The 216,790-nt window shown below is 40.3% G+C and overlaps 2 protein-coding genes across 5 annotated transcripts; one reads left to right on the forward strand and one right to left on the reverse strand.

Annotated features, from left to right (window-relative positions):
- Positions 1-8,986: 8,986 nt before the first annotated feature.
- On the reverse strand, positions 8,987-107,383 carry MRPS27 (mitochondrial ribosomal protein S27). Of its 2 annotated transcripts, none has more exons than XM_033179832.1 (11): positions 107,237-107,383; positions 101,203-101,280; positions 85,537-85,607; positions 83,099-83,157; positions 28,155-28,269; positions 24,227-24,305; positions 22,541-22,656; positions 18,003-18,105; positions 15,485-15,627; positions 13,093-13,260; positions 8,987-10,609 (listed from the first exon to the last, which is right to left on the reverse strand). In XM_033179832.1, the coding sequence occupies exons 3-11, from the start codon at positions 85,588-85,590 to the stop codon at positions 10,370-10,372; spliced, it is 1,077 nt and encodes a 358-aa protein (XP_033035723.1). In that variant the 5' UTR covers positions 85,591-85,607; positions 101,203-101,280; positions 107,237-107,383; the 3' UTR covers positions 8,987-10,369. The 2 variants fall into 2 exon arrangements, with proteins under 2 accessions (XP_033035723.1, XP_033035722.1); XM_033179831.1 differs by having other exon boundaries at positions 107,205-107,353.
- Positions 107,356-145,333, forward strand: PTCD2 (pentatricopeptide repeat domain 2). Of its 3 annotated transcripts, XM_033179834.1 has the most exons (11): positions 107,419-107,574; positions 109,220-109,312; positions 113,927-114,056; positions 118,599-118,716; positions 122,285-122,363; positions 122,769-122,860; positions 125,569-125,682; positions 129,492-129,566; positions 138,077-138,190; positions 144,244-144,511; positions 144,597-145,333. In XM_033179834.1, the coding sequence occupies exons 1-10, from the start codon at positions 107,463-107,465 to the stop codon at positions 144,466-144,468; spliced, it is 1,152 nt and encodes a 383-aa protein (XP_033035725.1). In that variant the 5' UTR covers positions 107,419-107,462; the 3' UTR covers positions 144,469-144,511; positions 144,597-145,333. The 3 variants fall into 3 exon arrangements, with proteins under 3 accessions (XP_033035726.1, XP_033035725.1, XP_033035727.1); XM_033179835.1 differs by having other exon boundaries at positions 107,356-107,460; positions 144,244-145,333; XM_033179836.1 differs by lacking the exon at positions 118,599-118,716 and having other exon boundaries at positions 107,453-107,574; positions 144,244-145,333.
- Positions 145,334-216,790: the final 71,457 nt, after the last annotated feature.

The following is a 216,790-nucleotide window of genomic DNA, read 5'->3' on the forward strand; positions in this document are numbered from 1 at the left end:
CAGGACCAGGCCCTGCCTGTCTGCAGAGAGGTCCTTTAGCCTCAAAAGACCCCTGCAGCCTGTCCCGGGTCATTATGATATTCCTTTGTGTGTCATATCCACTCCTTCTGATCTTAATTTCCCCCCTCCAAACCATGGGGCTACAATGAATGGTCCCATTAGAAATCACCGCTTGCTAAGAGGGATTCTGAAATCCCTCCAGAAATTAAAGGGTTAAGCATGTGAGCACTCAGGGTGGGAAATCATCACTTACAGATTTTAATTTCATCTATCAGACTCAAATTAAATAGTAAATAAGTTGTTTTCTATTCCACTGCCAAACTGTTCAGTTCCAGGAAGCCTTACTTCTGGCCTGAAGCCAGGGTGGCAAACTATCTTGGTTTGCTCAGGATTGCCCTGATTTCAGCACTGAAAGTCCTGTGTCCCAGAAAACCCCTTAATCCCTGGGAACCACTGAGGGCTAGTCACCCTACCTGAACCCTGCCCTGCTGTTTACATCCCCTTCTCCCTCCATCCAGGCACAGTGGAGGGGGAAAAGTTGGCATCAGTGTTCCTTCAGTTTCTTTTTTCCTATCTTCTGAGAAAATCAACAAAGGTCTGTTGAGGTCCTGTGATCATATTTTCTCTTCTTAATTGTACCGCTCATTCGGGATGATTTTCTATATCCCTACAATGCTTTTCTTAAAACACTCCTGACTCATGAATTCTTGGTCCCTTGCATAATTCCAGAACTATTTCCTCTTTGATCTTGTATTGTATGTCTTGGAAATTCACTGGAGCCATATATGCAGTTTTGGTCACAGCCAGTTCGTTTAATATGAGCAGTTCTTCTGGATACTTCTCTAGAGGTTATTGGCAATGTTTTCACAGATGGTGGAGCAGGGCTTCTGAGGTCTGCTTGACTCACAGGGAGATCTCTCTATATACCAACAGACGCGGCTTTATTTCATGGCTCAAATTGTCCCCACTAAAACCAGAAATGCATGCTGCTTTAATGCAGTCTCAGGAATTTAAATGCCATGTGTAGACTGATGATTTTTTTTTTTTTTTTTTTTTTGAGGCGGAGTCTCGCTCTGTCTCCCGGACTGGAGTGCAGTGGCCGGATCTCAGCTCACTGCAAGCTCCGCCTCCCGGGTTTACGCCATTCTCCTGCCTCAGCCTCCCGAGTAGCTGGGACTACAGGCGCCCGCCACCTCGCCCAGCTAGTTTTTGTATTTTTAGTAGAGACGGGGTTTCACTGTGTTAGCCAGGATGGTCTCGATCTCCTGACCTCGTGATCCACCCGTCTCGGCCTCCCAAAGTGCTGGGATTACAGGCTTGAGCCACCGCGCCCGGCCGACTGATGATTTTTATAGTCATATCTGCAGCCTGTACATCATCTCTTACCTCCAAATTCATATATCCAGTGCCCATTAAAATCTCCACGTGGATATCCAATAGTAGTCTTTAAAATACCCTAAACCAAATGTAACATGTCCCCAAACAAACCCCTGATCTCCCTTTGCAAACTGCCTCTCTCCTAGGCTTTTCTACCTCAGTAAATGACAAATGCATATTCTTGTTGTTCAGATCAAAAATTTTGGCCTATCAGCAAATTGACTGGCTAGCAAGTACTGCTGGCTTGACCTTCAAAATACATCAGTCGGATACCTTCTCCTCCTATTCACGGTTACTACCCTTGTCCAAGTCAAGTCATTTCTCTCCTGGTTTATTGCAGGAGCATCCTAATTGACCTTCCTGTTTCCTATCTTTGCCCTCCTAGCTTATTCTCCGTGTTGCAGCTACAGTAGAGTAATCCTCTAAAAATATTAAGTCAAATCATGCCACCCATGCTGAAAGCTCTTGAGTAAGTTCTCATCTTAGAGTAAAAGCCAGTGTCAGGCTTACACAATCCATCCCTCCTCTACCCCTTCTCTCTGACTTCATTTCCCACTTCTCTCTACCTTACACATTCTGCTCCAGCCGTACTGGCCTCCTTGCTATTCCTCAGGCATTCAGCCTTTCATCTCGGGGCCTTTGTGCTATTTCCTTTGCTGGACATGCTTTTTCTCCAGGTGATTCCACGGTTTTCAATCTCACTCATGTGGGTTTTTGTTCAAATGTCATTTTCTCAGGAAGGCTTTCCCTAACCACCCTATTTTAAGTTGCAATCTCCACCATTTACCTAGCACTCTCTTTTTCTCTACCTTCCTGGTCTCCATATGACATATTATTTTTATGATCAAGGTTGGGGCAAAGCCCGGTGCAGTGGCTTCACACCTGTAATCCCAGCACTTTGGGAGGCCAAGGTGGATGGATTACTTGAGGTCAGGAGTTTGAGACCTGCCTCGCCAACATGGTGAAACCCCATCTCTAGTGAAAATACAAAAATTAGCCAGGCATGGTGGTGCACACCTGTAATCCCAGCCACTCAGAAGGCTGAGGCAGGAGAATCCAGCCTGGGTAACAATGTGAGACTCTGTTTCCAAAAAAAAAAAAAAAAAAAAAAAAGGTTGGAGTTAATGAGCCAGAGCCTGGAAACACTCATACCCAGCAGTGGCCAGCATGCTGTTAATGGAGAACATTTGTAATGGGCATTAATGGTCTATTCTACCTACTATCATAGTCATATTCACTTTGGAGGGTGTTTTAAGGATTAGAAGTTTGAACTCTGCAGAGATGAAGCATCATGGGAAACAAAAGCCAAAAAAACAATTCTACCACTGAGGGCATCAGAGGATATAATACCCCTTTTATAAATCTTCCTCATAGTCCTTGATCCAGCATTTAAATTTCATGATGAAATTTATTTTCAGGTGCTTTTTACAAGAATAAACTCCTTGTTTTCTGAATATGTCTAGCTCAGATCTGGAATCTCTTTCATACATAATAATCACAGCTCAAGCAAGGATTTTGTTTTAAACAAAGATCCCAGTGGTTACTGCCACAACCTCAGCAGCGTTGCCACCATCGTTTGTTTGGATTCCCCTATTACCACACAGGTAATAACATCCTCAAAGCAGTACACAGTATCAGCAAAAAGGCTAAATCCATGGGGAATAAGAGGTTATTTTCAAGCTAAGACACTGTTATTTAGAACAAAAGGCAATTTTCCTTTGTTGAAAAGCATTACTTTCCAACCATTTCCTAAAGCAACATTCTTAAAATTGATCATTTTCAGAATTTGAAAAGCTCATGAAAATACAACCACACCACATTTTCTGCTTTGATGACTCACTAAAGTCAAAGCTCTCTGAGACCTTTTTCTACTTCATCTCTTTCTCACCTATGCCCAGGGTACCAGCGGAATCACCTTCCACTGACTCACGCAAGGTCACTTCACAGCATCTGCATTTTGGAACTCAAAACTCCTGATCCAGTTACAACCAGACAGCAAAACCATATAAATCACCATTTACTCTTTTCCCTAATGGATCTTACTCAGGAAGAATAATGGCCTACTCTGCATCACCGCATATTTTATATTTATATTCAGAGTTAGACAAGAAATAGCTGCTAAATTAATGATTCTTCTAGACTGAAATATCATTTGTAAATGAGCTATTTGCTACAAATATCATTGTTGGGTCTCATCTACATTCCCTGAAAAAGTCCTGTGAATGCCCCACCCGTAAATCCTAGGCCAGGGTTTCTAATGTCGACACTGCTAACATCTTAGACCAGATAGCTCCTTGTTGTGAGGGACTATCCTGTGCACTGTAAGATGTTTAGCAGCATCCCTGACCTCTACGAATGAGATGCTAATAGCAGCCCTTCAAAATACCTTGACATTATCAAATGTCAGATGCTAATAGCAGCTCAATCAAAAATACCTTGGCATTACCAAACGTCCTCTGGAAACAAATCACTCTTGGTTGAGAACCACTGCCCTGGGCTTACTCCTGGTCATCGGCAGACAGTTCTCCACCAGTGGATGGTGTTGCTCTAACAACACCTTTCAACTGTGTGTTGACAGGTGCGAATGTGCCAACCTCACTAGAGTCTAAGTTCTTCCTGGTCTCTGCCCAAGGGTGTTTCCTGGTCATGGGAGTGTGATGGTGCTGCACTAGGAGTAGGCTGTAGTGTTCCCAACCCATAAGGGAATGGACTGAATGGGCAAATACGTAGCTAGCTTCCTTGCCTCTCAGAGGAAACTGCTGAGGTGTGCTCTTCATGGTCTCTCAGAGGGTCCACAGCAAGAAGGAGCCGGTTTCCACAGTCCACTCAATCATGCACCCTTTGTTGGCTCTCCTTTCTACCCTGTCTCAATTTTTCCTTTCCTCACCTGCTTTCGTAAGATCACCTCCAACGAATGCACCTGCACTCAAATTTCTGTCTCCTGTCTTGCTTTAGGGGGAACCTAAACTGAGACTGTGATCTTCCAAGTTTGGGAGTGTACTTTAGGAGTCAGATATGGGTTTGACCCTGGCTCTCCAATTCACAGAGGGAAACCCTGGCATTTAATCACTTCTCTAAGTTTTTGTTATCTTATATATAAAAAGAGCTGTAATAATGCTCATATTCTTGCGGGTTAAATAGGATCATGCATACAAAAATTTAATATGGCACTTGGCTATAAATGGTCAATAAACATTGGCTTTTATTATTGGTCTAGAAATGATAAGATTTGTGTTATAGCTTCATCACTTCCTAACTCCTTGCTTTGAGGCAGGTAAGTGGGATACACATATGTAGAGAGAATTCTGATGTGATGCATCATGCTCACCCCCTATTTTCCCCCCACAAATCTTCCTCCTGGTGTCAATTTTGGCTTACACTACACTTTGTAGAAATCCAAAGAGGCTTTCTTTGGCATTAAACCTTCAGCTTAGGACATATGGCTTCTAGCATCTCAGTATTTCTCCTGGGAATTATACCTCAGTTGGAAGACTTTTCTTTCAACCTAATAAAAAATATTTCACTCAATAAATGTTTATAAGCCCCTTCCTCATGGTAATGCCTCTTCTCTGTGTTGGGCCACAATCGTGAACAAGATACACAGAGTGCCTGTCTTCATGGAGTTTAAAGTCTGGGGCCAGTCTCATCAATTAGTTCTAAATAATTAATTCAGAATCCATAAAATGCTTAAGGCGTTTAACACTCCAGGGGGTGTTGCAGACTTGCTGCGATGATGGCTCATAATAAAAAGCCTGGAGAAAGGGATAGCCTGAACTGAGAACCACTGAAATACCCGAATTGACCTGGCAGACCCAGGAGAAATGGATTAAAAGTCTCAGGGCGGCCTCCTGGAGTGGATACATATATCACAGGAAGCTGGAAGACCCAGCAGAGGACTATGTTCCCTCGAGGGCCAGGTGGCATGCTGCTCATCAAGGTCACTGGGAACGCACTGGGAGAGGGCAATGGTGAGCAGGCACCTGTGTCACCGGGTTTGGTAGTAGACTAGGACTCACAGTAGGAAAGGAGGTTATGCTCGGTGTTGTTGGCAATAGGGATGATGGGTGTTGAAAGTCTCCCCCATCTCAAGCAACAGAGGCTAGGCAGTGGTGCTTCCTCCCTCCTTTGCTTTGCCAGATGTGGGACCTCCACCTGAAGGCTTTCCTCACCCAATCCCAATTCCACCTCCTTTCATTTTTCACAGGCTTTATCCCCCCAAAACTGCTTTCACTGCCACCTCTGACTCACGCTGACCTGCTTCCTGGGGGGCCTAAGTGACACAACAAGCTTCTAGAAATGTTTTTCATACCTAATTCTAAGTTCTTTGTTCCACCACAGCAGCTATTTTTCCTTTCCTGGGTGGTTAAAACAAGAGGGTTTCCCAAAGTCCATCAGTTACCTGCAGCCAACAACAACAACAACAAACAACAACAAAAAAAACTAATTGTTTTCAGTGTGAAAAAAAGGTTTTAATCAACTTTTTTGGTCTTGCTCTGTTGCCCAGGCTGGAGTGCTGAGGCTCAATCTCGGCTCCCTGCAACCTCTGCTTCCTGGGTTCAATCGATTCTCTTGCCTCAGGCTCCTGAGTAGCTGGGATTACAGGTGCCAACCACCATGCCCAGTTAATTTTTGTATTTTTAGTAGAGATGGGGTTTTGCCATGTTAGCCAGGCTGGCCTTGAACTCCTGACCTCAAGTGATCCTTCGGCCCAGCCTCCTAAAGTACTGGGATTACAGGTGTGAGCCACTGTGTCTGGTATAATCAACTTATTTTCAAGGCCTCTGACTACTTCTTGTAGAATCTAAACCAATCTTCTCACACACCTGATTCCACAGCCAACAAGACGGTTGGATGCAAGGCTGGGTGCCAAGGCAACACAGCACCAAGGGGAGGATAGTACATCATTTTTCTTTCTTCTCTTCTTTCCACCGCCTTGCTTTTTCTTCCTTTTTATGGCCAAGGTAAGTATGGGATGTGGGTCAAAACAAGTTTAATCTGAATTGTTCATTTTAGCTTAATTTAAAATATTTTCTCATGAACACACCACACAAGCCTCTGTGGAAAGAGGACCCCAGGGCAGCTTGAGGCACTCGTATGTGACTAATTAATGCACAAAGCAGGCAATTAATTCCCTTCATTAGAACTCTTCCCATCACCTTTCAGCTGTGTTGACGGGTGTGGATGTGCCAGCCTCACTAGAATCTAAGTTATTTGAGGGTAAAATCTATAGTTTATTCATCCTTGCAAACTCCATAGCACTTGTATAGTGCCTTGCACACAGTATATGCCGAACACTTGAGAGCTTCTGAAAGCAGTGCTGGAACAGACAGTACATCTGCTGCAGACAGCAAGCTTATAAGGGGTGGTCAGTGGTACCCAATGGAGCGGAGCGTTTAAAAGAAAAAAAAAATCACTGTAGTTGATGACCATGCTGTGCAGCAGAGTGGTAAAGCCGTAAGCCAAATTCTCAGCATCTAATGAATGAGCAATGAGCCAGTAAGTGTAGATACCCTTTCAAGAAGTTTGGAGACATAAGGAGACATAGCATAACAGCTTGACTGATGGCAGGGTAAAGGCTTTTTTGCTGTTAAAAAGCATTGAATAAGGTCTTGAATAAGACTGTAGACTTAGAAGAAATCAACAGAGATGCTATAAGATGGAAAGGAAATGCTTGAATGTGTAGAACAGGTGGGCAAGTACGGGTCAAGGTCACAAATGAAGAGTCTAACCTTGGAAAGGAGGGAGGGGATACCTGTATTTGAAAGTAGGAAGGGTGATGGAGAGAACATCTGCTTGTAGTTCTGAGGGCAGAGCTTCGAGCTAACACAGAATAGAAAAGCTATGGAAGCAAATATGAGAGTCAATTAAAGGAAGGACTATTGAGTTGAAGAGAACAGCCATAATTTTGTAGAAGAATCTAATCAGCCTAATACTATGACTTTATATATCTACACTTAGTAAGTCAGAATCAAAAAGAAAATTAATGGTGGTGTTATCAGTTTCCTAGGGCTGCAGTAACAAAGTACCAAAAATGGTGTGGCTTAAAATAACAGTTCTGAAGGCTAGAACTCAGAAATCAAGGTGTTGTCTGCAGGGCCAGACTTTCTCTGACAGCTCTAGGGGAGAACTGTCCTTACCCCTTCTAACTTCTGGTGTTTGCTGGCAAGTCTTGGTGTTCCTGGGCCTGTACAGTCACATGCTCATCTTCCCTCTGTGAGTCTGTGTGTGCAAATTTCCCCTTTTAAAAAAACACCAAATTGGATCAGGCTGACCCTGATGATCTCATTCTAAATTTGATTACCTCAATAAAAGAACTTATTTCCAACTAAGGTCAGATTCTAAGGGACTGGGGATTAGGGACACAATTTACCTTTCTTAGGGAACACAATTCTACCCATAACAGATGGGTGCAAGGATGTAGGTTGAAGGCTGGTAAGTGAGCCTGGATAAAGGGAGTGAGAGAAAACCAAGATGCTAATGAGAACATCAGGGGGATGGGTGACCATGGGGCCCACACTGGAAGAGAAGCAGATTCTGGAGGCCAAGAGTTGGGGTGATGGGGTAAAGGCTAAGGGTTAGCAGGCGGGAAATTACAGGGCAAGCTGGTTCAGCAGCAGTCATGGTACGAGATAAGCCTGGGAGACTGGGGACTTCAGGATCAAAGATCTTGGATTCGTGATATGAGGCTGGAGGTTTGGCTGTCACTATGGCAGGTCAGCTGCAGAAGGTAGTTTGTTACTGGGAGATGACCCAGTTGAGGTCATCTCCAGAGACCAGGGCACCAAGAGCAGTTTCTCCATCCACATGGAAGAAATATAGAAGATGACATCAGGGAAAGGGACTAAGGACAACTGTATTGGGAAGAGCCCATTGTGAAGGAAGGCAGGAGAGTATCCTGTAGCTCAGGAGATAAGGACATGGGGAAAGGGCAGAATACTTGGAGGGGAAAGACTCCAAGAGTCCTGAGAAATGGGGCACAAGTGTGGTAGGAATCCTGAGGAGCAGGGAACATGGAAATCCCTGTGGGACCACAGTACAGTAGCAGAAGTGGTCTCTTTTGGTGAAGACTGGAAGTAAAGTACATTGGGGCTGGAGGGGGAAGAAAAATGAAGGCAAAACATTGAGCCAAAGCCTTAACTAGATACTTCATGTTATGACAGTCATTAATTTACTGGGCAAAAGTTGCCCTTCGGTTTGTCTTGAATGTTCCTCTTAATGTAATAAGAGAGTGGCTGAAAAGCTATCGTTGGTAAACCAAAATGTTGGAACTGACTTTTGGTCACGGCCCGCTGCCTAAGTAAGATTCAGCAGCTTTGCTAGTCTAAAGGGCCCTGTGATGGATGCTGACTGCAGTTCCACATGGAGGCCACAGGCAGGGAGAGGAGCAGCAGGGGAGCTGCTTAGTTTCATAAAACGGGGACACTGGTACCTCCCTCATAGGGCTGCTTGGGTTTTCAGCCTACAGTTAAGTCCTTACGAAATATTAGTGGTGGTAGTTATCATTATAAATCCCATAGTCTGAGGGAGGGTTGAAAGTACGCTCCTCAAAATCATAGTAACAATGAGTCCCTCTCTCCCTTCTCCCTTTCCCCAAAGATAAAGAATACACTAACGTGATCCCAAAACATTTATTTCCAGAGGTTTTTGACAGAAGAGTACAATCTTGAATAAAATTACACCACTGTACTTAAGGGCAACACTACACAGTAAGCAAAATCTGCCCTGACCACTTTCACAGAAGAGAAACTTCAGAAAGGAATTTTCCATCTCCTGACAGTTTTACAACATTCGTATCTCTGACGTACTTCAAGCCTCAACCCATCTCTCATTTCCTAACTTCAACAGAAATGTGTGCTCACAAGTTGTGTGTGCGCACATGTGCCTGTGTGTACACAAAAGGCTCATTTCACCTACTTGATAAACGAGCTCAGATGATGTTTTAGAAAAAAAAAAATTGGAAAAAAAAAAGTTACCCCAACACGATGGAGAAGCCAAGCCAAAAAGGCTTCATGCTAGAGATAGCTTTCTTCTCAAAAACTCTTACATCCTAGAAACGTCCCAGTGGGTGCCTAAAAACTGAAATCCAGCAAGTTCATGGCCTTGAGTTCACTCCTGTCCTGAATTTCTCCCAGTGCAGGTCCAGAAGGGCAAGATGTGCCAGAAAGGAGAACGTGGGAATGTGTCAGTATCCCACAGCCAGCCCACAGTGCAGCTTGCACTCAGAGAGGAGACTCAGGGACACAAGGTCTCAGGATGCACGGCTCACCTTGGCCTCATGTGCCTGGGCTGGGGAGAGGGAGACCATTCAAAAGCCTGTGCTTGGCTGGGCGCGGTGGCTCACGCCTATCATCCCAGCACTTTGGGAGGCCGGGGCGGGCAGATCACTTGAGGTCAGTAGGTTAAGGACAGCCTGACCAACATGGTGAAACCCCATCTCTACTAAAAATACAAAAATTAGCCAGGGGTGGTGGTGCACACCTGTAATCCCACCTACTCAGGAGGCTGAGGCAGGAGAATTGCTTGAACCCGGGAGTCGGAGGTTGCAGTGAGCCAAGATCGCACCACGGCACTCCAGCCTGGGTGACAGAGTGAGACTCTGTCTCAAAAAAGCAAAAACAACAAAAAAGAAAAGCCTGTGCTTCAGACTTGACTCTTCAGCCTTGGTTTCTCCCAGTACCGTCACTGGGTCTTAGGAACTTTAATGCTCATAACTAATCCCTGTGACCCAGGAACTCCATCATGAGCCTCAAGAGCCCTCCTTAAGGTATTCAGCCGGTGACTTCAGGCTGACCACTAGCCACCTGCATAATTCCACAGCCCTTCTTGGCATCTCGATGGGCAGTCATGGTGCCTTGCCATGTAGGGCACATAGCCTGCTTTAAGAAAAGAAGATGGGTAGAGAAAGCTGAGGCTGCTGTCCAGGCCACTGTTGAGTCCTGGCACGGGGTTGAGTGAAGTTCTTGTGACAGGGTTGGGGTCCTGGGGGACCCTATTAGGCAGATGCCTTCGCTACTTTCTGAGCCTGGTACTCCTGCTTCGCTTTCTCCCTCTGTTCCTGTTCTCTCTGGATCAACTGTACACGATCTAGATGCCACTGCTGCAGATTCTGCTCATAGGTGACGATGTCCTCTGCTTCACAGGTGGAGAGTGTTTCCTTGACAAGCTGGGTGGTCAGACTTAAAAGACTTTCTGACTCAATTTTGCCCAGAGCCTGAAGCTTAGAATGTAAAGCCTGTTGGAAACAAAGGGGACAAATGAGGAGAAAGGTAGAGAAGTGAGAGAAGGATACAAAGAGGAAAAACTAGCCCTGAGTGACTGACTTTAGATTTGAACAAAAGTTTGCTGACTCGTAGTTTAGTCCTCATTCTAGTGCCCCAGAATGAAGTCACCTGGCTGGTAGAAAAAAACCATTTTGTTGGGAAATTGTCATGCTACCTTTCATTCAGGTGCTGTTAGCTTTTGTTATTTTCTTCAGCTCGGCAATTTTGCTGAGATGCACCGCATGTGATTTCTCTCCTTTCACTCACAAACAGTAAATGGAATTCCATATGCTGTGTCTCCCTGTGTAATTTCTTGTTTTAAACCACAAAGATGGCCAGCCTCTAACAAATCTATGTTTCCACCCTGACCTAAACCGAAGCAAGCAGCAAACTCCAAGAACAAGAATTCTAATATGCAAACAAAATGGCAGAGACATCTGATAACTGGAGCAAGCCCAACCATACTTGTGCTTTCAGAATAACTGAAACAAGTATTTGCTTTCCTGGAGTTCCTCTCAACAGACGGAAATCAGTTCAAGGAATAGCTCCCCTGAGTGCCTGCACTGTTAGAAGCATCCACCTGCTGTGCTCCACTGCAGGTCAGCCTTTACGTACTGCCTGCTTACAGCTCCAGCTGAAATGGCAGCTTGGTTTGGTTGGTGGTGTGTTCCTGGAGAAGTATTAAAAACATTAATCTATTTAAGTACTTCGAGATGTACTCTCTCATTAGAGAGAGAGAGGGCCACTTATGGGGCCAGCTGTAGCTTATACCACACATCCCCATGTTCCACAAACGCCACTCATTGGCACAGGAAAGGAGGCTTGCTCCAGTAACAGGGTTGGAGGTGGGCAGGGTGCCTAGGCTCCAGGAGGGCCCAGAGGCCTAGTGTGAGAGTCAATCATATAAAAATGGCTCCCAAACAAATAACCTCAGACTAACAAAAATCAGGCAACAGGAAGAAAAGGAAATGTAAAACGAAAACAATTTCTCTGATAACGCTCTTCATGTGGGGTTTGAGGCCAACAAGACAGTTTGGGACACCAGAAAGAGGACTCAACTATGAGTCGGCAAACTTTTGTTCAAATCTAAAGTCAGTCACTCTGGGCTACTCTTTCTCAGTTTTGCTGTCATCTAACACGAGAAAGGTAGTCTCTAGCATCCAGAGATCTTGCAAGCAGAAATGCACTGGTGCCCAACACGCAGTTAGTAGTCAATAAATACTTGTCTTTTTAAAATGTTCATAAAAATACATTCGTAGAGGAATGAGGGCTGACAACGTAATGCAGGCACAGCTTTCTATTCTCTGAGGCAAAGTATATAAGAAACAAGAGAAGGAAGTTTTAATTTTTAAAAATAGTGTGGCAACCTTGGTCAATGTGAATGCAATGAATCATAATATATGGGGCTAAGGAGATTTTTTTCTTTTGCCTTTCTAAATATACAAGGTTAAGCAAAGAGCCTGAAGGGGCAGACATGCAAATTCTCAGCCCAGCTATACTGCCAATTCTCTGGGTACCTTGGGAACATCGATTAATCTTTCTTTCTCAGTTTCAAATTTTAAGAGGGAAGTTGAGCAATTACTTTATAGAAGTACTGGGCGAAATTGCTGCTAAAAATACAACAGGCTTCCCCTTATAACACTGGGAATTAGGTTCTGTCCAATTACGGAAAAGATTTAAACATAATAATCTAGCAGAGTTTACATCTTATCAATACCAAAATGACACAAGTCACACACAATAAATGGGAAAGTTTTTTGCTGTACAAAGAATTCCCATTCTGGTAGCATTTTTTCCCCCTTTGCACTAGACAAGAATCAAAGCAGCTAAGAAGCCAAGAGTTCAAACACTGAACATGGTTCTTTCCTGACACTGATCACAGAGCATTTTGGGATGTACAGAGTTAGAAGCTACCAAAGGTAGCTTGAGTTCTCAGGGCTGTTCTGGAAAGAAATAGTGCAAACCGTTTACAACTTCCATGCAGCACAAGAGAACAACACAGCTGCCAAAGATGAGCAAAGAGAGATGTCCGCGTGTTATCTCTACATACGCAAACGTGGCATTATAGTGTCTAACTGGGTTTTTAGGTTATCAAGCACATTTATTGCAAGATGGAGAAATGGCCAGATACTTTTCACCTGGGGTGGGAGTCAGGTTATTGCTGAGGAGGCAAGCAACTATCTAGCCAATAGGCGCATATCAGGAATGAGTGGGTAATGACATGCTACCTTAGTGAACAAAACTATGACCGATTAGCTCAAGTACAAAAGGAGCATAAAAATTCCATTGGTTTAAGACCACTTCCTGAGCAAAGCAATACAAATGTAATGTTTGACGTCAGTTTTTAATGCCTCTTTGTGTGTGACATTGATGCAGAAAGAATGCTTGTCTATCACCACAGGACAGAAGTGTGTTTTATACACTGCTAAGAGAGACACATTCTGCTATGATTCACCTGAAATCGTTCCAGGTATTGAGGAAGCTTCGACTGTTCTGTTTCCTCGATGTCTAACTGCTCCACCAGTTTTTCCCACCCTTGGTTGTCTTCATCTTTTTGGGACTGCTCCTCTGAAACCCCATCAGCTGAAGTCAGAGCCTTCAGCACTGCATCCAGCACATGGAGCTGTGGAGCAGAAAGAGGGTCAGCAACTACATGTTTTATGGCCCAAAAGCACATGGTGAAGAGAGGCTGGAAAAGGCAAAAGAAAGCAAGAATGAGCTCTAAAAGACTGTGAAAAGATTTCTCTTATAAAATTGTAGAAAATATAAATGGTTATATTTTTTCACATTATAAACACCCTATCAGATGGCATAGAAAACAGTACAAAACAAATAGTAGAAATAAGCAAGCTAGGCTGGGGTATGGTGGCTCATGCCTGTAATCTCAGCACTTTGGGAGGATGATGTGGAAGGATTGCTTGAGCCCAGGAGTTTGAGACCAGCCTGGACAACACAGGGAGACCCCATCAATTAAAAAAAAAAAAAAGCCAAGCATGGTGGTGCACCCCTGTGGTAGGTCTCAGCTGCTCAGGAGGCTGAGGCAGGAAGACTGCCTGAGCCTGGGAAGCGGAGGCTATAGTGAGCCATGATCACACCACTGCACTCCAGTCTGAGTCACATAGTGAGACCCTGTCTCAAAGACAAAACAACAACAAAATACCAAATAAGCGAGCTAAGAATTATTTGTATAAGTGAATCAGCACAATGGCGGCTAAGTTCGCTTTTAGTTAGCCAGATAGGAATCCAGGAATAATGCTTGATGGACACTAAAGTACTTCCTATTTCCATGTCTTTCTTCCTCAGTCAATTTGGATTCGGGACAAAGGGATAGACAACTACAGAACACAACCAACCAAAGGCCATTTTAAGTGTATGTTAAAGCCTCTGGATATAGGCACAGGTCTCCCTCAGAGAAAGATTTTAGCGCACATGGTATCTGTAAATTAAGGATTGGTATAATTCACATAAGCTGCTGGCAAAGACCAGAGATGCATACATGAAATTCATTTGAATGAGGTGATTTCTGTGACTTAGGAAGTAAATTTAAAAACAGAAGGTTTTTGTTTTGACCCCTCTCCCCTCTACTTTCACTTTGAGGTACATCTCCCTTGACCCACGGAGGGCCTAATGATCCAGAAATGGGACATTAACAACAGTAAGGCCAGCAGAAACACCTGCCTGGAAACCAATTAATCCTGTCCATGTCACATCAGAACACAAATCCTAAAAATATGCCAAAGCCTTTTAATACCACTAATACATCACACCCAAACTGGACACATAGCACATTTTTGCTGACATGTGAACACATTTTCTACTGTTAGAATGCAAAGATTGCAAATCTGGCTGAGATTGGAAGGAATATTTCCCTAGCAAAGTATCTATGTATAATTTTGTGTTTTCAATCACCAGTACTGACTACAGCAGGGTTAAAACAAGTATAGTGACAAATGTATATCCTTTGTTATAAATGTCTGGCAAACAGCATAATGATTCACTAGACATAAGCGTAAGGTGACAGGACAGACACCAGACCTGACCACCTCAGGACTGAAATGAAAGCCAAGGGATGAGGCCTAGCAACCAGAGTCAAGAAAAAACAAATACGTGGCTCTATGGTAACCTTTACACCATGGTAACAAGACAACCAATTGTCCTTCTCAGGCCTCAATTGGTTGTAAAAGCTGTTTAGACAGGAGCAGACACTAAGGCTGCCTGTGGGGTGTAAGGCGCATCATGTCTCCTGGAGTTAGAGCAACCCCACACTGTAAAGGGTCCTAGGTGACCAAGAGGCACGTGCTTTGGGACTGGTGGGAGGGTAGTGTTCTTGTTCTGGTAAAGTGAACACCTTAGAACTTTGAAAGAAACATCTGGGTCAGATCTCATCAGCATCACACATTCACACAGAATGGTTTAAGAAGGTTCCATGTCTGGTCCCCAGATTCATTTCTTGAGGACTTTTATGGGGAAAAATGCTATGTAGCCTACATGCTATGTAGACTACATGGGGTTACAGAAATGCCAAACATATTTAAAATGAAATTTTACCCTCTCTTGAGTTCCCAACGAGCTTTTTATTTTTTGGTAAGGAGGTGACGGACGAGGCAGTGGAATAGTTTTTTTTTCTTACACAATGAACTATAAATCAATGTTAATCAAATTTTCTAGTACCTTTGGTCAGAAGCATTGAAAATGTTTGTCGTTTTGCATTTTTTCAACTGGATAAGTACCTATTCTATAGAAATACAGAAAGTAGGGGTAGGGGAAAGACCATGAAAACAAATTTCAAGCTCAGGTTATGGGACCCAGATGGCTAAATCTTACTGCCTTAGAGCTGAGGAACATACCGCTTCTCTACACAGCTTTATGTCTTCTGGGGAGGCAGCCACTTTCTCCATCACTTGCAGGGCTCTGTCAAGGTAGCCTGGTTTCCATATTAGAGGCATGTTGTGATACACAGCCCGTAGCCCTTGCTGCAACTCCACCTTCCCTGTGGCCAAAAAGAACAATAAAGAATGCTCAGCTATGTCTTCCCACCATTTCTAAGACTGAGGACCTGAAGGCCCAAGTGAATGTTCACCTGGCAGCTCTAGAAACAGAAAGATCATTTCAAATCTGTACCAAGAGACTCATCTCATCCAGTGACACTTCAGATGGATAATGAAGAATGTGGTAAAATTCACTGTATCCATTTTGTAATGCAAAATTACATGAACTTGTTTTTCTTCTTTCTCATTTGGGCTGGTGGAGATTTTCATGAGGATGTATACATAAACCACTGGGCTGAGGGCAACTGAGAAGCTGACACACATGGCTTTAGGTAAGGATACCCTTAAAAAACAAGTCAGCCGAGATACAATTTTTGTTTCAAGAACAAAATCTTCCCCAGAAAAAGAAATCTCACAATTTTCCTACTGTGAAAATTTCGTCAACATCCGACCACCTTCCCTGCTAGGCAATGTTTGCCATTTTTTGGAATCCTTCAACACATCCAATCCTTACGAAAAAAACCCTCATCTTTCCCTTCTTTCCTTTGAGTTTCGTGGTTTTAAAATCACAGAGTTCATGCTCATCATCTTTTTGGATCTCTGGACGTGAATGTTTCTCTGGGTACCTCAAGCCATCACACCTGGAGTTCAAGATGTGGACACTAGACAGCAGGATCTTCTGGTAGGGAGATGGCTGTCTGTATTCCTGTGGCGCAGAACCTCTCTGCACTAATGACCAAAGTCACCTTGAGCTGTCCAGTCTTAAATCTACCTTCTTTTATCTTTCCTGGGAAGGAGGATTTGGGAAAGCCAGAGGAGGACACAAACAGACAAAGCTTATCAGGAGACAGCTAATTTTAGACCTTTAAGGTGCTTGGGGCTGGGCTGCAGTTACATTCTGGGCAGCTGCTTCCATCAGGGTTGAGTGAGGCTGCATGGCAAATGACACAATGAGAGCAAAGAACTTCTGATCTGATGGCTGCCATCACAAAGAACCAGGGCCTCTGCTCACAAACCACAACAAAGTACATTTTCTTTGCCCTGTCACTTCTGACCACTTCAGGCTGTGTGACAGTCCTGAATGCTAATCCGAAAGCAAAGGAAAATACATGTAAATCAACATCAAAAGCAGGTGGCAAATAAGGAAAAAATGATTTTTTTTTTTTTTTTTGAGGCAGAGTCTCGCTCTGTCGCCCGGACTAGAGTGCAGTGGCCAGATCTCAGCTCACTGCAAGCTCCGCCACCCGGGTTTACGCCATTCTCCTGCCTCAGCCTCCCGAGTAGCTGGGACTACAGGCGCCTGCCACCTCGCCCGGCTAGTTTTTGTATTTTTAGTAGAGACGGGGTTTCACCGTGTTAGCCAGGATGGTCTCGATCTCCTGACCTTGTGATCCGCCCGTCTCGGCCTCCCAAAGTGCTGGGATTACAGGCTTGAGCCACCGCGCCCGGCCGTGAAAAAATGATTTTTAAAAAGAGTGGTCAACTCCTTTGTGAGTCTGATAGACAGTCAATAAACTCTGAAGTTCCTCTGCATTATTATATCAGAATCAGCATCAAGAATAACACTACATTCTGTTGGCAAAGATCAACTTCAAAAGCAGTCAAACTGCTATAACTTTGTGATTTTCAAAAACAAAGGTAAGCAGAAGCAATGTATAATTGAGAGATGCCTAACTACTTCAGAGATAATGGGAGAATAATGAAATAACATGCATTTAATAAAACTCTGTAAATCAGGACAACATTTTATGCACATTTAGGTTGAACCTTATTTGCCCAGATTCCACACAACCCAGGTTCTGAGGCCATTCTTCAGAAGGCGTTGTCCTCTTAACCTGTCTGATTTGCAATGCAATCAGGGCACAAGAGGAAAGCCACCATCGTACCTCCTGGTGCAATCACATGGTACCCATGAACCCACTTTTCCTGAAGTGCTACTACTTGTGCTCTTCCCTTACCTGAAAACAATGCCAAAGATACAAGTTCAACTCTAACTCTTAATTTCTTACCTTCTGGACTTTAGATCTAAAGAGACAGAAAGATCTTTAATACTGGAAAAGATTCTACTAGCTAGTCTCCCTAAACAGGGCCAGAACATCCCTTTCTTTCTTTTTGATCCCTTCCTCAGATTGATGACCACTGAATATTATTACCTATGTCCACCAGAACTAGTTCTTGCTTTGCCAGTGATGGCAGGTTTTAAGAACCCTCTTTACTCTCTTATGTAAGGCCATCAAGGTCTATTTTTTTGTCTGAAAATGAAGGCTAATTGGATTTCACTGGTAAATTTAAATCAAATTATAATTTTATCATGAACTGGAAGAATGCAACAATTCTGACCATGAAGAATGATGTTTGTAAGGATCATTTAGCTTACCAAGAAGTGCACAGCCATACAACTGGGAACTGAAACCCACTGAGTTCTTTTGTTTTAGGCCTGGAAGCAATAGGGATGCACCAAAGTTCCTCTCCTCTTCCCACTGCAACAGAATATACTGGATCATGATCCATCTAAGCAATGAGTACTTTATACAAAAATGTGACTTTTAATGACACGAGGAAAAGAACATGTTATAGCATTAAGTAAACAAAGAAGAAGAACAAAGCTATATATACATTATAATCCTAATTTTGTGAATAAAAGGTACTTATGTCAAAGAAAAATATAGGAAAGAAATACCCTATATGTTAATAAATTTTGGGGCAGTGAAATTATGAGCAATTTTGGTTTTATTCTCTGTATTTCTTATTATTTTCCAAAAATTTGGCAACGAATAAGTGTTTCTTTTACAATCAGAAAAGGAAAACAAAACAAAAATAAAGAGTACACTTTACACCAACACTCACTTGAGACAATCAATAAAGATTCAACGCATTATCAGCCCCACAATCACTCACATTACTGTGGCCTGATGGAGCAAGCTTTTGAATTTTAAACAATCTAGCAAAGATAAGACTTCTTCAGAGTGTTAGGATAAATACCACTATTAAATTGCTTTTAGATAGATTTGTGCCTCTCAAAAACAAATGAGGCAATCAGAAACAGTGATCATTTCTTTCAACCCAGGGTGCAAAATTACGCTTCAATAAAAGTGAAGCCTTTAGAGACACCGGGGAAACAAAGAGCAAAAACACAAGCATTGCTAAACCTGCTGCAGACTAGCAGGAATGATGACTGGAGTACTTGCTGGTAATGTGGTCAGGGGAGAGCCCTGGCAACTCCCCAGTGGGATTTGTGATCTTCTTGGTGCCACATGAGTACACACTGGACAGAGCTAGAGCCCTAACTGTGGCTTCAAAACATAGAACACTAAGCTCAGGTTGCCCTGCACTGGTCTCTGCACCCAGAGATTAGGGAGGAAGCAGAGAATGAATAATGTCTGCAGGCTGCAGTTACAGCCACGTGCAAGTGAGGCACCCTAGATGTTCACAGGCACCCAAACCTCTTTACTGTGAGTAGCCTTTGTGCAATACAAGTGTCATTTCTTGAGGCTGCTCCCCTATCTTTGAGAAAAGCAAAGACCGCAGGAGAAAAACAACCCCCCCAAGCACTTCGGCAGCACAGGTAAACAAAAGAGTTGGTAATTAAAAACCAGGTCATTTTACTTTCAAAAGGAAACCACTCTAAGAAGTTTGATTTTCCCCACTTAAAACTGCATGAAAAGTGGGGCCGGCGAATAATAAATAAGGAATCTTAAAAACATCTTTTCCCCCCTGTAGGGAAAAACATGAGCTATAGTATCAGGCTGTAGCAGGGTTTATTAAAGCCAAACGAACACTAAAATATCTAAGCACTAGATATCTTTTATGTGCTAGGAGTCAAGAAAGGGTGGTGACAGTGACTGGGATGGTGATACTCCTAAAGGACTTCAAAAAAGATGAATGAAAACAAATGACTGTCTTAGAAATTCTCTGATCATTGTCTGGGACTCCTGCAACTACTGCTGCTTACATGAAGCTATTAATGTGTCAACATAAAATAATAGATCTCTTCCAAGCCTTTAGTTTCTTTTCTTTTTTTCTCTTTGGAGACAGGGTCTTGCCCTATCGCCCAGGCTGGAATAAGGTGGTGTGATCACAGCTCACTATAACCTCAAACTCTGGGGATCAAGGGATCCTCCCAACTCAGCCTCCTGAGTAGCTAGGACTATAAGCATGTGCCACTATGTCTGGTTAGTATTTTTTTTATTTTCAACTTTTGTAGAGATGAGGTCTTGCTATGTTTCCTAGCCTGGTCTCAAACTCCTGTCTTAAGCAATCCTCTTGCCTTGGCCTCTCAAAGTACTGAGATTACAGGCATGAGCCACTGCTCCCAGCCCAAGCCTTTAATTTCTATTGTAGATACTATAATGGATTAATTCAGGTGTTGTTTCATCAACGCCCTCAAAGTTTTTCCATTTTATGCTTTCCCTCTTCCATTAATACAAAGCAAATCCTCATTCTCCCAACTTCCCCGCTCTACTTCCATTTCATAGCTAGGCATCTTAAAAGAGTTGTCTATACTTCTAATCATTCTACAATCCATTCCAATGTGATATCCTGCTCTATTACTCATATGGAAACAAAGGTTACAATTTAGTGCCTCCCATGCCACTAATGCAGTTAGTGAACTTTTTTTTTATTCCTCATCTTATCCTACCCCTTTGGAAGCATTCTACATGGTAGACCATCTCTTCCTGTGGATTCTGTGGTCCAACACATTCCTGATTTCCCTTCTTTTTACTTTCTGGCTCACATTGGAAACATTTACACAGGGATGTATAAGTCACTTTTTGCAACCATTTACACATGGATGTATAAGTCTCCAAAATTGTATCTCCAGTCCAGATCTTTCCATTAAGCCTCCAGTTCCTTGGTGAAATCTCGTGACTGTCTCAAATGAATTTCAAAATGCAACACGTTCAGAGCCACATTAACGACTTTTCTCATAATATCCAGTCTTTTCCCAAAGTTCCCTCTTGCAAACAACACATGGAACCCCTTCCATCCAGACGTATGAGTCAGAAATTGAGGAGAGAATATGTGACCCCTCCTTCCCTGCCTCATCATGTTATCTACCTCTCAAATATGCCCACTCTCTAACTGCATCATATCCTGGTCTCTATGCTACCATTATCCCTTGCTCAGATTCAAGGCAGTTTCTCAAATCGTCTGACCACAGCCATCCTTGCCCTGCTCTGATAGCTTATTCACAGTACAGCCAGAAGGACCTTATCAAAACACAGATTTGATTATTATATGCCCTCTGCTTCTAACTTTTCAAGGGCTTCTCACTATTTTTAGAATGAACACAGAATGGCTTATTATGGCCTACATTTTCCAACCCTATCTCACTCCACGTCCTCCCTACCATTTTCTGTCGTAACTACATTGACTATCTTCTTCCAGCCCATTTCTTTTCACTAAGTTTTCCGCCACAGGGCATTTGCACATGTTATTTCCTCTTTTTAGACTGTTCTTCCCCTCCTTAGCCAGTTAATTACCATTCATCCTTCAATAGTAACCTAATAAATATTTCCTTAAGGAAGCCCTACCTAACCAATTTAAGTTTAAAATACAGAGAAAACTCCCTATAATATATTCTTTTCATAGATTTCTCCTTTGTAGTGTTCATGACAGTCATAGTTTTATACCTGTGTGATTGTTTTGTTTAAATGTCTGTGTTCTTCCTAGATTGTAAGCAGGAAATATTTGCTCACCATTAAATAACTAGTACTTGCCAATGTATGGAATTTGTATGTGTTCAATACAGTATATTTAATGAATTAATAATGAATGTGGGGTATATCATAATATTATGACACTCAGAAAGGCATAACATGCCATCTACTTTTTAGAATGTGGGCTGGACTAAATGACCTCTTCAGTTCCTACCCAAACTGGGATTTTTTGATGTTTACAATTGAGGTTAAGGGCAGATGGCAGAGGCAGACTGACTGGCTTTACCAGGTGGCTTTGTTACCTACTAGCTGGGGGGTTACTCTGTAACATCTCTGGGCCCCAGTCTCCTTATCTGCCTAGGGTTGTTTTGAGAATTAAAAGCATTAATACATTTAAAACAAGAACATAGCCTGGTGTAAAGTAAGTGCTACTTAAAATATCGGTTATTGCTATTGTTATTCTTAGGACAACAATAAGCAATGATTAAATATGCGAACCTAAGACCTGAAACCAAAACTTGATATTGTAGACTTTCCAAAACGGAATTGCCCTAGAGAAACCTTAGGAAAATACTGATACAAATGAAATAATCGGTATTTAATGTCCCAGGTAATGGTCAACGTTAGCTGCCTCACTGCCTCTTTGACATGCCATGTCCAGCTCTCAATGATTTCCAACGACCCATTTCTGAATGTCTGAGGTGCACTCAGCCTAGTTCAGGTTCCAAAATACGCAATCACTTTTGACTCAAGTGGAACAACCTCCAATTCCATTCGTTAGAAACCAGTAACCACAATGTACAGAATAAACACACATTCCTGGTTGTGCCTGGCCACAGAGCAGTAGACACCTTTTTCTAGCTTTTGAGAGCAAGCCCCTGCTTGCCTTTTCTTTTCTTTCTTTCTTTTTTTTTTTTCTGAGACGGAGTCTCGCTCTGTCGCCCAGGCTGGAGTGCAGTGGCCGGATCTCGGCTCACTGCAAGCTCCGCCTCCCGGGGTTTACGCCATTCTCCTGCCTCAGCCTCCCGAGTAGCTGGGACTACAGGCGCCCGCCACCTCGCCCGGCTAGTTTTTTTGTATTTTTTAGTACAGACGGGGTTTCACTGTGGAAGCCAGGATGGTCTCGATCTCCTGACCTCGTGATCCGCCCATCTCGGCCTCCCAAAGTGCTGGGATTATAGGCTTGAGCCACCGCGCCCGGCCCCTGCTTGCCTTTTCTAAAGTTCTTAATACTGCTTTAGGGAAGATCACTTACACTGAAGTCTGTCTTCTCTGCCAGGCAATGAAATAAAACATAGAGGGAGAGAAGTTGGGTGGAAGGTACTTCAAAGGCTTCTTGCATCATGACCTCAAAAACCACAGATAAAGCATCTAGCAAGAAGATGAAAGTAAAAATCAGAGGAAATTAGTTGTAGGTAATATTACCAAATCTCTTTTAACTATAAACACTCTTAAAAAGTGGGGCATGGTAAACAACAACAACAACAACACAGAATTAAGAAGTAAAATATGCGGGCTCTGGCCCTAGTTCTTCCACAAACTAGGCTTTTCCTAAGCCTTTAGCTTCTATTTTACATACCAGAATGAACTAAATCAGGAGCTACTGCACCAGTGTCCTGAAGGACATTAAATAAACCACTAATTTCTCTTGGCTCCCAGTATCATCTTCATAATAATAAATTACTATTTGCTTCATCTACTTCAAAAGAATTTTGGACAGTTCAACAAGATAATACATATGAAAATGGCTCAAACTGTGATGCAAGTTTAAGGCATCATGTCTATCAGCTAGAAGAGCTAAGGCATAAAGGAGACACATGTATTCTCAAGGTCACCCTGAGAAGCAGACAGGCTGGTCTGACTGCCCTATTCTCTGCTCTGGTACTTTCTCACTGTTAAGGTAGAAGAGGACAAAATGCTAAAGGAAACCCTAAATCTCAGGTATTATTTCAAAGAAAGCAAAATAATGTCTATAAAAAGGACAATAAGGCTCAGTTTAAAATACTTGTTGGAAGGGAATGGGAAATGCTCATTCATAAATTATAAGCCTCTGAGTATAACATATAACATAAGATATTTGTTTGCCCATTAATGCTGGTCATTAAAGCCTGGGGAGTGGTCTTTAAGCAATTTTTATTTTCCCTCGATATTCTACAATATAGATGGAGGCCAAGAAAATCAAGTTAAACAATTTCTTTCTGTAGTTATTTGGTGGTAAAATAGAGAATATTAACAATGGCTTAACATATAATGCCTGTTCATATCACAAGCACAACAAATGTTTTTCACTTACTGAGATTTTTTTTTAACCAATTTTTACATATATTCATAACTATAAAATAGCACTGATTTGCAGTTGTTCCTAGCAAGCTGGTTGCACATGTTGCCATGGTTCTGAATGAGGCCATAGGCATGAATGTCTGTTCTTTTTGCAAATGGGGAAACTGAGATAGACAGGTAGACCAGGTAGTCATCTAATAAGTCAGTAGAAAAATAAGAACCTGGAAGGAATTTTCTTTTACATAAACAAGCCAGTAATATTTTAAAAGAGCATAGGCTAAAAATTCAGTTGAAAAAAAAAATCTCATTTCTGCCAACTGTTCATTACTGAATCCAAAATTATACTTGAAAAATAAATTTACTTTATCCTTTATTTATATTCTGCATTTCAGTCAGTTTGGGAAGTGAAATTAGATTGGACAATATAATTAACTTACTTTTCCTCTATAATCATTTATGTACTTTGATTTTTTTATCCTAACAAAAATAAAAATAATATTTTTAAAAATTTTGCATAAATGATAATCATCTAAACTTTTCTGACTAAAAGAGTGATGAAGAGATGTTATTAAGAAATAAAAAAGGGGAAGTTCCTACATTTGTACACCTCCTTTTGGGAGCTGGAAGCCCTAAAACACTGAATCTGGGTTTAGTTTCTTACCTTTGTAATTTTCTTTCTTTATAAAAGAATCCATCAGTAAATTGAATGTAAAGTTATCTGGAAAAATTCCATATTGAACCTATAATGAAATGAACATAACAGGAAAAAAAGAGAAAATTATCTAATTTAGTCTGTAACATACGCCTATGTATGTATTATTCAGAATAAAACTTGCCACTATTAGCTTTAAAATATTTGACTATCATTTTACAGCATCTGTGACAGTGAAACAGAAGCCATGACTCATGAGGTCTGGTAACTGGAACTGTTGGTCAGTGTGAGAAAGTTGTGAGTGGGTGTCTGATATAAGACAACTGATATGTAAAAACTAAGGCTTCAATTCTAACACCTCATCATAGCTTAAAAAAAAAAAAACAGAAACCCACACAACCCCCCTAACTGGTTCAGTGACTCTTTTTATAAAGTATGAATAACAATGCAAAAACTCTCACGAGAAAGCAGACATTACACAGCATCTTCTGGTTCTTAGCCAGGCTTTTCAGGTCCCAAGAAATATGCCAACAAATATTTGCTACTAAATTTCTAGAATGTTGTGTCATACAACTGAATACTTGAGAATTCAGATTTCTTAAAATGTGGACCCTTTAGCACCTGCAGGATGTCGACTTTCTCGGAGTGTTTTTAACAATACAGATTCCTACATCTCAGACCTACAGAACCAGAATCTCTGGGAACTGAGCATAAAAACCTGAATTTTTAGTGAGCTTCTTGTGATTTTCATGCATACTCATTTTACTACCAGTGATCCAGATTGTGGCGGCATTTTTATCTGTTTCAAATTCTTCGTAATGTTAACCACCATTCCCCACAGGGCTCCACTCTTCCTTCTTGCAACCAACAGAAACACCTGAGGAATTTTCCAAACTATATCCTTATCCCCTTGAGAGATTTTGATACAGTCCTAACCCCCAACTGTGAATCACCACTGAGCTGACTCATTGTTTCCAGGAGTTATATATAGGAGCCGCAGGTGTGCTGAAATGGAAACATGTCTAAAAGATCATTCTTTTAAAGGTTGTAGCTCATGGCCAGTGTCTATATTTCTCAAAGCAGTCATCCAAATCAGTATTAATCCCTAGGGCAGGATAAAAACCAAAATATTTTAGGATGACAAATCATTAAAGCTGAAAGGGATTTTAGAAATCAACTGGTCAATGATTCTCAACCCAGGCTGTAAATGAGAATCAACTGAGAGCTTTAAAAAACAAATAAACAAACAAACACAAATAAACAAACCCAATGAGGGATGAATGGTCAGGGATAAGGGATGATACTACAATGGTGGATACATGTCATTATACATTTGTCCAAACCCATAGGATGTACAACATTAAGAGTGAACCCTAATGTAAACTAGGGCTTTTGGGTCACAAGAGTTTGTCAATATAAGTTCATCAATTGTAATAAATGTACCACACTGGGGCAGGATGTTGATTATGAGGAAGGCTATTCATGTGTTGGGGCAGGGAGTACATAGAACATCTATGCACTTTTCACTCAGTTTTGCTGTTGAAGGAAACAAAAATATTTCTCCCCAAAATCATTGAGGATGTTAAGTGAAAGACACTGAAAACGCAGGGGAACACTCTACCACAGCCTCCAATTGCCTGATGGCAGCACACAAATCCTTCCTTCCTAGAAAAGCACTTGCTTCTAAGCCCAGAGAAGGCACCAGCAGGCACCAGAGGAATCTGAGAACAGATTTTACTATCTTCCCACATTTTCCCACCTTTTGAAGACGGTAACTTTTCCTTCCTTTGTATTGTCACTGTATGGGATTTATGGCCCTTGGTTGAAATACTATTTCAGCAAAGCCCTAAGCCACTGCCTTGAGACAGAAACACTTTTGAACTGAGGCCTTTCCTGTGTGATGAGTACAGCATGTGTTAATAAACTTCTGCTTGTTTTTCTTTTGTTAATCTGACTTTTGTTTTCAGCACAGTATCTCAACCTAGAACCTAAAAGCAAAAGAAAATAAATTATGTTTTCTCTCCTACACTGTGAACCCAAAACTGACAGAAACATTTAAACTTAAAAAAAAAAAATTAAATTCCAATGCCTGGGCCCCAGACAGATCAATTAAACTAGAATTTCAGGAGTAGAGGCAAACATCTACAATTTTTACAAAGCTTCTTGGGTGACCCTAATGGGCAGCCAGAGTTGGAAATCACTGATTTACTACAACCACTTGACTTAGAGTTGAAAAAACTAAGAGCGAGAAGAATACAGTTATTTGCCTAAAGTTACCAGCAACCAGTGGAGCCTGTGGGGCTACAGACTGGACCTTCCGATTTCTAGTTTGATGTCCTTTCCACTAAAAGACTCGAGAAGCAGCAAAAATTCTAGACTCTCCTAGTTTTGTTATCACAGGAATCTTTGTAATGTGTGGCATTATACTCTGAACTGAAGAAAACAAGATTTAATCCATTCCTTCCTCTGGGTCTTCCATTTCCTCTTCTTGAGATTCAAGGCTATCATCTTGATTGGACTTACCTAGGGACCTAGCTCAATCTCTTACTCCCTTCCTTACCTGGTTCCTCCCTTAACTTAAATACCTTATACCCCAGGAAAAAGGCAATGTATTACTGTTCAGACTGAATCTTTGTTTTCACCCAGATAGACCTCTGGTAATATTGTTTCTGCCAGCCCATCTCCATGTGCAAGCATATGTCTTTTGGTGACCATCTTAAATGGCACCTCAAGTCTCTTTTAATTATGTCCTTCCAATCGGATTCCCTCATCTTAATTCTCCAAGTTGTTTTTACTGTTTTTCTTTTCCTTTCTTTTTTTTTTTTTTTTTGAGACAAGGTCTCATTCTGTTGCCCAGACTGTAGTGCAGTGGCGTCATCACAGCTCAATGCAGTCTCCATCTCCTAGGCTCAAGTGATCCCCCTACTTGAGCCTCTAGGGTAGCTGGGACTATAGGTCTCGAACTCCTGGGCTCATGTGATTCTCCTGTCTTGGTGTCCCAAAGTGCTGGGATGACAGGCATGAGCCACAGTGCCTGGCCTTTACAAATATTCTTGTGTGTCACTTACATTTGCCTAATATTAGACTTATAAGTAACTCAGCTTATCTGCCTTATTAAATTATAAGCTTCCTGAGGGCAAGAACAGAATATTGCTCATTTTTGTATCCACTATCAATAACCAATCCAATGTCTCACAAATAAACTGTATATAACATATATTAAGTTGAATTGGGCCCAAGTCATGGAAATAAAACATTTTGCACAGAAGGGGACTCAAAATCAGTATTCCTTTTTGGTGCTAACTTTCAGGGTCCAGTGACATTACAGACATAATACCTTTTCATTAAAAGACTGTTAAAATATCTTTATGGTTCAAACTAGTGTTTAGCTTCAGACTCACAATAATAACATTCTAAACCTCTGTTTATTTTGTATTTACTGCATACTGTGGAAGGTAAGTAAGACTCAACTCTTGGGTGGTGTAACAGTCAGAAAGTTCCTAATCCTAGAGGGTCTCAGGCTTGATGGGAGGAGTCAGGGAACTCAAAAGACACAGGAGCAAACATGGTCATGTTTTTTCCCTACACTTCACCAGAGGGAAACAGGCAAGAAATCTAAGGCTTAGCAATCAAGAATGAAATGACCACCACTGCAGAGTTCTTCTGATTAGACTACCTTTTGCTTATACCTGTCCTTTTCTGAGTCACTTTGTTTGGAAAAGCAGCAGCTCAGGACTTTTTTTTAAAATTTATTAACTTATACCCAGCTTCATTATTAACTTATACCCAGCTTCATTCTGTTAATAAGAAGAATATTTGAGGTCAAATAATTTTTAGAAGTTATTTCTGGTGTTATTCTTTGCTGTACTACAGTGGGTACAAACATCATATCATCTAAACTCAGAAAAACAGGTTGCAGATCCACGGAACCACTCACCTTATTTACAAGGGTATATAAGGCTTTGTCTTGTGCATCATATTTTAGACACTGCCTAATCCAGCTGTGGATAGTCCAGTTTCTCAGGTACCAGCAGTTGGGGCTGTGTCGAAATCTAAATAAGCAGAAGAGGAGAGAAAACTGGTGTTAACTCTTGCATGTTAAAACACATCTTCCATCGATAGGTCCTTCTCTTAGATATGTAGAGTGCAATGTGACAGAAATTCATAAAAGTCAACAGTTGATAAAAACTTGAGAATGAAACTCATTAACCACAAAGTCTGAAATAGTAAAGAGAAGGCAAGCTAATAAATAACAAAAAAAGATTTACAAAAATTGTATTCCTTATACCCCTTACTTCAAAATCTTATTTTAAGAGATTTATGAAAAATGATTTGGAGAAAATACTAATCATGGCATTACATAAACAGATATTTCATTAGAAGACGTGTGAAGCTTAAGCTGAAACGCTGCAAGTTTAAAACAAACGAAGAAAATAAAAAATAGGATAGCACAGCAACTCTGTAGAGGAGAATCAGCTTTTAGTAACAGTGATATTTCCTGTGGCTCTTAGGAGAGACTAGGACATTCTTCACTGAGTCAAAGGAAAACAGAGGAAAAGAAATAAAAGTTGAGTAAAATTTAACCTTCATGTCCTCCAAGATCCACAATCCCACACTGCCTTCTTCACAGTTCCATTGTAGCTCGTCAGTTTATCCCTTACTTTCTATAGCTCCCCACAGGGTCTTAAAAGTCTGAAGCAGCCCAGTATGAGTTATATACAGTAATAGTATACCTACAAAGGAATGGTGCTTGGAAAGGAATTCCAAATGCTGCTTTTGCCTTTGTCCATGCACATTGCTAACACCTGGGATGGAAGCTGCTACTCCTAGTTCCTGGAGTTCATGACAAAAGACTGAGTGGAGATTGCGCTGTAAGATGGGGGTGGAAAGGGCTCTGTAGTCCCTCTTTTTATTTATCTACTTTGATTAGGATGGACCTTCATATACTATACTATATCATGTTACCTGAAATCCCCATGTTTTCCTTAATCATTCAGGAAGCAGGCCAATCACTGGGCCCCATGAAAATCAAACTCTTTTCTTAAAAAGCAAGAGGAGAGACAAAAACCTAGTGCTAAAGGATTCCATGCCATAATTGAGAGTCAACGGTACAGATGAATACTAGTGTCTTTGAGAGGCTGATTATTCAGTCTGCCTCCTGCTATTTCCTGCCATCTGCTATTGGGATAGTTTCCTCTGAACAGGTTCTCTGCCAAAGTAATAGCTAAGAAAAGGAGAGGAAGTGAGAAATAGTATTTAATTTAGGATATCTATTAGTGCTCTGGTGAGAGATTTGGCAAAAATAAGATCCAAAGATGTTTTATGGATTTAGGGTCTTCTAGGCCGCCTGATTCTCTTCAATATTTTAGGTTTTGCTAGAAAATGTCTCTCTCACTCTATTTTTCTCTACAAATTAGCCCCTTTAAAATCACAAATAGAGAAATATGTCAAATTAGGTTTAGAATAAGAGTGAAATGGCCAGAGAAAGGCACTGTATAGGGGACCTAGATACTTGATTTTATAAGATCCTCTGCACAGAAATGAAACAAAATATACCTTTTAGTATTTCATTTTTTCCCTCATTTTTTATTTTTATTTTTATTTTTTGAGACAGGGTCTCACTGTTGCCCAGGATGGAGTGCAGTGGTGCAATCCTAGCTCACTATAACCTCAAACTAACTCCTAGGCTCAAGCAATCCTTCCTGCTAAGCCTCCCAAGTAGCTGGGAGTATAGGTGCATGCCACTATGCTCAGCTTATTTTTTTGTACAAACAGAGTCTCGCTATGTTGCCCAGGCAACATTTTCAAATCAATAATTTAGCTACTTTATTCTTGTTTCTCTGAACAATCTGAGATTTAACATGAAATGACCAATCAAAAATGAGTTTCATTTTTTAAAGAAAAAAGTCAAGTGAAATATCAGGTGTACTGCTTCAATGATGGTGACGCTTCCTCATCAGCCTGTAAGTTCCTGGGTTAGCAGAGACAGAGACTGACTTGCTCAATACTGATTCCTGTACTGACACAATTCTTGGCCCATAGGTTTTTCAGCCAATAAAAAAAAAAAAAAGAGCTTTAATCAACACTGGTATTAAATGCTGTTATGTCCCAATCATTTTGTTAATGTCTATGGCATACATGAAGATATGTAAATTTCCTTTTTGGGGCATTTAGAGTCTCATTACAAAAAAGATGTACACAAAATTTAATAGTAATACAAGGTGGAGCATGATAAGTGCTAAAGACAAAAGGGATTGCTAGAGGCTAAAGGGTTTTTGGTAGTAGCAGTTGTTGGGTTTAGTCAATTTTTCCTTTAAAAAGAAACAAAACAAAATATAATTCTTTTTGGTAATGACTTTGGGAAAAAAATATATCAAATGCCAATTACTACCCTCACTCAAGATTATTTTAAACCTAATCCTCATTTTAAATCTAAGGTTCTGGCCCAGGATGTTTCCAATGACTACTAAAGTTGTAACTTTTTTTTGATGATGAACTTTACAATAAGAACACCATGACCATATCCAACCCAACACCTTTCTCTTATTCATGATCAACAGGCCACTTTTAGGCTTTGAAAAATAACAAAGACTGATAATGAGAGCCTAGTTTTAGACCTTCAAAGCTCAAATTAAAACATATTTAAAGCCATCTGCTAAGCTTCTAAGGCTAACTTCAACACATGGAAGAGCAAGAAAGTCTCTTCTTCTTAAAAGCCCTTCCTTCACAGACTCACTCTCTCAGAAGCCTAAAGGGAAAGTTACTCAAGACTTCACACATCGAATATAATCATCTCTGCACAGCAGCCCTTTGAGATATTTGTTAAGACAGTGAGAAGTCTTTAATAAGTCTACTCCCTGTCCTACCCTGGGACAAGGCTACTTGGTATGAGCTTTGCTCTCTAAGCCCTAACAATCCTAGACCCAATTATGTCTAGGGCATTTTCTTTCTTTTTTATTGGATATACATTTTGAGAGATCAAGTCTCACTCTGTCACCCAGGCTGGAGTGCAACTGCAAGATCACAGCTCACTGCAGCCTTGAACTCTTGGATTCAAGCGATCCGAACCTTTGCCTCCTTCTTTATTTCTGTAGAGACAGGGTCTTGCTATGTTGTTCAGGCTGGTCTAAAACTCCTGGCCTCAAGTGATCCTCCCACCTCAGCTTCCTAAAGAGCTGGGATTATAGGCATGAACCACTGTGCCGAGTCTAGGACATTTTCAGTGAACTCTCACAAAAAATAAACTGAGGAATAGCAGTGAAATACTTACAAACTTACTATAAAATATGATGCCCAAAGTGCAATTCCTGAATTTCCCAGCCAGGCAGCAAATGAACTCCCTTCTAGGCCCCCATCAGCATTAAAAAGAGAAGCTTATGTGAGTGGCTATCTGGAATATAAACAAGTCAAAACACTGGGCCAGCAGGGTTCAATTTTGGATGGCAAAATTTGAGAAGAATTCGTATTGGTGACTTTTGAAGCAGTTCAGACAAATAAACGTGGGGACTTTTCAACTTCCAGTAGTAATATGTCAGGTGAGTGAGTCCCTGGAATGGCACTTCCCTGGAATGATTCTGTGGACTGTTATATGAGCATTCTCTCTTTCTGCCAGAAGAAAGGCAAAGAGAAATGAATACAGCTAACACATTGATTTTCCAATTTGCCTGCAAACAGACTGGCTTTTGTTCTCGCCTGATCTGACCACCAGCCTGGCAGATTACAGACAGCCACTGTAGGAGTCCCCTCTGTGCGCCTATGCCATCAGCTGTTTGCTCACCTCGACAGAAGCTTTATTATTGCCTAGGCCAGCAGGCTGTCAAGATAGGCAAACATGTGAGTGTAGAAAAGAGAAACAAATACAACGCAAATAACCCCAACAAGGTTGTGCTCATGAAGGCTAAAGGTACTCTGAACTTTCAGCTTATAAAATGTGATTATACTTACAACAATTCTAAGAAATTGTGTATTTCTTGGAGGAGCACAAGAGTGACGAAGTGTACTCTCAAGTTCTAGCTCTAGTTCTAAAAGTTGGTTTCCCATGGCTAAAGAGATCTCTGTCCCCAGTGTTGAGTAGGATTTTCAGGTGAAGACAGAGCTTGCCTAGGAAGCCAAACCATGGCCAATCAAATAGCAGGAACTGAGAAGCTTCCTCTTCTCAAAACTCAGGCCATACTCAGAACTCTTAAGGGCATCTTCCTGCATTGCTGCTCATTTAAGACTGATGTTACCAGGAAAGAAGGGGAGCAGAATCACAGGCTGCCAAACCGACATGGGAGTGAAAGTCTTAGATATCACAGAGATTTCTTAGAAGGGAAGAGAGGTTATATAAAAGAGATCAAGAGTGAAAAGAAAAACACCAGAGACTGACTGTGATTATATAGGAGATACTTTATTGTGTGTAAAAGTCACATGGGATTTCCTGTTTGACCAACTTCGTCATTTAATGTAAAACAAAAAAAAAAGGGGGGGGAGGCCTAGGCACAGTAGCTCATGCCTGTAATCCCAGCACTTTTGGTGGGTAAAGTAGGAGGATGTCTTGAGGTCAGGAGTTTGAGACCAGTCTAGGTAACACAGCGAGACCCCGTCTACACACACACACACACATACCAAAAAAAGGAAAGAAAAAAAAAAAGTGAAATATATCCTTTCTTCCATGGGGTTGAAATAAAGGTTTTGTTATTGTTGAATGGCTAAAGTGGCAATGCTCATCAGCTCTTTTGGTCTCACAAATAAAAATGCTTCAGGCTGGGCAGGCCCAACGCACAGATGCCAGAGCCTGGAGCCCAGCAGCTCACAGCTCCACCATTTAGCTGCAACACTGGCTCTTCCACATGAATGAGCAAGTTTTCCACAATGTTTATCTGATTCTGAGAGCCACCAGCCCTAAACACACACATGCAGCTTTTCCTCCGCTCCAGTGAATTCTGTATCCTGTGGCAACAGGCTTTACAGATGGGAACCTCAGCCACAGAGCTGGGTAGACATAGAGATGGGAGAGGGGGTCAGGGTAAAGGGAGGAAAGAAAGAATGCCAAGAAGAAAATACGGCTGGCTTCAAAGCCTGCAGTGTAGACTGAGGATCTTATCAATGAAGGAAAGTTAGCAATTATCAAAAAGGAATGAGCGCTTCCTTGAACTAAAATCAAAGGGCAAGAGTGTCACGTGACTATTTAAATCAGAATCTGATTCAATCACTGCTACTCACTTTCTCATTATTTTCTTTTTCATCCTGCTAGAAACTCTGCTTTCAGAATTGTTAATTTCAAAACTAACAATTATTAGTTGCCCCCAGCTACCACAAATAAAATCAAATTTTGATGAGATAATTTTCTAATGACTATTATATTTTTGTCAAGTACTAAAAAAAAGAGGGCAGGGTTTAATACATAAATCGATAATAAAATCATCAGTATTATAAGTTGCAATTTCCTGCTTGGGATCTCAGATTTTTACTCAAAGAATTTAAGGCAATTTTAACTTTCCACATACATATACTTAGCCTGCACAAAATGAAAGCATCAAGTGCAAGAATCCCCTCCAAAACACCTCTCCCACCCTGCCACCAAAAGGCAACCAGTTTGGGCTTGAATATTTCCAACAAATTCACTATCTACCTTCACAATGCAGATAAAAATGTCTTTCTTTAAAAGTTCTAATTTTTAAAAAATTAAAGTCAAGTTTACAGAGACACAATGTACAAACAAAAAAATTCACACTTTCAGTTTATAGTTCTATCAATTTTGACAAATGTATCCAGTTGCATAATCATGACCACAGCCATCCCACTACTGAGTATATACCCAAAGGATTATAAATCATGCTGCTATAAAGACACATGCACACGTATGTTTATTGCGGCACTATTCACAATAGCAAAGACTTGGAATCAATCCAAATGTCCATCTGTGACAGACTGGATTACGAAAATGTGGCACATATACACCATGGAATACTATGCAGCCATAAAAAAGGATGAGTTTGCGTCCTTTGTAGGGACATGGATGCAGCTGGAAACCATCATTCTTAGCAAACTATCACAAGAACAGAAAACCAAACACCGCATTTTCTCACTCATAGGTGGGAACTGAACAATGAGATCAATTGGACTCGGGAAGGGGAACATCACACACCGGGGCCTATCATGGGGAGCGGGGAGGCGGGAGGGATTGCATTGGGAGTTATACCTGATATAAATGACGAACTGATGGGTGCTGACGAGTTGATGGGTGCAGCACACCAACATGGCACAAGTATACATATGTAACAAACCTGCACGTTATGCACATGTACCCTAGAACTTAAAGCATAATAATAAAGAAAAAATTAAAAAAAAAAAAAGATAAGCCCCCTTTGTAGTCAATCTCCCCAGGGTTTGCTGGTCAAGTTAAGCAAATTTTATATAGGTAACCTCCTTGGGTCCCTTTCTAGATCTAGAGCTATTAATTTTATAAGAGGAAAAGCAAATAAGGTAATAAAACCACCACAATATCTATTGGTTGGTTTATAATTTCTATTCTGTCAAGTTCCCAGTAGCATTTGAAAAAATTAAAACTTAGCTTGTGAGTAGTTTCTTTTTTTGAGCCCTACATATAGTCATTAGACTTTCTGGAATCCCTGCCTGCTAGTCTAAAAATGGTGATGAGTAAGTAGATTTTTGGTAGAGAATAACAGGGGCATAGAATTTCGCAAATGTAGAGTGCTAAATAAATGCAGCATAACAACACATTTTTTGAAATGTAGACAGATAACAGAGGGACTTGTTAGATTGATATCAAAGTCTGAATTTGTCAGACCAAGGGCTTAAAAAACGAGGCCATTGGCATTTCACCTGGAAACACACTGGTATAAATATGATATACTAGAAACTATTCCAGGAGTTATTCTTGTTATCCACATCCTCTCATGAAACAGAAAGCAATCAAAAGTAGGACACATGTCACCAAATTATTCTCTCTCTCCCTGCTCTCTGACCTGCCTGTGGTTTTACCAGATCTAACTCTCAGTCTAGAAGACATATTTCTGCTTCATTTAAGTATTTAATGAGTAGCTAGCTACCTTTTGCTTAGGCACGGTGACCTATATTCTTTACCCACTGATCTACTAATTTCCTTTAATTCTTTTTTTTTTTTTTTTTTTAAGTAGAGATGGAAGTGTTGCTATGTTGACCAGGCTGATCTCAAACTCCCGGCCTCAAGTGATCTTCCTGCCTCAGCCTCGCATCATGCCTAGCCCTAACTCCTATCTTAAAGATGACATCTCTCCCTTTCTGATACAGAAAAAAACACCTATAGACAGACTCTACGCTCTGTTGCTCTCTCTCTCTCTTACCTTCATGGTATATAAGGGAGGCAGTCAGAATGAAGCCAATTGTGTTCTTTGTCTAAAGCCTGGAACACTATTTTATCAGCCTCCAAAGAGCAATATGTGTAGATAACCAGGGAGGATTACTTGTGGGGAGAATGGGAGAAGAAACAAGTATTTACAGTGATCACTGAGGTGCCCTTCTGGAGATGGTCCTAAAAGCAGAAAATGGCTTTGTGGCCACCACCTGACCTATCAGTGAAACTGCACCCAGAAGCGGCTGGTAAGACTTCTCTAGCCTCTCTAAAGCTGTACGCACAGTGGCTCACAGGTCAGCTTCATGACTGAGAGGCAGCTGCTGAAGGCCAAGTAGGTTACAGAGGGTCTTTACCTACGAACAGTAGGAAGTCGAGAAAAACTGGATCCCAAACCAGTCCTGTTTATAAAAGCATATAAAGTTGTGGAAACTGGCTTGGTTTGGATAGAGATAAGATAAACGTTTCGGTTTTCAGTAGGAAATTTATGAGCAATAAATGAGCCAGTTTTAAATACATGCAAACATTTCCTTATGTCTCCTAAAGCTTTGGCTAGGAACTGCAGAAAAAATTTCTGCAAAATCATAAATAATACAATGACTAAGATAGGAAAATCACATATATTAATTAAACACTGGTTTTGAATAATTCTGGGAAAATGAAAGGTGAGAAAGAAAAAAAAAAAGGAGGAAAACAAAGGAATAGAATAGAAATAAAAACTAGAAATTCTGGAGTATGCTAGCTTAGTGAAGTTGTCAGGATTAAGTCTGCCACAAAAGAAATGAGCAGGCAAAGGGCCTGGTCCACGAGATGAAGCACACCAGGGTAAAATCAGAAAAGAATTAAGCTGGTGTTGAGCAGATTTATATGTGTGTGTGTGTGAGATTATGGATTTCTTTATGGGTATTTCTGAGGGAAGAGAAGCTCAGTACTAATCAGGATTTCTTAAGAATCAGATTTTTTTTTAAGAAGAAAAGCATCTCAGTATTTTAAACATTCTGATTCTCTAACACATGAAAAAGTTAAATCCCTAGGCATTCTTTGTTTGTAGCAAAAGTAAGGTTGGACATACTTCCAGTGATACAATCCAATTCATAGCTAGTTTCTATTTCTGTAACTCTACTGACTCCTCTATTAAGCTTTTAAGCTCTTAAAAGGCTGGAGACAAGTTATCTATCATTTTGCATCCTACAAACAAGTAAATAAGGACTCAAGTAGGTGCCTGATGATTTGGTAACAGTGACTAGGCCTGCTAAGACTGTGTAAATACCAATAATGCATGCTGAAATTCATGAGGATTATTTATATTTGAAACAGTAATTCACTTCCGCTTGTGAAGTATCATCCTGGCTAAAATAAACTTGAAGTCAAGAAGAAATGCTGCCGTTTTTGTACAAGGCAGGAGGAGATGAAAGATGGCAGAGGAAGTGGAGTAGTATGTGGTCACTGTGGAAAGCCACCTAGTCCTCACTTATTCCCCCTACTGTTCCTTCCCACAATACATAAAAGGATGATAGATGGATTCTTTAGTGCAAGTTGAGGGAACAGACAAGCTGCTAGGAGAGTGAAGCCAATAAGTTGAGGACAGAAGCCAGAGTACATGGGTTCATAGCATTTCCCTAACAGGAACTCAATAAAAAAAGACTCCTTTCAACCCCAGAAGAGGCTTTGAAAGCAACCTAGGCCAAGTAAACTGGGGATAGTGGAGAGAAAAAAAAGTCAATATTGAGTTAGAGAATCTTTAATTTAGTGCTGGTAGAGATCTTCAATATCTATTGTATACTGGACTATTTATTGAGAATTTACTAGCCCTGTTCTAGGTGATGTAAAATTATTTAGTCTAATTCCTTTACTTTATAGATGAGGAATCTTGACATATATAGTGAGATAAAATGATTTACCCAGGATAAGCACAGTTAGCGATAGGACCTAAATTAGACCCCTCACTCTCATTATTCCACCACTGCCTCTCAACTTCTTTTATTTGTAGGACATCTTTAAAAACCATTTTTGTGGTTTCACAAAAGTCTCCAACAGTGAAAAATAAACATCTCTTCTAAATTTAGGAGCAGAATCTACAGAAAAATAAACTTAGTGTAAAACAGTTGTGGAACTGCTTTGAACTAGCTGTTTAACTTTGGAAAGTCACTCGATCCTTCAGGGTTTCAGTTCTTGCAACTGTAAAACGAACAGGTAGGGTTATCTGGATCACAAATTCAAATGTCTACAGGGGCCAGTCAGTTAATATAAATGCATGAATCATGTAAGACAATAGGTAGAAAGCTGCTTGTATTACGATCAAGCAAAGTGATTTCATTATACTGTTTATAAAAACAAGTTTATGGGCCAAACAAAATACACTTGAACTCTGGACTAGACCAGACCCCTGGAACTCCTTCCAGCACTTAAGTTTAATGACTCTAAAAGACAATAAAACTGTATCTACTCATAAAAACATCATTTACAAGTTTCTATTAAACCAGAAAAATGGCAGTGATACAAACAAGTGAATAAAGACTCAAAGATAAACAAGCAACCATTCAGTCCACAGCTGATTTTACTTTATTCCACTAGCCTCCATTCCCCTACCATATGGTACCCACTTTGGGCAGCCAACAGAGATTATTATTATGGGAATGGTGGGCCCTGCAAGTCGGCATCTAAAATTTCAAGGTAAAATGATAAAATCAACTAAAGTTAAATTTAAGGTCCCTGAAGTACATTATAACTGAAGATCAAGTTGTATAGAAGATAAAATTTTCAGCAACTGATCACTCCATTAGTAAAGCATTTTATTTTCTACTCAAATACTTCAGTGCGATCCAACTTATATCTAAGAGAGTCATCCAATTAATTTTTCTACGTAATGTAAATTATTGTTTTATATATTGTTACTTTATCAAACCTGTTATCTGGCAATTCCTACAGCAGAAATGGTTGAACTCTAAAAAAAGGGGAGTAGGAGGGGGTGGACATAGAGATATTAAGAAATTACTTGACAGTTTTTGGAACATAATGACTATTTGCAGTTTAAAAAGGAAAGATATTTAAAAATTGAGATTTATATTTGTCAGTCCAATTGGTTTTTAGAAAGGTTTACTTTACCACTCACCAAACAAACAAAAACTCTTAGTTGTTTATATGTAAAGACAGAAAAATTAAGGTGATCTTTCTTTCTTTCTTCTGTTGCCAAACAGTAAAAATCAGCATGACTATAATACATTTAATAGGCAGCTCCTCTATTTAGCTCAAGCTAGTCTCTCATACCAAAAACCAAACTTTTTTAAACTGAATATCTGAAATTGTACAAACATAATACGCTAAGAAAATTCTTAACAATGACTAAATGCAAACTTCATGTCATAGGAAGGTTAAGTACCAGAGCTAATTCCTTTTAATAGGATGACAATCATAAGAAAGAATAGTTACAATTTTGAATATGAAAGAGCTGTTTCTTTAGTAATAAACCAAATACAAAGTTCCAGGTTCATCTGTTCTGGCTGGCAAATCTTGCATAAAAAAGCCATACTTCAGCTAAACAAAAGCTCTTAGGCTGGCCTAGAAAGAGGGAATGAACAATTTGAAAAACATCTTTTATTGCCCGAGAAAATTTTAAAAGTGTCTGAGAGTGCCAGGAGACCTGCCTCAATGTGACTCAAGCAGCTATCCAAAGTCCCTCAGCTTTCCTAAAGTATGAGTCATAGGGTAAGGAGACAGAGCTCCTTGGCAAAGATACAGGTTTTCCTCTTTGGTTCCACCCCACCATTTTCATTAAAAAAAAAAAAAGCTTTGATGTATAATAGTTAAATAGATTCCAGACAGGCTTAACTGAAGAAGTTTGAACACCAGGGAGGCAAAATATCATTGCAGAAGTCGGTATTGTTTGCCACTGTGATCCACAGACACAGGGAGCATCTTCTGCATCCTAAAAAGGCTCAGCCCATTGATCATGTGTCAGATCATGGCTGCACTTTGTGGGAGAGGAGAGGATAACAAGCTATGAAAATACCTCAGTCTCCCTAGTTTCTTAAACACTGCAAGCTCATATACTGAACACTGAGTTCGAAGGGGTGGGAACTTGTCCTTTATGAGTGCACATTAAGCGGAATTTCAAGTGTGGTAGCATGTAGGCTGTCCACGTATATATGGCTGCTACAATGAATACAGCCTTTAGTGAACAGATACATTTTTTCTTTCAATAATCTTAGGTAAAAAAGTAAGAAAGCTGAGATTTTTTAAGCATGAATAAGGCAAAACCGAATGTTAAACTGCAGAGGGAATATTTCTACTTCTATACCTATATGAAATTACTTATTACAACAGAATGGAGCATTTGATGAGGGCAAAGCTCCTCTCTCCTGTATTTGATCATTCATCAGCCTACTATGAATTAGGATATTCTGTTGGGCACTAAGAGGCAAAGATGAATAAATATCTACTTGCCTTCAATGAGGTCAGATTGGAATGATCAAAAACCAGTATTTTCAGCTCCGTGTGGTGGCTCACGCCTGTAATCCCAGCACTTGGGGAAGCCGAGGCGGGCAGGTCACTTGAGGTCAGGAGTTCGAGACCAACCTGGCCAACATGGTGCAACCCCGTCTCTACTAACAAACACAAAAATTAGCCTAGTGCGGCAGCACATGCCTGTAATCCCAGCTACTCGGGAGGCTGAGGCAGGAGAATCACTTGAACCCGGGAGGTGGAGGTTGAAGTGAGCCGAGATGGTGCCACTGCACTCCAGCCTGGGCAACAGAGCAAGACTTTGTCTCAAAAACACAAAAACAGGCCAGGCGCGGTGGCTCATGCCTGTAATCCCAGCATTTTGGGAGGCTGAGGCAGGTGGATCACGAGGTCAGGAGATGGAGACCATCCTGGCTAACATGGTGAAACTCTGTCTCTACTAAAACAATACAAAGAAATTAGCTGGGTGTGGTGGCGGACGCCTGCAGGACCAGCTACTCGGGAGGCTGAGGCAGGAGAATGGCATGAACCCGGGAGGCAGAGCTTGTAATGAGCTGAGATCGTGCCACTGCACTCCAGCCTGGGTGACAAGAGCGAGACTCTGTCTCAAAAACAAAAAACAAAAATAACAAAAAAAAATCCAAGTTTTTTTTTTAGCATTGATAACAAGTTTAGAAGGTTAATTTATAAGCATCAGAGATAATTCCCCATGTATATAACACTGATTATTTCATAACACCCTGGTAATAAATTTTGAAAAACTGGCTCTCAATAGGAAAATAAACCCAACTTTTCTCTCTTCTTCCCAATAGTCTGTCTGTTTTGTTTCCTCAGGTATATTTAAGAAATAAAAATGTTATAGATAGAGATAATGCTGTACCCTACTTCTCTCACTTTCTAGAACAAGAAAGTTGGTGTCCATCATTCTCATGTTATACCTTTACTACTTAGGGATGTGTTCTGTGTTGAGTGTTTCAAGGTGAATGGCCTTTTGACTCTGCATTCAAGGGCCTGTCTGATAGAGAACTGAATCAAACCACAGTAATGCTGTTTCTCCAGGGGCAGAAGAGTAGGGACAGAAGCGACAAAATTACTGTTATCACAGACATGAGAGAGGACTCGATGCCACTTTCACTGGGAAAACTAATTGCACTGCCACTGGGGAAATATCTGACAAAGTGCTGCTCTGGGTTTGATTACAACCCAGCCCTGACTCACTAACCTGAGAATCAGTTTTGTCATTTTAAAAATACAGATAACACCTTAATCACTGGGTTATTATGAAAATCACATAGGAGTTATTTAGGTATTTTGCCAGCTTATAATTCTTTTTGGAACCAAACAGTAAAAATATGCACACATATAAGCAATATTAAAATATATATTTTTAAAGACAAGGTCTCACTCTGTCACCCAGGCTGGAGTGCAGTGGTGAGATAACAGCTCACTGCAGCCTTGACCTCCTGGGCTCAAGGGATACTCCCACCTCAGCCTCCCGAGTAGCTGGGACCACAGGTGTGCCACCACTCCTGGCTATTTTTTTTTTATTTTTTGTAGAGAGGAGGTCTCATTATGTTGCCCAGGCTGGTCTCAAACTCTCGGGCTCAAGCAATCCTCCCACCTTGGCCTCCCAAAGTGCTGGGATTATAGGCATGAGGCACCGCATCCAGCCTATTATTGTTATTATAATCTACTTGATTTAGCATTTGATGACATTCTGCCTGGTACTGCTTATGTGCATCCTTTCTAAGGCTAAGGCTTGTGGCATAACTGTCTTTGGTAGTAGAGAAGTAGTTAAGATATCAGCATCAGACAGAACTTCTCCTATGTTAGAACCTCAGGAAACTGATTCTGAAATGGATTCAGGATTCTAACCAGTAAAAGTTGTATCCAGTTTATCTGGTACAACTCTGGATTGATATGAAGATTAAAGAGATAAAACATGTAAAATTAAAATGCCTGGCACATGGTGCTTTCAGACAACTTGGACAGAGCAGTCAACAGCAGCCTCATTCTGAGGGTCACTGAGTTAAGTGTGAACTCTTATGACTATTTCTATCCACACGGCAGGTGACTTGCAGAGTGCTGGGTACCTGTGTGCAGCAAAGACCTGACTGCCATTAGCCAGAGGGGATGGAATACAGTAGGAAGAACAGGGTCAGTAAGAGGGTGAAGAGTCCTTTGCCCTCTCATTTCTCTCAAGACAGTCTCAAACGAGGAGCTGGAAGGTGAAGGAAAGGGGACAACAGAGAGGCTTTTTACAATCACAGAGGCCCAAAGCCAACCAGCAAAGGTTTGCCATCAGGCTGATGACTGATGGCAGGGTTTCTGATCTTATTTATGACAGAAAAAGGTCTAGGAAGAAGCAAGGGGATGACCTAAGGAGGAGTCAATTTACCTATCACGTTTTGCTCTTGGACTGCTTTCCATATGCTTGGCAAGGCACTGTTATAATACAACGGGGATTACACTGGTTTCCACAAGCTTGGCAAAGCACCATTATGATACAATGGGGTCTATACCTTGAGCTTTGTGTCAGCTCAGTGCTCACCGGCCTCTGGTTGAGGTAGACAGTTACGGAGTGTGGATGCCTATGGAGGATAAACCGAACTACTCAAAAGAGAAGCTGCTATGTGCTGCTCATGGCTTGGATCTGTGGTTGGGGAAAGAGCTCAGAAGAAGAAAGTAGTTATTTGTGTAGAACATGCCACCTATCCAAGGCTGGGAAATAAAGGAACACAGCAACTAAAGCAAAGCATTTGCTGCTGAGCAAGTCACTGCCCCAGCTTTGCTTCTAAGAACCCCCTTTTCCATCATGTACCCACCACTGGCAACCTGAAAAGAGTTTAAGGCTGAAAGCACCTGTTCCTGCTCTCTACCTAAATGGAATCATCAGCTCTTTCAGACAACTTGGAAAGAGCAGCTGACAGCAGTCACATGAAAGCAAAGGCCACTAAGCTAATAGACTATCTATGAAAAACAAATATACAATAGTTTTCTCATGCTGAAGAAAAATTATGGGTACAAATAACCACTAATAACTCTGTTTTAGGATTCTGATTTAAGACAGGCTCAAAAAAGGAAAGACAAGGGTGAGCTGTTGCTATAGTGACCACAGCATGTGATTATCTCAAGGGCTTTTCACATTCCCATGCAACCATAGGAAAGACTAATTTATCAGCACTACTTGTACCATATTTCTGTAAATGAATGCTTATAAAAAATGCAGCATACTAAAGAACTTGCTTTTTTTCTGAGCATTTAGAACTTTTAAAGAAAAATCATACCGAAGGAAGGCTTCTTTTGCCCTGATCAGTTTGTGAAAAACCTTTAACTGTGACTGCAAGTAAGATGATGATAAATATTATTAACTAAAATGTGCTGAGCACTTACCATGTGCCAAGCCTTATCCTAAGTACTTTATATACATTTTCCCCTTTTTACAAAGTAGAAAAGTGAAATTGAAGGGGGATCAAAAACCTAGCCTAAAAGCCCACAGTGAACCTAACACAGGTGGTTTTCCCTATAGCATTTGAAACACACGGTTGTTGTTGAGCACCAGAAGTAGGTGGCTTGCACTTAGATGGCCTGCTTTATAGAAAATGTGTCACTCTGAATACTGGAATTGCATTTGGCATAGCAGGAAATTCATATTAGGAGAGGAGTGTAGAAATGAAAACAACATGTTCTCATCTTTAACTTCCTGTCTTTGCCAGGGTACCCTGGTGGTGCTATTTTGTTGGGGGAACACCAAAATCCCCATAGGTCTTTTCTCTTTGGACAGTCAGAGTACCTAGAGAGTACTCCTCCAATTTCCTCACTGAGAGGTAAAATGAGCCTTGTATACCCAAGTCCAGAGTCCTTCTGGCTCACTCTCTCCAGGAAGAAATTGACCACTCTTCTGCTAGAGTTGGGTATTTCACTAACTCGTATGAAGACTTGCTGTCAATTCTCCTGTCCCAGCTCCACTCACATTTCTACTTTGGGAATCATGCTGCTTCTCATTTATGAGGCTTTCTGGGGTCCTGTGGTTCCACTGCCACTTCTGGACTTCCTCTCCTGCCAGCTTAGGTTGTGGTTTTCTTTTTCTGCTAACTCCATTACTTTTGTTTTGCTGTTGTCTCCTCTCCTACTCTCTCATTTTGTCAGTTTTTGCCTCTTCTACCCTTTACTGTCATATCTGTGGAGGTTTCTGTAGGAAATAGAGATAAGCACATATGATCAATCTATCATGTTTAATCACAAGACTTCCACAGGTAGTTTGATCTATAAACTAGTCAATGGATTACATAATCATCTAAAAGTAATGATAAAAAAAAAACCATTCAGATATATCTCAGCAGTAATAGCCCTCTGCTTAAAAAGGAAAAATAAAATTTCTTGAGTAAGACACTCAACTCATCTGGATTTCAAACTAAAGAAATTATAAAACAAAAGGGGAGAAGAGATCTTTAACAACCCTTTCACCTCTAACATCCTTCCACCACAAAGGTCAAAAATAAATCACTGCACTATATTTTGAATTCTCTGTTCAATCTAAAAATTTGACTGAAAATATTTGTATAGGGACAGAAATTAAATAAAGGATAAGCCAAAATTATTTTAAACCACCAAATGCATATATTAGGGTCCCTGTATATGGATGTTATGCTCAGTGTTAAAAAGAAATATTGTTAAGATATAGTCTTTAAACTGTAATACATCTTTTTTTTCCTGGAAAAGTCACTACTTAGGATTACACTGAATAGTGAAAGATACTTAAATCAAGCTTGGGAATTTCTCTTTTAAGAAGATAGAAAATTATGTAATGTTGCAGTAATGTCCTTCTTCCCTCTCTCCCTCTTTTATTTTAGAGGTTGAGTCTCACTATGCTATCTAGGCTGGTCTCGAACTCCTGGGCTCAAGCAGTTCTCCTGCCTCAGCCTCCCAAGTAGCGAGGACTACAGACAGGTGACACTGCATCTGGCTTAATTTTTCCTGAGAGTGAAACTCCAATAATATTCATAGAATCTTCTTTGCTCTGATGATTTTTCAAAAAGCGAAGTTTTATCTATATTTGAAGGGCCAAGAAGCTAAAGGAATGGCTCCCACAAGATTATAAAACCAGCACAAAGGAATACCTAACCTAAGTTGAGGAGAGAAGCAAGGCACCTATGAGGCAACTTCTCATAGCCAGTTTTCACAAAACCTAGGAAACTAGGGAGCATACATCATGCCACAGCCTAGCTTCCTGGTGTGTGGGGGTGCACACACACACATATATATTAATATGTATAGAAGGGATGGAAGGAAAAAGAGATCAAGGGAGAAAAAAGATGGGAAAGGAAAATACAATAGCTACTCCCTTATTATCCTTGGGATTCACGCTAAACTAAATACTATCTCCCCCTCCTGGAATTATATATGTGGAGCCCTTTGCTTTACATGGAGGGGAAAGTCATAGTCTAGAAAGAGAAAAATGGTAGAATTTAGTGAATTCAGTACCACATTACAACAGGAGCAAGGATCTCTTCTTTATTCCCATGGCAATATAGCACATAATAGCACCTACTTCCTCTAGCAAATATGAGTGAACTTTTCCTTCCTTGCAAATGCCATATGGGATGTAACATTACACACAAGCCATGTCATTAGGTACATTTTATGTACCAATTCAAAGGATTAAAAAAAACTAAAAAGTTGAGTTAAAAATTCAATTTGAGAGAATTCAGGTCATTGAAGAATCAGTTCTGTTGTTTGAAATGTTTAATGGTCTTTTGCTTTCTGGTTACCACTGTTCTTTTCTTCAGAGAAGTGTCTGCTGCCAAGAAATGTGAATGTCATATTTAAGTAAAGTGCAGAATTTAGTAGCTTTATATAGCAGAGTTTTACCTACCACATCTAAAATGTAACACATTTCTTTCTTTTCTTTTCCTTTTTTTTTAGACAGAGTCTTACTGTGTTGCTTAGGCTGGAGTGCAGTGGCATGATCTCAGCTCACTGCAACCTCCAGCTCCCAGGTAGAGGTGGAGAATCAAGAGATTCTCCTGCCTCAGTCTCCTGAGTAACTTGGATTACAGGCGTGTGCCACCATGTCCTGCTAATTTTTATATTTTTAGTAGAGACAGGGTTTCTCCATGATGGCCAGGTTGCTCTCGAACTCCTGACTTCAAGTGATCCACCATCTTTGGCCTCCCAAAGTGCTAGGATTACAGGTGTGAGCCACTGCGCCCGGCCTGTAACACATTTCTTGATATACATTCAATGGAAACAAATACATATGAGATAAGAATAGCACAAGTGGATATAGGGCTAAGAGCCGATTAAGTCAGTACCAATCTTTTCCTGAGTAAACACTCATCAGGAAATACTACTTTACCATTGCTCAATGCCCAAGCCTCACACAATTCTTTCCTCTTTAGTCACTCAAGCTGACAACATATAGATGATATTTCAATAATAAAATAAGTGCTTCATCATTTTTTGAACTCTTACATTATTTTAGTAACTAAGCGATTTGCTTTTTAAAGATTATTTCATTTACTTATCAAAACAACCCTATATAAGGTAAGTATATTATCCCCACTTTACAGATGAGGAACCTGAACATCAAAAGGTTAAGTAACTTTCTCAAGGTCCCACAGTTAATATTGAACAAGGCCAAAATTCAAACCCAGACAGTCTGACTCCAGAGCTCTTGACTACTAAGCTGTCCTGTCTGACACTAAAATAGGTGATTTAGGGAGCAAAGTCTCTATCAACTTTGAACCAACAACTGGGGCTTCTTCACCACCCAAGCAAGGAATCGATAAACCAGGGGCTGCTATCTCAATTAAGATTACCCTCTGGAAGAAGGGGTGTTTGTCTAGAAAACTTTGTCATTTCAAATGCTCAAGATAAAATCATTTGGTTTCAATCATACTGAATGAAAGCCATTGTCTTATTTCTCTCTTGATCTTGGAATGAAATTTTATAAGTAGATTTGGCAATCCACCTAAGCCCTAGAATTTCCACTACTATTTTGATAATCAAATGTCACCATTTTCTATTATATCCCTTCAATGACTGTTATATTTAAGGTTACCACAAATGTGTATATCCGATACATTCCGCGTATTATGAAGTTCTATGTTTTGTTCACCTACAGGCTTATACAGAAACTGCTATCAAATGCAATTAGCATGCACTTTACATTTAAGAAGCACAACTAAGACATTTCAAAATTTTAAATACTTACAGATATTAAAAAAAGAATGAGTAGAATAAAATTTAAGGCATGGAGTAGGTGGGAGAAAAACCTTTGCTGACTCAGTGGCAAGACATCCTATGATACAGAGCTGAAAAGGCACTCTCTTCAAATTGTCCATTCAACCCTTTCAGTTTCATTTATAAACAAGTTTTCTTGGGCCAAGAACACTTTGACAATTTCATTATGTAAATTATATTAACTGAGCCTTAATGTATTGCCGTTTCAAAGTCACTTTAAAATTGCCGAGGGTGGAACTGCAGAAATAGACGGCTGAGGCAGACAGGAAGCAGTTTAGAAAGAAGACTCACTGAGGTCAGGGGATTATTCTATGTGATCTGATTTTAGATATTTGCTTAAGTGATCTTCAAAACAAAACAATAGGTCTGTTATTTTCACATTTTCTCAGAGCCTCTATGCTGATTCATGTTATGCTATCAGATCTCCAGAGTGAGAGGAAAACATTAGGAGACTCTTTATAGCCTTATATATTTATCCACTGATCATCAGAAGATATCACTATTCTTATAAGATGCCGTGCTACGATCCTGTACAGAACTACACATGCCATTCTTAGTAAGCACAGGATTTGAGGCAGTCCCTAAGATGATTTCCTGAAAAAATGTAAATGGGAGAATAAGTATAGGAGATGTACAATCACGTCGCATATATACCACTGACAGGAAGGAGACTCAAACCTAAGGTATCCCAGGTACCTGAACACTCAGCTTTGATTCTCTACCCTCCACCCAAAGTTATTTATAATTGTAATGATTTTTAGTAGAATTTTCATATAACTATACACATGCCAGCCCTATTACACATGCCAGCTATGTGTCTTTGGGAAAGTCTTATGTTCCTTCTCTGTTATCATTTCCAGTTCTGTAAAATGAGGGGGTTAAATGAGAAGATCTTCAACAGCTTGAACAGACTAAAAATCAATAATATAATCCTGCCTTTGGAGGGACCACAAGTGCTCAGATTATTTTTTCGTCTCTATACTAAAATTATTACAGATTCCTTCCTCCCTAGCTGGTAAATTTTCTGTTTCTTCTCTCCCAGAGGGCTGCCAGTGAAAAATTGACCACTATGGCTGCTACGTTCACCCATAATCCTCCATCAGTTGAATCTGATGGCTCCATTGCTCCCATGAAGATTCATGTGCAAGGTGTTATGAAAATTGTTTCAGAAGACCAAAATTTCATATTCTTGGCCATGGTAGGAAGAAAGAATAAGAATAGGATTTTTATGACACTCCAAATGTACTAGTATTTTACTGTTGTTATTATTTATTTAGGGTGGATTGAGAGGTGGTGGTAAAAAGAGCAGGGATTTTAAAAATGGCTGTCTCAGTTGAGACGGGATTATGTGAGCAGGGTAGCAGGATGTACTGTTTATCTACCCAAAGACTTGATCCACAAGATTAAAGAATTGGAGGCTGGGTGCGATGGCTCACGCCTGTAATCCCAGCACTTTGGGAGGCCGAGGTGGGCAGATCATGAGGTCAGGAGTTCCAGACCAGCCTGGCCAACACAGTGAAACACTGTCTTTACTAAAATTACAAAAAATTAGCCGGGTGTGGTGGCAGGTGCCTGTAATCCCAGCTACTCAGGAGGCTGAGCCAGAAGAACTGCTTGAACCTGGGAGGCGGAGGTTGCAATAAGCCAAGACAGCACCACTACACTCCAGCCTGGACAACACAGTGAGACTCTGTTTCAAAAAAAAAAAAATTGGAGAATGACTGGGAAGCTTAAAAAGTCCCAGGCACCAGAGCATCTTTAAAGATTAAGAAGTTCAAAACAAAGAGAGATAATATTAAAACAAACAAACACTCTGCCCAGGAAAGCTGCTGGGAAAACCCACACATACAAGAGAAGGGCCTACTGTTCCAATATGCACTAACATCTAACGTGTGATATAAAGAAGTCTACTTTGTTCTCTGATTTTTGTTTCCAGAGGCTTAACAAGCAAAGAGAAACAACAAATTTTGGGTTTTCCATGATCTGGGCTGAATACGAATCACCTTGTTTTCATGACTTCAGTGACCAAAGACCTTGGAAGAAATATAGGCACTATGGTTTGAATGTTTTTGTTCTCTCCAAAACTCAAGTTGAAACTTAACCCCCACTACGACACTGCTGGGAGGTAGGGTCTAATGGGAGGTATTCAGGTCATGAGGGTTGAGTTCTCATGAATAGACTAATGCCACTAGAAAAAGGGCTTGTGGAAGTGGGTTTGCTTTCTCTTCCACTCTCTTCTGCCATGTGAAGAACAGTGCTCCTCCCCTCAATAGAACATGGCAATCAAGGTGCCATCCTGGAAGCAGAGAATCATCCTCACCAGATAGCAAACCTGTGTATATGTCCCGATTTTGGACTTCCCAGACTACAAAACTGTGAGAAATAAATTTCTGTTATTGATAAATTACAGAGTCTCAGGCATTCTGTTATAGCAGCACAAAATAGACATGACAGTAAATAATAAAATAGCTTAGCTATAGTTGACTACTAAATCTCGGTCTCCAGCCTAAACATCTCTCCCAGCTGCAAATCCATATGTACTATGGCCTCCTGGACATCTCCATTTGGACCTCACACAGGCTCTTTGAATACATCATACCAGAACTGAGCATATTATATGTACTTTCTCTCTCTCCCTTCCCCAACCATGGTTCTTTGTTCCGTGTATTTGATCTCCATTTGTTCAAGATCACTTAAGATCATCCTCCATCCAGATAACTAAATATCTGTTAGCCTATGTTCCACTCGGTTTAAAAATCCAAGTCCCAGCCGGGCATGGTGGTTCAGCCTGTAATCTCAGCACTTTGGGAGGCCGAGGCGGGTGGATCATCTGAGGTCGGGAGGTTGAGACCAGCCTGACCAACATGGTGAAACCCCATCTCTACTAAAAATACGAAATTAGCCAAGCACGGTGGTGCATGCTTGTAATACCAGCTACTTGGGAGGCTGAGGCAGGAGAATTGCTTGAACCTGGGAGGCAGAGGTTGCAGTGAGCCGAGATCATGCCACTGCACTCCAGCCTGGGCAACAAAAACGAAACGTCTCAAAAAAAAAAAAAAAAAATCCAATTCCCTTATCCCTTAGTGGCTTCTTCACAAGCTTCCATTTGAAAATCTTTTTTAAATGGCAAGAAACTATATTTTCTGATATAAATATGGTAATTTTCATATACATTTAATCATTATAGAAAAGTAAAGAGAAATAAAAATCACTTGGATTCTCACCATCCAGAGCTGGTATTCTGGTGTTTATCTGACTAATTCCCTAATGATAAACATTTATTCAATAAGATGCTTCTATTTGTTTTCACTATTATAAACAAAGAGCTAATTTTCTTGACTTATATATTAAGTTTCTCCTTAGAATAAATCCCTTCAAAAATGTGCCAATTTAAGTTACTACCACTGTTTTTTGAGAATGTGTTTCCATGAAGATAGGCATTGTTTAATTTAAAATTTTTACCAACATGACAGGTAAAAAGTATTTCATTATGTTATTTATTTGCATAATTTACTTAGTGGTTAAGGGTGGATGGACATCGTTCACAGTGCTTATTGGCTATTTGCCTTTCTTCTTACTAGAACTGCCTTTCCTGTTTTTTCTATTGCAATGTTTATATTTCTATTATTGATGACTCAAAAATCACTGTTTAATCAGTTTAATAAACAACCAATGCTATAATTAATATTTCTCATTTTTCATATCATTTTTCTTAGATTAAGGCATTTTACTACATTTGTCATTTTAAATTTTCATATGGATAAATATGCTTTATTAAAATGCTTTTTGACATTTATGCCATGCTTAACAAGGCCTCTATGCTTCAAGATTACACAAATATTTCCTTACTGAATTTTCACATAGATGGTTACATTTTTTAAATTTAAATCTTTTGTCCACGTGGAATTTATTTTGATGAAAGGACGTAACACTGCCCTAAAAGTCCCTTTGCATTATGTATTTCCTAGGTTATAGTTTCTGTCTTCCAGGCGTTGATCTTTGTTTTTCCTACTGTTTTATTTAACCTTTCAACCTACAGACTCCTAATTTCAAGAAAAACACATTTACTTTTCAGATGCTATGGTCTAAGTCAAACAAGCTACACTTACAACATATATCAGGAAAAGTTTACTACAATATGATCGCAAAAGTAAGAGGGTATCACTTGTTCCTTATTTTTCCAAATTTTTCATCTGTTTTTCTTTTTGTGCTAAAAACAGTAGAGTGACAAGTGGCTACTGATTGACACAGAAGGTAAAATTATAACATAATAAAATATGTATCAGGTACAAAAAAAATCTAGCCTAATAAGGAAACGATTGAACAGTCAAAATGTCACAAGTAATTAGGTGGTTCAAAATATACATGGAATGCAGAGTTGTGTTTCTGGGGAACAAAATGCCAAGTTTCATATTACTTTCTGCAGTAATTAACTAAATCATTTACATTAACTTATTGTTTCTGAGACAGAGTCTTACTCTTTAGCCCAGGCTGGAGTGTAGTGGCGTGATCTTAGCTGCAACCTCCGCTTCCCGGGTTCAAGCGAGTCTCATGCCTCAGTCTCCCGAGTAGCTGGGATTACAGGCATGTGTCACCATGCCAGACTAATTTTTGTATTTTTAGTAGAGACAGGGTTTCACCATGTTGCCCAGGATGGTCTTGAACTCCTGGTCTCAAGTGATCCATCCGCCTTGGCCTGCAAAGTGCTGGGATTACAGGTGTGAGCCACTGCACCTGGCCAATCACTTACATTTAAATGGAACCTTTTACATACTCCTGAAAGTTGCTACGTTGGTGTTTGCAGCAGCACTATATACAATAGCCCAAAGCTAGAAACAACCCAAGCATTCATTAACAGATGAGTGAATAAATAAAATGTAGTATATACATACAATGGAGTATTATTCCACCATAAAACGAAATAAAGTACTGATACATGTTAAAATGTGAATGAACCTTGAAAACACACTAAGTGAAAGAAGCCAGACACGAGGGTCTGCACTGTATGATTCCATTTACATAAAATATCCAGAATAGGGAAATTCATAGGAACAAAAAGTACACTAGGTTGCCAGCAGCCAGAGAAGCGGGTAATGAAGAATAACTGCTTAATGAATACGAGCTTTCCTTTTGGGGTAATAAAAATATTTTGGAAACAGAGATAGTGATTGCATAACATTGTGAATATACTTAATGACAGTGAATTGTTCATTTTAAAGTGGTTAATTTTACATTATCTGAATTTCATTAAAAAAAAAAAGAGAGACTTACAAATTGAATTGCATCTCCCAAAAATATAGGTTGAAGTTCTGAGCTCCAGAACCTGTGAATGTGATCTGATTTGGAAATAGGGTCTTTTGCAGATGTAATCAAGTTAAGATGAGGCCCTTTGGAGGGGGTGTAGGGGGCTTAATCCAATACAACTGACATCCTTAGAGGAAGAGAAGAGGCACACATGCATGCACATAGAGGGAGAGTGCCATGTGATGGCAAAGGCAGAGACTGGAGTGGGTGCATCTATAAGCCAAGAAATGCCAAGGATTGCTAGCAACACCAGAAACTAAGAGGAAGACATGGAACAGACTTTTCCGTACAGCCTTCAGGGAAAGGATGGCTCTACTGACATCTCTCATTCCAGACTTCTAGCCAGAACTATGAAAGAACAAATTCTGCTGTTTTAAGCCACCCAGTTTACGGTTCTTTGTTACAGCAGCCCTAGGAAACTAAAAAATACTGGAAAAAACAAGGGAGGAAGTAGGCTTAGAGAAGGAAGTTAAGTATGAGAGGTATATGGAGCAACCGCACTGTGAGGGGAGCTCAGACATGAACTTCAGAGTACTTCTATGGGAAGAACTTGAGAAAATTATTCTAACCTTGCAGCTTAAGGCAGCAACAAGATTTCAAGAAAGAAGAGTTGTAGCTATTTATTTGTGTAATAGGCAATTAGTGAACATTTATTGTCTTTTTAAGAACTTGGCTAATTATGAGTTTTTAATTAGACAAGGTTTCCTTAAAATGCTGATAAGCTCGCAATTTGATAATGTCACAAATCTAGGCCACACATGACCAATGTAACCTGAGGACTACAAACTAAGTGCTACCAGCGTGCAATGTAACCTGAGTGATACAAACTAAGGCTGTTTGCTGGCTGACGTGATCTGAAATGGCATCACAGAGTCTGGGCATTTAAGATTTGGCAGACTTTTAGAAGTAAGGGAATGATTCCTCACATCAAGAGCAGTGCCCAGTTTACAAAGGAAATACAATTAATATTTGTTGAGCAACACTGAATGATCCAGAAAAGATAATTCCATGAATGTAGGATTTACATTAGAGATTAGTGGTATCTGGCTGGAAAAGTAGGCTGGAATCAAATTATATAAACAGTCTGGGCTATTCTCAAAAGATGTGACATCAAGAATAGGACTGAGCCTTGGGGTGATGGGGAGGGTTCTTTACTAACTTCTAAGCCAGTAAATGAGTGGATTTTTCTTTATCACCTCAATAAAGAAAGTTTGGACAGATGTCTCACAGAGCTATAAACTAAGTGGATGATGATGTTCACATCTCTGTTTTACAATTGGGAATTGCAAATCCAAGAAGCCATTAATATAACTTGTAAAACACAAGGAATCTTGAGTGTCTTAACTGAAAAAGGAGCCTGGCTCTGTTATGAAAACAAGGAAAATGACTTCAGGTAGACCTATGACATTCATGAATTTAAGGCAGAACACCTTATTTTAAACGAATGATTAGTTCACTAAAATGAAAGCAAGATTTTGATTTGAAATTTGTTAATGATTTTTTCCTCCTATGAAGGTGGTGTACTCGAATTTGAATACAGATGCTAGAAAACAAAGCTTCACCTAGGATAGTATCTCATAGGACAGAGGAGGGGAAGATACAAGAAAGTGGAAGGAGAAACAATAGGTCTTGGTGGAATAGATAAGAAAATGAACCAAGCATGATGGGATATTAGAAGTTAAGCATGAAGAATAATAGTGAGGCATGATAATTTGAAAGAGCACACATATGCAGCAGTCCCTTTATTTTCACAGAATTGAAAAGACATTCTCAAAGGCCTCCTCTGACTTATAAGACCCACACTTTCCTTAGCTGACCCATCTGTAACATGCTTAAGTGGGTATCTATCTCCACTTCCCCCAAGGATAGATAGATGTAGTAAAGACATGACTGCCCCAAATCCTAGCCCGAGTAAAGGAGTTAAACAGCAATCTTTCTAGGACAGGAATCTAAGTGAAGGCAGCCACAGTGACACCGTGTGCTTTTTCATGCTCGACGTATCTACTGGCCACTGGCCCAGTTCCTAGCTACAGGTAGAGAAATAACAAGGAAAATTTTATTGAACCACAGGAGAAGCAGCAAAAAAGATGAAGCCCGAAATGCGGTTACCACCAGGTTCATGAATCTTTTCTCACAGTAGAAAATATGCTGAATATTATGGCTGCAGGGTCTCTAAATCTTCCCAAAGTGAGGCTCAGGGCTTCAGAGACGGCTATCTACAGAGCAGTGTCCCTTTGTATCTAAAGTGCTTCGACTTTTCCAGAGTACTTCCACATGTATGAGATAAGTGATTCCTACACAACTTTATATGTTTATTTTAAACATAAGGAAACTGAGGTCAGCAATGCTAAGGAATCTGACAAGAATCAGACTATATTCATTTTGGCATAACTACATGGAGTCTTCCAATTCCAATCTAGCGCTTTCTGCTAACCACACGACTTCTCTGGACTAATAAGTTCAATTATGTAATTAATTTGAAACCACCTAAAAATTTATCCTTATTTGCTCATTAAATAAGTTCAAACAACGTATGAACAGAGAAAGACAATGTATACACAGACAGGATTTTAAGTGGCATCAATTTGCATATACACTTCATTCCATCATTCATTCAACAAATATTTATTGAGGCTCAGCTATGTTCCAGGCACAGCTAAGTGCTGGGAATATAAAATCAAATAAGATATAACCATTACCCTCAAAAAGTACACCTTAGTTGGTGGTTCTCCAGAAATACATTTTGTCCAAAGTAAAAAACGCCTGCAGTCAAAACCAAATTTATGACTGCCAAAGATTCAGGTATCAAAACAAATTAAAAAGAATCTGTGCTGCCTTGCAGTAATAAGATATTGAGATCATTAAGAAAAAAAAAAAGTATGCTCTCAGATGCTGCCTTCCAAATAAACGTTCAGGGAACTTACGTGAATCACTGCAGAATACTTGGCCAAAGATCTGCAAGTAGAGCCCAAATGATTACTATTTGCAAAGAAAGGTATACTTACAAATAAAAATACAGAGAGAAGAATGATTTTTAGAGGCATTAAAAACTTCTCTCACAGTGACTCCCAAACCCAACAAACATGTGCACCAAGATCAGCCTCAACAATTTCCCTCCTTGGTGTCAAACCTAAATTCTGTCCAGAGTTGAAAGCTAACTTGTTTCTTAGGTGGGGAAAGAGCACCCTAAAAAAAAAAATTACAAGTAAAATCCTTAAAACATAAGAATTATAAATACAACAAACTTAATTTATCATCGCACTGTATCAGAATACAATCATACCCTCAAAATCATTATCTTTCTTACAATCTTCTAAAAGTCCAGAGACTTTATAGACTTCTACAAACAAGCAAAACCAAATACTTGGCAACGTTTGCATTTGTCCTTATTTTTCTCTTTGCTCCACAAATGTTTCTGAATAGGAAGTAAAGTGTTTTGGCACCACTGGGAAAGGCGATATGAACATGCCAGAAATATCAGAGTGTACTTTCAGGAGGATGAAACACAGCAGCATAATTCTGTGATAATTTAAATTTAACTTGCATGGAGGTCTGTGGAGCTGACAAACAATGTTTTTATGAAACTCAGTGATAATGGGAAATAAGTGTTCCTTCAGGCTTAGAGAAGAACCCCAAACTTCAAAAAATTATGGCCTTCTGTCATTCATTAACTGTTTGATTTTGGAATTGTTTCCTCTTTGATTTACTTTCTTCTACAAAAGAGGAGCAAAAATATCTGCCCTTGGAATCTTGCTGGTCTTATATGAGGATGATAAAAATGAGATGACAATGTACTCTTATAGATACAAGTAATTATTATTTGACCTTTATCTTGATATGATCCACAATGTCACTCTAATTGATAGGGGGTCAACTGAACTTTAGAGAAGTTTATTCATTCTCACTTCAATCTGACTAAGCATCTCTGAAGGCATGGGGTTAGTATAAACAGCCACTTGTACATCCACTTAAGGAAGCCCATTACTGAACCATGCATACTAGTCAGTTCAGGGGCTAGCAGATCAGATGGGGAGGAGGAGGGAAGGGAGGGAATATGCATCTGGTTTTCCTGTATGCTTGCTCTGATTACATTATTTGCAGGGTGCAGTATAATTCAGGATTGTTGCATACGAGTTTTCCTTGTAAAGTGGTTTATTTTGAACACTGCCAAAAGGTGTGAACAGGAACTAAAATTGGCTGTAGCCACTGTGTACTAAGGTACAAGTCTGCATCTTTCTGAAAAAGGTACTTTTCCCTGATTATCTGTCTAGAAAAGGCAGTCTTTTTCTTGCTTGCACAAAAATGCCCTAAAGGCGGCCGGGCGCGGTGGCTCAAGCCTGTAATCCCAGCACTTTGGGAGGCCGAGACGGGTGGATCACGAGGTCAGGAGATCGAGACCATCCTGGTCTACACGGTGAAACCCCGTCTCTACTAAAAAATACAAAAAACTAGCCGGGCGAGATGGCGGGCGCCTGTAGTCCCAGCTACTCGGGAGGCTGAGGCAGGAGAATGGCGGGAACCTGGGAGGCGGAGCTTGCAGTGAGCCAAGATCGCGCCACTGCACTCCAGCCCGGGCTACAGAGCGAGACTCCGTCTCAAAAAAAAAAAAAAAAAAAAAAATGCCCTAAAGGCTATTTGAGGTCCTGGTCACATATCTGAGACTTTCAGCCACCATCTAGCCCCTGCTGGAGAAAGGGAGGAGGAAATGTATATTCAAACAGGTATCTGACTAATATTTCTAACAATTAAGGAGGCTGTTAAACATAGTTTGAGAAAAGGAGGATAATGGAGGCTGAGCAAAGAGGTAATCAGAATTGTAAACTTTTTCCTAAATATTAAAATATACTAGCAAGCTATAATAATTAAAACATGTATGATGTTACTGAATGAAAGGCAGATTAGTGGAAGAGCAGAGAAAATTCAGAGACAGACCCAAATGCAAATAAGAAATTAGTATAATAAAGATACCATATAATATCATCAGGCAAAGGAAGGATTATTCAATAAATGGCATTAGGATATCTGGGTAGCCATTTGTTTTATACACGTGTGGGGTTATGTGTATGCGTGGATTTGTACCTCACGCAAATCAAATCAAACTCCAGATGAATATTTACATGTTAAAAACAAAAGCATACATTTACTGGAGGAAAACAGAAAAATTTCTTGGGATGGATAATGTCTTTCTTAGTCTAATATAAAATCCATAGAAAGAAGATTGATAAATTCAATTACATAAAAAATAAAAACATGGCTGGGTGTGGTGGCTCACGCCTGTAATCCCAACACTTTGGGAGGCTGAGGTGGGCAGATCACCTAAGGTCTGGAGTTTGAGACCAGCCTGGCCAACATGGTGAAACTCTGTCTCTACTAATAATACAAAAATTAGCCAGGCATGGTGGCGCACACCTGTAATGCCAGCTACTCAGGAGGCTGAGACAGGAGAATTGCTTGAACCCAGAAGGCGGAGGTTGCAGTGAGCCGAGATTGCACCATTACACTCCAGCCTGGGTGATGAGTAAAACTCCGTCTCAATAATAATAATAAAATTAAAATGCCTACATAGCAAAAACTACCATAAAGCAGAGTAATAAAAAAGAAAAAATATTCATTAATTAAAGGCTATTCTTTAAAGCAGTAAGAAAAGACCAATAACCTAGCAGAAAGACAGGATAAGGCAAAAGAAAGTCCATGGAGATATAAATGACTCTCAAGCACATAAGAATATGCTTGTGAATTTATGAATTAGTTGAGTTAAAAAAAGAACATGCCAATCTCACTAATAACAATACAAAATTAAACTACATTGAGAAGTCATATCTATTTTATTTTATTTTATTTTTTTGGAGACGGAGTCTTGCTCTGTCACCCAGGCTGGAGTACAGTGGCCGGATCTCAGCTCACTGCAAGCTCCGCCTCCCGGGTTTACACCATTCTCCTGCCTCAGCCTCCGGAGTAGCTGGGACTACAGGCGCCCGCCACCTCGCCCGGCTAGTTTTTTTTTGTATTTTTTAGTAGAGACAGGGTTTCACCATGTTAGCCAGGATGGTCTCGATCTCCTGACCTCGTGATCCGCCCATCTCGGCCTCCCAAAGTGCTGGGATTACAGGCTTGAGCCACCGCGCCCGGCTGTCATATCTATTTCAAAATGTTAATTATAATTTAACATCTTCTTAAGGAAACTCCAGGCCCCGGTAATATCTTTGGTGAAAACTATCAAGCACTGAAGAAACTCTTAAACAAACTTTCAGAAAATAAAGCAGGGAACACTTCCCAATACATTTTGTGACATTATACAATCCTGATGCCAAAACTACACAAGGCATCATAAGCAAAGAAATTTGGAGTCCAGTCTTACTGACAACATAGTGTTACTGACAACTTAAAAAATTTAACAAATTAAATTTAAAACAAATTTAACAAATTAATACTACATCAGGACAACACACCTTGGGAATTCATCCCAAGAATGCAAGTCTGGATTAACATTTGAAAACTGATCAAAGTAATACACTGTATTAAGAAAATGAAAAAGAAAACTCATATAATTGTCTATATTTGTAGAAAAAGCATTTAACAAAATTCAATGCCTGTGTTTGATTGAAAACTCTTAGCAAACTAGGAATGAAAGGGAACTTCCTCAACCCAATAAAGGGCCTCTATAAAAAACCTACAGCTAACATCATTCTTAATGGTGAAATATTAAATACTTTCCCTCTAAGATTGGGAACAAAGCAAACACATGTCTGCTCCCACTACTTCTATTCAACACTGTATTGGAAGTCCTAGCCAGTGAAATAAGGCAAGAAAAATGAAAGAGCCTGAGATTTGGAAAGGAAGAGTAAATGCATTTCTAGTCACAGATATTATGATTGGATATGTAGGAAACACTAAGGAATCTACAAACAATTACTAGCATGAATAAGTGAGTTAATCAAGCTCTTAGAATCAGGGTCAAGATACAAAAATCAACTCTATTTCTAGCAGCAAGCAATTGGAAAGTGGAATTTAGGAAAATAAGTTCACATATAATAACATCAATAGGCCAGGCGTGGTGGCTCAAGTCTGTAATCCCAGCACTTTGGGAGGCCGAGATGGGCGGATCATAAGGTCAGGAGATCGAGATCATCCTGGCTAACAAGGTGAAACCCCGTCTCTACTAAAAAATACAAAAAAAAAACTAGCCGGGTGAGGTGGTGGGCGTCTGTAGTCGCAGTTACTCGGGAGGCTGAGGCAGGAGAATGGCGTAAACCCGGGAGGTGGAACTTGCAGTGAGCCGAGATCCGGCCACTGCACTCCAGCCTGGGCGACAGAGCGAGACTCCGTCTCAAAAAAAAAAAAAAAAATCAATATAACATAAAATACTTTAAAACAAATTTAACAAGACTTGCAAAATGTCTACACTGAAATTCATAAAATATTGCTGAGAAAAAAAAAAGGCAATCTTAAAAAAAAGAAACAAACGAGTTAAACCCCATTCATGTCAAGAAATACTCACAAACGGCCCAGAAACTGCTCTAGATTAAAAGAGACTAATGAGATATGACAGGTAAATATAATGCGTGATCCTGGTTTGGATCTTAGACAAAGAAAAAAACCATGTCCATAAAGAGGATTAATGAGACAACTGACAAAATTTGAATATGGACTGTATTACAGTATTGTGATTCTGTTAAGTGTTCTGATTTTAATCATTATATAGTAGTTTACATGGGCAAAATCCCTAAAGTTCAAATAATCAGTATTAATAAATAACACCCATGCAAGTTAGCTGTGTATTAGTTAACAAGGTCATCTTGCTGCTTCTGAAACTGTAAAAAAGGAGCATGTGCCAGCCATCTGCTGATATCCAGCATCTGTTGCAGGGCTCATAAAAATTATATATAGGCTCACACTGGGACACAAAATAGTCATCCAATGAATTATTTCTCCTCAAGCTCTAAAGTGCAAAATCAAATAGCTCAGGAGTTATTTTAAGCTCTAGTTTTCACTTTTTTCCCCTCTAAACAAACAAACAAAGTAAGGATGGTTATAATGAAACACTGGGATTCCCCCCATCTCCTGCCACATTTTAAAGATCAAGAAATGAGGGTATAGATCAAGGGTTGGCGAACTAAGGCCTATGGGATACATTAGGTCTGTGGTCTGTTTCTACAGCCTGTGAGCCAAGAATCGCTTTTACATTTTTAAACGGGAAGAGCCATATCAGGTCTGATACTGTTATCCTTAGAAAAGGCTACTTGCAAAGTTGGCCCTTCACTGGTGTCTGGAAATTTGGATTTTGAGGACATTCCCACCACTCCTTTAAACTACTAAGAGGAGCTCATTGTGCATAAACTATATGAATAATGTGGTTTATGCTGAACACTTCTTTCCTTCTGGTAGTATGGAATTTTGTTATGTGCTAGGCAGAGGATGTCTACATAACACCAGTTCTTAATAAAAACCTTGGACACTGAGTCTCTAATGAGCTTCCCAGGTAGATACATTTCATGTGTGTTGTCACAATTCGACGCTGGAGGATTAAGGACATCCTGTGTGACTTCACTGGCAGAGGAATTCCGCAAGTTTTTGCTTGGTTTCCTCCAGACTGCCCCTAACCTTTCCCCTTTGCTGATTTTGCTTGGCTGTGAGTATGGCTTAGCTGCAAGTACGAGTACAGGTTGTGTCCTGTGAGTCTGCCATGGAACCTGAAGATGGTACTGGAGACTCCTGACAAAGATTAGGGGAAGAAAAAAGATAGCAATGGCTACAACAGAAACTGTGTGGCCTGCAAAGTCCACATTATTTACTATTTGGCCCTTTACAGAAAGTTTGTCAACCCTGATATAAACGAAACAAAGATGGGCCAGGGGTTGAAGGTAGGTGTTGAGGCTGGGTAATGAATACATAAGTATATATACTATTTTGTCTAGTTTTATATATGTTTAAAATTTTCTGTAATAAAAATAAGCCAAACTCATTCTAAAGCTGTGTATCTTGTGATATTAATAAATTTATTATTTACATATTAGATTTCTAGTCAACCAGGATAAGATTATTCAATATCTTACTCCCTTTTCTCCTGAGAAATTCAAGTCTTATCTCATCCCTGGAAGCTACCCTGTTCTTACATGATCACACCTCTCAGTGGATTGATCTGAAGGTAGTTACCTGGCCCAAGCAAATATATAAGCCTATCCTTCTTGCCAAAGTGGACCATCACTCAAGCTGGGCCGTTGGTCCCAGATTTTTCGAGAAAGTGAGAAAAAATTAGCTTCAAATATGTTCAAGTAATTTTGTTTTTTAACAAATGTGAAAACTTTTTTTCTCTGTGTGGTAAGAAAAGATAATAAAACCCTATAAAGTACAGTCATCCATTGCTTAACAAGAGGGATTCATCCTCACTTTCTGAGAAATGTGTTGTTAGGTGATTTTGTTGTTGTGTGAACATCATGGAGTTTACTTACACAAACCTAAATGTTGTAGCCTACTATACACCTAGGCTATATGCTATAGCCTATTGCTCCTAGGCTACAAACCTGTACTGCACGTAGGGCACTTACCATGAATAGAGCTTGTAGCACTACAAGTTGCTCTGGGTGAGTCAGTAAGCGAGCAGTGAGTAAACATGAAGATCTAGGACATTACGCTACTGTAGACTTTATAAACACAACACTTATGCCACATTAAATTTATGGAAAAAAATTTCTCTGCTAATAAATTAATCTTAGCTTCCTGTAACTGTTTTACTTTAAAAACTTAATTTTTAAGAAACATTTGACTTTTCTGTAGTAACACTTAGGTTAAAACACAAACATACTGTACAGTTGTACAAAAATTCCTTATGATCTTATTCTATAAGTGTTTTCCTATTTTTAATTTTTTTAACTTTTTAAAATTCTTAGTTAAAATTTAGTTAAAAAGTAAGATACAGGCTGGGCACAGAGGCTCACACCTATAATCCCAGCACTTTGGGAGGCCGAGACAGGCAGATCACTGGAGGTCAGGAGTTCGAGACCAGTATGGTCAATATGGTGAAATCCTGTCTCTACTAAAAACACAAATATTAGCTGGGCATGGTGGCTCACACCTATAATCCCAGCTATTCAGGAGGCTGAGGCAGGAGAATCGCTTGAACCAGGGAGGCAGATGTTGCAGTGAGCAGAGATCGCTCCACTGCACTCCAGCCTGGACAACAGAGTGAGGCTCTGTCTCAAAAAACAAAAACAATAACTAAAAACTTAATACACAAACACAGACCTTAGCCTAGGCCTACACAAGGTCAGGATGACTGTCTTCCACCTCCACATCTTGTGTCACTGAAAGTTTATCAGGGCAATAACAGACATGGGGCTGGCATTTCCTATGGTAACAATGCCTTCTTCTGGATACCTCTTGAAGGACCTGCCTGAGGTTGTTGAAAGTTAACTTTCTTTTTCATAAGTAGGAGTACACTCTGAAATAATGATAAAAGGTATAATAAATACAGAAACCAGTAGTATAGTTTATTAACGATTTTTATTAAGTATTATGTACTGTACATAATTGTTTGTGCTATGCTTTTACATGAGTGGCAGCACAGTAGGACTGTTTACACCAGCATCACCACAAACACATGTGTAATGCAGTATGCCACAATGTTATGAAGGCATTATGATGTCTACAATGTCACTAAGGAATAGGCATTTTTCAGCTTCATTATAGTCTCATGGGACCTGTTGTGTATGCAGTGGGTGACTAACTGAAACATCATTATGCAGCACAAGACTATTACAAACATCCAGAAAGTAAGCAGAACATGGAAGCATCCTCCTTGAAAACCAGCAAAAGACAAGGATGCCCTCTCTCACCACTCCTATTCAACATAGTATTGGAAGTTCTGCCCAGGGCAATCAGGCAAGAGAAAGAGATAAAGGGTATTCAAATAGGAAGAGAGGAAATCAAATTGTCTTTGTTTGCAGATGACACAATCCTATATTTAGAAAAGCCCACTGTCTCAGCTCAAAAGCTTCTTAAGCTGATAAGCAACTTCATCAAAGTCTCACAATACAAAATCAATGTGCAAAAATCACAAGCATTGCTATGTACCAACAACACACAAGCAGAGAGCCAAATCATGAGTGAACTCCCATTCACAATTGCTACAAAGAGAATAAAATGCCTAGGAATACACTAACAAGGAAAGTGAAGGACCTCTTCAAGAAGAACTACAAATCACTGCTCCAGGAAATAAGAGAGGATACAAACAAATGAAAAAACATTCCATGCTCATGGATAGGAAGAATGAATATCGTGAACACGGCCATACTGCCCAAAGTAATTTATAGATTCAATGCTTTGCCCATTAAACTACCATTGACATTCTTCACAGAATTAGAAAAAAACTATTTTAAAATTCATATGGAACCCAAAAAGAGCCCATATAGACAAGACAATCCTAACTGTTAGGAATAATGCTCAAAATCCTAAGGAAATTGAACACTCAAACAAAGGATTCTTAGCAAAGCAATTTTACTTCTGCGCAGAGGGGTGCCTCCTTGGCCAGTTGCCGTGAGAGCACACCTGAACAAAGGGGCATGAAAGCCTTTATTCCTAACACAAGTCTTGCCCTTGTACCCTTTCCCCATTGGCCGGGCTTGGGTCGTACCATCTAAACTAATCCCGGTTGGCTAAACATTTTATTTTTTTTAGATAGGGTGGGCACGTAAAAGAAAGTGGAAGGAAAGGGTAAGGGGTGTCTGTAATGAGCCAGAAAATTAGTCCTCTTTCCAAATAAGGAAAGGAATGTGAGCTGGTACTGGTAATGCTTGGCACTGTGGCATGCCTGGGCATTTAACAAAGGCAAGAAGGAAAAAAGGAGAAAAAAGGAGAAAAATGGGGATGGGAAGTACTATGAATTAAAGAATAAAAGATTGATCAGATTATTTGAGGAGAAACCTCATCATATCCCACATTAAGTAAAAACAAAACAAAACAAAACACTGGAGGCATCATACTACCCAACTTCAAACTATACTATAAGGTTACCATAACCAAAACAGCATAGTACTGGTACAAAAACAGACACACAGACCAATGGAATAGACTAGAGAACTCGGAAATAAGACCACACATCTACAACCATCTGATCTTTGACAAACCTAACAAAAACAATTCATGGGGAAAAGATTCCCTATTTAATAAGTGATGCTGGGAGAACTGGCTGACCACATGCAGAAAACTGAAACTGGACTCCTTCCTTACCTCTTATACAAAAATTAACTCAAAATGGATTAAAGATTCAAATGTAAAATCCAAAACTATAAAAACCCTAGAAGAAAATCTAGGCAATATCATTCAGGACACAGGCACAGGCAAAGATCTCATGACGAAAATGTCAAAAGCAATTGCAACATAAACAGAAAATGACAAATGGGATGTAATTAAACTAAAGAGCTTCTGCACAGCCAAAGAAAATATCATCAGACTGAACAGACAAGCTATAGAATGGGGGGAAATTTGTGCAACCTGTCCATCTGACAAAGGTCTAATATCCAGAGTCTACAAGGAACTTAAATTTACCAGAAAAAAAAATGCCACTAAAAAGTGAGCAAAGCACCAGGCGTGGTGGCTCATACCTGTAATCCCAGCACTCTGGGAGGCTGAGGCGGGTGGGTCACGAGGTCAGGAGATTGAGATCATCCTGGCTAACACAGTGAAACCCCATCTCTACTAAAAATACAAAAAATTAGCCAGGTTTGATGATGGGCACCTGTAGTCCCAGCAACTTGGGAGGCTGAGGCAGGAGAATCGCTCGAACCCAGGAGGCAGAGGTTGCAATGAGCCGAGATCACGCCACTGCACTCCAGCCTGGCCACAGAGTGAGACTCCGTCTCAAACAAAAAGAAGAAAAAAAAAGATACATGCACATGTATGTTCACTGCAGCACTATTCACAATAGCAAAGACATGGAATCAACCAAACGCCCATCAATGATAAATTGGATAAAGAAAATGTGGTACAATACACCACAGAATACTGTGCAGCCATAAAAAAGGAACAAGATCATGTCCTTTGCAGGGACAGGGATGGAGCTGGAAGCCATTATCCTTAGCAAACTAACCCAGGAACAGAAAATCAAACACTGCATGCTTTCACTCGTAAGTGGGAGCTGAACAATGAGAACACTTGGACACAGGGAGGGGAACAACACACACTGGGGCCTGTGAAATGAGGGGGTGGGGGAGGGAGAGCATAAAAAAATAGCTAATGCATGCTGGGCTTAATACTTAGGTGACAGGTTGATAGGTACAGCAAACCATCATGGCACATGTTTACCTATATAACAAATCTGCACATCCTGCATATACATCCTGAAACTTAAGTTAAAAAAAAAAAAAAAGGAAGTAGAACATAACACCCACATACACAACCTTCATCAAACTTTAAAATCTGTCACACTTGTTTGAGATTTTCTTTTTAAACCAATAAATCATAATAGATACTGCTGATGCTCCCTCATATATACCTCCGGATCCTACTCCAACCCCATCCTCCTTCTTCACAGGTAGATAATACTCTGAATTTGTTGTTTAACATTTTTGGGCATGATTTTTATACCCTTCGCTTTATACATATATCCATATAAGTGATGATATTGCTTTACTTATTTTCAAACTACACAAATGGTATCATATTATATGTATGATACCTCACCATTTTTTAACTCATTATGTTTTAAGATAATCACCCTGATATATATGCGTATGTGTGTATAGATATGTACCTATAGATAACTTTGGCTCATTCTTTCTCACTATTGTATGGTATTCCATTGTAAAAAAAGTCTATCACATTTTTCTTTTTTTTCTATTGAAGGATATTTAGGTTGCCTCCAGTTTTTCATATTATGAACAATGTTAAAATGAATAGTCTAATAACTTAATCCTTATACATGCCAGAGTTCCTTTAAGGTATATACCCCAGAGCAGAAGGCTGAGTAGAAGATGACCATGCCCATCCTCTTTTACTTCATATTGCCAAGCTTCTCTTCAAGGTGACTATATAATTTTAAACTCCCACTAATAGTGAATCAGACTTCCTGCTACTCCTCTTTGCCACAATTATTATAGAAGTCTTTTATTTTTGCATCTAATAAATGTGAAATTGTATCATTTTAATCTGTAATTTATCTGATTATTGAGAGTGAGCATCTATTCATATGCTAACTGCCATTCTGGTTTTTTATTCTGTGAACTGCTGGTTCATATTTTCTATCCATTTTTCTAAAATTCTTACCTTATTGGCCTCAGATGTAATCTAGATACTAATCTTTGTTAGCTACATGCATTGCAAATCTTCCCTTGTCTTTTAATTTTGTTACTGGTGGTAACAAAATTTTTGTAGACTAGAACTTTAAACTTTTAATGCATTAAAATTTATCAGAGCAGGTGCAGTGCTCACGCCTACAATCCTAGCCATTTACGAGGTGAAGACGGGAGGAATGCTTGAGGACAGGAGTTTGAGACCAGCCTAAGCAAGACAGCGAGACCCTGTCTCTGAAACCCGCAACAACCATTAAACAACAACAACAACAAAAAACCTTTCTGAATCATGGAAGAAAACAAAATTAAAAACAAAAAAACAAAAAAACAAAAAATTATCATTTAGTAATAAAACAAAACAAAAAAAAATCAATCTTTTATCTGTTTTTTGTGTCTTGTTCAAAAAAAAAAAATCCTTCAGTGTCCCCAGTGTTATGCTATCATTAATATTCTTCTATATTTCCTTTTAAAAGTTTTGCTTTTTCCACTTCAGTTTTTAATCTACCTAAAAAAAATATGTGTGGGTATGTGCAAATATTTTCAAGTAAGAATGAAGAATTTTCCCATATAATTGTTAGATTATCAACTGTCTAAGTAGCATTTATTAACTAATCCATTCTTTGCCCTTTGATGTAAAAAATATCTCAGGTTTCCAGATATGTACATATCCATTTCTGGGTTCTCTCTATTCTGCTCCACTAGTCTATTTGTCTACATCTAAGTCAACATCTTCATTTGTATTTTTCACAGTTTTCTAATAAGTCTTGTTGTCTATCTACCTTGTGGACCAATCATTTTATGTTAGTCTTCTTAAACTGTCTTATTCTTGGTTTTATTCTTTCACTTGAATTTCAGGGTCATCTTCTCAGGTTCCCCAAAAATTTCTGCTGAGATTTTGGTTGGAACTGCACTGAATTTATAGACGAAATGTGAGAGTTACTGTTTAATAGTTTAAAACAAAAAATGGAAAGATATACTTAAAAGACTGACAAGAAACATACTAAAAACAAGTGATTTTTCCTTTATAAGTTTTTTTAAAAAGAATATGTAATTATTTTTTCCATAAACAAGAAATGATTGTAAAAATATGAAAAAAATTATATATTCCATTCTAACCTGTAAGGCCACAGCAGCCCAGTTTTCTATATAAGAATCAGCTATACAAATAGAAACTCTTGCACATCTTCTACAAAAACCAATAAACTAAAAGTGGGGAAGGCTGACAACATTAAAAAACTTTAGCCATTCTGAGCTGCTTTTGTGCACTCCAGATATCAAAACTAAAATCTCTGGCAGCAGTTCCTCAATTTCTATTTCAACTGCTTACATGCTCCCAGCCCACAGAACAGACCTCTCTTTTTGTGTCTAATCTGTATCTTGATTATTGATTCAATAACATGTTATCAGAGATCAGTTATGGTGCAGTTTTTTCCTAACTGGGAATCACTTTCTTGAGGCTTCTCCCTTCTTCACAGATAGTAAGCAGATGACTTTCTGCTGCCCCCTTCTGGTTTGTGGCGGTAAGCTTAGCAACATGGGTACATATATGACAGCCTTGATTAGTTGTCTTTTAGGGTCAGAAAGCTTCCCCCAAAATGTGATATGCTTTCTAAATGTATGTTGAACTACTAGTGTTCCTAAGCATCTACTTCTCCACATTCCTGAGTCTTGATTGCCCTTACACTTTGATGCTCTTGGGGTGGGGGTGGTGTGGATGGTTAGGGAATAAGGTCTTAGAAACCTAAACTGGAAATCAAATACATTTTCCCTTAAGAGAGAAATACAGGAAATAAATACTCCTTGCTTCTCACGATATACAATCTAGTATAGTCAACATTAAAGCTAAATTTTATTGAGCACTGACCTTCTTAGTCCCACGACTGTTCTAAGGGCATTATAATGTATCAATTTCTTGGAGTCTCATAAATACCCTAAAGCACAGGCACTATTTTAACACTCATTTTATGAGGGAGGAAATGGATGGCACATTCGACCTTCAAATTCAGGCACTTTGGCTCAAGTACATACTCTTATCTACTATACTACACTGTATCTCAAGTAAAGAGAAAGAAATACGTATTTTTGATTAGACAAAAGACAAAACAAAATCAGTAAGCACCCCTGAGTAAGAAAAACACAATTTTATAGATGGGTCAGAGAGATCACATTCAACCATGAAAATCAGGGTAAGTTTATGAGTGTGACAGAATTTGGGACAGGCCTTAAAACACAGGTTGTATTCTGTTAGAAAGAGGTAGTGGGGAGGGAAGAGCACAGGCAAGATATGAAAGTAGAAGGCACATTCAGAGAATAGTAGCCCATTCCGGCTGGAGTCTGAAAGCACTGTGTAAGTATCTAAGTCTGTTATTACCTGCTATTATTCAGCAAACGGAGGACTATACTAATCTATATGTATGAGATGCACAAAGTTCTCACTTGAACAAATAATTTCAGTGTTTGACTTATCAAAACTCTGCCAAGATTTTTACTAGTGAAGACTAATGATTGAGTTTCACCTCTTGGTAGTGTCCACCACTGACCTATGTAACAGTCAGTGCATAATGAATACACTGTTCATGTGCTGTTATGATCTGGTGTTGGAAGACCTAGTTTTAAGTCCCAGCTCTGCCTATTACTAGGTATAAAATGGTGATACTATTTGTCTTAAAATCAGCATTGCTATTAAAAAAACAGAATAGACCTCAACATGTAAAATCTGCTGTTCAAAACAAACATACCTGGAAATCTGTCATGAAAATGAAAGCAGCCTAGACCACTAAAAAGAATTCACATCGAATACTTCTAGCTCCTCAGATGTCCTCTTGCCTAGACACACAGCATCTGGAAATACTCAGGAATTTATTTGCCTTTGGCCTCAAAAACCATGATGCAATCAACTGAAACTTCTGTTCCCATAAATCTCTCCCTGAAGCTTCTGTTTATCTACTCAGCTCTCCCTTAAATATTGTACCAGTTTGTGAAAAGATCTCTTAATTATCTTCAAACTGCCTTACACTTAAAACCCTACTGAAGTAGGGTTTATATAATAAATATGACTATATTTTAATTATGCCTTTCTCATTGCCCTATAGCTGTAATTCCTGGTACCCTGATTTGACTTTACAATTACAAAAATAGCCAGGAGAAATATTTTCAATAAAAGCCGACTTGGATACATATTCTTATATGAAATTTTAGGAGTTTAAGGTTTAATTTACAAATGGTTCTGCAGCTATTAGAACAGATTTACTTTAGCCTTCTCCTTTTAAATCTCATGTATATACAAGGCATCAAAAACATGTGGTTTGTGGGCCTTGCAGGAAAAAGGCAAGTACATATGGTATAAAAATTAGTTAGCTAGAGGATAAATAAGAGTGGATACCCAACTTCTCATATGACGAAATTTACTAAATATATTCACAAATAAGACAGTAAATGAAGTCTGTCACCTAAATCCAGAAGAGAATAAGAGATCCTCTACCCTTTCTGTTGTTTACTTTTACATCATATTAGTTTTTCTCTTGATATTCATGGTTAAGGTGGCTGGAAGTTCAATTTTACTGTTTAAGTGAATAAAATTCTGCGTGAAAAACTAAACAAAAAGCGAGAGCTTCAGGCTTTCAAAGTCTGAGGCATTTGGTGACAAAATCTTATCAGTGACATTAAGAAACATTATGTTTTAGTTATGGAAAGTGCCTTGGGAGGCATCCAAGATGATCTGCTCATCTAGAAAGCTGATGTCCAGAGAGTTCACTAACTAGTTCGAAGCTACAGATTCAAGTGGGGACTAAACTGGTCCTAAGACCCCATTCACCTCTTTCCTCCCATCCTGACTCCTTCAGGGTCTTTTTAGTACCTCCCCCACAAGATAATACATTTTCATTATTGAATTTCTTTTTATGTTAGTTTTTTTTTTCTAGGTTTAATTAATTCTATGTCACACTGTTATGAGGTTTTAAAATAGTCATTGAGTCTGTATCTTTTGGTATATTACTGAAACTGCTTAGGAAAAAGAACTGACACAAAGAGATACACTGGGCTAGCTGATAAGCCTCTGAACGTGAAGTCAGGCCTCATCCACAGCTGCAGCTTAGACTTGTCACATGGCTCCAAGGGAATTATTTAGTCTATCCAGGTTGCAATTTCAGATTCCAAAAGTTAGCAGGACTTCAGAGGTCATCTGGTCCAAAATTTTCCAACTAGTGCCAATACACCAGGAAGACCCAATGGGTATATTATGGCAACTGTTCTTTCTCTAAAGGTCTGTGGCCAGTTCCTGTCAAACAGTCCAAGTATAGTCAGTAGGCAAGATTCGATCCAGCAAGCTTAGAAAGAAACGTGTATGTACAAAGAAAAGGCAAAACAAAAACTCACCCTCTTGCTGCCTTCTAAATCTGCTTCCAATTCAATACTTCTATCATGTACAAGCCACTTTCCCACTGAGGTTCAATTTTCAGTTCATTTTTGACACTCCTTGTTTTCTGTCTCTACATTCAACTTGCCATTAATCCTGCTGATCCATTTTTTCTCCCTCCTATGTACATTTCTCTCTTTATTTCCACTGTCAACTACCATAGGACAGGTCTTTTTTCTCTATATGCATAGATAATTTCCCTATAACATTTACCTATTTTAACAAAAAATTTACCCTGTTATTAATCTTTCTGAAATACTTTTTTTTTTTTCTGAAATACTTTTATTATGATATATACTTCTTAAGAATCTGCAGATGACTATCTTGAGGATCTTTTAAAAAATATTTTTCAGGCCAGGTGTGGTGGCTCATGCCTATAATCCCAGTACTTTAGGAGGCTGAGGCAGGTGGATTGCTTGAGTCCAGGAGTTCAAGACCAGCCTGGGCAGCATGGCAAGACCCCACCTCTTAAAAAAAAAAAAAAAAGGCCAGGCATGGTGGCATACACCTAAAGTCCTAGTTACCTGGGAGGCTGAGGTAGGACAATTGCCTGAGCCTGGGAAGTTGAGGCTACAGTGAGCTAAGATCCTGCCACTGCATGCCAGCCTGGGCAACAGAGTGAGATCCTGTCTCTAAATTTAAAAAAAAAAAAAAAAAGAAAAAAAAATTTGGTTAATTTCCTTGTAAGTGTGTGTGTGTGCATGATATGGAAAAAGAGAAGGGGGGAGGGAAGGGAGGGGAAGAAACGAAAAATATGTATTTTTTGAATAAGTAATATATACCCATGATATAAAATTCTAAAGTTACAAGAGACAATTCAATGAGAAGTCATCTAGGTTTCTTCCCCAAAAGAAACCAATGTTACCAGTTTTTGTGGGTATCATTCCAGAGACATTTTATGCACACACATACACATGTACACATAAGCATCAAAGCACATGTATACATATTACACATAAACCACAGTGGCTACATCACACACTAAGTCCTACTCTTATTTTTTTTAACTTAATACATTTCACAATTTATTCAATAGGAAATACAAATAATGCTTCCTCATTCTTTTCAATCGCTGCACAGTATTCCACTGTATGGCTGTAGAATGATTTAAACAGGCTTCTATTGATGGACATAATCTTTTACTTTTTGCAATGGACATTTTTGGCATGAGTAAGAGTATATCAGGAGGTTAAATTCCTAGAGGTGGAATTATTGAGCCAGAGGGTATTGTACTTGTAATTTTGACAGATGCTGCCAAAGTTGTCTCTATACAAGTTGTACCAATTTATATATCCACTAGCAATGTATGATAATGACAGATTTTGAACTCTCCCTTCTCTCCTGCCAACATTCTATTCTCTCTCTGATCTGCCTTCCTTATTTCTCCCCAACAAACCCTAATCTCTCTGGTTAAGGCAGTTTCCATAAAGCCAGTTCTCACTCCTTCCTTCTAACTCCAGCTGTACGGTTTGTTCCATCTTGAACACTTGTTCTTGTTTCCTCTACTCATCTAACCTTCAAGGCTATCTTAAGTTCTACCTCTTTTATGAATGTTTGCGGATAACATCAGTCCTTTTTCTAGCCTGCTCCAAACATGTTTTCTCTAAAACTTACATTTTGTTACATAAATTCAGTAAATTTATCTACTTATCGTATCCTGGATTTGTGTTGATTTTGAATTGTTTCACATATCTAAAGATCTTCAACCATCTAATCTTTTTTTTGGGCGGCGGGTAGGACAGGGTCTTGCTCTAGTACTCAGGCTGGAGTGCAGCGGCTTGATCATAGCTCACTGTAGCCTTGAATTTCTGGGCTCAGCCTCCTAAGTAGCTAGGACAACAAGGCCCAGCCTTAGCTTCTTAAGTTGCTAGGACTACAGGCACACGCCACCATGCCTAGCTAATCTTTAAAAATGTTTTTGTAGAAACGGAGTTTCACTATGTTGGTCAGGCTGATCTCAAACTCCTGACCTCGAGGGATCTTTCCACCTCAGTATCCCAGAGTGTTGAGATTACAGGCATGAGCCACTGCGCCTGGTTGTAATTTTTTTTAATTGTTGGGATTATATAATATCCTTCCTTTGAATATACCACAGTTTTAGTGCATTAAAACATACTTTTAAAGCCTCTACTGGCTTTAGAATTTCCCTTATAAACAGCTGAAAATCATTTGTCTTATAGACATGAATCTGTTCTCATTTATTTTCATCTCAAATCCTGTTAGGGCAGTTTAAATTTGCACGCAATAGAAAAAGAATGACTTTTGCAAAATCAGTCTCTTCCCTAATATTCCTTATAATCTTCTTTGTTAGTTTCTAAATATATACTATACATTCAATACATATTTCTTGAATTGATATTGTTCCTAATTTCTCTACATTAATAATGCATGTGTGTGTACATACCTAAATATGTACGTGTGTATACACACACACATATACAAGAGGTGATTCTAAAATTGATACGGAATGGAAAGGACCTACATTAGCCAAAATAATTTTGAAAAAGAACACGCAAAAGCTGAAGGGCTTACACTACTTAATTTTAAGACTTATTTTAAAACCACACTCATCAAGACAGAGTAGTATTGGCATTAAAATAGATAACAGAACAAAGATCAATGGAACAAAGAAGTCCAGAAATAGACTCACACAAATATAAACTGATTACCAACAAAGGTATAAAGGCAATTTAAAAATAGCCTTTTCAACAAGTGGTGTTGACACAATTAGGCATTCTTATGCCCCAAAATTAACTTTGATCTTTACCTTATAACATACAAACACACAAAATTCAAAATCATAAATCTGTAGGGAAAGAATTTTGCTCAACTGTTTTAAAAATTAACATGAGATATAAAAATTCTTTTAAACAAATATAAAAAATAAATGCAGTCTTTTTATGCCCACTGAACAGACCTTTCCTGTCAGCTGCTGTTAGCTGAGCTGTCCTCTTACCTCTCTTTTCTGTGTCACAGAACCTTTGCTGCTACTGCTGGGAAATAGTATGTCTTCTCACCTCACCAAGCACTGGGTGATGGTGATACCAAAATAAAGCCGATCACAGACCTAATTATAAAACTTAAAACTATAAAACTTCTAAAACAAAACCTAGAAGAAGAATCAGTGTGGTGCTGGGTTAAGCAGATTCCTTAGATCGGGGGTCCCCAATCCCCAGGCTGTGGACTGGTACCAGTGTTAGGAACTGGGCCACACAGCAGGAGGTGAGCAGTGGGTGAGTGAGCATCACCGACTGAGCTCCACCTCCTGTCAGATCAGTGGTGCTATCAGATTCTCATAGGAGCAGGAACCCTCCCTTTGCAAGGGATCTAGGTTGCATGCTCCTTATGAGAATCTAACTAATGCCTGATGATCTGAGATGGAACAGTTTCATCCCCAAACCATCCCCAACACCAACCCCCAGCTGTGGAAAAACTGTCTTCCACAAAACCAGTCCCTGGTGCCAAAAGGGTTGGTGACCCTTACTTTAGAGAACACCAAAAGCACAATCCATGAAAAAAAAAAAAGTTGATAAATTGGACTTACATAAAAAATAAAAACAGGTTGGGAATGGTAGCTCATGCCTGTGATTCCAGCACTTTGGGAGGCCAAGGTGGGTGGATCACCTGAGGTCAGGAGTTCAAGACTGGCCTTGCCAACATGGTGAAACCCTATCTCTACAAAAACACAAAAATTAGCTGGGCGTGGTGGCAGGTGCCTGTAATACCAGCTACTTGGGAGGCTGAGGCAGGAGAATTGCTTGAACATGGGAGGTGGAGGCTGCAGTGAGCCAAGATCATGCCACTGCACTCCAGCCTGGGTGACAGAGACTCCATCTCAATAAAAAACAAACAAACAAACAAAAAAACAAAACAGTGTTTCAAAAACACTGTTAAGGGAATGAAAAGATAAAACTATAAGAAAAAGAATTCTCAAAACCCAAGAAGAGTAGAAACAATTCAATTTTTAAAATGGACAAAAGATTCAAACACTTTATCAAAGGAAATATTACTTATTGGGCAAATAATTAAAGTCACAGTAAGATACCACTAAACACATATTGGTATGGCTAAATGTATTGGCAAAAATGTGGAGGAAGTGGAACTGCTGTTGGGACTATAAAATGATATAATCACTTCAGAAAACAATTTGGTAGTTTCTTAAAAAGTTAACCATATACTTACCATATGCTCCAATCATTCTACCCCTAGATATTTACCCCACAGAAATGAAAGCATGTATCTCTACAAATACTTGTGCATGGATGTATGCAGCAGCACATACTCCTAGGGACTCAGGACTGGAGCCTGCAGAGGTACATAGTCAGTGCACCAGAGGAATAAAATGGAATAACCATCTAAGGTATAAGATCATTCCAGGAAAGCTAGGTGGAATGCTTAAGCCAAAGCCAAAAAAATACCTTGAAGGTTCACTCATCCTATGATGTGGCTCTAGATGAAATAACAAGACCAGTGGGAAGAGAAGTAGAGTCTGAAGCAGTGGAGGCCAAGAATTCTTTTTTTTTTTTGAGATGGAGTCTCGCTCTGTTGTCCAGGCTAGAGTGCAGTGGCGTGATCTCAGCTCACTGCAAGCTCCGCCTCCCAGGTTCATGCCATTCTCCCACCTCAGCCTCCCATGTAGCTGGATCCTACAGGTGCCCGCCACCATGCCAGGCTAATTTTGTTTTCGTATTTTTAGTAAAGACGGGGTTTCACTGAAAGTGTTAGCCAGGATGGTCTCGATCTCCTGACCTAGTGATCTGCCTGCCTCAGCCTCCCAAAGTGCTGGGATTACAGGCATGAGCCACCATGTCCAGCCGTGGAGGCCAAGAATTCTAATCCTTATCACAAAGCTCCCATGATCTCTGGCAAGGCATGCACTATGACCAATGATCTGCTATTTTCCAATACAGAGCTATTAACAATAACAAGCAATCTCCCAGGCCTGTGGTAAGGATCAGCAAATAAGAACTAAATAAAGAACTAGGCAATATTAAAGTATAGAAGTGCTACTAAAAATGCTCTCACACTCATTTCTCGCCTCTTGGGTTCTTACTCTTCTCTCAATAATGTTCAGGCATAATGCAACCTGGCAATATGCTAACAGAAAAATTTAACATTACCTTTTATTGCTGTGAAACACAAACAGTCTCTATGCCCTCAAAGGAAAATTACTGCTGCATAAACGAATGCATGCTGTTCCCTCTTAATAATCCTTCTTAATAAACTCCCATCTTCCCCTTTTCCTACAGGCAGAAACGGATTTTTACAACATAGGCCTGGGGTGGTGCTAAAGCCTTCCAAGGAACCACTGGGTATTTTTGCTTCATGAAAAATGAAGCTATTTTGGTCCTTCCTTTTCAGGATGGCTGCCAACCCAGGACCTGGAGACATGCAGGCTGCCATCTGCCTTGCCCCAGCTGTTCCTGACCTGCTATCCATCTCCAACTAAGGATACCTGGTATCTATCTGCCAGGTCAGCTAAGCAAATAGTGAAAGATACTTGAGACCCACGTACAGCATGGATGAATGTGTTGGCAGTACACAGCTTGCCATGCAACCTGAACTTCCTTTCTTACTGGGTGGCATGCCACTCTCCATAGCAACATTGAGAGCTGTATTCTGAGAAAAACTCACCTTCCACAGAGCTTTGCAACAATCTTTTCTTATTGTATAACAATTCAGCATTCCCTACCTGTTAGCTAAAAACCAAAAGGCTGCTTTAAAAGAATGCTATATTCTTTTTTTTTTTTTTGAGACAGAGGTTTCACTCTGTCACCCAGGCTGGAGTACAGTGGTATGATCTCAGTTCACTGCAGCCTTGACCTCCCAAGCTCAGGTGATCTGCCTGCCTCATTCTCCCAGGTAGTTGGGACTATGGGTGTGCGCCACCACACCCATCTAATTTTTTGTATCTTTTTATAGAGATAAGGTTTGTTTTGTTGCCCAGGCTCGTATTAAACCCCTGTGCTCAAGCAATCCGTCTGCCCCAAGTGCTGGGATTACAAGGCATGAGCTGCTGTGCCTGGCCTAAAAAAAAATTATATTTTTAATATAGAGTATATGTTTATATGTTAGAAATTTCTATGACATAGCCTTCAGGAATCACTGTTATGTTGCAGATCAAATTATCAGTTCTGATTATTGACGCCCTGATAGTAGAAGGACCAAGTCTAATTTCATGCATCTCAAAACTACCATGGTCCCAACATGATTCGAAGGCCTATACAGGTCTTTAAAAATGCAATTTGCAAACATCCTCAGTGAAGATGAGGACACTAAGTGGAAAGAACAAATTTTTATGGCTTGAGTTTGCATTTTAGCAATGCAATAATCAAATACTAACACAAAAATGGTTAAAGCTTGTCATAACCATGAAAACAATGGTTTTTGCCAAAGGCACAATTTTACGTGGCACAGTAACATGCTGTTTTATCTCCTGAAAATGGAGACACAGAGCCTGCCCCAAGGTTCACTTGTTTGCATTTGGGCAGTATACACTGGGCATGTGGACTTGGAGGTTATGGGGAGAAAGTTCCGAACTACAGACTAGGTGGCCCAGGAAAGATGCTCTCTACAAGATGATGAAGGAAAAAGTTCCCATTGTATAAAACTCTACATACACTCACTATAACTGACCCCAGGCAGACAGATTCCAAAAGGGGATCTCTTGTAGAGGAACAGCAAAGCCTGGTCTCTCTGGAATTTCTTCTGCCTTAGTTTCCTATAAAGAAATTGTAGCCCCATCTGGGATCCTTAATGATAAAACCTTGCACTGAGACAGCACTGCATTGTTTTTATAGCATTGCCCCACTGCTCACATCTGATTCTTGTGGTTTCCCTCTTAGGACAGGCAGGGGCTTATACTCAGTTTCTATGTTGCGTGTGCTCAGCCAATCTCTATGTTTTAGTCTCTGCATCAGTAAAATAAAGATGCAAATCTAATTCTTAGGAATGCCGTAAGTTTACAGTAAAGCAAAGGTAGGAGCCCTTTTCTCTTCCAAATATTAACGAGAGGGCATGTGGATAGGAAGTAGAAATTAATCCTTTGCCCGGAAAAAGAAAGTATTTTGCTCAACTGTTTTTAAAATTAACATGGGATATAATAATTCTTCTAAACAAGTATAAAAAATAAATGCAGTCTTTTTACGCCCACTGAGCAGACATTTCCTGTCAGCAGCTGTTAACTGAGATGTTCTCTTACCCCTCTTTTTTGCGTCACAGAACCTATGCTGCTACTGCTGGGAAAGAGCATGGCTTCTCACCTCACCAAACACTGGGTGATGGTGATACCAAGATAAAGCGGAAATCTTCCTGCCTAGCCCCCTGCCAGCACTGGTCTCCTGACGTGTAGCATCTCGGGGCCTGTCCAAATCTTCTCACTCCTTACCAAACCTTTTTTTCTGGTGTTGTAGGGAAACTTGGGAGACTGGCTGTATCTAAATTTTCACTGTGAAGACAGAAAACCTATCAATTATATGCTTGTCTTACCTGGTAAGGTCTAAACTAAGAAAGTCTTCTTTGTAAGAAGAGAAAACAAAGACCCAAAGTACTTAAAATCCAAAAAACCTGAGGGAAGAAATAAAAATAAGTCTAAGCAAAAGAACCTATTTTTCAAACAAGATCTCACAGCATGGTTCCTAATAATTGTCTCGAACCCTCTGGCAGTCTGATAAAGGTATCTCAGAATTAGTTTTTTACAACAGAAACCAATTATATTGAAATACAATTGTCAAGATATTAAGAAATCCTTGGGATATGGTAACATATGTGCTGCTTTATTAATGGATGAAATAACACTAGCTAGTGGTAGCTTTAATTACTAACATAATTTCTAAGCAGTGATGATATCTGTAACAAACGTAATGTGATATGAAAAAATCAATGATTTTTATTGGCAAGAAAGACACAGATGCTGTTAATATTATAGTCATCTCCTGCCTACATTCATAAGTGAAAGAAATGCTAAATATTATTGAGGTTAGTGAAAATAAAAATATAATTTTATTCTTATTCAAGTTCACAGTCCTCTCTGAATTTTCTTTGTAGACTCCGATAAGGCAGCTGGAGGCACAGTTTCTCTGACAAAAACAGAAGCAAAAGCAAATCGCCTGTGGCAGCATGGTCTGGCCTCTCTCTAGACCTATTCTTCCCCCAAGCCATGCCCTAGAGGGCCTGTAAGAAACTAGATTCAGGGATCCTCAGAAGACAGCTTGAAAACCACTCATAAAGAGGTTTACCATTTAGCCTGCTAATACTATCTGTGCAAGAACACACCTATGCCTATTTTCCCAATCTCCCAGCTTAAACTGTACATATCATATAAAGTCCCTGGCTCAAATCCTTATTTCATTTTACTGTATTTATTTTTTTATTATCTTATTTACGTTTTCTGTATTTGTCACAGCCAAACAGGATGCCTTGTTCTCTTATTTTGTTTATTTTACTTTGTTTTAACCTTGTTGCTATTTTAATCACTTTCACTCTTGGTTTTTGGTTTATTTTCCTTTTATATGAGTATTATCAGTTTTTTTGTTTTTTGTTTTGGCCAATGAATATAGTTTCTGGTATTGCCTTAACCATTTTTAGTTCACATTATTGTTTGGGTAGAGCTTCACCCTTTCCTTGGTGTTTTTATTTTTTATTTACAAACAGAAGGCAGGAGTTGATCATAGGATTGCCAGCTTCCAGAGAATAGACCACGGCCCAAATAAAAGTACTTAGGAATTTGTTCTTCCGTCTGCTGACTGGACAGCAGCCTTTCTACCTCTCCTTAAAAGATCCCTTTAATGTTGACGTCCCTAAACATTTAAGCCCAGGTACTTTGGGAGATTCAAAGCTTCAAATATTCTGCTGGGATGATAGGGTGATAATAAGCTGGCAGGTACCAGCAGCACCCTGAGCTGCTGGAACTTGGAACGGTTCACTTGCGTGCCTGATGCAGTGGCAGAAGCTCAATCAGCTCTTCACTGATCATTCAAGGTTTCTAAACTTCTTTGGCTCTAGACTTTACATAATCATCGCGGAAATGTGATCACTAGAAGGGGAGAAGATGTGGCAGCTACACTCCTGCTAGCAGAGCCTGGTGTTCACAGGCCATGTCAGAGAAAGAGGTGAACCAATGCAAAAGTTCTCCTGTGGGCTTCACTGTTAAAGATGGTACTGCTTAAGGACTGAGAAATCCTAACCCCAGGCCTGCAAGCTGTGAGTTATCTAAAATTAAGACGTTCCTTCTTCATTTCCTCATCTTACACCTCGAATTGTAAGTTTACTCCAAGATGTCTAAAGTCATCCCATGAGGAGATGTTAGGCATCATAACGATTGAAGCCCTAACTGGTAGAAATATTACACAGCAGTAAATCCTTGGTGTCTTCAGGATTAACATCCCTGATTTTGATTACTTGAGAGAAAGCCCAAGAGTTTATAACTTGTAATTTTTAATTTTGCTAAGGCATAAGTATATTCTGTATATTCTCTAAGGCTGGAAAGCAAGAGTGAGGCACTTAGCTAACGAGAGAACCCAGCCAATCTCTACTGTATCAATGCAGCTATGTAGAGTTCTACCTAGTCTCATATATATACAAGCACATGAAGTCATAAAAACATTTCTGTCTTAAAAAAAAAAGCTGATAAAAAGAGAGTCAATTTCAATTTTCTTGGTAATGGAAGGGAGGAGAAAGAACTAAGATAAATGATAAATCACAGCTAAAGAATTAGTTTTGATTAAAGCAAAAAATGGGATGTCCAGTTAAACAGTGGCTCAGATTTATGATGGACAAGAGTCCTTTATATGATCTATAAGGAAATAGGACACAGTGATCTTACGAAACTTTCAGTTATACCCCAGGCCACGCAAAACTGAATGTGTGAAGAATTAATCACAGAAGATCTTAAAAACAGAACTTCAACTTTTCAGTAATACTTGGAGAATGTCTAACTTACTCAACATTAGATATCTAGCACCCAGGACAGGGCCTGGGCACATAATAAGTGCTAAGTAAATACTTGTTGAAATGCTGAGTCACTGAAATCAATTATATGCTACAGAAGTACTTCTGAATTTGGAACATACTTCTCCCAATACTATGGCACTGTATCTCACAGGATGAAATTCTAAAAAAACAGCTTATATTTAGAAATTGAAACTATGTTCTGCATTTTGCTATAAATAAAAATACGAGAACTGGCCAGATGCCAGCCCAAATACACCCTTCATCATAGACAAAAAATAACTACCAAAGCAGTCCTACAGTTCCAAAGAGCCACTAAAGGAAGCCAGGGCTAGGTCTCATCAAGGGGTTCATTTTTCATTATCCTAATGAAGTAAAAGAGGGTACTTACAACTAAGATGACTTGCAACTAAGTTAGTACCTAGAATTTCAACTTAGGACACTATTACAGCCAATCTGAGGTTTAAAATAAATGTTTTTTTAAGGTGCGGAATCTAGCGTACTTGAGGTTTACATTTAAATAGAAAACACCCAAAAAGTGGTAGCATCTACCCAATTCAGAAATTTGAAAAAAAAAAAAGAGGCCTCATTATTATTTAGCAAAATCAAAGAAAAATGAATAAATTTTCACTAAAATACAGTAAGCTTTAAAAAATGCATCTAGAAAAAAACTACCCCCCCAAAAAACAACAAAAAATAAAAATGCATCTAGACAGAAATAACTAAAAATTCTCTTGAGCACAACAAGCAAGATCAAATGGGAAACCCTAATGCAATGCTTACTGGAAACATTTAAAAATTCAATCTGAGTCTATTTTTGGAACATAGGAACTGGATCAAATCACAAATCAGATTTTAAAAACTGGAATCACAGTAAAAATTTAGTTGTAAGGTACAATTCTGACAGATATTTGTTTGACCGGTTCTTTATTTAATGTGCATTAGGTTCAGTCTTTTGCTACCATAAATGATGCTGTACTGAACATACTTTTTGTACACACGGGTGAGTTTTGTGAGTAGTTCACAATGGAATTGGCAGCAACTCTGAGAAAGAATGAAGTAAACGTGGTAATGTAGAAAAGGTTTTAAAACAGTGTTAATTGAAAATAGGTACATAACAGTTCATATCGGGTATAATTCCACCTGTAAAAAAAAAAGGAGAGAAGAAATATACATACAGATTGAGTATCACTAATTTGAAAAGTTCCAAAATTCACAATATTTTGAGCACCAACATGATGTTCAAAGGAAATGCTCATTGAAGCATTGTGGATTTTCGAATTAGAGGTACTCAAACAGTAAGTATAATGCAAATATTCAAAAATCTAAAAAAATCCAAAATCTTAAACACTTCTGGTTTCAAGCATTTTAGGTAAGAGATACTCAACTTGTGTGTGTGTGTGTGTGTGTGTGTGTGTGTGTGTGTGTATAAACTTTCACTGATCAGATTGGCAAAAAAATGCAAATGTGAAAATACCTAACTATTGGCCAAGCTGTAAAAATATACATCTCTCACACATTGCTAGTGGGAATGTAAAAACTTCAACAGAAAGCAATTTGACAACAGCGATTAAAACTATAAATATATATACTCATGAAAATTAGGTGAAAAATTACATATGTATAAGGTTATCAATTTTAACATTGTATACAATACAAAAGAAAACAATCTAGAGGTCCATAAAAAGGGAATTGGTTTAAATAATAAACTCACAGTATGGAAAAAAATGCAGTTATAAAAAATCAGAAACTCTCTCTATACTCATATGAAAAGATCTTTAAAATATAAACTTAGAAGGTGTCAAAATTATACATAACATATACCAACTTTTATGTAAAAAAGGGTGTGAAATCACAGAGTACACAGCCAAATCAAAAGGAAAACTTACTTGTAAAGGTAATACTCTGCATGATCTATCTCTTCCCGAGACGAAATGTTGTCTACAAGCTAAAAGACAGAAAAAGAAACCTTTGGTTGAATATAAATTATGTCATATATTTGGCCTAGGGCCTAGATCACACACTGACCTTACAAAACACAGGACACCCGTTTTATTGGAACGATGGTGATGCTTAGTGGAAAAATGTTCACGTGGTATGGCTCCATCCTTGAAACTCCTTTATGCTACTGCAAACAAAGAATATACAATGGCTTCTCTTTTTCTATGTGTAGAACAACCTTGATCAGAAAATGGATTGAAAGCCAAACATGAAGCTTGCTCAGAACAAGGAGTGTTCCACTGATTATAACTAGTTACCTATTTTTTCCTTTATCTTTAAATCCTGATACTATTTTCTTTAGGTTCCAAACATGGGAACATATGGCTGAAAGAATGAAGACTCTGATGGCTGAAAAACTATAGCCCAGAACATAAACATCTAAATTTAGAGAATTCAGTCTTGCAACCATTTTTTCCTACTTTGATTTAAGCTCTGCTATGCAACAGTAAATCTATGACTCCTTTACCAACAAACCCTCCTTTCAAACCATAAAATCTCTGAGTATGCTCATTAACCATGGTCCAAATAAACAAATAAAAAAGATTATTTCAAAGACAGATAGATACTATTCTAAAATAGAGACTCAGAGGCAAAAAAAAAAAAAAAAAGTGTAGAAGACAATGCATGTTGTAAATATAATGAAAACCTCATAGAAGAGAGAGGAGAGTAAAAAGAGGGAGACTTTCTAAAAATCCCTAGCACTTCTGGACTTGACTTAGAAATCCATTAAGAGCATATAAATTGTGGTTCAAACACAGAACCTGAGCTTGAGAGACAGCTCTGATTGTTTGCTGTATGGCATAAACAGATGGCACAGCCCCTCTGGGACTTGGTTGCACCATCTGCACAAATAGGATAAAGGCACAGGCCCCGAAGAGTATAAGGCACCAATGAGAAAATGTACATAAAAGCTGTAAACCTTGAAGTACTACCTAAATAAATAGCAGGTATTACGGCATACAGAAGTTTTACCCCTCATGTAAGGGATGAACCAATGGCCATTCCGTTCTCCTCAATATGCCAATTATGAGTCTATTAAATGTAACTTATAGGCCGGGCGCGGTGGCTCAAGCCTGTAATCCTAGCACTTTGGGAGGCCGAGACGGGCGGATCACGAGGTCAGGAGATCGAGACCATCCTGACTAACACGGTGAAACCCCGTCTCTACTAAAAACTACAAAAAACTAGCCGGGCGAGGTGGCGGCGCCTGTAGTCCCAGCTACTCGGGAGGCTGAGGCAGGAGAATGGCGTGAACCCGGGAGGCGGAGCTTGCAGTGAGCTGAGATCCGGCCACAGCACTCCAGCCTGGGTGACAGCGCGAGACTCCGTCTCAAAAAAAAAAAAAAAAAAAAAAAAAAAAAAAAAAATGTAACTTATGACCAGTAAAACTGTTTCTCAACTAAAAGGCAGAAAGAAAGGACCAGGATTCAAAAGAAAGGTAATTTATTTCCTCTCTCTCTTCTATATTTAACAATATTTTAAATTTTATGGTGCCATTAATTTCTGTAAAAAGTTTTCACAGCTAAAATCTCATTTTAGCATCCCATTATTCCCTGGGAGGAAGATGTAACCGTACCCATGATGAAAATGAGAAAATTGAGAGGGGTCTCATTGCCCAGTGTCATAAAGTGAATTTGTGATAAAGATAAGCCCAGATATATTTGAAGCAGGCAACAGAAGAGAACCTAGCTATCTGGGTTTGAATCTCAGTTTTTCCACGCTTACAAGCTGTGTGAACTTGGAAAAGTAATTAAACCATGTCTTACATAGACTGCTTATTGCATAGAGAGCAGTGAGAATTTAAAAAATAATGTATGTTAAGGAACTAATACATTCAAAACTGGCATAGAAGGTGCTCAGTAATGGTTACTATTCCTGATTCCTAACCTAACATTATTCTTCCACCTATCACTCTGCTGCAGTTTAACTTTAACATTAATATCCATTCTTTTACAGACTTTCCTGGCTATCAAAAACACTTCCAATACTAACGGGTAAATATCATTACTTTGAAGGGCGTATCAACTTAAAAAAACTGATGGTATCATACAGCAGAATATCATATCCTGGAAAAAAATAAAATAAATCAGATACACAAAAGTGATTACTGATATCAGAATCTGGTAAATGTACTACCTTTTATTTCAGCCAAAGAAATTTGCTACTACACTATAAAATATTTATTAGTAACTATAAAAACATACCATACTCTTGAAAAATATTTCCTATGCAAAGTATTTTTTATTTACACAGCCTCATCTACACGAAGGGCCTTTCTGGCTTTCTTCCTTCTTCTTGGAAAATATATATGTTAAAATTTTCTTACCCGTGATATTGTTAAAGAACTAACAGGCAACTTTCTCTCAAATGTTTTATCCATTAAAGATGCAAGATCAGCTGTGAAGACGAAAAAAGAAAAAAAAACCTTGTTAAAGATACCTATTTTTTTACAATTCTTGCCAGATGGCTGCCAACATGAAGTATTAAAAGAGACATTCTTTCTTGCTTTTTAGAAATTATTTTTATATAAATTAAAGAGGAAAAAAGAATATTCTTTAAAATATTTAAAAAATGATTTAATTGGGCTGAGAATTATTTTAAAAAAAACTTCTTAGCATGTATTTAGCCTTTAAAAAATGGATCAATTTGAAAACCTAGGAAATGCTATTCTGGACATCGGCCTTCAGAAAGAATTTATGACGAAGTCCTCAAAAGCAATTGCAACAAAAAAAAATTGCCACGTGGGACCCTAATTAAACTAAAGAGCTTCCACACAGCAAAGCAAACCATCAACAGAGTAAACTGACAATCTACAGAATGGGAGAAAATATTCACAAACTATGCATCCAACAAAGGTCTAACACCCCAAATCTGTAGGTAACGTAAAACAATTCAACAAGCGAAAACCAAATACCCCATTAAAAAATGGACAAAAGACAAGAACAGATACTTCTCAAAAGACACACAAGCAGCCAAGCAACATATGAAAAAATGCTCAACATCACTAATCATCAGAAAAATGCAAATAAAAACCACAATGAGATACCATCTCATACCAGTCAGAATGGCTATTATTAAAAAGTCAAAAAATAACAGATGCTGGCAAGGCTGCAGAGATAAGGGAATGCTTATACACTGTTGGTAGGAAGGTAAATTAATTCAGCCACTGTGGAAAGCAGTTTGGAGATCTCTCAAAGAACTTAAAGCAGAACTACCATTTGATCCAGCAATCCCATTGCTGGATATATACCAAAAAGAAAATAAAATATTCTACCAAAAAGACATATGCACTCAATGTTCACTGCAGCACTACTCACCATAGCAAAGACATGGAATCAACCTAACGATGGTGAATTGGATATAGAAAATATGGTACATATACACCATGAAATACTACACAGCCATAAAAAAAAAAAATGAAACCATGTCCTTTGCAGCAACGTGGATGCAGCTGGAGGCCATTATCCTAAGTAAATTAACGCAGGACCAGAAAACCAAATACCACATGTTCTCACTTACAAGTGGGTGGTAAGCACTAGGTATACAGGACATAAAGGGAACAGTAGACACTGGGGACTCCTAGAGGCAGGAGAGAGGGAAGGGGGCAAGGGCTGACAAACTACCTATGCTTAGTCCCTGGATGATGGGATCACTTATACCCCAAACCTCAGTGCCATGCAATATACTCATGCAATAAACCTGCAGATGTACTCCCTGAATCTAAAATAAAAGTGGAAATAAAGAAGTCCAATATAATTAGCTCATGAAAGAAAAAAATAAAAGAAAAAAAAAAGACCTGGGACGGGGAGAGGCAGGGAGAGGATCAATAAAACATTTCTAGAAGGAGACATAAGCAAGTGTATTTCCTGATAGGTTCCAAAAAAAAAAAAAAAAGAAAGGAGATGATGGGAGATCCAGGGAAGAAGACTCTTCATCATTTACACATTTATTCCTTTTGTATTTTGAAATATATTAGCTATATATCAGGTTATAGATGTATATTAGCTATTCAAAACATTTAAAAAATTGAAATGTATCTAGTGACTTTTATACCTACCCTGAACAAATGACAGCAGCACTCTGGTTATCCTTAATGATTTTTGACCTGAATGATTCCTATTTTGGTTCCTTTTAGCAGAACATCCATAGGAATACTTGGTATTTCTGAGATCACACTTTTATCTCAGAGTCTGAAAATGTATGAAATCCTAGGCAGCATGATCTCCAAAATGTTTAGTTCACATCTTGTCATTGCTTTTCAAATTTACAATTCCTCTTTCCCCTTCTCCTCACTCTCAGCTTGATTTTGTGTCTCATTTAACTGAGAAAACAGAAGCAATCCAAAGAGAACTTTATCCTTCGAGCATGATGTCTACCAGGTTACTAGCATCTGTGCCCATATTCTCTGTCCTCTATTCTGTTACAAAGGTTGAATGGTGTTAAACAAAAAAGCCCTCCCTTGCTGTCATCTTTCCTACACTTAGGTCTCCTTTTCTCTGCTCCTCTTAACAGCACGACTGCTCAAAAGAGTCATCTCAGATACAGTTGTTACTACTTCCTGAGCTCCCAGTCTTCAACACATTCCTCTGACACCAATAACCACTACGACATTGTTAAAATCCAGTGGTTTTCAGTCCTCATCTTACTTGACTTCTCACTGTCATTTGATACGGTTGACCATTCTATCCTTCACAAAATATTCTCTTTTTTCTCTCCTTCTTGTGTTCCTTTGCAGGATCTCTTCTTCTTGACTTCTAAATGTTGGAGTGCCTCTAGGACTCAGTAGTAGACTGCAGACTTCCCTTCACCATCTAAGTTCAGTCCCTAGGTGATCTCATTCTCTGCCACAGCTTTAACCATCACCTATAGATGGTTGGCTCCACATGGACATACCTACCCCCACTTCTCCCTTTAACTCCAGACTTGCATTTCCAATTGCATAGGTGATATTTCCATTTGGGTGTCTAATAGGTATATAAACATCACATGTTCTCTTATTTTCTCAAACTTCCACTCTCCGTCTGCTTTTCCCATCTCAGTAAATGACCACTATATTGGCTAGTTTACTCAGTCTAAAAATGTAGGCATCATCCTTGACCCCATTCTTTTCACACTCTATAACCAATTTGTCAGTAAATCCTATAGGCTCTAGACTTGAAATATAAGTATATATTTCTCATCACCACCACTGCTAAGCCGCCAATATCTCTCATCTCTTGACCTTGTTTTAACTATTGTCCCCACCCTTATTATCTAATCTCCACCCAGCAGTCTGAGTGAGCCTTTTAAAAGATAAATCAGCCAATCAGGATAAAAACCAACAAATGCTAATCTGTGTTGTTTTTTCTGTCTCTCACACTAAAAATAATATCCATGTAATTACTAATATACACATTCTCAGTCCCTAGAACAGTTCCATAAAAGGCACCTAGTAAATACCTAAAGAAATGAATCAAAGGAAGAAAAGGAAGAAAGAAAAAAGCAACTGGGTTTCCAAGGTTTGTTTACTCCCTGGTGGAAGAAATTGGTTTATCAGGTAATAAGGACACAAGCAGAAATGATCAAGTAATAAGTCTTTGTTGAAAACCTATTCTGCATTTAACCATTTTTTCCTCTCTTTTTTCCCTGAGGGATTGATCTCAATGACTCAGTACCTACTGGGGGAAAACAACTTTAGAACTTGATATGATATAAAAGCAATTAGCTTTTCGTATGACTGTCTTAAAGGGATTGAAGCCAAGTGATTAAAGCAAAATAAAAACAAAAAAGTCCTTAAACCCCCTTCACACTAAGGCAACTTAATAGCACTAAATCTACTTGCTTACAGTAGACGTTTATGTTAAACGTTTCTCTCATAATAGTAAATCTTTATGATCATTTCATAATGAAGGCTCTTGTGTTTAGATGATAGGCAATATGAGAAATTACCTCCCTCTACCCGAATTTACAATTTAACTTCAAATAGCAAGATCAGGATCTATGGCCTAATTAAAATGAAAAACCCATCATTTCTTTGTGGGTTTCACATTGTGCACAATGTATAACCAAACTCTGGAATGAGGTGGCTTCACTGATCACCTCTGTAGTGTGGTAACTCAAGACTGCATGTGAATCCTTCCCACCAAGGCATCTTTAGTCAAGTGAAATTGGCTGGAGCCTCAGAAAAGGTAACAGCTGCAGAGTCAGCATCTAATGAATAACATTTGCATATTCCAAGTCAGAGAAAGGTTTGCTGCTAAATATATTATGTGGCCAATCACCTCACAGTATAGTGCTGCCATGATGAATGAGGCAGAAAACTGCACAGAGCAGGGACGGCCAGGAAAGCTGGGGCAGCTGCGGTGTGCAGAGGGCCAGCGCCACAGGCTTCTGGACTGTGGGCTTCCACAGTCAAAATCCCACCTCACGTTTCAGTGAGGGGCCAGCAGATGCCCAGGTTTTGTTCAAAGAGAGGTGCCAAAGAAGATACTTTTTTGCTTGCTACTCAGCTCCTCAGGAATACATACTGCAGCTGATGGCTGTGGACAACAGACTATATGGGAAAATGGATCTGAAATTTGAATTCTTCATTTAACAAAATTTAGAGCTAGACAGACAACGTGGAAGCATGTCCAGAAAATAAAATGTATACTAAAAATGCCCTTCCCCTTTGAAGAAACCAATACTATTAACGATCTCAGAATATATAAGATTTTATTGAGAACCCTGCACTATTCCCAGTAAGAGTGCAATGGCCCACAAACCTGGGTGAGGATTCAGATTGCCTGAGGGGCTTTAAAACTTCAGATTCCTAGGATTTTTTTCACCCAGAGGTGAAAGAGACTCTAACTCTCTGGGTTTGAGGTAGCGCCAGAGACTTAAACAATAGCCCCAGAAGATTGTAGTAATGAAACATCATCAGTTATGCTTGGAAACAACCATGGGAGGGAACACAGAAGAAGTCCTAGACGTTGCTCCTAAGCTCATACTGAAGAGGAATTCCATTGCTGGAATAAGATGAATTAAATATCTTTTAAAAAATTCTTTCTACTATAAAAATAAAACAAAATATCCATTTCCCCCCAAACATATGACTGAGCTTTCAAGAAGGTAGATGTAACTGTCAGAGGCCAAAGGCAAGATGAGAACATAAACTTGGAGTATTCAAGGGAGCTGTCCCTTTGACAGGAGCAGTCCTTTTGAGAGCATGATGATCTACAGTGACGGAGAGCTTTAGTTTCAATGACTTACGGGGAAGGGAGGATAAAACCAATACTTGTAAGATGAGAAACTCGTTCAGAGATCCTCAGGTAAAGCCAGGACTACCTAGGGGAACTACACCTGAAGTGAAAAGGTAACACTTATCACTACAATAACGCACCCTAAAAAGTAAACAACCAGGATTCTTGTCCCCTGAGGATTATAAATTGCAAAGTCAGCCCTCATGCCTCTTTGGGGGATTTAACCCACTCTTCTCAAAATTCTCAAGCTGAGAATTTTGTTTACAGAGTTGACTTTACTATATAAAATTCTAAAAAATGTAAACTATTCTATAGTGACAAAAAAGCATATCCACGGTCACCTGGGAATTTGGGGTGTAGGGCTGGAAGCGGAAGGAGAAAAGGATTAAAGAATAGGAGAAAACTTTGGCAGGTGACAGATATGCTCAATATTTTGATCGTGGTGATTTTATGGACATATACACCTGCACATTGGTCAAAACTGATCAAATTGTACATTTAAATATGCATAGTTTATTTTATGTGAAGAATACCTCACCAAAGCTGTAAAAAGTAAACAATGAATAAGTTAAAAAGCAGGTTAGACACAGGTGAAGTGAGAGTGAACTGAAAGGCAGATAAAAAAATTACACAGAATGCTACAAAGATAAAAATGAGAACTGTAAAAGAGCAAAGATATAGAAAAATGAATAAGAATGTATGAAGAGACAATGATGAGAAGTTTTTAGAACTGATAAAAAAATATAGGTTTCTAGATTCAGGATATGTATACAGTCTCAAGTCAAAAAAGTAAAATTATTATTTTGAAAATGATGAATGAGAGGATCTCAAAAGCGGCCAGAAAGAAAAGAGAAATTACAAAGAAAGAAACACCTATACTAACAGGTGTTTTCTTAATAGGAATGATAAACCCAGAAAATAGAAAAAAATGTTCAAAATGTTGCAAGTATAAACTATCAACCTAAAATTGCATATGTAGCAAAACTATCTTTAAAAAATAAGGGCAAAATACAGGTATGCTGGCATGTGCTTGTAGTCCCAGTTACTCAGGAGGCTGAGGTGGGAGGATCACTTAAGCCCAGGAGTTGGAGGCCAGTCTGGGCAACACAGCAAGACCTCGTCTCAAATAAAAAATAAAATAAATACATAAAGGATAAGGGCAAAATGAAGACATTTTTGGACAAACAAAAACAGATAATGTATTAGCAACTAATACTCACTAAAGGTACATTTTAGAACTCACTAAAGGAACTTTTTAGAAATTACTTAGAAACTTCTTTTAGGAAGAAGGAAAAACATCCTTTAAGGAAAACTTGAGATGCTAGAAAGAACAGTAAGTAAATAAAATTGGTTAAATTGGGGGGGTGGGGGGCGGGAAACTGACTGTTTAAAAGAATGTTATGTGTGTTTTAAAGGAACAAAACTTTATTATTAGACAAGAGCATATGGTTAGACATGTGTGTGGACCTAAGGTGTTCTAAAGGATAGTAGAGTGTGATGAGCATTACAATTTAAGCTAAATATGCATTTTAGAAGTTAAAGGGCAACAATCTCGAAAAAAGTTGAGGATATAATCTACTTTTTTATAAATAAAGGGGAAAAAATTTACAAAACAAAAACAATCCAAAAGTGAAAATCAATCCAAAAATCAAAAAGGAAAAAAAAGAAAGATGAAACCAATCACAAAATGTGACAGAAATAAATCCAATTATAGTGGTAATCATGAAATGACAACGTAAATAGACGAAACTTTCTAGTTAAAAGATAATGATTGTCAGATTGGCTAAAAATATAAAAGCTAGCTATATAAATCATATAAACACAGAAGAGTTGAAAATGTATTAAAAACACACTAGGAAGCCAAAATAAAGCTGGTACAGTTGCATTAATATCAGACACAACAGATTACAGGCAAAAAGCAGTTTTATAGATTATGTGGGTCACTGCATAATGACCAAAAATTCATTTTGCCAAGATAATTTTAACCTGGTGCACACCAAAGTAACACAGCTTCACAGTACATAAAATTCTGTCACAAAATCTTAGTAGAGATGTGCTGAAAAACAAGCCTCTTAAAAAACAGTGTGGTCTCTGAGGCAAAGCTGTGATAATGAAGGTCACTGAAGAAAAAGATGAATCCTTTATTGAATCCTGGTAGCTTTGGGTGAAAAATGGTTTCAGTTTTTCTTTTCTACATAACTGCACGTTACTGCTACCCTTTCAGGCAACACTAAACTCTTTCTGGGCTTACGGTCATCTGCATACCTTACCTAATTTATCTAATAAAGAAGCAGATACAGATTATTATTGTCCTTCCTAGAAGAACTGATCTTGAAAAATACAGGCTGAAACTGCTTTTGTTTCCCACATTTTAAAAGAAAAACGAGGACACATGACATATATCATGCACTGAATATACAGAACGAAGTATGGAAAGCTAGCCTAGCAACCAATCAGGACATAGAGTTTTAGACTTCCTTCTATTTGTCTGTCACCAGAAGCTTTAATAAATAAATCCAATAAAGGAAAAACATGAAAGCAAGCTTTGTATACATATATACTATTGAGATTAAAGAAGGGTGATATGCACAAGTCAGACCCATCTCTAGAACTTGGCAAATACGGAAACTGGAACATGAATAGATGCCACAGAGATGCAAATATGGAACTGACAAAAGTTAAGAAAGCAGACTTCAGAAACTCTCCATCAGGCCTCAAGAGTAGGATCTGAAATATTCATGCAAAAAGCCAAAGGCGCCTACAGCCAAAATGCCACAGCAAAACTAAATCTCAGCTAAAATGGAAGAAGGGTCTGTAAGAGACAGACCTGAATGCAAATGTGTCAATGAAATACTCTTTGGATTCAAAAAGGAGGTTCTCCAAAAACAAACCAACAGAAAACAAACCAACAAACCAACAGAAACCAACACAAACAAGCAAAACAGTAACCCAAACCAAAACATGTCCCAAGATTTGTGATCTGAAAAATCAGAAATAAAATATTTAATACAGTAGGGCTCATGAATCCAGTTCAGCTCAAGTCACCTGGGTGCTCGCTCCTTGGCAGAGAGACTCAAGAAAACTTCCTCTCATGGAACTCAGGGAGCTTCCCAATAATGTGATCATTATTGGAATATTTAATATTACAGAAGTACTAGTTTTTTAGAATAGTATGATTAGCTACGTTTTAAAAAATCCTTATCTTTTAGAGGTACATATCAAAATACATACAAAATAACCCGAAAATTAAGTTTGTTAAAAAGTAATCTGGTGAACAGGTGGGGAGGGATGAAATAACATTGGTAGGGAATTGATAACTGCTGGAGCTGGGTGACAGTACACAAGGGTTTATTCTACTCTCTCTACTTCTGTATGTTTCTATTAAAAAGATTCAGAAAGAGTTAAGGGGGGCACATAGCAACCAACTGTATTATACACGAGCCTTTATTTGGATCCTGATTCAACGAAATCATAAAAAAAAAAATTATGAGAGTATCAGGGATATCTGAGCCAGGCATGGTGGCTCACGCCTGTAATCCCAGCACTTGGGGAGGCCGAGGTGGGCGGATCACGAGGTCAGGAGTTCCAGACCAGCACCACCAAAAAGGCGAAAACCCATCTCCACTAAATATACAAAAAGCCGGGCGTGGTGGCGGGCACCTGTAATCCCAGTTACTCGGGAGGCTGAGGCAGGAGAATCGCTTGAACCCGACAGGTAGAGGTTGCAGTGAGCTGAGATCGTGCCATTGCACTCCAACCTGGGTGACAACAGCAATACTCCGTGTCAAAAAAAAAAAAAAAAAAGGGCAGGGCCTGGTGGCTTATGCCTGTAACCCCAGCACTTTGGGAGGCTGAGACGGGTAGATTACAAGGTCAGGAGATCAAGACCATCCTGCCCAACATGGTGAAACTTCGTCTCTACTAAAAATACAAAAAAAAAAAAAAATTAGCCGGGCGTAGTGGCGGCGGCTGCAGTCCCAGCTAGCTACTCCGGAGGCTGAGGCAGGAGAATGGCGTGAACCCGGGAGGAGGAGCTTGCAGTGAGACGAGATCGCGCCACTGCACTCCAGCCTGGGCAACAGAGGGAGACTCTGTCTCAAAAAAAAAAAAAAAAAAAAAAGAGTATCAGGGATATCTGAACACTAACAGGATATTTCGTGATATTTACAACCCTATTAATATTTTAGGTGTGATAATGGTATTGAAAAGTATCCTCATCTTTCGGAGATCTACATCAAAATAGTTACGGATGAAATGATTTACTGCCTGGGATCTCCTTCAAAATTATCCAAAGCATCGGGATGGGGAAACGGTAATAAAGATAAAATAAAGACTAAGAGCTGATAATTGTTGAAGCCAGGTGATGGGTAAAGGGGGCTCCTTATACCAAGGTGTCAAATGTTAAAACATTAAAAAAAAAATCTGTGGCGTTAGAAGTCAGGATACCGGTCACCTTCGGAGAGACTAAGTGGGGCCCACAATAAGGGCTTCTGGAATGGTAGGAATGCTCTGCTTCCTATACAGGTTTACTTGCTTTGTGATAATTCATCAATGTCTATATTATGACTTACACATTTTTCAGTATGTATATTATACACTAATAGAAGTATTTTAAAGAAAAAAATCGACTACTTTAACGTAGACGGAAGACCCTATGGTAGAGTCTCAGGTACTACAGCAATCACTGAGAAACCTTTTTGGGCGGAAAGGAAAGTGAGGCTCTCGCCCCGTTTCCTCCTCTCCACAGTGGAACAGGTAGCGGCCCTGGCTGGCCGCTGAGAACTCGGAACGGGCAGCGTTCTGACGTTCGCGCCGGGGCCCTCAGGACGCAGCGCAGACGCAGGTCCCAGACGCGGCATTGTCCCTGGGGCTGGGAAACTGCCCTCACGCTAGGGCCCTCCCCGAGGAGCTCTCTGGCACAATCAGACACAAGGACGAAGTGAGAGGGCCCCGGAACCGCACGCCCACTCTGAGGCCAGAACGTCTCTCTCGCCGTCCTCCCCGGCAGAGCACGGCTCAGGGTAGACGGCGCTCCGGCGGATGAAGCCCACACCCCCACACCGCAGTGTCCCTTGCTGCCTCGCTCTCCAATGGGGATGAGAGCGGTGAAAGCCTCATATCGGCCCTCCTCCCTCCCCCAATCAGCAAGCCCGCTCCGAGCACCTCACGGCCCTCTGGATGGCGGCGCCCAATCACAGCGCTCCACATGCTGGGCGCGGCCTTGCGCGTGCACATTACCGACAGCCCCGCGCCCACTCGCCACGTTCCACCCGAGGGGTGGCGGATTCCCGCAGGGGCCACACTGCCACCTACTGTCCCATCTCCAGAGCTGGAGCCACGGGCGCTCTCCCTACCTTGCGGCCTACCTGCTCAGTGCCAATAGCTTAACCCAAACGCTCAAATAAAAATGAGGGAAAGCAAGTAGTGATGTGCAGTAAAACCGAAAACAATGTCCATTTGGAAAAAAGCGGCAACAATTACATTCCAGTACACAGTAGGAAAAAGTCTCAAAAGCTCTCTTTCTTCCAAGCAGTGTGAGTTCCAAAACCTTATTTCACCTCACGCGTTTTATATAGGGCTAGAAACAAGGGGCCTAGAGACTCCTCGGTCCACATATTTCTGAAGCACCTGCATGTCAGACGGCGAGGCAGGCATTACCATCATCTCTAATTTATAGGCACAGAAACCGAGTGTGACAACTGAAAGTCGCAGAACTGGGACTGACACCCAGAAGTCGGCCTCCCAAGTGTAGACTTCAGCACATCACACACAAGGAAGGCACAAAGTGCTGAAATATAGGGCAGGAAACATCGATTTGACTGAAGAGATTCAGGATGTAGAAAGATATTCTAGGCAGAGGGGACAGCTGTCATGGTGGCAGGAAAGAATTCAGTAAATGGTGGCTAGTACTGCTTTTCCAAGAAAACTAGTCTTAACTGAGAAAAGGGAACAAATGTCTCCATGTTATATTTACTCATTGCAGACTTTTTTTTTTTTTTTTTTGAGACAGGGTCAGCTCTATCGCCCAGGCTGGAGTGCAGCGGCGTGATCTCTGGCTCACTGCAACCTCTGCCTCCTGGGTTCAAACGATTCTCCTGCTTCAGGCTCCGTAGCAGCTGGGATTACAGGTGTGCGTCACCACACCCGACTAATTTTTGTAATTTAGTAGAGACGGGGTTTCACCATGTTGGCCAGGCTGGCCTGCCTCAGCCTCCCAAAGTGCTGGGATTACAGGCGTGCACCACTGCGTGCAGCCCTGTTGCAGATTATTATACTCATTCTTTGGCAAACAGTTACTGCTTACTCAGATATCCGTGACAATGTTCCCTGGATTTGTGTGACTGACTATACCCAACACTAAGACACCAAACCTAGTGGCCTCATTTCCTAATCATCCCTACATACCTAGGAAAGTGTTAATAAGCTTTCCTGGAATTCGTCATTCCCTCATCTGTGCTTCACTGCACTTTGCTTATAATTCATATATGGCACATCAGAACACGCCTTGCTGTAGAACTATGAGTCCATACTGATCTAATCACTAGAACAGTGGTTCCCTAAAGGTACAGTATTGGCCTTACAGAGCATTTTAGGATATGTGGAGGTTGTTCTTGATCGTCACAATGACTGGAAGGCATTACTGGCACTTAATGGACAGAAAACAGGGAATTCAGATGACCTGCAATGCTGAGACTGTCCAGTACATCAAAACACTGTCTCTAGTGGGAGCCAGAGCTCTCAGTAGGGAAGACAGGAGATACAAATATGGACTGGAGCAAGGCAAGAAGAATCCCATGGGGATGAACTTGGGATTGGTGTGAACTCAATATTTGCAAAATATATATGGTATATGTACATGCCTATGTGTACATGTATGTGTTTATGTGTATGTGCATTCATTTTTTTTTTTCCAGAACTGTCCACTGAATGGGCCAAGAAGCAAAAATTTCACAGTAGCAAAAGGACACCTAGCACCTAGATCTTGGTTTCTACTGCCATTCCTCACCAAAAGTAACCAGAGTTCCTTGGAGGAATGGTTGATTCCAGGGGTAGGCCAGGAAAGGTGCACAGTGAGCCTGAACACCTTGTTATATGAGAGAAAGTAAGTTATCAAAAAAGAGGGGGTTGGGGGAAAATGGAAGACAGCTTGAAAGGGCTTTTATCAGCCAAGTCTGCGATAATTAGACCATCAAAATAATTGAGGGTAATGAATCATTTAAAAAATTCACTAATTGATGATTTAAACATAATGCATGATAATAAACAGATAAATGAGAAAGAAATGAGAGAAAAGGAGGAGTTCTTGCTTATAGTAGAATACTGAGTGTTAGCTAGTAAATCTGGAGAAATTTTCAGAGTTGGAAAACCATTACTTTGCAACCATTATAGTAAAGATTGATTCAGGCTAAAGCCATGAATGGATGCTAAATCTAAGAGCAAACTTTTGATAAGCAACAGATATCTGCATTGTATTAAAGTGTCTCTTCAAGAATAGCCCATTAATCAGAAGGGAGAAAAACAGTAACGCTACAGTGAAGAAATCAGACACAGTTGACTAGGTGATCAAAGTTGACATCACCAGTGAAGGCATAAGGTATCAGGTATGTCCACATGTGATACACTGGCAGGGGCACAACATTACTGAGAGTATTCTGGCTGGGGAAGCATAACAATGAGAAAATAACAGAAAAATCCAAAAAAGAGGAATATTCTATTACAAAGAGATTGAATTCTTTAAAAATATATAGGACAATGTCATAAGAAACAAAGAAAGGATAAGGAACTATTATTCTAGACCGCATCCTGTACTGGATGAGGAAAAACGCTATGAGAGACATTATTGGGTCAATTTCCAAAACTGGGATATGAATAGTAAAGTACGATATTAATGTCAAAATTTCTCAAGTTGGTAACTGTGCTATGATTATACAATAGAATATCCTTGTCTCAGGTAATGTACATTGAAGTATTCAGGATAAAGAGCTATAATATATGAAACAAACTGCCAAATGATTAAAGAAAGTGTGTATACACGGGGAAGGAGGAGAGAGAAAGCAAAAACAAGTAAATCAAAATGGTAACAACTGGTGAACATGAGTAAAAGTAGTGCTGTGGTTTAAATATGTGTCTCCTCTGAAACTCATGTTGAAATTTAATCCCCAGTGTAACAGTATTGAGAGGCCAGCGGGTCATGAGGGCTCTCCCCTGATGAATGAATTAATCCATTCATGGACTAATGGGTTATCATGGAAGTGGACTGGTGGCTTTGTAAGAGGAAGAGAGACCTGAGCTACCATGCTCAGCCCCCTCACCATGTGATGCCCTGAACCACCTCAGGACTCTACAGAGTCCTCACCAGCAGGAAGGCTCTCACCAGATGCCACCCCTCAAAACTGGCCTTCTCAGCCTCTCTAACTGTAAGAAATAAATTCCTTTTCTTGATAAATGATCCAGTTTCAGGTATTGTTATAAACAACAGAAAACAAACTAGGACAGATATAAAGGAGTTCTTTGCAGTTTTTATGAGTTATTATTTTTATAAATTACTTCCCGCTGGGCGCGGTGGCTCAAGTCCGTAATCCCAGCACTTTGAGAGGCTGAGGCGGGCGGATCACCTGATGCCAGGAGTTCAAGGCCAGCCTGGCCAATAGGCAAAACCCTGTCTCTATTAAAAATGCAAAAATTAGCTAGGCATGGTGGCTTGCACCTGTAACCCCAGGTACTCAGTAGGTGGAGGCAGGAGAATCACTTGAACGCAGGAGGCGGAGGCTGCAGTGAGCCGAGATCACACCACTGTACTCCAGCCTGGGCAACAGTGCAGACTCTGTCTCAACAACGACAATAACAACAAAATTATTTCCAAATTAAAAGATAAAAAAAATTTGCCATGCCATTTGTGACATAACAATTACACCACCAAAAACAACCCGTTTATAATTAATGAAACTAACTCCATTTTTCATATAAGCAAAGTATTTTTTTATGGAAAATAAGGTGAATTTTCCATAAATGCAACTCTATATTGAGGGAAGACAGACCTTTGAATCAATCAGAACTTTACCAAGAGTTGTTCATTCTATAAATAAAATTATGTCATTATGATACTGCCACTCCTGGTATTTGAATTCACCAGTATACCACATCTGTACCCATCTACTCTTCTTCCATGTCTACAATTATTCCACATTTATATGCAATATTTACCTGCTTCATTGTTTCCTGGTATAGTTTTGCCTAGACATTTGTTTACAATTGAAATGCATATTGTTTAAGTTACTCCCCTTTTGTTTCTCCTCTGTATCATGGCAAAGGAATCATACTGATTTTTTTTTTTTTTTTTTGAGACCAAGTCTTGCTCTGTTGCCCAGGCTAGAGTGTAGTGACACGATCTGGCTCACTGCAACCTCTGCCTCCCGGGTTCAAGAAATTCTCCTGCCTCAGCCTCCGGAGTGGCTGGGATTACAGGCGCCTGCCACTGTGCCTAGCTAATTTTTGTGTTTTTTAGTAGAGACAGCGTTTCACCATCTTGGCCAGGTTAGTCTTGACCTCCTGACCTTGTGATCCACCCGCCTCAGCCTCCCAAAGTGCTGGGGTTACAGGTGTGAGCCACTGCACCCGGTCATATACTGATTTTTAAAACAGTAAGTATAGATAGATTATATTAACTATGAATTCAGTTTCAAGACGGTAAAAGAAGAGACAAGAAGGCTACCCTGGGCCTCTTATAGAGAGAATCAGAATGTAAGTTTCTTATGGAGAAGCTACGATTACTTATCTTCAGATCTTCCCCAGCTCTGCTTTCGCTGGCCTGTCCACATACACCCATTTCAGAGCCACAATCAACTCTGCTTGTGCAATCACATCATCAGTAAAGAAAAGGATGAGATCTTTGAAAACCCCAATAAGGTACCATTACAGACAGCAATGTCTCCTGCACTTAGGGGAAAAATCCATTAACACAGGGGACTTTATTCTTAACTGACATAAGCCCAAAAAACAGCAAAAGAAATCTGGGGGAATATATTAGATCAGCATAGGAATTGATCCAAAAATTACATCAGTCTCATAAAACTATCACCAATCTATTTACTTTATTAATGTTCCGATGATGTTATATATACCAAAGGGCAGGCAGTACCAAAAGTCTAAAGTATGTACATTTTTAAAAACTGCTCATTGAGTCAGTGATTTCTTTTGGGGCTTGGTATTTTACAAAAGACAGGCTGTTGTCTGTGTAATATGACATAAGGAACAGGAGAAAAGAAAGTATAATTACAAGCCCAAAGCCTGGGAAGATGTTAACCAACTATTTGCCTAAACGGCTTACATGAGATTGTAACTGCCTTCAAACCTGTCACCTGGTAATGAAATAGAGTCAAAAAGGGCTCTGAAGACCACAAGAGGAGTTAAGAAAATAAAGAGATTGACAATAAGACAGGATGAAATATAAAATACGAAATTCTGTAAAACAGACAGGCTGCATGGAAACCATACGGTAAAAATGGACAAAAAACAAAGGAAAGAAACTGTTTACATTTCCTTTGAGGCAGCTCCTCAAATTCCTCCTCATGGAGGTGAAAATGAAATATTAGAAATGAACAGGATAAAAATGATTTTGCCATGTATAAAAGTCTAATTGTTTAAGACTTAAAACATACTTATCTGATTTGACTAATCATAAAAGCATAATTTCATATATACATATGAATAAATGATGGAAGACATACGGAGTGACTGAAAATGACACATATGATCGTCCAATAGGTACATACCAAGACAGTAATGTTCTTTTTCTCTTGCTTCCCATTTGTGGCTGTCTACATAGGCTGCAGAAAGCAGGCATCTTTTACCTGAGAAAATAGACAATTATTTCGACACACATGGTTTTACAACAGGTTCATTTTATATGTTTTATTAAATATATCTTTGCTATCCTTTCAACTACTAGATTATATATTTTAAAAAATCGAATACAGTACAGCAACCAATATTGCATAGTTGACAATTCAGTGAAGAACAAAATACATTCAATCCCTACCAAGTGGAAGATGCAGAAAAACTGATAATTTTCACAATAATTTTTTAAATAAACAGGGTCTTGCTATAATGCCCAGGCTGAAATGCAGTAGTTATTCACAGGCACAATCCCACTACTGATCAGCACAGGAATTTTGATATGCTCAGATTCCAACCTGGTCCACCCTTCCTGAAGCAACCTGGTAGTCCCCTGCTCCAGGGGTCAATCATCATTTCAATGCCAAACTTAGTGTGGACACTTGATCGGTACCGTGCACTACAGCCCAGAACTCCTGGGCGATCCTCCTGCCTCAGCCTCCCAAGTAGTTAGGATTACAGTCACACACCACTGTGCTATGCTCATAAATTTATGGATAAAACTGCTGATAATTTTGTTCCTATAACTTTAAGACTAAGAGCCACTTGTTGCTAGTAAATTATAACCCGGGCAAGCCCTGGAACACCTTCTTAGAACCAAAAACAACTGCTAACTGTTGCTTAACTCATTAATTAAATGCCTTATAATTATTATGCCTAAAAATATTTTCATCTTAGATCCACAGGTTTCACTCATTTCACATAAAGCAAAGAGTAGTATCTTACCCAATGAGCCAGCACCCTAGTGGTAAATTAAAGATAAACTCACTAAGCCAAAGCTGAGGTAACATACAAGATAGCATACGACCATTCCTAGGCTCCTGGCACAATGCCTAGCCTTTGGCAGTGTTTAACAAACATGAGCTCAAGGAGTGAATGAGAAAGAATGAATGACAAGTTCATCAAAATTTAAAACTTTTGTGCTTCGAAGTACAATCTCAGGAAAGTGAAAGTACAACCCAAAGAATGGGAGAAAATATTTGCAAAACATTTATCCAGTACAGGACTTGTATCCAAAATATTTCAATAAATACAACTCAAAAATAAAAGACAACCCAAATGAATGATGGGTAAAGGATTTAAACAGGTATACCTTTAAAAACATATACACACTGAGGTGGGTGGATCACTTAAGCTCAGGAGTTCAAGACCAGCCTGGGAAACATGGTGAAACCCCTTTTCTACAAGAAATACAAAAATTAGCCAGGCATGGTGGCGTGCAACTGTAGTCCAACTACTCAGGAGGCTGAGGTGGGAGAATCGATTGAGCCCAGGCAGCACAGGTTGCAGTGAGTCAAGATCATGCCACTATATTCTAGCCTGGGCAACAGAGTGAGACTCTGTTTCCAAAAAAAAAGAAGGAAAGAAAAGAAAGTAAAATATATATGTATACACACACAAATAGTCAATAATCATAAGGACAAATGCTTAACATAATTTGCATTAGAGAAATGCAAAACAAAATCACCTGGAAAAACGAATGATCCTCATTACAATGACCACCATCAAAAAACAGATGATGACAGCTGCTGGGGAGGATGCAGAGACACCAGAAACTCATACCTTACTGGAGAGAACATAAGCCAGTACAGCTGCTTTTTAAAGAATTTGGCAGCTCTTCAAAATGTTAACACGGAGTTACTCAATCACCCAGCAATTCCACTCCTAAATTTACAACCAAGAAAAATGAAAACTTGTGTCCACGGAAAATTTGTACACAAATGTTCACAGTAGTATTATTCATAACGGACAAAAAGTGGAAACAACCCAAATATCCACCAATTGATGAACAGATAAACAAAATGTGGTCTATCCTTACAATGGAATAGTATTTGGCAATAAAAAAATGAAGTACTGATATATGCTACATGGATGAACCCTGAAAACATGTTAAGTAAAAAAGATGCCAGTCACAAAAGACCACATATTATATAATTCCATTATATGAAGGATCCAGAATAGGCAAGTCTGTAGAGACAGAAAGTAGATTCATGGTTGCTAAGGGCTAAAGGTGGGGATCAGGAAAGCTAGAGGTGAAATTGGGAGCAATTGCAAATAGGCATGGAATTTCTTTTTGGGATAATGAAAATGTCCTAAAATTGCTTGTGATGATGGCTCCAGAACTCTGTCTTTATACTAAAACCTTTGAATTGTATACTTCATTTGTTGTTTTTTTGTTTGTTTTTGAGACTCATTGCCCAAGCTGGAGTGCAATGGTGTGATCTCGGCTCACTGCAACTTCCACCTCCCAGGTTTAGGTGATTCTCCTGCCTCAGCCTCCCAAGTAGCTGGGATTACAGGCACCTGCCACCATGCCCGGATAATTTTTTGTAGTAGAGACGGGGTTTCATCTTGTTAGCCAGGCTGGTATCAAACTCCTGACCTTAGGTGATCCACCAGCCTTGGCCTCTCAAAGTGCTGGGATTAGAGGTGTGAGCCACCACGCTTGGCCTGAATTGTATATTTTAAATGGATGAATTCTATGGCATGTGAATTATACCTTAATAACCTTGTTTAAAGAAATAGAAAAACAGCCAGGTGCAGTGGCTCATGCCTGTAATGCCAGCACTTTGGGAGGCTGAGGCGGGCAGACCAGCCTCATCAACATGGAGAAACCCTGTCTCTACTAAAAATTAGCCAGGCGTGGTGGTGTATGCCTGTAATCCCAGCTACTTGGGAGGCTGAGGCAGGAGAATCGCTTGAAGCCAGGAGGTGGAGGTTGCAGTGAGCTGAGATTGTGCCATTGCACTCCAGCCTGGGCAACAAGAGCAAAACTCTGTCTCAAAAACAAAACAAAACAAAACAGAAAAACAGAAAAAATGACAGATAATTATGCTGAGGTCACACCAGACTAAAAGCCCAACATAACTAGATAGCATGGGGGCTGATTAAACACAATATTGGAATGCTGTTGTTATTCTTTACCTACTTTCCAACTCAAACAAATAAACAAATAGAAACACATTCGTGTGAATTTATACACAGTTCAATCATTCTCTTACTGTGAGCACAGATCTTTACTAGAATAATATATCTAAATTTGAGTTCTACAGATTAAATAATGAGACAACAATAAGGTTTCCAAAGACGGTTTCAAAAGGGGAACTAAGAAAAGATTGTAATTATTTAATTTAATTTCTATTTTTTTTTTTGAAATGGAGTTTCACTCTTGTTGCCCAGGCTGGAGTGCAATGGTGCGATCTCAGCTCACTGCAGCCTCCACCTTCCGAGTTCAAGCGATTCTCCTGCCTCAGCCTCCTGAGTAACTGGGATTACAAGCATGCGCCACCACACCTGACTAATTTTGTACTTTTAGTAGAGACGAGGTTTCCCCATGTTGGCCAGGCTGGTCTCAAACTCCCGACCTCAGGTGATCCGCCCACCTCAGCCTCCCAAAGTGCTGGGATTACAGGTGTGAGCCACCACACCCAGCCTAATTTTATTTATTATTTTTTTTTTGAGATGGAGTCTCGCTGTGTTGCCCAGGCTGGAGTGTAGTAGAGTGCTGCCTCCAGGGTTCAAGCAATTCTCCTGCTCCAGGGGGATGGTTCTAGGATACCCCATTGAATACCAAAATCTGAGAATGCAGAAGTTCTCTTACATAAAATTGCATAGTATTTGCAAATAACCCACAAACATCCTCCTGCATTACTTTGAGTCTGGGGTGTCCATTTTTTGGCTTCCCTGGGTCACACTGGTACAAGAACAATTGTCTTGGGCCACACATACGTATACTACACTAACACTAATGATAACTGATGGGCAAAAAAACAAAAAACGCTAAAAATCTCATAATATTTTAGGAAAGTTTACAAATTTGTGTTGGGCCACATTCCAAACTGTCCTAGACTGAGGGTTGGACAAGCTGCTTTAAGTCATCTCTAAGTTACTTATAATACCTAATACAATATAAATGCAATGTAAGTGTTTGTCATATTGTATTTTTCTTTGTATTATTTTGCTGTTGTATTTTTTTTATTGTTAAGTTTTGTTTTGTTTTGTTTTTTAGTATTTTTGATCCGCTGTTGGTTGAATCTGCAGATGCAGAATGCTCGGATAAGGAAGCCAACTGTACTCCCAGATACCAGTGACTTGCTTACTCTCTACTTATTATCTCTTACTCTCTATGCCTTCATTCTAGCATATGCTTCATTCTAGCATAAGTAATCACCCTTCTATATTCTGAAGTCAGAAAGGACAATATCTAGATCACTGCTCAAGAGTTCTGAACTGCGAGATTAAAAAGCTAGGCCAGCTGGGCACAGTGGCTCATGCCTGTAATCCCAGCACTTTGGGAAGCGGAGGCAGGTGGATCACGTGAGGTCGGCAGTTCAAGACTAGCCTGACCAACATAGAGAAACCCCCTCTCTACTGAAAATACAAAATTAGCCAGGAGTGGTGGCACATGCTTGTAATTGCAGCTACTCGGGAGGCTGAGGCAGGAGAATCACTTGAACCCAGGAGGCAGAGGTTGCAGTGAGCCGAGATCGCGCCATTGCACTCCAGCCTGGGCAACAAGAACAAAACCCATCTCAAAAAAAAAAAAAAAAAAAAAGGCTGGGGAGGTGATAGTGGAGAAAGAAAGGACTCCCAGAATGCCCTCTGTGTGTAGTTGTTCACGGAAACCACATGAACAGATAATAGCTACAACAGCTAATTCTTACTAAGGTGGCAAGCATTGTGCATAACACTGCCTAATGTGTGACGTTAAACGTTTTCACCAGGTCAGCCACTTAATCTTCAGAAAACTAACTGGTGGCCAACTATGAGGTTTCACATTGATGTTTAATTGCTGTTCCTAAAGAAGTGCGTGCTTTTTTAAAAAATAGAGGATGGGAGGTACGTTGGAAAGGGAAGATAAGCGGCATTGGAAAAATCGACTGTGATTACTGCATTTTTATCAAATATGTCTGTCTGGATTATGTGGTTAGAATCACTGCAAATTTGGCTTCTGTAAATACTTTAAAACCTTTTCCAATGTTTTCATTATCAGATCCACTATGCAGGCTTTGAGTGGGCTGCCATTTAACTCATATCAAAGTACTTTACAAGTAACTATTAGCATTTATTATCTACACGTGGAAAACTATAGCAAAGAAAGGTCAATCAAAAGTTGTGCTCAAAGTCATAAAATGAGATTAATACTGAAAAATTCTTCCACGAAGACCAGGGGTCCGGCTAAGTGTGGTGGTGGTAAAAGTGTTTATCAGACGTCCCTCTAAAGAAACCTCAGATGGGAGAAAAATGTCCCAGCCCCAGGAATGGACACATTTGGGTTTTTCCTTTTCCTTTGTTTTTTTTGAGACAGGGCCCCGCTCTGTTGCCCAGGCTGGAGTGTAGTGGCGCGATCTCTGCTCACTGCAACCTCCGCCTCCCGAGTTCAAGCGATTCTCCCGTCTCAGCCCCCCGAGTAGCTGGGATTACAGGCGCGCGCCACCACGCCTAGATAATTTTTTTGTATTTTTTAGTAGAAATGGGGTTTCGCCATGTTGGCCAGGCTGCTTTCGAACTCCTGGCGATCCGCCCGTCTCGCGCTCCCAAAGTGCTGGGACCACAGGCACGGGCCACTGCGCCCGGCGCACATTTGGGTTTCGTGGTCAGCAAAAGCACGACCACCCCTTAAATCTGGCGAATCATACGCAAATTCCCTCAGGCTATATAACCTTCCACCGCTCTTCATACCTTTGGACAGGCACATACTGTTATTTTAGGGAAGGAAACGGATCAGAGACCTTGTCTCCTTTTTCTGCACTACCAAACACACCAAATGGCGTCCCTAGCAATCAGATTCCAGAAACATTTCCTTTCCTCTTGAAAGCCCACCACTCCCTTCACTCAAAGAACAGAATAATCAGGGGCCTAAAGAAGCTGTCCCGCCAACCTGCAGGGAAGAGCTGAGGAAGAACCACTTGCCGCGCCAAGAGCATCCCGCACCGCACTATGGAGGCAGCCATCTTGGAGCGTACCAAAACGAAGGGCCAACTGGTTGCGGACAGAGGACGGGGCGGAAGGGGCGGGGTTACAGCTCGACCTCTCGGGGCTCCCAGAATTGGACGAATCCCGTTTGTCGCCCTCGGCGTCAGGACCGACGCTCCGCCTCCTCGCCCCGGTTCCGGTAGTTGGTATAGTCCGAGACGGTATGGCTGCTGCACTTCGGCCCTCGAGTCGAGTTCTCCTGCAGGCACTGCAGATTTCGGTGTATCCTGGGGTGGGAGGCTCCGGCTCTGTCAGCTGCCGCTGCCCTCTCGGAGGTATCCGCGGCCTTAGCCTAGGGAAAGAGGGGAGGGATGGGAGAGAAGGGAGTGTTAGACCCCAGCTAGCGTCTCTTTGGAGCAGCCACAGCTCCTAAGTCACTCACTGGCCTGGAGCGCACCCTCGCCCTCTAGTTGCACGTGGGGGCAGTGGTGACCCCTGGGGGTCGTGGATACCCCCAGTGCCTGCAAATCGAAGGACTGTTGGGGTCTTGACCTTGGGGCTGTAGTGCATCCTCATATGGGGCGACGTTGGTCTTCAGGAACACCCCTCTAGCGTTGGGTGACATTTTTCTTTTTCTTTTTTTTTTTTGAGACGAAGTCTCGCTCTGTCGCCCAAGCTGGAGTGCAGTGGCACGATCTCGGCTCACTGCAACCTCCGCCCCCCAGGTTCAAGCGATTCTCTTGCCTCAGCTTCCCGAATAGTTGGAACTACAGGCGTGCGCCACCACGCCCGGCTAATATTTTGTATTTTTAGTAGAGACGGATTTCACTATATTGGGCAGGCTGGTTTCGAACTCCTGACCTCGTAATCCACCCGCCTCGGCCTCCCAAAGTGCTGGGATTATAGGCGTGAGCCACCGCGCCTGTCCTTTTTCTTTTCTGCAGAGTTTGGGTGCAGAGGTCTTAAGGAGTCTCAGTTCTGCTAACAATCTAAAAGACTTTAGCACGTTTCTTCATTTTTCAAAACTATCCTTTAACATCTCTATGAAAAGAGTTAAATTTGAAGATGCTAGTGATAGTAAAAATGTTTGTCAGGCATTACTTTAATGTATTTTATATACATTAATTCCTTTTCTCTAGACAACACCCAGCAAGAGAAGTACCATTCTTTTCTCCATTTACAGAGGAGGAACAAGGTTAAGTAATTTGCCCAAGGTCAGAGGGAACTGTTAGAGGCGGGATTTGAACACAACCAACAATAGAGAGACCTACTCCTAACCACTTCATTGGACTGCCTTTCTGTAAATAAATAGCAATTTTTATTGTTACCTTGGTACTGCAGCTCAGAGAACTCTGTTAGTGCGTGATTCTTTGGCCAAGCTTCCTCCGTTTTATGTCATGCATAGCCAAGGATCTAAAGAAAGAATGAAGTTTCCCAAATCTACTAAGCTGTGATCAGTGATTTCCATGTATCTCAGATGTATTTTGAGTCCACATCTGAGAGGCCTTAACCCCCTCATTTCACAGAGGACGAAACTGGGAGTTCCAGTGATCACGCTGCAGCTTTTTCCACTACTCTATGCTTCTCCCTGAATAAACCAAAACTAAATATGCCTATTTTGCATTTAAATGTTATGTTTTTTTTTAATGCCCTTGATACCCTTTAACCAGATGGCGAATGCCCATTTGTACTTCAAATCCCAACCTCCTGTCAACCAGTCCCCACACATGGTTTCTCACTAGCTATGGTTAATCACTAGCTTCTTTCACACACACAAGTAAAACCTGTTTTGCTGAGGATTTGCACTCTCTGATAGTTCATAAATGGTTTTTCCCAGGAATTATATTTGTACAGTCATATTTGTACCTGTCTAATGGATTATTTATAATAGATGTTAATTAGAGGCAGTCAAGCTCTACTCGTGTTATTTGCTAACTTCTGAAACAGTCAAAATGACTTTTTTCTTTCTCTGATTTTTAGCTAAAAGATACCTACTTACAGATAATGTGGTGAAATTAAAAGAATTTCAGCAACAGAAAGTGGCTGTTGCATGCAGTCTTCCTGGCACTAAAGGTAATGGAATCTATTTTGTTAATTCTGTAATTTATCTGTCATTTAAGTTTCTCTGTATTTATCCCTCCCTATTCAGTGTCTCCTTCAGTGACTTTATTATGCCTTAGAAAAAGTTGAGACCATTTATTGTTAGTTTCATAGTGAACTCTTATAGTCATCTTGCATCTCCTACTTTGCTGCTAGAAAGTCTACAGCTCTCCTCTTATTCCTTCTCTTACGATCCCAGAGAAATATTAAAGCTAGTGCTGCGATTGTTCTTGTCTAGATCTGTGCCACTAAAAGTGTGGTTTGAGGACCAGCGGCATCAGCGTCTATTGGGTGGTTGATAGAAATGCAGACAGAAAGGCCCCAGATCATTCATATGCACAATAAAGTTTAAGAACTTGAGATGATTGGCTTTCAAGCTTTTTGATGTAACCTTCGGTGAAAAATGCATTTTATGCTGCATCTCAGTACACGAAAACATATCTATATATAAATGAAATCAAATGAAACAAAACAGTACTATGTGTGATGGTATGTTTTGACATTTTTCACTCTGCTAGAAAAGTCAGTCGGATAAAAAATGTCTTAAAAAACAAGAGAAACCTGACTGCCAAAACTAGGATTTGACTGGGCATGATGGCTCATGCCTGTAACTCCAGCACTTTGGGAGGCCAAGGCAGGAGGATTGCTTGAGCCAGGGAGTTTGAGATCAGCCTGAGCAACATAGACCTCATCTCTACAAATTTTTTTAAAGTTAGCTGGGCGTGGTGTGACTAAGTAGTCTGTAGTCACAGCTACTCCAGGGGCTGAGTTGGGAGGATTGCTTGAGCCTGGGAGGTCTAAGGTGCAGTGAGCTGTGATCACACCACTGCACTCCAACCTGGGTGACAGAGTGAGACCCTGTCTCAAAAAAAAGATAAATCTGGGATTTGCTTTGAAAAAAAATCCAGTGTGTTTGGGGATTGCAGAGTAGAGGAAACATAATTAACAAAATACTGATAATGATTGAGGCTGGGTAATGGCACTCAGTGAAGGGGATTATTATACTGTTCTTTCATTTCTTGGGTATGTTTGAAAATTTTTGTTATTAAAAGCTGAAAGCAAGAAGACCACCCTAGGTCTTTTTTCCTTTCAGCAGCTGAGAAAGCTTGTTGTTTCATTCTCTCCCTCCTGCACATAGAGTTCTTCCCAGCATTTCATACTGTTTATTGTGTGTGGATGCAGCAGTGGTCCCTGGGGATTGTGGATGGACCTGCTTGATCCCTCTTTATGAACACATCCAAAACTTTCCTTTTTTTAAAATAACTCTTGGTGTCCCTACTGACTTTTTAAGCTATAGACCCAGCTCTCCTTCCTCTCACTGCCAGATGTTTGTGAACTCCTCATTAACACATTAACATTCTCTTTGTTTTGGTTTGTTTTTTAAGAGACAGTCTTGCTCTGTCACCTAGGCTGGAGTGCAGTTGGCACCATCATAGCTCACTGCAGCCTCAAACTCCTGGATTCAAGCAATCCTCCTGCTTTAGCCTCCTGAGTAACTAGGACTACAGTGCCACCATGCCGCCTAATTTTTAATTTTTAATTTTTTGTGTGTGAAGACAGGGTCTCACTGTGTTGCCTAGGCTGGTCTCAAACTCCCGGGCTCAAGCTAGTATCCCACCTCAGTCTCCTAAAGTACAGGGGTGAGCCATTGTACCCATCCTGATACTTTCTGCCTCCATTCCCTCACAGTTCAGTCCTCCAGAAATCAGTGTTCTCTTGCTGCTCCACTAATTGTACTGTTATATAATACCATATATGGGGCAGAAAAAATAAACCTTTGGATTGGGGGGAATATATTTATCCCCAGTTGAGTAGGCTCAATCTAGATTTCACTTCAGTCTTTTCTTTCTACCCCAGGTATTTTAGATCTATGTGAGGTTTGCAGTTAGGGCTTCATGTCATCCAGTTGTGATTTCCAGTTGTCATAGTCTTCATAAGGCTGTGGCAGTTGTGTACATGTTCCGTAAGGCAATTAATATAGTCAGTGCCAATCTGCTCTGTTGTCAGACTGCTATGTTTAAAGTCCTGTCAATCTTTCGTCATTTTGAGCCCACAGTGGTACTCTGTTGTATACCACACCATTAACATACTCATCCCTCTGGCATCCTGGCTCTCCCATGATGGACTCTGCCCTTCCTAGGGTGGTTTCTGGTTGATCTAGTCACGGCTGTTCCCTCCACACCTTCCATTCCCAGTTCTCTTCTGTTGTTCATGCTGATTCCCTTACCTAGAATGCCCCCCTCCTCCATTTCTCCAACCCGATTCAGCCCTTTCCTGTCTCACTGGTACCCCTCCACTTTCACCAACCAGGTCTGTCCTGACTCATAATAATAAAGGTTGTAACAGGACTCTTCTGTCCACTCTGAGTTGTAATAGGTGTCGTAACAGGACAGAATAGTCCTATTGTGTTTATAGTCATTCATGTGTCACCTCCTCCATCATTGTTTTCAGGTAGCTTTGTATAAATTTAGTTTGCCTTCCCCAAAATGCTTTAAGTTCTTTGAGGGCAGGAACTATTCCTTACCGTTCTTGGTGTCTCACACACAAAGAAGGATACTTCTGAGTATGATTTTTTTTTTTTTTTTTTTTTTTTTTTTTTTTGTTGAGACGGAGTCTCGCTCTGTCGCCCAGGCTGGAGTGCAGTGGCCGGATCTCAGCTCACTGCAAGCTCCGCCTCCGGGTGTACGCCATTCTCTCGCCTCAGCCTCCCGAGTAGCTGGGACTACAGGCGCCCGCCATCTCGCCCGGCTAATTTTTTGTATTTTTTTTTTTTTTTTTAGTAGAGACGGGGTTTCACCGTGTTAGCCAGGATGGTCTCGATCTCCTGACCTCGTGATCCGCCCGTCTCGGCCTCCCAAAGTGCTGGGATTACAGGCTTGAGCCACCGCGCCCGGCCCTGAGTATGATTATATGACAAACAAATGTTGATTGATTTGTTTTAAAACACAAGTTATATCTGGTGAAATATTGGATTCTTAAGGTGTTTTTTTTTTTTTTTTTTTTTTTTCTTTCTGAGACAGAGTCTCACTCTGTCACCGAGGCTGGAGTGCAGTGGCATGATAACAGCTTGTTGCTACCTCTGCCTCCCAGGTTCAAGAAATTCTTGTGCCTCAGCCTCCCCAGTAGCTGGGATTACAGGCGTGCGCCACCACACCTGGCTATTTATTATATTTTTAGTAGAGACGGGGTTTCACCATGGTGGCAAGGCTGGTTTCAAACTACTGACCTCAAGTAATCCGCCCACCTTGGCCTCCCAAAGTGCTGGGATTACAGGCATGAGCCACTGTGCCCGGCGTCTTAAGGTTTATTAAGGAGGATTAAGAGGTACAAGATGTAACATCATCTCTTTGATGACTTGAGACTTTTTAGACTGGAAGTTGCTTAGAAATATTTAATAGACTAAATCCTCGTAGATCTAACAGGTGACAGAAGGAATGAAAATGAGAACAATACTGTTTCTATTTACTGGCAGTTACCATATGGCAAATGCTTTACGTATATCATCTCAGATAACCCTGTGAGGAAGGTACCATGATCCTTACTTTATACATGAGGAATCAAGTCTCAGAGACAAGGGTCTCCATCAGAATGCAAGTGGCCGAGCTTAGATTTCAGCCCAGGTCCTTCCATCTCCAGAGCCTGTAACGGTTACGTGGTTCTGCAAATAAAAGTTGGAGGATCCACTGCATTATCTCAAACCTAGTAGGCCTTTCTTTTAAATCAAGAACAGTGCCTCTGCTTCTAGTTCTTGTGTTTTAGACGTATTTGTGCCTCTCCTTTCAGCAACATTCCTTCAAAGGTCTGGGCCTTGGAACAAATCCTATAGCTATTTCCTGGCAGCTTCTGATACTGACAAGAGTTCTGCCTTCTGGAAAGCAGATGCCTGGTTGGTGCCTGCTTTGCTTTTCACCCCACATTTTGATGGGAATAAAGCCCCTTATTGATGCCAAGAAGAGGTGCCTCCTTTTGGTTTTTGTCCCCACAGTTGATCAGATACAAGGACAAGGAGAATGATAGACTGCCTTCTAACAGCTGAGTAAAAAGAGACCGAGAGGAATGAAAAAGAGGTGAAGTTGAATCAAATGAAAGAAACATGAGTCATATGGGTCCACCATTGTGGACAAACCTACCTTCAACTCACATTTTCTTTTTAGTTTTCCTGTTTGTTTCTCTGCCAATTGATGGTTTGGGTGTCTGGCTACATTTTTTTTCTTTTTCTCATGAGTCACCTATAGATTCAGTTATTTGAGCCAAGCCTCTGGGATAGTAATTCTCAAACTTTAGTATACCAGCGGATCACCTAGGGAATCAAAAATGCCAATTCTTTAGCTCTTACCCCAGAGATTTTATTTTAGAGAGTCTTGAGTGGGCCTGGCCCTGTGCCCATGCCCCTGCCTCCTATGACAGATGCCATCTGCTGACACTGTTCTGGAAGAGATTAGCCAGTGATGGCAGCTGTGCATCCCTGAGCCCCTCTCAGTGCCCCTCTGCAGTGAGGCGGGTAGGGCTTCCCCATCTTCCTAAGGTCAGACTCCTTATACTCCCAGTCAGCCTGAGTGATGGTCACCATACTGTGCTTTCTTCCAGAAACCTATTTTAGAAACTTGAAAGAGAAACTGACCCAGAACAAGCTCATCTTGAAGGAGGAGTTGATAACCTTACTTCATTTGTGTGAGTCCCGGGACCACGTGGAGCTGGCTAAAAATGTCATTTACAGGTGAGGCATTTCCTTGGAATGCTGCCACCCTCATCCCTTCTTACTCTGTTCCTTTCTGTAAGCAGCCTCATCCACTTCGAAGATGTTGCCACCTCTACACCAGTGACTTCCAAATCTCTTGTTCGGATGCCTACCTTGAACTGCAGACACTTACATTCACTTATTGAGCACACACTTACTGGGTTCCTACTACATACTGGGTGCTAAGGATAGAAAAGCAGATATTTTATGTCTAAAGAAGTTACCAGCCTATTCACTAACTCCACTGACATATCCCCTAGGTCTTCAAATTCAACATACGCAAATTCTTTGCTCTTCCTCTGTTTTCCTTCTCACTGGCTAGTCACTCAGGACAGATATTTTGGAGCCTCTTTACTCTCATCTCATTTGCCTCTCTTTCCTGATAGGGTAAGAAATCCTCTTGGTTCCGCTTCCTTGGTATCTCCCTCAGCTCCAGCCTTCCCCTCTCTCTCTCCCCATTGGCAGTGTGTTAGTTCAGGCTTTAATGTCTCTCACCTGAATCCTTTCAGTGGACTCCTAACTATTCTCCCTTCTCCAGTCCTACTATGCCTTTCTGATCCATTATTAAAGTTTCCCATGTCAGAAAGAACTCACATGTAAGCATAGCCTGCCACTGGGAAAGCCAGCAAAGGCTTCACTTACCAGGGAGCAGTATGACATCAAATCAACAGACTTCATTTCTGAAATTAAGTTCATTGCTCTTTTCCATTTTTTTTTAACTATTTTCTTTTTTTTGAGATGAAGTCTCGATCTGTTACCCAGACTGGCGTATAGTGGTGTGATCTTTCAGCTCAATGCAACCTCCACCTCCAGGTTCAAGCAATTCTATCTGCCTTAGTCTCCCAAGTAGCTGGGGTTACAGGTGCCTGCCACCACGCTCGGCTAATTTTTGTATTTTTGGTAGAGAGGGGGTTTCACCATGTTGGCCAGGCTAGTCTCAAACTCCTGGACTCAAGTGATCTGCCTACCTGAGCCTCCCAAAGGCTGGGATTACAGGCATGAGCCACCATGCCCAGCCCTCCTTTCCATTTTTGAAAGATCTGTTTCTATATATGAACCTGCATTTATATGTACATTTATAGAGAGAAATACAAGATAATCATATAAAGAATACTGGAAGATTCTCTACCAAAAGTTAACTGGTTCTCTGGGAATTATGGATTATGTATTTTTTGTTTGTCTAAATGTATATTTTTCTGATTTCTCAAACTTGTTTACAGTGGACACTTTATAACATGAAAAAATGTCTTTTTTTAAGTTAAAAAAAAATTTAAAAATTCATTGAAAAATTGAAAAACACCAAAAAGTAGAGAGAAGAAATATATCACAAATTCTGCTGTTTCAGTTGTCTGTTGCTGTATGAGTCCCAGTTGTCTGTTGCTGTATAACAAACCACACCAGAACTTAATGGCTTAACACAGTGACTATTTATTATTTCTCATAATCCTGGGATCGGGAATTCAGGCCCATCTCCACTAAGCAGTTCTTGGTTGGTGTCAGATGAAGCCACTCACTCATTTGCAGTCAGGTGGTAGCTGGGCTGTGCTGCACAGTCCAAGAAGGCCTCTCTTGAGTTTGTGATGCCTCATTGCTCCTCCATGTGGCCTCCCCCGCTCTTTCTGGAGTGCCTCATCATTCATTTGTTGGTTTGAGCTGCACTGGCCCACAGCCCAGATGTGAGCTGCCAGGCATGATAGAGCTGCCCAGAATTGGCATGGCTTCTCTTGGTCAAGGCAAGTTGCCTGGCCAGACCAAAGTCAAGAGGAGGGGAAAAGGATTCTACCTCTGGATGGATGGAGCCATATGCATATACAGAGAGGGAAGGAATTGATGGCAGTCATCTTTGGGGCCTGTTGCTTCCATCTAAGAAACCACTGTTAATGTTTTTGCGTTTTTTTTTTCCACAGATGGATAGATTTCGTTGTTTTGAAAGATTTTACATTGTTATAGTTATTGCTGTATAATTATTTTCTAAATTAATATAAATATTTTCTTGTTAATCATATCCTTAGGAATCATAGTTTAATGACAATACAGTATTTATTGTATGTTAGGTAGTGTCATTAACTATGCCCATATTGTTGGGCATTGAAGTTTTTTCTAATTTTTCACCAGTATAAATAATATCATGATGAGAAACTCGCTCCTTAAAACTTACTCTTTGTTTCCTTTTGGGGATCGGGCGTATGAACTTTTTAAAGTTTATCAATATGTAACTGTCAGATTATTTTCCAAAAATGTTATGCTAATTTAAAGTCACACTGTATCTGCACACTTAATTCTGTATTTCAGTTTCACTAAGTTAAATCATTTCCCTCTGGCATGTTTTCCTCTCACACATTTTACTACACAAAGCTATTCAATGTTTGTAAAAGTAGTAAAATGAGATAAATATTCTGAGCACTCTTTCTACTCTTATTTTTATCATAAATATTCAAAGTATTGCTCAATTCCTTCACTGATGCTAATAAATCTCTACCTAGTTGCTGACCTTTCCTTCTCTAGTTGTAGACAGCTGGACAAGTGGAAAGATGGGTAGATCCAAGGTGCAACCAACACGTTCTCTTTCTCCCTGAGTCAGGCAGCCCATGACAGGGAAAGGAGACTCATGAGCTGAAACATAAGCTTTTTATTGAGCCAAAAATGGGGAGCATCTTAATACCCTCGTTGTGATGACCAAATGCTGTTTGGTTTATTGAGGGATTTTAGATCCTCTTGAATATTTCTTGTCCAGAAGGCAATTCATTATCTCAGTGACTTTCTAGCACTTTTATTAATGTGAATGTCATTTAACATGTTAATGTCAAATCAGAAAACTTGTTTTTGCTTTCTTTTGCTTTTAATCTGGCACAAGTTTCTCATGAGAATATTTACTGAAATATGTTGATGTTTGAAGATGTTTTCCTTAGCATGCCTTACATTTTATAAGGGCTAACATATGTTGAAGACTTATGTGCCAGGCACATCATCTCATTTAATCGTCACAAAAAAAAGCTGAGTTGGGTTCTCTTCTTCCCTCCATTTTACAGATGAGGAGACGGAAGCACAGAATAGTTAATTAATTTGCTCATCATCACACAAGTAGAAGAGCTAGGATTTGAATGATCAGTTTGGATTCAGAGCCTAAAAACCCTTAACCACTGTCCTATTTTGCCTTCCAACAACTCAATTTATAAGTATTGTAATGAAGCAATGAATATTATTTGTAACTTTTTTTTTTTTTTTTTTTTAAGATGGAGCCTTGCTCTGTCGTCCAGGCTGGAGTGCAGGCTCACTGCAAGCTCTGCCTCCTGGGTTCAGGCCATTCTCCTGCCTTGGCCTCCTGAGTAGCTCAGACTACAGGCGCTTGCCACCACACCTGGCTAATTTTTTTTTTTTTTTTGTATTTTCAGTAGAGACGGGGTTTCACCATGTTAGCCAGGATGGTCTCGATCTCCTGACCTTGTGATCCGCCTGCTTCGGCCTCCCAAAGTGCTGGGATTACAGGCATGAGCCACCGCGCCCAGCCTATTTGTAACTTCTATAAGTGGATAATGAAATGTATCAAAGTACACCTCATCATTCTATTATGGTATCATTGTAGTATATGCATTTAGAATAGGCTAGCGTAATGTACTCGAACTCCTTGATGATTTTTAGCAGAAGGTAAAAAGTATCCTGTTTTGTTGTCAGTGCTTCTCCCCAAGGTATTTTAGATTCACTCATTATGTGAATCTAAATCTAAAAGAAATACGAATATGAAGATTCATAATGAATAAATCTTTCTAAAATCTGATTAACGTGTAATCATGAGTTGTTGATATTTGTCACATGTTGTCCTCTTGGTGTCTAAAGTAAAAAGAGTTGGTTATTGAAAGTAAATTTACAGTAGTGATATGCAGTTCTGACTGACAGACTGGCTGCCTGTAGAAATCTCAAGCCACATAGAAGACATCATTGTCTTTGAGATTAGCCTTTTCCTAAAACGTAAACGTTCGAAACTACATTTAATTTGTTTAGCCAGGTGATCGTAACTCCTGTGTACCTTTCCCAAACTTAGAAAAGCAGAGAGATTGCTGTAAATTGTAAATGTGACTGTTGGTTTTCTGCCATCCTGTATGAGGGTGAAGCCAGCCTCCAGGAACACAGAGCATCACCCCCGCTTCTTTCCCTTGTTCTCGTCTGGGTGGGGCCCATTCTGATGCACTTACAGATGCTACTAGACTCCTGCTCTTTCCTAAGGTGTGCTCACAGTCAGTCTCGGGGTTGTTTCTAAATTTAGAGAATGATTACAACGTACGTTTTTCCTGTTTCTTTTATTTTATGTCAGTCTGCTGTAAACTCTGTTTATTTAAATGGTTGGTATACTTCTGCACACCAGGATTCCCGATTGTCTGAAATCTCCACTTCTCCTCCTCCAGACTGTGAGAGAACTTTATTCTCTGTTGTGTCCCAGCACCTGGCGTAGTACATGCCACAGTCTGTGTCTGTCCTTTTTCCTGTGTCCTACCTTTTGGCTCATTGAATCATTTTCATTACCAGGTACCATGCAGAGAACAAAAATATCACTTTGGGGGAGTATAAGTTTGGACCACTTTTTGTGAGGCTGTGTTATGAGTTGGATCTCGAGGAATCTGCAGTGGAGTTCTTGAAAGACCAGGTTATTGTTTCCTAATTGTTTTCTCTGCCAATGTATGTGTTTTTGGTGATATTGGAAAAGGCATCTCTTCCATGCACATTATTCCTGGGTTAAACGATTTTCAAAGAAAGGCTGCTGGGCCGAGTGAGCACTTCTCTGCATTTTTAAGTCTCCTTGCAGTCAGTTTGTGTGAAAGAGGGGTGGAGTGATAAAGAACAAGTGTGGAAGAGGTATAGGTACAGATGATCCTACCTTGGATGTGTATCAATGTGGGTTGTACACCTGCTCTTTTAGGGGCTTTCAATAGAGAAGAGCTTAAGACAGTCTCCATTTAAAGACGGACATTCCTATCCTTTACCTGTGTTCCTTCTCAATTTTGTATTTGTATTTTTCTGGTTGAAGACTACATTTGGGAGGTGCTTTTCTATTTTCAAAATACTTTCCCTCACATATTCTGACTTTCTATTCCTAAAAACAAAAGTAAATAATTATTTTTATAGCTACTCTTTGAATATTTACTATGTCCTCAGCATTGTGTTTAAGTACTTTAAATATTTCATTTTATTTGTTTCTCACAATAGCCTTGATAAGGTAGATTTCCATTTTGTAGATAAAGAAACTGTGACCTAGAGACATTATAAATCCATTCATTCATAATAAAGTCATTTTGATTACCAGAGACCATGTAGAGGACAGAAATATCACTTTGGGGGAGTATAAGCTTAGACTGCTTTTCATGAGGCTGTGTTTCCCATAATCAGAAACATTTGCTAAATTTTGGGGCCACAGCTGACCACCAGGTACATTTTTGTATATTTAGTAACTTACATAACAAGCTGAGTTGTTTTTCTGCCTCTTACTCTTTTTTTATACAAAATTTTCTCTGTACATGGTAGGAATGTTAACTCTAGGCTTGTCGCTCTTTAATGACACCTGTGTATTAGAAAGATGACCATAATATATTAGTAAGCAGAGAAAAGGTTGTTTTAGAACAGTACAAATAGTTCGATCCTGTTTTTTTTCCCATAAAAAAAGACCTACTAACATTTTAACAAAATATAAATACATACATACTGGGAAGATATACATTAATTCACTTTAGGGGTAGAATTATTAAAAATTCTCACTTTTTACTTTAGACATTTTTGTATTATTTGACTATTTTTAATAAACATATGTTAATGTTTCAGTTAAAGGAAAACAAAAGCTTCCCACTATAATAAATCATAGCCACGAGTATGGTGATAAAAACAAAAATAAAAAAGATGAAAGCGAAGTGTTTTTTTTAGCCTGCTTGTATATGAAAAATTCACGTATAAGTAACTTTTCTGGAGTAGGATGAACAAACTCAAGTAAGTGACATAGGACCTAATCCTGCTTCTACCCGAACTTCTCTTATCCCCTACTTAAAACCCTGTAGTGTTGCCAACATGGTAGCAACATGGAGTCGTTGAACTGTGGCTAACTCAAATTTGCATTTTAATTACTTGTTATAAAAAGAATGCAATGTATGTTAATAATTTTTATATTGATTACATGTTGAAATTACATTATAGTAGGTTAAATAATTTAGTCTATTTCTGTTTACTTTTTTAAGTGAGGCTAATTGAAAATTTAGAGTCACATACATTGTGATTCTGAAATATCCTTGGTGACTCAAAATACTTTTCCATTGGCTGGGGCTGCTCTGGTGGCTTTCCTTCACACTTCGAAGAAAACCCAGACCCCTGACTCTGACCTAGGGGGCCCATGGTGCCATCTCCCCATTCTCCCTTGCTGACTTCACTCTGGACCTATGTGTTCTTCCTCAGCCATGGCGAGCTCACAGCCTCTAACTGGAACGTTCTGCATCCTCACCCGTGAGGCTTCCTCCTTGACCTCACTGAGGTCTCTTCTCACAGTGCCTTCCCTGACTACCTTCCGTCTGTCTTCTCTACTTGCTCTTCATAGACCTTACTAATAGCTGAAATTAATATTTTTTTTCACTTGTCTTATTCACTGTCTTCTCCACCAGAATTTAAGCTCTGCTAGATTACAAACCCTAGTAGGGTTTGGAGCAGGGTGTATGTCCTGTTTATCATTTCTTTATTCTCAGCACCTAGAACAGGGTCTGTGTAGTAGGTGCTCAGAAAAGAGTGGACTTGAGCAAGGCATTTAATGACACATTTGAATACCATGTGTCCCATTATCAGGGCACACAAAATGTTGAGATGTTAGCAAGATGTTGGTCAAAGGATACAAAATTTCAGTTAGATGGAATAAGTTCAAGGGATTTCTCTGTACAACATAGTGACTATAGTTAATGACAATGTATTGTATTCTTCAAAATTGCCTAAAGAACAGGTTTTATGTACTCTCACCACACAGAATGAGTACGTGAAGTAATGCATATGTTAATTAGCTTGGCTTAACCATTCTGTAATATATACATATTTCAAAACAACCTACTGTTTTTTGGGTTTTTGTTTGGATACGGGGTCTTGCTCTGTCACCTAAGCCAGAATGCAGTGGCACTATTATCATAGCTCATTGCAGTCTCGTAACTCTTAGGTTCAAGTGATCCTCCCACTTCGGCCTTCCAAGTAGCTAGGACTCCAGCCTTGTGCCACCACACCCAGTTAATTTTTTTAATTTTTATTACTTTTTTAAGAGATGGGGTCTTGCTGTATTGCCCAGACTGGTCTCGAACTCTTGGCCTCAAGCGATCCCGCCTCTCGCTCCCAAAGTACTGGGATTACAGGCGTGAGCCACCAAATATATTTTCATTTGTCAATTAAATGAATACATACATACAAGTTGGAAAAAAATGTTGAGAACCACTGTTTTGGAGAATTATTTCAAAAGACGAGTAATCAATTCTGTATTGCCAAAAAAAAGACCATAGTTGTGAGACCCTCCTGCCTTAGTCCTCAAGTATATTTATAGCTGCCATTTCATGTTAATAGCTGGCACCTAGTTTCTGGGACCACTCTGCCAGGGTTAATTAGCTAGTTTCTTTTCTCCTAAGCATGACAGATGACGTTTCCTTAAAGATGTCCTTCATGGTAGTTATGAAACCCAGAGATCTCTTGCTGTACCTCTCAGCATAACAGCCAAGAGAGTGGAAAGCATTTTAACTTTTTTCTTTTTTTTTTTTTTTGAGACGGAATCTCACTCTGTCACCCAGGCTGGAGTACAGTTGCACGATCTCAGCTTACTGCAACCTCCACCTCCTGGGTTCAAGCAATTCTCTGTCTCAGCCTCCTGAGTAGCTGGGATTGCAGGCGCCTGCCACTATGCCCGGCTAATTTTTGTATTTTTAGTAGAGACTGGGTTTCACTCTGTTGGCCAGGCTAGTCTTGAACTCCTGACCTTGTGATCCACCTGCCTAGGGCTCCCAAAGTGCTGGGATTATAGGCGTGAGCCACCATGCCCGGCCAACTTTTTTCAAAAATAAAACCTGAGTATATAAAATATATTAGAGAATTCAGATGGCCAAATGAGCAAAGTATGCAGAAAAATGAGACCTGGATAGATAAGAGACAGTAAAAGTACCTCCTCAATAAATAGTTTTAACTTTTAACCAAACTGTATTGTTCTTCTTCATTAGCATTTACGAGGTTTCTTCTCAGACTCCACATCATTCAATATTTTGATGGACATGTTATTTATCAAAGGCAAATATGAAAGTAAGTACTGCAATTTCTATTTGCTAAAAAATTCTGCTGTTTGCTGGCCTGGGAATTAGGGGGGGAAATGAGTCGTGTAAAAATTATTCTTATATCCCTGATAAGTGGCTGAATTCTGGAGACCTTATGAAGTTTGAAAACATCATATTGCATATCATCCCTTAAACTAAATATCCCAGATTTTACTTATGCTAAAATTGTGAAGCAGCTTTTAAAACATTAGTTCTTCCTGTTTGACCTCATAGTTTATTTCAACATTTATCTAATTGCTAAATGACTTTGAAAAATAGCTTTTATTTTGTTGAAATACACTTTTCTGTAGATGGTGCTGAACAGATGAGAGCTTTGGGGGCCAACAGTAGAGGAACTCTGATTAACACTGCGATCCACTCTCACTTTTGGCAGGTGCTTTGGAAGTATTGATAGAGATGAAAAACCAAAATGTAAAGTTCACCAAAGATACCTATGTTCTTGCTTTTGCAATTTGCTACAAACTGGTAAGACTCCTTCCCCTAAACTTTGAGAGCATTGTGGGCGGTCTTTGAGAGAGGATTTTTTTTCTCTCTATAAATAAAATTCAGTTCCTCTGAAGTCTGTTTTCCATCTGGTGCAAATGTTTTAATTTTAAATGTATTTATTTTTAGAAAACTCAAGTTAGCCATATCAGACAGTTTTATGGGAAAAGTAATTTTTTCATCTTTCACTCTTCTCTGGTGATTGTGTAGATAGTGAGAACAAGAGGCAATGTGTTGGGTTCGGGCTCTGCTTTAAAGTCATCTCGCATGCTGGCCGCTGCTAGATCCATCTTCCCTGTTGTCCTTGTCTATGGAAATCTTAGCTTCCTTCATTGAGCTTTCAATGACTACTTTGTCTTCATATTTGAAGGATTTTATAGTCACTGAAACTGGAAGTGATGTTTGTCACCTCCAGATATCCCTTAATTGTGCTCTATTTGTATCACCTCCCTGGTACTTCTGACACAGCCTAATGTTGTACTTAGTAGATGCACGTTCCATTCTCTCCACTTGAGTGTGAGCTCTTGAGGCATCTTTGTATCCTACCACCTAACACAGTGCCTGGTATCCAGTAGTTCTTTAATAAACATATGTGACATGAAAGTGAATGCTGAGGACAGAGACCATGACTTATAAGTTCTTTTATCAATACAAAAAATTAGCTGGGCGTGGTGGCATGCACCTTGTAATCCCAGCTACTCAGGAGGCTGAGGCAGGAGAATCACTTGAACCCAGAAGGCAGAGGTTGCAGTGAGCCGAGGTCGCGCCACTGCACTCCAACAGAGTGGGACTCTGTCTCAAAAAAAGAAAAAAAAGTTATTTTATTACTGTACCAGGATTATTTCTTGCCCACAAAAACTGTTTCTTCAATGTTTAGTGAATGATTATTGAAATAGTGAAATGATCAATGTTTAATGTATTACTGTTGTCATTCATATCATTTAAACTTTGGAAACCCGGCACACAAAACCTCTTTGTACTGAAAACAAAGGAACACTAAGCGAAGTAGAACATGGGCTGTTGAAAAACCCTCCTGAAGAGTGTAGCAATGCCAGTTTTCCAAAACAAGGGGATAGCTGGGTTATAGTGGAAAGAAAACCAACTGGAAATTGAGAAACTTGGAGTCTAGTCTCCACTTTGGTATATATAGCTTATATATATGGCTTATATAGCTGTGAACTGATCACCTATCTCATTTTACAAATGAGATAGATTTGGGAGTCAGCAAACTTTTCTTATAAAAGGCTAGATAGTAAATATTTTAGGCTTTGGGGGCCATGTATGTCTCTGCCTCATATGAATTCTGCCCCATATTGTTTGTTTTTGTTCTTACAGGCCTTTAAAAATGTTAAAGTCGTTCTTAGCTGTAGGCTACATTTAGCCCAAGGGTCATCGTTTGCTGACCTCTGGATTCAATAATTCTTTCATTCACACCATTCTACAATTCTAGGAGGCAAAAAACAAAACCACACAGCACTAGAGCATCACTTATTCAGCATTGTAATTCTCAGCCTTCTCGTCTTCCACTTAGGGATGCCTCCCTGAGTGTATGCTGCAGTGACAAGAATTTCAGTTCTGCTTAGAGGCCATGCGCAGTGGCTAACGCCTGCAACCCCAGCACTTTGGGAGGCCAAGGCAGGCAGATCACCTGAGGTCAGGAGTTTGAGACCAGCCTGGCCAACATGGTGAAACCTTGTCTGTACTAAAAATACAAAAATTAGCCAGTGGTGGCACAAACCTGTAATCCTAGCTACTTTGGAGGCTGAGGCAGGAGAGTCATTTGAACTGGGGAGGCAGAGGTTGTAGTGAGCCGAAATCGCGCCCTTGCACTCCAGCCTGGGCAACAGAATGAGACTCCGTCTCAAAAAATAAAATAAGTAAATTAGGAAAGGCCAGAGGATTTTCTCCCCTGTGTTGTGTCCAAGAATAACTTGTTTCACCCAGTGGAGATGAGTTGAAAAAGTGATCTGGTCAGCCAGTAAAAATTCCACATCAATTCTGGGAACTGTCCTCTCTCATCCCATTTGAACTCTATTTTGACAGGAGTTGCAACTCCTGTCATGACAGATGACATAGTTGCACAGCCAGGCTGCTCTCATAAACCTAATCCACCACAGCATGCACAAAGGAAGAGGATTTGGTTTTACCACTGCTGTTTTTGTATCACTGACATTCTTGGATTTTTTTTTTTGAGGTTTCTGTTTTCATAGGATTCTTTTATAATTTATGTTCAAATTAGTGTTCAAGTGTTCAAGTTTTCAAATATTTGACATATGAATATTTTCAGATTGGAAATTCCCCAGAAAAAGTTTCCTGGTGTTGTTGAGCCTTAATCAGCTATTTAATATAGTAGCAGGCAGAACCTTTATACTCGTAAACTATGGGGTCTGTGTCTAGAAACTAGCCTGCCCAGATACAAGGAGATGTGTTTATTTTCTGGTAAAAACTGCCCCGATTCAGAAAATTGAAAATGAGCTTTAAAACTAAAGTTAATTTAGATTTGACCTGCTAACATATCAGTAGCCTGGTGTATTTGCAGATAGTATTTATATGGGGCTTAATCTTTTAAGTGGCTTAAGGTAGGCTCTAGGAAACCCTTACAAAAGGAACTCTAAATATTGAGCACTATTAATCATTTTATTGAATTTAAAGGTTTATAACATTAATCAAACAATCCTGTCTCCTCACAGAATAGCCCTGAGTCTTTCAAAATCTGTACTACATTAAGAGAAGAAGCTCTACTCAAAGGAGAAATTCTCTCCAGGAGAGCATGCTGTTTTGCTGTGGCATTAGCTCTGAATCAGGTAAAGCTTTGTGGTGTATGTAAGTAAACTGGGAGTGGCCAGGACTTCATTACTTTTATTTGTCCTTGCTTTTAGTTTTTTCCTTCTGACTGCATCATAAAGAAGTAGTCCCCATAAAGAGACCAATGCCTTTGTTGCCATGGCAACCTATATCTATACCTGTACCGGCAAAGAATGTTTTTATTTACAGTTGGGGACCTAACATGCATTTCTAAATAGAAGGGTAGAGAAATTTCTCAAGTAATTAAAATGAAAATTGCAAGTCATCGGATGACGTTGTAACGTTCTCAGAGAACAGTTTAATTTAATGCTCTCCAAAGTTGAATTAGGATCAGATGAATGAGGACTGCTGTGTCAGCCCATTGTCGAAGTGGGATCCATCACATACTTCATAGTTATACCCAACTACTACTGTTATTTGGGTGACTTTAGTGATCATTTACCCTCATTCCCCTGACTGGACAGGTGGAGGTAGCAGAGACCCAGAGATAAGAGGGGACCTCCCTGAGGTCATGCCTCAGTGATGGCCAGAGTTAGAGCTGGAACCCTGGAACACCATCCCTCGGGAAGAGCCTCTCCTGAGATTTCCTATTCCAGAGCCTAAAAAAATATGAAATGCTTTACATGTTTCCTATGTGGTAAAAGGAAATTTTATAGCAGAAAAATAGTAACCAAACCAGGTTGTTTTCCTGGCTGGTAAAATATAGCTGGAGAACTCTTATTATTAGAAATCAAAACATGAGGGTGATCCATTTCCATATACTGCTGGGAAGAGTCACTGAAAGACAAGACTTAAGAGATTATACAGTTTCCAGACTTCTGCTGGGCCAAGATCATTTTTTTAACTTTCTAAGCTTCTCTCGCTGTCCAGGGGAATTATTTTGTCTTCTTAATCTGTCATGAGGTGAGTGAGTGAATTCAAGTCTCTTCGAAGGCATGTGTTTTTCTTTCTTTGTATAGCTCCTGTAGTTTTTCTTTATTTAAGTCTAAGTTATACTGTTTGGTGCACAGATACATCATCACTGTTACATCATCACTGTGAATCCCTCACTTTAGCATTGTAAAGTGCCTATCTAGGAATGTTTACTGCTTTTGCCCTGAATTCAACCTTATCTAATATTAATAACTCCATCCCTCTTTTCACTTATTTCTCTCTTTGTTTTGATGAGGTTTGCATTTGCCCAATATACAGCTTTTCCTATCCTTTATTTTTGCAATCTTTCTGAATTGTTTTGTTTGAACTTTATCTCTTATATACTGCATAAATTTCTATGTTGCTTTATAATATGATGCTAATCTTTTAATATCCATTTATATTAATATGACAGATTTGATCTTAGGTCTCATTTGATGCTTTTTGTTTCTATAAGTTTTTCTACTATCTTATGCCATGTGGTTATTTTCTCTAGTTGGTATTTTTGCTCTAGTGGTGACTTTAAAACCATAGTTTTGATTTTCTTAATTCTTTAATTCTTTGGACAAGACCTGTTAATTCCCTAATGTAAGTAATGGTGAAAATAGTGTATTTCCTCTGTTTTTCATCTTATTTTCTTCCTCCCCCTCCAACACCCAATTTTAGCTCGTATTTTACTTTGATAGTGTTCACTTTACTCTTAAATGTACTTGATTTGTCAGTTTTAAGTGATATTTTTTGGCCTGCTGATAATAAAGATAAGGAAATTACCTTTCATCTCTTTTCCTTCTGTTTCTAACTTTCGTTAGTGTTAGCGTTGCTTCATTGTCCAGGCATATAACATTTACGCTCTGTTCTGTAGCCATACTCCCCACTTTTGAGTCCTGTGTATAGCTAAATAGGTTGTTTGGTGCTAATTGTTTTTCCAGTTTTCTCTTTGCTGGCTGAAGTGAGTATTTTAGTAAATTCTTTGGAGGAACAATATCCCTTGAGTTCTTGGTATTTTGAATTATTTTATTTGCCTGTTGTTTTTGTACTTGAACTACAGTTTGGCCAGATTTACAATTTCAGGGTGACATTTGCTTTTCTTGAGGTACTTTTAGACATTGCTTTTCTGTCTTCTGGTATAGAATATTGCTGTGGAGAAATCTAAGGCCTGCCTGATTTTTTTCCACTTCTGATTGACGTGATCTTGTTCATTTTTCTCATTTCTATCTTCTATATCCATGGAAATATTTTTCAATTAGGGTTTCTTCATTGGTGGCCCGTTATATTCTTTTCTTTTTTTTTTTTTGTTAGACAGAGTCTCACTCTGTCGCCCAGGCTGGAGTGCAGTGTTGCAGTTTTGGCTCACTGCAACCTCTGCTCTGCCTCCTGGGTTTAAGTGATTCTCCTGCCTCAGCTTCCTGAGTAGCTGGGATTACAGGCATGCGCCCGTCAAATTTTTGTGTTTTAGTAGGCGTGTTCCCAGCTAAATTTTTGTATTTTAGTAGAGACAGGGTTTCACCGTGTTGGCTGGGCTGGTCTTGAACTCCTGACCTCAAGTGATCTGCCTGCCACAGCCTCCCAAAGTGCTGGGATTACAGGCATGAGCCACTGTACCAGTTGTTTTCTTAATTTTGTTCTACTGTGTTCCTTTCCTCCTTTTGAAAATACCTTCTTTATGAGTGTCATGTGGTGGTTCTTTTTTGACTATTCATCGTTGAAAAGTGTAAGTTTCAGGCCTAGCACAATGGCTCCTGCCTGTAATCCCAGCACTTTGGGAGAGGGGAGGATCACTTGAGGCCAGGAGTTTGAGACCAGCCAAGATAACATAGGGAGACCCTGTCTCTACAAAAAATAGGTAAATAATTAAAACAGGTGCAGTAGTACATAGTACATGCCTGTAGTCCTTGCTGCTCAGGAGACTGAGGCACGAAAATAGCTTGTGCCCAGGAGTTTGAGGCTCCATGATTCCACCACTACCCTCCAGCCTGGGCAACAGAGCAAGACTCTGTTTCAATAAACAAATAAATAAATAAATTCAAAAATAAAAGAAAAACTTAAGTTTCTTTTAGATCAGTCATTTGTAGATTCATGTCAGAGAGAGAGAGAACAATAGAGCGGGACACCAGAGCACTGTTCTAGACTAGCAGGATTTTTCTTCATATAAGCCAGAGTTTTGTCTACAAGTATGCACAGGCTTCATTTTTTTAAGTCAACAGAAATAGGCACTGAGGTGGGTTTTGGTATGCAGTCTCTTCTCTGCTGCTGCCGTCTTAGGAACCTACTGCTTCCTATGAATATGGCTTGTCTATGGAAACGCTTGACTAGCCTCTTCTCTGCCACCACAAGGATCCACAGAAGTTCTCTTTCCTAGTCCTACGCACTGTTCTCATCATTGTAAGTAGGAATTTAGGTTTTGTACTTCAGGTTGTGCCCTTACCTTTGAGAGTTGTACTGTTGTAGGTTCTTTGTGAGATACAGAGCACTGTCCACCTCTGATTGCTTTCTCCTGAACCCTGCCAGCCTCCATTTCCAATGTTTCTGGCAGTGTTTCCAGCTCTGCTGTGGTTTGAGGTTTCTGTATTCTAATTATGTATGTCAAAGACAGGCTTTGCACTTTGTTCCTCGTTCCTATTTTTAGAAGCTGATTCCAATAGGAGAAGGGGAAATGCCAACTTTATGCCTGCGTCTTAAGAACTGGACTCAGGCAGGCTGTTAAAACATCCAACAATATGCGACTGGATGGAGCATTTTATGGAGTGTTCAGTTTTGATTTCCGAAACGTTTTTTCTTTGTGGACTTCAAAACCCTGAGGTCACCTTAATAGGAATATACTGCCTTCTTTAAGTGAACTTTTACAATAACATTAGTTCCTATGATATGGAATATGATTTGTTTCTCTTCCTTCTAGAATGAGGTGGCAAAAGCTGTGTCCGTTTTTTCTCAAATCATGAATCCAGAAAGCATAGCCTGCACTAATTTAAATGTAAGTGACTTCTTTGTGGTTTAAGGTAAGTCTTGAAATGTATTATAATAAATGTATTATAATAAAATTATGCTTAAATTTTTTGGCTGTATATAATGTCTTGATCTGCCAAGGTTTTCATTCAAATCCACAGTCATTTATTGAGTTCCTCTATGTGAAAAATTACAGTATCACCCTTTTGAGAAGAATCAACACAGCTGTTGCTTCCAGGAGTTTGTAAACAGGTAGGAGAGAGGTAGATATGCTCATATATAAGACACGGCTAGATGCTGAAGACATGAGATGTGGCTAAGAAAGCTGTAGATGTAGGGACGAGGAGGGGATGGAGACAGATCCTCCAGGCTCTTTACCAAGCCTTGAGAGAAACCTATGTGCTAACTGTATATTATTGGTGGTACCTAACTCTTGGCATTGTTGCAGTTAATGAGCTTATATACTTATGGTACACAAAATGGTGCCTGACATGTGGTAAACATTCAGTAAATGTTATCTATTGTCATTCTTACTATGTTGCCAGTATGCCATGGTCCTCTTCCCCATTAACTTACCTGGGCCACCCGGGACACTTACTTGGGACCTTGTGGTCTGGGTCAGCAAGTGGCTGCACACGTATCACCAAGACATGCAAAACCTTAATCCCTACAACTAAAAGCAAAGGAAAAAAAATTATCTCAGATTCGCCAGATTCATGCTAATAATAAAGTTTGAGGCATATTACCACTCCCAGAGTTTGAGCAGGGAGTCATGAAACCTTCCTGGACCAATTATAAAAGACTATCTTGTCATTAAGGACACCACAGTCCCCATTCAGCCTGCCCATATTGAGACTCCTTGTATACTGCATCTGCTTGTGTGTAGGGAGTTGCCAAAGAAAAAAACTTTCAGGAGCTTATAGTCTTCTGAAACAGTCAAAGGATTGAGATGAAGAAAACATTTTCAGAAAAATGGAAATGTGTAAGCATTAGCATGACACAACTAGGATAACAGGTCACAATCAATGGAGTATTCCAAGATGAGTAGATGAAGGGGGTTGGGGTGGCCGGTAGGAGCAACGTGAGGGGCCCTTAGGGCAGGCACCTGCTGAGCAGTGCTCTGAAGGAAGACAGGACTGTGGGATTGGAGGGAATGAGGTGGAGGGTGTTATTTGTTGGGAGATTGGTTTTGGTGGAGCTTCTATTTAAAAGAATATGAACTGTGGCTGGGCGCGGTGGCTCACACCTGTAATCCCAGCACTTTAGGAGGCCAAGGCAGGTGGGTCACGAGATCAGGAGATCGAGATCATCCTGGCCAACATGGTGAAACCCTATCTCTACTAAAATACAAAAAATTAGCCAGGCGTGGTGGCGCTTGCTTGTAGTCCCAGCTACTCAGAAGGCTGAGGCAGGGGAATTGCTTGAACCTGGGAGGTAGAGGTTGCAGTGAGTCAAAAAAGTGCCTTTGCACTCCAGCCTGGAAACAGAGCAAGACTCTGTCTAAAAAAAAAAAAAAAGAACTATGAATTGTAACCACCTCTTATACTAGCTCTGAGTCCTTAGGTTAATTTGCCCCTAGAAACCCCCCAATTTCCTTTGATCTGAAACAGTAATAGTAGCTATCTTTTTGTTGTAGGGATTAAAATAAATAATGCATATAAAATAGTTAACATAGTGCCTGGCAGGTAGTCAGTGTTCAATGAGTATTTGCTAATACTAATAGTATTTGTTTGACATGAGTTAAATTAAAAGGAATATTCATTTGTACCGAATCCTAGAACCTAGTAAACAGGAATTATGCATAACTCCAAACTTCTGAAAGAGTCATACTTAAAGATAATAATGCTTTTCAGTTCTGCCCATAGTAGTTATCTTCAAATGTCGTCCCACACCAGTGCCCAGGTGATTTTTCAGAGAATGACTAGATGAACATTTATGGTAAATTTTGGAGAACAAGGTCAGGCAAGAAGTATGCCATAAGAATACCTCATACTGGACCTCAACTTTACTTTGCAAAATGCTTTTACATGAGAGAAAGGTGAGCCCAGCGAACCAGAAAAATGGAGACAGTGATAACAGAGAACTTGAAAAAATGAAATGAAATTTAAATGGAAGAAGCAAAATACTAGAAAAATATCGACAAAGAGACTTTTTAGTGTCAAAGGGCGTAAACCTGGAGGGCATGAACTCAACTACATATACCTGGTAATGGATTTGATATGAACTGATGAATGCCATAAGAAAGCAGGGAAGTATGAGGGCTCAGAAATGAGTTTATAAGGCATTAATGGTGAGGCAGAGGAAGCACCAGAAAAGAGAGGGAAAGACTCGCAGCTTTGTAGAAATTCAAGAGGCTGAGAGCCCTCCCTGTCTTAGCCTCCTGCAGGTAGCTGCTCTTCATCTTGGGAGCTGAAACAGAAACTACAGGTCAGAGCAGATGGGTCAGCCTGAAAAGCTCATGCCTAAAGAAAGGCTAAAGCAGGTCTGGGAGGCCAAGGTTGGCAAAGGTCCAGAGTCCAGAAAGTCGGGTCATTTGAGCAAGTGATACCAGTAAGCTAAGAGACTGGGAAGCCTGCTCTTCCAGCAGGCACACTATGTCTTTGACTCCTCTGCTTCCTGCTGGATATGGACAGCTCTGGTATTCCAGTATATAAGTGCTTCTGAGCGTGTGTCCTTTAGATGTCCCATCTATCATGATGGGACAGAGTAGAACTGCTGGGATTAACAAGATACTCTTTCACTAAAACTAAAGCTATCCAAGTCTCTTATAATATCAGGTAGGAAAGAAAGGAGAACAGGGGGAAAAGTGTTTTACTTGGATCATTGGTCACTTTTCCTAGAGTTCAAGCAAGGTTGAGGGTTTCGATACGCATTGGTGATAAGAAATCAAACTGTGAGGTAAGCAGGGTTTTAATTTAATTTATCTAAGGTATCATGCTTGGTACTTTAGATTTGTTATACAACTTTATCAAAACAATTTTTCTCCACATTGTAGATGTGAAAAATGAAGATTCAAGGGTAAGTAAATTACCTTAGTTCTCCCAACTAATTAAATAGCAGAGTCAGAGTTTTAATACCAACAACTCTGACTGCGAAGCCTAGGGTTTCCCTACCACTCCAGACCTACAGAGATGAAAAAGGTGTGTCTCTTTTATCCAGGACTAGGATTAGTGTCTCCTCTTGAGTAATAAAAAGAACACAAGACTGGATGTCAAAAAGCACAATCCCACTAGTGCATGTAATCCACCTCTGGATTTAGATTTCTCATCTCTTTCCATCCTGGCCTATCTCTCACAGTTATAAGAATCTAGTAATGGGCTGGGTGCGGTGGCTCATGCCTGTAACCTCAGCACTTTGGAAGGCTGAGGTGGGTGGATTATTTGAAGTCAGGAGTTCAAGACCAGCCTGGCCAACATGGTGAAACCCCATCTCTACTAAAAATACAAAAATTAGCTGAATGTGGTGCGTGCCTGTAATCCTGGCCTACTTGGGAGGCTAAGGCAGGAGGATTGCTTGAACCTGGGAGACAGAGGCTGCTGTGAGTGGAGATCACGCCATTGCACTCCAGCCTGGGCAACAGAGCGAGACCCTGTCTCCAACAACAACCAAAAGAATCTAGTAATGATTTGATTTCTTTTTTTTTTTTTTCGCCAAATGAGAATGTGCTTTGGTGGAGTTAAACATGAGCTTGCTGAGCATGAGATTGTCCATTCCCAGTAGGAGGAGCAATGTAGGGCATGGTGAAAAAAGCGTGTGCTTGCCACCAGGCAGCAGGAACAGCTCCTTTCCTCTGAGGGCTGGAAAAGAAAGTCAGCCTATGGATGCAGTGGGCTGGGCGTGTTTCAGGCAAGGACTCCGTAAGGAACCTTGAAGTGATACTGAGTGTGAGTCATCCTTTCTGAACTGCGTCACAGAATTACCCACTGTCGGGAAACTTAAAGATAGTTTCAGTGTTTAAAAATTCTCAGGAAATTCTTTCAAATGTTCAACCCAAATTTCTCATGTTGCAATATGAGAAAGGCTTCTATGTCATCTTCCTCAGGAATGATGAAAAAGATATGGTTGCCATTCTCAAGTTTAGTAATCTTTTAGATTCTAGGTGTCTGTTAGTAGAGCACAGTTTAAAAAATGACTGCATGGACCTTACCTTCTCCAAGGCTGACTCATCTACTTGAAATCCTTAAAGGCAGCTTGTTAATTATTGAGCAATGGAAACTGACAGATAGGCTGAGTAGAATCTGTTTAGTCAGTATTCACAGAAATAAATGAAACTTTTTTTCTGATGTGCTTTAAAAATTAATGCCTTATGCTAAAATCTTTTGCTGCTGTCAATTGAAATTTGAACTTACAAATTTTCTCCCTAATTGTTTTATTAAATTGTTCCTGTTGCCAGTGTGACCCAAAGGGCCCACTTTCCTATTTTCCCAGCTAATTCTTAATACATACTGCATTGTTTTAACAGATCTCATCAAAACACATGTATATTGACTCTGCCTTTTCAGTCTGAATTTAAACCTCTCAATCTCAAACATAGACCCTCTTTAGCAATGCTGCTTCACGTCAAGGAATTAATTTCCACTTCTGAATATGTCTGAAAGTAGCAGAGACCCATGCAGGGTAACTTTCCACTGATTGTTCTTGAATTCTAATCATTTGTCTATAAACCTGGCGTGTCTCCAGTTGGAGATCCACTTTGGAATTGAATTTACTTTGCAAGGGAATTGACAAGTGGTTTTGCTTTTATCATTTATTTGTTAATACGGGTGAATGTCTTAATGCCCCTTTCTCCTACCCACTTAGGTCACCCTAAAGTTCTAGCTTATGCTGGAAGTCTAGGGTGCACAGGGAGGAAAGGAGACAGGACTCATTTCTCACAAATTCCTTCGTGGCAGCATCTTACTCGTGTGTGAGTTAAGAATTGCATTTGTTTGGGAGCAATGTAGTCTCCAAAAATAAAAATAAAAGCCTATACAAATTAGAGCCTTTATTTTTCTTCCATGTGGAAAACGAGTCTGGTCTGTCCACGCCTGGTGTGGCATTCCATGATGTCATCAGGAACCCAGCCTCTTTCTATGTTTCTGCTCTACCATCTTTAACACGTGGCTTCCATTCATTGCATCCCCGGTCCAGCAAGAAGTAGGAAAAAATGGGAGTGAACAAAGAAGTTCATCCCTTTTAAAGATACTTTTTCAAATGTCTCATCCAACAACTGGTACTGGTGGTGTTATTGGCCAGAACTTAATCCCATGACCACACCTAATTGCAAAGAATTCTGAGAAATAGTCTTTGAGTTTCATACATACATGAAAGCATCTATTAAGGTTAGGGTGTTCTGTTATCAAAAAAGGAGGAGAGAATGGATATTGGTTAGAAAACTGGCAGCCTCTACCACACTATGATATTCTACTTCGAATATAGCAAGCCTAAAACAAAAATAAAAGAAACAAGAAATGTAAATTTCTGCATCCTCAGGGCTTCTGTTCCCTTTTTTGTTCAAAGGTATCTAGTAACGTATTTCCTGATGCTTCAGAAAATCAAAGAGGCAGGAAGCACATGTTCTTTAAATAGTTTTTCTTACCAAAATCTCCCCTGTTCCTTCCTAACTGAGTTTCCCAGTCTTTTGTTTGAAATCTGTAAGATTAAGGCAATGTGCTGTACCCTACTTTCGTTTTCTTTAGCTGAACCCTGAGACTGGTTTGAGATAAGCCCCTAGCTTTAAACTTTCTCTTTGCCTTTTATCAGTGACTGCCTCATGTGCATTGCCCTTCATCAATGTATTTTAAGGTAGTGAGCCTTATTTTTGAAATCCCTACTGAATCAGAGATAGTTGCTGGAGGGAGGAAGAGAAGTTGGGAAAACTTAGGAAGAAATATTGAAATCTCCCAGGGAGCACATCATTTCTAGCAGAGGGCTCTAGATGGTTTATTTTTGTAAATTGCTGGGGGAGCCAAGTTCCTCTTCTTGTTTATTGTTATTGAGGGTTGGCCAGGTGCCTTGTGCTACATAGCATTGCATTGAACAGGGTAGACTTGCCTTTGCCTTGGAGAGGACACCACCGTCAACCAAATTAGGATTGGTTTTTACTAACAAAGGTATTAAGAACTGTGAAGAGTCAGAGATTTTTTCCCACTTGGAAGCTAATGAGTTAGCCTGCCCCAGTTTCATGGATGCTAGTGGAGTATACAAGACAAAGAGAAATAAAGGACAATTTATTATGTAGCAGTGGCCAGAATATTAGCATCTTTTCTTCAGTTACCTGAGCCCCAGTTCCTGTGGGGAGACATGAAAAGCTCTATGTGCCTCTTGCACACATAGGAAGTTGCTTTCAAGAGAGGAACCCTGAGCTTAGAAAACCCAAATCTCTTATAATGGCCAGTAATCATGCCTGTCCTTTGCTTTGGATGTGACACTGTGTCTGTTGTCCACAAACATCCTTGAAAAGGTAGTCTGGAATAAAAGCAGTCAGTGCTTTTGCTCTCAAGGCATGCAGAAATTTGAGCGACCCATGGAGAGTTGTCTCCCAAAAAGGGTGTGCTCATGATTTTTCCTGGGCTTTAGAACACTGAATTTAAATTATGTTCTTTGTATTTAGTCTACCTGGGATCATTTCATTCTGTTCTTCAGAACCAAAGACAACCCCTCATCCTGATAAGTTACTAAACAAATACAAAATGTTACCAAATAGACTGGTGAGAAAACAGCTGGTTTAATATAAGAAAGGTAAATCTCTTCCAGGAAAACTGTCTTTTGTAAGGACCAAGAGCCTTGAAAATGTCTCTATGCTTTGACTTAGTAATTTCACTCCTGGGAATCAAGTCTAAGACATTACCAGTTTTTCAAAGTACATATGTACACATTGGTCAGTATAATAAAGTATGGTATATTTCCATGATGAATTGCTATGTATGTGTTAAAAAGTGAGGTTTCTTTATTCTAATATTAATGCTATGAGGAAATAAACGTCTATTGTGTAGTAATTGACCAAAAGTAGAATCACGTTTTGGGTTTGGAAGATTTATACATCAAATTATAAACAGTGGTTCTAACATCAGTTGGTGAATTCTCAGTTATTCACACTTTCTTTAAACTTTTTCTTGAATTATACTAGTGAATATTGGTAATTAGGGAGGAAATGTGTTTTTTCTTGTGTTAGTTGCACCCGTCTGGTGGAAGATAGGTCATAGTGTCATTTTGAAAGCACACTACAGCACCCAGTTTTGAAAGTTCATTAATAGTGTAAATAGGAGTGCCTCATTAACATTTCAGCCAGCTTCCACTCTATGCCTGCAGTAACCTGTGTGTCTGCAACTTCCTAACAACAGAAAATGCTGAAGGTACCATTTGCCCCTAGCCAGTTCTGGTTGTCCATTTTCACACTGCTATAAAGAAATGCCAGAGATTGGGTATTTATAAAGGAAAGGGGTTTAATTGACTCACAGTGTCACATGGCTGGGGAGGCCTCAGGAAATACGATCATGGGGGAAGGAGAAGGAGAAGCAAGTATCTTCTTCACAAGGCAGCAGGAAAGGGAGAGAGCAAGGGCAACTGCCACTTATAAACCCATCAGATCTCATGAGAACACACTCACTATCATGAGAACAGCATGGGGGAAACCATCCCCATGATCCAATCACCTCCTACCAGGTCCCTCCCCTGACACCTGGGGATTACCATTCAAGATGAAATTTAGGTGGGGACACAAAGCCAAACCATATCACTAGTCTTATGAGACTGTCTGATTGTCTTATCCTCTGAATCTAGAGGATGTAGGAAGGAGGAAACCAATATTTTTGTTCGCTGAGTACCTTCTGTATACTGGTATTTTATTTAATGTTCATAAAACCCAAAATGTGAGGTCTAAATCTATTTTCCCCATTTTACAAATGAGGGCATTTAAATAGAAAGATTAAGTACCAGTCCAGAGTCACTTAGCTGGTACTTGCCAGTGTCTAGATTTCAGCCCAGGTATCCAGGCACTAAAATCTCTGCTCTCTCCAGTGTTACCCTTAAACAAGTTTTGAAGTTGTAGGCTTTTTTTGTTTTTTTGTTTTTGTTTTTGTTTTTTTTGAGATGGAGTCTTGCTCTGTTGCCAGGCTAGATTGCAGTGCCGCAATCTCATCTCACTGCAGCCTCTGCCTCCCAGGTTCAAATGATTCTCCTGCCTCAGCCTCCCAAGTAGCTGGGACTACAGGTGGGTGTCACCACGCCCAGCTAATTTTTGTATTTTTAGTAGAGATGGGGTTTCACCATGTTGGCCAGAATGGTCTCTGTCTCTTGACCTCGTGATCTGCCCACCTTGGCTTCCCAAAGCGCTGGGGTTACAGACAAAGTTGTAGTATTTTGACTAACTATTGGAAAGCACATTTTGGCTCGTGAGCGTACATTTAAAGCACTTTTTTGAACTTGTGCAAGCAAATAAATTAGGAAGTAGGATCAAAGCAGGGTAGGTGCCTGTAAGTGAAGGCTTATCTAACCAGGTACATTTCTCAGCATTGAGACACTAAGTCTTGGTTTTGTTTGTGTCTTCTTAATATTCAGGTTATAATCCATATCCAGTCAAATACATTGGAAAACCTGATAGAGACTCTAACAAATGCTGCAGAAGGAAATTTATCAAAATTTGTGAAAAGACATATGTTCTCAGAGGAAGTGGTGAGTATGCAAGTGCTGCAGAAATCATTTGAAAGTGAAAGGACACTCTTAAAAATGTTCACTAATTTCTCAGTTCTAAAGCTTACCTTAAAGAAATTGTCAAATATGGCAGCTTCTCTGTTGTTCCTGTTTTAAGACTTCCATGAATATGTGCAAAGATTTTTTTTTTCTTCCAACAGAATATATCCTCTGAAATTCTAGGAAACTTTTTCCTTTTACCTTATTCTTTTCTCCACACTTTGTGTTCATGGGCCTTGGCTCTCTTTTCCTTCTAGAGGACAATTTTACACCTTTTTCCTTTTCCCTCAAGCCTCCAATACCTTCTCCTCACTTTTCACTCTCAGTTGATCACCTTATTTCTTGTTTCATGGAGAAAATAGAAGTAATCCAAAGACAATGACTGCTACATGGACAACCTCTGGCCCCTTACCCTATATACCTGTGATCCCATGACGACTGGATATACCTCTCACGCCAGCCTCTCCAGTCGTACACCGGATCCCATCCCCTCTGACCCACTCCGCAGCATCAGTCCAGAAGTTGACTCACTCTTGTGGGCATCATCAGTATCCCCTTCCCTGTGGCTCCTTCTTGTCAGCAAATAGTAGGATATACTATCTCTCATCTTAAAAAAGAAAAACAGTCTTCTATACAAATGAAAAGACAGACCATGTGTTTAGATAAGAAGACCTACCCGTATAAAAACTCGGTTTTTTTCAAGTTACTGTGATAATGTAGTATGACTCCAATAAAAATATCACCTTGTTTTTTTTTCTGTAAAGATTAGTTGAACAAACAAGACTAGCTAGAAAAGCCCTGTGAAAGAGGGGCAGTAAGAGTTGCTAGGTCTAGCAGATCTCAAAACATGTTAAAGTTTCTATAATTCAAACTGTGGCTTAGGACATGAATAAGGCAGCTAATGGGACAGAATAGAAAGTCCAGATAGAGACCGAATTGCAGATACAAATTTAGCGTAACATAGAAGCAAGCATCTCAAATCAATCTAAATGGATAGACTAGTAAGTAGTACTAGGATAAGTAGAGAGCCAACAGAAAAAGATACAGTTGTATATGTTCCTATACCACAAACCAGGATACATTCCAAATGGATGAGAATTTAAATTTTTTAATCGAAACACACAAGTAGTAGATATAAACATTAGTAGATTATTTAATATCCTGGGAGTGGAAAAACTTAGCTTTCAGTCAAAATCCAAATCAGTAAAAGAAGTGATACATTTGACTAAAAACTGTGAAAACCTGTTTTTTCGCATGGCAAAAAGTCCACAAGCAAAGTCAAGAGGTAAGTAACAAATGGAAGAAAGTACAGTTTTTAATCATACTGACAAAAGCTAACTAGCCCTAATATTTTAAGAGCTCTTTTTGAGGCCAGGTGTGGTGGCTCATTCCTGTAATCCCAGCACTTTGGGAGACTGAGACAGGCGTATCATGAGGACAGGAGATCGAGACCATCCTGGCCAAACTGTAACCCCATCTCTACTAAATATACAAAAATTAGCTGGGCATGGTGGTGCACACCTATAGTCCCAGCTACTCAGGAGGCTGAGGCAGGGGAATCGTTTGAACTAGGGACCCAAGATTGCGCCACTGCACTCCAGTCTGGGGGCAGAATGAGACTCCACCTGGGGAAGAAAAAAAAAGAGCTCTTTTTGAATATTCTGAGAAAAGAACCAACAACCCTAAAGAAAAATGGGTAAGAGATGTGGACAGAATTTACTAAAAATGAATCGTGAATGGCCTTTAAACATGAGAAAAGATTCTCTTGCCCATATCAAGAGAAATGCAAAATAAAACTACCCTATGATATGTCTCTTGAATAGAAATCTGCAAGTTTGCCAGCCTACTTGGTTGGTGAGGCTCTGAGGAAATGGGCACTTTCATCTGATGCTGCTAGAGGGAATGCAGATTGGTACACTACAAATAATTTCACCTTTTGACTCAATCCTCCCACTTCTTGGAGTATATTCTAAAAATATACTGGCAAATATAAAGAAGTTGTATGTACAAGGCTATTTGTTGCAGGCCAATTTGTAAGAACAACAGACTGGAAAAAAGCCCAAATTTCCATCAGTAAAGGATTAGTTGTACAAATTAGGGTCTGTTTGTACAAAGGACTGCCATGTAACTCACAGGAAATGAGGAACAGCTACATCATACACTGTTACGGATCACCATTTATATGGATCACTTAAATATGTTTTTAAGTGACAAAAGCAAGATGCAAATGGGTATGTGTGGTATGCCTTAAGAAGGTGGGACCATATAGTTATTTTTATGCATTTACGTTTTTGGAAAACACTACGGATGGAAAAAGCAAAACTTAAGTGGTTATGTTGATTTCTTTTTCAGATCTTTTTTTATAGAAATACTGCTGATTTTTGTATATAAATTTTGTAACCTGCAGCTTTACTGACTTTATCAGTTCTAAAGGTTTTTTTGGTTGAGACTTCAGGAACCACAGTTAATTATTATGCATATTTCAGAAATGCCAAAGGAGTAGATTTTTAATGTTTCGCTGCAGAAAAAGACACATTGGTAGGTGATGGATAGGTTTATTAGCTTGACTGAATCTTTCTACAGTGTACACATAGATTGAAACATCATATTGAACTTTATAAATTTACCCAATTATTTGAGAAAATAATGGACAAGTTATTTTTTTAATTTAATTTAAAAGAATTGGCCGGGCGCGGTGGCTCAAGCCTGTAATCCCAGCACTTTGGGAGGCCGAGATGGGCGGATCACGAGGTCAGGAGATCGAGACCATCCTGGCTAATACGGTGAAACCCCGTCTCTACTAAAAAATACAAAAAACTAGCCGGGCGACGAGGCGGGCGCCTGTAGTCCCAGCTACTCGGGAGGCTGAGGCAGGAGAATGGCGTGAACCCGGGAGGCGGAGCTTGCAGTGAGCTGAGAGCCGGCCACTGCACTCCAGCCTGGGTGGCAGAGCAAGACTCCGTCTCAAAAAAAAAAAAAAAAAAAGAATTAAGAAATAAAAGTTTTGAAAGTGAAAGTGAGGGATGGAAGCATGACTTCTTCAAATGTACCTTGTTTGTATATTTAACTTAGGAACCATTTAAATGTTTTGCAGAACTATAAAGCAGAGTTAAATAAAATCTAAGAGAAAAAGCAATTCCTAAAAATTGAAAGTGAAATGAAACAAATGAACCCATGTGTCACATTGATGGCTTAAGTACACAAATTGGAATTCTTCTAGGTCATTTGAAATATAGTAATTTGTACGTCTCTCATAGCATGTAACAAGGTGAAAGAAATGTAAATGAATTGTACATTATTGACAGTGATCATGTTGTTAGTGATAATACTGATATTGTCATTTTGACCAACCAGGCGACCTGTTGGTTGGTCCTCCCTTCCTCCCTCATTTCTCCTGCCTCTCCCTTTTATAGTTTGGTCTGGGCTGCAGCAGGATTGGCACTAGAGGGCAGTGGCTGCTTCCTCCTCCTGCACACTGTCACCTTCCCAGCGCTGTTCCATTTCCTCACTTCCACCCAAAGGCTTCTTCCTGCTGATAAAAGGGAGCTTGTCAGGAAAATGACTAACTGGATATGGTTGATTTAAAGCTTCTTTCTATTTGCAGTCTTAGCTCTGTGTAGGCTGTGACCCACCCAACCCTTTTGGAGTAAGTTTAGCAAAGTAGGGAAAGTAGAAGCATGAACAGATTTTAAAGTGCACAGTCGTGTGTATGCGTACATGTCAAATGCAACTTCCATTTTCTCAGCAGCATTGATGTTAACAATCATTCCTTAGACCTGATCCATCAATACATTATCACCCACTTGTATGGCTAAAGCACCCAAACAAACTTCATATTGAAAAATACTCTTATAAGACTCTTTTACTTAGAAAATGAACTCTCCAGTTCAGTGTCTTCTGTCTGGTTGCTGTGGGACCACTCAAGGAACTGCTTGATGAGAAATGGATTGATTCATGTAATTCCAGTAGCTTTGGAGCTAGTTCTAAATATATATGTGTGAGATTGCAAGTGGAGTCTTATATTGTAAAAGTCTGCATTTTACAAATGGTGGATTTAATGTTTATGCCAACGGTTATTTAAAATGTGTTAATGTAGGGAGATAAGACTATGAAGTATCATAGGTGCTATTATACCACCACAGGACTATTGAAAAGAATTGCTGATTTATTTCTGTAGTTATGTAACAGAACTGTTACAGTTTTTAGATCAAAATTACCTCCAGCTTGGCATGTTTGCTCTGCTGCTTTTAGAAGCCATATGCTGCACGTTAAGTCATTTTCACCTTGAACATGAGGACTAAACAAGCTATTCTTTTTTAAGAACATTAAGAAGTACTTAAGCTGCTTGTCTGCAGGTATGGTTGGGAACCCTTGTCACAAAGGAAGATGTGCAGGTGCAAATAGTGTTACGTATTTGGAAGAGGGCCAAAGGATTTGTTAGGAAGCTTCATCCCAATTCAATTCCATCAAGAAATGTGTTGAGATTGTACCCTTGATAAGGATTGAACTAAGTAAAATACTGATTTTATTCAGAAAGTAGCTTCACATTCTCCATTGTAGTTCACCCATTTTGGGGGTTAAATACCACCATATACTTGTGACTCTACTACGTATGCCTCTAGCCGAGACCTCTCCTTCATGCCCCAGACTTGTATATCCAACAACCTTCTAGACATACCCATTTAGATGTTTCACAGCCATCTCAATCAGGTCCAAACAGAGCTCTTGATTTTCCCTTCCAAATCTTGTCCTCCCTGTCTTCTCTATCAGGAAATGGTAGCACCCATCATCCAGCTACTAAAGCCCCAGTTGAGAAGATAGTTTTGACTCCTCCCTTTCCTTCACCCATTCAAAAATTAGTCCTTTCAGTAGAAACTCCAAAATATACCTCACATATGTGTACTTCTCCATCTTTTCTGTACCTTTTTCAATCTAAACTACATCCTTTCTTATATGGGCTATGGTGTGGGCCTCCAGAATAGTCTCCACATTTCTGTATACTCCAGTTCATTCTCTATGCAACTTTTTAAACATAAATGAGATCATATCCCACTTTAGATGCTCTGATGGCTTTTTTAGAATAAATTTCAAAAAACTTATTGTGGAATATGTATAAAGCCCTATATAATTTGGCCTGCCTCCTCCTGCTCTGATCATTACATGGAACAAAGTTGATTCCACTGGTATATGACCTCCTGTACCTAGTGTGTTTCATTATATATGATGTGTTATTTGACCCCCCTTGTATATTAGGTATGATTTTCAAGTACTAATTTTGGATTTTTTGTGTAGCTTTTGGAATCCCTCATAGTAATACTTCCGTCTGTGTGCCCCACAACCCTGGTTTTCACCATTTTAGGTGTATACACACCATAATTTTTTTTTTAAAGACTCACTCTGTCACCCAGGCTGGAGTACAGTGGCATGATCACAGCTCAGTGCAGCCTCTGCCTCCTGGGGTTAAGTGATCCTCCCACCACACCAACTAATTTTTTTTTTTTTTTTGAGACGGAGTTTCGCTCTGTCGCCCAGGCTGGCGTGCAGTGGCCGGATCTCAGCTCACTGCAAGCTCCGCCTCCCGGGTTTACGCCATTCTCCTGCCTCAGCCTCCCGAGTAGCTGGGACTATAGGCGCCCGCCACCTCGCCCGGCTAGTTTTTTGTATTTTTTAGTAGAGACGGGGTTTCACCGTATTAGCCAGGATGGTCTCGATCTCCTGACCTCGTGATCCGCCCGTCTCAGCCTCCCAAAGTGCTGGGATTACAGGCTTGAGCCACCGCGCCCGGCCCACACCAACTAATTTTTAAAAAATTTTTTTGTACAAAATCTCACTGTGTTGCCTAGGCTGGCCTAGAAATCCTGTGCTCGAGTGATCCTCCTGTCTCAACCTCCAGAACTGCTGGGATTAAGGCATGAGCCACCGCATCTGGCCTACCATACATTTTTGTTCATGTCCATTTCTTTTTCTTAGAGTTATAGTAAAAACAAGGAAGAAATCTTGCAGAGATGTAATGATCTGTTCTTGCTTTTTTCCAGCTGGCCAAAGTGAGGGAAAAAGTGAAGGATGTGCCTGCCCTTTTGGCCAAATTTGATGAGATCTATGGGAAACTACACGTCAGTGGCCAGGTCACCAATTATTCTTTGGATGCTGTGCTCTGCCACACCCCCAGGGACAGGAAATCTCACGCGTTGCTGTTAAACAAGAGGATGGTCAGCCGTCGCACCTTCCGGCCACTCAACCAGTCCCTGTTGGCTGAGTAACCCTGGTTTCAGTCCACCTATGGATCTGAGGGGCCTGCTTCTAGTGAGTTATTGCCTTTCCTAAGAAGTCAGGCATCTCACTTCAGCAGACACTGTGCTGACACTTGGTCTCCTCCTGAAATTCCCAGATTCACTGAATGGTACCATGCCGATCTGTGAGAAGTTATGTTGCATCACTGTGAAGGTCTACATGCAAGCTTGGCTCCCTCAGAAAGGCACTTCCCTTTTGCACTGCTGAGGATCCTTGAAGGAACTTGGTCAGTCTCCAGTTCAGCTTCTGGCACCAGAGTGGAACCCAGTAAGCACCATCAGGAATGAATTTCACTACAACTATGGACGCCTCTGATTTTCAAGGGAGTAGTTACTTGCAAATTACATCCTTGCTGAATTCAGGAGGTCTAAAACCCTACTCTACCATGTTAGAAAACAGCCCAGGATTTTCTCATTGCTCTGCCATCATATATATCTATGACTAGAGCCCTCATTTTTCCATCTGCAAAACAATAATGCCTATGTGTATTTGCATATAGATTTGAAATCTTCATTCAAGGTTCAGTAGGATCAGATTTTCTCAAAAATAAATAAGGTTCATAAGCAAACTTGACGGCATTGTGGTTGTTTTGTTCTCTCAGTAGCACAAACAAAACCAGAATTTAGCCTTTAGGACTGCTGAGTAAGCCAAATTTAAATGATTACTGCTTTGATCATGGGTAAGCCATGTGCTTTTCAAAATAAGTGCACTAAAAACCACCTAATGCTTAGGTTTCTATGAGGATAATATTTAGTCCTATAGTTTATCTTATTTGTTAATGATTTTTCTCTCTTGAATGCCTCATATTTAAAAAAAAAAAAAAATGTGCCATGAGAGCAGTTCAAACCTGCTTCATACTTAATGATGGTCTGAAATAGAGTATGTGTTGAATTTTACCATATCTGGTCACCAGTGAGCAGAAGATACACAGTGACCCCACCTCACTTGCTCCTTTTGTTTCAGAAAGCCCAGAGGGTTGCTCAGACCTCAGGAGCTGTCTGCCAGGATTGCTGCAGACTCTTCATTGCTACCTCCAAAACTAAGACTGTTCACTTGGTTGTTGTTCTGAGGCAAGGATTATAGAGTCAGAAATTGTAGACTAGGAGGAGTCTCCTAATTAATTCCTTCATCTTTCAGGTGAAGGAAATGATCCATGCAAGAGATCCCCAGTCTCACCTGTAGACTGTGTCCCAGTGAGAGAATCTCAGCGTCAGGTGTTTGCTGAATCCAGGTCTGAGATCACAGTCCCACCTGAGGACAGGATCCACATATGAGAGTCACAAATTGGCATAATTGATTTGTGGTAGAGCTGAGATTAGAATCCAGATTCCTAGTCTAGTACCTTCCCACTGTACCACATTATGTCTGCAGAGGGGAAAAAGGAGCAGCTCTTAAGAAATAGAATACTGAGGGCCCCCATGACTGTGTGGCTCTGGGCATCCTCAGTTTCCTCATTTGGTAAATGGGGATAATAGTACCTACCTCTTAGGCTTGGTGTGAGGATGAAATGAGATAGGGAATATAAAGCAAGCAGATAGTGGCTGGCACATAGTACATGCAATATGTTTGAAACTAGTTAAGGAATTATAAAAACAAATGAGTTCTTCCTTCTCAAAAATACTGAATTTCTTTTCCTTGTACTCTGTGAAACACTGGACAGCCCCATTTAGAGAAACAAATTCTCTGCCCTCATAGAATCCTAGTTGTTTCTTTGTGTATGTGTCTGGTGTTTTGCACACATGCCAAAAAAAAAAAAAAAAAGTGCTTGGATTTCTCCACCTTTAGTCTTAGGGAATAACAGGGCATGCTTCCTGTCCCCGCAACTTACTTTTCATCTTCAACTCTCACAGTTCAAATGGCTCCAGTGCTGTGGGTGAGTGTGGCCCTGGTTGTTAGCTAACAACCATTCATTAGCAAAATAACCAAATTTTGTGAGCAGTAAATAGCAACAAGCTTCCCAGTCCCTGCTGCCCTGAGCAGCAGGTAGGTGGTGCTCAGCTGACTGGAAAAACTGGTCCATTCCACCTGTCCCAGAAACCTTAGTACAGAAGTAACTAATATGCATAATGTTCACCCCAAAGTAATAGATAATTCTAAAGTCTAAAAAAATCCAATAAAAAAGTGTTCAATATAGGTTATGATGGGCATTTCATTCTTTAAAACTCAGTAATTCCTTTGAAAAAATGGTTTCTTTGTAAGCAGTAGTTGCCTACATCATTTACTTATCCTGTTTTTTTCTGCTTTGGGGTTGTTTTTTTTTTGCTTTTTTTGTTTGTTTGTTTGTTTGTTTTTTGAGACATAGTTTCACTCTGTCACCCAGGCTGGAGTGCAGTGGTGTGATCTCAGCTCACTGCAACCTCCGCCTCCTGGGTTCAAGCAATTCTCATGCCCCAGCCTCCCAAGTAGCTGGGATTACAGTTGCCCGCCACCACATTGGCTAATTTTTTGTAATTTTTTTTTTAGTAGAGGTGGGGTTTCACCATGTTGGCCAGGCTGGTCTCTAACTCTTATCCTCAAGTGATCTGCCTGCCTTGGCCTCCCAAAGTGCTGGGATTACAGACATGAGCCACCACACCTGGCCTACTTATCCCATTAATGAAAATACTTGATTGGACAGAACATCTTGTTCCTTAACTCTGTTATGTGCTTTTGTAGACTGTTTTTACTTACTGTGGACATCTGCTGCTCCAGAGTCCCAAAGATCAGTATGGTGAGTTCAGCACAATTACTAGGAGGAGACAAAAATATATCTTCTTAATTAGTTGATATCAGGGATAGTTCTGGTTACTGATTGCTGTGTGGAAAACACTTGAAAACTCAGTGGCTTTAAACAACACCAGTCATTGAGTTATTTCTCATTATCCTAAGTACTGACTGGGCTCAGCCAGACAGTTCTTATTAAGGTTCTCATGCAGTTATAGTCATCATCAGATTGTGGCCGGGACTGGAATCGTCTCAAAGGCTTCCTTAGTATTTCTGGCAGTTGATGCTAGGACCTCAGCTAGTGCTGGGGCTGGAACATATCTACGTGTAGCTTCCCTACAGCATGGTGGCTAGGTACTAGGAGTGACTGTCCCAAGAGGACCAGGCAGAAGCAGTTACCTTTTATGACCTACTCTCAGAAGTCACATAACATCACTTCCACTACGCCCCTCTCCTCCCCCCGATTCAAATGGAGGGAGCATATAGCCCATCTCAGTGGTAGGAATTTCAAAGAATAAATTCTGTGAAACTGTCATAGATAAGTCTGTTTTCTCCCCTGTTTAACTTCCTGAGGACCTCACATGCTTCTGGATAAAGCTCAGGCTCTTCAACGTGGTTTAGAAGGTCCTTCTTAATCTGGCCCACGTTTGTCCATCCAGCTCCAACTCTTGCTACTCTACACCCCCTTCCCTGCTTGTGGAATGGCTAATTCCTACTCATCCTTCAGGTCTCAGCTTAGACATCTTTTCATCTGAGAAGGCTTTCTGGTCTAGCTCACCTGGTTAGGTGAACTCCCCATGTGCCTCATGTACCTCACTTATCCAAGCGTTTATCATATGCCTGTCACTGTCTGTTTTCTTCACTAGACTCAGGTGCCGTGTCTGTCCTTTCTCGTCTGTTTGCTGGGTGCCTAGCACGGTAGGGAATGTAACAGAGGATTAGTACTTACTTAACTCACCAGCTGATTTAACTATATTGTATAACAATGTTGGTGGTCATATCAGTCCCCCATGGACAGCTTTTCCTCTCTAATACCATACACTCAGTGCAGGGTTTGAATGTCCCCCCAAACTCATATGTTGAAATCTAAATCCCCAAGGTGTTGGTATTAGATGATGTAGCCTTTGGGAGGGAATTAGGGTGGTGCCCTCATGAATGGGATTTGTGCCATTATAAAACAAGCCCAAAGAAATTTGGTCGCCCCTTCCTTTAAGCGAGGACATGGCAAAAAGGCACTGTCTGTGAACCAGAAAGTGGGCTCTCACTAGATACCAAATGCTGGCGTCTTGTTCTTGGATTTCCCAGCCTTCAGAACTGTGAAAAATATATTTCTGTTATTTATAAGCCACCCAGTTTTTGGTATTTTGTTATAGCAGCCTGAAGAGACTAAGACAGCCAGTCCCAACCTTCCACATTTAGACCTGACTCCTAAGTTTTGCTCAGCCCACTGTGTATCCCTTCCTTCTCCCAACTAAAGGGTCCCCACTCTTTATCCTGTTCTGCCCATTATTCAAGGTCTAACTTCTGTCACTTTTTCAATGAGGCATTTGCAAGCTGTTTAAATCCTCAAGGATTCTCCCACCATATCTATATTGAGCATCTACAAAGGACAAGGCACTACGAAAGACTCTTTACATGCCGCAGGGAAAAGACAGACAAGAACTCTGTCCCAACACAGAAAATTTTAGCCTGCCGCATTGACTCCCAGGGACTTTTTGGCCCGTTCATTTGCTTGTTGTTTCTGTAGGAGGTGCTCATTACAGACTGGTCAAATTCCTACTGAAGAATGGACTTGGCTGTGAAATAAAACAATCCTGGGCAATATTTGTTGATACTTTTGTTGAGGATGATTAAGGAAGTAAATATAAACTTTTAACTACTCATAATGAATATTGTTGGGATATTATAATGAGGAGGTAAGGATTTGCCTCCTACAATTCGGGTAGGCAAAAATGTAGGCTTCTCTATTTCTTTGCAGTGAACTAAAACTTCTTATGAACTCTGGTTATACTGAAAACAGGAGTCATGGGAGACTTGATCTTGCTTAAAGGATATTTTAGTCTTTGATTTCTTTGAGGTAAATGTTTAATCTTTTTGCATATCTTCCTCCTACCTTTTCATAGCCAGGATGATAGCTGTGGATGCCAGGATGATAAGGCTATGGCTCTCAAACCTGAACATGCATCAGAATCACTTGAAGAGCTTGTTAAAATACAGATTGATGGGCCCCACCCCCAGAATCTGATTCCATACATATGAGTCAGGACCCAAGAATTTGCATTACAAATACATTCTCAGATGATGCTGTTGCTAGTCTGGGCAACATAATTTAAGAATAGTGGGTATAGCAGAAAGCTTGTGTGTCCATTTGGACAGTAGGTGTGGGCTTCAGATTCATCCTCTGTGTCCTCTGTCTCAGTTATGAGGAGGGGGAAGAGTGGGAAGTCTGGCCTTGTCTCTGGACTCCTGAGTAAATAATGTGCTGAAGCAGTGTTGGGCCCAACAGGCCTTTTAGAGCATTATGCCAGCACCCACTGCAGAGGTCTGTATTCTCTGCCATCTGCCCTACACATAATAAGCACCCTTCCTCTGCTGTTCTCTCATGCTGACCCCAAGTCCACCAGTGAATTAATTGAATCAAGTGTTCCAGGGCATTAGGATTTAAAGACAATGAAAAATATATCCATTTATTTTTTTCAAATATGCATAAAGAAATCCATATAAACTAAGGCCAATTGTGGCAAAACTACACAAGACTTGACTAAAATAACCCACATTTCAAATTTCCTTCATGATATTTCTACCTATAAATTTGATTCAGAGAAATTACACTTCATAGATAAACTAGCCATAAAAAAGATTACAGTGGCAAAAGCTATCATCAGTAACATTTGATATGCGTAAGAAACCGAGGAAGCAAATCATGGTAAAATTGATTCTAAGGAAATGATTGCACAAAAATAAAAGTGAAATGATACCTTTTAAAAGGAAGTGGTTCAATTGTATTGCATAGAAAATGAATCAAGGAATTACATTGGCTTAAATGGCATTAGCTCAAGAAAGTGTTCTCAACAAAAATTAATGGAAATTGGTGTATTCTGATTGAGATATGTTCTATTCAATAAGATAGAGTCAAAACAAGAAGATTTTTTAAATGTCCTCTGTTCCCATGGAGCTTGCATTCTGCAAGAGCAACAGGCATCAAAAAGATAACTGGGCAAATGACCACATGATTGCAGTTGGGATAAATGCTAAGTCTAGGGTAATATTCATATCACCCAGTGGCATGTATAAGTGGTTGTGTGTGTGTGTGTGTGCACGCGTGTGTGCATATGCACACACACACGCGTATATAAAGGAAGACCTTTTGCTGGTGTTTTGTAAAACCAGTTGTCTGTGTCATTTATTTGAACACTTAAAGTACACTGCCATGTATTGTTACAAATCTTTTTCTCCATATCTGGTCTCTCCTGAAGAACAGAGTATTCTACATTTGTTTTATATGACCCCAAGGTGCTTATGTAGCATGTTATTTATACATTTAGTGGGGTCTTAATATTTTTTGAAAGAGTGATTTCATTAATTAATGGCAGATTTTAGTTAATATGTACATATGCCACAATATACTTTAGGCACTTCACCGTTTTCTCATAAACTGGTTGCTATTTCTATCCCGGTTTAACATATGACAGAGCCAAGACACAGAGAAGTGGAATGACTTGGCCTCTGCAGGGGTCCTGGGTTGGCCAGTGCATTCATGTACTGAACCAGAGCCCCTGTATCTTGCAGTAATGTATCCATGGGAGTTTCTCCCCAGACATTGCAAGCACACAGCTAATCTGAGAACGAAGTGATTTGGCGAGGGTTTGGGGGAGTAGGCGGTGGGCACAACGGTTCCAGGTGACTTTCAAGTTGCTAATGAAAGAGGATCAAAATGCTGCTGAACTGCTCACCTCCCCACTTGGCCTGCTTGCTCAGCTGACTTTCGTCCAAGAGCCTCAGAGGCAGCATTACCACAGCCATTAAAGATGGGGATGGGGAGAGAAGGCCCAGAGGGAAAGGGAACCACATGCTTACCTGCTAATCACTGCCCTGCAGCTAAAACACTGCAGAGCTGGCTGCTCTGGGATTGGAGAGGAAGGTTTCATTTAATCAGGTGGAGAAGAGAGAGAACCAGGGGCCTCTGAGTTGTCCTATAAGGCATCACAGTCTGAACTGTGGGCCTGCCTGGAAATGTATTGTCGGATTAGAGTGATGCTTTGTAAATCCCTTGTCTTCCCTGATTGATTTTTCCTGACCCAAGTCAGGCCAAGATGCTCACCCTGAAGAGCACAGCATCACCCTGTCTTTTAATCCCCCAAGTAGCCCTTACCCCTAGACAGCAACATCACCTGTTACAATTGACAACATGGAGGAAGGATAACTCCTGCAAAGGGACTGCCCTACAACTCGATTTGATTTTGAATCCACAAATGCAAGTCTCATTCCTGGTAACTAATAGTAACAGAACCTGCTGATGTGTTCTACCAAATCCCAGGTAGACACATGTAGCCATGACGATTGGAGAGGATTAAGTTAACCTTCCATTTTATAGCTGGAAATTACTGGGTTGATGTCAGGTAGGGTGAGGAGTATGTTCTGGTTATAGCTGGTGCCAAGATGGCTTCATGCATCATGAGGCTTTGGCCTAAAAAGCTTGTCATTATATAAAAAGCTATAGAGAGCAGAGGAAATGTCATTTCCAATTTAGAAGAGCATAATTGATTTTTAACACATTGGTCCAAGGTGATAGAGAATTCAACAAAAACGGGGCTTACAAAAAGCCAGGGTTCATAAAATTACAAAGATTATAGACAAAAATAGGTAACATATAAGACTTACTAGCCGGGCGAGGTAGCTCAAGCCTGTAATCCCAGCACTTTGTGAGGCCGAAGCGGCCAGATCGCCTGAGGTCAGGAGTTCTAGACCAGCCTGGCCAGCATGGTGAAACCCCCTCTCTACTAAAAATACAAAAAAATTAGCCAGGCGTGGTGGCGGGTGTCTGTAATTTCAGCTACTCGGGAGGCTGAGACGGGAGAATTGCTTGAACCCAGGAGGCAGAGGTTACAGTGAGCCTAGACTGCACCATTGCACTCTAGCCTGGGCTACAAGAATGAAACTATGTCTCAATAATGATAAGACTTACCATTTGCCAGGTCCTGTGCAAAGCACTTTATCTCATTTAATCCCCAGGAAACCCCCTAAAGTACTATTATCCCATTTCACAGTAAAGAAACTGAAGCTCAGAGACATTTGGTTGCTTGCCTGTGTTATATCCACAGGCAAGTGGGAGAGGACAGTTTTTGAATCCGGGAGGTCTGATGCCGGCAGTCATGTTTTTAACCCCATCTCTGTATTGCCTGCCCAAATGGTGGCTGTGTGCATATATTCTTAATAATCCCTGGCCAACTTCTTGCTTTGCTGTCAGTAGCAGAGCTGAAGAACTTACAATAGACGGCAGAGGGCGTCCAGAGTCACTATTTAAAAAAGGTGCTAATTTTCAAAAGCATTTCTGGAATTCAGAGAGAACAGAGGTCCACATAGCAGGCTAGACAGGAAAGGTAGTTGTAGATAGACTTTAGGAAATATATAGAATATTGCCTTCACACAGGTTAAGAAATATTTAGTGTTGAAAGGATACTTCTAAAAGACAGAAAGCAGTAAAGTTGATCCTCTGCAGAAGGTAGACCAATGTAAGTATCATGCAATGTGTCCATGTGTGTGTACACACGAGCACACATGCACACACACATTAGATGTTTTGTGAGAAAACATACAACTCAGTTTCTTATGAAAGAAAAAGGATGGTCATTTGTCTCACTTGAGAAAGGGTTTCCTCCCAAATTGAGAAGGAAAATCCCCCCAATTAACTGTTTGCCTTTATTAACTAAAATCACATTTGTGTGTGAAAGAAGTAAAAAGGAATTAGGATCTTGTTTATTTTGGTTGTCACTCTACCCTTCCAAATTCATCAAATGATGGTCAACCTGACTGTCTGTTCCTGCCATCATCAGGAATGACTAAATCTTGGAGTGTTCTCCATTTAAGTGAGGGAAATGTTGGCTTCCCGGTGTATTTATCACTGCCCATCTCTAAGAATAGGTCAAAGATGAAATTCCCATTATCATGAACCTTTAATATGTACTGAGACTTCACAGAGCACTAACTATGCTGGAGCTGGGATGGGGATTCTGATGAGAGATATCCCTGACAGAGACCAGAGCTTGGGAGGAAGAAAGGACAGATGCCCTTGCTCAAGATGACTTCTTCGTGGGCATCGATAGATTCATTCTTGAAAACCACCCAAAGTACCTGGAGGAGACCCTAGTGCAACTGTGCATTGTACAACAACTGATGGGGTAAAAGAAACAAACTGTTAATGACTCTAAACAGTGTGGCCCACAGAGTTGGTATGGTTTGGCCACACCAGCTCAGGGATAAAGGTACTAGAAAAAATCTTGGGGAAAATCCTATTGTACATATTCCTTACATAATGTCTATGACTTACCTTACTTAGCAAATGAAAAAAACCAAAACACCTGGTTGATGGCCATTCAGTCAAACACCTCTAGGGGTCTGGAGTTGAGTGGCCAGAACTCAGTCTTTCTTTACACGCTGTGTTAAGCAGGCTTTTATCACATTCATGTGTTAGAGGTGGAGGGAGGACCACAGTTAGGCTGTGTTCTACTGCACTGCATAGGGAGGTGGGGTATCACCAAGGCACAACACCCGTTTTGCATCAGTAGCATGAAGCTGACTCCTGCAGGACCCACCATGACAAAGTGGAGAGTTGGGCAGTTAACCAGTGAGCCAATTGAGTGGCTCTGAGCTCCTATATCCCTTTCATTCCACAGCCTGTGATACACCCTTCGAGTCAAAATATCGAATTCAGTGGGCCATGAATCTGGCCCAAAAGTATAAATCTTTTTTTCATATGGACTATTTGAGTCTTCAAATAGTCTTCAAATATTTGAGTTTTCAAAAATCCCTTTTTCTTCTCTAAACTGTCTCAATCCCACATTTCACGTTGCAAGTGTAGACATGACTTTTAGGTTGTTGATGATTTAATGCTATTGAAATGTTCTTATATGCACGACACCTAGATAGATGCAGAGTGTAGGACAAAGACAACCAGCACATTGCTAAGCCCAAGTAGCAAATTTCCTGACCCCATTTTAAAGGTGTGAGACAAATAGGTGGAATACGTCCCCGTGTCTTTGAGTAAAAGTGTTGGCAAGCAAGCTGGACTAGAATGGGCCGTGTGCAATTTTGCTGTCTGTTCACATTTCAAATAAACTAATGTGTTACGATTTTTTTTTCTCCTTGAATTCTACTTCCTCTTTCTTCTTTCTCTGTTCTTCTATTTTGTGTCTTCCCCATCATTTTGTTAATGCTTCTCCCTTTGAAAAAAAATATTTTAGGTCCCTCTTGCGGGTTCTTTTGTGACAGAGCCTGGCTTCCTGTGTTCTCACTCTTTCACTCACTGACTCAGAGTGGAGGCTGCTTTACTGGAACTTAGGGGAAGCCAGAGGTTTGCTTTCAGTCCAGTCCTGTTTTCTCCCAAGCCTAAAACTCGTATTTCAAGGGAGAAGACGTATAGGCTCAGTTGAGAAAAGCAAGCAACAAGCCTAAAAGTCATTTTCTTCACCAGCTGCCCTTGGGCTACATCCTGTAGAAAGGTGACAGGAACACTTGGAGCTGCCCATTTGCTCCCCAAATGTATCTCCCATGCCCAGCATCTTATGCAGCCTTTGACATGGTAAAGTCCCTCAAGGTAAGGCATGGGAAAGATCAACCTAGTACAACTATCTTTTACTGCAACCCAAGGTACATTTTAACTTTCCCAGTTTGTTTGAAAGAGAATATTAACAGATATCAGTTTTTTCTCCTGGGAAACATAGAGGAAAGATTAAAAACAGAAAACATGTTTGCCAATTCAATATTTCCAGGCCTAATATTCAGATACCTCCTAATAACAATGAACTTTAGATGTAGGTTTAAAGCCCAACTCTGGAACTACATGTCTCATCCTCTACTTACAGCTTAGAAGATGCTTACTACCACAAAATTAATTCTGTTATACTATTACTTTCATCTTGATTGTTTTAAGTTGAAGCAGCCAAACTGCATTTGTCTGCAGCAATCAGGGAAGGAATATTCATTTATAAGTTAATCCCAGTAACTAGTTCTTAGACTTGACAAATGAATAGAAAATGCTCAATCAAACCTCTGGGTAAGAATTTGAAGATTGTTTCAAGTGAGATCAGGGAAAATTGTGCAGCTAATTAAGACAACCATGGGAAAAGAATGAACCATGATGTTCATTATGACTCAGTCGATAATACTTCTAGGTAAAGTCCACACTATTTGGAAAGCACTGCTGCATTCCGGTGTCAAAACCTCCAAACGCACATTAGAAAAGTGAAAGATGTTGGTCTACGATGAGCTCGTCTAGTTATTTTAGGATTTCTGTAGTCACCTATGTTTGGTATTTAATGATGATAACGAAAATGCCTTTCGTTATTTATCCCTGGTTATCATGCTCTCCATTCAGAATAATAAATAGAAAAGAAAACCAGCTAACAAATAGCTCATGGCTGGATTTGTTCCAGTCAGTTCCAACAGAACCACAAGTTACTAAAGAAATTTACCCATTGACAATAACAGCACAGCAGCGAATCTCAAGCCTTTCTTTCACACTTCCCACTGTCACTCACTGTAGGGACTCAGATTTTGAGAAATTTAACCTGCATGCAAATATGTGACAGTGCTTTCCTGGCAACCTGTCATTTAATAAAGAATAGGAAATGAAAGGCCTCACTATTGCCACAAGGTTCCTTTTATGCAAGTTTCCATAACTTAGAGACATGCCTTTGCTACTTACTCTTTGTTTCCCTCATTCATACCACTTTGCATTACCTCAAAGCGAAGAAGGGGGACTGCTGGTCCCAGCAGTGAAAGGCCTCAGGAATGGGTCGAGATTCCTTTCAAGGGAAAAGGGAGGGCACCCTCAGATTAGATGTTCTCCAATCTGCCCTGGAACACTGAGCTGGAGCCCCAGAAACCACTGCCTAATAATAATAATTTGCATACCAAATATATTAAAGTCCTAGAAAGTCTGAAGAATACCATTTGCTTAAAGTTTAAGTAACCTCAGCAGCACTTAAGACCAAGGACTGAAATGTACAGCTGTGCAAGTTGTACCCCAACGAAGGGCATGTGGCAGAGGTGGGGAGTAGAGGCCAGGATCCAAGGCTGCTGCTGCCAATAGGGAGAGGCACCTGTCACTAATTCACCCAAACCCACGTGTGGATGAATGGAGGCTGTGAAAAGTCACCTGACCTCTTCTGCTTGATGGTGAGAAGGTAGAACATGGCATCCCTCTCCCAAAGCCCCCAAGGCTTCCCAGCACCCTGAGCATCAACTCCAAAGTCCACATGCTAACATGTCCTGGCCCCACTGACCTCTCCAACCTCACCTTCCCCACACCTTCCATGTTGTATTCCTGCCACCCTGGTCTTCTTTCTGTTCCTTGAAGATACCAGCAGATTCCTGCTTCAGGGCCTTTGCACTTGCAGTTCCCTGTGGCTCAGTCCTGCATGTCATTCAGGTGCCTGATCAAATGTCACCTCAGAGAGACCTTCCCTGACCACCTAGTCTAAATTGCACCTTTCCTCCTCTCTATCCCTTATCCTGCCTTTAAAAATACACATAGCACTTACTACTTGAATTTTATATGTGTTTGTCAATGATTTGTCTTCTCACTAGAAGAAGAGTTGACAAATTACAGCCTGAGGACCACATCGCACAAGCTGCCTACTTTCGTAAGTCAAATTGCATTGGGGCACAGCCACTATCATCTGTTTGCACATTGTCTTTGTCGGCCTTCACACTACAATAGAGACTACATGGTCCACAAAGCTGAAAACATTGATCATCTGGCCTTTTACAGAAAAAGTTTGCCAACCCCTGCTCTAGATTGTAAGCCCCATGAGGGCAGGGACTCTGCCTTTTGTGTCCACACCTGTATCCCCAGCACAGAATATTGCCTGGCACTTAGTAGGTACTCAATATCCACTGCCAGTAGAAATCCCCAGGGCCTGATAACCAAAAATGTCTCCCAATTTTATCAAATGCTTTGTGAGGGGCAATACCACCTCCTGTGGAGAACTGCAGCATTAGCCAGAGTCAGGAAGATGCTAGGCAGTTTGAAAGTGAAGTGTGTTAAGAACTTGCGGCCAGGCATGGTGGCTCACACCTTTAATCCCAGCACTTTGGGAGGCCAAGGTGGACGGATCACGAGGTCCGGAGTTCGAGACCAGTCTGGCCAACATAGTGACACCCCATATCTACTAAAAATACAAAAAAATTAGCTGGATGTGGTGGCATGTGCCTGTAATCCCAGCTACTCAGGAGGCTGAGGCAGGGGAATCGCTTGAACCTGGAAGGCGGAGGTTGCAGTGAGCTGAGATTGCACCATTGCACTCCAGCCCAGGCGACAGTCCGAGACTCCGTCTCAAAAACAAAACAAAACTGAACAAAATAAGAACTCGCAGATGCCACATGGAGGAAGGGGGCTATTGAAAGCCTGAGGTGATTGGGCCTCGGCTTTCTCTTGGCTTCTTTTGCTCTTGAATAAAAACCGCGGTGCCTCTTCATCTCCAGATGATCACCCAACGTGATTATGATAAGTAACCATAGAATTTGAAGAATGAACTTTAGTTCCTTTCTCGCTTGGTTACCGGCTTTTCTTCCCGGGACCCCGTGGGGTCTGTATTATACTGAAAATCGCTGAGTTCAATACGCATGAGAACAATTGAATCCTAGTCATCAATAAAAAAGAACTAATTATCGATAAATACAACAACATGGCTGAATCTGAAAGGTATGATGCTGAGGAAAATAAGACCGTCTCAGAAGCTGCATACTGGCTGATGCCAGTACATAACTGGCAAGTGTCATTTACATGACTTTCTGGAAAAGGCAAAACAATAATGAGAACAGATCAGGGGTTACAAGGTTTGCCGGGGGGAGAGTGTGAATACAGGTGGCAGCATGAGAGTTTTGGGGGATGATGAAACTGTTATGTACCCTGATTGTGGTGGTGGTTACATGAATCCATACATGCCTTAAAACTCATAAAACTGTACACCAAAAAAATGATTTTACTGTTTGTTAAAGAACAAAACAGGTAATCTTTGAAGAATATGATGGGCTTTTAATACTTGCCCATCTTCTTCTAACCACAATAAAGCATTGAAAGCCATAATTTAAAAAATGCACCAGGCAATGAGGCCTTGACTATTCAGGGCAATTGAAAAGCCCAAGAGGAGAGGAGAAAGTCGATATTCTGGAACTACATGAAGAACTTTAGCTTCCTTACTTCAATTCCTCTTTCACTTTCCGTAGAAAAAGGTGATCTTCACTTCTCAATCCAGGATTACCAAATTCCACCCCAGAATTGTCTGAGTTTTCTTGACCAGAAGAGAGGAAATGATTTTAGAAATCGATAGATACTGGAACAGATGTGCCAGTACACTTTGAGGTTGTGAACAGGTCACAATATTGTGTCTGATGCTCTTGTGCAAATGAAAGGGGCTCAGGGAAGTGATAAGGGAGAGACTAAAGGAGTGTGTGGGGTTAGCTTTCCAAGGCTCCAGGCAAGAGAAGGAAAAGAGCAAAATGAAATGAAAATGACACTTGAGAGGTCAATATTCTGTGTGTATTATTCATATGAATAGTATCAACATATTCACTCATATATGAAATGATCAGTACGTCCGGGAAATTTTTTTTACTTGGCCAAAATATCTAGTTGCTCACCTATGCTGATGATGGTGAGGACGGAGGCCCAGGGTATGCCTGGGAAGGCAGTGGTGACCTCTACATTGAATTGTACCCTATATGCATCCAGTTGAGAGTAAGAATATTCAGCATCCCTCTCTATTTTTTTTTTTTTTGAGGAACTACAGACGGTGGTTTACATATACATGAGAGTGCTGTTCACAGGAAAAATATTGCTCAGATGCCTCTGCAATAATAATAATAAATTACAGCATTATTGCATCAAAAAAAAAAAAAAGAATGTGCTTGACTTCTCAGAGAATGAAATGCATGGCAACTGTAAGAATCGTAGTGTCATCCACCTGATAGCTGTCCTGGAAGAGCTGCACAAAGCACAGATGACAATGGCACAGTTGCAAATTGTAGACTTCTTTCTCTTCTCCCATCACCCAACTTTTTCAGTAACAATTTTAGATGGACAACTGAAGCGCTTGCACATTTTTTCAGAGGGAGCCTAGTGTATCGAACATCCTCAGGAGCTGCTGATTCTTTTCCCTTGGCTAAAAGTAACTGAAAACGAAATTTTAAGTTATAGCCCATCTGTGTCTGTTCGGTGCAGGTAGAGTGGGGTGGCAGAGAAGTGTGTTGCAGTGGAAGTAGCTCTGACTTTGGATCATGTAAAAAGGAGAGCTTTGAATGTTTCAGTAGCATTTGACATCCTCACAACAATGCTCCCTGCTCATCCCCCTTCACAGTGTGAGGAAAGATTGTTTTATTCTCATTTAACAGAAGCCAAACCAAAGCATATGTAAGCTAAGAATTTGCCAGAGATCACACAGGGGGTTGATGGGAAGACAACACATAAAACCTGAGTCTCCTGGTTCTAGCCCCACCCACACCCACCCCCAGCCCCATTAGGCTGGTCATATGACAAAGTATCATCTGGCTTCACCAAACACAGACCAAAAGCTAGAAGATGAAGATGGGAGATTCCCACGTGCTCTGCAGGAATCACTCAGAACTCCCCACTCGCATTCCAGGCCTGAAGATCTGGCACTTGAGAATGCTCCTGACCCCTTAAGACTTACCTCAAGCACCACCCCTACAATAAGGCTTTTCTGACCTATTCCTATCCTCAAATAATTGATGACTCCCTCTGTAGAGCCAGATTAAACCTTAAACACAAGGGCATTTTTGTGCCTGTAACTTTTTCACACACCTCAGGGCTTGGGTCTGGCTGTTACTCATATTCTTGAGTCTAACACGGTGCTTGTCTCATAGTAGACATTCAATGTCTGTGTGCTGAATGAAAACACGACCTGAGCTTTATTCCTTAGAGGTGCAAACCAAAGGCAAGCTCAGCATGGAAAATCCTTTGGAAGTCATGTACCCTCTCAAGGCTTCAGTGTCCTCATCTGCAGAAATGGGGAGAGTAACAAAACAGTAACTCTGAAATAACTCTGAAGGATTACTGTATGTAAGGTTATTAGCAAGGTGCCTGTCTCACAGTAAGCTCTTGATAGGTAGAGGCTATTTTTGGTGGCCAGTCTCTGAGGTGGGCCCAGTGACTCTGACCTCCTGGTATTCATGCCCTTGTATATAGTCCCCTCCTACACTGAATAGGACTGATCTATGTGACCAGTAAGATATTGGAGAATTGCCTGAGTGTGACTTCTGAGACTGGGTTGCAAAAATTACTGAAGCTTCTGTCTTGCTTTCTTTTGGATCACTTGATCTGGGGAGAGCCAGACACCAGACACCATGTTGTGAGGACACTTCAGTAGCCCTGTGGAGAAGTCCAGATGGTGAGGAGCTAAGCTTTTTGCCAGCATGAGGTTATCATCCAAGTGAGCCATCTTGTAGACTGATTCTCCGGCCCCAGTCAAGCTTTCAGATGACTGTAGTCCTGGTGATTTCTTGACTGCAACTTCAAGAGAGCCAGTTAAGCCATTCCTGAAGTCTTGACTTACAGAAACTATATGAGATAAATGTTTATTGTGAATTTAAGCTGCAAAATTTGGGGATAACTTGTTACCAAGAAATACATAATACATGCTTATGTATTATGGCTGTACAAATATCAATGGAGATACCTCCTACATGGTCAGTTCTGGTTCTTGACTGATCTCTGTTCACAGGAGCTACAGGGCAAGGTGACTGGTTTAACCAAATCAGGACTTCTCCTTCCCCAAATCTGAAGAGGTAACTAAGGAGGACAGTCTCAGCAACTTAGTATTTTCAGATCCTCACCTGACCTGAGGAAGGTAAGAAAGTCTGTCATTTTGGTGCTGTCTGCCACATCAGACAAACTTTCAGAGAATACAACAGAACAACAAGTCAGATAATCTCCTCTTACTTAACTGTGTCCTGTATGTAGGTCATCTCTTAACATAGAGGGACAAGTCTTGCTCCAAGAGCTAATCTTGGGGTCCCCTCTCTTTTCCCCACCCCCAGCAGCTGGCAAACTGTCCAGATGAATCGCTAGCATGAGTCCACCTTCCCAAGCCTTTCACATCACAAAGCTGATGAAAATGGTAGGTAACATTTTTAAAGTAGCCAATATTTGACAAAGCATTGAGAGAAACTCTTGGTTTTTCAGGCTACACAGGCCTTGGCGATATTCACAGCTTGAGTGATGGGCACAGAGACATTTGGCTTTAAGTTCTCACATGGTCATGTTACTATAACTCCAAACCCCCAGTCCCCTGCATTCCCCAGCGATCCTTGCTATCTCCCTAGAGTTTTGGCTGCTGCTTCTGGGGTATTCCATTTCTCAACAACTGCTGTCATTCTTTCCTCCTGTCCTCAGTTCTCCTGCAGTCCCTGATCTGCTCTATTCCTGTCAAAACTAAAGAGAATGGACCCCAGCCCCACCCCAAGCAAATACAATTCCTTCAGGTAACCTTGAATTGTCTGACCCTTAAGTGACCACAGACTTTTAAGGCCACTTGAGACAACCTCAGTGTAGGAATTTACAAGTGCCCTGGACGGAAAGACAGCTCTTTGTCATACTCAAAAGCATCCCTTGACTATGAAAAAAAGTGTCTCAATATGGGGAATATGAACTATGTCCCTCCTTCACCTCGGAAGGTGAATTCTCTGCCTGCTTGGGGCACTCCTTCCTTCTGAGTGGTTGACACAGGCCACGCCTCCTTTCTTTGTTCAAGAATCCCAAAGTTCCCACTATTTTTTCCAAGGACTTTAAACACCAATAGTCATTAGTTCTATTATGGCCAGTCTGTCTTGGCTCCCCCAAATTCCCAGAGGTGCAAATATATAGATGAGACCCCACCATGATGACCTCCTTGGATGTGAACTGGATACCAAATAGGACTGTGCACAAATCTGGCCTTGACCAATTCAATTCTGTTTGAACGATTTCTCACTGTTCCTACCTCCAACTCTAGTACTCCATAGGTCTGCCCAAATCTAGCTGTGATGGGACCGTGAGGGGACATGATGATCCTAACCAGCAGACCATTCAAAGGTGTTGGTTTGAGAATCACCCAGCATCTGGCCTGACCCAGGCCTGACAGCAAAGCCCCATGAGGGGTTGCTTTCACATCTTGACATCTTCAGAGTCCCCTGAAAATGTAGCCATTTCATTGAGTCCCTGGGTGTAGTGAGTCTAATGACCTATGCTTTAAACACTAAAGAATACAGTGAGTTGATTTTTCACACTCAGCAGAGAAAGCACTGGGTAAAGAGTGTGTTCTTGGAATTATTAAATAGAACAACTCACCTGTGCTTCAGTGAAGATTGTCACTATTATAGTGAACCATTTCTCTGACACTACACTCTTAAGGAAAAGTTATTTAAGTTCTCTCTTAGCACAATACCTTCCACACTGAGGACAGCCAATTAAGGTTTCTGATTTGGTTGTATTGCTCTTTCCTTGGATGGGGGGACCACACGTTTAACTTTTGCTTGAAAGACCTCTTCCAGTGGTTTTGTCAAAGCTGTAAATTTTATTACTTCAAGTATGTCAAGGAAGAGGGGCTCCAAATTTAGCCTAGGGCAAAAGGAAAATGCAGATCAACCTGTTGCCATTTTTATTTTTTCTTACAGACAGGTACTCTGTTGCCCAGGCTGTCCTCAAACTCCTGGGCTCAAGCAATCTGCCTGCCTCAGCTGCCTGTGTAGCTGGGACTATAGGTACCTGCCACCATGTCCGGCTGATTTTTTTTTTTTAATTTTTTGTAGAGATGGGGGTCTTGCTACGTTGTCCAGGCTGGTCTTGAACTCCTGGCCTCAAACAATTCTTCCTCTTCAGTCTCCCAAGTAGGTGGGACTACAGGTGTGCCACGATCCTGCTGCCATTTTTATCCACTGGATTTCCACCTACCTGATTACTGAGACCCACAGAGTCCAGGGGTTAAACTCCACTTCAGTTTTCTCATCAATAAAACTGACTAATTCATCGCCAAACTTGATACTTAATCTCTGGTAACGGAAAGACATGTTTCAGCAGCAATACTCTTTATGTTAGGCAGGCCCAAATTATATAAGTACCCTCAATAGCTGCAAAATGCGGGGAAGAAAACATTTGCTGATTTTTACTCTTCCCAAAGCAAATCCACAAGTGCCTTAGCCAAATTGCCTGCAACATCTTATAATTTCATGGTGATTTTACTTTGGAAAAGAAAAAGGAGAAATAGAAGGTAAAGTCCTAGGAACTGGACTTTATCTTAATCATCTGTCTCTTCTCACACTTGGAGTGACAGGAACAGAGAATGAGGATGGAAATGGTATGATTGATACACATACAAAATCTTACCCGTGGTTAAGACTTTCAGGGGAAATTTAGACCACAGCCTTGGCTTCCCAGTAGTCGCTACCCTTTGGAGTAGTTCTGTTTTTAAAAATCAAAAACATAGCATTTGGAGGCTTCAGATAGAAATTATTACAAAAAAATTGACAGCATTTCTCTTCATCAAAGGTGATGCTGTATAGCAAACAGTTTCTGTGGAGGACAGGCAATTTTAAGCTCGTGACTATTACAGAGATGAGGAGGGAGAGGGACTAAAAAGAGTCCTTGCGTAAGAAGATGAAGCCAGCTGTGAAACATTCTCTGAGCTTACAGGGGCCCTCCACAGTTATGCGTGCCTAAATCACCTCGAGTCTCTTCCTATTCCAGTCCATCTGACACCTGTCTCCAGGCTAATCCTTCTAATCTGAACAGCTGTCTTGGAGACGTAATGCCTTGCCTTGCCTTCAGTGACTCCCCAAGGCCTCCAAAAACGTCAGTTACGCCCTGGCCTGGCCTTTATATTGTGCAAGAATCTGGCTGCCTCTGACATTTAATCTCCCTCTATTCCAACAGAAATCTGTCACTCTAGTGCCCACACCACTTTCTATTTACCCACCGGCACATATTTATCTGTAATGGTCTCCATTTTCTTCATCTGGAATATCTCCCTCTAACCCCTTCTCAACCACCACCTTCAACGTATGATGCAAAGAGTGTGATTTGGAATTAGAGAGATCTGGGTTAAATTCTAGCTCTACTACCTGCTTGCTGTGTGTTGCTGGGCAGGTGTTTCACCTTCTCTGAATCTCAGGTTCCTCATCTGTACACCAGGTTCTCTATACACACCATGTTCATGGTAGATGCTCAGTAAAGGTTAGCTCCTTTTTCCTGCATATCTACCCAACTCCCATGCATCCTCCCAAGCTCCTAAATCCACTAATTTCTATAATATGGGCCATAGCATAGGGTTTGCATGTGAGCGTAAGTTTTATGTTCAGTGTTGCAGATTCACCTCTATTCATTAAAGGTGTCATGAAGGAATGGGCCAGGTTAGGAATATAGAGATCATAAGACCGTCTCAGGATAAAGCTCAGAGACCGAGGCATATGGGTTCATTCTCTGCCAATGGCACACTGAAATTTCAGCCTCAGGGGAGTGGAACCCAATAGGAGTACTTGGAAAATAGCCAAGCAGTTCATGGACGGGAAATTATACCATTGCCATGACTCACTGTTAGATAGTTGAAGGAGTTCCTGAATAACTTTTTTTTTTGTAATTCCCAAGAAATTTACAAAAGATGCCAATTGGCAGATTCAGTTCCATGGCACTTGAGGCTTATTTTTTTTTTTTATTTTTATTTTTAAAGCAGATACATTAGACATGCTTACAATTCCTCTTCCCCTTCTAAAAAATTTGCCCCACCAACAGATGCTTAATTTGCCAGATAATTTGCCATGTGATGAAAGCTCTCTTCGGCCATTTCTGATTGGCGCAATGGTAGGCACCTGACCAAAGGGCAGCCATTCCCATAGGCTGGACAATAACTATGAGCTATGTCCTAGTGCAAAAAAGGTGAGCTGAGCCAATCATGTTCTCTGTCTTTCCTAAAACTAGGAAACACAGGAGGAATGAGTCCATAGCAACGAGAACAGAAACTGCAAGGATGCTGTGATATTATAAAGTATACATTTGGTCTTTGTCTAATTTTCTGTCATATAGCTCCTAAAATCCTTGAAATCGCCAAAGTGATAAGAGTATCATTTGTATGCAAATGAGATGACTGGTGGCTGGCAGCCCTAGGTTGCTTCAGGATGGGGGCTGATCCCATGAAAGACCAAGGGGGGATTATAGGGTTGGAACGTTCAACCCAATTCTCTAACCTCGGGGGATGCTGAAGTTTAAGTTGATCATCAATGGCCAGTGATTTAGTCAATCGTGCCTAAATGAAGTTTTCCTAAAACCCAAAAGTACTGAGTTCATGGAACTTCCAGATAGCCGAACAGGGGGAGGTTCCTGGAGGTTGGCTTGCCTGGGGAGGGCATGGAAGAGCCTTGCCTCTTCTGACATGCTTCACCCTATGCTTCTCTTTCATCTGGCTTTTATTTATATCTTTTGTAACACCCTTCATGATAAACCAGTAAACCTAAGTGTTTCCCTGAGTTCTGTGAGCCACTCTAGCAGATTAATCAAACCTAAGGAGGGGGCCATGGGACCCCTGATTTATAGCTGGCTGGTCAGAGCCCAGGTAAAACAACCTGGAACTTGTGATTGCCATGGGAAGTGGAGGGCAGTCTGGTGGGACTGAGCCCTGGACCTGTGGGATCTGACGCCATCTCCAGGTGGACAGTGTCAGAACTGAATTGAATTAGAGGATACCCAGCTGGTGTCTGCTGCAGAACTTACTGCTTGCTTGGTGTTGAGACAATACACCCACACATTTGGTCGCAGAAGCGTTGTATGTTGTGAGAGCACAGTGGGAGAAACAGGGTATGTTTTTTTCCTATATCCTTAGAGATGCCCTGAGGGAGGGACATAGCAAGCAAAACCTATGAGTAAGTTACAGTTAGGGAGGTTCAGAAACCTCTAATAAGCAGGATGAGCCAGGCGGTAGAGAGGAGATCTGAGCAGAAGCACAAGGAAGAAGAAACCATGAGAAAGCGATGGAGACAGCACCGGGTCCCCAGAGCTGGCCAGTCTCTCAGGTGACCTCAGTCCCTAATGCTATCTCAATTCCTACAGTAAAACCCCCTGGTCTCAAGCTTACTTACAGCAGTATTCCTTAAAAACAAAAGAACCCAACTTAGGAGGAAAACAGTGACATATTTTACTGCAAGAAAATGCAATACAACTACTCTGAACACATGCACTATTACACAAGTCACAAACCCAGGAGAATCATGAGGATTTATTTTCAATAACACACAAGGTGCAGGGTTAGACTATCTTAAAGGACAGACTGTTTTCTCAGAGTTTTGAAAGAAGGGGGCCTCTTAGGATTTCTGAGAGCAGCCACTAGAGTATGAGACTTTAGGAACGTTTCCACCTGCTCCGAGGACTCTGACCATCCCTGACGGAAAATGCCAGTGTGACTTGATAGAGCCCTCCTTGGCAATGAGAAGTAGTGCAACCTGTGCCCTGGGATGGACGTGCACCTGCTAGCTCCATGACCCTCAGTGAGTCACTTCATCTCCTTGAGACTCAGTTCTTCCTTTGTGATAGGTGACCAGCAAAGTGACTTCTGGGATATGAATCTTCTAAGTAAATGTCTTCTTTCACTAGATTAGGAAGGGGGGCAGCCTAGAAGAAGAAAGACTGTGGACCAGGAGTCAGGAAAGCTGCATTACGGCCCTGTCACTTGCTGGCTGGGCAAGCTGAGCAGCTGTCTGACTTGTCTTGTTCTCACTCACAAAATGAGGAAGTTGATTTGTGTCTCATCAAAAGGGCATTTTCACTCCAAATTCTGTGATTCTAAGACCCAAACATTCCTCCACCTATGATTCCAATGGCTCTTGACATCTGTATTTAAAATTCTTTACTGTGTTTTTTCCCCACCCTTAGCTGTGTAGAAAGAGGTCTGTGCCACAATTTCTAGGAGAACTTATTTCTTTCAATTTGTCCAGCTACAGACTCAGTGTAAAGAATGTTGGGGGGAAATCTGGTGTGAGTTTCACTCCAGCACTAGTTGGAACAGACATGTGGACTAATTTCGATTCCTAATGGCACAAGATCAGGGCTGGTTGCTGATGGAGAATGTGAAGTCTAAATAGGAAGACAGACCAGGCCGTATTCAAAGGAAAGATGTGTCCTCTTCCCAGAAAACTATAAATCCATAAATGGAAAGTGAAGGTGCGATTCCCAAAGTGATCCTGAGAAGTATTTTAAACGTCCTTCTCAAAAATATTAAATTTATTGGTGGAAATCAGAAGTTTTGAGGTCCATAGACACGGTGGTAGAGGCCAACAGAAAAAGCCAAGAACAAATACAGCTAGTTATAAAAGAAGTTTACTGTCCTGCAATTTCAGTAAAAACCTAAAGGCACACATGACTCCAAGATACTGAAGGTCAGTGACTCATTGTTTCACCAGTTAGTTAAATGAAGGTGCAAGATTCTACAGTAACACTCTTTTCTTGTTTCTGTGTCATGAGGCACCAAGAGCAGCAAAGCCTCTTGAGATACTCTGTACTAGGCGTCCGCACAAGAACCAGTGCAAGCACTGGACATTTTTGGGTATAGCTGAAGATCACCTTGAAGAACGATGAACTCAGAAGAACAAGCACTTCCCCTGAAGGCTTTAGTCCACTCCCTGCTCCAAGCTCTCTGTGTGTGCACTGGGGACCAACAACATTTTGACGAAGCCAATGCTGTGGCTATCACCATGTGAGCTTCGAGGTGCTGAAGAAACTCAACCAGAAAAAGAAACTCATCAAGAAGCTGGCCATAAAGTGTGATGACTCTGACACATCCTCAGCCCCAGCCTGAATAAAGCCAGCAAATTCCCTTCCCTGCTTATGCACAATGAAAAACTTGGTGGCCAGAGTTGATGAGATGAAGTCTACCATCAAGTTCCAGACAGGGGTGCTGTGTCTGGCCATGACCATTGGCCACGTGAAGATGACAGACGATGAGCTTGTGTAAAACATCCTTCTAGATGTTAGCTTCCTGGTGTCACTGCTCAGGGTGAATTGGCAGAATGTCCAGGCTTTATACATCAAGAGCACCACGGGCAAGCCCTAGCACCCGGACTAAGACACGGCCTGGTAAGTCCTAGTGCCACCAAAAAACAAAAACAAAAACTAATCAACTCTACAGTAGCTTATTATATCTGATTACTTTAGATCAACCACCTCTCTCCATGGCTGATCTAAAATAATCAGATACAGGCTGGGTGTGGTGGCCCACGCTTGTAATCCCAGAACTTTGGGAGGCCGAGGCAGGTGGATCACTTGAGGTCAGGAGTTCAAGATCAGCCTGGCTAACATGGTGAAGCCCCATCTCTACAAAAATACAAAAATTAGCCAGGTGTGGCGGCCTGTGCCTGTGATCCCAGCTACTCGGGAGGCTGAGGCAGGAGAATCACTTGAATCTGGGAGGCGGAGGTTGCAGTGAGCCGAGATTGCGCCACTGCACTCTAGCCTGGGTGACAGAGCGAAACTCTGTTTCAAAATAAATTAAATCAATCAATCAATAAAATAGATACAAAAGACATGGACCAGTAATTCACAGAATAAATACCTGTAGGAAAGAAAGATATGAAAAGGTGTTCAACTGCAATGGTCATTAAAATAACATTTAAAATGACTTTTCATTTTTTGCCCATAAGAGTGACAACAAATAAATAAGTGGCATCCAGTGCCGGTAATGGTGTAAGGAATTAGCCAATCCTATGTACAGTAGGTAATATAAAATTTTAAATAGGCATAGCCATTGACCTAGCAATATCAATCCTAGAAGTTCAGCCTTGAGATATTCTTCTGTGGGTATTTACTTAATGTTGATTTGCTCTTAATAGCAAAAACTGGAAGCTACTCACATTGGTAGTGGGTTGGTTAAACAAACTTTGTCCTTCCAAATAATAGAGTACATATCCCTTTTTTAAAGGATGAATTATATCTAAATGCACTGATGTGGGAAGATTTCCATGTGGAAAAACAAGTTTTAGAAGATAATGCATAGTATGATCTGATTTTCTTAAAAGGTGTCCACATGTACGCACACACTCTAAAGGGTCCTTGCCAATCTCCATTCCTTGCATCTCGCCACCCCCACTTCACACTTCAGATTCCAGTGCCATAGGGAACCTCTGGCTTCCCTGATGTGTCATGCATTCTCTTAAGAACACGTGCTTCCATCTGCCTGGAGCCCTGACCTCCTGCTCGGTGCCTGCCTAATTCCTCACCTTAATCCTATGTTACTGCAGGAATCTGGAAGGGTATACACCAGACTGTTAACACGGATGTTCCTGAGGCTGAGGTGTCAGGGTATTTTCACCTTCTGTATCATACTTTCCTGAATCGTTTGAATTCCTAACTATGATAATAAATTGTAATTATTTTAAGATTAGGAAAAAAGAACACTGCAACTATACAGACTACAACTGAAAAATAAAGAGATCAAAAGATCAGATTTTTGCCTCTTGTCCTACAACTATTGCTACATTTTGTCCTCTATAAATTTCTCCAGTTCCAGCTAGACAGCACCCATCTGTGGACTCACAATCTCCAAATAAAGCCTGAAAAATCTAGGATAGAGGGAGTGAGACAGAGAGGAAAAGGAGGAGATGACTTGCCAGTGTTTTAAAAAGACAGTGCTTCCAAATTTGAGGTTAGGAGACTTGAGTATTTTCAGTACTACGGAATGAAAGCCCAGGCTTTGGTTCATTGCCCAGCTTCTCAGAGAAGCTAAAGAGAAATAACTTCACTAGGATCCTAGATATATAGTTTTAATGTACTCTATATTATTTAGCACCCCATACCAAAAAGAACTTCAAAGAATGTCCTTTTGTTAACTGTAAAATAAATCAAAACTCAACCACTTAATTGATTTTAGGAAAGCAGAGTAGATTTGTAAAACCTTAGATATCAGAACATTGAGGTTATAATCTGAGTCTTGCAGTAACAAGTAGTGTTCACGTTAACATATCCCACCCTAAACACAGCAAGTTCTTCTTTATTTTCTTCCTCTCTGTCATCTGCTGACCTCCCCACCCTCCATCCAATGAGGCTCTGGGCTCCATCGATTATCTTTCCTAAGTTCCTCTCAAATCCATCCATGGCCACTGCTCTACCTTGGGTCCACGTCCTCTCTCGCCTAGATCACTGTCACACCTGGTCTCCTTTGCCCGAGTGTTCCATTCTCCAAATTGCAGCTACACTACTCTTAAACTGCAAAATGTGAACATGTCCTTTCTCTGCTTTAACCCTTTTGGTGTCTCCCACAGCTCACAAGACAAAGTCTGAACTCTGAGTCTAGGATAAGGCTTAAGAAGGCTTTCTGATTAGGCACTACCTTGGTTAGAGCAGTGATTCTCAACCCTGAAGTTTAAAAATGATTGTTGTTAATGCCAATACATTTTGAAAACTCATCCCAGATGATTCCATCCCAAGTGGCCAGATGCCTTTAGTGTGAGAAACGCTGATGAGGGACAAGATGCTGTGTGAGGCCAAAGAAGAAGGCAAGTCAGAGGTCCAGAAGTGGATTCAGCTTGGAGTTTGGCATTAACCAGAGCTGACTTTCTAGTTCAGGTTAAACCTTTGTTCTTAGGATTTGCACCAAGTAAGACTCATTTCATCTCATCGCTTGGTCCAGGAGGAAGGTGCTGGTGACACGCTCTAGTCAGGAACTCTTCGAGAAAACAATTTAAATATTGAATCTGCTCTGCTGTAAATAATGCATCAACTTATTTTAAGAAGTGAATATTTAATAAGTTGCAGTACAGCAATTTGAATGTAGAATTTAATCTGCTTATAATATCCACAAGGGAAAAAAACCCAATTCATATAAATTCCTATAAAGTTTCCATCACTTCTCCAAACATTCCTATATACCCGTTGTGCAAACAAACATTGTGGATGGAACAGGGGCAGGGGGAGGAATTAAATGCTATAGCTTGCTTTGATATAGTTTCTCATTTCCCTTATTTTTTCTTTGACTTCACACAGAACTGAAAAATGAGTCCAAACAGCATATCTCTATTGAGTATTCTTTTATTTATTTATTTATTTTTTTGAGATGGAGTCTCACTCTGTGGCCCAGGCTGGAGTGCAGTGGTGCGATCTTGGCTCACTGCAAGCTCCACCTCCCAGGCTCAAGTGATTCTCTTACCCCAGCCTCCCAAGGAGCTGGGTTTACAGGGGCATGCTACCTTGCCTGGCTAATTTTTGTATTTTTAGTAGAGACAGGGTTTCACCATGTTGGTCACTTTGGTCTTGAACTCCTGACCTCAGATGATCCACCTGCCTTGGCCTCACAAAGTGCTGGGATTACAGGTGTGAGCCACTGCGCCTGGTCTTCTATTGAATATTTTAAAAAGAACTTGAAAGAGAGCAGTGTCTCTTAGGTAACTGTGCATTCTAATTTCTAAGTCTTATTACAAGGATCTTTTCTATTTGTTTTTATACTAATTATGTACTCATTGTTATTATTACCCTTGAACTAGACAGGCCTGCATTTGAATACCTAAGAGTTTAAAAATCCCTTAGAGTTACTAGCTGAGTGACTCTGGTCAATTGACTTACCCTCACCAAGCCTCTAGTTCTCTGGTTATTGTCTTTGTAAGGTAAGTATGTAAGACTTCCCAAAAACAAGCTAGAAACTGAATGCATGTCAGCTCTTCTCCTTTCTTTCCTCCCTCCCCACTCCCCATCATACACTGCACCATAACCTTTGTGTTGTGTTTGTGCGGTTGATGATCTCCTCTTAGTCTGGAACTAAAATGTTCTTTCTTGCGGTTATGTACTATTTGATAATGTCAGTTCAGAAGGAAACATTGGCCCCAGCATAGTATGGTGGGTGTACGGTAGCACGGGAGAGCACTGGTTGGCTGTCAGGAGGCCATTCCAAGTGGCATTTATCCCGTAGGAATTCACAAGGGTTTAAGGTATTGTGTCAGCCATCCAGACATAGGACTTTATTTGTCCTATATACAGATGAGAGTCTCTCCTCTTTGGGATTATGTATGTTAACTGAGGCTACAGAGACTGATAGATACAAACCAGAATGCTGATTCTTTTCCTGTATGATGAAAAATGTACCATTATGGTGAGGGGGTGGGCAATGGTGGGGGTAGGGTGAGACAATTTATTAGAGGTAGGTACCAACCAAGGGAAATTGGCTCCACAGTGTCAATGCTTAGGTCACCCTAACAGATCACTCTCTTTCTCTCTCTCTCTCTCTCACACACACACACGCACACACGCACACACACACACGGTTTCATTTTTCTATGTTCTAGTCTGTGCTATTCTGTTCATGCATCTTTCTCCAACTAAAGTCCTATAACATCCCAGCCCATTGCCTTGAGTTCTCCTTGGTTGATCTCCTGGGTGTCCAAACTCTCAGGTTGTCATGTCACACTCATGTGGCTTTATTGTCTAGTTTACGCAGGGAGGCTTCTTTCCTGCCTGCTGTTTCCCTCTTCGTACGTGAAGATCAGTTGCTATAATGGCCTGGCCTTTCTTCCTCTCCCCCTTTCACTCAATTCTTCGCTTTCAGCCCCCAGGAAGATGGAGTAACTTCTCTCCTTGGTAAATTTGGGAAAAATAAACTTGATGGACAAAGATCAGCTTTCACCTGCCTAGTTTCACTCTCCTTTTCTATGTTTTCAAGGCTAACTAGCCTCTCTGAAGACTGATTTAAATCTTTATTCCAATATGATGGTATGTTCAGTCAGCTCTCCCAGATTTTATATACCTGAAAGTTGTCTTTTTAAGCTCCCCCCAGTGCCTCTCTGCTCTGAGTCAAAATCTGTTGCTTTCAAAGCTTAATTGTCAGATGCCATTCATTCAAATAATGCTAATCAGTGCAGGTACTGTCCTGGGTTTGGGAAATAAAATGAGAAACAAAATGAGCATGGTCTAGCCCTCACAAAGTTCATGTTTTCATTTTATTATCTGGTCTTATTTTTGCATTCCTTCCTGGGGAAAGCCTGACCACAGCACATTTTTGATGGTAGAAAGAGCTCTGAACCTTTGAATCAGGCAGATCTGGGAGGGATTCTAACTTAGCCCCTCACTAGCTGTATGCCAGTAGACAGCCAATGAATTGCTCTGAGTCTTAGTTGTCTTAAAAGTTAAATTGCTATGTAGTTAAAGAACATGATGGTTGTTGTGAGAATAAAATGAAATAGTGCATGCAAAAATTCTTAGCAGAGAACCTGGAACTGGTAAGCACCTCATAAATGTAAGAAGACACTTACTAATGTAATAAATGTACAATATAATAGCCTCTGTGCTACCTTTCACCCCTAAGCTTAAGCTTCTTGTGAGCTGGAACCATGTCTTACACTTCCTAAGGTCATAGTAGAAGCTCAATAAACATGTGCCTATTCAACTGATTAGTTAATGAGATTCATAATAGGCTCTTGTTTTAATTAGCCTTCTGTTTTTTCAGTGGTGATAAACATAGCTGGATTTTTCCCCCAAAGCTGTGTAACTATGTAGCCATTGTAAAATGGCTTCATGTAATAGCTTCATGCCTGATTTTCTATATTTCAAATATAAGTTTCCATAAAATAACAATAATTCTTAGCTGTGACTTTGACTAAATCTTCACTAATATATAAATAATTTTATTGTTAAAAACTAAGAAAATTTAAACTGGTTATTTTAATAGTTTTATGTGTTACAAGAAATCATACTTGTTATGTATATGAATGGAAGGAGACATTGACACGAAGAGTTGAAGAAAAGGTTAACATATTTTCCTTATGATTTTTGAGTACGGATGTTCCAATGATCCTGGAATTCTCATTGTTTCAAATGAAATGATGAGGTCATTGTAAAAACATCTGAGTTGAGACAGCAGAGTCATGCTTTTGCATCCTATCCCGTGGAACTGCACTCTGATCTTTAGCTTACCACAAAAATCGGCTATAGCACCTTCAAACTGATGGAAAGCTCAGCTAAGCCACACTCTTGTGTCAAATCTGGCTGTTTTCTACATCCTGGCTTCCTTGTTGTCAACTTAAAAGCTTTCCTTATTAGATTTTTATTGGAAAAGTTAACACATTTTGAGTATTGGCAAATTGTTCAGTAAAATTAGGTTGATGATGTTAGCAAGAATGTTAAAGCAAATTTTGCAGGTGATGATACACTGATGGTATGGTAGGAGTTGGGAATCTGGGCTCCCAGACCTCTCGAGGTATCAGTGGATGCTTGAACAAGGTGTTTGGAATAAAAGTGGTAATGGTCCACACCCATATGTAACTTTCAGTTAAGCAGGGGAGGTAGACAATAAACACATAATTATAGATAGATAATATGCATTAAAAGAAAAGTGAATAGGAAGCTGTAAGGAGAATAAGGAGAAGTTAGCTTTGGTAGTTGGTCAGGGGAGGCCCCGCTGAGGAGACTGAACTGAAGAAACAGAAGGAGTCAGTTCAGGGAGGACCTGGAGGGACGATGACTCAAGCAGAGGAGAGCAAGGCAGAGGCTGCGCAGGATTAATTTGGCGCCGTCTCAGAAGCTTGACTCAGCCAGGCTGGCTGGGGTACAGGGAGGACAACACCCAGTGCCAAGTTCTATTTTATTTAAAGTGCAGTGGAAAGCCACTGAGGGGTTCATAAACCAGGTCAGGATTGGAACTGATTTGCATTTTTGAGTGACTGTTCTATATCTGATGTGGAGAACGCTGTAGTGAGGCCCACATGGAAGCAGGGAGGCCAGTTAGGAGACAAAGCAGTAGTCCAGTGAGAGATGCTGGTGGCTTCTGTAAGGCTGGTGGTCGTGGGCCTCAGGAAGAAAGACGGTGTAAATCTAAAGACGCATACCTAAAAATATCTCCTAGTTAGATCACTGCTTTCTTAAAATAATGAGAATTGAGAGTCGTACAGGCAATGTCATCCTCAAAACACACACTGACATTACAGAACAATGTCTCATTTCCACATAAATGCATAGATTTGACAGGTGCTTTTCATTGAATCCTCACATCTGAGCAGAAGAGAACACCCATACCAGCCATAAACGTAGGAACTCGGAGATGGTGACTGATTCTCCTGCCAAGCAAACTCCTGTTCTTCGTGATTAGCAGAGGCTGCCATGTGGGCAACAGGTCTGTCTATGTACAACTGTCTTAAAATTGACTGGGATGTTGGGTCTGTGTGGGAGGTGTCTATTATTAAAGGTATATTGGGAAGATATAGGTAACCCTCCCAGGTTACCTTGGGAGGATGTAGTGAATGAAGATGACGTGTGTGCATGTGTGTGAGCATGCTAGTGCAACTTGCTGCTTTAATAGCTTATGCATCACCATAGCCAGCTGTTGACAGAACAAGTTCATAGAAACTCCATTAATAAAAAGGGTCACTGAGAAATGGCTTCACTTATTGATATAAGTATAAAACCTCTCCATAGTATACTTCATATGACATCAAAATTCCTTGGCAGCAACTATAACAAATTTGAAATAAATAACTTGGTAAAATTAGTCTACCAAAGCTATAGTCTATGAGGCATAATTTGGGCCTGTTCTCTGGGTAATGAATTAATTATACAAAACAGCATAATTTGGTTTGAACACAGTAAAGGAAAACAAAACTCAAGACTTCCATTTAACTGTATTTTTTCTCTCAAGGCCCTGAAATCTGTGGCTTACTAGGATTCAGGAGTGGAAATCCATTTTGTTTAGGTAATTGAGATGTTTGAGGTGAGGAGAAGTTAGAAGGAAGCAGGGCTGCTACTTTGGGGTAGAACAAAAGCTGGACCCTAGATCACAGATGCAGAAAAATACTGTCTTCTCCCCTGGCTGCATGCAGTGAGAAGACTGCCCCCTTTCCCAGCTCCAAATCTTGTCCAAGTACCCATTTTTTTTTCCCTCGAGACAGAGTTTCACTCTTGTTGCCCAGGCTGGAGTGCAGTGGTGCTATCTTGGCTCACTACAACCTCCACCTCCCCGGTTTAAGCAATTCTCCTGCCTCAGCCTACCGAGTAGCTAGGATTGTAGGTGCCTGCCACCACGCCTGGCTAATTTTTAGTAGGAACGAGGTTCATCATGTTGGCCAGGCTGATCTCGAACTCCTGACCTCAGGTGATCCACCCACTTGGCCTCCCAAAGTGCTGGGATTACAGGTGTGAGCCACCATTCCTGGCCTCAAGTACCTTCAATTGACAGAACGTAATTTGCATCTAGAATCCTAACTTCAAAAGAATCTGAAAGTAATTGTTTTCAATTTTGCAATAAAGAAAAGCACCCAAGAAAACAGGTTGGAATTGGTGCAGAGGACCAATTCATCACAACTGTTACAGAAGAGAGAACTGGGGGGATGATTTTAGTGGAGTGAGTCTCTCCTTCCCTCAGGTCAAAAAATAAGGGCTTCAGGGACACTACCCTGAAAGCTAGAAGTGTGTCCTCTGCAGTTCGGGAGTTAGGGTGGGATATATTCTGACTCCTGCCTGGGGAATGTAAAAATGAGAGACACTCTGACTGCAGGAGCAAAGCAATTTGGTGCCTCGTCATGATTGGCCCGTACTTCTAGAGCTTCAGGTTCAAGAGGAAGAAAGTAAAAGGAAGCATGAAGGTTTCTGATGGACATGATGGCCCACACTCCAAAGAGAGCTGATGTGGAGTTGATTCATGTCTGTCCATGTGGGTTGTCTGAAGAGGAGAAGGGGCTTCCCCAGGAAGAGGCTGGAGATCAGCCATGAAATTCTTTAGAGGTGAGGAAAGAGGTGTGGCATGGAACAGGAGGAGAGCAAAGCATTTCCAAACATTTCCCCTAAGAAAAGGAATTGGGTTTATTACCTGCCAGGCCTGGGGAGGATGCTGAAGGCTCACACCAGCTTCAGACAGTATCAATGGTCCTGCCTCCTTTAATCTCCTCTCTCCCCGTACTTCAAAGGTCAGGTACTGTAGGTACAAGAGAGAATGAAGGAGGAGATGAAAGGTGATGAAAATGGGTGTTATGGACTTAATTGTGTCCCCCCAAATTTATATGTTGAAGCCTCAACTCCTAATGAGGACGTATTTAGAGATAAGGCTTTTATGGAAATAATTAAGGTTAAATGAAATCATAAGCCCTTATCTAATAGGATTAGTGTACTTATAAGAAAAGACAGCAGAGAGCTTGCTTTCTCTCTCTACCATATGAAGACACAGAAAGAAGGTGGCCATCTGTAAGCCAGGAAGAGAGCCCTTACTGGGACCCACATTGGCCAGCATCTTGATCTTGGACTTCCCAGCCTCTAGAATTGTGAGAAATACATTTCTGTTATTTAGGCCCACCAGTCTATGGTATTTTATAAAGATAGCACAAGCAGACTGTGAGAAGCCAAGTCCCTTCCTCTGTCTGCTGGTAACTTGCAAATGGGAGGGAGAAGAGTGTTTTAGCCTTAAACTGAGTTTAGAGTTTCAATGATTATATAAAGCTGAATATTTTTGCTTACCGAATTGAGATTATAACTTGTTATATTTTATTCCCAGAGAGTGACCAGAAATAGCATGGGATTGTTTGAGACTTCTTCCAGGAGCTGGAGAAGAACTAGTCTGAAGAGTTAATTTAGAGTTATTGGGGGCAGAAGATACAATTGCTTGGTGGTTACATCCTAAGAATTGTTCTTGTTCAGCAGATTGATTATAAATTAGCCTCCCAAATCAATACGTCATGTCTTATACTAGAGACACTCAGATATCCTAAAGGAGATAGAGTGACTCCAGGCCCCTTAGAAATGACTATATCCGGCAGAGCATGCCAACAGGAACCAGGTTGGCCCATCATGAAAACAAAGGAAAATGGAAGAGCCAGCTGGCTGGGTGCACTTTTGGAGACATCTATTATCAGATTTCTTTCCATTTCCAAACGCACAAATGACCTCTCAAGACATAGGGGGAATTCATGTTTGTGAGGACTCGAGTCCATGCAAACCATAGCATTTAAGTTGGAGTTGTTTAATGAATCACAGCCTAATTTCCTCTGCTGCTCATGGCTATTTTGTTGTTGCTTAAAATGTTTGCCAAGCAAAGGGTTATATAACTTCTTACCTTAAGATGGTAGAGCATATTTGGGAGGTGATGAGTAAACTGCCTAAACTGTGCAGCACAAAGTCCAGTTATAACCTGTGTGGAACTGGCATTTGTGTAAATACTCTGACAAGAAAGTTTAATTTCATTACAAATACTTAAAGTCAAACAAGGAGATTCTGTCTGTTAGCCACTTCTCGTTTGGTTTCTTCAGCTACTCTGGCCTCTTTCCCAGGTGGATAATTCTCGTTACTAGAATAGTACAACTCTAAGGCAGGCCACATGATGTTTGAATGGAGTCAGGGCAGATGGCAAACATTCTTGACCTTCTATCAGCAGGAAACCAGAGTAGGTTAATGCCCTCTTAGTGGCAAGAAGACCAGTCTGGTAAGTAAAAGAGGATCCTGAATTTGATGGAAAATGTTAACTCTGCTAAAGGCAAAATAGGAGGCCACTTTTTACTTCTTATCTTTAAATCTTTTAATTGAATGAACAAAGTGACACCATTCTTTAACGTTTAAGAGTTAACATTTCAAATGTATTTGTTTATTTGATATTAGAGTTTGAAGACATTGACTAACATTGGCAAAATTTGGTACACCACTAAAGGAAATCAACATACACTTTTAAAAGTCTATATGGTGTATACGTTGCTCAGTTTTCATGCGAGGGTAAATGGCACCAGGTGATAATGTACTGTGTTTTGACCGTCTCCTCTGATGCTAGTTTGCCCAGAAATGAGTAAATGCCTTGCAAATTAAGGTGGGCTCAAAGGTTCAAATAAGTAAAATAAAGCTAAAGATAAGCACTTAGCAAAGTTGAAGTAAGGAAATTGTCTGAGATTAATTTCCACACCATACAATTTGTCTGTTTCAAGTTTTCAATTCAATTATTTTTGCAGAATTGTGCAACCATTCACCACCACCCAGTTTTACAACTTTTTCATTGCCTCAAAAAATTGCCTCATGCTCATTTGCAGTGAATCTCTACTCCACCCTCAGCCCCAGGCAACCACTAATCTAATTTCTGTCTCTATAGATTTCATATGAATGAGATACAATATGTATTCATGTGTACATCTGGCTTCTTTCAGTTAGCATAAAGTTTGGCTCTTATGAATAATCATGCAATGAACATTTGCCTACAAGTCTTTGTATAGATACTTGATTTTATTTCTCTTGGATAGACACTTCAGAGTGGAATTATTGGTTTGTATGGAGAGTTTATGTTTAATTTTTTCAGAAACTACCAAACTATTTTCCAAAGTAGCTGTACCATTTTCCATTCCCATCAGCAATTTTCCAATTGCTTCATATTCTCTCCAACACTCTTTATTGTCCATCTTTTCTATTTTAGCCCTTCTAGTGTATCGAATAGTAACTCACTGTGGTTTTACTTTGCATTTCTCTAGTGAGCAATGACATCCAACATCTTTTCATATGCTTGTTAAACATTCCTGTATCTTCTTGGTGAAATATTTATTTATTTAGTCCATTTTTAAATGGTGTTGTTTGTTTTCTTGTATACTGAGTTATAAGAGTTCTTTATATGTTCTAAATTCAGGTCATTTGTTAGATACATGATTTGCAAGTATTTTCTTCTAGCCTGTGACTTGTCTTTTTATTGACTTAGTGGGGTCTTTTGAAGTGCAAAAGTTTTTGTGATGAAGTCCAATTTATCAATATTTGTATTTTATGGGATTATGCTTTTGCTGTGACTGACTTTTTAAAAATAATGGTTCTACCATAAATGGGTACGTGGGAACATATATTCTCCTCTTTCTGTTTTGCTATATCCCTAAGTGGCTCAAAAGTATCCTACTGAGGAAAAGTAGTGATAAGGAAGTTTCAGATAGGTACAGTCTCTAGCATTGTTTTGAGATTGGAGAAAAATGACCTTGCTTTGAATAAAGGGGAGAAAAAACCCTAAAACACAGCAAGAAAGTTATTCTGAGATAAATGTTGCATTAAACCTAACATTAAATTAACGGTTATTAACAATCGAGACAGCAGGAAGGGAAGAAGTGCTTAAAACTTAATGTGATTATTGCTTGAGCTCAGGAGTTCAAGACCACCCTGGGCAACGTAGTTGGACCCTGTCTCAAAAAACAAACAACGTTACATTATTGATTCTTTCTGGGGATAACAAGTGAAAAAACAGAGGCCTAAACTGTTTAAGGATGGGGGTTCTTAACTCCAGATGGGCCAAGGGGAGGGACTGGCAGTGCTTTCTTCCCTGTTATTCACTCATCTCTTTTCTGGCGGCACAGGATGGGGCTGGTTAGTAGAGTGTAAAAGATAGGAGAAAAAAGCCTAGCAATAGATAAAGAAAATAGCGATGTGGATAAATTGGAGTCAGAAAATCCAGGCTTATATCCCAGCTATAGCCCCAACTAGCAGAATTCCGTCAGGACACTTGATCTCAGAGTCATTGTTTCTTCCCCTTTAATGTGCAAACAATAATTCCTCTTTATAGCAGAATCAGGTGGGGGTGAGGTTGGGGGAGTTGCTTGTGAATGTGCCCGCTGCACTGTAGGAACCCAGAGGTCTCTACCACAAAGATACAGAAACGCTCTGGACCAAAGCACCTCTAGGTGGGGCAAGAGTGTGCTAGCATGAGGTCCCAGAAGATTAGAGATTGCTACCATTCGCGGCAAAAGTCAACATTTCCTCTGGAAACCTAACTAGACGTTAAGAAGAAGAATTCCAGGCTCATCAGTCATCTAACACGGGGAGTGGAATACGGGAAAAGCTCTCTGAGAGAAAGAAACTCTGTAGATTTCTGTTTTTATCTTAAGTTATTAGAGATGTGGGAGATCTTAAACAATAATTGAAGATAAATGATACCAGAGAACAAATGAGAGCAAAAGAGTTTAGCTGAAATCTAAGCACTATCATTAAAAAAAGGAAAAAGCATGAAGAATTTTTCTTATCAGCCAGTTGAAGACGTTGGTTGAGATAACCTCTGAGACTATTTCTTGTTTATGATTCCACAGCAAGGAAGAACTCTTCATAGAAGTAAGACTTTACTTGCCAGAAAGAGCGTTTCCAGAAGAAATTTTAAGGTGGTTGGTAAGATGGAGTTGCCCAAAAAATTTCTTTAAGAGGGAAAGTATTTTGAATGAAGTAAGAAAGCAAAAATGAAGAATTCCTGCCTTAGGATACATGCCAGTACTTAAAAATTCACATGTGGGCTAGGCACGGTGGCTCACGCCTGTAATCCCAGCACTTTGGGAGGCCAAGGTGGTTGGATCACCTGAGGTCGGGAGTTTGAGACCAGCCTAGCCCACACGGTGAAACCCTGTCTCTACTAAAAATACAAAAATTAGCTGGGCATGGTGGTAGGCCTGTAATCCCAGCTACTCAGGAGGCTGAGACAGGAGAATCGCTTGAACCCAGGAGGCGGAGGTTCCAGCCTGGGCAACAAAGAGCGAACCTCCATCTCAAACAAACAAACAAACAAAAATGCACATGTGAAAAATGCTGAGGACAAGTTTTAATTCTGCAGATAGAATCTCTTTTAAATAGGAATCCAGAAAAAGCCGATAATTTGGAATATGATACTGGGAGCGGGTAGCTTTCAGATCGCAATGTTAGACATAATTGCAAATAGATCTGGACCTATACACCTAGGCTTGGAGAAATCCTGTTAACCACAAATATTACAATTAAATAGATTGTCATGGAAAATAATATTTTCAGGGATTGGAAGTTTCCCCCTCATTCTCTGGGCTTGCAAATCTGGTTGTTAGCTCCCGGTTTAGACTCACCAAGCCGACTTATTTGTGGCGTATAAAATGGCTGTGACTGAGTTCTAAAATATGTGCTTCGATAGTTGAATATGATGTTGTATAAAAACCACTAAAGTAACTTCAACATTCACACTCATGCTGGGTGTTTTCTGTTCTTCCTCTCCACTGGTGACTGCGCTGCTCTTGGCACTGGGAGGCTTGTCCTGTATGGTTTGCACCAATCAGAGTTTCACTCTCTGGCTTCCTGTGGGACCCTGATGAACACCACCACATCTTAGTGTTAGGCATTCGAAAAGAATGCTGATTACATTTATCAACCTCAGGAGAGTAAGAATGGGAGTTTTGTTTGGGATGTGTGTGTGTGTGTGTGTCTCTGTGTGTGTGTGTGGTGTGTATTTCTGTAAATAACATTTGTGCCTCCTCAAGGCCAAATTTAAGGGAAAGAAGGAAGGAGAAAACAGATAAATGAACCCTGATTCTAGGCAATGACATCCCTGTCACAAAGCCCCTTGTGTTATGGATGCAGAGCTCTTTGCCTGGAGGTCTTTCTGTGTGTGTGAAATAGTAAGAGTTTTATTGTATATCTCTGTAATCCATACTAACTACAAAAAGCCCACACAATAGCAAATTATACAGTATTTCTACGAAGTAAAAACTACTTATAATTCCATTAGCCAAAGCTGACACTTTATGATATGTCCTTTGAGACTTTCTCTTTTCTCCACTTCTCCATTTATTTATTTGTGTGTGTATATTTGTGTGTCTAATTACTACAGCAACATGTGCTGATTTGGAAAAAATATCCCTGAATATATCAAATTGTATGGAGAAAAAATTTGAGTCAGATTTTTGTTTTGAATCAGAAGTTCCTAAAGGGGCATCAAAGTTACTTAAATATTTTTTATTTCGAACTAACCTAAACTTTCTCCATACTCAGGCTTCAGAGCATGATGCCCACAGAATGTGGTTATACATTCACAGCTTGAAGACGAGTCAAGGGACACCAGCTTGGCACAATTCACTGAAACTCCCCCAGCTTTAGTCTCCCCCTAGGTCTGTTCCCCTCTTCTTTTCAACGAGTAACTATTTAGTGATACAAAGCTTAATAACCATAATCTTAGAGGAGTTTTAAAAAGCATTAGGTATCATTTTTTTCCCTTCTGAATAACTTAAAGGTGTTTTTAAGGAAAAGAAAGGGCTGGGCATGGTGGCTCACACCTGTAATCCCAGCACTTTGGCAGGCCAAGATGGGTGGATCTGTTGAGTTCAGGAGTTCAAGACCAGCCTGGACAACATGGTGAGACCCTCGTCACTACCAATAATAATATTATTATTAGTCGGGTGTGGTGGCATGTGCCTGTAGGCCCAGGTACCCTGGAAGCTGAGGTTGGAGGACCACCTGAGCCTGGAGAAGTTGAGGTTGCCAGTGAGCCATGATCACGCTACTTCACTTCAGCCTGGGCGACAGAGTGATACCCTGTTTCAAGTAAACAAATACAGAAAAGAAAGATTTTTCATTGTAAAAATAATGTTATTGTTATAAAAACTTCAAGAAATAGAAAAATAGATATAAAATGAAGTGCAAAAGCATGCCATTCCCCTGTCAATTCTTACCTAAAACCACCTAATTCTCACACCTCAGAAATAATCACTGATTAGCATATTTTTGTAAGAAACTGAATAAACAGGACAAATTTTCTTCAGATGTTTTTAAGATATGTAAACCAAAAAGTATCTGAGACAGATCTCAATCAATTTAGAAGTTTATTTTGCCAAGGTTAAGGACATGCCCAGAAGAAGAAAAACCCCGCAATCACAAAAACGGTCGGCTATCTGTGCCTTTCTCCAAAGATGAATTTGAGAGTTTCGATATTTAAAGGGGAAAAGCAGGCTGGAGGGGAAAGAGGGAGGGTATGCTAATCCACATGAGGCAAGAGAGAAGGAGCAGGTAGGGAACAGCCAACTACATATTCCTCTGGTGCTCAGAAAATTGGCATCTTACATAAGATAGGATGAAGACAGAGTAGCTACCTGTGGAGATATGGAACCTGTTATCTACAGCTATCTGCTTAGGAAGAGAAGGAAAGACAGTTTCTTGTATGACTCAGCTTTCAGCTTAATTTTTTGCCTTTGTTATAGTGAACTGGGGTCCCGACTTCTTTTTTTTAATTCCTTTCACAGATATAAAAAGAAGGTTGGAGAAAAAGAATTAGCTTTTGTCTTGCCCATTTTAAATTGGCAGAAAGGAATCATACCTACATAAAATGGATCCAAAGCTAGAAATACGCTTATAGAATGGGAAGCAAAAAGAATGAAACAAGATTTTTATTTTTTAAATTCTGAGAGAAAAATGTACCCATAGAGAGGAATTCAACTTGGGGGGAAACTAAGAAAAGATTCAGTATTACCAAGTTTTAAGAATTGAAACTTCCAGGGAGAAGTAGAGACAGAATGTGGTTCACACACCATGGGAATGTGAAGGGAGGGCTTCAGCCAGAGGGTGACAAGTGTCACCCATGGCTGACAGTGGGAATGAAGAGAGGTGGCCTTGATTGCTGGGTGCTGAATGTTAAGCCCTCAGGCATGACCCATTTAGTGTAAAGGCAAAGGAGTGGTGGGATGGACGGACTGAAACGCACTGGTAATAAGACAAGATTAAGCAGACAATAGAAGGCATGATGTGAGAAAAGGGACATGAATGACCCCAATGGTACATTGTCTTTTTTTAAATAATTGAAGATGATGATGATATTTAGAGGGTTTGGCTAAGAAAATGAGAACCATTGATGTTTACCAAGTAGTACCATCTGTGAAATTTATTCTGTTTACTTTATGGTTGTAACTGCTCGCAGAACCTTCTAATAATTGCAACCAGGCTTCTTGGAATTTCTTTTTTTCTTTCAAAAATAGCCGCTGTATTTTTGAAGATCTTTGTGTTGGGATTAAAGCCCTAAAGGCATTGTACATCAGAAAATAAGATCCTGCAAAAGCTTTTAAATGATGAATTAGGAGTTTGAGCCCGTTTAGGAAAGAGAGAAAAATCCTCCTTAAGGGGAAGTGAGAAGAAAAATGAGGAACAAAACTGTAAAAGAGGTAGACTACAGATGTTTACGTTTACTGACTGTGTTATCGGTTTCTGAGTGTGGTGTGAAAAAAAAAATTAATAGATGATGATTGACGAGGAAGTGCTAAAATGGAGAGAAAAGAATGAATTCTTCAAAATAGGATTAAGCTATTTTTGTTATTGTTGTTAGGCAGTTATTAGTCACTGAACTAGGTTTTCATATTTTGATTTTTAAAGCATAGGAATTATGAAGATAATGGAAATGATATTTGGGAAAATATAAGGCTTACTTTGTCATTTTAAAACTTCTTTTGTAGCACTTTTCCCACTAGAATATGTTGCATTGTTAAGTTGAAATCTGATTAAAATCTGCAGAAAAAATCCACAACCAGTATTTTATACAGTTATCTATGGGATAACAACTATGAGATGACTAGAGAAAATACTGGTTGGGTGCTCAACTGTTAAGCAGCAAAGACTTAGAAGGGAAGGGTTCAGAGCAAGCATTTTTTTCAAGTGGGCAGACGTAAGGCAAAGTGGCAAAGGGGATGCTTATTGTAAAGCGATGGGAAATAATGTGGCAAAACAAGCTGTTTGCACCTCCAGTCCTCAGGAATGGTTTGTACTCAGATTATCAAAATGGCAAAGTTGGAATTACTGTGTTCAAAACCACGTGGTTATTTACTACATGCTAAAAGATGAAAAGGCCTACTTACATTTCAGTCTGTTGAATATCAAGAGCCCCTGTTAGGATTATGATTCTTTTGATTGTAAGGAACAGTGTGGTCACATGCTAATGCAGGAAAAGGACTCACAGGCTGAAAACTCAGGGGAATCTGATCACTAGGCTGTGTGGAGGGTGAGAACCAGGGCAGCCTTGGGCTCTGGCTACCTCTTCTCTGCCCTCTTGCTCTCTCCTTCCTTTCCCTCCTGTTTCCTTCCTACTCCCCCTCCCTTCCCCTTGTCTCCTCTTCTTTCTTGGCAAATCTCCTTTCCTCTGTCTACTCAGCTGGTCTAAAATGGCTTCCTCTAGCTCTCCCACCTTGTCTCCCTCTTTTCCTTGAATTTACATAGGCTGCATCCTCACCCTGAACTGTTCTCCTTCTTCTTAGCCTGACTAGGTCCTTTCTGTTCTCTCAGAGTCTTCTCAGGTACAGCTTCTCCCAGGTAGCTTCTGTTGACCCCCTAAGGCTGAGATAAGTCTCCCACCTGTGAGATCCCAGGATCACAATTCTTAACCATGCTATCTTGGGTCCTTCCACTCTGTATTGAATGGCCTGACTGCTTGTCCCTTCCCACACTGCACCATGAGGCCCTTGAAGGCAGGGATGAAACCACCTTGCAAAAATTATAACACTGAGAAAAGTATGACAGTGGAAGAGAGGTGATCTAACCAATCTCCATCTTGCCTTTAACCTCCAAACTGCCCTTGGTCATTCCTGGGCTTGGCCCAAGCTAACTTTGGAAGAAATTTAGTTTATAGTTTAAATGAGAACTGTCCTTCACTCACATTTCTGAATTACACAGAAATTGTTTTTATTGTCACAATACCCAGTCTTCTGTATTTGTCTTCATCATTATGGTATGCGTCACATTTGCTTAATTCTAGAGTTTAATTTCAGAATTCTATAGTGCAGACCAGGCATGGTGACTCATGCCTATAATCCCAGCACTTTGGGAGGCCAAGGCAGGCAAATTGCTTGAGTCCAAGAGTTCAAGACCAGCCTGGGCAACATGGCAATACCCCATCTCCACAAAAAATATAAAAAACTAGCCAGGCATGGTGGCATACACCTGTAGTCCCAGCTACTCAGGAGGCTGAGGTGGAAGAATCATTTGAACCTGGTAGTTGGAGGTTACCATGAGCCCGGATCATGTCACCCACATCCCAGCCTTGGCAACACAGCAAGACCCTGTCTCAAAAATAAAAATTATTTTTTAAAAAGAATTCTATAGTGCAAATTAGTACAGGTCTAGCATTAAGTAAAATTGGACTGACACCAATAAAGAAGGACTCTGAGTCATTTCTTGTCTTGGATTCCTTGACTGAGAATTTCAGTAACTGATGTATCTCAGCTGGCTGGGTAATAGCCCACCTTTAGGGAAATAGCTCAAGATGATTTTGTTCATATGCAGGAGACAAGCTCCACATAGATGTCAAATGACTGAACTACTTGATATTCCTCCTAAAAACTTTCATCCTCAACTGGAGAAATTGATAATGTAAAGAAAATATGTTCATTCTTTCACCAGGCTTATAAACTCTTGCTTTGCATCTTCAGCTGGAGTTGAGAACTTGATTCTAATGTTTCTGATTTGATTTCACCATGGTCTGTGAACACCACAAATTCACCATGTCTACAATGCGGAAATGATCTATTTCACAGTTACTGCTTCCTTCAAGAGTTCATTACCACCCACTTCAATCCAGGCTCATACTCACCTGCAAAAGGAGAGTGAAGAGGTGGTTTTGAGCCCTGAAGTATTTTGCAGTCTAGTATAGGCAAGCCTATTCAAGCTCTTTGCCAGCAACACCAGATCTGACTCTGAGTTCAGGTGTCATTTTCCCAGCGGGGCTTATTATGAATTCTTGGGATACCAGCATCAAGAAAAATCATGCTCTGTTTCCAGTTGGAAGTAGAGGGAGTAAGCTTCATTTCTTTGATGAGAAAGTGGAATTTCCCTCCCAGAGCTCATGGGGAAATTTTTGGCTTACATGATTTTGCTACCACACCCACATTGGTCTGAGTTTCCTTAAGTATAAGAATCCCATTTCCAGTTGTTGAACTCTGTACCAAGTTGGGGATTAATTTCTCCCTTGGCTAGTTTCAGTGCCCTTGTCCATAGTTATGTTCCTCTCAAATATCTTTTACTTAAAATAAATAAGTACAAAAAATCTCCATGGAAGCCTGAGGGGCATTCCTCACATATGTGCTCATAGGGAGTTTCCAAGAAGCAAATAAGGTTCTAGGATGGGAAGGTCAGAGAGAGAATCAAGTCTTGATTAAAAATGGCCACTTAAACGGTGAGTATCTGTCATAGGTAACTACATGGAATTGTGAATTTATAATAGGAAGCCATGTGATGTCCACTAAATATTTTTTGTTAATTTCAACCCCAGGTTTTGATTTCTGGAACAATATTTTGGATTAGGAATGAGCTGAAAAGAAGTAGCTTGCAAGTAAATCATTTCCTTTTGCAGTATAAATAACCTAACGGGTAGTGTGTTGGCTGGTGGCCATCCCCACTTGTAAAGCTCCAAGCCAAGATTTGTTCTTTCCTGGGTTAAGATTTTTCCAGAGCCACATTTAGGAACAACTGTATCCTTCCCTTATTAAGGCTTGAGCTATAAAAGAAGGAATGGAAAAGGTGGAAGGTTGTCTGTTAGCCCGGTCACTAAATATTCTATTCCAGAAAGCCAACTGGCATTTGGTCAGCCATTCAGAGTTGAAAGGCCGCAAGACACCTGGATCAGGTGCATCCTTTCGTAAGTTAACTGCCACAGAATCAGACCCTATCACATCAGAACTAACCAATCAGCCTCCCAGATTCCCATGCAACTCACCCGTTGGACATCAGGTGGCGCCACTGTGATCATCTAGGCAAAAATATCTCCCATTTTCCTGTCTCTGGTGCCTAAAATACCACCATTAAAGACTTTTATCTTCATACTGAAGAACTGAATTCACAAGCTAGAGGCCTGGGATCTAGCTCTGTTGTTGTGGAGAATCACTTAACTTCTTTGAGTCTCAGCTTCTCATCTATAAGATCTGATTAATAATGCCATCTTTTAGGTTGTTGTGAGGATTAAATGAGATATTTGTTGGTTTCAAACTTTGGTGCATATGAAAATTGTCTTGGATGTTTGTTAAAAATGTATGTTATCAAGTTTCCGTCAGAAGATAAAGTATATTAATTTATTTTGTAAATGTGAAGAGTTGCATGTATATAAATAATTGCTCATATCATCCTGGGAATTCCTGGATGGACTAACACCTTGAGTGGTACCAGCCCATTGTATATCAAGAAAGGGATTGAGGTTAAAGAAGCTGATGTTCATTGACCATCCAATGTGGTCTAGACCCATTACAGACATTATTTAATTATATGAGGTAGGTATTAGTGTTCCCATTTTACAGATGAGGAAATTGAGGCTGAGAGAAGTTAAGATTCTTGCTCAGCATCACATGGCTAACAAATGTTGAGGTCTGTCTGTGAATCTGGCTTTACTTGCCTCTAACTTCAAGCTGTTTCCATTATACTAGAATTAATTCATTGATTCGATCCTTTCTAAGTGTCCAAAAGTAAAACCCACACATTTTAGAAAAGGAAAGAGAAAGATGAGTAAGAAGTTCTCAAAGTGCGATTCCCAGGTCAGAAGCTTTAGCATTCCCTGGGAACTTGTTAGAAATGCAAGTTCTTGGGCCCCACTCCAGACCTTCTAGATCAGAAAATCTGGAAGTGGGGCCCATGAATCTGGATTTTAACAAGCTCTCCAGGTGACTCAACGCACACTCCCATCTGACAACTGCTGCTATAGACGTGAGGCAGAGTGTAAATGTGAGTGTGTTGTGGGGGAGTCTGGGAAGTGTGGAGGCTCAGGGCAGCATGAGGCAGGAGGCACCATGGGAAGGAGGAAGGTGATTGAAGGCAGAGGATGGCAACCTCAGAGCATCCCACTTTCGCTCCTACTCTTGCTCTATTGTTCTCAGTCCAGTCTTACTGTGAGGCCCCAGGCAGAATGGGGCCCACAGGCTCCATGCCAAGGAATGGCATGGTCCCAGGAGAGAATCTTCTATACCATGAAGAATCTGCTAAACATTGGAAGTAGTCATTCATTAATTTCAGTGACTGAAGATTTAGGGGAAGCTCAACAAGAAAAGTTCAATCAAATATCAGAATGATCTCATAGTGAATGGAAACAGGAAAATATTCACTAAAAAACGTTCCCCTTTGCTTTATATTTTTGCTTTACTGTGAGGTGAAGCCAGCTGGACTTTCTGGGTTAAGTAGGGACTTGGAGAAGTTTTCTGTCTTACAAGGGGATTATAAAATGCACCAATCAGCACTCTGTAGCTAGCAAGAAGTTTGTAAAATGCACCAATCAGCACTCTGTAAAAACACACCAATCAATGCTCTGTAGCTAGCAAAAGGTTTGTAAAATGAACCAATCAGTGCTCTGTAAAATGGACTAATCAGCATTCTGTAAAATGGACCAATCAGTGCTCTGGAAAGTGGACCAATCAGCAGGATTCTAAAAGTAACCAATTGGGAGGAGGACTGAGAAAAGGGCATTCTGACAGGACAGAAACAGGACATGGGCAGGGACAAATAAGGGAAAAAAAGCTGGCCACCTCAGCCAGCAACAACCACCCACTGGGGTCCTCTTCCACACTGTGGGTGCTTTGTTCTTTCACTCTTCACAATAAATGTTGCTGCTGCTCACTCTTTCGCTCTGTGCCATCTTTAAGAGCTGTAACATTCACTCAAAGGTCTGTGGCTCCATTCTTGAAGTCAGCGAGACCACGAACCCACCAGAAGGAGCTAACCCTGGATACATTACCTGTCATCCCCTGCCACCTACCCAGAAAATACTACCTAGCCATGATGGGAACTATCTTGCAGTCCTTCAGATTCAAGAATTCTCCCCTCAAAAGTTTATTGAGGTTTAAAAAAATGTGAATGTGGACCTCAATAACCAAAGAAAAAAGCTTGAAAGAGTGTTTAAAAATAAATATCCATTGTTTGAGCCCAAGAATTTGAGACCAGCCTGGGCAGCATAGTGAGACCCCATCCCTAAAATAAATAAATAAATATCCTTCAGAATGAAATGACAAAACTGCAATTTTTGAACTAATTAGGTCTTAAATGTAAATGTAATTAACCACAAGCATATAGGCATAGGCAAGACACTAGGAAATTCCTAAATGTGACAGAAATGGATTATTTCATTTAATTTTTTAACATTTAAAAACTGTAGTTTTTGACAAGAAGTTATGTTCACATTGTTCAAAATTTTCAAAGGTTCAAAAAGGCACACATGGAAAGTCTTCCTCTTTTCCCTAACCCTCAATCACCCAGCTCCCTCCCCAAAGGCTACTGAGACTATCAGTTTATCATAAATCTTTCTAGACATGGTCTACACATTTAAACATTTTTACATGAGTTTCAGCACACTATACAGTCTTCTGCACCTCACTTTAAAAAAGCTAATAATAGGAATAGGAACAGCTCCAGCCTCCAGCTCCCAGCGTGAGTGACACAGAAGACAGGTGATTTCTGCATTTTCAACTGAGATACTGGGCTCATCTCACTGGGGCATGTCGGACTGTTGGCGCTGGTCTGTGGGTGCAGCCTGACCAGCGAGAGCTGAAGCAGGGTGAGGCATTGCCTCACCTGGGAAGTGCAAGGGGGAAGGGAATTCCTTTTCCTAGCCAAAGAAAATTGAGACACACAACACCTGGAAAATCAGGGAACTCCCACCCTAATACTGTGCTTTACCAGGGGTCTTAGGCAACAGTACACCAGGAGATTATATCCCACACCTGGCCCAGAGGGTGCCAGGCCCACAGAGCCTACCTTATTGCTAGCACAGCAGTCTGAGATCTAACTGCAAGGCGGCAGTGAGGCTGGGGGAGGGAGCCCTCTATTACGGAGGCTTAAGTAGGTAAACAAAGCTGCAGGGAAGCTAGAATTCGGTGGAGCTCACCACAGCTCAAGGAGGCCGGTCTGCCTCTATAGACTCCTCCTCTGGGGACAGGGCACAGCTAAACAAAAAGCAGCAGAAACCTCAGCAGAGAGGTAAATGCCCCTGTCTGACAGCTTTGAAGAGAGCAGTGGATCTCCCAGCACAGAGGTTGAGATCTGAGAATGGACAGACTGCCTGCTCAAGTGGGTCCCTGACCCCTGAGTAGCCTAACTGGGAGACATCCCCCACTAGGTGCAGACTGACACCTCACACCTCACATGGTGAGGTACACCCCTGAGACGAAGCTTCCAGAGCAAGAATCAGACAGCAACACTCGCTGTTCAGCAATTTTCTATCTTCTGCAGCCTCTGCTGCTGATACCCAGGCAAACAGGGTCTGGAGTGGACCTCAAGCGAACTCCAACAGGCCCACAGCTGAGGGTCCTGACTGTTAGAAGGAAAACTAACAAACAGAAAGGACACCCACACCAAAACCCCATCAGTACGTCACCATCATCAAAGACTAAAGGTGGATAAAACCACAAAGATGGGGAAAAAGCAGGGCAGAAAAGCTGGAAATTCAAAAAAATCAGAGTGCATCTCCCCCTGCAAAGGAATGCAGCTCATTGCCAGCAATGGAACAAAGCTGGACGGAGAATGACTTTGATGAGTTGAGAGAAGAAGGCTTCAGTCGATCAAACTTCTCAGAGCTAAAGGAGGAACTATGTAACCAGCGCAAAGAAACTAAAAACCTTGAAAAAAGAATGGGTGAATGGATAACTAGAATAATCAATGCAAAGAAGACCTTAAAAGAACTGATAGAGATGAAAACCATAACACGAGAAATACGTGACAAATGCACAAGCTTCAGTAACTGACTCGATCAACTGGAAGAAAGAGTATCAGCGATTGAAGATCAAATGAATGAAATGAAGTGAGAAGAGAAGTGTAGAGAAAAAAGAGTAAAAAGAAATGAACAAAGCTTCCAAGAAATATGGGATTATGTGAAAAGACCAAATCTACGTCTGATTGGTGTGCCTGAAAGTGACGGGGAAAATGGAACCAAGTTGGAAAACACTCTTCAGGATATCATCCAGGAGAAATTCCCCAACCTAGTAAGGCAGGCCAACATTCAAATTCAGGAAATACAGAGAATGCCACAAAGATACTCCTTGAGAAGAGCAACTCCAAGACACATAATTGCCAGATTCACCAAAGTTGAAATGAAGGAAAAAATGTTAAGGGCAGCCAGAGAGAAAGGTCGGGTTACCCACAAAGGGAAGCCCATCAGACTAACAGCAGATCTCTTAGCAGAAACTCTCCAAACCAGAAGAGAGAGTGGGGGCCAATATTCAACATTCTTAAAGAAAAGAATTTTCAACCCAGAATTTCATATCCAGCCAAACTAATTTTCATAAGTGAAGGAGAAATAAAATCCTTTACAGATAAGCAAATGCTTAGAGATTTTGTCACCACCAGGCCTGCCCTACAAGAGATCCTGAAGGAAGCACTAAACATGGAAAGGAAAAACAGGTACCAGCCATTGCAAAAGCATGTCAAAATGTAAAGTCCATCGATGCTAGGAAGAAACTGCATCAACTAACGAGCAAAATAACCAGCTAATATCATAATGACAGGATCAAGTTCACACATAACAATATTAACGTTAAATGTAAATGGACTAAATGGTCCAATTAAAAGACACAGACTGGCAAATTGGATAAAGAGTCAAGACCCATCAGTTTGCTGTATTCAGGAGACCCATCTCACATGCAGAGGTACACATAGGCTCAAAATAAAGGGATGGAGGAAGATCTACCAAGCAAATGGAGAACCAAAAAAAGCAGGGGTTGCAATCCTAGTCTCTGATAAAACAGACTTTAAACCATCAAAGATCAAAAGAGACAAAGAAGGCCATTAATAATGGTAAAGGGATCAATTCAACAAGAAGAGCTAACTATCCTAAATATACATGCACCCAATACAGGAGCACCCAGATTCATAAAGCAAGTCCTTAGAGACTTACAAAGAGACTTAGACTCCCATACAATAATAATGGGAGACTTCAACACCCCACTGTCAACATTAGACAGATCAACGAGACAGAAAGTTAACAAGGATATCCAGGAATTGAACTAAACTCTGCACCAAGTGGACCTAATAGACATCTACAGAACTCTCCACCCCAAATCAACAGAATATACATTCTTCTCAGGACCACATCACACTTATTCCAAAATTGACCACATAATTGGAAGTAAAACACTCCTCAGCAAATGTAAAAGAAGAGAAATTATAACAAACTGTCTCTCAGACCACAGTGCAATCAAACTAGAACTCAGGACTAAGAAACTCAATCAAAACTGCTCAACTACATGGAAACTGAACAACCTGCTCCTGAATGACTACTGGGTACATAACGAAATGAAGGCAGAAATAAAGATGTTCTTTGAAACCAATGAGAACAAAGATACAACATACCAAAATCTCTGGGACATGTTTAAAGCAGTGTGTAAAGGGAAATTTATAGCACTAAATGCCCACAAGAGAAAGATGGAAAGATCTAACACTGACACCCTAACATCACAATTAAAAGAACTAGAGAAACAAGAGCAAACACATTCAAAAGCTAGCAGAAGGCAAGACATAACTAAGATCAGAACAGAACTGAAGGAGATAGAGACACAAAAAACCCTCCAGAAAATCAATGAATCCAGGAGCTAGTTTTTTGAAAAGATAACAAAATTGATAGACCGCTAGCAAGACTAATAAAGAAGAAAAGAGAGAAGAATCAAATAGACGCAATAAAAAATGATAAAGGGGATATCACCACCGACCCCACAGAAATACAAACTACCATCAGAGAATACGATAAACACCTCTATGCAAATAAACTAGAAAATCTAGAAGAAATGGATAATTTCCTGGTCACTTACACTCTCCCAAAGCTAAACCAGGAAGAAGTTGAATCCCTGAATAGACCAATACCAGGCTCTGAAATTGAGGCAATAATTAATAGCCTACCAACCAAAAAAAGTCCAGGACCAGATGGATTCACAGCTGAATTCTACCAGAGATACAAGGAGGAGTTGGTACTATTCCTTCTGAAACTATTCCAATCAATAGAAAAAGAGGGAATCCTCCCTAACTCATTTTACAAGGCCAACATCATCCTGATACCAAAGCCTGACAGAGATCAACAACAAAAAAGAGAACTTTAGACCAATATCCCTGATGAACATCGATGCAAAAATCCTCAATAAAATACCGGCAAACCGAATCCAGCAGCACATCACAAAGCTTATCCACCATGATCAAGTGGGCTTCATCCCTGGGATGCAAGGCTGGTTCAACATATGCAAATCAATAAATGTAACCCAGCATATAGACAGAACCAAAGACAAAAACCACATGATTATCTCAATAGATGCAGAAAAGGCCTTTGACAAAATTCATCAGCCCTTCATGATAAAAACTCTCAGTAAATTCGGTATTGATGGAATGTATCTCAAAGTAGTAAGAGCTATTTATGACAAACCCATAGCCAATATCATTCTGAATGGGCAAAAACTGGAAAAATTCCCTTTGAAAACTGGTACAAGACAGGGATGCCCTCTCTCACCACCCCTATTCAACATAGTGTTGAAAGTTCTGGCTAGGGCAATCAGGCAAGAGAAAGAAATCAAGGGTATTCAGTTAGGAAAAGAAGAAGTCAAATTGTCCCTGTTTGCAGATGACATGATTGTATATTTAGAAAACCCCATTTTCTCAGCCCAAAATCTCCTTAAGCTGATAAACGACTTCAGCAAAGTCTCAGGATACAAAATCAATGTGCAAAAATCACAAGCATTCTTATACACCAGTAACAGACAAACAGAGATCCAAATCATGAATGAACTCCCATTCACAATTGCTTCAAAGAGAATAAAACTCCTAGGAATCCAACTTACAAGGGATGTAAAGGACCTCTTCAAGGAGAACTACAAACCACTGCTCAGTGAAATCAAAGAGGACACAAACAAATGGAAGAACATAACATGCTCATGGGTAGGAAGAATCAATATTGTGAAAATGGCCATACTGCCCAAGGTTATTTATAGATTCAATGCTACCCATTAAGCTACCAAGTCCCCATTAAGCTACCAATGACTTTCTTCACAGAATTGGAAAAAACTGCTTTAAGTTCATATGGAACCAAAAAAGAGCCCGCATTGCCAAGACAATCCTAAGTCAAAAGAACAAAGCTGGAGGCATCACGCTACCTGACTTCAAACTATACTACAAGGCTACAGTAACCAAAACAGCATGGTACTGGTACCAAAACAGAGATATTGACCAATGGAACAGAACAGAGTCCTCAGAAATAATACCACAATCTACAGCCATCTGATCTTTGACAAACCTGACAAAAACAAGAAATGGGGAAAGGATTCCCTATTTAATAAACGGTGCTGGGAAAATTGGCTAGCCATAAGTAGAAAGCTGAAAATGGATCCTTTCCTTACTCCTTATATGAAAACTAATTCAAGATGAATTAGAGACTTAAATGTTAGACCTAAAACCATAAAAACCCTAGAAGAAAACCTAGGTAATACCATTCAGGTCATAGGTATGGGCAAGGACTTCATGTCTAAAACACCAAAAGCAACGAAAACAAAAGCCAAAATTGACAAATGGGATCTAATTAAATTAAAGAGCTTCTGCACAGCAAAAGAAACTACCATCAGAGTGAACAGGCAACCTACAGAATGGGAGAAAATTTTTGCAATCTACTCATCTGACAAAGGGCTAATATCCAGAACCTACAAAGAACTCAAACAAATTTACAAGGAAAAAGCAAACAACCCCATCAAAAAGTGGGCAAAGGATATGAACAGACACTTCTCAAAAGAAGACATTCATACTGCCAACAGACACATGAAAAAATGCTCATCATCACTAGCCATCAGAGAAATGCAAATCAAAACCACAATGAGATACCATCTCACACCAGTTAGAATGGCAATCATTAAAAAATCAGGAAACAATAGGTGCTGGAGAGGATGTGGAGAAATAGGAACACTTTTACACTGTTGGTGGGGCTGTAAACTAGTTCAACCATTGTGGAAAGTAGTGTGGCGATTCCTCAAGGATCTAGAACTAGAAATACCATTTGACCCAGCCATCCCATTACTGGGGATATACCCAAAGGATTATAAGTCATGCTGCTATAAAGACACATGCACACATATGTTTACTGTGGCACTATTCACAATAGCAAAGACTTGAAATCAACCCAAATGTCCATCAGTGATTGGACATTGGATTAAGAAAATGTGGCACATATATACCATGGAACACTATGCAGCCATAAGAAAGGGTGAGTTTGTGTCCCTTGTAGGGACATGGATGCAGCTCGAAACTATCATTCTCAGCAAACTTTCACAAGAACAGAAAACCAAATACCGCATGTTCTCACTTATAGGTGGGAATTGAACAATGAGATCACTTGGACACAGGAAGGGGATCATCACACACCGGGTCCTATTGTAGGGAGGGTTGGGGGAGGGATAGCATTAGGAGATATGCCTAATGTAAATGACGAGTTAATGGGTGCAGCACACCAACATGTCACATGTATACATATGTAAAAAACCTGCACGTTGTGTACATGTACCCTAGAACTTAAAGTATAATTTAAAAAGCTAATAATATATCTTTCAAACTATAAAAAATAAGATATTTTACACAAAAATATGGGCCAGAATTATCAGTGTGCTTTCCAAAAGAGTATTCCCAGAATGAAAGTATTCCCATATGACTTGCTCCTCTGTGAAGTAATGCTGACTTTCTAAGCTTTGTTCTATCTGATTCTGTCATCTAATAGTGGTTTTTGCTGTTAAAGAGAAGCAGGAGATGAGCTGGTACCTCTGGTAAATACACTTTGGCTGAGTGGCCAGTAAGATAGGGTGCTCTGTACAAGTATCAGGTCTTGACCTTTGCAGATCCAGAAACACCCCTTTTTGTCACTGAGAGCAGTTCCAACTCAGTGAGGCTCTCAAAGAAAATTTATAAATGCCTGCCCAGTTTAAACAAGACTCAAGAGTAAAATGGACTCCCCTTGGCTGATAAGTCTGTAGAGGAAACAAAATTACTATCTAGAAGATACCTGGTAAAAGTAGAGTCAAAGCCAGAGGCATAGTTGGTGATGTTAACAGCATTTGTCATTATATCTTTTGGTAAGAAGCCTCTTATTTGTATAGTTATTATTTATGCTGACTATGGACTAAGCACGGTACTCCTGTTATTGCATTCAATTCTCACACAATGATGTAAGACAAGTCTTCCTATCTACATGTTACAGACGAAGAAACTGAAGCTAAAAATGGTGAAACAGCTTTCCCAAGTTCACACAAAACTCCTAACTCTCCTCTCCACTCCCTCTTTATGATTTTCAGGAAAATCCTTCAATGAATGCCTTCACACAGGCTAAAAAGCCTTGTTGGGGGTGGTCACAGTTCTCTTGATTACATCCCAGTCCTAATGACCAACATTCAGCTCTTGAGACACCATCCATACATGCAGCCAGCATCACTGTGGCTACCTGGGTGCTAGAGATACAGGAGAAAGAGGCTCCCACCTAGTGACCTGGTCTAGCAGTAAAGAAAGACAAGTAGGTTGATATTTACAATGCAGGATGTTTCATAGAGAGAAGGTGTATCAGACATTACCCGAGGGATAGGAGATGGTTATAATAGTTAACATTTATTAAGCAGTTGACCCAAAACAGGAACTGCTCTAATTTTTTGATACTTATTTAATTTCCCCAACAATCCCCTGAGGGAGGGATTATTATTATGACATCTCACCGGTGAGAAAACAGTCTTGGAGAGGTTATGTAACGCCCCAGTGACATACAGTTAGTGTGAGCTAAGCACTTCCAATATGTGTTTTTCTTAGTTCAGTTCAGAGGACATGTCTGAGTTTCACGGCACATTTTCATGACTCTTAAGAGATAACTGTGTCATCATAATTAATGATGTTTGGTGATATGATAGCTAAGATAGTTTCTGTGGAGACAGAATATAGTAGGAAGGTTTCCAAAGAAACTTTGATTTTTTTTTTTTTTTTTAACAATGTAGTCAGCTCATCCTTGAAGGACAGAGTGGGGGCAGGAGAGTTGACTTGACATTGATATAGATATAAGTTGTTTTCAAAATTGATAACTCCTTCAATTTAAGGTGTCATGCTGTTGTGCCTGAATAAACTTTCCTTCCCCTAGAGCGGCCAGCCATCCTTTCCACTGGGAAAAGCCATGTTTTGTGGTTAGCCATAGACTATACCCCCGCGTCACCCAGGTTGCTCTTCATTGTGCAATAGCAGTCAAAACGGAAACTAGTATGGGTGACTCAACACAACCCATCGCTGCCACTAGAAAAAATAACCCAAACCAGAACTTACTGGTTCTGACTTTCTTGTGTCATTTATCCAAAGAGCAGTATCATCTAAATTGATCTTAAAGGAGTTCCCTCTAGAGAGGGGATTTCACCAAAATGCATAAATAAGCAAGATGAACAAGTGTCTAAATTCCACATGGATGGGACCTGTAGGGAAAGGGGACCTGGGAGGCATTTCAGAAATGCCTTGAGTTGGAATGGAATGTGGAGAACTGGGAGGGGAAGACAGGAATGGCTTATTCTAAGAGAAAGTGTAAGATCTGTTCTCAGGGCATGGACTAAGAGTTAAGAGTTAAGGAAGGGAGTCGGGAGAGTAGAGGCCTCTTGCAGATGTTGCTGCTCTCTCATTTCCCCTTTCCTGAGAACTGGCCCTCGCTCACATAAACGGATCCTAAACTGCTGCATCTGAATCACATGAACCTACTCTTTCTTAACCATAACCAATTGGTTCAGGGGACCCCTGACCTAAGTGGAAACAATTAGATTTGTCTCTGAGGAATTTGGAGATTTGAACTGAGTGGTTTCAGGAGTCCATGTGGCCGAGGGAGGTTAATGGCCTGGAATTGATGCTGATGCTGATGAATGGATCTGTCCTGGGCCCAGTCCTCTCCCAGGCTGACTGTTTGGATTTGCCTTTGATTTTCTTATTTATTTACTTACTTAGCTACTTATTTACTTACGTTTAAGTTAGCTAGGGTTGGTTTCTGTAATTTGGAACTAGAAGAACCTTATCTAAGACAGTGAGAAAGCTGGAAAATGTCTCTTCAGGCTTCAATGACATCTTCCCAATGCTGATTGAAGTAAACTAATTTCTTCTAAGTAAGATTGACAGGTCAATTCACTGGAAATTAAGGCTCCATTGAAGTCTGAGACTACTTGAGAGTAGAAACCAAGAAAAGTGGTTTCTCTCTCTCTCCTTCTTAAATCATTTAAATTATATCTCAGGAAACAAGATTAAGGTCTGTGACTGACTCCAGCCAGGGGTAGCTGAGAAGCCTACCACGTGATAATGGCTAAGATTTCCAGAACACATTACTGGCTGCTAAATCAAGCTTATTGCATCAGAATACCTACAGGGAGGCCCAGAAAACTGCATTGCAACATTGTAAACAAGCTCTCTCATTAAGTTTTGTGTTATTATTTAGATAGATTATATATATATGTGCATATATATTTAACAGCAATGTTAGGGTAAATTCCAGTTCTCCTAAAACATTTATTATTAACTTACTATATTAGTTTCCCAGTGTTGCCTAAACAAGTTGACATAAATTAGGTGGCTTGAAAGGATAGAAATGTATTCTCTCACAGTTCTAGAGGCTGGAAGTCTGAAATCCAGGTGTTAGTAGGCATATGCTCCCTCTGAGGGCTCTAATGAGAAGATCTTCCTTGTCCCTTCTAGTTTCTGGTGTTTGTCAGCAGCCTGAGCATTCTTTGTCTTGCAGCTGCATCACTTCAATCTCTGCCTCCATTGTCATGTGTTGTTCTCCTTGTGTGTCTGTGTCCCTATTTCTCTCTTCTTTTATATAAGGACCAGTCATTGGATTAAGGGCCACTCTAACCCAGTATGACTTCATCTAAGCTTGATTACATCTGCAAAGACACTATTTCCAAATAAGGTTACATTCACAGATATGGGAGTTGGGACCTGAACAGATCTTTTTGGTGGGACACAATTTAACCCACAACACTTGCTGTTGAATATTTATGTTTATTTCTATTTTTTCCAAATGACAATGCTGCAATATTTTACATAACTCTTAGATGTTACCCTCTCTATTTCTCTATGATAGATTACTGGAAATGAATGATGAGTCAGATAGAGTATCAATTCAAGTCCAACCAGGAAAACAGAAAACTCTCTTTTTATTTTTGTAACAGTGTGGGAATTAATGCAAAAAAGAAAAAAAAGAAAGAAAGAAAGAAAGATTACACAGGTGCTAGAAGTGGCTGCAGAGCCAACAGGGAAGGCGAGGCAATCCAGAGTTGAGGAGTGAAGCCACTGCCATTCCTGTGAGCATCAGGAGTCACGGGCATCAGATGGGATCTAGAACCATGACAAGCCTGGTGGCCAGGAGCTGGATCCTTGGCAGTGACTTTCAGAGGTGCCATCTGAGGTAGAGCGTGGGGACCCACCTTCTCTTTTCCTCCTATCCCCATGGCACTGTAATAAATAATATTTTCCCCTAATTGCAAAGGCAATAGATACTACTGTGGGAAATCTGGAAATTAGAGAAGCAACCAGAAAAATATCAAAGTCCTTTCTGATCTTACCACTCAGAGGCAACCACTAATAACATATATATGTATATATATATTTCTTTTATGAAATTATAGTATTCTATACATGCTATTCGATAGCTTCACTTTTAGTCTTAACAATGTATTGAGAAAATAATAAAATATTTTAAATATTAAATTATTTGATAGCATTCTATAATATGGGTATATTATAGTTTTAACCTGTCTCCTGTTATTAAACTTTCTGGTTGTTTAAAATCTTAAAAATAAAGAAGATGATAATTTCAGATGGTGATAAATGCTGTGAAAACAAAAACATGGTATTTGGGGGAAAGGGAGACTACTGTAGACCTAGTAGTCAGGGAAGGTCCAGAAGAGTAACATCTGAATCTTGAGCCTGGCTGGAGCACGCCTGAGGTGAGGGTCAGTGCTTTACCAAGTTCCACCGGGTAGCACCTAGAGCTGTGCTGCTCAAATTGGAGTGTTTGTATTCACTGTTTTGTGTCAGGGCTATTCAAAGCCACCGTATAAGCACCAATTTAGAACACACATTTTATTGAAGGTTTTGGAGAAAACAATATTTTATATTAAAACAGACTCTGATGTATTATTGAACAGAAAGAAGAAAATTAATATGAATATTTAAAACAAAACACAGAAACTCAGAGAAATGTCAAGCTTGCAGCAGACACTGGCCACAAAGACCTCTAACTCCCAAATTTGTGGGTCTCCAGCTCACTTCCTTGAGCCCTTCAGAGCACTTCCTTGGGAAAGTATGAGAAATAGTGCAGACCTGCCATGTGCCTCATACACATCTGTGGGTGTTCAATAAATATTCCAGACTTGGAATGGAATTATGTATTAATTGCCCTATTACATGCAAAGTGAGAGTTGCTATTCACAAGTGGCTCGTTTTATTTCTGAACGTTGAAATTTCACTGTGACTTAATATTTGCTCTCCTGAACTCTTGAACTTACATCACTGTTAAAATATACATCATGATGCAACTCAAAAATCCAGCAAGGAATCCCACAGACTCTGCCTTCAGGTCCCTGACTTAGTGATTCAGCTTGCTGGAGCACAAGCCCTCGGAAGACCCTTTCTTCTTAACTTGTATCCTCAAGGTTAGTCCTGCTCAAGACTCATAATAGGTGTTCAATGTGTGTGTGTGTGTGTGTGTGTGTGTTTGTATTTAATGATGAGAGAATGAATAGCATGAGAATGAACAGTGTTTTTGAAATTAACCACATCAACACAATCAGTGTTATATAAGTGCAAAAATAAGATAGGAATAATTTTCTCCCAGAATAGCATAATGAAATTACTGCCCCTTGGTAATAATCTCAGAAACAGAGACTTGTGCTAAGATCTGAAATATTCCATAGGTGCTAGAGTGTACTCTTCCAGGACAAGGGAGCCCCCTGTGTCTAAATAGATTTCAAATAAAGCAATCCATTAACACATCCAGTATTCAGACCAGAAGACAAGTCTCCTTAAGTAAATAAAAGCCTCCAGGAGCCTGCAGAAAGGCAAGCCGTAGAAGAAGTTTGCTTATAACCATTTGTAGACAGTTCAGGCAGACAGCAGCTTGCTGGTTGCCCACTTTCAGGCCCACTGTAGGTGAGATATCAGAGGCTCAGGTAAATCAAAGGCATAGACTACCTGTAAGTTCCCATCTGGGGAACTTAACTTATCAGGACTCCTGATTAGTATTTTACTTTCCCACGTTAAGAAGGTGATGATAGAAAGGGCTCATGGTCACTATAAGGGGTAGGAGGCATTTCGCAACTTCATTGAGCCTTTTAAAGTGATTATCAGACACTTGTTTTCCAAAAGAGAGAGACATAATCCACCATAATGCTTGCTGTCATGTCAGACGACATGCAAGTTGTGAAGGATGTCAGATAACAGAAGTTACGAAGGAAGGTGAGAGAAGAATCTTTTCTGGTATTAGGTCTAAACAAGGTATTTCAGAAGGCACCTAGGAAAACAAGGCTGAGTAAAGGGAACTAGGGCCAAAACATTGTGGTCGCAGAAGTGTGGCTGCCCCTAAGCAGGAGTGGAAGAGAAAGGGTCATTTGTACCGCAGATACCTCTGGCTGTTCTTGTCTAGAGTTTTCATGAAATTGAACTGATCTTCCTGACATGGTCTGGAGCTTGCTATTGAAGTGTTTTTCCTTTTCCTCCATTCGAAGGCCAAACTGTTCAATGGGAAACCTCAGTGATCAACATCTATGCTAAGAGACCCCACCCCCAGACATAGACTGGAGGTGCTGGGCTATTTCCCAGCTAGTTTCCACTGTTCCTTGCTCTTCTTGTCACATTAGTATCCTGTAGTTGACTAAGACTTCCAGAAGAAGGGGCTACAGCTCCTATTCCTCGCTCTGCCCCACTTGTACGTCACTACTAATCTCATCTCACCACCCCAAGATGTTAAGAATTATGAGAATGTGAGAAGAGTTCCCTCTAAGTCTAAGAAAAGTCTTAGACTGGCAAGTCATTCATTCCACAAATATTTGTTGAGTTTTTATCCTGTCTCGGGTTTTGTTCTAGGAGCTGGCAGTGCAGCAGTGAACAACAACAAAATTTTCCTGCACACGTGAGACTTAAAATCTAGTTGGGAGAGACTGACAATAGCAAATAAATGTATGGTATGTTAAAAAGCAGTAAGTACCGTGGGTAAACTAAGGGAAGACAATGGAGGTGAAGCTGGGATGGACTGTAATATTTTAAATAGATTGGGCAGGAAAGACGTCTCTGATAAATGCATTTGACCGCAACCCTTTGAGACGCCATCCGCGCTGCAGGGAACTCGCACATTTAGCAGCAGGATGAGCAGAATAGTGGGCGTGCGTGAAGAACAAGGGATGGGAGCGAGCCCAAGGACCAGGCCCAACCATGCGCTGACTGCAGGCGCAGCGCCCCCCTTACCACCTGCGGAGACCCGCCGGTGCGGACCACCACTCCAGCCCTCCTGCAGGAGCAGGGATAGGGGTGCCCACAGCCAGGCGCAGAACAGGGTGGACCAGGGAGGCAGGATGTGCATCCGGGATTCACACCCCGATTCTCCTCGCCAGAGACGGCCTGCAGTGGACCCAGACCAAGAGGATAAAGAAAATCAAGGGGGTGAGACCCAAGATCAGCAGCCGCCTCAACATCAACTACCGACACAGACACCCAGAAAACCCTAAACCACAAGATGGCAAAGAGACAAAAACAACCCATCAGCTGAGAACCCGGCTCCCGAGGCTGAGCAAACGCGGGCTTACCATCTCTTCCACCATCCTGGTTATCATCCAAGAAGAAGAAAGGAATGCGAAATTCCGGCAACAAGAAATGAACAAAAGATTGGTGCTGAAGATCTTGAGTGCTTGTTTTTTTCCGTTGACCAGACAACTAGAACTATCTGCATTGTCTATGCAACATGGTGTTTTGTTTTGCTTTTGAGATAGGGTCATGATGTCACAGGCTGGAGTGCAGTGGTGCAATCTCACTCACTGCAACCTCCTCCTGGGCTCAAGAGATCCTCCCGCCTCAGCCTCTCGAGTAGCTGGGACCACAGACGCTCATTCCATGTTAAGTTTTTGTTTTTGTTTTGTTTTGTTTTTTTGAGAGGGAGTCTCGCTTTGTTGCCCAGGCTGGAGTGCAGTGGCACGATCCCGACTCACTGCAAGCTCCACCTCTCGGGTTCACGCCATTCTCCTGCCTCAGCCTCCTGAGTAGCCGGGACTACAGGCGCCTGCCACCTCGCCCGGCTATTTTTTTCCGTTTTTGGTAGAGACGGGGTTTCACAGTGTTAGCCAGGATGGTCTCGATCTCCTGATATCGTGATCTGCCTGCCTCAGTCTCCCAAAGTGCCGGGATTACAAACATGAGCTACCGCGCCCGGCCCATGCCAGGTTAATTTTTATACTTTTTTTGTTAGAGAGTGGGCAGGGGAGTCTCGCCGTGTTGCCCAGGCTGGTCTCGAACTCCTGAGCTCAAGTGATCCGCTCGCCTCTAGACAGTTTTTAAAAAATTATTTTTACCTGAAGACATCTTTTTTGGTAATAACAAACATTTTTAAGGCTGTCCCCCCTTTCTTTTTCAATACAACTTTAAAGGTTTTTAAATTGTTGCATATCTGGTCAAGTTGAGATTTTTAAGAACTTCATTTTTAATTTGTAATAAAAGTTTATGACTTGATTTTTCAAAAAAGTTGACAAACTACAAAGACCTATTAATTAGTCTTAAATCATTTTTTAAAAAAGGCTTCTGAGAATTTCTGATCTAGGTGAATTGTCTTAGGCCAGAGAAGTCTTAATGAACAGTGACTTCAAACCTGTGACTATCCGGAAGACCCTCCTCTGACCTTTCTCTAGGCCATGGAGGCTCAGAACTAGACATAGTGCTCCACATGGAATCTGACAATTCATTGGACTCATCATTTTCCTTCTTCCAGAATTTGATAATCTATTAATACTGCCTGTGATTGCATTAGTCTATCCTCTTGGTATGTATTCACTTTGTGTCCAAGATTTCCAAATATTTTTCAAATAAACTGTTTTCAGACCCTTCTTGCCTCCATCTTATGCTTACGTAAGTGCTTTTTTTTTTTCCCACTTTGACACAGGACTTTACAGTTATCCATGCTAATTTTCATCTGGTTTGTTTTTATATTGCATCAACCAACATAAATTTTTTCTTTTTGAAATAAATCTTTTTTATTTTTTTTAATGAAAGGAAAATTTGCTCATTACAAAAATATTATAAAGTGCAGATAAACAAAAAATAACATTAAAATTTTATTATGCCACCCACCCATAGTTAATCGTTGTGAATACTTTGGTGTATATCTTTCTAGAATCTTAATAAATATCTTTCTAAATTATCCATAAACACATTTCCATGCATAAATGACCCATAGCAGTAATTTTGAGATTCAGTCTTACATCTAGTGTATTTACTATATCTTCTAGCTCTGAGTCAGCCACAAAGTGACTTCTGTGCATGTTGTTGATAAAATATTGTGTGATACAAACAAAAACAGAATCCTGCCTCATAGCCCAATATTTTTCCCTCTGGAAGACTACTGATTCACAATTCAGCACTTGTTGTGTAGCAGTTTTCAACCAGTTAGAAATTCATGTACTTGTAGTCTTAGTCCAGTTTTCTATGTTATTCAGATGGATAGTGTCAGTGGCTTTATCTGTTTAAGTTATGACAATACGCAACCCAGAGATAGGGTGATCTAACTGTTGTAATTCCCAAATAACCGGGCTTCATATTAAATTGACTATTTGTAGATTCCAAACTTCAATACTGTACTACTGGCCAGGCAAGGTGGCTCATGCCTGTAATTCTAGCACTTTGGGAGGCTGAGGCAGGAGGATCACTTGCGCCCAGGAGTTCAAGACCAGCCTGGGCAACATAGTAAGACCTTGTCTCTATTATATATAATTTAAAAAATTGTATTACCTTACTGGCTTTCAGAAGTAAAGTCACTTGTCCATCTCCAATTTTCAGGCCCTTTTTCTATCCTTTCTGATTTTCCAAAAATTAATGGCAGCAATTCTACAATCATTTTTATTAGTTATTACATCTTGAGCTAGAATTTATCCAAGTCTGAAGAATCAAAGTCTTTCATGAAGGCTCCCTGTTCTCTTACTATCTTGGCCCCTATCTTGGACTTCAGTGCAACCACGTTTGTTCTACACCTTCAGGTTTTGAAGCTGTCTCATTTTCAGAGAGAAGACAGAAGCAAAATAGAAGCTGTAAAGAAGTTCTACTCATCATCTTTCATTAGCTGTAGAACATGAGCGTGATTACACAATTCTGGCCACTTTCACTCTGGCTGTGTCCAACAAAAGCCATTTCAATGCCTCTAGATTTTTTCATAAGTTTGATTCATCTTTTCTTGGCTTCAGCCTTCTGGCTATGATTTTGACTGCTCTCCACCAATCTTTCTTTTTTTCTCCTGTTCGGGTACTATTCTCTGATCTTGTGTGTGTGTGATCTTTTACAATCTGATTCCACTGAAGTGGCCTTAGCTACTCATTTGCTTCCTTACCTTCCTGTCTCTTTTCCTTTACCCCAAGATCATTTAAAAAAATATTATCTTCATATTTTTATAGACTCTTAGGCTACCTCTCCTTTTATATAAAGGCTCCAGCTGTATTAACAGAACTATCTCTCCCTTGAATATTTGAAATCTCAGAGAGATGCCTCATTCTGCTTTCTGTTTTCTTCTGGACACAATGGAGAGTGTATAGATATCATTCAATAAGGTTCTTAGGTTAGTAGCAGCAGAAACAGACTATGGCTACAGCAAACAAAAATGGAATTTGTTGGGAAGATTATCAAGAAGCTTAAAGCTGATGATCAGAATCAGGCTATACAACAGTCAGAATCAGGATGTTTCCAGGAGTTTATTCAGCAGGAATTAATCTGTCCTGGTGCCAATAAAAGAGGATTTCAAAAGTTTGTGGAAAAATAAAATTAAAAGATAAAAATTAAAAAATATAAACTTTATGTCTCAATATAAGATCCAAGAAGGTCAAGACACTTTTGTAAGCCATGATACTAGCCATTTAGTCCATCCCTAAAGAACTGAGGGCCCTGGAAATTTGACCATGTCAATGAAGTCTAATTTATATTTTTAACTGAACAAAAATGAGTGCCCTTTAAATTTTTTTTTTTAAAGGTAAGGAAACAGAAAGAGCCAAATCAGGACTGTAAGGTGGATGCCTAAAGATTTTCCATCAAAACTTTCACAAAATTGCCTGTGTTTGATGAGATGAGTGAGCAGGAGCATTGTTGTGGTAAAGAAGGACTCTCCAGGGAAGCTTTCCCAGGTGTGGTTTTATTTTTATTTTTATTTTTATTTTCTGCTAAAGCTTTAGCTTTCTTGAACACTCTCATAGTAAGCAGATGCTGTTGTTATATGGCTCTCCAGAAAGTCAACAAGCTAAGTGAGTTGAGCATCCCAAAACACTGTTTCCATGACCTTTGTTCTTGACTGGTCCACTCTTGGTAGCCATTGCTCTGATTGTGCTTTGTCTTCAGGTTGTACTGGTAAAGCCGTGTTTCATTTTCCGTTACAGTTCATCAGAGAAATGCTTCAGGATCTTGATCCCACTTGTTGAAAATTTCCATTGAGAGCTCTGCTCTTGTTTCAGCTGATCTGGGCACAACAGTTTTGGCACTCATTGAATGGAAAGTTCACTCAATTTTAATTCTTCAGTCACATGTATAAGCTGAACCAATTGAGATGTTTGTGGTGTTGGCCATTATTTCAGGTGTTAATTGTCAGCCCTCTTCAATTAGGGCACTTAATTGTTGGCCCTCTTCAATTATGGGAAGAGCAAGATCTTTTTTTTTTTTTTTTTTTTTTTGCAAATTGTTGGAAAAAAAAAAAATGGATGGTCTGCTGCTGCTGGTTTCATCTTCAACACTGTCCCATCCCTTCTTGAAACAAGCTATCCATTTGTAAACTGCTGATTTCTTTGAAACATTGTGCCCTTAAACTTTTTGTAAAGCATCAATGATTTCACCATTCTGCCACCCAAGCTTCATCATAAATTTGATATTTGTTCTTTCTTCATTTTTAGCAGATTTCATGTTGCTCTGATATGTCTTCTTTTCAAATTGAAGTCTTATCCTTCACATGACTCAGACCAGACCCTATTCTGTACTAACAAGTTAGTACAAATTTATTTTGGTACACAAAATGAAATTCACTGAATTTTTTTTCATAATATGCATTTCCATGAACATTTTGAAGACCCTTCATATACTTCAGATTAAAAATCTTAAGAGAGATGGTGAGTCTGATTGGCCCAGCATAGGTCAGATGCCTAGTTCTTGGCTAGGGGAGGCTAGGGAACTCTGATTTGCATGTCCAATAAGGCTACATGCAATGGGGAGGAGGTAATGCCCCCAGAGGAAATTGGGGTGCAATTACCTGTAGTGGGGTGAATACATGATAGAATGCTGAAGAACAACCAATGTCCACTGTAGCTACCATCTCCCAAGGTTCACCTCATTTCCACTTTACTAATAGGTTCTACCTTTTTGCTTAGAGTTAGGAGTTGGCCGTATTTCCTTTATTGATCCATCTGCTTCTGAGAAAAGATGTTATTAGCAAAGGATATTAGAAATTTATGAGACGTTCTGCCTTCAGCAGGATGAGACTTCCCACAGGTATCCAAGTGGTAGAAGTCCCAAGAATACTGGCAATATCTGTGCCAGTTTTAACAATACCACTAAAATTCTATTGCCTTGTGGCCCCAAATCTTTTAGAAAGGAGTATCAACAAAAGCTTTTGCCTCATATTAACCTATTAAATTACTTTAGCAATCAATCAGTCACATTTGGGGCTTATTGTATAGCCATTGGGAATCACAAATATTATTCCTGAAATTTTCCCACTATTTCTTCTTGAAAAGTGTTAACTGTCCCCTCAATAACATTAATAACCTCTCCCATATGGATGCTGACCACCCAGCACTCAATATTCTGTTGCATCTTTGTTTCATTTCTTTATAGTTTTCCTTAGACTTTTTCTTCTTCCTCATGATTTTAGGGTTTCCATTTATTTTTCTTTTTAAATTAATTCCTTCAAGCCTTCATAAGTGGCTCTCAATCTTTGCCAGGAACTTATCCTAAGCCATGGTATGCCAGCCATGTAGCTACCACTCACATCTCACAACTGCCTTCTTTTAAAGACAGAATCTTCAACAAGAAGGATAAAAATATTATTGTGGTGCCTAGTTCTTAAATTTCCTATCTAGAATAGAGACAGATGTAAATTTCTTTTGACTTTATCACTTGTTCCCATGTGAGCACATAGATGGGTGGTAGCAGGCTTAGGCTGGGCTCTCCTTTTTAGGTTATCATCAAACAGGTGACACAGTTCTGAATTGACTGGGTCAGGAAAACTACAGTCATCACCTTATTCTCACTATGGATAAGCTCCACAGAACACATCTTGCACCTGGAAAATTAGTGGGCATATAGATATTGGAAGAGTAAAAGTAATTCTTATAATCATTAATTCAAAGACAAAGTGCTAAGAGGTGATAATAGGGGTTGGAAGAATGAGATTAAGGGAGTAACATGGTAAGAGGAAAAGCAAGATTCCTTGAGAAATATTCCTGTTAGTGAGTTTTCTCATGCTATCCTGGAGCTCTCCCTGCCCAGCAAATTAGAATTACAGTTGAACTGGGATATCATTTTGTAAAGCCTTCTGACCTGTATTTGAGACTGAGGCAGGGAACAAAAGAAGTCCTAAATGTCATACACAGGTGTCATCAACCCCAGAAAGGCTTAGACTTTGGTCACTCTTGAGAAACCACAGCTGCTAAGATAAATGGTGATTCCCATGAGGAGATCGTTCTGGAATCTGTCATCGGGATGCCCTTTTATTTTTCAAGACAGCTAATCTGAAAACGTGAAAACTTGCTCATGATCCAGTTTTCCTTTCCTTTCAACTACTTTTAATGAAGTCATAAGATCTGACAATGGCCAAGCAGGCAGCCATGGAGTGGATCCCAGGCTCTGGCATTTACTAGGTAAGGTCACTTTCTGGGGTACTTAGACATAAAGGAAGCTGAAGGGGAAACAACATTTAAGAGAGTGTATCTAAGAGTCAAAATGAGGGAGGCCAGATCCGTGGTCCAGGAATTCGAGAACAGCACAAGAAGACAGTAGAAAAGGCAGGACTAAAGAAAGGCCATTTTGCCATAAGTGGAGCTGGGAGATGAGAGCTTTCTCTTTTATGTAAGTGACTCTCTGAGGTATGACACGTGTGTTAAAAGCACTGGGCAGACCAATAAGAACAACTAATCCCTTAAAAAGAAACACCCTCTGTTCTCTTAACCTGAAGCAAAGCAAAAATGAAGAGCTCTGGAATCTTATCAGGAGCTGTTCTCCTTAATGAGTAGAAGCTAGAAAGTCAAAGGTTTGGCTTATCATGCTGTATGCCAAGACCAACAGCCACTCCTAAACATCTATTTGGATGATCTCGGGGTTGACAATGTTGCTGGGAGAAGGGACTAGGGGGCTTAATTAAGGCAGATTCAGTTAGATTTTGCATTTATTTTGGGGTAGCTTCAAGGTTGAAGGAGATGTGGTCTAATGGCTATAGAGAGGCAAGAATCCTCAACCCACCTCCTCACAATTAGATTAGTTTACTCCACTGATGATTAAGTTGTGCTGAAAAAGATGCAGAGAACTGTGAAAAAGGTGTTTGTGAGGAGGACAGGACACACACTCCGACCCCAATAATATACAAAAATTATTTAAAAGAGTACAATTCAGATTTCCAGGCTGTATTTCCACTTTTACCCATGCAAGTGCAAAAAATAATGAAAAGAATGAAAAGAATGAGGAAAAGAGATATAACAGGAATGAGATAATTTAACCTTATTAGAGAAAGGAGTTCATCACTGTCTAAGTCTAAAAAGGATAATGGGGAAATAATGATGAGCACATGTTCTCCATGCCCATGGTAGACACAGTAAAAGAAAGCAGACTGAAGCCATGGCCAGAGGGGAGATTGATCTGGGTAACAGAATTTCCTCCTCTGCAGGCTATTAGAACTGAAGGCATGCTCCTTTTCTAAAATGGCTTAGTTGCAGCTTCATTGGTGTTCTCACTACCCATCCATCCCTCAGGCATGATAAGCACAGTCAACTTAACTAAGGGCACTTCCCACCAGTTTCTGCCTGGGGTGGGGGAAACAGACCCAGCTGACACCTTGACCACAACCTCATGAGAGACCACACGCTGGATCAACCCAGATAAGCCACTCCCCAATTCCTGACCCATGAGATTTTAGTGAGTATTGTTGTTTTAAGCAACTAAGTTTTGGGGTGATTCCTTAAGCAATTAAGTTTTGGGGTGATTCCCTAAGCAACTAAGTTTTGGGATGATTGTTTATGCCTCTGGACCTGTGGAACAGAAGAGAAAGAAATAGGTTTGAGCAAAGGTAGAAGTTGAGCTGGGATGCAGTTGCAAGGAGGTCCTCAGCTGGCAATATGAGAGCTTCTGAAGGTGCGATGATACTGTAGAGTCACAGTTATTATTTTTTTAAATTTAACCATTTTATTTTTAATCCTATTAGAAACTGTCCCATATCAGTACATAAAGAGCTTCCTTATTCTTTTTCACAACTATATAGTATTCCACTGTATGGAGGTAGTTACAACAATTTATTTAGACAATCCCCTATGGATGGACTTTTAGATTATTTTAGTGTTTCAAAGCATACTTCAAGGTACCTATGTGTACGATCACCTTTTGTGCACATACATATAAAAACACAGAACAAATCTGTAGAATTGGAATTGCTGATATCCAGGCTTCTCACTCAGTATCTACAGGAGTTGCCTGATCTTTTATGCATTATCCACTTACCCGTAGTTCTCACTCAAGTACTGGAACCTCTCTCTACCTACTGTAAGCTGCCTGGAGCCCCTACTGTACTCATCAGACAAGGAGCACTTTATGTAAACTCAGAGAAAATAGCTAAAAACTTTATGAGTGTGTTATTAAAAACACTAAAACAGCACTATTTCAACAAGTCCATTACTGTGTCCTGCATAGACTCTTAGGTCAATAAAAAGTTCTCAAACACCTAATGTGATAAAACGTAGTGTGAGGGCCAAAAAGAAATGAAAGACTTGGTCTTCACCCTTCAGATGTTGAAGATCAATTCTCCCCACCAGCTGGGACTCAGGAGAGCTGAATCCAATCAGTTGGTTTTTCTTCCTCAATGACACAGCTCCAGTTGCATGGGAGAAACTGCCCTGAGGTCACTGAGGATAGGAACACATTCTTGGGTGGACTCCCTCTATCTTTCCATTTTTCTCTCACACATAGACACAATTTTTTTGTGATGAAGTAAAATTATACCATTATGAATAGAGGGCATTGGCTGAATGATGTGGGTTTTCCACTATCTTTATGTACTTCTTTAATCCAGAGTGGTTTTCTTTGTTTTGATAAAATGCACATTTTTTTTTTTTTTTGAGAGGGAATCTTGCTCTGTTGCCCAGGCTGGAGTGCAGTGACCGGATCTCAGCTCACTGCAAGCTCTGCCTCCCGGGTTTACGCCATTCTCCTGCCTCAGCCTCCGGTGTAGCTGGGACTACAGGCACCCGCCACCTCGCCCGGCTAGTTTTTCTTCGTACTTTTAGTAGAGACGGGGTTTCACCGCATTAGCCAGGATGATCTCGATCTCCTGACCTCGTGATCCGCCCGTCTTGGCCTCCCAAAGTGCTGGGATTACAGGCTTGAGCTACCGCGCCTGGCCAAATGCACATATGTTTTTATGTACATCTAGTGTTTCAGTGACTTCCTGTCTATTTTGACCATGGCTAACAGTATGAAACACACTGACAATACAATCCATCCAACCATCCACCTATCTACGTATGTCTTTTAAAAAATCATCACCAAAAGCACTTAGCCTTATTATGCATAATACTTTCTGATAGTTCCTATTCTAGTCTATTACATTTTGTAAAAACACTGGAATCAACTCACTTAATTTTACAATCTACTAATGGGTCATGACCTGCAGTTTTAAAAACACCACTCTCTATGCCACACTACAGGCCTGGAGTAAAATCCAAGTGTTTGTCTTGTGTAATAAAAACCTTAAAAGTCTTTGAGCCCTGCTTGTTAGATTTGTTCTTCCTTTAAAAGTTAGAATTATCTCTGCCTAATGTGCTGGAAGCAACATAAATCCAAGAGTTTCTCATAAGTCGGCATGAATGTGCTGTCATTTGGGGCTGGTGTTAGAAATGTCAGTAAGTGCACCTGCTTCTGTCATTCTTCTTGACTGACTGTCGCAGCTGGAGAGGTACTTTCCCTCCAGATGCCCTCTGATGGAGTTCACAGGAAGAGAATGCAAATGCTAGTCTGCTTAGGCCAAGAATCTGTTTCCCTGCAGTTGACTGGGTTACGTGGTGGGGAGAGGTGTGTGTGTCTGTCACTAGGAAGAGTGATCGGCTTGTATGGGGAATCCTGGGGAATAGAGTAAAATGAGAAGGCAGATGTAAAAGAATTCTCCCTAACGTTATGCCATCACACCTGGAGTAATATTAATGATCTCACATTTGTGTTTGATCAGCCTAGGGACACAGAGGAGGGAAACTGACGTGATGGTTTGTGGGTCAGCTGTGTGTCAGGCCTCACACTAGGCACATGCCTGTGTAGTCACTAGAGTAGGTGTAATAAGAGCTAACATGTATTGGGTGCTTATTTTTCTTTAGGTATTTACAGGCATTATCCCATTTACGTCTCACAATTCTATGAGGTTCATACTATATGAGTTCCAGTTTTTCAGATGAAGAAACTGAAGCTTAGATGGAAGGAATAATTTCCCCAGGGCTACACAGCTAGTGTAAGACAGAGCCAGGACCAGAGCCCAGGTATTCCCTAGTCCACAGCCTGTGCTTGTCACCACCACCCTGAATTATTGTAGGGGAGGGAACTGGCTCAAAAAGAATAAGTAAAGTATATGTAACCCCGGTTCCACAGCTAACAGGTGGCAGAGCTAGGATTCACAAGGAGTCTGTCTTGAAGTAAAAGCCAGGTTCTTTCACTAGAACCCTTCAGCTCTGCTGTTTCCTGGGCCCACGGTTGGCCAGGAGTAATTTACGGGGAAATGTGATTCTTTCTGGAATGCGAGTTTGAACATGGTAGGATGGAAAGATCTGGGGCTGCTATTGAGAAACATGTATTCTAGTGTTGACTCTCCATAAGCTTGCCGGGGGGTGAAGGCCCAGGGGATGAGGTCTCAAATAAATCATTCTGTGTCTTCATACGAATAACTGTACAAGTCAATGGGCTTTTATGAGCTCCCTAAGGATCAAAGCTAAAGGTGTGAGGGATTTGGACGTTTTAAAGTTGAATATAAATGTAAGATTTGACTTTTAAAATTCCTTCTTAAACCATGTACCTTATGTCAAGAGAAATGTTATACTTTATTGTTTACATGAATTGAAATAAACTGCTTGTGGTCAGGAACCATGTTTCATGGTTCTTAGAATACTTAGCACTCAAGTCCTTCTCCAGTCCTTACCTTGGAAAGCATCAGAAAAGGAATTTCTACTGCCAGAGAAGATATTTAAAAGTTGGGGTAGGGGAGAGGTGTCTAGATTGACAACCTCAACCTATTGTATGCATTTAAGGAATAATTGTAATAGATGTTAATATCATACCTAATTTACATAAGTAGAATTCTAGATCATTGCCCCGAAAGGAATTTAATCATTCTGCTTATAACTTGGGAGCTTTCCATATAGCTTATAAGTATTGTTGCTTATTAGGGTAGTCAGATTGATGGACTGATAATGGCCTCACAAAACTGTTAAGTTCATTTAGGACAGTGACTGCATCTGTAATGTTTATTCTGGGGTCTCCAGAGCCTCCTTAGCACAGTGCCTGTCATGTAGCAGGTGCCCAGTGAACATTCACTGAATGAGTAAATGAAGCTGTGGGTCCTCTTGTTTTGATTTTAAAGGGAAAAGTCTTGGTCGGCAAATACTACAGACAAATTTTTAACTTTCAGACAAAGTATCAAGGCTTTGCATATGATGACTATAGCGTATCTTCAGTGGCTAAGTATAGGCTTTTATCACTAAATGCCTCATGTGAGTACTTAGCCACATTGGTTCTTTCTCTCTAAACAAACAAAAGCTCCATAGAGGTTTTTTTGGGGTTTTTGCTTGCTTGCTTTCTGAAGTTTTTACAGTTTAAAATGTGCAAACTTCGACAAAGGGGTAGATCCAGCAACTTGAATCCTGGTTGGATATGTGTTCCGCTACTTCTGTGTGCCTGCACATCGCCACCTCCACCCCCACAAAGGGAAGATGCAGTGCTTGTCTACTATTCACAGACAAGTCCTAGGAAAGATTAACCCACAATATTTGTGATGCAAGTTTTATGGAAGTCAACCAAGGGCACAGTTAGCTATTAGGTCACCTTGCAACTCAGGATAAAGGGAAAATAGGATCCAGGATGGAAACAGAAAATGGAATGGTAAAGCAGAAGAAAATGCCCTAACTGGAATAAAGACTTACGTAGTTTGGATGTTCATCCCCTTGAATTCTCATGTTGAAATTGATTCCCAATGTTGGAGGTAGGGCCTAATGGAAGGTGTTTGGGCCATG

Source organism: Trachypithecus francoisi, unplaced genomic scaffold (assembly GCF_009764315.1).
Source record: "Trachypithecus francoisi isolate TF-2019V2 unplaced genomic scaffold, Tfra_2.0 Lachesis_group2, whole genome shotgun sequence".
Lineage (NCBI taxonomy): Eukaryota > Metazoa > Chordata > Mammalia > Primates > Cercopithecidae > Trachypithecus > Trachypithecus francoisi.

Excerpts from the sequence above, each read along its gene's own strand:
- PTCD2 (XM_033179834.1), top strand. The coding sequence starts at position 107,463 with ATGGCTGCTGCACTTCGGCCCTCGAGTCGAGTTCTCCTGCAGGCACTG. Across the intron at positions 114,057-118,598 it reads GCTAAAAATGTCATTTACAG|GTACCATGCAGAGAACAAAA; the intron begins GTGAGGCATTTC and ends TTTCATTACCAG. Across the intron at positions 118,717-122,284 it reads TGGAGTTCTTGAAAGACCAG|CATTTACGAGGTTTCTTCTC; the intron begins GTTATTGTTTCC and ends CTTCTTCATTAG.
- MRPS27 (XM_033179831.1), bottom strand. The coding sequence starts at position 107,277 with ATGGCTGCCTCCATAGTGCGGTGCGGGATGCTCTTGGCGCGGCAAGTG. Across the intron at positions 28,270-83,098 it reads GCAGAGTATTACCTTTACAA|ATTTCGACACAGCCCCAACT; the intron begins GTAAGTTTTCCT and ends CTGCTTATTTAG. Across the intron at positions 13,261-15,484 it reads TAAAGCTGTGTAGAGAAGCG|CTCCATGTGCTGGATGCAGT; the intron begins GTATGTTCCTCA and ends TCTGCTCCACAG.